This window comes from Camelina sativa, chromosome 18, assembly GCF_030686135.1.
Source record: "Camelina sativa cultivar CO46 ecotype springtype chromosome 18, ASM3068613v1".
Classification (NCBI taxonomy): domain Eukaryota; kingdom Viridiplantae; phylum Streptophyta; class Magnoliopsida; order Brassicales; family Brassicaceae; genus Camelina; species Camelina sativa.
In genome coordinates, this window is record NC_141897.1 from 15,510,699 (window position 1) to 15,783,865 (window position 273,167).

At 35.1% G+C, this 273,167-nt stretch overlaps 41 protein-coding genes, 1 long non-coding RNA gene, 3 other non-coding genes and 16 pseudogenes across 131 annotated transcripts; 30 read left to right on the top strand and 31 right to left on the bottom strand.

Moving 5' to 3' along the window:
- Positions 1–1,146: 1,146 nt before the first annotated feature.
- On the top strand, positions 1,147–3,870 carry LOC104761260 (scarecrow-like protein 8). The gene has a single exon (XM_010484312.3). The coding sequence runs from the start codon at positions 1,580–1,582 to the stop codon at positions 3,614–3,616; it is 2,037 nt and encodes a 678-aa protein (XP_010482614.2). The 5' UTR covers positions 1,147–1,579; the 3' UTR covers positions 3,617–3,870.
- A 2,264-nt stretch (positions 3,871–6,134) lies between these two features.
- On the top strand, positions 6,135–9,438 carry LOC104761261 (proline--tRNA ligase, chloroplastic/mitochondrial-like). Of its 14 annotated transcripts, none has more exons than XM_087500266.1 (11): positions 6,135–6,570; positions 6,659–6,702; positions 6,858–6,968; positions 7,077–7,164; positions 7,254–7,348; positions 7,433–7,639; positions 7,837–7,974; positions 8,175–8,336; positions 8,428–8,627; positions 8,719–8,950; positions 9,055–9,438. In XM_087500266.1, the coding sequence occupies exons 5-10, from the start codon at positions 7,259–7,261 to the stop codon at positions 8,942–8,944; spliced, it is 1,023 nt and encodes a 340-aa protein (XP_087356392.1). In that variant the 5' UTR covers positions 6,135–6,570; positions 6,659–6,702; positions 6,858–6,968; positions 7,077–7,164; positions 7,254–7,258; the 3' UTR covers positions 8,945–8,950; positions 9,055–9,438. The 14 variants fall into 14 exon arrangements, with proteins under 14 accessions (XP_087356392.1, XP_087356390.1, XP_087356389.1 ...); XM_087500263.1 differs by having other exon boundaries at positions 6,143–6,570; positions 6,659–6,744; XM_087500269.1 differs by having other exon boundaries at positions 6,170–6,570; positions 7,067–7,164.
- Positions 9,439–13,498: 4,060 nt separating this feature from the next.
- LOC104761262 (uncharacterized) lies at positions 13,499–17,586 on the top strand. 3 transcript variants are annotated; one of them, XM_087499078.1, is made up of 4 exons: positions 13,499–14,050; positions 14,504–14,735; positions 14,834–16,152; positions 16,250–17,586. In XM_087499078.1, exons 2-4 carry the CDS (start codon positions 14,565–14,567, stop codon positions 17,244–17,246), a joined length of 2,487 nt encoding a protein of 828 aa, XP_087355204.1. In that variant the 5' UTR covers positions 13,499–14,050; positions 14,504–14,564; the 3' UTR covers positions 17,247–17,586. The 3 variants fall into 3 exon arrangements, with proteins under 3 accessions (XP_087355204.1, XP_087355206.1, XP_087355205.1); XM_087499080.1 differs by having other exon boundaries at positions 13,508–13,996; XM_087499079.1 differs by having other exon boundaries at positions 13,512–14,073; positions 14,253–14,735.
- A 701-nt stretch (positions 17,587–18,287) lies between these two features.
- On the bottom strand, positions 18,288–20,479 carry LOC104761263 (uncharacterized). 2 transcript variants are annotated; one of them, XM_010484314.3, is made up of 6 exons: positions 19,922–20,479; positions 19,619–19,845; positions 19,404–19,514; positions 19,163–19,324; positions 18,841–19,079; positions 18,288–18,736 (listed from the first exon to the last, which is right to left on the bottom strand). In XM_010484314.3, exons 1-6 carry the CDS (start codon positions 20,245–20,247, stop codon positions 18,413–18,415), a joined length of 1,389 nt encoding a protein of 462 aa, XP_010482616.1. In that variant the 5' UTR covers positions 20,248–20,479; the 3' UTR covers positions 18,288–18,412. The 2 variants fall into 2 exon arrangements, with proteins under 2 accessions (XP_010482616.1, XP_087354234.1); XM_087498108.1 differs by having other exon boundaries at positions 18,288–18,621; positions 19,922–20,364.
- Positions 20,480–20,987: 508 nt separating this feature from the next.
- LOC104763406 (uncharacterized) lies at positions 20,988–23,653 on the bottom strand. 2 transcript variants are annotated; one of them, XM_087499217.1, is made up of 7 exons: positions 23,245–23,653; positions 22,848–23,074; positions 22,605–22,715; positions 22,334–22,492; positions 21,827–22,068; positions 21,426–21,754; positions 20,988–21,254 (listed from the first exon to the last, which is right to left on the bottom strand). In XM_087499217.1, exons 1-6 carry the CDS (start codon positions 23,571–23,573, stop codon positions 21,431–21,433), a joined length of 1,392 nt encoding a protein of 463 aa, XP_087355343.1. In that variant the 5' UTR covers positions 23,574–23,653; the 3' UTR covers positions 20,988–21,254; positions 21,426–21,430. The 2 variants fall into 2 exon arrangements, with proteins under 2 accessions (XP_087355343.1, XP_010485083.2); XM_010486781.2 differs by having other exon boundaries at positions 21,827–22,074.
- A 62-nt stretch (positions 23,654–23,715) lies between these two features.
- Positions 23,716–25,551, bottom strand: LOC104761265 (uncharacterized). 4 transcript variants are annotated; one of them, XM_010484315.2, is made up of 6 exons: positions 25,438–25,551; positions 24,995–25,051; positions 24,681–24,752; positions 24,418–24,491; positions 24,202–24,328; positions 23,716–24,108 (listed from the first exon to the last, which is right to left on the bottom strand). In XM_010484315.2, the coding sequence occupies exons 3-6, from the start codon at positions 24,681–24,683 to the stop codon at positions 23,836–23,838; spliced, it is 477 nt and encodes a 158-aa protein (XP_010482617.1). In that variant the 5' UTR covers positions 24,684–24,752; positions 24,995–25,051; positions 25,438–25,551; the 3' UTR covers positions 23,716–23,835. The 4 variants fall into 4 exon arrangements, with proteins under 4 accessions (XP_010482617.1, XP_010482619.1, XP_010482618.1 ...); XM_010484317.2 differs by having other exon boundaries at positions 24,986–25,051; XM_010484316.2 differs by lacking the exon at positions 24,995–25,051.
- Positions 25,552–25,763: 212 nt separating this feature from the next.
- On the bottom strand, positions 25,764–27,065 carry LOC104761267 (uncharacterized). The gene has a single exon (XM_087499218.1). The coding sequence runs from the start codon at positions 26,719–26,721 to the stop codon at positions 25,945–25,947; it is 777 nt and encodes a 258-aa protein (XP_087355344.1). The 5' UTR covers positions 26,722–27,065; the 3' UTR covers positions 25,764–25,944.
- A 3,437-nt stretch (positions 27,066–30,502) lies between these two features.
- On the top strand, positions 30,503–35,088 carry LOC104761268 (UDP-sugar pyrophosphorylase). Of its 2 annotated transcripts, none has more exons than XM_010484321.3 (18): positions 30,503–30,866; positions 31,175–31,310; positions 31,420–31,524; positions 31,627–31,743; positions 31,851–31,991; positions 32,169–32,268; positions 32,394–32,521; positions 32,623–32,694; positions 32,775–32,839; positions 32,930–32,990; positions 33,076–33,193; positions 33,281–33,405; positions 33,506–33,582; positions 33,706–33,811; positions 33,889–33,948; positions 34,080–34,160; positions 34,357–34,596; positions 34,696–35,088. In XM_010484321.3, exons 2-18 carry the CDS (start codon positions 31,230–31,232, stop codon positions 34,861–34,863), a joined length of 1,845 nt encoding a protein of 614 aa, XP_010482623.1. In that variant the 5' UTR covers positions 30,503–30,866; positions 31,175–31,229; the 3' UTR covers positions 34,864–35,088. The 2 variants fall into 2 exon arrangements, with proteins under 2 accessions (XP_010482623.1, XP_019096100.1); XM_019240555.2 differs by having other exon boundaries at positions 30,842–30,971.
- A 1,794-nt stretch (positions 35,089–36,882) lies between these two features.
- Positions 36,883–39,183, bottom strand: LOC104761269 (beta-carotene 3-hydroxylase 2, chloroplastic). Its single transcript, XM_010484322.3, has 7 exons — positions 38,466–39,183; positions 38,288–38,347; positions 37,984–38,055; positions 37,744–37,878; positions 37,362–37,487; positions 37,206–37,262; positions 36,883–37,095 (listed from the first exon to the last, which is right to left on the bottom strand). Exons 1-7 carry the CDS (start codon positions 38,832–38,834, stop codon positions 37,006–37,008), a joined length of 909 nt encoding a protein of 302 aa, XP_010482624.1. The 5' UTR covers positions 38,835–39,183; the 3' UTR covers positions 36,883–37,005.
- Positions 39,184–44,546: 5,363 nt separating this feature from the next.
- Positions 44,547–49,741, top strand: LOC104761270 (RabGAP/TBC domain-containing protein). Of its 2 annotated transcripts, none has more exons than XM_010484323.3 (15): positions 44,547–44,741; positions 44,947–45,120; positions 45,293–45,344; positions 45,415–45,540; positions 45,709–45,793; positions 46,101–46,155; positions 46,245–46,685; positions 47,306–47,365; positions 47,611–47,709; positions 47,800–47,910; positions 48,073–48,144; positions 48,237–48,353; positions 48,547–48,696; positions 48,827–48,927; positions 49,306–49,741. In XM_010484323.3, exons 1-15 carry the CDS (start codon positions 44,673–44,675, stop codon positions 49,628–49,630), a joined length of 2,037 nt encoding a protein of 678 aa, XP_010482625.1. In that variant the 5' UTR covers positions 44,547–44,672; the 3' UTR covers positions 49,631–49,741. The 2 variants fall into 2 exon arrangements, with proteins under 2 accessions (XP_010482625.1, XP_010482626.1); XM_010484324.3 differs by having other exon boundaries at positions 45,433–45,540.
- A 152-nt stretch (positions 49,742–49,893) lies between these two features.
- MYB82 (myb domain protein 82) lies at positions 49,894–50,826 on the bottom strand. 2 transcript variants are annotated; one of them, XM_010484327.3, is made up of 3 exons: positions 50,657–50,826; positions 50,419–50,548; positions 49,894–50,341 (listed from the first exon to the last, which is right to left on the bottom strand). In XM_010484327.3, the coding sequence occupies exons 1-3, from the start codon at positions 50,784–50,786 to the stop codon at positions 49,984–49,986; spliced, it is 618 nt and encodes a 205-aa protein (XP_010482629.1). In that variant the 5' UTR covers positions 50,787–50,826; the 3' UTR covers positions 49,894–49,983. The 2 variants fall into 2 exon arrangements, with proteins under 2 accessions (XP_010482629.1, XP_010482628.1); XM_010484326.3 differs by having other exon boundaries at positions 50,419–50,805.
- Positions 50,827–51,668: 842 nt separating this feature from the next.
- On the bottom strand, positions 51,669–53,002 carry LOC104761272 (putative F-box protein At5g52610 pseudogene; annotated as a pseudogene). Its single transcript, XR_015588872.1, has one exon. The product of XR_015588872.1 is annotated as a putative F-box protein At5g52610 pseudogene (transcript).
- Positions 53,003–55,313: 2,311 nt separating this feature from the next.
- Positions 55,314–56,106, bottom strand: LOC109130488 (putative F-box protein At5g52610 pseudogene; annotated as a pseudogene).
- An 855-nt stretch (positions 56,107–56,961) lies between these two features.
- Positions 56,962–58,325, bottom strand: LOC104763408 (putative F-box protein At5g52620 pseudogene; annotated as a pseudogene).
- Positions 58,326–60,083: 1,758 nt separating this feature from the next.
- Positions 60,084–61,328, bottom strand: LOC104763409 (putative F-box protein At5g52620 pseudogene; annotated as a pseudogene). Its single transcript, XR_015588081.1, has one exon. The product of XR_015588081.1 is annotated as a putative F-box protein At5g52620 pseudogene (transcript).
- A 105-nt stretch (positions 61,329–61,433) lies between these two features.
- On the top strand, positions 61,434–63,462 carry LOC104761273 (putative pentatricopeptide repeat-containing protein At5g52630 pseudogene; annotated as a pseudogene). The gene has a single exon (XR_015588874.1). The product of XR_015588874.1 is annotated as a putative pentatricopeptide repeat-containing protein At5g52630 pseudogene (transcript).
- A 97-nt stretch (positions 63,463–63,559) lies between these two features.
- LOC147922942 (U1 spliceosomal RNA) lies at positions 63,560–63,715 on the bottom strand. The gene has a single exon (XR_015590214.1). It is a non-coding gene; the product is annotated as a U1 spliceosomal RNA (small nuclear RNA).
- Positions 63,716–63,943: 228 nt separating this feature from the next.
- HSP90.1 (heat shock-like protein) lies at positions 63,944–66,837 on the top strand. The gene is made up of 3 exons (XM_010484331.3): positions 63,944–64,303; positions 64,525–64,666; positions 64,750–66,837. Exons 1-3 carry the CDS (start codon positions 64,166–64,168, stop codon positions 66,585–66,587), a joined length of 2,118 nt encoding a protein of 705 aa, XP_010482633.1. The 5' UTR covers positions 63,944–64,165; the 3' UTR covers positions 66,588–66,837.
- Positions 66,838–67,115: 278 nt separating this feature from the next.
- On the bottom strand, positions 67,116–68,797 carry LOC104761275 (small ribosomal subunit protein eS10z). The gene is made up of 5 exons (XM_010484332.3): positions 68,635–68,797; positions 68,479–68,527; positions 67,829–68,108; positions 67,574–67,715; positions 67,116–67,351 (listed from the first exon to the last, which is right to left on the bottom strand). Exons 1-5 carry the CDS (start codon positions 68,635–68,637, stop codon positions 67,271–67,273), a joined length of 555 nt encoding a protein of 184 aa, XP_010482634.1. The 5' UTR covers positions 68,638–68,797; the 3' UTR covers positions 67,116–67,270.
- Positions 68,798–68,815: 18 nt separating this feature from the next.
- LOC104761276 (uncharacterized) lies at positions 68,816–73,454 on the top strand. Of its 19 annotated transcripts, none has more exons than XR_015588876.1 (7): positions 69,264–69,404; positions 70,602–70,667; positions 71,147–71,228; positions 71,381–71,480; positions 72,676–72,836; positions 72,934–73,015; positions 73,155–73,454. XR_015588876.1 is itself a non-coding variant. In XM_010484333.3 (6 exons), exons 1-6 carry the CDS (start codon positions 69,372–69,374, stop codon positions 73,200–73,202), a joined length of 411 nt encoding a protein of 136 aa, XP_010482635.1. In that variant the 5' UTR covers positions 69,264–69,371; the 3' UTR covers positions 73,203–73,454. The 19 variants fall into 19 exon arrangements, 7 of the variants coding, with proteins under 7 accessions (XP_010482635.1, XP_087355345.1, XP_087355347.1 ...); XR_015588877.1 differs by having other exon boundaries at positions 72,676–72,761; XR_763135.3 differs by lacking the exon at positions 70,602–70,667.
- Positions 73,455–76,415: 2,961 nt separating this feature from the next.
- LOC147922943 (uncharacterized) lies at positions 76,416–77,318 on the top strand. Its single transcript, XR_015588888.1, has 3 exons — positions 76,416–76,651; positions 76,766–76,847; positions 76,993–77,318. It is a non-coding gene; the product is annotated as an uncharacterized LOC147922943 (long non-coding RNA).
- Positions 77,319–78,359: 1,041 nt separating this feature from the next.
- LOC104761279 (protein REVEILLE 6) lies at positions 78,360–80,935 on the bottom strand. 2 transcript variants are annotated; one of them, XM_010484336.2, is made up of 8 exons: positions 80,452–80,935; positions 80,076–80,133; positions 79,618–79,741; positions 79,354–79,521; positions 79,155–79,262; positions 78,961–79,070; positions 78,784–78,843; positions 78,360–78,692 (listed from the first exon to the last, which is right to left on the bottom strand). In XM_010484336.2, the coding sequence occupies exons 1-8, from the start codon at positions 80,835–80,837 to the stop codon at positions 78,588–78,590; spliced, it is 1,119 nt and encodes a 372-aa protein (XP_010482638.2). In that variant the 5' UTR covers positions 80,838–80,935; the 3' UTR covers positions 78,360–78,587. The 2 variants fall into 2 exon arrangements, with proteins under 2 accessions (XP_010482638.2, XP_010482639.2); XM_010484337.2 differs by having other exon boundaries at positions 79,155–79,265; positions 80,452–80,876.
- Positions 80,936–82,373: 1,438 nt separating this feature from the next.
- On the top strand, positions 82,374–83,184 carry LOC104761280 (heavy metal-associated isoprenylated plant protein 10-like; annotated as a pseudogene). The gene is made up of 3 exons (XR_015589376.1): positions 82,374–82,493; positions 82,588–82,666; positions 82,814–83,184. The product of XR_015589376.1 is annotated as a heavy metal-associated isoprenylated plant protein 10-like (transcript).
- Positions 83,185–85,467: 2,283 nt separating this feature from the next.
- On the top strand, positions 85,468–86,891 carry LOC104761281 (uncharacterized). The gene is made up of 5 exons (XM_010484338.2): positions 85,468–85,593; positions 85,725–85,806; positions 85,903–86,096; positions 86,207–86,285; positions 86,414–86,891. Exons 1-5 carry the CDS (start codon positions 85,588–85,590, stop codon positions 86,782–86,784), a joined length of 732 nt encoding a protein of 243 aa, XP_010482640.2. The 5' UTR covers positions 85,468–85,587; the 3' UTR covers positions 86,785–86,891.
- A 4,728-nt stretch (positions 86,892–91,619) lies between these two features.
- Positions 91,620–93,929, top strand: LOC104761282 (uncharacterized). Its single transcript, XM_010484339.3, has 6 exons — positions 91,620–91,843; positions 92,006–92,090; positions 92,172–92,365; positions 92,487–92,565; positions 92,700–93,287; positions 93,474–93,929. Exons 1-6 carry the CDS (start codon positions 91,838–91,840, stop codon positions 93,641–93,643), a joined length of 1,122 nt encoding a protein of 373 aa, XP_010482641.1. The 5' UTR covers positions 91,620–91,837; the 3' UTR covers positions 93,644–93,929.
- Positions 93,930–101,204: 7,275 nt separating this feature from the next.
- On the top strand, positions 101,205–102,589 carry LOC104761283 (heavy metal-associated isoprenylated plant protein 12). Its single transcript, XM_010484340.2, has 3 exons — positions 101,205–101,506; positions 101,888–101,963; positions 102,091–102,589. The coding sequence occupies exons 1-3, from the start codon at positions 101,501–101,503 to the stop codon at positions 102,354–102,356; spliced, it is 348 nt and encodes a 115-aa protein (XP_010482642.1). The 5' UTR covers positions 101,205–101,500; the 3' UTR covers positions 102,357–102,589.
- Positions 102,404–104,058, top strand: LOC104761284 (heavy metal-associated isoprenylated plant protein 13). The gene is made up of 4 exons (XM_010484341.3): positions 102,404–102,542; positions 102,759–103,258; positions 103,424–103,499; positions 103,595–104,058. The coding sequence occupies exons 2-4, from the start codon at positions 103,247–103,249 to the stop codon at positions 103,915–103,917; spliced, it is 411 nt and encodes a 136-aa protein (XP_010482643.1). The 5' UTR covers positions 102,404–102,542; positions 102,759–103,246; the 3' UTR covers positions 103,918–104,058.
- Positions 104,059–109,895: 5,837 nt separating this feature from the next.
- LOC147922944 (heavy metal-associated isoprenylated plant protein 12-like) lies at positions 109,896–111,280 on the top strand. Its single transcript, XM_087499225.1, has 3 exons — positions 109,896–110,197; positions 110,579–110,654; positions 110,782–111,280. Exons 1-3 carry the CDS (start codon positions 110,192–110,194, stop codon positions 111,045–111,047), a joined length of 348 nt encoding a protein of 115 aa, XP_087355351.1. The 5' UTR covers positions 109,896–110,191; the 3' UTR covers positions 111,048–111,280.
- LOC147922945 (heavy metal-associated isoprenylated plant protein 13-like) lies at positions 111,095–112,749 on the top strand. Its single transcript, XM_087499224.1, has 4 exons — positions 111,095–111,233; positions 111,450–111,949; positions 112,115–112,190; positions 112,286–112,749. Exons 2-4 carry the CDS (start codon positions 111,938–111,940, stop codon positions 112,606–112,608), a joined length of 411 nt encoding a protein of 136 aa, XP_087355350.1. The 5' UTR covers positions 111,095–111,233; positions 111,450–111,937; the 3' UTR covers positions 112,609–112,749.
- A 6,279-nt stretch (positions 112,750–119,028) lies between these two features.
- LOC147922946 (heavy metal-associated isoprenylated plant protein 13 pseudogene) lies at positions 119,029–119,504 on the top strand (annotated as a pseudogene). Its single transcript, XR_015589365.1, has one exon. The product of XR_015589365.1 is annotated as a heavy metal-associated isoprenylated plant protein 13 pseudogene (transcript).
- A 1,663-nt stretch (positions 119,505–121,167) lies between these two features.
- Positions 121,168–121,730, top strand: LOC147922947 (heavy metal-associated isoprenylated plant protein 13 pseudogene; annotated as a pseudogene).
- Positions 121,731–122,300: 570 nt separating this feature from the next.
- LOC104761287 (uncharacterized protein PAM68-like) lies at positions 122,301–123,172 on the bottom strand. Its single transcript, XR_015588897.1, has 2 exons — positions 122,661–123,172; positions 122,301–122,532 (listed from the first exon to the last, which is right to left on the bottom strand). It is a non-coding gene; the product is annotated as an uncharacterized protein PAM68-like (transcript).
- A 104-nt stretch (positions 123,173–123,276) lies between these two features.
- LOC104761285 (DUF21 domain-containing protein At5g52790) lies at positions 123,277–127,720 on the bottom strand. Of its 21 annotated transcripts, none has more exons than XM_087499235.1 (15): positions 127,635–127,720; positions 127,327–127,527; positions 125,901–126,011; positions 125,733–125,809; positions 125,527–125,610; positions 125,326–125,439; positions 125,119–125,205; positions 124,874–125,013; positions 124,701–124,788; positions 124,540–124,613; positions 124,336–124,466; positions 124,082–124,236; positions 123,932–123,978; positions 123,592–123,856; positions 123,277–123,489 (listed from the first exon to the last, which is right to left on the bottom strand). In XM_087499235.1, exons 3-15 carry the CDS (start codon positions 125,992–125,994, stop codon positions 123,460–123,462), a joined length of 1,386 nt encoding a protein of 461 aa, XP_087355361.1. In that variant the 5' UTR covers positions 125,995–126,011; positions 127,327–127,527; positions 127,635–127,720; the 3' UTR covers positions 123,277–123,459. The 21 variants fall into 21 exon arrangements, with proteins under 21 accessions (XP_087355361.1, XP_087355359.1, XP_087355360.1 ...); XM_087499233.1 differs by lacking the exon at positions 127,635–127,720 and adding an exon at positions 126,320–126,429 and having other exon boundaries at positions 125,901–125,999; positions 127,327–127,546; XM_087499234.1 differs by lacking the exon at positions 127,635–127,720 and adding an exon at positions 126,320–126,429 and having other exon boundaries at positions 123,597–123,856; positions 127,327–127,546.
- Positions 127,721–127,740: 20 nt separating this feature from the next.
- Positions 127,741–131,122, top strand: LOC104761290 (uncharacterized; annotated as a pseudogene). Its single transcript, XR_015588898.1, has 14 exons — positions 127,741–127,944; positions 128,159–128,316; positions 128,395–128,581; positions 128,663–128,801; positions 128,881–128,932; positions 129,024–129,198; positions 129,316–129,398; positions 129,508–129,714; positions 129,853–129,969; positions 130,098–130,254; positions 130,341–130,448; positions 130,561–130,626; positions 130,704–130,939; positions 131,034–131,122. The product of XR_015588898.1 is annotated as an uncharacterized LOC104761290 (transcript).
- On the top strand, positions 131,034–132,315 carry LOC104761289 (protein SAR DEFICIENT 4). Its single transcript, XM_010484354.3, has one exon. It carries the CDS (start codon positions 131,245–131,247, stop codon positions 132,220–132,222), a length of 978 nt encoding a protein of 325 aa, XP_010482656.1. The 5' UTR covers positions 131,034–131,244; the 3' UTR covers positions 132,223–132,315.
- Positions 132,316–133,264: 949 nt separating this feature from the next.
- Positions 133,265–134,933, bottom strand: LOC104761288 (eukaryotic peptide chain release factor subunit 1-1 pseudogene; annotated as a pseudogene). The gene has a single exon (XR_015588896.1). The product of XR_015588896.1 is annotated as a eukaryotic peptide chain release factor subunit 1-1 pseudogene (transcript).
- A 4,900-nt stretch (positions 134,934–139,833) lies between these two features.
- TRNAK-UUU (transfer RNA lysine (anticodon UUU)) lies at positions 139,834–139,905 on the top strand. Its single transcript has one exon. It is a non-coding gene; the product is annotated as a tRNA-Lys (tRNA).
- A 56-nt stretch (positions 139,906–139,961) lies between these two features.
- Positions 139,962–143,134, top strand: LOC104761291 (notchless protein homolog). Its single transcript, XM_010484357.3, has 12 exons — positions 139,962–140,272; positions 140,390–140,471; positions 140,566–140,655; positions 140,763–140,888; positions 140,972–141,099; positions 141,194–141,393; positions 141,685–141,748; positions 141,956–142,066; positions 142,173–142,307; positions 142,393–142,590; positions 142,698–142,754; positions 142,852–143,134. Exons 1-12 carry the CDS (start codon positions 140,120–140,122, stop codon positions 142,933–142,935), a joined length of 1,428 nt encoding a protein of 475 aa, XP_010482659.1. The 5' UTR covers positions 139,962–140,119; the 3' UTR covers positions 142,936–143,134.
- A 7,821-nt stretch (positions 143,135–150,955) lies between these two features.
- On the top strand, positions 150,956–152,722 carry LOC104761292 (putative WRKY transcription factor 27). Its single transcript, XM_010484358.3, has 3 exons — positions 150,956–151,762; positions 151,865–151,978; positions 152,055–152,722. The coding sequence occupies exons 1-3, from the start codon at positions 151,287–151,289 to the stop codon at positions 152,563–152,565; spliced, it is 1,101 nt and encodes a 366-aa protein (XP_010482660.1). The 5' UTR covers positions 150,956–151,286; the 3' UTR covers positions 152,566–152,722.
- A 1,243-nt stretch (positions 152,723–153,965) lies between these two features.
- LOC104761293 (putative NADH dehydrogenase [ubiquinone] 1 alpha subcomplex subunit 5, mitochondrial) lies at positions 153,966–155,555 on the top strand. Its single transcript, XM_010484359.3, has 2 exons — positions 153,966–154,405; positions 155,114–155,555. The coding sequence occupies exons 1-2, from the start codon at positions 154,093–154,095 to the stop codon at positions 155,311–155,313; spliced, it is 513 nt and encodes a 170-aa protein (XP_010482661.1). The 5' UTR covers positions 153,966–154,092; the 3' UTR covers positions 155,314–155,555.
- On the bottom strand, positions 155,434–158,341 carry LOC104763413 (pentatricopeptide repeat-containing protein At5g52850, chloroplastic pseudogene; annotated as a pseudogene). Its single transcript, XR_015588900.1, has one exon. The product of XR_015588900.1 is annotated as a pentatricopeptide repeat-containing protein At5g52850, chloroplastic pseudogene (transcript).
- A 1,644-nt stretch (positions 158,342–159,985) lies between these two features.
- LOC104761294 (ABC transporter G family member 8 pseudogene) lies at positions 159,986–161,909 on the bottom strand (annotated as a pseudogene). Its single transcript, XR_015588460.1, has one exon. The product of XR_015588460.1 is annotated as an ABC transporter G family member 8 pseudogene (transcript).
- Positions 161,910–176,917: 15,008 nt separating this feature from the next.
- LOC104761296 (membrane-associated kinase regulator 5-like) lies at positions 176,918–178,600 on the bottom strand. Its single transcript, XM_010484361.2, has 3 exons — positions 177,564–178,600; positions 177,399–177,470; positions 176,918–177,290 (listed from the first exon to the last, which is right to left on the bottom strand). The coding sequence occupies exons 1-3, from the start codon at positions 178,387–178,389 to the stop codon at positions 177,190–177,192; spliced, it is 999 nt and encodes a 332-aa protein (XP_010482663.1). The 5' UTR covers positions 178,390–178,600; the 3' UTR covers positions 176,918–177,189.
- A 2,590-nt stretch (positions 178,601–181,190) lies between these two features.
- Positions 181,191–183,109, bottom strand: LOC104761297 (F-box protein At5g52880). Its single transcript, XM_010484362.2, has 6 exons — positions 182,889–183,109; positions 182,132–182,286; positions 181,955–182,042; positions 181,735–181,865; positions 181,502–181,650; positions 181,191–181,392 (listed from the first exon to the last, which is right to left on the bottom strand). Exons 1-6 carry the CDS (start codon positions 183,098–183,100, stop codon positions 181,294–181,296), a joined length of 834 nt encoding a protein of 277 aa, XP_010482664.2. The 5' UTR covers positions 183,101–183,109; the 3' UTR covers positions 181,191–181,293.
- Positions 183,110–183,309: 200 nt separating this feature from the next.
- LOC104761298 (uncharacterized) lies at positions 183,310–188,138 on the bottom strand. Its single transcript, XM_010484363.2, has 13 exons — positions 187,519–188,138; positions 186,624–186,834; positions 186,511–186,546; positions 186,320–186,416; positions 186,188–186,230; positions 186,010–186,110; positions 185,848–185,912; positions 185,283–185,776; positions 184,429–185,205; positions 184,200–184,335; positions 184,033–184,101; positions 183,776–183,949; positions 183,310–183,688 (listed from the first exon to the last, which is right to left on the bottom strand). Exons 1-13 carry the CDS (start codon positions 187,731–187,733, stop codon positions 183,575–183,577), a joined length of 2,532 nt encoding a protein of 843 aa, XP_010482665.1. The 5' UTR covers positions 187,734–188,138; the 3' UTR covers positions 183,310–183,574.
- Positions 188,139–205,216: 17,078 nt separating this feature from the next.
- Positions 205,217–208,084, bottom strand: LOC104761299 (uncharacterized). Of its 4 annotated transcripts, none has more exons than XM_010484368.2 (3): positions 207,501–208,084; positions 205,996–206,711; positions 205,217–205,911 (listed from the first exon to the last, which is right to left on the bottom strand). In XM_010484368.2, exons 2-3 carry the CDS (start codon positions 206,687–206,689, stop codon positions 205,529–205,531), a joined length of 1,077 nt encoding a protein of 358 aa, XP_010482670.1. In that variant the 5' UTR covers positions 206,690–206,711; positions 207,501–208,084; the 3' UTR covers positions 205,217–205,528. The 4 variants fall into 4 exon arrangements, with proteins under 4 accessions (XP_010482670.1, XP_087355368.1, XP_010482669.1 ...); XM_087499242.1 differs by having other exon boundaries at positions 205,996–206,708; positions 207,501–207,978; XM_010484367.2 differs by having other exon boundaries at positions 205,217–206,708.
- Positions 208,085–215,878: 7,794 nt separating this feature from the next.
- Positions 215,879–216,289, bottom strand: LOC147922948 (uncharacterized). Its single transcript, XM_087497850.1, has one exon. It carries the CDS (start codon positions 216,287–216,289, stop codon positions 215,879–215,881), a length of 411 nt encoding a protein of 136 aa, XP_087353976.1.
- Positions 216,290–217,273: 984 nt separating this feature from the next.
- LOC104761300 (putative membrane-associated kinase regulator 6) lies at positions 217,274–219,196 on the bottom strand. Its single transcript, XM_010484369.3, has 2 exons — positions 217,820–219,196; positions 217,274–217,727 (listed from the first exon to the last, which is right to left on the bottom strand). Exons 1-2 carry the CDS (start codon positions 218,682–218,684, stop codon positions 217,720–217,722), a joined length of 873 nt encoding a protein of 290 aa, XP_010482671.2. The 5' UTR covers positions 218,685–219,196; the 3' UTR covers positions 217,274–217,719.
- A 3,839-nt stretch (positions 219,197–223,035) lies between these two features.
- Positions 223,036–223,895, bottom strand: LOC104763415 (uncharacterized; annotated as a pseudogene).
- A 361-nt stretch (positions 223,896–224,256) lies between these two features.
- Positions 224,257–229,939, bottom strand: LOC104761301 (uncharacterized). Its single transcript, XM_010484370.3, has 17 exons — positions 229,477–229,939; positions 229,227–229,386; positions 228,830–229,139; positions 228,589–228,729; positions 228,325–228,511; positions 228,107–228,237; positions 227,789–228,004; positions 227,518–227,684; positions 227,178–227,256; positions 226,570–227,064; positions 226,110–226,480; positions 225,873–225,980; positions 225,471–225,686; positions 225,312–225,380; positions 225,007–225,222; positions 224,815–224,901; positions 224,257–224,700 (listed from the first exon to the last, which is right to left on the bottom strand). The coding sequence occupies exons 1-17, from the start codon at positions 229,766–229,768 to the stop codon at positions 224,421–224,423; spliced, it is 3,525 nt and encodes a 1,174-aa protein (XP_010482672.1). The 5' UTR covers positions 229,769–229,939; the 3' UTR covers positions 224,257–224,420.
- A 159-nt stretch (positions 229,940–230,098) lies between these two features.
- Positions 230,099–233,716, top strand: LOC104761302 (plastidial pyruvate kinase 2). The gene is made up of 12 exons (XM_087498665.1): positions 230,099–230,568; positions 230,871–231,158; positions 231,269–231,434; positions 231,545–231,679; positions 231,816–231,926; positions 232,026–232,114; positions 232,294–232,356; positions 232,476–232,651; positions 232,727–232,829; positions 232,945–233,093; positions 233,177–233,285; positions 233,364–233,716. The coding sequence occupies exons 1-12, from the start codon at positions 230,323–230,325 to the stop codon at positions 233,469–233,471; spliced, it is 1,743 nt and encodes a 580-aa protein (XP_087354791.1). The 5' UTR covers positions 230,099–230,322; the 3' UTR covers positions 233,472–233,716.
- Positions 233,717–235,611: 1,895 nt separating this feature from the next.
- Positions 235,612–236,935, bottom strand: LOC104763416 (putative F-box protein At5g66830 pseudogene; annotated as a pseudogene).
- Positions 236,936–241,399: 4,464 nt separating this feature from the next.
- On the top strand, positions 241,400–242,578 carry LOC109130489 (uncharacterized; annotated as a pseudogene).
- Positions 242,579–244,697: 2,119 nt separating this feature from the next.
- On the bottom strand, positions 244,698–248,033 carry LOC104761304 (uncharacterized). Its single transcript, XM_010484373.3, has 3 exons — positions 245,843–248,033; positions 245,546–245,737; positions 244,698–245,453 (listed from the first exon to the last, which is right to left on the bottom strand). The coding sequence occupies exons 1-3, from the start codon at positions 247,954–247,956 to the stop codon at positions 244,913–244,915; spliced, it is 2,847 nt and encodes a 948-aa protein (XP_010482675.2). The 5' UTR covers positions 247,957–248,033; the 3' UTR covers positions 244,698–244,912.
- On the top strand, positions 248,033–250,032 carry LOC104761305 (uncharacterized). Its single transcript, XM_010484374.2, has 2 exons — positions 248,033–248,684; positions 249,171–250,032. Exons 1-2 carry the CDS (start codon positions 248,179–248,181, stop codon positions 249,274–249,276), a joined length of 612 nt encoding a protein of 203 aa, XP_010482676.2. The 5' UTR covers positions 248,033–248,178; the 3' UTR covers positions 249,277–250,032.
- On the top strand, positions 250,015–250,461 carry LOC104761306 (uncharacterized). Its single transcript, XM_010484375.2, has one exon. The coding sequence runs from the start codon at positions 250,064–250,066 to the stop codon at positions 250,409–250,411; it is 348 nt and encodes a 115-aa protein (XP_010482677.1). The 5' UTR covers positions 250,015–250,063; the 3' UTR covers positions 250,412–250,461.
- Positions 250,364–252,219, top strand: LOC104761307 (thylakoid lumenal 15.0 kDa protein 2, chloroplastic). The gene is made up of 6 exons (XM_010484377.3): positions 250,364–250,988; positions 251,218–251,321; positions 251,447–251,537; positions 251,633–251,701; positions 251,785–251,894; positions 251,997–252,219. Exons 1-6 carry the CDS (start codon positions 250,787–250,789, stop codon positions 252,087–252,089), a joined length of 669 nt encoding a protein of 222 aa, XP_010482679.1. The 5' UTR covers positions 250,364–250,786; the 3' UTR covers positions 252,090–252,219.
- A 204-nt stretch (positions 252,220–252,423) lies between these two features.
- Positions 252,424–253,967, bottom strand: LOC104761308 (uncharacterized). Its single transcript, XM_010484378.3, has 4 exons — positions 253,598–253,967; positions 253,054–253,192; positions 252,887–252,972; positions 252,424–252,765 (listed from the first exon to the last, which is right to left on the bottom strand). Exons 1-4 carry the CDS (start codon positions 253,862–253,864, stop codon positions 252,607–252,609), a joined length of 651 nt encoding a protein of 216 aa, XP_010482680.1. The 5' UTR covers positions 253,865–253,967; the 3' UTR covers positions 252,424–252,606.
- Positions 253,968–254,279: 312 nt separating this feature from the next.
- Positions 254,280–255,774, top strand: LOC104763417 (phytolongin Phyl2.2 pseudogene; annotated as a pseudogene). Its single transcript, XR_015588175.1, has one exon. The product of XR_015588175.1 is annotated as a phytolongin Phyl2.2 pseudogene (transcript).
- A 213-nt stretch (positions 255,775–255,987) lies between these two features.
- LOC104761309 (PP2A regulatory subunit TAP46) lies at positions 255,988–258,621 on the bottom strand. Its single transcript, XM_010484379.3, has 9 exons — positions 258,237–258,621; positions 257,992–258,114; positions 257,638–257,724; positions 257,406–257,510; positions 257,153–257,314; positions 257,038–257,073; positions 256,887–256,958; positions 256,512–256,792; positions 255,988–256,426 (listed from the first exon to the last, which is right to left on the bottom strand). The coding sequence occupies exons 1-9, from the start codon at positions 258,330–258,332 to the stop codon at positions 256,171–256,173; spliced, it is 1,218 nt and encodes a 405-aa protein (XP_010482681.1). The 5' UTR covers positions 258,333–258,621; the 3' UTR covers positions 255,988–256,170.
- A 351-nt stretch (positions 258,622–258,972) lies between these two features.
- On the bottom strand, positions 258,973–267,049 carry LOC147922949 (calcium-transporting ATPase 8, plasma membrane-type-like). Of its 12 annotated transcripts, none has more exons than XR_015588172.1 (34): positions 266,630–267,049; positions 266,435–266,527; positions 266,310–266,352; positions 266,054–266,148; positions 265,820–265,951; positions 265,624–265,713; positions 265,293–265,362; positions 265,123–265,193; positions 264,974–265,057; positions 264,808–264,885; positions 264,655–264,729; positions 264,093–264,176; positions 263,932–264,014; positions 263,716–263,824; positions 263,554–263,609; positions 263,272–263,314; positions 263,139–263,194; positions 262,913–263,071; positions 262,766–262,831; positions 262,587–262,682; positions 262,286–262,402; positions 262,057–262,209; positions 261,866–261,925; positions 261,468–261,623; positions 261,138–261,254; positions 260,934–261,032; positions 260,654–260,791; positions 260,446–260,549; positions 260,191–260,236; positions 259,879–260,007; positions 259,692–259,793; positions 259,498–259,589; positions 259,334–259,415; positions 258,973–259,240 (listed from the first exon to the last, which is right to left on the bottom strand). XR_015588172.1 is itself a non-coding variant. In XM_087497603.1 (33 exons), the coding sequence occupies exons 17-32, from the start codon at positions 263,048–263,050 to the stop codon at positions 259,364–259,366; spliced, it is 1,665 nt and encodes a 554-aa protein (XP_087353729.1). In that variant the 5' UTR covers positions 263,051–263,071; positions 263,139–263,194; positions 263,272–263,314; positions 263,554–263,609; positions 263,716–263,824; positions 263,932–264,014; positions 264,093–264,176; positions 264,655–264,729; positions 264,808–264,885; positions 264,974–265,057; positions 265,123–265,193; positions 265,293–265,362; positions 265,820–265,951; positions 266,054–266,148; positions 266,310–266,352; positions 266,435–266,527; positions 266,630–267,048; the 3' UTR covers positions 258,973–259,240; positions 259,334–259,363. The 12 variants fall into 12 exon arrangements, 10 of the variants coding, with proteins under 10 accessions (XP_087353729.1, XP_087353724.1, XP_087353730.1 ...); XR_015588173.1 differs by having other exon boundaries at positions 260,654–260,848; positions 266,630–267,048; XM_087497603.1 differs by lacking the exon at positions 265,624–265,713 and having other exon boundaries at positions 266,630–267,048.
- Between the last annotated feature and the right edge of the window lie 6,118 nt (positions 267,050–273,167).

The following is a 273,167-nucleotide window of genomic DNA, read 5'->3' on the forward strand; positions in this document are numbered from 1 at the left end:
GCGCTGTGACATGTAAAAATGCGTTGAAGTGTGGTTTATCTATATTATCCACATTTTGTAACCATTCAAAAAAAAAAATTATTTGTGAGGCGGTGTGGAACGGTGATGTGCGGTTCAATTGTAAAGCGAACTTTGTTGTTATGTTTTTGCATATCCAAAAAGGCGGTTCAAGTATAGTCCATATATGATTTTTAGGTTATTTTTTTAAGCTCATCAATTTTGAAAACGATTGTAATTATATTCTAAATAAGAATATTCCAGTTACTTGAATTTGAAAAAATATTAATCAGAATTTGTTAATTATAATATCTACACAACAATTATTATGATCGTCATTAAATTTTGTTTTGTTCGATCTATTTGATAAACCGTAGTGACATTTTATCCGTATGATGTCTCATATTCCGGTATTATTATGTTTATCTATTTCTCGGTTTGAACTTTTGTGATGATTGGAATTTTTTCATTAGATATTTTTGTTGATGAAAATGATTATTTAAAACTAAAAACTAAACTTTTCAAAAAATAAATCTACAGTGATGAATTTATTTAAAAAAACTAACTATCAACAACATAAAATTACAATCTACCACTTGTTATATCATTGTCTAGAAAAAAAATGGATATTTTTTTGAAGTTATATTTCTTAAAATTTATGTATTTTCAAATAGAAGAAAGTTTGTATTTTTCATTAATTATAAATATTGTGGAGAACATTTGTTACCGTAATGGTGACTATTATTGTTATTACTCGAATGCGCAATTTAGAACAGTTATTCATTTTTTTAATTAATGTTTATCAATGTGAACGCTTTGTAATTGAACAACTCGAATTCAATTACGGTAACAAAAATATTCTAGAAACCTATCCCACTTAAAAGAAAAGAAAATAAATATTCCAAATGCAAATGCAAGTAAGTGACCGACACGTGGTAGATAATACTAGCGAAATTATCCGGTAATTTTGTTAAATAAATTACAAAAAAAAAAAGTTTAGGAGAAAAAAAACAAAGGGTATCCACACAAGCCCCCCAAGTAGTAGTATTGAAAAATATTTTGAAAAGACAAAAACTCCAAACTCAGTTACACACACCAAACACAGAGTTTATAACGTAACAGACTGTGATCACAATCCAACGCCACAGATCTATCCAAAAACAGACACGTGTCGTAGTCATACCCCCATGGTTTCGTAAATGACAGAAAACAACATTCGGTTAGAAAACGGTGAAACGAAAACTATTTAGACAGATGCAGGTGTTTGAGGAGTCTCAAAACAACGAATCCTCACCGTCCGATTAATTTCATCAAGGGTAAAAAACATAAATCTAAAAACCTGATCCAACGGACGTAAAGCCACTTACTCTTTCCTTTTATATTATCGTCACTATCACCTCAAAATGCCATAAGAGAAAGCAACTCCTCTCTCTCTACATTTCTCTCAGAGACAGAGAGTATCTAATCTCTCTCTTCTCTCTTTCCTTATTATTATCATGCGTTTCATCAAAATTCAGTAATATTTTTTGATCTCTTTCTTTATTTCTTTTATCTTCTTAAACTTTTGAGAGGAAAGAAAAAAATGTCATCTGGATTTCCCGGGGGCGGTGGTGGACCGGAGTTTTACGGCGGTGGTGGTGGTGGTAGATCTATTATACATGGAGGTCCTGGTACTGTAATCAACGTTGGTAGTAATAACATTAATAATCATCAACCGACGTATAGGAACCAGATTCCTGGTATTTTTCTTGATCAGATCGGGAACAGAATCGCCGCCGGTCATGGATTCGCCGGAAAACGTACATTAGCTGATTTTCAAGCGGCTCAGCAGCAACATCATCAACAGCAACATCAACATCAACAACAACAACCGTTTTATAACCAAGCAGCTCTCAACGCGTTTCTTCTAAGGTCCGTGAAGCCAAGAAATTATCAGAATCATCTTCAGTCTCCGTCACCGGTGATCGATCTCACGTCGTTGAATGATATGAGTTTCTCTCAGCGTTACGGCTTACCGGTTCTCAGGTCTCAGACGACGCAGCAGCAATCGGATTTAGGTTTGTTTGGTGGGATCCGAATGGGATTCGGGTCGGGTAATGATAATAACAATAACATGACGTTAACCGGTGTTCCGTGTATTGAACCGGTTCAGCGAAACCGGGTTCATGAATCGGAGAACAACAACAACAACATGTTGAATAGTTTAAGAGAGCTTGAGAAACAGCTTTTAGATGATGACGACGATGAGAGTGATGCACAAGGAGGAGGTGGTGGTGATGATGACGTGTCAGTTATCACTAATTCAAATTCCGATTGGATTCAAAATCTCGTGACTCCGAATCCGAACCCGAACCCGTACCCGGTTACGTCTTCTTCACCGAGCTCTTCTTCTTCGTCTTCTTTGCCTTCTACAGCTTCAACGACGACGACGACGGCATCGGTATGTTCGAGGCAAACGGTTATGGAAATCGCGACGGTGATTGCGGAAGGGAAGACGGAGATAGCGTCGGAGTTATTAGCGCGTGTTTCGGAGACGCCGAGTTTGAGGAGGAACTCGGAGGAGAAGCTTGTGGATTTCATGGTGAAGGCGCTTCGTCATCGGATTAATAATAATCCGGCTAAGGGATTAGCTTCTCCGGCGACGGAATTGTACGGGAAGGAGCATTTACTCTCGACTCAGTTGCTTTACGAGCTCTCTCCTTGTTTCAAACTCGGTTTCATGGCGGCGAATCTCGCAATTCTCGACTCCGCCGGAAACAACGACGAAGGGATCATGAACCTCCACGTCATCGATTTCGACATCGGAGAAGGTGGACAATACGTTAACCTACTACACGCGCTGTCCACGCGCCGAAACAGTATCAATCAGGGGCAGAGACAGAGTACGAAGACTCCGGTGGTTAAGATCACCGTCGTAACGAACAGCGAGGGGTTTGTGGTCGGAGACGGAGGGGAAGAGAAGTTGAAAGCCGTCGGAGATCTGTTGAGTCAGCTCGGTGATCGACTCGGTATCTCCGTGAGTTTCAACGTGGTGGCGAGTTTAAGACTCGGTGATCTTAGCCGCGAGTCGCTAGGATGTGAACCAGAGGAGCCTTTGGCTGTGAACTTTGCTTTCAAGCTTTATCGTGTTCCAGACGAAAGCGTATGTACGGAGAACCCGAGAGACGAGCTTCTCCGTCGCGTGAAGGGACTTAACCCGCGCGTGGTGACTATAGTGGAGCAAGAGATGAATTCTAACACGGCGTCGTTTTTAGGGAGAGTGAGCGAGTCGTGCGCGTGTTACGGTGCACTTCTTGAATCGGTGGAGTCGACCGTTCCTAGTTCGAATTTGGACCGTGGCAAAGTCGAGGAAGGGATAGACAGAAAGCTAATAAACGCGGTGACGTGCGAAGGAATCGATCGGATAGAACGGTGTGAGGTGTTCGGGAAATGGAGAATGCGGATGAGCATGGCGGGGTTCGAGTTAATGCAATCGAGTGAGAAGATAGCTGAGTCGATGAAGAGCCGACTTAGTAACGGAAAACGAGTTCACTCGGGTTTTACCGTTAAAGAAGATAACGGAGGTGTGTGCTTTGGTTGGATGGGACGGACCATCGCTGTCGCATCCGCTTGGCGTTAACTTCACATTCTCTGTTTTTTTCTTCTTCTTATAATTACCATATTATTATAATTCTTGTTATTAATATTCCAGGATATTTCTGATATTATAATCATTGTGATTTTCCATTTTCGAAAAGTGTATTAATCTATATATAAAAAATGGAGGATCGGAGAAGGAAAGAAAAAAGGCAAGGTAGAAATCTTATGTAACAAAGAAAAAAGGACTTTTGTCATATTTTTACTAATAATAAAAGAAAGAGTGATTGGGTTTTATGGAATTTTCTTAAGGTTCTATGTATTGTAATAATATATCTTTGGAATGACTAAGATATTACAGAATTTATGCCCTAAAAAAGATAAATATATGAGGAAATTTTGTACTAGAATCTTGCAGGTGTGGCAATAACAACTTGACAAAAATACTAATGATTCTTTAGACATTATTATTATATCTACTAATTATTTTTTTTATTAACAAGCAAGCAAATAAACTATATGGCATTGTAACTTGTATTTGTATCATCTATGCGTGTGATAATTATGATTGGTCTTGGTTTTAACGTGAGTGAATATGCTGGTGAGAATATAAGAAAACAATATTTTAACTTATCTTTTTGGAAATTAGAAAAACCAAAAATATGGTGACTTTTATAGTCATGGACCTCATTGTTCAATTATTTTTAACACTAATAAAATAAAAGTTGGCGATGGATGGGTCCATTTCCCATGGCATTCGATGTTCTTTTTCATACTACTATTTAGTATTTAATTTGTGAAATTCTCTATAAAACTATTTTTCTTTACGCGAGACTTGTAAACTCCGTGTCCTTGGAATATTAATTTAATGCATAGTTTTATAGAAATCTAAACTTGGTCATTAGAGAAAAGATAATATTATTATTTTTTGGTGCAAGCTGTTTGCGGCTAAATATATGCAAAACTCTTTTTTGAAATACCTCTTTTCTTAAATTAATCTCTTGTTTGGTTAATTAAGATGATTACTTTCTAATATACGCAACTAATACCGTGTTGAGCGAGTGTTTTGATTGGATTGTTCGATCTTCCTTTTCCTTTGCCAACAATATCACATAGATAGAATCTGAGCCATAAAGAAGAAAATTGTTGATCAAGCATGTAATGTAATAATACCAAATATATAGAAGTGCTGGCCTAGTGGGTTAGTGTTAGGAGTTGGTTTCCTATATCATCGATTTATGAATAATCCATGTTAGTAAAAATATCATAAATTTATCTACTATAACTCCAACCGAGTAAATCAAGTGTTAAATAAGTGTATTGTTTTCTAATAAATAGGAGACAAGAAAAAAAATCATTTATTCAATTGAAATGGTGTATGAGGTCGTAAACACTTCCAGGTCCTATCTGAATTTGTGATGTAACCAACTTTCACGATGACAACATTACATTAGATACATTTCATATTAAATAAATGAAGATTGAACTTTATATTCATTTTTTTAGAGAATATAAAGTTCATTTATGACAACTCACAGATCTTATGCAATTCGCGTTTTGGCAAACCATTCACTTGATAAGTAAAGTGGTGAACGTTCATACAAGAAAAAAGAGAAAGTAACAAAAGGCTTTACTTACACACGCTTGCAATAAATGTAACATGGTTAAGATACATGGTTATATACATGTATGTATACTATGTAAATCCTAGTGCATTATATTGGACCACTAAGTTATTCATTTTTCTATATGAGAAAACAAATTCTTCATGATTTGGTGTGGTTATTCATAAGTAAATTACAGAAAATAGAGATAAACTGAAAAGATTTTTATTTTCTTTTCCAAATGATCAACCATGAAGCAACATATAAAAAAAGATGGTTTTTTTGAAAGGTAAATTAATTTTAAATAATTAAATCTATAAAAGCATGGGTTTCTTGAGAGTTTTCTAAAATTGTTAGTTTCTTATTTTTTATATATATTTAAAATTCATAGTTTACCAAATTACTTATTTATATCAATGTGGGTCCAGGTAAATAATAATTAATATTATTGCTTAAAAAGCTAGAAAAAAATCCAAATATATATATTTTTTATTATTATAATTTAAATAGTACAAATATTATGATAACAACTAACCAGTACAAAGATGGAAGGAGAATTATACAAAAATATGTGCACGCATCACTCGTTCACTTTCACCCAAACATATATATATTCCCATCATCCCATGTTTCTTTTTATTCTCATCTCCATATATTTTTTTCCAAGGTATTCAGAAACAATAGCTGGGCCATTCATGTTGACATTTAAAAACCTTTTTGAAATATGAGAAATATATCTTGTGAAATAAAGAATCCTACGAATTTGTTTTCTTTTGCACATAATTTTAGTGGTTGGTAGTACTCTCTTCCACTTTTTAATTCGTTTTTTCCCAAAATGGTTCAACGTCTAAAACAGACCTTTGAGAGTCATCTCTCTATTAAGTGATACTCACATTCGAAAGAGGCTTATTGGGCTTATAGGTCCACTTAAAAGCTTAAATGGGCTTATCCACACATGAGTTTACGAGGACTGAGAGAAGAAAGTTTTCACAGTCATCATCATCTCCAAAGAGAAGAGAAGGAAAAAAAACCTCACAAAACTTCTCCAAAAAGTAGATAAATGGTGGCGTCTCTGAGACTCCCTTCACTCACTTCCCTTCTATTTCCCGCCACAACTCGTTACCCAGCTTCTCTCCGACGAACCGTATGTCTACGGAACAGACGACCTCTCTCTGGATTCGCGACGGCGCCGAGTGGTACTACTGCTTCGACGGAGACTAAGTCGGCGGAGGTTGACCGGCTTAAGTCGGACCGAGCCGTTACGCCTCGCTCAAAGGACTTCAATGCTTGGTACCTTGATGTTATAGCTAGTGCTGAGCTCGCCGATTATGGTCCTGTTCGTGGTACTATGGTTATTTGTCCTTATGGTTACGCGATCTGGGAAGCGATTCAGGTTTCTTGTTGCAAATTTTGGATTCAAATTGATTTGTGAATGTTAATGTTTCTTTGTATCGAATTGATTTTGGATTGTTGGTTTGTAGGAGTATTTGAATGTGAAGTTCAAAGAGACTGGCCATAGCAACATGTACTTCCCACATGCATCAATTTGAAGCTGGAATTAAGAAATGTGTTTGTCTTCATGTTTATTTTCTTTTACTTGTTATTGTCATCATTGCTCTATTCTTATGTTTTGATGTTGCATTCGGGGGTTTATAGTGATGGTTTTGGTCTTTTGTGCAGTTTATACCATATTCGTTTATGGAGAAAGAAGCTTCACACGATGAGGGATTTAGTCCTGAACTAGCTCTTGTCACTGTAGGAGGAGGAAAAGAACTTGAGGAGAAGCTTGTGGTAGGCATTTTTCCGGCGTTACTATGTTTTTACCACAAAGCTAGAATTATGAAAATTTCATTCCCTAAGTTTTGGCTTTGATTGTTGCATTTGTTGAGGTTGTGGCAGGTTCGGCCTACTAGTGAAACCATAGTGAATCACATGTTTTACCCAGTGGATTCACAGCTATCGTGATCTTCCTCTCATGATCAATCAGGTATGGATAGACATCCAAATTGTTCATCATTTTTTTAAATTATAAATCTGGCACTTATCACTGCTCCTGGTTATATTTCTTCTTTTTAGTGGAGATGCGGACAAAACCATTTATTAGGACTCTTGAATTTCTTTGGCAAGAGGGTCATACTGCTCATGCCACTCCTGAGGAGGCAGAAAAGGAGGTTTGTTCTCTATTTTGTTATCGTCAACTTGTGGAGTCGGTTTTTGATACTCTCTTGTGACAATTCTTTAGTGTTGTATTGCAGGCAAAACAAATGATCGAAATCTACACCCGATTTGCTTTTGAGCAAACTGCAATACCTGTTATTCCAGGTCGAAAATCAAAATTAGAAACTTTTGCTGGTGCTGATATAACCTATACTATTGAGGCTATGATGGGAGATCGGAAGGCTCTGCAGGCTGGTACCAGCCACAATTTAGGGCAGAACTTTTCTCGTGCCTTTGGAACTCAGGTACATACATAACTACTAATCTTAAGATATATGTCATGCACGGACATTTGGATTTGTTTGGAGTTTAGTTCTCTCATCTTTATTTAATGAAGACTGCATAAGTTCCTATTGGTCCATCTCTGCTTTGTTTTGTCACATTTGTGGTTTTGCTACTTCATCTTGAAAGAATTTTTAAGTGAGGTATATGACCATGCCAGTTTGCAGATGAGAATGGAGAAAGGCAACATGTGTGGCAGACATCATGGGCAGTCAGTACACGTTTTGTCGGTGACATTATCATGACTCACGGAGATGACACTGGTCTTATGCTTCCCCCCAAGATAGCTCCAATACAGGTTCATCTTCTATTCGTTTGGGAATTTCTTAAGCAGTTTCCTTTGCTTATATCTGAACTTCCGTTCCTTAGCTAAGGAGGATTAGTTGTAGGGAGTAGTTATTTTCTTTAGCAAAAATGATAGTTGTTATACTAGTAACTCACTTGGTTGGAAGTGATGGTCTAGAGTTGAGATTAATCTTCTATTTTCTTCTTTTTAAGGTAGTAATTGTACCTATTTGGAAGAAGGACAATGAGAAAACAGGAGTTCTCAGTGCTGCATCATCAGTGAAGGAAGCTCTGCAAACTGCTGGGTTTAGAGTTAAACTTGATGACACAGATCAACGAACTCCAGGATGGAAGTTCAATTTCTGGGAAATGAAGGTTCGTTACTCTCTTAAACACTATAATAATTTTCTGGGATGATAAAAATTTCATAATAGTTCAAGTTCTGATAGTTTTATTAGTTTTGCAGGGAATTCCTCTAAGGATTGAAATTGGTCCACGCGATGTATCTAGTAACAGTGTTGTTGTCTCAAGGAGGGATATACCAGGAAAGGCAGGAAAAGTTTTTGGAATATCAATGGAGGCATCAACGTTAGTGGCGTATGTAAAAGAGAAGTTGGATGAGATCCAATCATCGCTTCTAGAAAAGGCGGTATCATTCAGGGACAGGTACTGTTTTTGTTATATTTTCTCCCACAGACGTTTTCCATGAGTTTGCAGCATTACTAGCATACGCTCACATTTTGATATGATTATGCAGTAACATTGTGGATGTGAACTCATACGATGAGCTCAAAGAGGCAATATCTTCAGGGAAATGGGCAAGAGGTCCTTGGTCAGCCAGTGACGCGGATGAACAAAGGGTAAAAGAAGAAACCGGAGCAACCATTCGTTGTTACCCGTTTGAACAGCCGAGAGGGACTAAAACATGCCTAATGACTGGAAACCCAGCAGAAGAAGTTGCAATCTTTGCCAAGTCTTACTAAAGAAAGGTCCTTTCACTTTCACACATTTCTCCAATCATATCAAATTCTCTCTTTATTAAAAAAAAGGAAAGGTCCAAAAGTGACATTAGATTCTATTTCCATGGCTACAGCTGGAGTGGAGTTATTGTAGTCCTTTGGTCGGATCTGTGGACCCCTCTCTTATAGTACAGAATCAAATGCTACTTTGGTCGGGAGATTCTTTTGATGAAAAGCCGAGGACAAACACATCCGTATAGAGGAAATTCTCTAGAGGCTTTCTCTTCTTCTTTCTTTCAGTTTGTTTTGTTTCGCAATTGCAATATAACATTAGTATTATTGTCTGCGTCTTAAAAAGTTTAATGTGGAAAACAAAAAACAAAAACTGTGGAAAAGAAAAAGAAAAGCTTCATATTCTGAAAAAAAAATTGAATCATTTTGATTGGTGATTAAAAGTTGTGGTAGAAGATATGATAATAAATTCTGTTTTTGAGTTTAAACTACTCATTTTACCACCATTCGATATGGTCTCTCTGGTACTCTTAAGGTCCTTCCAATATTTGAATTTTTTTGTTATATATACAGTTCGCTTTAATAAATTTTGATTTAAACTGTTTTACTTAAACCACAATGACATTTTTATTTGGTTGCTTGATTGTTTACTTTTATAACCTTTGTATTTATCAAAATCATGGTAATATTCTTATTAGACTATTGAATATGTTCCATTTTTTTTATCAAAATATTAATTACATCTTTTTCATTAAAATCTAGAGTACATGTAAACTCATTGAGTAGTATTATGTCAAATTGGAAAGCAAAATTACAATGGCTTTCCTTTGTTTTTATTGTATACTAGAATATGACTCGCAGTATATCGCAGGGCAAGTTTTTTTCTTGATTTTTTTTGTTAATGTACTATTTTAATACTAATTTTGCTAATGTAATCTTTTGTTAATTTTAGTGATTTAGTATATAATTCTTGGTATACCGCACAACAATTTTTGTTTAAGATAATATTAATTAAATCAGTTTGATTCAAGATATTTTATATTGGTATTGTTAAAATAGTAAAATAAGGATTTAACCCGTATTGAAGTATCATATTAATGATATTTTATTTTTAGTATTATCAATTCAATCATGTAATGTCATATAACCCGTCATGTAATATAACTTGTTTGTGTTATTTCGAAAATTTAATATGTTTAAATATTTATAATTTTTAAACTTTTTATTAATTTTAAATATATCAATTATAAATTATTAACTTCTTAAAATTCTATAATTACTATATACGGTAAATTTACTATATATGTATGTTAAACACACACTTTTTATATTAATTGAGTAATATATGTTCGGTTTAAAAATTCAAATATGCAGGAAAAATATACAATTTTATTAACTTTATGCATTATATGACGATTCACTATATTTAAATTTTAAAATAAATAAAAAGATGATAGGACAATAATTTTTGTGAATATGGAATAAATATTCTAAATATCTATATTAATTATAGAATATTAAATATATAGATATTTAAAATATTTTAATTCTGTTTGATTATAAAGATATGAATATAAGCACTAAATGTAAAAACTTTCCAAAAAATATTTTTGAGCAAAAACTGCTGCAAAAATAATAGTATAGATTTGAATCTTTATGTGAAAAATGCGATAAAATAAAATGTTTATTGTTAAAAATATAGTAACATTTTAGATAATGTAGTTGACTTTCTTTTATTTTGATTTAACCAATTTTGTTAATCGCGGTAACATATGTATTTGGTTGATTGATAATTAACTTTTATGATCTTTGTAGTTACCAAAACCACGGTAACATATTCTTATTAGACTATTCAATATGTTACGATCTATTTCTTTTTATCTATAAATTTATTATATCCTATCATTAAATGTAGATCCATTTTAACTCAAGATATTATTTCAAAATTAGAAAATAATATTAAGTTGACTTTCATTTAATATATGTATATATATATATATATGTGAAAATGCAATGGAAAACCATTGTTGTTAAAAAATATTGTAACAATATAGGCCGTGTTTTTGTGCGAGTCGCTGCGACTACGTCTATAGCAGAGTAAAGCATTGGGGACGGGGGCAAATTTGTGTTGTTGCGACTGCTGCAATCATTGTTTTGCACATAGAAGATGTCGCCGAAATTTGCAGCTACTATGGAAGATGACATGGACAACACCAGCAACTATTTTTAGCGACTCTTTTAATTAAATATCTTTTCGTCTAAGGCTATTTTTTTTTGTCACCGTCGCAATCACAGGAACTCGAGCAAGAACATGGCCATAGTTGACTTTGATTTATATTGATTTAACCAATTTTACTAAAATCGCGGCAACATTTGTAAGTGGTTTATAGATTATTAACTTTTATGAGCTTTGTATTTTTCAGATTCGCAGTAACATTCTTATTAGACGTTACATTTATCTATTTTATTTTTTACCACTATATTTATTACATCCTAAATCTAGAGTCCATTTCAACTCAAAAACTTGTATTTTTTCAAAATTGGAAACCTAAAGTACGTTAATTTTTATTTATTCTTATTGTGTTTTGAAATTTTTATGCAAGGAAATTGATGAAAATAAAAACACTATATGTTGACAGTTTTTTTTGGGTCATATTATAGTTATACAATGGATATTCATTTATTTTTCTAATTGATTTTATCAAAATCACTTATTTAATCGCTTAATTATTAATGTTTAATTTTGTTGTATTTATCTAAAAATCACTGTAACATTCTTATTTTACTGTTAAATATGCATCTGAAGTGTGTCTAAAATTATATTTAGTGATAAACATTTTGTTTATTTTACGAGAAAATATACTGCAACTTATCATTAAAATAAAGTCCATACAAATTCTAATTCATTATTTTGACTAGGGTTGAACATGATAACCAACGATATTAGTACGAATTCTATATGTCATATCAATTGGTTAATTATTAAATACTATTCAAGCTTTATAAATCAGTTGATCAAATTTTACACTCATTAAAATTGGTAGTCTTAGATTCTTTTGATAAATATTTGACTAAAGAAAACTATATAAGGGCTTATACTAGAGAGGCCAGCCATATACGTGCATTAGTGCTTATGAGTTGGTAAGAAATGAGGTTTCTTTCTCAACAATCTCTTCTCTTTTTAGTCTCCACATTTTTTTTTTTTTTTTTGTATCTCGACATGACGACAGTGTCGACAATTTATTTTGAAATATAAAAATGTCTGCATAAGATAATTGATTTATTTTATTCTATTTTTTCTTCTTAATCTTTTAGATAGTTGATAAAGAGAAAATATCACAAGAGACTGCATATATAAAAGGCAAAGAAATATTTTTCTTATTCAAATATATAATATACTCAATCTAGTTTTTCCTTTATTATTATATATGTTCTTGTTTATTTGTAGACTTTAAAGATTGTATTAGATATATTTGTCGTAGATTGTTGTCATAATAATCCATCTTAGACATACATTTTGATGTATGAAAATATTGATGGTGAAAAACACAAAATATGTAATTTTCTAGTAATAATAAATATAAAATAATGTATCGATAAATAGGAAGGAAATAGATCTAAATATCATAATAGTTTAGAATATTTAAATCCTGATTCGAGATACTATTATCTCGATCTCGTGATCCAAGATATTATTACCTTGATCTGGACATTTGATTTTGGATATCCACGAAAAATATTAGGTTATATATGGATAGAGATTGAAAGCTATAATTTATATATTTAAAATAAAACAAAATGTGTAAATTTTATATTAAAAATATATATTACACGATTTTTTTACGACAACAAAATCTTTACATAATATTATAATTGGTAAAAAAATTATTTATAAAAAACCAGGAGGCTATATACACTAATACACATAACTTTTACTATATATATGTTGGATAAAAAGCACTCACATGTGAATTTTAATATAGTTTATTAATAAATTATAGTTTTTAGATATTATAATTTTTTATATATATATTTTTGATCAAACTTAGGCACGTGCGGATTTTAAAATTGTAATATAAACAATTATAAAAAAAGAATTTTTTGTTAAACTTTTCTAGACATCGTCATATGTGATTAATATACCGACATAGTTTTTTCTTATTAATATATATCAAACAATAGCTTTTAATACAATTCAAATCTTCCAAAAATTTTTGATCAAACAAATCATTTCAATTGAATAAAGATGTTTTCTTTTAATCTCCCATCAATATCATTAAAATGATTCATGTCTGTAGTAACAAAAAAAAAACTTAGGGGTAAACACAAAAGAATCACTATAACCACCACGTCCTCATTCCTCAGCCACCAAAAAACGTTTTCACTTTCACACGAACCCATGTCTTTCTTGACCGTTGACTTTTTTGTTATTAATTAAAAAGATAGAGAGAGTAGTAAGTACTACTCAATCTTGCAAAATGGCAAGATCGTAATTAAACAGCGTTAGAGAGGGTAAAATCGTAAATAGTAAGATACAGGGGACCTTTTACAAAGCTTTGTTTTGTTGTTCATCCCAAAAAGCAAAGATAGACCAGTCAGTCAATCCTATAATAATAATAAGAATCGAAGAAGACGACGACAACGTTGGGAAGAAGAAGAAGAAGAGGAAGACCTAGCTTTCGCCGTCGATTTGATTTTTAGTCTGAGATATCTCTCTCCGGCGAGGAGACCTACTAGTTTTCAATCGATCTTGGCTTTTGAAATCGCCTCTCCTAGACTTTTTATTTAAGGCGCTGGATTTGAAAGAAAAAAAAAAAATCCGAGAAGGAGCCGTTTGATATATATATATATATACGGCGGTGGGAAAATAGTGAAATTACGGCGGAGGAGTTGAATCGGATCTGTGATTTGAGTGAGGAAGGGGAGAAATATTAAGGAGTAGGTGGATGATACAAGTATATGAAAACCCTAAGTTCTTTGTTGTTGGTTCAATGAAGGAGATAGAGAGAAATCGATTCTGGTTCTCGACTCTGTCGGCTTGGCAATGGTTTTATAAACAACTTGGTATCTTCTTTTGGACATGGAAGATCTTATAGAAATCACGACCTCAGAAGGAAGGTCGATCTTGTTTTTATGTGGTCATGAAACCTTAGTGGCTCGTCTTTGTATGATAGGCTAATTAGGGATACGATGATACTCTGGTTTCGATGTGATTCGAGTTTTAATAGATCTTTGGGGCCGCCATTCAAGAATCTTCGATATGGCCAAGGGGCGAGGCCGACAGTGTCATCTGGAGTTGGATTTAGTCGGGACTAAAAACATGAAATAAATGCTAGTTTTGTTTGCTTTTAATTCCCCCACCCAAAACCAAAAGCTCTGGAGTTTATTTTTTTCCAGACTTCAAAAACTGTATAGCGCAATATGTCTTAAGGGCTCATAGAGTCTTTAACCTTGACTGTCTAGATAGTTATTGATTTACTAGAAGTAGGCAATAGCTCTTTGCTTATGTTTTGTGTTAAATTTTTTTTTTTTTTTAAATGGTGTTTGCTAATGGAATATCATTGCTTGCAGGTGAGGTGAAGGCTCGTAGTAAAAAAGAATTAAGTTTTCCGGGAGTGGATGGTATAAAAGCATGAAAAGCAATGATGGTGTAGAGCTTCCCTGGAAAGTGGTTGCTAAAGGTAGCAGAAGTTCAACAAGGCGTAGTAAGAAACCAGTTGTACGTGTTGCAGCCTCAGGTATTGAGGCAGAAGACAAGATTGCAACTGGCTCAGTAGTAGCGAGAAAAGCAAAGCCTGAAAAGGTTCCTCTTTTTTTTTTCTTTTTCTAATTTTTGTTTGCCTCTTTTCCTGATTTCGTTGCAAAGTTTCTGGCCTCTTTATCCTTTTCTATTTATTGCAGCTTAGGGTTTCTGTTCAAGGTCAGCATTTCCCTGAAAGAGTAGAACATGTTCCGTTAAAGAAACGGAGATTTCTGGTTCGCTCCCTGTCACCTTCAAAGAAGTCATCTGGTCAATGTGAAGGCTCAGAAAATAAAGCGCAGATCAACCGTGTTTCGCCTGTTTCGAGATTAAACCCAAATTTGATCTCAGACGTTCATGATGAAAAGCCTGATTGCAGTGGTCATGACTTTTCTGGTATCAAGATCCTTGCTGATGCTGCTTGCAGTACGGAATTGAATAATGATCTTTCACCAGCTATTGACCGGTTGCTTGCCGAAGAATATGTTGTTCAGCAACAAGATGCCTCTACCATTTCAACTCATGCTGAAGGTAATAATTCATCAGCTGGAACTGCCTATGTCTCGCATACTGCAGTTGATTCCAATGATCAGGGTCGGCAAAGCAATAGCGATATTGTAGCGCCTCAGATAAATCCTTTAAAAAATTTGGTCAAAGAGTTGGCTGATGTGCAGAGCGTAGAGCACAACAGAGTGACCTCTGGAGGGATGATAACACCTAAAAAAACCAGTATTGCTCTTTCAGATGAATCCTCAACAGAAAGACCGACGGCTAATGTTGCAGCAAGTGATTGTGAAACTTTAGCACCTGATAGTGGAGTTGTAACGATGTCAGAGAAATCATCTGCCGATGAGCCCACTGAAAGGAACAAGGGTGAAGGCCTTAAAAATGTTATCTTCCACTGGGATTTAAATGAACCTTGTGGTGTAGAAGATGAAGCCTCTGGAAGAGATGTAGAGGGAGAAATCACAGAGTCTATTGCCCCTAAAGAGAGCGGACCTATTCATGGAAGTAAGGACAGTATGGGTGGGGTAATTGCATCAGATGATCATACAAAAACTTCATCACCATCTGGGCCTAAGGCTGATGCAGCTACTAAAAATGAAAAGGAGTGCCAATCTGGTTATGACTCCCAGTTTGAGGATGGAGAGTTGAGAGAACCATACCCTTGGGAAGAGACTGAGGGAGAAACAGGAGAGGTTGAACAGTTGGATTACGGGTCTGAGCCAGAGGATGAGAGATTCTACTCAATGGATTCTGAGAAGGGAATCTTGGCAGCCAAGAATTTCAGACATGTTAAGTGTGAACCTGGTGATGCACCGAGAATTGGGGAGGCTAATGAAGGAAGTGACATAGAGAAGCAAGTTGTTGTTAACATGAGTGATTCACATCCTAAGAAGGGCTCTTCGTCTCCTTCAAGGAGCTTTGGGTCAAAACCATACAAGAAGTTGCCTTCACATGATGCCATCCAGAGGAGAAGGCAAGTTTTGCTTTCCCTGAGCCTTCTTCTTTGTGTCAAACTCAAAACACTTATTAATAATTTGTTTACTAACGGAGTCATGGTTATTTTGTTTCAGGCCTGATAATTCTGAAGGGTTGAGTACGGTTCCAGATAGGTTTGTTGGGAGAGGTGATCCGTCAGGGATGCATACTCCTGGGAGAGGAGGGTATTTTAATGGTTGGGATTCCAAACGACGCTTCTCCCACCCTAATTACAAAGGCGGTTCCTCTGGTTTCAGGCGTCCACGGCCTAAAAGCATGGCAGATGATCAAGGTATGATGAACGGCTTTGATGAGTCAGGGTCAGGACCGGGACCAGGACCAGGACCAGATGGTCATGAACGTAGGCAATTCTCAGATGGTGGATACCGAGGTCGGTTTAGGAGATTCCCAGATGATAGGGATCGTAATTTCAGGGGTCTTCACAGTGATACCAACCAATTTCCTAGTCGGATGCACAACCGGATGAGTAGTAATTGGAGAGAGAGAGGTGGCTCTCCGGTATACAGGAGATTGCACCACTCGCAATCAGAGTCAAGATCCAGAAGCCGTTCTCCAGTCTCGTGGAATGGCAGAAACAGATCATCTCCTCCTCCTCCTACAGGTAGGGTTAGAGCAGACGAGAGGATGATGGAAAGAGTGAGGTTGCCTTTCCAGAAACGGTATCTTGTAGATCAAGAGATGGGTTACATGTCACCTCCGAGAAACAGAATGTCGTCGCCGAGGTTCTTTGAAGGGAGGAACAATGATGCTGGAGAGAATCATAACAACAGCTTCAGGGGAAGGAAGTTCCGGCCTGGACAGAGATTTGATGTGGGAAATTCTATGAGAAGACTGAATGCTGACAAAAACAACGACAACAACAACTTTAGACCATTTATTCGGAACAGAAGATTTGATGGCGCGGAAGAGAACACTACATGTCTGAACAGGTTTGAGATGGCTCAGCAGGAGCGGGCTCGACGGTCTGAGGCCACAGCAGATGGAGGTGGTAATGATATTCGACGGTTCAAGTTTAATGAAGAACAGCCAGTGGTGGTAGCCAACAACGACAACAACAACAAACAGTCATGATAACAGATAACGTAAGGGACACATTTTGGTTTTTGCCAATAGAAGAATCTCTCTTATGTTTAGTTTAGTTTTGTTTGTCATGTTTGTTATCGTAATTTTAAGACATCGGTTTAGGGAAGAGGGGAAAAAAATGCCATGACGTCATCCTGGTATTTTTTTTTTGTTTTTGTTTTCTAGGAGAGTTTGATTTCTCTCTTCTATTTTTCTTTCAAAATTTTCTCATTTTCTTTCTACAGAGGTTTTAGGGTTTTCTAGGTAGCTGCTGGTTTCAGTTTCTGGAAATGATTTCTAAATTTGTAGAAAACCAACTAAATGAAATCAAATATCTTTTTTTATCTTACCCATTTTGGTAAGCTGAATTTGATTCTGCTAATAACAATGAGAGCAAAGAGCAAATGAGATAAAAGGCTTGTAGACGAATCATATCAACTCTGAGGACTTTTAACTCCAAATGCAATTCCTACAAGAAGCAAAAGTCCAACCTGGCCTAATCCTAGTAACACCCCAAGATGTATGCTTGGACCTGTGCTTATTACACACCTTATGTTTTAATTTCACTTGCTCCCAACACTGCAAAGAATTATTTAGATGTGATGATCCATTAGGTAGCTTTTATGAGATCAAAGAAGAAAAGAAACAAGTATAGCATTGAGTTTTTACAACACAATCCGGTGAAAGAGTGATTTCTCTCAAAATATTGCTTAGGACGGGTTTCAAGTCACCAACAGCCAAAAAAACCGGATGCAATGACGTTGAAGAGAGCAGCTTGTTCGATACCTTTCAAACTGCAATCCATCTCTTCTTCATATCAACATGATTATAAATATTATAGCTCGAAGAAGGTCTCTTAACCATAGTTTTGACTTCATAAAACTCATCTAAAACTCTTTTTTTATTGTCTGAGTTAAAACAGATACAGCAATTTTTTTTTATCTATAATTCTAATAAGCAGACGATAATTACAAAAATTAAAAATGAAATATAAAAAAGAATATACTTATAATATACTTTTTTTAAGTTAAAAAAAAAGAGAAATAGAGATTGGAGAAAAACCCCATTTTCAAAATGTAGAATGGAGCTAAAAATAGGTTGGACCGTTCCACTAATCTTTGGGATGAGCAAACTTATCGAATTTTTTACATTCACGGGACTTGAAAGTTAAAACATCACATGAACTTGAGGACTTTAACCCCAAACACAATCCCTAGGAATGTTGCAATGGCGATCCCAAATATTCCGACAAGAATCCCGGGAACTATCAAAGAGCTCCATCCCTTTTCCGTAGCCATTCCCGCAGCAGTTGTTGGTCCACCAACATTTGCGTTTGATGCAAGAAGCAAAAGCCGTAGCTCTATCTTCATCACCTTCCCTATTCCTAGTAACACCCCAAGATGTATCACTATTTGTAACAAAGCAAACATAAATATGCTTGGACCTGTGCTTATTACACTCCTTATGTTTCCACTTGCTCCCAACACTGCAAAGAACACCTGTTTTTTTCCATACAATTTGAATAGCTCTTGATCAACACACATACAATTATGCAAATGGTGTATAAGTATATAGATAACTATGTATTCATCATGTCTCTCACCTGCATCAGAACTAGAGCCATTGCTTCTCCAGATGGTGCGAGATGGTCGAACTGAGACGGAAATATAGTTGCTAAAACAACAACTATAGCAGTTATCGCTGGTAAGCTACCGCCCGAAATCCCTAAATACGTTGTGAAAACAGTTGCAACTTTGCATATAGCTAAGGACACAACTATTCCTGTAGCCATTTGTATCACAGTAATTTTGTCTCTGCTTTTCTTGACAATCACACCATCATCTGCCATTATATTAAAAAGGGCATAATCAAGTTATTATAAATCAAACACACAACTTCGAAATTGGTTATGTGATCTTGCTTACCACTAGTACTTTCTGGTGGTGCAGATTCAGCAGGTATTTTAGAGGCTAAAGCAAACAATGACATGAAATACAATGCACATATAACACTATCAGCAGCAAGTCCAGCAGCTATCACTGAAGGAGATACATCGAGAGCTTTCGCTATTGCAATGTAGTTTCCAGCTGCACAAAAACAAACAAACTAAGCAAAATTCTTCAACTTTATATTGCAAGATATATATATGGATGGTTTACTATTTACCTCCACCAATATGTCTTCCCATAAGGGCAGCTGCTATTTTCCAACTATCAGAACCAAGCGATTTCATCGGTACGAGTAAGTAAGCCAAAACAGTCCCAACCGTTGTAGCAACTGTTTTTTTTAATGAATATAACAGAATTGGATTTAGATGAAACAGAGTCATGATCGTGATCATGTAGATAAAGTGAAAAGAGAGATGAAGATTTTGTAATTACATGATCCGATGAGAAAAGCAAAGAGAAGTTTTCCAGTAGATTGAATCACACGGCGAAGATCTGCTCTAAACAAAAGCAGAGGAACAGCTAACGGGAGCAAGAAGTTCATCATTACAGAGAAAGCAGGAGCTTCTGAAGAAATGATCCCTAAATTGCTAGCTGCAAGTCCTATTAGAGTGCTCACTAGTGCACCGCTCATCGCACTTCCTATTTTTGTCTTTTCCGACCTGTAAGACCAACTGGCAATAAGAGCGGACGGATGATATGAACACATATCCTTTTATAGATTACTTTAATGCCTACCAAATACCGAAAGCTCCAGTGGCGAAGAGAGCAGTCCACATTCCCCATTCATCGTTGGGAGAAATGAGAGGCGTGCTTAACTGCGATCTTACTGTAACTGATCGTATCGGATACTGTCCGATAAATCTCTTGCATCGGCTACCAAACGGTGAAAACAGAGAAGAATGTAAAGAAGGAGAGGAGCTAAGGCGCTGAGAGTCAGCTTTAACAGAAAAGGCAGGAAGAGTGTTTTGGCGGGAAACAATGTGAGGTCGTCGGAGAAAAGGTACCGGTGACGACGGAGATGGGATTGAAGTTGCATTCAGGAACGGTAAGCTCGTCAACATGTTGCAGCCTCTAGTGGAGAGAGTGTGAGAGAAAAGAGAGAGAGAGAGAAAACACTCTTCCTGCCTTTTCTGTAAAATGATTTTGTAGAGATTGTGAGTGGAGAGTCTTTGCTTTTTTTTTTTGTAAAGTGAAATTGTCAGTGTATGGGAGATAAGAGATTAGAGAGAGAGACAGAGAGGTTACAGTTTCTTTGAATGATTTTGAGTGTTAGAAAAAGCTTTCTTGTATCAGAATCCTCCAATTCCAAGTTAATCTGTATATATTTTGATTTTCCGGTTCTTGGCAAACCATTCTGAAATGATCCGGTTAAGAGACGGTTTTAGCATAAGCGCAAATTACGGTATTTTAATGTTCATCGGGAGACAAACTTGTACATACTTAAGGGTGTTAATATGAATGGATTAATAATTGATTAACTTTTTTAATTACGAGAAATGGAATCTTATTCAGCCTTTCTTGAATGCAATCCAAAAGGTTATCTGTTTGATACAACTTTCCGAAAAGTCATTCCCACCATCGATCGCATACATATGGAAAGCAATTTAGATTTTAAAACCAAAAAGAAGATATCTATTTTTTAAAAACTTCAAAGTAAAGTTAATGACAAATAATAGAGAATAAAATAGTTCTTGAGTTTGTAGTTGTAGACAGTTCCACTAATCTTGGGATGAGCAAACTTATCTAATTTGTTATTGTATCGGAGATAAGAGATCGAGGGAGAGAAGTAGAGAGGTTACAGTTTCTTTGAATGATTTTGAGTGTTAAACATTAGAACTAAGACGTTTTCTTCTCATATAAACAAAGTCCCCTCTCTCAAGATGATAGTGGAATGCAAATGCTCATAATACAGCAATCAAAACATTGAGACGCGATTTTAAATAAGACATTCAAAAGTAATGTGCCACGATAAGGATTTAAAAGAAACGGCAATAAGACCATATCAACCACTCAACCAGTGTTACTATCTTGCCTTCGCCTAGTGATCCATGAACTTTTAAGCTAGGCACTACAAAGTATAAAACAGAGATTTTTTTTTCATGAGAATTGCAGTTGTTCACTAAGCACCAAAGAAGATAAACGAGTAACTATAGCAAACAGAATCGTAATCGTACAGTAATTTAGTGAGCAGAATCTACCAAATATGAGCAGAATCAGATCCATAATTAAGTTATATTACCATCTTCACATGAACTGGAGAACTTTAACTCCAAATGCAATCCCGAGGAAAGTTGCAATGGCGATTCCAAATATTCCTGCCAGAATCCCCGGAACTATCAACGAGTTCCATCCCTTAGCAGTCGCCATTCCAGCTGCAGTCGTGGGTCCTCCGACATTAGCATTTGATGCTAGAAGCAGCAACCTTAGCTCGATGTTTAGCAGCTTTCCTATGCCTAATATCACAGCTAGATGTGTCCCAATTTGGACCAAGGCAAACAAGAATATGCTCGGCGCCGTGTTTATCACACTCCATATGTTTCCGCTCGCACCCACCACCGTGAAGAATACCTGACAGAAAACTAGTTTGATTAATATCAAGAACGTTTTATTGTTCTTGAAACTCTTGTAGTTGTCTTATACCTGCATCAGAATTAGAGCCATGGCTTCTCCAGATGGAGCAAGACGTCCAAACTGGGACGGAAAGACGGTTGCTAAAATAACAACAACTGCGGTTATAGCCGGTAAGCTACCACCCGAAATCCCAAAGTGCTTTGTCAGCAAAGCCCCGACCTTGCATATAGCTAATGACACAGCAATTCCAGTAGCTATCAGTACCACAGGAATTTTGTTTTGAGTTTCAGAACCTTTGTTCGTCTCTGCCTCTGCCTCTGCCATAGAAGAGCAACATCTATGTCAAAATTCCGAAACAGAATCTATGAAATGGAATTCAAAATGTCATAACAAATTGATTAAAATACTGGCTAGAATCGACATGAAAAATAAATGGAACAGAACATTTTCCTCTTGATATCTAATCCAATAGAAGTGACTTCCTAACTGAAGATTTAGATAACCTCGATGATCAATTCTTTCCAAAGGGACGCCAAACCAAACGAAACCAGACATCACAGCCACATTCAGACTTACCAGTAGTCGGTGGTGGTACAGCTTCCGCAGGAATTTTGGATCCCAAAGCAAACAATGCCGCGAAATATAATGCGCATATAACATTATCAGCAGCAAGTCCAGCGGCTAAAACCGATGGTGTAACTCCGAGAGCATTTGATATAGCTACGTAGTTAACGGCTGGACATAAAACAATCAACATACAACTTATAAGCCATTATAGAAGAAAGGGAACAAGATAATGGAAGATTTAAATCACACAACGTCCAAAGACATATGGATGTAAAGTTACCTCCACCGATATGCCTTCCCATGAGAGCAGCTGCAATCTTCCAACTATCCGGGCCAAGTGATCTCATTGGCACAAGATAGTATGCTAGAGCTGTACCGACGGTTGTGGCAACTGTTATGAAAACCATAAAATAGCAAAAGCTCAGGTTTTTCAGATAATTTCATAAGTGTGAATGTTGAGTAAACTATGATCCTTTTGCTACCACCCCTGTCACTAAGATACAACAAGACAGGGACCTATTACCTGATCCAATCAAAAAAGCCAAGAGAAGCTTTCCAGTAGACTGAACCACTCGGCGCAAATCAGCTCTAAACAACAACAGAGGAACAGCTAACGGAAGCAAGAAATTCAAAACTACAGCAAAAGCAGGAGCTTGGGAAGAAATGATCCCTAGATTGCTAGCTGCTAGCCCAACTAGAGTGCTGACCAACGCACCACTCATCGCGGCTCCGACCTTTGTATTCTCCGACCTGTTAGAATCAATCACCCCACTTGTGATTTTCATTTCTTGAAACAAAAAATTAAAACCTCTCTTTATAAATTCATGCAAAATCAAATTCACCTAAGAATCAACATAACGGAAATTTCCCGATCAGAATAAACTAACGATCGGAGTTTTCGTAAAGAGTGACGATCATACCAGAGACCAAGAGCCCCAGTAGCGAAGAGAGCAGTCCAAGTTCCCCATTCATCGTTTGGAGAAATGAGAGGCGTACTCAACGATCTCACAGTAACCGATCGGAGCGGAGAAGATAATTCCGGTAACGACGAATCCGGCGAGAGAAACCTATCGCTTCCGTTACGAAATCGCGACAACGAAGCGGGAGATAAGCTAAGCCGCGAAGGGACTGGTTTAGCCGATAATTCAGGAAGATCCTTGCGTGAGACAATGTGCGAACGCCGGCGAAGTAACCTCGACGACGGTAACGAGATTCCGGTCACGTTGAGTAACGACAAGCTCGTCGCCATTTTATTCGCGTCAGCTTTACAACAAGCAAAGGTGGAAAGAGAAGCGAGTGAGTGATTACATATTAAACCATGTGCGTCAACTTTGCTTTCTAAATAAATAATATATATACTTTGCTCACCTACATTCGAGCCAAACCGAATCTAAAATCAAATTTGGTTTTCATTAAACCAGTAAACCGAATTCGGGTTCAACTATAGAAGTGCCAAAAGTTAAAAAGAACAAAAAAAAAACAGATGTGTGGGTTTTATAAACCGATTCTTTTTACATCTTCTGTTTCTTGGGATCTTGTTTCTCATCTTCGTCCAATGCTTTGAGTTTGTTCTTGATGGCAGCTACTTTTTCGTTTCGGCTCATTTGTCCTGAGGTACTACTAGTTCCAGTTACAAACCTCGTTCTATTTGCTTCTGGTAATGATCTTTTGGAATGATGATCATGAGAGGAATCTTCAAGATGCTTCTCACTAGCTAGACGTACAACCAAAGGCCTACCACAAGCTAATCTCCCATGCATCTTCTCCTTCGCCAATTCAGCTTCCTGTGTACATCACTTTAGATGTAGAAATCAGGAGATTGCTCAATCAAAACACGCAAATGCAAAACCAAGAAAGCTTTTAGATTATTAGTTTACCTCTTTAAGGCTGAACTGAATGAAAGCATAGCCGCGTGGTTCTCCTTTCTTTGGCCCGCGTGTGTGCCAAAGGAAGTCTTCTGATAATATCTTCCCATATGGAGAAAACATTTTTATCAACGCAGCCCTGTGAGGAAGTGAAACTTATATAAAGTATTGAAAAAAGTTTTGAGCAATGGAATGGAGGTAACAAACAAGCTCTGATTTTTTACTTACTCGTTTATTCGAAGATCCAGGTTTCCAACATATAATCTGTTCTCGCTTTTTTCATCTACCCACCCACCAGTATCCTGTAGTGTGTATATATGTTAAAAAAATATTTAAAAGATGATACAATTTAACATAAAAGACAGAGAAGCAAACAAGATCTGCATTCTAAAATGAGTTTCAATGGCGTATTTACTAAGTTAAATGAAATAAATGAAGATATATACACACATAAACTGACATGAAAAAAATGCTTTATTGATTGTAGTTACCATTTTAATTGCAGAAACAAAAAAGAATCAATTCCAAACTCAAGATCTTAAAGAATGTGATACTGCATCAACCTGCAAATAAGCAAACATCAATCAACATTAGAAGTTAGAACCAAGATGTTTTCCTCTGATATAAACAAAGTCTCCTCTCTCAAGATCTCAGTGGAGTGCAAATGCTCACAGGCCAATAACATCAATCAAACATCGAGACGCGATTTCAAGTAAGTCATTCCAAAGTAATGTGTCACAATAAGGATTTTAAAAAAACGGCAGCAATAAGACCAACACAAAGGTTAAGTAGCAACCAGTCTTACAATACTCAGTCACCAATTCCCTTGGCCTAGTGATCCATGAACTTAAAAGCCTGGGTACTACAAATTACAAAACAGAGTTATTTTCCATGAGAATTGCAGTTGTTCACTGAGCACCAAACAAGATAAACCTTATGAGCAAGAGTGACCATAACAGACAGAATCGTAATCGTACAGTGATCAGTAGTACTACTCAATCCTAATTTCATCAAAAAAACAAGCCAAAATTGGTAGAAACCCTAATTTCATCGCGAATAAACCTCATGGATTTCGTTGATTTGTAATCACTAATTTAGTACGCACAAAACACCTTCTTCGATTACATCTCGATTTCGTTTAAATCTCGCAACTAAAACACGCTAGAGTAAACTAGAGAGAGAGTTCATATAATTCAAAAACTATGTATGTTCTAAAGATTAAGGGAGTTTCCATGGAAAGCAACTTACGAAGCTTAAAGCGCGATCTCGCAGACGCAGAGACTTCAACCAAAAAGGAGGAGCACCAGGATTTTAATGGCTGTATGTAACCAGTAAAATTATCTATCCGGTTAAGCAGGAAACCGAACCGGTGATTAGAATGTCTGATGAGTGGAAAATTTGAAGTTTTAAAAAGCTCGGTTGACTTTTGTAAACGACGCCGTTTCAATTTGGTTTCATCTTTCTAAGCTTAAAAATGATTCTATTGAAGTCGTCAGCATTATTCATGAAGCTATTGCTAGTATTGCCAATGGAATGAGATGATGAGAAGATTCCGTAAAGTAGAACAACAAAAAGAAACCAAAACAAATCATATGAGACTCACTTCTCTACAAAACAAAAGAGAGATTGCAAGTATTTTCAGAGTGTAAGAGACACAACGGGTGTTTCTTTTTTCGCTATGTAGTAAAATAAAAGAACAGCACACAAACTTTAAATAGTTTACAAATGCTTTTATTCTTTGGGAGTATGACACTGTTATCTTCTGAACATGCCATTGAAGACAATTGCGTTCACGTCAGTATTCTCAGAGATCTGTAGTGACGACACAGCTTGAGCAGCAATCAAATCAGTTGATATTCCCATGTTGTTGTTGTTGTTGTTATCCCATCCCCTTGCGAAAGGCTCATATGAGACTAACCAGTTACTACTGTCTCTTGGTCTGTTGTTACTATGAACCGCATAGCTCGAGCAGCGCTGGTGAGGAAACAATCTGTTTCTTCCACCACTAGAAAAATTGAATTTGGTAGTGTAGTCCCATGGTTTGAAATCTCTTTCATGGTTTAACATGTTTCGGTATGAGTCATCATAATCTTCGCCAAGTAAGACGTGCAGAGCGACAGCCTCTGAGATGGCAGCACCTTCCTCATCCAGTCTCTTTTGTTCCTCGAGCTTTTTAAGCTTCTTCTTCGCTAGCTCAACCCTGATGGCTGCAGAAGTAGCGATGGATTTTTCCAGTATCGTTTTCTTCTCTGATTGTTTCATACGCTCTAGTTCGTCTCTCTCCTGCTTCTTCTTTGCAGCCTCTGCTGAATCTTCTTCACCTGCTGCTGCCTCTAGCAGTCCTTCCTTCTTCATTTGTTTCTTCTTCTCTAGCTCAGCCCGGATTGCAGCAGAAGTAGCAATGGCTTTCTCAAGGCGTCTCTTTTTCTTCTCAGCTTGTTTGATTCTGTCCACTTCATCTTTAACTTGCTTCTTCTTTGCTTTTCTAACAGTCGGCTGAGCTTGTTTGCGCATCGAGCTACTGTTATCCATGATTGCTACAAGTCTTTGTTTGCCTGGCTTTATGGATTCTCTCCAAAGTGAAAAAAAAATAAACTAAAAAGTATACATTTACTAAATGTTATCAACTGGCTTCTTCTTTTCCTTGCTTACTTTGCTAATTCTACCAACTGAAGAACTTAACTAACCTCACTAGAACTAGGGGATGCAACGATCTCAAAGAATACTACACCCACTCAGGTATGTAGGTATACCTCATTTTACGAACGATACAATCCCAAACAGAAACAACCGGAGATAACAGAAGAGAGACGTTGTAGGAGTTTGCAGACTTATCCTTTGGAAGCATTCGTCCTATTTTCCAACATCCCTTAACTTCTCCCATTTTCTACAAATGAAACAATATACTTAATAAGATTCTAATTACAGAGGAGAACATCAATCCTAAGTCATATATATATATATATATACCAAATCAACACATCTGCTTTCTCAATCTAATGAAAGCTGCACAACCACAACGTCACAGTACCATTAATCTAAAGAGACTGTAATTCAAAAGAACTAACACTGTTCAAGAAACCAAGATAAATCACCCACAATTGAAGGCACATATCCTTAATGAACTATGAGTCTATGAGTAAACAATTCAGTAAGAATTAACAAGAGTCAATCTGGCTAAAACATATGCTAAATAGGCTAAATCTGATAGCAACTACGGCTAATCAACCTATAATTCTCAGATCTGTTCCATAAACTAATCAAACACCAAAATCAAACCAAACACGACTTGAATTATAACTCGGTTCAAAGATCACAACAACCTAAACCAATCAAGGATTCGAATTGAATCGATCTACTGAAAATTGAATAGTTTTAAAAGATTAGAAAAGGGATCAGATCCTAACCTCGGCAAAATGGCATAGAAACAGACTACCACGAAGAACACCTCCGGAGATTAATCGGATTAATACAGAGACCAAATCGAGGACGTGACGTTTGCTATTTCTATCCACAGAGACAGAGAGAGAGATAAAAGTAGAGAGAAAACAGAGAAGCGAAGAGAAAGAAGAATTTTTTTTCCGTGCTTTGGTCGTATATTAAAAGTGAAAAAGATAGAAGAAGCTGACGAAGAAGAAAGAGTACAAGAGACAGCAGCCCATATGGTGTCTTCCAACCAATTGAAAAACGACACGTAGCGGATGAGGGCAGTTCTAGACTTTTTTTGTCAGTGGAAGTTTTCGATTGGGACTTTGGTACTTGGGCGGCGGTGTCAAATTGCAACTATGGAAGTCTGACCACCACGTGGCTTATGTAACTTTTGTTTAAACGGCTGAGATTGGATCTTATAAATAGGATAGAAAAGCAGTGGGCTTATATGGGCTTTGCTTATTATATTAATTGCAATTGGGCTGCTTCTGTTCGTTAACCACCAAAAAAAGAAGAAAAATTTAAACTAAAATAAAGGTGTTTTGTTAATTATATTAAAAAAAAAAAAATTGATAGGATGTACTAGTTTGGTGTTACTTTTGCTTGAATTTTAAATATGTTTGTTAGACATGATTCATTGATTTGTTTTATTTTTTTATTGCGATGCAAAAAGCTTGTTAACGAAAAGTTATTGTAATAACTAATAAGCATCTTTGTTATACAGTAAAACCTCTATAAATTAATAATGTTGGGACCAAAATATTTTATTATTTTATAGTGATATTAATTTATAAATATATTTTTAATAGTTTAATTTTTAAAAATTATGAATTGAGACAATTTTAACAATAATTTTGGATATTCAAAATTTTATGATATTAAAATTGAATTTATAATATTTAGAAAGCATTATTAACAATAAATTACAAATACAATAGACAAATTCACTTAGAGCTTCTCCAACGGTAAAGATGTTATTTTGGGGTTTTTATTTTTTTTAAGAATATATTTTGTACTTTTTGAAAATAAGAACTTGTGAAAGAGTAATTAAAATTTTGCTCCTCCAATGGTGAAACTCTTATTGGGATTCTTAATTTTGAAAAAAATTATACACCCATCACAAGAACTCACAAAAACTCACAAGAAACAATATAAAAGAGAGGTTAAGAGAAACTGATCAATGATCACATTTTTAATGAGTGGAGAGCCAACCAAATCGGCTCCTCCATCACTATGGACGAATCTGCAGCTAGCTCTGTTTTTGCAGAAGCCTCTAGCTGAATCGATAAAGCTCCTGAAACACCGATGGATGCTTTGTTTTTAGTAAAACTCAGTAACAAGTGATCTGCAAAGCAACAAAAACAACAAATTAAACACAAAAGATACTTGCTTTCTCGACATTTATAGACTTATAAATGATTACAAGACGATGATCATAACCAAAACTGAAACAAAAACAGATAAGTTATATCCTAGTTCACTTTTTAAAAGCCACCATTACAATCTATATCAACTACAATGCGACATACTTCACAGCCTTACCAGCACAACTAAAACCAAGTTGCAGCTCAATTAAAACATCTATTTCTAAAGATTAAGCATCTGTTGGTGGCATAAAAACCATAATTCACAAGAAGCAGAACAATAAAACAGAAAACAGAGAGAGGTAAGAGAATAAGGCAGAGACTTTGATCACATTTTACAAACAGATTACCCTAATTACAATCATGCCTATGAACACAGATAGAAACAGACTTTAAAGAACCCTAATTTCTATACCCTTACTAAACAAGAATCCATAGAATCAGAGAAAGGAAATTACCTTTACAATCGAGATTGGTTAATCAAAATCTGCGAGTTGGCGAAGGTAACGCTTTGATTTGGTGGAGAAGACTCACCGCTTTCACATTCAGACTCGTCGCTTAATCTAAAGCTCCAATATGTCGTTCCGATTGGTTAATCAAAATCTTTGATTTCCGATTGATTAATCAAAATCTCCAATTAGTGATTGGTTTATCAAAACCTCCGATTGCCATGTTCCGATTTTTTTTTTTTTAAATCTCTTCGTTTTGGGTTGAGAGTATCGCGAAAGAGAGAAGAGGAAGAAGAGAAAGAAAGGGGAAAAAAACTTGTTTTTATATTAAAAACCAACTCAACGATATGTTGACACATATCTAATAAGAGCCAACTCTTCAGCTTACTAAATAAGAGGCAACTCTTATCTTTTTTATTCATTCTGATTTATTTTTAATTACAATTTGTAATAAGAACCTTGGCTAAATCCACCGTTGGAGAAACTCTTATACACATGACATACATAAAATTAAATTTATGAATAATAATATAGATTGTTTTATTTTAATATTCAATCAAACTATCAAAATATAAATGATGGATATCTAAAAATTGAAAACTTTAAAAAAATATAGATATATTTATGACATGTTACAAAATATTTTATATCATTATAGTTTGAAAATACAACATAACAGTTGTTTTGTAGATTTGAGCTTTAGGAGAAACATACATTATATTTTTAATTTACATGGTTATTAATTTATGATATTATTGGGACCATATTTTACATGGAGATTTCAGAAAAATTATTATCTTATTATTTTATCGAATTTTGTTATTTTTTACACTGGTCCGATTTGGAACTAATAAAATTTATTAATTTATAGTGTTTATTAATTTATACATTATTAATTTATAGAGGTTTTATTGTATGTTACTATGTGCTAGGAAGAGTCTCTATGCAGATATCAACAACTTGTGTTTATATGTGTTATGAATTTTTTCCCAAAGCCTCCATCGATTTGTTTGTATGAGAATATTCAAGATGCCATCTGTATATATGCCTTTTCATGACTTTGTGTAAACTACGTATCATAAAATCATATAATTTCTGATTTGTTCATTAATATATTTTTAAAAAATATATACATTGCTTTAAGTGTGGTAATTGTATTATTGGTGAATATTTTATTTTCTTTTTTTCGTTTGGTGAAACGAATCCTCGGAAAAGCTTTTCGTGATTCACTTTCCAGTTTTATCTCAAACTCTTTCTCTCTCTCACCTCAGCTTCTGTCGTCTCCTCCTCCAATCTCCCAAATCTAAAAAAAATTCAGAAATATTTATTTACAATTACAAAACACATAAACTTTGGTTCGGTCTTCTTCAATTTTCACCGACACAAACCCCCGTCTTCTTCTCTCATTCTCTCCCTTCTTCAATTTTCCCAAAAGGTAAAAACCGCTAACGATCTTCTCAATTCTTTTTTTTTTTTTACCTCTTCTCGTCTTATTTCGCTCATACTCGCCGTTGTGTAATTCATATGAATCGAGATCGGAGTATCTAATCTTTCCCCTAACTTCATATTTCTTTTGCGAGATTTGTTCGTATTTCCCTTGATCGCCACGAAAGTTTTAGATTGTGATTCCTTCGCTTTTTTTTTTTTTTAAAAAAAAAAAATTTTAGATGCGATGTTCTGAAAATATAGTTTGATCCGTTTTGTGAATAATCATACTTATTAACTCATCAGTCTATCACACAGCTTGAATTTGCAGTTTCCTTTCACGCTCGTGTTCCTTTGTTAAGAGCAGCCGCTCATGGCTTCTACAGTTGATCTCAATGTCTTCTCATCAGTCCCTGCTCTTCAGAGTAACCTCGGAGTTTTGTCTCCTGATCAGGTTTTTATTTTTTATAACCTCTCCATTTGTCATCTGTTCATGTGGTGACCTAGTAATCCTTCTTCTCCTTCGTTATGTCATTCTGCTTTTGATCTGGTTTTTGTGGCAGATTGAATTGGCAAAGATCTTATTGGAAAATGGTCAGAGTCATCTCTTCCAACAGTGGCTTGGACTTGGTGTCGATGACAAAGAGAAGCTAGCTTTTTTCGAGCAGGTGTTTTTGTTTATTATGTGTTTTTTTTCTTACATGTGACATCTCAATGTTTTGATGAATGGACACATAGTAACAAGATTTTGAAAATAATTGTCTTATTAGATTGCTCTCCTAAATTCGAGCTATCCTGGAGGTTTAGCATCATATATTAAGACTGCGAAAGAGCTTCTCGCTGATTCTAAAGTAGGGAAGAACCCATATGATGGTTTCTCTCCTTCTGTAAGTTTCACCAAATCATCCCTTTTTTTTTTTTTGTTAAGAATTCAAATCTTTTATTGGTCTCTATTGTTTTTTAAAAAAACATAAGGTTCATGTGGTCTTTGCAGGTTCCTTCAGGAGAAAATCTTAGTTTCGGTGATGAGAACTTTATCAAAATGGAGAAAAGAGGTGTTGTTGAAGCTAGGAATGCTGCTTTTGTTCTTGTTGCTGGTGGTCTTGGCGAGCGTCTTGGTTACAATGGAATCAAGGTATATAGTGAACTATGTTTCATTTACTTAAATCAGTATTTGTGTTATATACAATAGTTCTTATCAGCATTGCAATGTGGTAGAAAGACTTATGAAACTGAGGAACATGAACACTTACTTGTCGTTTCGAAATATACCTGCCAGACATATTTGACCCAAATGTGAATCTTTTCTTAGGTGGCACTTCCAAGGGAGACTACTACAGGAACATGCTTCTTGCAGCATTATATTGAATCTATACTGGCTCTTCAAGAAGCTAGCAACAAGCTCGCTTCTGGTGTGTTTCTAACTTTTTTTGACATCCTTATTCCTGGCTACAAGATATCTGACATAATCATCATAAGTGCAAATAAGTACTTCTTCACATTCCTCAGGAGTAATCATGCTTGTATATTTCTGCAGATGAAAGTCAGAGAGACATTCCTTTCATTATTATGACATCTGATGATACACATTCACGTACACTGGAGCTGTTAGAGTTAAACTCTTACTTTGGGATGAAATCTACTCAAGTACATCTTCTAAAACAGGTAAATAAATAATCAGCTACTGAAAGTCCTGTAAAGAGTTTTCTAAAATGTAAAATGTTTTAAGAACCAGTGCACTATTGGCTACTCTTCTTTTTTTCTAGGAAAAAGTTGCATGTCTTGATGATAATGATGCCAGGCTTGCATTAGACCCAAAAAACAAATACAGGATCCAGGTACATGTGTCTAGTGTTAACATTTCCAAAGCTAGTACAATGTTTGCGGGGCTGACTGTCGTTTTCTTGGCTATTCATAGACGAAACCTCATGGCCATGGCGATGTACATTCACTTCTTTATTCCAGTGGCCTTCTTCATAAATGGTTGTTCATTTGTCAGATATATTTTTAAGTGAATCACATACATTTTGTAAGTTTGTTGCCTATAACATTTTTTATTTGTTGCAATTTCAGGCTTGACGCTGGTTTAAAATGGGTTTTGTTTTTCCAAGATACAAATGGACTTCTCTTCAATGTTAGTAGCAGCTTCTCAACTCTTGTGTCTTAAAATATTCATACAGTTTCTGGTTGAAATTCACAGTTGTGTTTCCTTGGTCCAGGCAATTCCAGCTTCGTTGGGTGTGAGTGCTACCAAACAGTATCATGTTAACTCTCTTGCTGTTCCCCGCAAGGCGAAAGAAGCCATCGGAGGAATTACTAAACTTACCCATGCGGACGGTAACTTAAGTGAATAGTAATAATCCATAGTATCTATACATCATCTGCTTAATGACACTATTCATTATGGATTAAAATGGTTTCCAGGGAGATCTATGGTGATCAATGTGGAGTACAATCAACTTGATCCTCTACTAAGAGCAACTGGATTCCCTGATGGGGACGTTAACTGTGAGACAGGCTTTTCCCCTTTCCCGGGAAATATTAATCAAGTGAGTTGTCTTGTCTTCTATTCAATGATCCCAGACTTGTTACTGATTTAGAAAGATTTCAAGACTCTTGATATTTTGCTTATGTTTTTAATTAATGCAGTTGATTCTGGAACTTGGTTCATACAAAGAGGAGTTGCAAAAAACTGAAGGGGCAATCAAAGAGTTTGTTAATCCAAAGTAATTCTTCACACTTCTCTCCCCCTTGATTCGTCTTTTCCTTATTGTTCCCCTACTAGAATGTATCATTGTCTAGAAACTCTGATTCTATGCCTTGAACCTACTCTCTGGATTATGTAATAGATACAAGGATAGCACCAAAACGGCGTTTAAATCTTCAACTCGTTTAGAGTGCATGATGCAAGATTATCCAAAAACATTGCCTCCAACTGCACGAGTTGGATTCACGGTAATTATTGCTATCTGTAATGAAAAACAGTACTTAAATTATGCATTGCTTTGTTGTGACAACGTTTCTTCATGTAGGTGATGGATATATGGCTTGCTTATGCACCTGTCAAGAATAATCCTGAAGATGCTGCTAAGGTAAATAAATAGTTGATGAACAGAGCAAATAATGATTAATAAACTTCAATTTTTAAACTGGATCCTAGAATTGAAAGGCATACAGGTTCTTGTGACTAATCAACTTGTTCTCGTTTCCTTTCTGACTAAAGGTACCAAAGGGAAATCCATATCACAGTGCAACTTCTGGAGAAATGGCGATTTATCGTGCTAACAGCTTAATTCTTCAGAAGGTAACAACTAGTTGTATCAATTAATGTTACACATATGTTTCTGAAGTGTTCAAATCTTTCCCTAGAGGCACTTAATTTTATCGTATATCCTTACATAAACTGGTTTGAGTCAAAACAATTCGAAGTAGTCTTCTCCATGACGGTTTGTAATCTCTAAAGCAACATTTATTGTTCTTTGGTTTTACGAATTCCCTAGGCCGGTGTCAAAGTAGAAGAGCCTGTGAAGCAGGTCTTGAACGGCCAAGAGGTTGAAGTATGGTCTCGTATCACATGGAAACCCAAATGGGGAATGATCTTCTCTGATATCAAAAAGAAAGTCAGCGGGAACTGCGAGGTCTCTCAGAGATCTACGATGGCTATAAAGGGTCGTAATGTGTTTATTGAAGATCTCTCCTTGGATGGTGCTGTTATAGTAGATTCCATTGATGATGCAGAGGTATGTAATGAGTTCTTGAAAAACATCATATGTATTCCATTGTTTATCTCCTTTTTTGATTATTAAGAGATCACTTATGTGGTGACATTGTGAAAACAGGTGAAACTGGGAGGTTCGATCAAGAACAATGGTTGGACCATGGAGACAGTAGATTACAAGGACACATCGGTTCCGGAAGAAATAAGAATCAGAGGTTTCAGATTCAACAAAGTGGAGCAACTCGAAAAGAAGTTCACTCAACCGGGAAAATTCTCTGTGGAAGATTGAAGTTATCTTATGTGACACTTTTTATAAGTGTTATTTGGCAATATGATCAAAGTAGCAAATTTGTAACATTTGTCCTTCTGATGGAGCTTAATTCTTTCTTTTTTTCTTTTCTTTGTTTCTCAACAAACACCCAAATTCTTGTTTTTTTATTTGTTTATTTTAAATATTTTTCTAATTCTTAGTGACACTTTTTATTTATTACATATTATGAAAATTTCTGAAAAAGAAGCATTCAGCACTCACTTAATCTCATACTCAAAAGTTAACTTTCAAAGATTTTCTCATACAACAAGCCCACGTATGGATAATCTCCAACCTCACATAACTATTACATGGCTTGGTATTATTTTAAAAAAAAATGAATTTGATGTATTGCAATAATTTTTCAATAGTTATATATATAATCAGAAACAAAATCCATGTTTTGAATAAATTTTAAATTTACAAAATATATAAAACATAGATTAACTTTTTTTTTTTTTTTTTTTTTTTGAACAAAGGAAACATAGATTAACTTTAAATCAATATTCCTATTATAGCTTTTTAAAAAAATATGGAATAAAAGGCAAAATAGTTGTATATATTTATTTTTGTGGGAAACTAGCACATTCAAAGATACTTCACGTCAACTACATACCAAAATAGTCTGGTTTAGTTTGCTTTGGCTTGACTTGGATTAGTTTTGTTTTCTATTCAATTCACCTAACAAACGAGTCACGTTAATTTATAGGAGTACTGTACATCTTTTTATCTAAGAATCGTATGACTCCGACTCGTCCCACTTCCTCTCGAAGATATTAATTATTGATTTTTCGCCAGTGGAGTGAACACAGACCCGTACTAGGTCTGGGCACTAATACCCGTTATCCGTACTCGACCCGTTACTCGGCTCGTACCCGTCCCGAAAAAAGGGTATCCGTAACTTTATGGTCGAGTAAGGGATGAGTATAGGGTATTAGTTCAATTTTCAATACCTGTCCCGTTACTCGTCCCTTTACCCGTTTCGTTACCCGATCCGTAAATACCTGTTAATATTTTGTATTATTATTATATATTATTAATTTATAAATATATTTTATAGTTAAAGTTAAAGTCTAAGTTCAATTTAGCCCCATTGAAATCATATATACAAAGCCCAATTCAATTAATATATCCAATTGAATTAATATATTATATATAGACCATAAACTAGCAAACTAGTCTCCTTCTCCGGTCTCCACTACACGGCAGCTTACGGAAGAACGGCAACATGAAATTATAAGCTTTTATTTTTAAAGTTTGTAATTTTATAATTTTTTAGACTATGTTACATACATTTATGAGTTCTTTCTTTTTCGGATTTTTTATGAGTTCTTCCTTTTTTGGATTTTGGAATATGAAATTATTGGCATTTATGATTTAAATGGTCAACTATTTTTTACCGGGTATCCGTTTTTTCGAGTACCCGTTATTTAAGAATCGAATACGAATAATTTTTTCTATTACCCGTAAGGGTCAGGTCAGATAAAGGGTATCAGAAATTTTAAGGGTATCCGTCATGTGCCCAACGCTAACCCGTACCATTCGTTCAAGGTCCACGTATCTTAATTAGATGCAAATATTTAAAAGTTAGGTTTGATATTGTGTTTAAAGGAGAGTCATTACATTGTTCTCCAACATGAGTGGTCTTAAAGTACTCTAGACTTCAAAGCCTACCGAACTTCCAAATTCTGAAACTGAAATATATATATATGTTATTAGTTAGGATGGTACAGAGATAAGGTACGTAGTTTATCTTATACTTTTTAATCCCCACATGTGTCATTGTCTAATAATGCTTGAACGCGACATCGTCCTATTTTAGAAAATTCATACAAGTATAGTTTTGCATATTGAGGAATACTGATATGTACTTGAACTTAATATATGGACCAAGACGAAATCACCGAAAAAATTGACGTGTTATGTTTTGGTCCCAATCCATCTATATGTTTGGTAAGCTCAAAACTGAATGACACATCGATGTATACGGTATTCAAATTTGTACTGGAACGGCTAATTAGCCCGACTCATCTTCTACTTCATTTTATATATATTTTAATACAAATATTTTTTCTTACTCTTTAAAAAAAAAATGTAAAAAAAAAAAGGGTTTTGTAGCAATTAAGAAGTGGAAGAACCCTTGTTGTATAATTTGATTCTCCGGCTTATCTCTTTCTCCAACTCTTCTTTTCCTCCCACTTCTTCCAGTTCCTGCACCATTACCAAAATCCAAACTATGTAAAAAGTCAATCCACGTTACATGCAAAGTAGCACTTGATATCTCTAATATTTCTTAGGTGTTATATAATATAGATTCTTGCCTTTGGTCCAAGAAACAGCCCATATGGTACACCCTTGAATTTGTCTGTGTGGTGTAGCTGAAAATTTAAAACCATATTATAAATCGATAGTACTAATTATGAGATAAAAGAAAAAAAAATTCCCACGGTCGGATTATGTACTGCATGGTATTAAACCTGGTGAGCTGCCGCGACCTTTCGGAGGTAAGGGACGTTGGCAATAGGACCGACAGGGAATCTCTTGTGCACGAGTCCATCGTGGACGAACATGTAAGCCATTCCAAACATCGTTATTCCCAGTCCCTGGCATGTCCCATATACAAACACCAGTCCGCTGAGAGTCAGCAAAACTCCAAAACCAATCGTTTTGAGTGTTTTCCGAATTTTCGAAAATAAACTAAACTGAACCGATATTTTTTTTTATGTAAATATAATTCATTAGTTCTGATAAATAGAACAAGTTTTTTATTAACTTAAATTGTAAGGAAGTCAAAGACCAATTCTTTTCAGGTTTTGGATATTGTCGTCGTAAAGAGAGAAAGATAGAGAAAAGACTCACGGCACCGAAGCAGAGACCAGGAACAAGTCCTTTATTAAAAAATCCATAATAGAGTAGACCAATCGCAGGAACCGCGTTTATTATAGCGAACACATCGTTTAACTCAAACGCTCCTTCTCTTTGTTTGTGATGAGACTGCCACAAAACCAATTTTACCAAATAATTGTCATTTTTTTTTTCTTCATTTGTAGCAGTAGAACCGGAAATATAAACCGTAATAATTTGAGAAAATTGAATTACCTCATGCATGTTCCATAAAGAATCGTGCCATAAAGCTCTATGAGCCCATCGTGCCCAAAACTCCATCCCAACCTAAAAAACATCCAAATAATTTTTACAAAAACAAACTACAAAAAAAATGTGAATAGAATCGGCATACGCAAAATCGTTTAAGCTAATTCGCGTTTTAGACTCCCAAAAAATGTGAATGTAAATATTTGGTTAATTCACATAAAGTTGGATATTGGTTTGGATAATTCGGCATAGAATATAATAAAAGTTCGGTTTGTTTTTACCACAATTTAGGAAGAAATTGGAAACTTACTGCAGCACCAACGGCTAGAGCAAATGTAGCAAACATCTCTGATGCAGGCACTTCACCTCCCTAATATCAAATCCAAAAAAAAAAAAAAAAAAATCAAGTTTCACTTTTCGAAATTAAGACAAAAGTAAATTTGATTTTGTACTTTTTTGTTTCTGTTTTTTTATATAATTTTTATTACCTTCATTTGCCAATAAAACCGGTAATAAACAGCAATGATAGCCATAGAAGTAATACCAAAGCTCGACATCACAGCTGCGATAAAATAAGTCATCCTCTCCGTTTTTTTCCTCTCTGCTTTCTTGAGAAGCCGCGACGTTGCCAACATCTCCAAAGAGCTCGTCGTGCTTTCCGGTTTGTCCTCGTCCATGGGAAAGCTCTGTTTCCGTTCTCCAACGACGAAACAAACGGTAAGAATCTTTCTCCGTTTAAAGCTGTTGAGTCGTGGAGATGGTGGGAAAACGGCGGTGGAGATAGGTTGGTTTGAAGAGAAAGAAGAACGGGTGAGTGGTTTGAGTGTTACGGGGATTGTTAAGAGTCCTGCTGCCATGGGAAGGAGCTCGTAGAGGTGTTTTTTTTTTTTTTTTTGTATTATACTTTTGAAAGAGAGTTATAGAGAGAAAAATGTGTGGTAAAGCTTGCAGAGACAAGTGAGTCCACAATATTCTTTTTATAGTTACTTTTCTAAAAAATCATGTCATTTGTTTTTTTTTTGGTTAACACTATAAACATGTTATTGTTTAGAAAATATCTTGATTTAATGATTAGTTAGTTAGAGTATGTTGAGTTAATACAATAACATTGTTAATCTTTTATGAAATGAAATACAAACAACCATATATAAAGTAAAGCATACCATATGAAACAAAATACTAAAAGTGGAGAAAAAATGAACGTTTACACATTGGGTTGTGGTACCGGGGTTTTGAGTTTGAGGTAGCGAGAGGTGATGGGCCATTTCTAGGATCCCAAGTAATCGACAGCGAATCACTCCCACTTCTCTTTAATGCCTCCATGTGTTCTCTTCTTCCACCGAATAAGGGAGAGGAGTATCACCATCTTCCACACATGTCTAGTTGTTAGTGGTCTATTTTGGTTCTTCAGCTTACATACTCAAGGTAAAATGAGTTAACCCTGTTAGATCAATATCCTAATTCTGTTCATACTATTGGCTATTTAGTTTTGTAATATACATTACATAATGTTGTCGATTGGTGTGTTTCTACGGTTTTTTCAAAATAGGTTTTAACTTTGACTTGGTAGAGTTCTGATCATAATTTCTATGTTATTTTTTAAACAAAACATAAAATTGTTATGACTATATATGTGAGTGATTAGAACCTTAAAAAGTTACCCTTTTGCCTTACCATTCTTTTAGTAATGTCTTGAAGCAAGCAATATTCATCGTTATGAAAGGAGTTGTTCACACACTACAAAAAGTAGAAATATGAGATATCTATAGTTGAAGAAGAGAGATGATGAGTGAAAAATTCGTAACCATATCAACAATCATTGTTTAGAAAGGAATATGAGTGGCTAGCACAATAGTTCATCCAAAAAGGACATTATAAGAAGAAAAAAACGTAATTCAAGAAACGTATTCATCCAAATAACAGTCATATCTTTACGAAGAGTAAAATGCTTCTATAAAGTTGCATGCAATATGTCTACTATAATCTCAATATGTACAAAGGGTTGCTCTGACTCTACAAAAAAAAATACAGATAAAATATGAATTATTGAAATTCATTTGAGATTGGTTACTTGAGCAAAAAATTTCAACCCTTAAATATTTTGTTAGGATTTCATAACATTTTTTCTTTTTCAACCACACATTAGCTTAAATAATACTATATAGGTAATAACCTGCGGTTATCCGCAGGTTGAAATTTTTTTTTGATAAAATATTATAATAATTTATTTTGTTATTATGTTATTTATTAGTTTTTAAAATCTAATTTATTAGATTTAAAATATTAACTGTTAAATTTTTAATAATATTTTTTCAAGTACAAATTAGTTTAGATTCAAATAGATTTTATTTACTTTTGTAGATTTTAATTATTTTTGTATATTTAATTTAATTTGATTTGTCTACTATTTTTTTATTAATAATTAATAAAGATTAATTAATTAATTAATTTTTTTAATTGCAAAGCAATGTAATTTTTTACGCATTTTAAGGTTAGTTTTATATTTGTACTTCTCAATTAATATAGTAGGATAATTGGTAACCCAATTAGAAGGATTTTATAACTTTTAAGTCATATAATATTACAAATTCTTAGTCATCTTGATATATCTTCCAATTTAGACTTTTCTAATAATTTTGAATAGTCCGGTTAATAAAATTGGGAAGTTGAAAACCGTTTAAAACAGAAATTAAGGCATGTGTTCCTTTATCATGGATGTACAAAAAATCACTCAAGTCATATGAGTTGACCAATTTGCCTGTCATCTTGGGGAGACATCCTGATTTTGATCATACAATTGGTCATTTAGTTTTGCAATATACATAATTCATTGTTGATTGATATGTGTTTCCATGCATTTTCAAAGTAGATTTCAGCTTGATTTGCTAGAGTTTTAACCACAACTTATAAGTTATTGCCTAAGCAAAATATAAAGTAATGGTTCAAAATATATGTGAATGATGAAAACCTACCAAAGTTAGCCTTTAGCTATACTATATTAAAACAATGACGTATACTGATAGATTTGATGAGAATAAAGACACATAATGTGTTAGAGGAAGAATTATACTAGACTCTCATGATTATAATATTACAACTTATGTTCTCTTATATACACAAAGTATTTCCTAATGTAAATAATATATTTAGATAAATGTAAATATTCTTAAACTATATCTTCTAGATTTTTTTCAATTTACATATTCTTGGGTTTGCCATCTCGACTGTCGATCTCGGTCGATCTCCGGTTCTCCATATCCCAATACCTCCCAGCAAGCTCATATGTGGTAACACATGTGAGATTGGACAAGTCTTCAAAATAACGGCTTTATACCCGGCCGTCGGGTCATCATCGACGTTTATACCCGGTCGTAGGGTTCAATGCGGCTACAATACCTAGCCGTTAGGTCATCAACGTTTATACCCAGTCGTAGGGTCATCAACGGTGTTTATACTCGGTCGTAGAGTCATCTTCGTAGCATTTATACTCAGCCATAGAGTCAATTCCCTAGGTTATGCTCGATTAAGCAATAAACCCATAATTAGGATAAACTTGGTGAAATATCATCACCATCAATCTTCAAGAAACTAACAATTATGCTAGCCAAACTCACATCAACTTGGCCAATCAATGGCCAAACCAATAAAACAAGCATCCAACATGCTTAAGAATTATCATCACCGAACGAACCGAGCATGGTTCATGTTCATATCCACCACCCACCAAGAGGAGATGAACACGTCTTCTTCTTCCTTTTTTCTATTTTTTTTTTTTTGACCAAGAGGCCCAACACCGCCGTACGTGTTGGTTCATATTCACCAGCCAAATCATGGCCACACATCAAAAGACAACACACTCACGTGTGTGTGAAGACCAAATTCCAGAATTTTTTTTTTGACAAAAATCAGAAGAAGCTTGCATAAGAAGCAAGCGATAAAAGGTCAAAGAAATTATAGATTTTTTTTTTAAAATGAAGAAACGATGAAAAATAGATAGAAAATTATAGAAGCGGAAGCAAACAAAAATCCTAACCCATAGTAATAGAGATCCATGGGATCGACTGCTCTGATACCATGATAGATTTGATGAGAGTAAAGACACATAATGTTAGAGGAAGAATTATATTAGATTCTCGTGATTATAATATTACAACTTATATTCTCTTATATACACAAAGTATTTAGATAAATATAAATATTCTTAAACTATATCTTCTAGATTTTTTTCAATTTACATATTCTTGGGTTTGCCATCTCGACTGTCGATCTTGGTCGATCTCCGGTTCTCCATATCCCAATATATACACACAATATCTTAAGAAGATAAACAAGTAACTTGGCCTTAGTTTCACGGTATTCTAGTGCAATGTAGTCAATCAAAAAAGAGGTTACTCTTACAAAGAAATCATTTTTTTTGGTGAATCTCTTACAAATAAATCTATACAAAAGTAATATTAACAAGATATAATTATTTGACATTTGATTTTGAGAACTGATATAGTTTTATAACTTCAGCTTTTGTTTTTTCTGTTTAGGTTCTATAGATCTCAATTTTTTTAGAAAAAAAAAAAATTATTTTGGTTCGTTGAAATGTAAAAGTATTAAGTATGGTTAATTTGTATTTACCTAATTAAAAATATAATTTTGAATAGAATTTAGTTTTTGTCGTTTAATAACTAACTAGGTGATACCCCGTGCTACAACACGGGATTATATATTTTGTTAGTTAGTTTTTTTTTGTAATTTGCATTTTTGTAATGTAGTTTTTTATTTTGACTTATTTTCTTTGGTTATATAGTGTTTATTTGTGTATTTGGGGTTATATAGTAAATTGAAATTCCTAATAGAGTAAGTAGTTTGTAGAATGTAGCTTTTCACGAAAACAGACACACCGCAATATTGAATAATAATTTTGTAAGAAAATAGACACTCCGCAATATCGGATAGTAGTTTTGTAAAAAGATAGACACACCGCAATATCAGATAGTAGTTTTGTAAAAGAATGAGTTTTTCTTTATTTTGGTTTGTCGTCAAAAGAGGAGAAGTTGCTTGTTAAATTTTAGTCTGAGATATTTCAATTGTTAAGAAACCATTGTATTTATAGTGAGATTAGGTATATTTAGGTTATTATTTAGAAGTTAATATTTGATATATCAAATCTCAACAAAATTGTAAAAAACCCAATTTAATTTATAGTTTGATAAAAATACATGTTTTAACGGGTTTAACTCAAACTTTTTATATATTTTAAAATTTTTAAGAGTAAAAATATTAATATTACTTAAAATATTTTATAGACTTTCAATATATTATAATATTTTAAACTTTCGACGGAGTTCAAATATTTATAATAATTTAAACATTCTATTAAAATTTAAATATTTATAATATCTTAAACTTTTTTAAAAAACGTAAATATATTATTTTATGTTTACTTTTAAAAGTTTAAATATGCTCAAATATAGAACCAAATTAAACTGTTAAATTTGGATACATGATAAATCAAGCTTCCTGCTCATTTGTACTCAAAACATATTAGTCATATATTTATAGTGATTATCAACCATATTCCAAAATATTTAGTCGATGTGGGATATACAATACACCTTTTCTGTAAATTAGTTTACAACTTTACATATATATAATTTATGTGTTTTTTATTCTTTTCATCTATACTAATCATAATTAATTACTATAATTTCGTTAAGGAAATATTGAAAATCTAAACTAAATGATGATTTATTTTTATTTAATTGTATTAAATTGATTTGTTGTTTCCGTAAATATCTCACAATATAAAAGCAAATCAAATTAGTTTACATATATATACAATTTCGTATTTAATCTATTGATTATTTTGAAAGCAACAAAGTCACAATTGATAAGTATTAAAGATTTCTCATTATTATTAATATTCATTATAGTTATAGGGATTAAGTATGGTAGTAGTTAATATTTGATATTACTGAAGCCATTAAATACTCTGATACCAGTTTTCTTATTTATAGGGATTATACATCTGTTTGGTTGTGTGTTTAACTATTATTGAATCAAATAATATACAGAATCCGAAAATTATTAATTTGGAGAACAAACAGATCCGCAAATTTTTGTTCTTCTATTTTCGGGTCAGAGAGGATCCGCGTCCCGACTCGGTTAGTTTTAAGTTATTGACCCAAAGGTATAATGGTCATTTAGTTAAATCGAAACTATATGTGAATTTAGTTAAATTAAGTGATTCTCTAATCATTTTTAATGAAAAATGTATCAAAACAAAATTATGGTCCAATTTGAGTTTAGTGAGTACTTGAGCTTTAATAGAATAGATTAAAATAAATTATAGCTATTGTGGTTCAGTTGCACCAACCAAATTCGCATTTTGGTACCATATAAATTTGATTTCGTGTTATTCACATTATAATAAAGTTGACTAAATTTCAATTCGATTCAATTCGGTTCGATTCGGTTTGGTTCGATTCGATTCGGTTCGTTTCGTTTCGGTTCAGTTCGGTTCAGTTACAACGCCGACGCGGAAATTAAAACGTTTTTAACTACAAAATTAATGAAGAGAATATTCCTGACTGACGCGTAAGCCTCCTCTCTCTCTCTAATTACTTCGTCTCCAGGGTAATCGATCTCCCTCTCTCTCATCTCATCTCATCTCATCTCATCTCATCTCTCCTCGTGAAATCACCATGAGTATGGAAGCATCGGAGCTACAGGATCTCTCCGACGACGCCGATTACGCTGCTTCTCAACAACAAGTTCGCATTTCTTACTTCCTCTTTCCTTCTCTCGCTTTCTCAATTTTTTTGATTCAACTCGATCGTTGTGATTTTCACAATCAAAATTTTTCGCCTAAGGCGAATTTGTATCCGTTCTCTGTTTGATTTCGATCTCCAAGTTATTCCCCCCGTTGGATTGATCGTTTGATTTTGTTTCTCTCTTTATGTCTCTTGATTTTGTTAGGGATCGGCTAGTATGATGCGTTCAAATAGCGGAAAGAGAAGTTTACCTAGTGAACACGACGACGCTGAGTTGATATATTTGAAGGATAACGTTGCAATTCATCCTACACAGTTCGCTTCTGAGAGGATTAGTGGTAGATTGAAGTTAACTAAGCAAGATTCTGTTCTCTTCTTGGTAATTGATCAATCTATCAATCATTGCAACTCCTTTTTTTTTATATACTAATCTGCTTTATGATCCCATTGCAATTTAGGAAGGTTGATTTGATTTCTTGATGTATAGTTTGGTATTCGTTTTTTCTCACTTTCTTCCATTTTTTTTATTCTTGCGTTTGATATGTGGCTAGTCGTGGATTCCGTATAAGGGACAAACCTCAAATGCAAAGCTATCAGAGAAAGGTATTTAGGGTTCGTTAAACTGATTTAGTATATGTTGGTATTGGAGATGATGCCTTACCTTTGTTCTTAGTTTCTATATCTTTTCTAGACAGGAGTCTTTATACCATTACGGCAGTTCCGTTCACAGAAGTGAGGTCCATCAGGCGGCATACTCCTGCTCTCGGATGGCAGTATGTAATCGTTGTTTTGTCTTCTGGTAAGCAAAAACCTTCGATTGTTTTCTTTTGTTTGGGTATATTTATAATGAAAATCTTGAATCACTGTTTAGGATGCTAAATTGCATCAACAATGTAATGGCTGCTAAGTCTTCCTAGTGTGTTTTGACACTGGTTAATGGGATGGGATTCCTTTAAATGACTTGCAGGACTTGCATTTCCACCTCTGTATTTCTACAATGGAGGAGTCAGGGAGTTTCTAGCCATAGTGAAGCAGCATGTATATCTTGCAAGGTTTGTGACTGATGTGAGATAGTTTTGTTCATGTGCCTGTATTAATATTCTTATTTGTGGTGAACATGTCATTATATTCTGTTCGTTTACTGTATTAAAGTAGCTTAGGAATGTACATCGTCAATGAATCACTGGTTTCTGACAGGCTTTGATAGCTCTTGTTACTGACTCATTAGGGAGACCTGTCATGTAAATATTTGGATGACTAGCTTTTATTGATTGTATGGAACTGGATGACTCGTTACATAGTTATGCTACAAAGAAAATATTCGTAACTATAGTCTTACATGACATTAGCTTTCTATAGGTCGGCAGAAGATGCAAATGTGTTCCTTGTGAATGATTTTCAGAGTCCCTTGCAGGTAAGTATACCAAATCATATTATGTTGGGTGAAGTGATGATTTTGGTTTATCTTATGGGCTAATACATTTTTATCATAATATCTAACAGAGAACTCTGTCTTCATTGGAGCTGCCAAGTTCACTGCCAGTAGCAAGTGGATTATACCCATCAGACGGAGGAACTTCTAATGAAAATCAAGGGAGAGCAAGTGCAGATGCTGGTAACAGAGTTTCTAGCGTTTCCCAGTATGGCTTGAGAAAGCAAAAGAGTCATGATCCTACTCGGGATCTTTCAATCCATCTTCTAGAAAAGTTTTCTCTGGTTACCAAATTTGCTCGAGACACAACCACCCAGTTGTTTTCTGAAAATAACGGCTTTGGTTCCATTGACAAGAGATGGAATAACCAACCCGTGCACAGTTATCCTGAAAAGTTGTCAAATATTGCTGAGGAAAAGCATCATGAAAACCCTCATAGTTACCCTGAAAATGACCCTTTCAAGGATGAAGAAATCTCTAATGACGTTGATGTTCCTGCTGATCCCTTAGAGGTGAGTACCATTTTTCTTTTGGTTATAAGCATTAGCATGTTGATGGAAATTATATCGGTATATTGTGAGTCTTCATGTACTTCAATATCTAGTTTTTTTTTTTTATGTCGGTATATTGCTAGTCTTCTATTTTCCCTATTGACTAAAATCCATACATCGTAAATTTTTTCCTTGTCTGATTCATTTTGGATGCCCAATTGACTTTCACCATGACCTTGGTATTTTAGTTATCCTACCCGGCATAATTTGAGTGCTCCCATTAGTGGACTTTGCATGCATGTCAGTGTCAGTTGTGCTTGTACTCTCAGTAAGTTGAAACACTACCTAGATACTAGTGATTAGTGAGTTACAGCACCTTTGGTTGCTCTTTTTTTCATTCAAGGGCAATCAATTATATATATTAAGCGTGTTGAGCATTGATTTTAATGATCAGCTTTAGTCGATATTCACATCTACAGTATATGTGGCTGCTTCACCTTGTATTAGCAATATAAAACATCTATGGATATTTTCCTTTCTATGCTTTATTAACACCAAATATCCGGAACTGATGGTTAGCTGGCTACTCGTAATGGCACGTGTACAGTATGGGACTCATGAATTTATTTGCTCTTTTGCAGTTTAATAAATTAAGTCTAGTGTGGGGAAAACCAAGGCAATCACCGATGGGGCATAAAGAGGTACGCATTTTCGAATTCTGCAATTTTTCAGTGTCCAGAAAGTTTAGAGAGGAAATTGTTTTGGTCCTGTGGTACTTTGTTTAGTAATAATTTATAGCCAAGCATTGTAGTTGATTGTAGTATATCGACAGAGAATGTGCAACCTGGTAGGGAATATGTCTTGCTTCTTTGTTTGCGAAGCGTATGCATAAATTTTTATTATCTTTTAATCATTTGTTTAAATTCAAACTTTTGGTGGATCTCAGTTCACAGCATTCTTGGATTCTGAAGGGCGAGTTGTGGAATCAAAAGCTCTTCGAGAGAGAGTTTTCTATGGAGGCATTGAGCACCAACTGCGAAGAGAGGTTTTAACTTTCTATTTCATATGAAATCTTAATTAAAAAGTAGGCGTGCGTTATTAAATGCTGATTAATTTTGGAGGATCATCATTGTAGGTCTGGCCCTTTCTCTTGGGATATTATACATATGACTCGACATATGCAGAGCGAGAATATCTTCGATCTGTCAAACGGATGGAATATGCAACATTGAAACAGCAGTGGCAGGTTCATTCATCATAATATCACATCATATCTGGATTTCTTAATTGGCTATGTAGTTCCTTTTCCCTATGATGTCTGAACTATTTACAGATTTTGACCGTTCGTAATGTTAGTTTATTTCCCGCATGTTTGATGCACTCTTAACTAAAACAATTTTTTTGACAGAGCATTTCTCCTGAACAAGCAAAAAGATTTACAAAATATCGGGAGAGAAAAGGGTTGATAGATAAAGATGTGGTAAGAAGGGTTTGAGAATTTTGATTTATGTGGTGTGGTGTGCCTTTTTCGTCGAATTCCTGTTGAGCTATCCCTCGTTTATTCTTTTGTAGGTAAGAACTGATAGGGCATTTGAATACTATGAAGGGGATGACAATCTTAATGTCAATAGCATGCGTGATATTCTGTTAACCTACTCCTTCTACAATTTTGACCTGGGTTACTGCCAGGTATTTATCAGTTTTCATAGTTCATTCTTATAACTGGATTACAAGTTGGCGGTGTCCTTACTATTCTGTTTGCATATTTAGTGCCAGTGCTCCCACTTAGCGTATAAGCAGAGATGCTGGACACTCTTCTTTTTTGGCTTTTTCTTTGAATCCACTGTGTGGCATAAAGGACAAATGTTTTTCTGGTTATTAGGGAATGAGTGATTATCTGTCGCCTATCTTGTTTGTGATGGAGGATGAATCAGAATCCTTTTGGTGTTTCGTGGCACTGATGGAACGCCTTGGACCCAACTTTAACCGTGACCAGAACGGGATGCATACTCAGCTCTTTGCACTCTCTAAGGTCTAATTTTGTCTTGTTGAGAACACCTCTACAGTTTACCTTTTTTTCTTCTATTTCTTCGTTTCTATCAGCATTCAGTATCAATGTTGGGATCTGAATCTGGTTCCCTTTCATTTTCATTGTCCCACAGCTGGTAGAGTTACTCGATATCCCGCTTCATAATTACTTTAAGGAGAACGACTGCTTGAATTACTTCTTCTGTTTCCGCTGGATCCTGATTCAGTTCAAAAGGTTTGATTCTTCTTTTCTGCCTCTTTCTTGTTATTGCTTAGACGTTCCACAACCTCGTTTTGGGCTGGAAACAAAAGAAATCACTGTTACCCTATAAAAATTTGGGTGTCTGGAGTTTAACATTTATTGGTATTTCATTATTCGTCTGGAAATGGATATCGTTTGTGATCAGTTAACCATTTTACCTGTTCTGCAATACCCGCTCGAAACCCTTCCAATGTCTGAGATATCTACAGCAAGTGCAATGCCTAAAATAGCCAAAATACAGTTACATCATACTTCGAATGTGAATGCCCCAATATTATTTTCTTATTTTCAAGAAGAAATCTTTGTAAGTTTTACTGTGTTGTATTTGATTCTGGTGACAATGTGTCTCAGGGAGTTTGAGTACGAGAAGACAATGCAGCTTTGGGAGGTGTTATGGACTCACTATCTCTCGGAACACCTTCACCTATATGTTTGTGTGGCGATCTTGAAGCGATGCCGTAGCAAGATAATGGGAGAACAGATGGATTTTGACACTCTCTTAAAGTTCATCAATGAGCTGTCTGGGCATATTGACCTTGATTCGACAATCAGAGATGCTGAAGCACTTTGCATATGTGCTGGTGAAAACGGAGCTGCAAGTATCCCTCCTGGGACTCCTCCTTCTTTGCCACTTGATGAGGTTATGTTATACCCTCTAGAAGATGATGTTTTGTAAGTATTACAATTTTCCTTTTTCTTCAGGACATGTTACCAAAATTTGGATTGAGTTTTACTAGAAATCCCATACAATGATTAAGAAGTCAATGGACATATGTGTTTTTTTTTTCTTGTCTTTTTCCACTTGGTTGGTACTCTGGTGTCTAAAATAGTTTAGGTACAGGTATTGTGCTGCAGTTGATAATAAAGGTAAGAAATAAGAATGGATCCCTCAACGAATTAGGACTTGTAAATTATGATTAATTTCTTGCGTAGACTACGTCCCACAATGTAAAATAGTATTACTAAAAGCCATAATGATTCACAAAGTCTATGCAAGAATTTATCCCTCGAGATAAAGCAAGGAAAGTCCTAAAGCAAAGGAAAGAAATCGGTAAAGGCAAAACATGGGTCAAAGACAAGAGTGTTGTCTGGGTAGTGGGAGATGAGAGGCAGTGGAGATCCTATGCGGACGTCATAGTCAAAGCTGTTGGTCTCCTCCTCCATCCAGGTATTTCTTACGATACCGTTCCCTTCTCTTTCTCCTTCTTCTCCATGGCTTCTTCTCACTTCTGTAGACATTAATGGCTTATCGGTGAAATTAGTGGCGCCGATTGATTCAGGTGCATTCTGTTTTCTGGAACTGGATTTCTTGTTTAAATGGGTATTCCAGTAGTTCTTGACTTCGTTGTCAGTGCGACCTGGAAGGCGACCGGCGATCAACGACCATCTGATATAAAAGAGTAAGAAGTTAGAATCGAGAAAGGTACGAGAAGGTGGGTGGATCAATGGTGAAAGAGGAAAGACCTGTTTCCAAGAAGCTTATGCATGCGGATAATGAGGTCTTGTTCTTGAGGTGACATGCTTCCTCTTTTGATATTTGGTCTTAGATAGTTCTTCCATCTCAACCTACAGCTTTTTCCACCTCTCTTCAACCCTGAAAAAACATCAACGCAGAAACACAAACTCCTTAGTTTCCCAAAAGTCCCACGTTCTGTTTTCTGAGTAAACGAACAAAGCACAATATGAAAATTTCGAATCGAACCGGATCTACGGGAAATGTCTGCCCAGTTTCCTTCTCCATGAGTCTCAACATAGCTTTTCAATATCATGTCTTCTTCAGGTTTCCACAAACCTCTCTTCATGTAAGACTTGCCTTCTGTTTTCTGCTCCATATATGTTTTTTATTGTATCTTTTTTTCTCTTTGCCTCCACAGTTTTCAACTGAAGCCTGTTTATTAATTATATGCGCATAAAGTTAAGAGGTTTCCAACTTTAACTCTTACATGTGGGGACTATCTAGTAAAATTATTGAAGAGAAAAAGAGAACAGTGGTTGCACTTTTCCAACAGTAACTACTGTAAAATTCGTGCAAACTATAGCTGTAAAAGCTCTACTAGCTTGTTTTTATCCACAACATTGTCACAAATTATTGGCTTTTAAGGCAAACATATAAGCACGGGAGATCAGAGGTTGAAGATTGCCATCAACCTCGATACATGCGTTGGTCCATTTACATATACAATTGTGCGTTTACAGTTGTTGCATTTCAACAAATTCATTCTTGCTCAAAACGTGCAGTCTTCAAAATGTTGTGCCCAATTTTTTAATACAGAAGAGTCAAGACTAGAGCAAATATATATTTGAGTTCTCTATACATCTACGCTCTAGTTCTTAGATTTCGAAGTTTAATATTCTGGAGAGAATTAATTTTATGCAATTAGGAAAATCACATTTAACAAAACAAAAAAAACGCTTCATATATACCACGATTTAGTCTCGTTATATTCGATTTGATCCTTTTATCCACTTGGATCCAATAAAAAAAAAATCGTATAATTGTAAGTTTGCAGATCAAAGCAAATAATAAAAATTCAATATACATGCCGAATGCGAAACAAATTACTAATACCAAAAATTGGATACTTCGGATATAGTTTGTTACTTTTAGTAGGAGTTTTTTTTCCCTGGCGTATCAAACAGCTATTAAAATAAAGCCTCTAGAGGTTTTACTCTTTTTATATATAAATTTGTGTCAAATATATGAAGAAGACACAAGCCGAGAAAATTAGCATATATTATTATTGCATTAGAGGTCATACAAAGGATTCATTAGGACAAGACTGACCAACATTTAAACACTGACCAAACATTATTCAGAAAAAAAAAAACTGACCAAAATTAAACTAAAGAAGAATCCATTCACTCATGTGATCTTGTAACATCAAGATCACTCTTCTTGTTCTTATTACAATATCATAATACTTTCAACATAATCCGTGAAAGCAATCAAAGATGGTCCATATGTTGCGCATTTGATTCCTCCTAACCAAACTTCCCTTGAAAGTTTCCTCTCTAGATCAACATAGACAAGATAAAGCTGAAAAAATCGATCACGTGCTGTAACTATAAGCTCACCACTACCAGCAACAAAACCCACCGCACCTAGCGGCACAAGTTGATCATGCGAGCACATCTCTCGACTAATGTTGATAGAAACCTTAGACCCTTCTTGTTTCCCGGACGCATCTTCCAAAATCCATAAATCATACATGCTAATATTTTTTTTAGCAAGTAAAGCTAGTTTCCCTTGGTAGTTCACTAAGGTAGAGATACCAAAGAACGTAACATAAATATTACTAGCATCAGTCGGTATTTCAATAAAATTACCAAACTTTTCGGTCGCCACATTGAACCTCACTAATCTCGGTCCATGCGCCGTGTGAGCACCGTAATAAACAACACCATTCATGCATATTCCGCTGGTTATGGGAGAATGACTATTCCCATCCTCAATCATTTTCCATGAACCTTGACCTCCCAATGTAAACACTTCCACTTTGTATGGACATAGTAAATATTCTTTTGAGAAAAACAAGACCTTATATTGATAATTGATAGGATCATATCCCATATACCATGTCTTGAACGGTTTATCGGGAGCAGATTGAGGGCCTTGGGGAAAAAGTTCGCCCTTGCCAAGGGCAGGATTGCATATCCACAATTGATCCATGTATTCGATACATATCAAGCCATTGACACAAGAAGGCGAATAAGAGGTATTATCGATGCAACATATTGCATTGGTTACCAAAGATGGTGGGGATGACGAGAGGAAATGCCAATGAGAAAATGTGAATAAATGAGGTAAAGCAACCATGACACGTGGTGGCTGACGAGTAGAGGATCGAGATTGGTATGCGCCAATGAAATGTCGACTGCGGATGATTGAAGCCCAAAGCTTGGATACACATAGAAATATTGCTAGAGATTTCGTAGGCAATCTTAGGAGAATTTCGATCAAAAGGTCTTCAGAAAACATATTTAATGAACAAAAGAGTTTAGTATTTTTTTTTTCTTTTTCTGTTTGATAAGACAATCTTGTATATCTCATCAACAAATCAAGATTATATCTAATATATATACTATGGAGTGGGAGGAAATTTGCTAATCATTAGTGTAAGATTGACTTGACTTTCTTTTTTATAAAAATGTAATGTAATTAATTTCGTATCTAAATGGTCCGAGTCAATATATAATTAAGAATTACGACTAGGTTTTTCTAATAGATTTTCTTATCCAAATAGTTAAGTCAATTGAGAAGAGCAAATGGGCCACTGGTACTCACCAAATTTGGGTTTGAGTTCGGTCATCTCAAAAGAGACATTCCCGCCTAGTATAATTTGTAATGTTATCAAAAAAAAAAAAAAATAGTTAAGTCAATATAATTAAGAATTGCGACTAGTTTTTTTCTTTTACTTTTTTTACACTAAATTAGTTCTAATAAGTATCTCATTTTCAATTTTGTTTATCACTCTTGTTAATGATCTTATGAGCAAGAATCCACTTCCACTCAACTCACTTACAATTATAACTCAATGGACACAATATAACTTAGTCATAAACTTGCAAAGAATCTTGAAAGACACTTGACAGGTATTTGCACCTCTAGTCACGCCTTGCCTCGGAGATCTTTCCCTTCATTAATTTCATACGAAGAAGCTTGCTACGATTTTGTACTTACGCGAGCTTATAGAAAACTAGTTTCAACGTGACAGCTCACGTACGGTAATCTATAAGTAGAATTAGATAAGACAGAGTACAAACTTTTCTTAAACTGTGGCACTAATATGTGAATCCTATGTTTGCCAACCACGTACCCTTGCCTAAAATAATAAAGAATCGGCTATGCTATTTAGCGAGTCAGATCCAGAAAAAAGCTGAAGATCTTTCTGAATGATTAATTGCAACTCAAACCTCAAGTTTTCTCTGTGTGTTATCAAACTGTAACTCAAGCCACTAGTTATATAATTGCAATCATCATCATCATTGTCACTGTCTTTCATGTAATCAGTATCAAAATAACTACTGGCTTATCATTACGAAACATGAGATAACGTGTGATAGAAGAATTAGAGTGAATACTACTTATAGTGGACAATGATGGTGAAACCAGTCTCTTATTGGTGGGTACTTAGACCACAAAAAGGTATTGATGAATAAACTTTTGATTGCAAGGGTATTATAGAGTTTGGTCCACAATCTATCCACTCCTTGATATATCTCTACCTTAAAAAGATTAAAGTTTATTCATCAACTTATGATTCGAATCCTTAGGCATATGGAAGAAATGCTTGAACTGTGGGTGCCCTAAGAACCATTCCAACTCCTCTTCCTTAAGATGACCGCCTAATAAGTTTACCGCCTCTGAAATATAACACTTTCCAGACATCTTGAAAGGCTTCGTATACTCGGAGTAATCAAAGTACATACTCAAAGGTTGCATTACATCGGATTCATCCTCAGATTCCTGCAAGACACATATCTAGTTATACCAAGTTTTTCTAAGTTATACCAAGTTATACAGTTATACTTTTTAGAACGAATTCTTATACGGTTATACCAATATAGGGAGAGATACTTACCGATGAATCCTTATCATTTGACTTCTCAATTGAGTCCGTTTTATCGGAATCACGTTCTGATTCATCTCCACGAGTTGCTTCTTCTTCGAGATCTGCTGGGGGATTCGATTTTTCCACATAGCTTGGGTTCTTTGTACGAACCATTATGATTCTTCCACACATGCACACAAAAAACAATAACCGATTTCAACTTCAACTTCCACTCCAATTCATAAAAAAATCGACAAAACCCCAAAATTGAAAACCAAATTATCGAAAATCGAAACCCATATTACCCGATTTTGAAAAACAAATAACCCAAATTCGAAAAACCCCAACCTATTTCAACTTACCCAGAATCGAGTTATCCTTAGTTGCACTTGAGGGAGAAGAATAATTAACGGGAATTGAACAAGGGAGAGTGGAGTCGTGAATGAAGGAATTCGAAAGTTGGTTAGTTAAAGGAGAGATCCGATTTCAACTGGATTGTCCGAATTTTGTGGGTTTGGGTGGGTATAAGGTGGTTGGATCTGTAAATAACAAAAATGATATAGGTTTCTTTGTCTTTAACCACATTTTTGATTAAAAATAAATAAATAAATAGTTTGTTATTTTCGCAGGGGATATGAGAATAGAAGTTTGATTAGAAGGGTATATTAGATTTTAGTCGACAAATATGAGATAATATGCGAGTGAAAGCAGAGCTTCGACTGTCGTTGACGTGTTATTTTAATTTGTTGGTGCATATATAACTGGTCTTATCGATCTTCGTGTTCTTATTACAGTAACGTAATACTTTCAACGTAATTTGTGATATGATGTGCATTTGATTCCTCCGGACCAAACTTCCCTTGAACGTTTCCTTTTAAGATCAACATAGACAAGATAAAACTGAAAAGATCGATCACGAGCTGCAACTTCATCACAACAAAACCCAACACTCCCCGAACAAGATCATACGAACACATCTCTCGAGTTATAAGTTATAACTATAGAAACCTTAGACCATTCTTGTTTCCCCGCATCTTCTAAAACCCATATATCATACATACTAATATTGTTTGTAGCAAGTAAAGCTAGTTTTCTTTGGTAATTCACTAGGGTAGAGAAACCAAAGCCCGTACTATTACCATTGGTCGGCATTTTAATGAAATTACCAAAATTTTCGGTCGCCACATAAAATCTCACTAATTTTGGTCCATGCGACTGCGACGTGTCAGTAACATAATAATACACAACACCATCGATGCATATTCCTCTGGTTATGGGAGTATGATTATTCCCAACCTGGATCATCGATGAATCTTGACCTCCTAGTGTTAACACTTCCACTTTGTCGGCACTTCTTAAACATTCTTTTGAGAAAACAAGACCTTATATTGATAACTAATAGGATCATATCCCATATACCATTTCCTGAACAGTTTATAGAAATCGGATTGGGGGCCTTGGGGCAACATTACACCCTTTCTTGAGGCAGGATTGCATATCCACAGTTGACCCATGTATTCAACACATATCATCAAGCTATTGACACAACAAGGTGTATTAGAGGTATATTATCGACACAACATATCGCATTGATAACCTAAGAAGGTTTTCACAGGCAATCTTAAGAAAATTTCAACTAGGTCTTCAGAAAACATATTTCATTAACAAAAAATTTAGTATTTTTTTCTTTCAGTTTGATAAGATTTTCTTGTATTTCTCATCTATAAATCATGATTATAATATATGTATGTATGTTTTGCGTAAAATCATTATAATGGAAGATTGACTTGACTAATCTTTTTGTAAATTTTTAAAAATGTATATTAATCACCTCGTATTCAAATGGAATCAATACAATTAACAATTACAACTAGTTTATTAGTATATTATTTATAGTCCGTATCCAAATGGTTAAATCAATAGTTCAATACATTTAAAAATTACAACTAGCTTTTATATATATATAATTTCGTATCCAAATGACTAAGTCAATATAATTAAGAATTGTGACTTTTTTTTTTCTTTACTTTTCAACACTAAATAAAGTTCTAATGAAGTATCTCGTTTTCGATCTTATAAGCAAGAATCCAGTTGGTTACTGATCTTATAAGCAAGAATCCAGTTGGTTTCAGTTCTCTTACAGTTATAACTCAAGGGACACAATATAACTTAGTTATAACCTTGCAAAGAATCTTGAAGTCACTTGACATGACAGAAATGAGTATCTCGCGTGTAAGCCTCGCCTCGGAGAGCTTTCCCTTGACTTCATACGAAGAAGTTCGCTAAAATTTGTTTTTCTTATACAGGAAACTAGTTTCAACGTGGCTAAGAAACGGCTGTTGTTTCGGGTATCAACAAATAATTTCTTAGACAAGAAAACAAAAAACTGATAGAGAGATCTTAAGGAACCTATAAAATAGTATATCATTATAGAAAGAAGTTGTATGAAAATGCATTTGATGAAGGATAAAATATTATTTTGCTTTCAAGTAACATCGAGATCAAACCTAGCTTAGAAACCAAATTTGATAAGCCAACAAAATGATGAAGCTTACAACAAAGCCCGTCTGACGATGAAAAGTCAGATTTCTAGGTACATGCATGCACTACCTCTAGACACTGAGTTATATAAACTTGAGATCTTCGGCATAGTCTACAAAGGTGTAGACTCTACTATGATTCTTAGGAGCTTCAAAACCTTGGATTTCAACTCTTTCGAGAGTTTTCCTTTCGAGATTGAAGAATAAAACATAGAAGGGTTTAGATGTATAATCCATGGACATAATTATTTCACCATTAGCAGTTACTCCAACAAAGGAAAAAACACCCTCAACAACTATATCCACCGGAATAGGGTAACGACAGCTCAACCATTCCTGTTTATGGGCATCCTCTAGGGTTTCCAAATAAAACTCAAGCGTACCCCTACGCCTTCTTCCATAAGGTTCACCGAACCAATCCCAACTAATCACGCCTAATTTACCCTTGTAATTAACCAGTTTACAAGCCATAGTGGAACAAGTAGATTTGAACCTAGTAGTAGAACTATAACTTCTCTTAAAATTAAGAAACCAAAGCTATTCATACCTAACATCAAAGCAAGCTATCCACACCCTTGTTGTGTTCAGTCCCGTAATACAAAAACCCATTGATGCATATCCCTTCACTTATAGGATAATGGTGTATGGGACACTGGATCTTTCTCCATGACACTTTTCCTGTTCCTACTGTCAGAATATGTCCCTCTCCATAAGGTGATTTGCTTATCGCAAGTACCTTATATTGCTTGCATATGGGATCATACCCTAATAAGTTCCTCGGCTCACCACTCTTACTTCTCAGCTGAGGTAACCCCGTGTACTGTCCCGTGCTAGGGTTACATATCACCGGCAATTTATCTATACCTTCCTTTGAGATCCGCAAATTAGAGAAGTATAGTAGGCCAGAGACAGGGCCACATATATATCCTGGTCCTACGTCTCCAAGCAACTCCATATGATAATCGGCGGATACTATAAGAGAATGATCCTCATCTGGACTCTGAGGCTGAGGACACGAGTATAAACGCCATTTAGAGTAATAATTGGTGGCGAATAAGAGACGCGGCGGCTGATTGGAGGACGACCTGGTCAGGAACAACTCGGTGAACTCTGGACGTCCAAGTATGAACGCACAGAATTTGGATTCGAGACCAAACCTAGCGATTGATTTATTACACGATCTCGAGAGTATCTCGTGAATGATATCAATCGGGATGACATCTGAGTTGTCTTCTCGTTCCATAGAGTTCTAAGATCGTGTGTTTTTTGGTTCCAGATCTTTGAAGGGCAATCTCTATTTAGGGTTTTAAGGGCAATCTCTCTAGTTTTGCACAAAAAAGGGCAATCTCTTAGGCCCAAAGGGCTTTAGAAGGCTGGACGAAGTTAGGGAGAACAAAACATGAGACAACGTTTTTTAGTAGTGTAAATGTGTAATAGCCAGTACCCATTACCCAACTATCTTTGAATCTTTTTGAAAAATATTAATGTAAAATTTATGAAGAAGAAACGAGAGGAGAAAATGAGCATATATATTACTATTACAAGAAGTCCTACAAAGTATTCATTGACCAACATTAAAGACAGACCAATATTAACCGAAAGAAGAATCCATTCACTCATGTGATCATGTAACATCAAGATCACTCGCTTCTTGTATTATGTTCTTGTTAAAAGAACATAAAACTTTCAATGTAACCCGTGAAAGCAAGCACCAAAGATGGTCGATATAAGCATTCGTTTCCTCCCAACCAAATTTCTCTTCACCGTTTCATCTTGAGATCAACATAGACAAGATAAAGCTGATAAAACCGATCACGAGCTGTAACGATAAGCTCATCTGTACCACCAACAAATTAAAACCTGGCCAAACAAGATCATACGAACACATCTCTTGAGTTATAACTATAGAAACGTTAGACCATTCTTGTTTCCCATGCATCTTCCAAAACCCAAAAGTCATACATGCTAATAATTTTTGTACCTGAGTAAAGCTAGTTTACCTTGGTAGTTCACAAATGTAGAGAAACCATAAATATTAATAGCCTCAGCTGGTATTTTAATGAAATTACCAAACATATATATGTGTATGTGTATGCAATGTGGGTAAATTTGCTTATACATTAATGGAAGATTGAGTTGACTATCTTTTTTTTTTGTAAAAATGTATGTACTACATAAGTCGTATCTAAATGGCGTCAATATATACAATTAAGAATAACGACTAGTTTTTTTTTGTATATTATAATTTGTACCCAAATGGTTAAGTCAATTCTATTAAGAATCGCGACTAAATTTTTGTCTTTACTGTTTAGACTAAAATAAAGTTCAAAAAAGTATCTCATTTTCGATCTTATTTATCTATCTTGTTAATGATCTTATGAGCAAGAATCCACTTGCTTTAATTTCACTTAAAATTTATTACTCAATGGACACAATCTTACTTAGTCATAAACTTAAAGAATCTTGAAGTCACTTGACATGTATTTGTATCTCCATACTACATCTCGACTCGAAGAGCTTTCCTCTTCTCTCATATGTAGAACCTCGTTACATAATTATGCAGGCTTAGAACTAAAGCTCCAAAAAAAACTCTAAGTAGGATAAAACGAGTACAAACTTTTGCTTATATTGTGGCGGTAATATATATGAGAAACATGTTTTTTTTTCAACCACGCGCGTAACCTGAAATAGCGTACAAAAATAAATAAATAAAAGCTAAGCTAGTGAGTCTCATATCTTGTCGATGAATATGAGTGTTTAAAGACTCACTCTTCTTGTTAATTGCACAAGAGTCTGAGTGTTATATACTTATATGCGTGTCAAAGTGTCTTGATACTCTCAATTAATCATAGGTATATCGTATAAACAAGAGGAGTGAGTAGTTGTTTAAGTTCGGGGACTAAGAGACGCCTATCGTTAAGATCTTGAAAGAACCTTTATAAACAATAATATCATTAAGAAAAGTTGTATAAAAATGCATTCATGAAGGATAAAACATTATTCTTTTTTTTTTTGGGTAGAACGGATATAACATTATTTTGCTTTCAAGCAACGTTGAGAGAAGACAATCTAGAGTTTTTATTTTATTTTTATAAGGCAACAAAATGTTGAAGCTCACAACAAAACCTGTCAATGAAATGAAATGTCACATTTCCAAGTAAACTCCTTAGACTATGAGTTATATAAACTTGAGATCTTCTGCATAGTCTACAAAGGTGTAGACTCTACTATGATTCCCATGAGCTTCAAAACTTTGGATTTCAACTCTTTGGAGAGTGATCCTTTCGGGATTGAAGAAGAAAACAAAGAAGGGATTATTATTATCTGTATAAACCCTGGACATTATTATTTCACCATTAGGAGTCGCTCCAACGACGGAAATATTACCCTCAACAGCTATATCCACCGGAAAATAGTAACTACGTCTAAACCATTTCTGTTGCTGGGCGTCCTCTAGAGTCCACATAGAAAAATCAAGACTACTCTTACGCCTTCCATTAGGTTGACGGTGCCATTGCCAACAAGTCACGCCTAATTTACAATTGTAATTTATCAGTTTAGGCGAATAATACTGGAACATCATCCGAGGAGTAGAATCTGCGTTAATCTTCACACCATTGTTGATTTCAGCCATGTAATACAAAACCCCATTGATGCATATCCCTTCACTTATAGGACAATGTTTTACGGCACACTGGATCTTTCTCCATGATTCTTTTACTAATGTCAGAATATGTATCTCTTTAGATATGCTTATGGCCAGTACCTTGTATTGCTTGCCAATCCGATCATACCCTAAAAAGGTTCTCGGATTACTCTTCTTACTTCCCAGCGAAGGTAGTCGAGCGTACTGTCCCGTGCTAGGGTTACATATGACCGGCACTTTATCTATATCTTCCTTTGAGACCCGCATATTAGAGAAATATAGTAAGCCAGAGACAGGGCCACATATATTTTTTGGTTCCATGTCTCCTCCAAGCAACTCCATATCTAAATCGGCGGCTACTACAAGGGAATGATCCTCATCTGGATTCTGAGGCTGAGGGCACGAGTATAAACGGCACTTACCGAAATAACTGGTGGCGAATAAGATACGCGGCGGCTGGTTTGATGACCTAGTCAGCAACAACTCGGTGAACTCCGGACGTGTAAGTATGAGCGCACAACATTTGGATACGAAACGAAACCTAGCGATTGTTTTATTACACGATCTCGAGAGTATCTCGTGAATGATATCAATCGGGATGGGATCTAAGTCTCCTTCCCTTTCCATCGAGTTTTTTCAAAGATCGTGTTTAGGGTTCCAGTTCTAGCCTTAACGTATGCTCCAATTTAGAGTTTTAGAAGTGCCATCACTCTAGAACCCCTAATGGGCCTAATGGGCCGTGTTAAATTTTACCCAATAAGAGATTTTGTTTCTCACTTCGCAAGTCCAACGCTCAATCTGATTTTGACTCGAATCATCCATCTCTTCCCCATGGCTCTGAATTCTTCAGCTTTCCTCGTTCCATGTCACAATTACAATCAAATTTGTGATCTTCTTCTCTCTTCAGCTCGAACAAGATCGACTTTTAAAGGGCTTCAGCTTCATGGCTATATCGTTAAATCAGGGCTTTCACTTATCCCTCTCGTCGCGAACAATCTCATTAATTTCTACTCCAAATCACAGCTTCCGTTTGATTCACGCCGAGCTTTTGAAGACAGCCCACAAAAGAGTGCGACGACTTGGAGTTCAATCATCTCTTGTTTTGCTCAGAACGAGCTTCCATGGATGTCACTCGAGTTTCTCAGGAAAATGATGGCGGGAAACCTTAGGCCTGACGATCATGTTCTTCCGTCAGCTACGAAGTCTTGTGGGATTTTGAGTCGTTGTGATATTGGTAGATCGGTTCATTGTCTATCGAAGAAGACTGGGTACGACGCTGATGTGTTCGTGGGGAGTTCTTTGGTTGATATGTATGCGAAATGTGGAGATATTGTTAATGCGAGGAACGTGTTCGACGAAATGCCTCTGAGAAATGTTGTTACTTGGAGTGGGATGATGTATGGGTATGCGCAAATGGGTGAAAATGAGGAAGCTTTGTGCTTGTTTAAAGAAGCTTTGTTTGAGAATCTCGCTGTTAATGATTACTCGTTTTCGACTGTTCTTTGTGTATGTGCCAATTCGACTCTTCTTGAGTTAGGTAGACAGATTCAGGGACTGTGCGTTAAGTCGAGCTTTGACTCGTCTAGCTTTGTGGGAAGTTCATTAGTGTCATTGTATTCCAAGTGTGGTGTTCTCGAAGGAGCGTATAAGGTTTTCGACGAGGTGCCTTTGAAGAATCTTGGGATTTGGAACGCGATGCTTAAGGCGTGTGCACAACACTCGCATACTCAAGAAGTTATTGAGTTGTTCAAACGGATGAAACTATCTGGAATCAAACCAAATTTTATAACTTTTCTGAACCTGCTCAATGCTTGTAGCCACGCGGGTCTAGTTGAGGAAGGGAGATACTACTTTGATCTGATGAAAAAATCGAGAATAGAGCCGACGGATAAGCATTATGCTTCCTTGGTGGATATGTTGGGACGAGCTGGTAAACTAGAAGAAGCACTCGAAGTTATCACGACTATGCCAATTGATCCCACGGAATCAGTATGGGGAGCTTTATTAACGAGTTGTACAATACACAAGAACACAGAGCTTGCAGCATTTGCAGCTGACAAGGTCTTCGAATTAGGACCGGTGAGCTCAGGTATGCACATTTCGTTATCGAATGCGTATGCAGCTGATGGAAGATTCGAAGACGCAGCGAAAGCTAGAAAACTGCTTAGAGACAGAGGGGAAAAGAAGGAAACAGGGCTAAGTTGGGTTGAAGAAAGGAACAAAGTTCATACATTTGCAGCTGGAGAAAGACGCCATGAGAGAAGCAAGGAGATATATGAGAAGCTGGCTGAGTTAGGGGAAGAGATGGAGAAAGCAGGTTATGTTGCAGACACGAGCTTTGTTCTAAGAGAAGTGGACAGAGACGAGAAGAATCAGACCATAAGGTATCATAGTGAGAGATTAGCTATTGCTTTTGGACTGATCACGTTTCCGGCTGATAGACCAATCCGGGTGATGAAGAATCTGCGTGTTTGCGGTGATTGCCATAACGCAATCAAGTTCATGTCCATATGTACGGGACGAGTGATCATTGTTAGAGATAACAATCGGTTTCATCGGTTTGAAGATGGCAAATGTTCTTGTAATGACTATTGGTGAAGAAGACAACAAACGAGAATTGGTTTATATTTAAACACAACGTCTACTTCTTCTTCTTGATCATCCTTTGTTTTAGGATAAAATCACTACTTATATGGCTATGTATGTTTTTATTAGGGACTGAATGTGTTTCCAGACATAGCACTAATAAGACTATTTTTTTTGTTGACCATTAGCAAAATTCTGGTTAGAGAAGTTAGCCATAAGAAAGGATAACTTGGCTCAAGCAGGACTATCTTGGCTTAAATTACGTTTGAACGGTTGGAACGGGAGATGCCGCGCGAACGCAGGCCTCAACAACAAATAATGACGTAGGCCCTTCCTCTTGGGAAGACCTTAAGCTACCTTCCTTAAAGTGCAATAGAAGTCAGTAGCTTAGGCCACACACCTTAATGATCATGAATAGACCTCGTCCAGGTAAGTACTTTTTAATGATCGACCTTCGCTTTATTTTATACTACAAAAGAGATATCTATCATCGTGAAACTTTCCGATGTGGGATAAGCGACTTCTACTAAAAAGCACGAAGGGATGGGCCTTAATGACTTTATTGCGGCCCATATCAAAGATATTGAACCGGAATGAATTGGGTCACTAACCAGAGACGGTTGATTTCCACATCATAATACGACGACGTTTGCAACGAACACTCCAGAATCACCTGGTTTCCTTTTTTTATTTTGAGAAGAAGAGACTAGAAACTTTTTGTTCTTTCTTCCTCCTTGTATATATATAAATTCACATTGTCCTTCCTCTCTTCATCTCTCAAGAAAGAATAATCACAAAATCTCGATTTCGTAATTCCAAGTTTCTCTCTATAGCATTCTCTTTCGTTTTTAATCGTCTTCGTCGTTGAATCAAAAAGATCGTTAGCGATGGCGGAAGTACAGATGGCTGATGCGGAGACTTTTGCTTTCCAAGCTGAGATTAACCAGCTTCTTAGCTTAATCATCAACACTTTCTACAGCAACAAGGAGATTTTTCTCCGTGAGCTCATCAGTAACTCTTCTGATGTAAGTCTTCTATCTATGCTCTGTGATGATTCCTCTGTTTCCTTGCATGTTACTCGTTCCCTGGATTTGTTAGGTTTAGTTTTTGGATACTCTATGTTCGATATAGATTGTGCATCAAGTTATAGTTACATGATATGGTGTGATCTGTTATAGCTAGGAATCAAACATTGAGATCGTTGTGTTGAGGTAGACTTCTGATTATTGTTGTGAATATTTTGTAGGCTCTTGACAAGATTCGATTTGAGAGCTTAACCGATAAGAGCAAGCTTGATGGACAGCCTGAACTCTTCATCAGGATGGTTCCTGACAAGGCTAACAAGACACTCTCCATTATTGACAGTGGTATTGGGATGACCAAAGCAGGTATGAAACTTTTTTGTTTTTTATTTACTTGGGGGATGATTTAGTGGTTGTGCTGTTGTGTAACTCTTAATTGTGATTTTCAGATTTGGTGAACAACTTGGGAACTATTGCAAGGTCTGGAACCAAGGAATTTATGGAGGCGCTTCAAGCTGGAGCTGATGTGAGCATGATTGGTCAGTTCGGTGTTGGTTTCTATTCTGCTTATCTAGTTGCGGAGAAGGTTATTGTTACTACAAAGCACAATGATGATGAGCAGTACGTATGGGAGTCTCAAGCTGGTGGTTCCTTCACTGTTACTAGGGATGTTGATGGGGAGCCTCTTGGTAGAGGAACTAAGATCACCCTCTTCCTCAAGGATGATCAGCTTGAATACTTGGAGGAGAGGAGGCTTAAAGACTTGGTGAAGAAGCATTCTGAGTTCATCAGTTACCCCATCTACCTTTGGACTGAGAAAACCACAGAGAAGGAGATCAGTGATGATGAGGATGAAGATGAACCGAAGAAAGAAAACGAAGGTGAGGTTGAAGAAGTTGATGAGGAGAAGGAGAAAGACGGTAAAAAGAAGAAGAAGATCAAGGAGGTGTCTCATGAGTGGGAACTCGTCAACAAGCAGAAACCAATTTGGTTGAGGAAGCCAGAAGAGATCACCAAGGAAGAGTATGCTGCTTTCTACAAGAGCTTGACTAATGACTGGGAAGATCACCTAGCCGTGAAACACTTCTCGGTGGAGGGTCAGCTTGAGTTCAAGGCCATTCTCTTTGTACCAAAGAGGGCTCCGTTCGATCTGTTCGACACAAGAAAGAAGCTGAACAACATCAAGTTGTATGTGAGGAGGGTCTTCATTATGGACAACTGTGAGGAACTTATCCCAGAGTACCTCAGCTTTGTCAAAGGTGTTGTCGACTCTGATGATTTGCCGCTCAACATCTCCCGTGAGACTCTTCAACAGAACAAGATCCTCAAGGTGATCAGGAAGAATCTAGTGAAGAAGTGCATAGAGATGTTTAACGAGATTGCGGAGAACAAAGAGGACTACACCAAATTCTACGAGGCTTTCTCCAAGAACCTCAAATTGGGTATCCATGAGGACAGTCAGAACAGGGCTAAGATTGCTGATCTTCTACGATACCACTCCACAAAGAGCGGTGACGAAATGACGAGCTTGAAAGACTATGTCACAAGGATGAAGGAAGGCCAGAAGGACATCTTCTACATCACTGGTGAAAGCAAGAAGGCTGTAGAGAATTCTCCCTTCTTAGAGAAGCTGAAGAAGAGAGGCTATGAGGTACTCTACATGGTGGATGCAATTGATGAGTATGCCATTGGACAATTGAAGGAATACGACGGTAAGAAGCTTGTCTCTGCGACCAAAGAAGGTCTGAAGCTTGAAGATGAGACAGAAGAAGAGAAGAAAAAGAAGGAAGAGAAAAAGAAGTCTTTTGAGAACCTCTGCAAGACGATTAAGGAAATTCTTGGGGACAAAGTGGAGAAGGTTGTTGTGTCAGACAGGATTGTGGACTCTCCCTGTTGTCTTGTGACTGGTGAATACGGATGGACTGCGAACATGGAAAGGATTATGAAGGCACAAGCGCTGAGAGACAGCAGCATGAGCGGCTACATGTCTAGCAAGAAAACGATGGAGATCAATCCTGACAATGGAATCATGGAGGAGTTGAGGAAGAGAGCAGAGGCAGACAAGAACGACAAATCTGTTAAGGATCTTGTGATGTTGCTGTTTGAGACGGCTTTGCTGACATCTGGTTTCAGTCTTGAAGAGCCGAACACGTTTGCTGCTAGGATTCACAGGATGTTGAAGTTGGGTCTGAGCATTGATGAGGATGAGAACGTTGAGGAAGATGGTGGTATGCCTGAGTTGGAAGAGGACGCTGCTGAAGAGAGCAAGATGGAGGAAGTCGACTAAGAGATGACGCTCCTATGGTTCTGGAAACTTCTAATATCCTGTTATTCTGAGTTCCGAGAGAGTCTCGTCGTTTCTTTGTCCTTTAGAGTTGAAGATTTTAGTGTGTTTTAGAGTCGTCTGAACCTTTCTGCTGGTAGTTTGGTTTGAGTCTGTGTTAACCTTTTTCTTTTGTATTATGCGTCCGTTTTAAAAACTGAAACCAGTTTTTGTGAGTCTTTTTTCTGGTCAATATTACCCTAGATTCGGTTAAGTAACTTTCCTACTGTTTCTGAACAAAATGATATTTGTTTCTCTGAAGTGGAACTGCACTTATAATGAATAGATAACTAAAATGCATTAAGTATGACAAATAACGAGGCTCAACTTTGGGGCAAGTAACCTCAACTCAAATCTTAATATAACTTGATTATACTATCCCGATCAAGTAACTTTCCCGACGGATAGATGCACTAAAACATGATCTATGAACCTTTTGATTTGCCGAGTGGGGGAGAATCATTCTTTTGCTTGCTCAATAGAGAAAAAAGATGGGAGGAAAAGATGATTTTAAATAGTGTTTACTCCAACAACAAAACTAAACTCAGATAGATAATGAAGGATCCTGAAACTTTGAATTACACAAGCAAAATTAAAGCTGAAACAACTCCTCCATGGTCTTGCAGTGAACTAAAAACATTTGCTTTTCAAGGAAGACCTGAACCAGATGGTGCAGCTGCGCTGTAACCACCAGAACCACGGCCAAAAGGCCTACTACCACCGGATTGCTGCACAACAAAGATACAAAATTAAAACAATGGAAACCAGATAAAGAGACAATATTATAAATAAGGACTTTGAAACATGTAACCGATAAAGTAAAGAGATTTCTATTCGCTATAACTAAAATGCTAAATAGACTCAGTTAATGGTTTATCAGGTTCGGCAGCTAAAGACTTCAAGATAGCAGAGACGGAAGTAAATATAAGGCATGGTCAGTGAGAATTTACCTGGAAAGATGGGTTGTAATCTGCTGGAGCTCCACCTTTTTCACCTCCAAACTCACCACCACCACCACCACCACGAGGACCTCCACGGTACCCTTCACGGTCACCATACTTGGGACGGTCTCCTCCTTCACCACGAGGTCCTCTGAAATAGCAAGAAAACCCCAAAATATGTCATCAGATTAAAAAAAAAAAACAACAACAGTTTTTGTCAGAAATGAAAAGAGTTCAGCAAAAAAAAAGAACGGAGTTAATCACCTTGGGCGATCACCAGGTGGGCCACCAAATGGACGACCAACAGGCTTAGCTGACTTCTTCAAGGTAGCAGGAACAACATCAGATGGAAGATTGAGATAAGTTCTCAAGAACTCAATTCCTTCGTTAGTCAGAAACCAGTAGTAATGCATCCACGCAAATGTCTCCCTAACATACTCCCTGGATTTGAAAGACTGCATGAGCTTGATCACTTGCAGGTTAGGAACATCTATCAACGGATGCTTAGCAAGGTTGAAATCCTTCTTCGCAAAGCAAACTCCCTCTGCAGAGAGAAATATGATTACTACCAACACAATCTCATCTTAATGGACACAAACAACACAACTGCTACTAAAACAGCTCATGTAAAATCTCATCATTTGAACAAGCTATAGCCTCAGCACTGGATTGAACCAAGCTATATATAGTGTATTCAAATCCTGAATAGGAAATTTCAGAGTTCTACCATAACAAGATAAACCATTTCTAAAACAACAATGTTCATCACTACGCTAAGAGGTGTGAATAATCCTAAAAATGATGATGATAGAACTCGTCTCAGCACTCTAATTAGCTCGCAGAAGCTGAATCAGTCATGAATCGTGCGGATACAAACAACAGAGATAAAGTAAGAAATTTTAGGGAAGACGAACCTTTGAAGAGGTATTTGCAGATCTCTTTGCGGTTAGCCTCTGAGATAATCTGAAAGCAGAACGAAGAAGAAGAAGAAGAAGAAAATGGTTAAAACTCTACATCGGAAAACATGATAGAGAACAGAGAAATAGATCAAAATCGGAGGTCATGTGTACCATTGTATCTGGTGGGAGATCTTGCTCGAGCAGAGACGCACGGAACTTGGAGAGAGCAAAAAAAAAACTAGGGTTTCACTGAATCTGAGTAGACGATGACTTTATATGCTTTGTTTTGGGCCTATAATGGGTTTGCGTACATGAAATATGGGCCTCAAGTTTGTGCAGTATCTAAAATTTTGTTCAACGAGACATCTAAAAACCTTAATTTTTTCTCTCCCAACCCCGAATATCAAGGCGCCGCTACCCCCAATCTTCTCCAACGCCGGTGGAGCTTTTGCTCGCCGGCGTCGGGGTATCTCGACCCTAGCTTCCGTTTATCTTTTTCTTTGCTCCCGTAGGTCCCAGTGTCAGTCCTTTTTTCCCCTTTTGAGTCTCCTTTTGCAATTGTCGGTTACCTGCTTCACTCAATCAGATCCAGGCACAGGCTCACGCGTCACCGAATACAGAGGTCGGAAGAGATTGACAAACTCCTCTATCTGTAACCCCGACTCAGCCTCACTGCCGGCGGAAATCAAGTCCCTTCGCTTTCCTATTTCTCGATCCGGAATAGTATTTGTCTCTACAGCGTCCTCTATACCGACGTCACCCGAGCCTTGACAGGCAGAGACGGAGACGGCGGCTGGTGAGGAAACTTCCAGAGCAGTGCTTCTTCTCCGCTACTGGACATCCGCCTTGAATCCAAGTCACCCTCCGAGCCTGACAGATCTACCGTTGCTTTTGGTCTACCGCCTTGAATGCACGATCTTGCCCAACCTCCAAAAACTCAGGTTCTCGCTTCCTAACCCTTTATCATCCTATCGCCTTTGACTAGTCTCTTTGGTTATACTCGGTGTTCGAAGACTGCATTAGAGAACCCATTTAGCTAGGTGGTCTAGGATGTACAAAGTGTATGTTGGAACCATGGTACTTGCTCAGTTTGTGACTCTGTATGTTGGATTTAAAGACTGGTTTTACCAAGTTGTATTCAAAACCGAGAACCCATCCCCTTTTAGGAAGCTCAGGTCTATTGCCCCCTTGTCTGTGTCTTGCCGATTAAAAATCTTGTGTGGAATTCTTGATCACCATTTTCATGGCATAGAGGATCCACCTGGTTTGTTGCGACCTTGCACTATTGTCTTATACCTGTTAGTAGCTTCTTTAGTGAGAAGATGAGATGATGGACAAGAATGGTATCTTATATCTTATACCTGTTAGTAGCTTCCTATACAGAAAAATGTTGGTGTTGTAGGGTAAAAATAAAAAAATTCATCACACTCAAGTCTCTCGAAGTACAATAGTTTTTAGTCAATCAATCACTTCCAACATCTCTCACATTTATGATTCATGCCATTGCCATTTTTGTAAGCATGATGCATACAAAGACTAGTATGCAAAAATTACTAATAGCAAAAATAGTTTGGTTTTCTTATTCATAAGAAAATATCATTTATCCATATAATAATAAATACTAGATTTGTTTTTCTTATTTTCTTACATATTAATTTATTTGCTCTATTTTAAAGGAAAAAAAAAACTTTGAGGGATAAGTGTGTTTTTTTTTTTGGCAGATATGATTTTGGGTAATGATGACATATGTTGGACATTTAATTATTGTATTAGCATTTTTTCAATAAAAGTTATTATTTTCTTACATAGATTAAAGCAAACAATCTTTGAGAGATAATTTTTTTTTTGTGTCAAATATATATTATGATTTTGGGAGATTATATTGTGACATATGTTGGATGCTTAATTATTAGCATGTTTTAACTTTGATGGATTATTTCCACAAAAAGATCCATTTTCAATGATATATATACATAGAGGTTGATGAGCAAGCGGGTAGTTTGTAATCGCATTCTTGTCCATCATCTCCTCTTCTCCTTCCAAATCTTCTAGTTTTTCATAATATGGTTTGTTGTTTAGTAAACCTATTGAACACAAAAACTAAGGCTCCTATTGGTAACCCATTAACGAATAAAAAGAATGAGGAGGAACAGGAACAAAAAGGAATGAAGAGGAATGAGTTCAGAGGAAAAACAGAACAAATGGTATGGTAAATATGGTAACCAATAAAACAGAACAAACAATAACATATAAAAAGATATTAAAAGAAAAATAAAAATACTTTAAATAAAAAACAAGCATCTTCAACCCATTATACCCACGTACAAACATCAATAGATGAATTGTGTTAGAACTTTTAATAACCACAATTGCTTTTTGTCAAAAATTGGGATAATGAAATAATTAATTTGTTTTTCTGTTTGTTCCACATCAAATTTGGAGAGGAACAAATTTCTTCTCTGATTCGAAAAAAAAACAAGAATGCATAAGAATAGTGTGGGGACAATGTCTCAGAATCTAGAAAATATGTTACTAGTAAATGGTAACAAAAATGAGGAACAAGTGGAAACAACACATTCCTTTGTTTTTTTTCTAAAAATTGGTCACCAATTGGAGCCTAACTTTCTTATGTCATTATATAATGAAATCACTGAAGCTTTTGTTTTATTTCATTTGTTTGTAGTCAAAGATGATTGTATTCAAGTTTGCAGATTGTCCCAAAGAAAAATGGGGAAAAGGATTCCAATGTGCACTAAGTTTTCCAGGTGCACCTACCTACACACTCACCCAACGATTATATTTCACCAAAACAAACCATTTGTTGTTGTAGATACATCATAGATCGAGTGCAAACAATTTATTTAGACTTACGAATTTTGAATACAGTAATGAATAATTATCATCTTTTTATTGTTAGGAGTTGATACTGCATCTGGTATTGTGCCAAACTTTTTTGCGGTGAAAGGAAAAAATATTGATGAAGAAAAATTGCTAAGGAAATTGACGAAGATCCTCAAGTATGTCGAAATTATTGATCACTTAGGATGCCATGAAGATCATTTTTTTCCCGTATAAATAATTTAGAGTCTAATACCAAAACTAATATAAATTAAATTAAATTAAATTAATAATATTGTAAAAAATTAGTGTTTATTTATGTTTTGGTATTCTGTAAAATATATATACATATATATATATTATATTAATTCATATTAATAATCCTTTTGTTCACGATTATTGATTTGTATTGGATTGTATACATCTTTTCTTATGGCCACTAAATTTGTTGTCTTGGTCGAACTAGGTTAAGTTATGGAGTTTTATATCTCATAACTCAGAATGCGCTGAGAAGTTAAGTGGGTATTGGCAATATATGTGTTCAGCCATATTGTTTTGCAAATGGTCACAGTCGATACATACATGTTTCATGTTTAAGTAAACAAAAGCTCAAATAAAATTGAGAGAAGACGAAAACGGTATATAATACACCATCCTTAATTCAAAAGACGTATATACAAAATTAAAAAAAAAAAACTAAACCCCATAAATCTCAGCTTCATGATCTTCTTGCTCATTAGCCATCTGGTTTTTGGCTCGCCCTTGGTACATGTAATCGATTATTCAAAGATGCAAAAACTCTATATATGTATGTTACACTCTTTATTTTGGACGCTCATGTACTGGATACGAAAGTGTTTAAACGTAGTTCAAATCGAAAGCTTTGAATTAGAAGATGTTAAAATTGTCGCATTTTAATGTGAGTTTGTTAACCCTAGGTTTTGGTCATACCTAGCTTTATATAATAAGAATATACTAGAATTATTTTTCTTCCTTTTTCTTATACTACCTTGTTAAATAATTTCCGGAAATTTGAGGAAAAAGAGAATAATTTCCGGAAATTTACTAATGTATTTGTTCATTTTTCTTACATAGATTTGTTTTTCTTCTTTTTTCTTACATGCATATATTACCTTGTTAAACTGGAAAATTACATTCACAAAATAATTTCCGGAAATTCATTAATATATATGTAAAAAGTCTTAGAGATATTAATGAAAGTAAAAAATCTATTAATGTATAAATCTAATGTATATGAATTTCCGGAAATTCATTAAAGTAAAAAATCTTAGAGACATAGATATGTATTATTTATTTTTTTGTCAAAGATATGTTATGATTTTGGGAAATTAAGACATAATTATTATTTTACAGCCATGTGTCTGGCTTTTATGGACTACTTCCACAAAAGAAAAAGAAAAAAAGGAAGATCCATTCTTGAGTGCTATGTATATATAGAGGTTCATTGGCATTCTTGTCCATCATCCTTCTCTTCTACTTCCAAGATTTCTAGCTTTTTTTTTCCTCAAAAAATGGTGCGTTTTTTTCTTAGTAAACCTATTGAACAAATTTTTTTTTTTCCTTGTTATAATGAATTTACTAAAAGCTCTAATTTTATTTCATTGTTTGTAGTCGACGACAATTGTATTCAAGTATGCAGAGTGTCCCGAAAAAGAATGGAGGAAAGGATTCCAGTGTTTGGTTTGTTTCCCAGGTACACCTACACACACCCATCGATAATATTGGAACCACTTTTTGTTGTTTATATAAATCGATTATTATACATACATAATTTTACTTAGACTTGTGAATTTTAAACAATGTTAATGATTGTCACTTTTTTCTATTGCTAGGAGTTGAAACTTCATGTTGTGCTATCGTACCAAACCATTTTGCAGTGAAGGGACAAAATATTGATCAAGAACAACTATTGAAGAAATTGAACAAGATCCTTAAGAATGTCGAAATCATTGATCATTCGGCATACCCTACTGATCATTTTTTTCTGTCTTCCGAAGTCATGAATAAAAATACCGACTTTGTTGTAACTCTTTAGACATATATATGGTTTTTTCGTATTATTCTATTATAAAAGTTTGGACTTTTGTGTAAGTCTTTTGACATATAGTATATGGTGAAATTAAATTATATTATCCATTCTTAATTATACTAATCCTTTTGCTCAAGAAGATTGATTTTTCCTTCTTTTGTTATATATATTTGTTATATATATGCATCCAATATGGTCATTAGTGTCTGTTTTCTTGGTCGAAGTATACGTTTAGTTATGGAGTTATATATACCTCAGAATGAGCTACTGAAAAGTTAAGTGCATCTAGGTGATATACATCCATATTGGTTTGACAATGGTCAGAGTCAGCCTAGTTCTTGTTCCTCTATATATCAATTAATTTTTTTGAAAGAAACAAAGACATTGGTATATAACTTATGATAACATCACTGTACATACACCATCCTTATTTGAAAAGACGTATATATTTAGGGCCAATTTGCATGATAACCAAAATAATAAATAAAATAAAGAATATAGCACATGTAAGAATTTTATGGTAGAGAAAATATTGATAAAATATTACTATTTATTGCAACATGTCTTTGTATAGTTTAAAAATAAAATTCATATCTTCTTATGCTTTATTTTGTAATCATAACAGTTTTGCATGTTTTTTATGTAACATAACAACATATCTAATTTACTTGGTAGTTTAATTATTTAATTATATTATATGTTAGTAACATTCAGATTCTAAAGTAAAATTTCTGAAGATAATTTAATTTATTGATTTAATATTTTTGATTAGGCTATTTAATTTTTTGAGTTAGGTTAATATTTTCTATAAATGATGGATTATTACCCAAATTTTTTTTGAAAAAATAATGAAATTCCAAAATCAACGTATTTGTGAAAGAATACATTTTACCCGTAAAATATGTGAATGTGGTAAAGATTATATAAAATATTTATAAAATGTTACAATTTATGGTAATATATATTTTGTGTGTTTTAAAAATCAAATTTATATTTATGGTTTATCAAGTAACTATAACAATCTTGCATAATCTAATAATCACTCAATTTAAATATATTATAATATTTTTTGGGTACTAAGTTTATTTACAATGATAAGGGTTATTGTCTCATTCCTTTTTAAATAGCACATGAATATACAACTAAAACGTATATTCCTATTCAATTATCAATATTTCCATTTTTAAATGAATAATCATTCTAAATGTTGAGATTAATTAGTTTACATACTTAGATATATAAATAATCACACATCATGATATCTCATATTACCCCTGAATTATCTCCAACTCATTTATTGGGAATTAAGTTTCTTTCAATGAGTTGGAGATAATTCTGGAATATACTTCTTTTTATTATCAATTATAATAACTATTGAAAGTTTGTTATTTAAATTACTAAGATAATAATACTAACATAAAAAATAATATTTCGTGTTTATATGATTATGTTAATAAGTTATATGTTCTTTATTTTTATTAATTTTATATTAATTGATATGTTTTTATAGCCTTTTGGAATATTTTATTTAATATTGATTTTAAAAAATCAATATTTGTATTAATTTTAAGAAATAGAAATTAATATAACTTTGACTTGTATATTTGTAAATAATTTTTAGTGAAATTTTTCCTGAAAATAATATGTAATTATTTAATCAGATTTAATATGTGATATTTAAATTTGTGTGAGAAATAATTATTCAGTTAATTGTTTTTTAAAAATATAATGGCATGTTAATGTAATTAAATAGAAAATTTAAGGGTATTTTGTTAAAATGTGCACAAAGCTCTATGGTGGCGACACATCAGCTTTTTCAAGAGTGTGCTTCTCTATTAATATATAGGGGATATGTGGTTAGTATACTTAGTTTTTGAAGTAAAGATTTTTCTTGGTTTTACATTGCAATTCCTCATCTCCTATATATTAATAGAGAAGCACACTCTTAAAAAGCTGATGTGTCGCCGCCAGAGAGTTTGAGATACATTTAGTTATTTAGCTTTATTTAAATTTATTATTTACAACTATATGCCATTGTGTTTTTGGGAAAAAAAAAACAAATATGCTATTCTTAAAAACTTTATCACATAACTTTGTTAATATTAATTAAATTTAAGCTTTAACCTTTAAATATATTTTATATATTAGAAAAATGATTTATTGAAATGCATCTGTAACCCACTCGGATCTCACAAATTTAAGCGAGACAGATGCAAAGACATATTGCTGCTCAAAATATTTAAACCCGTTGCGGGATGGTTTAGCAGACGAGTTTGACCGAGTTAACAATTTTATTTAAATTATCTGGTTCATGTAGTTTTTGTTTGTTGCGATATTTATCAGATTTGATAGTTCAAGATTTTATAAAAATCTAACAATCACTAATTTGGTTTACATTCTATCCAGATATGTCATCATGTCAATCTAAAACTTACGGTGACACGATTACTATTTTAAATTTTCATAACTTGATGAATTCAACCAATTTAAATTTAAATGTTATATTAAATAAAGATATTTACAAATGTAATAACTCAAATAAAAATTTCACTATGTGCAATAGCACGGGTTATTGCCTAGTTTATTTATAACAAAAAAAAAATAATTAAACCCGATCAATCTCAGTTGCATCTTCTTCCATTTTTTATTTTTTTGTCAAACCTTCATCTTCTTCATATGTACAACAAACTACCAACAAAGGCTCACCCAAGAATCTGTACTCATCATCAAGCTGGCTGTTTTTTTTTTTATGAATGTAAAATTATATTCACCAAAAAGAACTATTTTACAAAAGATGCAACTTTTAGCCAAAGTTTTTGAAAAGTTTAGTGAAAGAGATATAAAATTAAAAGGGAAAAGGACGATATTTGGGCTCATTCATTCACCTCTCATATTTAAGCCCATTAAATAATGTCATGTTATATTAAATTAGATAAATTAAATAGTTATTTTTAAAAATTATTAACAAAAAATAAAAAGTATTTTAAGTAGATTTCCTTGTCAAATAATTTCCGGAAATTTATTAATGTTCTATATTAAAGTAAAACTTCTTAGAGAGATAAATGTATTATTTATTTTTTTGTCAAAGATATGTTATGATTTTGGAAATTATGATATGTGGGATGCTTAATTAATAATGTTACAGCCCGCGCCCGGTGTCTGGCTTTTATGGATTACTTCCACAAAAGAAAAAAAGTAAGATCTATTCTTCAGTGCTATATATACGTAGAGGTTCATTGGCATCCTTGTCCATCATCTTCTCTTCTACTTCCAAAATTTCTAGTTTTTTCTCAAAAAATGGTGCATTCTTTTTCTTACTACATATTGAACAAAATCTCTCTCTCTCTTTTTTTTTTTCTTTTCTTGTTATAATGAATTTACTAAAGCTCCCTAATTATATTTGATTGTTTGTAGTCGACGACAATTGTATTCAAGTATGCAGAGTGTCCCGAAAAAAAATGGAGGAAAGGATTCTATTGTTTGCTTTGTTTCCAAGGTACACCTACACACACCCATCGATTATATTGGAACCACTTTTTGTTGTTTATATAAATCGATTATTATATATATACATACATAATTTTACTTAGACTTGTGAATTTTAAACAATGTTAATGATTGTCACTTTTTTCTATTGTTAGGAGTTGAAACTGCATGTTGTGCTATCGTGCCAAACCATTTTGCAGTGAAGGGACAAAATATTGATCAAGAACAACTATTGAAGAAATTGAACAAGATCCTTGAAAATGTCGTAATCATTGATCATTCGGCATACCCTGCTGATCATTTTTTTCTGTCTTCCGAAGTCATCAATCAAAGTGCCAAAGTTGTTGTAACTCTTTAAACATATATATGGTTTTTTATTATGTTTCCGTATTATTCTATTATAAAAGTCTGGACTTTTGTGTAAGTCTTTAGACATATACTATATGGTGAAATTAAATTATATTATCCATTCTTATACTAATCCTTTTGCTTAAGAAGATTGATTTTTCCCTTCTTTTCTTATATATATATATATGCATCCAATATGGTCACTAGTGTTTGTTTTCTTGGTCGAAGTATACGTTTAGTTATGGAGTTATATACCTCAGAATGAGCTACTGAAAAGTTAAGTGCATCTAGGCGATATACATCCATATTGGTGTGACAATGGTCAGAGTCGGCCTAGTTCTTGTTCCTCTATATATCAATCAATTTTTTTGAAAAGAAACAAAGACATTGATGCAATATACATGCTTGCGTAAACAAAAAGCTCAAATAGAATTGTGAGAAGACGAGATGCAACTTATGAATTATGATAATACACTGTACATACACCATGATAACTTAATTCAAAAGACGTATATATTTATAACAAAAAAAAAAAAAAATAACCAACAATCTGACAATCTCAGCTTCATCTTCTTCATATGTACAACAAACAACCAACAAAGACTCACAACAGAATCTGTATTCATTAGCTATCTGTTTTTTTTTTGTATGAATGTAAAATTATATTCACCAAGATAACTATTTTACAAAAGTGCAACTTTTAGAGTTTCTGAAAATATTGAATTAGGCTAAAATATTGTTTTAGAATTAGTGAAAAAGATATAGAATTGAGGGAAAAATTTGTGATTTCGAATTTTAAGTTGGAAATCTAAGCTTTCAAACAGTAATTGTAAGCTTCTAAGGCGTTTTCAAAGTGAAATTAAATTATAGTATGATCCATTCTTATAAATCCTTTTGCTCAAGAAAAATAATTTTTCCTTGGATATGATGCACCTTTTCTTATATTAGCCACTCGTGTTTGTTTTCTTGGTCGGAGTACGTTTAATTTTGACGTTAAATGAGCTACTGAAACGTTAAGTGCAGATGGAGATATAAAGTTTTGTTCTTCATCCATATTGTTTTGCAGGTCAGAGTCGGCCTAGTTCTTCCTCTATATTATCAAATTAATTTTTTGAAAGAAACAAAGACACTGATACATACATACATGCTTGCGTAAACAAAAGCTCACATAAAATTGAGAGAAGACGAGTGGTCGTATATATAACTAATGATAACACACTGTACATACACCATCCTCAATTCAAAAGACGTATATTTATATAATGAAACATAAACTAAACCCGATCAATCTCAGCTCCATCTTCATATGTACAACAGTCTACAAACAAAAACTCACAACAGAATCTGGTTTTTTGGCTCGCCCTTGAACACTTCTGATAATTCTCCTCTTCTATTAAACTTTTCAAGTAGAGATTTCAGGTGGGTCTTTGATCAAGGTTTTATTCACTCCACCATGATGATCAGTTGCTGTCTCGGAGCTGATATCATAAGACGAAAGAAGCCGTCTCTGTTGTTTCGAAATTAACAATAGTTTTGAGGTTAGTTCTGAGTTAGGATTTCGAGTTATAACATGCCGATGTTTGTTAAGAGATACTTACGTGATCCTCAAAATCAGGGCTAGACAAGTTGATAGATAGATTTCTCATCAACAGTAGCACCTGCTTGGTGGGGGCACACAAAGGAGCAAAAAGTGATTAGTTTAACCATCTGTTCACCATTGGACCGACATGGTATCAATTAATATAAACGTAAAACTGAAAAGACAAGAAACGTACTGTTTCCACATCTATGGGGTCCATCTTCTTCAGCTTTTGTAGATGATTACTTGCATATGGGTCAAAAACACTTCCAATGAAGCTGTATACTTGGGCAAAGTCCGGTAAAACTGAAACAAATAAAAAGGATCTGTTTAGTAAAAATGGTAAATGTGGTACAAGTACAAATTAAAAGATAGATAGGTGACAATTACCTCTTAATGAATGGCCAACATTTCCCTGGTCACTTGTGTCCCTGTTTGATCGTGGTCTTGGAGTATTTTCAGAACTACTAGAACAGTTGTTATTCGCTCCTGCTCCGGCTGCTTCCATCAGAACAATATGCATGTTTAGTTAAATTTGATAAAGATCTTATAATATTCGGATAATAATGCATGCAAATGAGAAAAGAACCTTTTGTGAGGGGCGTGAAGCTAATTGTTTGCGCATTATTTGTCCATGGAGCCGCAGCAGCAGTGGTTGGAGAAGTCATCAGCATTGAAGAAGACTCGGGCCTAAACATAAAACTTGGGTCATTTGGTTCAGATGTTGACTTGAATGACCCTGGTAGTTGAGGTTGCACTGCACATTGCCATAAAAATGCATCAATATAGTTTTTTCAATAAGCAAACAACATTACAACTCCAAAGTGTTTTTTTTGCAGAAGTTATTACGTACCACTCTTGTGAGCTTTCTGAGGATATGGATGAGCGGCCTTTCTTTTAGGTCGAGGGGGAGGGAGATGTTCACCCGTCCCACTCTTTTGAACTTTAAGAAAATACTTCTGAGCATGACTTCGTATCTGCGTTTTTAAAGAAATCCGTATGAGAAGCCATAATAGACAGAGCTCAGCAATCTCACATTTCCAAATGCGAAAATATCTACAGATGATATTTCATTAAATCTCATGGTGATCAGCGACAAAAGCATGTGGCTCCTAATATATCAAAACAGTTCCAGACATATAAAGTTGTTTTAAAAGAACACTTTGTAGAGAGATATCAAATGAGAAGAAAAAACCTCAAACCAAAGTAACACCTGAGGGTCCATGAGAAAGGTGACATAATCAAACAACTAGAATAGGCGGAAAAACAAAAGTAATGCATTCCAGAAGATATTTCTTCTTTTTACTTTACCTGAATCACTGTCTTTGACCCAATAAAAGCTTCAATCTTCTTCCAGTCTCTATCAAACCTAAAAATGATAAAACACAAGCACAAGCGCTATATTAGATTCCTGATCATCCGATAAAATGTGACTACATAGACAAATCCATCTGCCCTGATTCCAACTCTCAATTCCAATTCCAATTCCAATTCCACTACTCAGCAAAGTACATTCAGAAAAACTACACAAAATTACAATAATCCCAAATTGAAACTCGACGAATGTTCACAGGATTCACCACAAACCCTAATCAACCAAAAATCGAAGCTAAATCTCGACGAATCAAACCTCCCAAAATGGTTAGGAACCTAAAAGCCATTAATCGGAGAAATGGTAAAAACTCACAATTGAAGAGCTTCGAGGAATTTATCATGCTCAGGCTCGGTCCAGCTCTCTCTGGACTTAGTAATAGTATAAGGCTTCCTAATCTTCTTACTCAAATCCTCCGACGAGGAAGAAACAGTCGCCGCCGCATCCGCAGCCACAGCTACGGCGGTAGAAGAAGAAGTCGTTGGTGAAGAAGAAGAAGAAGAAGAAACGGCGGCTGTAAAAGAAGGTCCAAGACCCGGAGGAACAGTAGTCATACCGGTCGGATCCAAAAAATACCCGTCTGAAGGATTCTGATTTCTAGAGACCATGAAATAGGCGAATTTTTGGGGATTTGCTTTTTTTTTTTTTTTTTTTTTTTTTTTTTGGGGGGGGGGGGGGGGGGGGGTTTTAAAGCTGTGCATAGAGAAGATACAAAAATGTGGCTAATGAGAGAAGAAGACGACGTGGTGACAGATTTAATAGATATATATACAAACTATATATTATAATATAAGCTATAGTTTTTATGTGTGTATGTGTGTGTGTATATACGCATTTGTGAAGGTCGGCAAAATAGCCTTGTGACCTAATAACGTGCCACGTATTTGGAACACTTTATAATAAAGTTTTTTCTTTTCCATTTATGTTTTGTATCGGTTTATACCATAAAAGGGTCTTCTTAGTAAAATAATGATTTTTTCCAACATTGTTTTTGTCTTATATGTACGTTGTTACTTACACCTTCTCTAATTGCCCAAATTTTATGTGTTGTGGAGGCTTTAAATTATTGTATGTCCATTATGCCCCATCCAACATCAAATTTTGAGAAAATGGGTATTTTTAGCCCATTATGAAACATCAAATTGTATGTCCAATATGCCCATCAAAGTTGGTTTTTTTTTCTTTTTAGTGTGCTGCTTAAGCGTGAGGTGCTCAATTCTCTTAATTAAACAAACCCTTATTTTGAAACTCAAGCAGCTACATGCCAAAATTGCCAAAGGCTTGTTTCTTTGCCAATGTATGTATGAAAGTAGTGATGAGTTAAATACATGCGATACTCTTTGTGATTCTGCTATCCGATTCGATTGATACCCGCTTTAAACACATGTGCAACGTGGAATACAAGAGATTTATATGAGGAATGAGTCTCCAGTTACGGATTTCTATTCTCATGGTCGTAGGACATAACATAACGTAGATAAAAGCGCTTGTGAGTAGCATGCAAATGACAATGAAGTTGATTCATGCTTTTCACAAAGAAAAATTATCAATAAATGTTAATTAAAGTTTATTAGCAAGCTGAAGCTGAAACTAACGTATTAACAACATCTATATTTTATAAATACAAAGAGCATGCATTTGAAAACATGGCAGCAGCCGAAGATAACATAAACTATTAGGATTATGACAACATCTTCTATATTAATTAGTATTTTCTCTATGTTTTTGTTAAATTTGTTTTTTTTTTGTTGTTGTTGTTGATAAAACTCTTGTTTAATTTGTTGGCAATCTTATTAGTTTTCACCTCCCTTTAAGTTTTTTTTTTAATTGTATCCATCTACTATTTATTATGTATGTTTAACGAAACAACATCTAAATCATGAATTTAAGTTTATTTGATAAATGATTACTATTTTCGACTAAGTTAAGAAGTTCTTTATTATGTATAACCTCATAGGTTCGATTAAATCGTTCTTATCGACGAGATAATAAAAGACAAACGATATCGCATATACACACAATTATAACATGGTATTAGTTGAAGCCACTAAAGTACTAAAACTAAAGAGGCACAGCCACACATTAATTCTAACAATCTATTATATAGTAAGACTCAAAACTTTTTTATTAATCCTGATTCAAGCGTAGCAAATAGACTATACTAATATTCATTTTCTAGCTTCGATGACTTCACTATACTCGTTTCCATATTCCCGAGCTCAAGACAAAATATATTATCTATATATACAGAGAAGCAAAGGTTTGTTATGAGCAGACTACGAGGTTGATTACATATTCCTTTACTTCATCTCTCTTCTTCAATCATCAAACTTTACATCGTTTTCCAAAAAATGCCGGTACGCATTATTTTATTTTATTTTAACCTTAAATTTTCAGAATAGTTTAAAAGAAAATCAAAATACCAGTAGCTTGAAATTTAATTCTTTGCAGGAGAAAGTTGTATTCAAGTTGGAAGTTTTTGAGGAAAGAATCAAACGGAGAGCTATGAAAGTTGTATGTGACATTCCAGGTATAGCAATATGTACAAATCAGTGTTTATATATATTAAGCTCTGATGGCCGCAAGTTATATCTAGTTTATATATACAACGTATAATTAAGTAATTTTAATCTGTTTAGTCTGACATAGTGTTAAGCAATAATGTTTGTTGTTTTAGGCGTTACTTTGATAGACGTGAAGGAAAAAGGCAAACTAAAGGTGATGGGAGAATTTGACAAGTTTGAAATGACGAAGAAACTGAAGAAGGTATATGAATTTGTTGACATTCTCGCGGTTGGACCGGATGGAGAACCGGCGCAAAATCAGCAACCGGTTAAAAGCCTGAACCAAAAGTGAAGAAAGCACCATCTTTCCGCGGTTGGAATTTGGGTTTCTTTAAGTAATTGGTTTGAAGTCGTGATCGGTTTGATTTCCATGGACTACTAGTGTATTCTAATAATATTTCATCTCATTTTCTAAAAATTTGTTTGTCCATCATTTGTAATAATAAATTACTGTGTGTTTATATTCATAATGGCCTTTCTACTACAGTAAAACCTCTATAAATTAATACTCTATAAATTAATAAACACTATAAATTAATAAATTTTGCTGGTCCCAAATCGGGCCAGTGTAAAAATTAACAATATTCGATAAGATAATAAGATAATAATTTTTTCGAAATCTCCTTATAAAATATGGTCCCAATAATATCATAAATTAATAATTATGTAAATTTATATATATATATATATACTGATATAATAGTGTATGTTTCTCCTAAAGCTCAATTCTATAGAACAATTGTAATGTTGTATTTTCAACCTATAATGATATCTCTAAAATATTTTATAACATGTCATACAAATAATTAAATTTAAAGTTTTCATTTTTAGATATGCATCATTTGCAATTTGATAATTTGACAGATTATTAAAATAGGAGAATTAATATTATTATTCATAGATTTGAATTTATGTGTCTCATGTGTATAAGTCAATTTGTCTATAATATTTGTAATTTATTGTAAATAGTGCTTTCTAAATATTACAAGTTCAATTCCTAAACCATAAAATTTATAACATCCGAAAGTTTAATCTTATTTTGCTATAGTTGTTCCAATTCATAATTTTTTAAAAAATAAACAATTAAAAATATATCTATAAATTAATAATTATTAATTTATAGATAAATTAATATTACTATAAATTAATAAAATGTCTTAGTCCCAACATTATTAATTTATAGAGGTTTTAGTGTATCTTTTTGTTAACCTTACTTAAGTATTGGTCATCCAATTGACAACCACGAAAACAAACCTTAAGTGATAGAGTCTCGTGCATCATCTCTTTTCATAAGCAACACTTTCCTTTATCATCACCAGCAGCAACTAGATGCGCAAATACTGGCCACCCATTCCCAAGTACCAAACGTTTCTACGTAGTTAAATTACATTTCCTTTCCCACATGTCTCATTAAATCTACAACATATTATGATTTAGTTAATTGAGCAATTTACGATGGAAATGTGAATTTTTTTATTTTTTATTTTTTTATGAATACCAATTGATATTCGTTGCAAATATCGTTACATGCGGAAACTTTTTTTGCAAGTATCAGATTGGAGTGTTAGGTTTTGAAAGTATGGATGTTTTGTAAGGGTAAGATTGGTCAAGTGCCATTTTCCAAGATATCGAAAGTGTTGAAAAAGTTAGTCAACCTATGATAAAATTATTGTTATCCAGCAACTTCGTTCCAAGATAACCACACTTATTCCATCTAATTCGTTTATAGTATATCGTCAATTATCTAACCACTAGCTTGAACTCATCATTGAGTCGTCGTATTAATATTATATCACAAGTCTTTCTTTTTAATAGATTTTCTTTTGCCCACATGCAATACAATTGATTAAGCCTTTTGTATATGTTTTTTATCCTTTTCGTTCTAGTGTTGGTAAATGAAAGAGTCCATGTCTGAAGACCATTATTGTCTGCTGCTGATGGACCGAACATTCAAAGCTTGTAAATGAAAGAGTCCGTGTGTGAAGAATATGTTCTTCACGAATACTCAAAAGCTTGTAAAATGTAGTATAAATTAAGATTCACTTACTGAAAAAGGAATTAGCTAGGTCTTATAATTTTTCTCTATTTTTTTTTCTTTTTAGTCGTGTATATATATCTATATCCATGAGAAATCTGAGCAATACAAGTATTTCGCAAATATTTATACGAATCCATTTGATCATAAATCAATTTATAGAATATTATATTCTCATGCTGTTTAAGCTCCTTGGCATTCCCTTAAATTTATTTTTCTCTATGAAAATTCCTTTATATATACAAACTGACAATACACATCTCTATGTTTTCATATTTCGTGAATTTAATTATGATTTTTTTTTTTTTATTAACTAGAAGAAGTTGGGGCCTGGACTTTAAACTTCAACCAATAAATTAAATTATGAAAAATTGGATATTGTATTTTCTAGCTTCGAAGAAATGTTAAAACATAGTACTACGTCTTATATATGTACTACGTCTTGAGTTTAACTTTAATAGTTCTTAATTATGTAGAGCTAACGAAGAAAAATAGAGAAAACACGTTATTAGTTGAAGCCACTATAGAGACCATGCCATGCACTTTCCATTTATTATTTAGAAATAATTTATTAAAAGATAATAGTACTAATATTCATTTAGAAAGACTTAACTAGATTCAACTTGTTTTTATTCTACCATCTTATTATAGGAAAAGACTCAAAACTGTTTGTATTGGTCTTGATGTATAAAATTGACTATTTTGGTTGGACCTAACTAATCATTACTATATTCGCTACTTACAAACAAAACATTGTATAAATAAACGAGGAAGCATAGGGATACTACTGTGCAAGCTTGCGAGTTTACAATCATATTTCTCCACTCTCCAATATTTTTGAACATTCCAAAAATGCAGGTTTGTTTGTTTTTTTTCACAATTTTCTTATTAGTTTTAAGTAATTAAATTCCAATGGTTTAATGTAAACTACGCTAGGAATTTTAATATATTTATTACTTATATATACAATGAACTTCTCAAATTTGCAGGAGGAGACAGTTGAATTCAAGATGGATGTTTCTGACGAAAACATCAAACGGGAAGCTATGAGAGTTGTCTGGATGGATTCAGGTACATCGCATAAAAATCTATGGTTAAATCAGTGAATACTGTAATCTATCTCAAGCTTGAAATATTAATTGAACCAACAATATTTGTTGCTATTAGGAGTTACTTTAGTAGACATCAAGGAAAAAGGTATACTAAAGGTGAAGGGGATATTTGGTAAGATTGAAATGGGGAGCAAACTATATGAGATAGATAATTCTGTTGACATAATCAACCCATTGAGAAAACCCGGGCCAAGTCGCATTCCGGGTTTAAGTACCGTCTACAACTATCTTACAACTCCCAAAATTCAGGTTCATTTTGCGAATATTCAGATTATTTTAATCAATTAAAGTTATCTACTATATGATTCTGTAGATATATATTAAATTTGTTACTTATACCATGAATTGCTAATTTGCAGGAGATAGTTGTATTCAAGTTTAAAGTTCTTGATGATAGCATGAAGCGTGATGCTATGAAAGCTATCTGGGAGTTTTCAGGTACACCGATACGAACCTATGGTTATACTTATACGAAACCAAAGGAATCAATTATAGATGGTTATTATGTTTACATAATTTTAAGTCTTTTAAAACAATGCACTATTGTTTTTATTTTTTTTCGTTAGGAATTACTTCGGTAGAGGTTAAGAAAGATAATCAAGTAGAGGTGAAGGGAGGAGAATTTAATAAAATATCAATGTCGACGAAACTAAGGGAAATAGATGAATATGTTAGCGTTACCATCAAGGCTGGACCAGAAGTTGGTGGGACAAAGATCAACAATCGGTTATATTTCAATACGCCGCCTACGCATGTACCTGTTCGTGCGCCTGTACCTGCGCCTACGCCTGTACCTGTGCCTGCCCCTGCTCCTAACCCCGATATACGGCGTATATCTTCTCATGCGCCTGCTCCTAACCCCAATATACGGCGTAGGCTTCATGTACCTGTTAAAACTTCAATTTGGACAAAGTGCTTTCGGTGTGATTGTCGATAAAATCTGTTCTGGAATGGCCGTATATTGGAGTAATTGAATTCGTTGTAATATTATGATAGTTTATTTACATGTCAAAGTTAAATTCAATAATATATGCATGTCCAACATGGCTGGATTGAAAATCACATACTAAAATAACAAAACAAAAAAAAAAATTGCACTAGTTTTATAGAGTGAATAACTCCCAACAACAAGATTCATTACAAAGTTTACGAGAAGGTCTCCAGCGGTACGGTGTGTTTACCCCTTAGGCCGATGCATCTGCTGGTCTTCAAGCGAAGTTACCTGATAAACTTTTTTACGCATATATAAGATTGTTATATTTCCATTAAAGTGCCCATAACTCTTGAACCACAGCTTTGATTGGCACTACATCACCACTATTAGAAATCTAACTCAATTTTCTTTAACTTTCATTACAGACGTTTCGACTGGTTCTGAGTAATCATTTTTTTTGTATTCAAATGGGTGGTGTCATCCATTATTTAAACCTGAATTTATCAAACTAAAAGACACACAAAGACACTACTTCTAAATTGCAAGTTTCCACTTAGACACAAAATGCAACAAAATACAACAAAAATGTATTTGCGCAAAAATTTATATGAGTCCATTTATCAAAATTGATTTAGAGAATATCCTATTTTTAATCTTCCACTACAAGAAAACACGTGCTTTGTGACGGAAACCTGCGACGGACAAATGCCCTCGCAAATTTGCGACGAATTTGCGGGTCATTTGCTATGAAGACGAGGACCTCGCAAATCTCTTGCAAATTTACGAGGGAAATGTCCCTCGAACATCCCTCGCAAATTTGCGAGGGAGTTGTGATTCATTTGCGAGGAAAAAGCTGACCCTCGCAAATCTATCGCAGATTTGCGACGAATTTGCTAGTCAAATAATCCGACAGATTTGTGAGGTCATTATAGGTTTAGGGGTTAGGGTTTAGGGTTTAGGGTTTAGGGTTTGAGCTTAGGGTTTGAGCTTAGGGTTTGAATTTTAGGTTTAATTCTGAAGTGAAGTTCCTAGTAAACATCAAGAGACAAAAAATATTTGAGATGAATAAACATGTGTGAAGAAAACATATAAGATATATATAAATCAAGGTGTGATTTACTTTCATTATGAACATAGATATGACCAAGTGTTAAAGTGTTTTGATCAACAATTGCAATGTAGAGTCCATAGTCCACTAATCACCAACTATATGAACAATGAACTTTCCAAAACATAGGAAAAACATGAAATTAATAGAGATTGTATCATTAAGAAAATAAAGTTGATGCAAAAGAATATATACACTTGCGAGGGATATGCGGTGGATGTGCGAGAAGACCCGCAAAACCCTCGCAGATCCCTCGCAATTTGCAAGGGATGTGCGATACACTGAGCTTATTCCTCGCGAAAGCCTCACGGTTCCCTCGCAAATTGATCTTTTACATGCAAATTAAAGAAGAGCATTACTAAACAACATTGCATCCAAAGCATAGGAAAATCTGAACTTAGTAAACTAATGTTATCTACTTTAATTTGAACCTACTTTAGTAACCAATATTTGATCTTTTACATGCAGATGTGAACCTACTTTAATTTTATCTACACATAGCAAACTATTTGTATATAATAATATTGGATTAGCAAACTAATAATATTGGATTAATAATTTTGAAAGCATAGGAAAACTTTCTTTAGCTTTTGATTGAGTACATTTTAATGAGGATGATCTTGGTATATAAAATGAATTTGATTATAAAGGTGCGAGGGATTTGTGACGAATTTCTTATTGGACCTTGCAAATCCATCACTAATCCCTCGCAAAGCTGGTGTATTTAATTGGTCAGTTTGTCGGCTGATTAATCTTTTTTGCGAGGGATGTGCGATGGAGCCACGCTAATCCCTCGCAAAATTGGTGTATTTTGATTGGTAAGTTTGTCGGTTGTTGCATCTTCTTTGCGAGGGATGTGCGATGGGGCCACGCTAATCCCTCGCAAAGTTGGTGTATTTTGATTGGTCAGTTTGTCGGTTCCTAGTTATTCCGTCGCAATATCTGCGAGGGAGTTACGAGGGCACAAAATATTTATATATACCATCGAGCTATGGTTTGAGCGAAGCTCAAACTCATTCACTGAAACCCTAATTTCTCTTCTTCATCCTCTCAGCCCCTAATCTCTCTTTCTTCTTCGTCTTCTCTGACAAACCGGAGCCACTCTTCTTCGTCTTCTCCGGTAAATCGTAGCCGTCTCCGTCAAACCTTAACCATCTCCGTCCAAGCGTACACGGACTCCAACCGGTTCTAATTCTCGTGTACCTGTCTGATCAAGGTGTACCTGCTCCCACCGGTTCTAACCGTACACGGACTCCAACCGGTTCTAATTCTCGTCGTTCAACCTCGCACCCACTACCTCAGACACCGTCTTATCATACTCCTTCTCTTTCACCCTCTAATGGGAATCATGGGAATCAAGAGGAGTCTCCACCCGCTCGTTCATCTTCTACAGGAGCTTCTACACGTCTCAACAATCTTACCCTCGAAGAGTTACTCGATAGTCCAGGGCGTGGAGGTTTACCGAAGCTAGACCCGCGTCGACCTCCAGGAACTTTCTGGTAAGAAAGTTTCATGAACCTTGTGTAATCATAGTTGCATCTTGAATCCGATCATTCACTCCTTTCATGTTGTAATTTGTTTGAAGGTTTGACCAAGATCCCTCTGTTGCTTCTACTGTACGAAGCATCTTTGAAAGAGATTTCAAAGAGCCTCATGCCAATTGGACACAAACACCGACTAAAGTGGTAGACCGTTGGTATGAATCTTTTGCGGTGAGTGTAATATGTCTTGCAATCACACAATATGTTTTGTTTGTCATTTTTAAACATATACTAATTTTTTTTTTTGGAAGCAACTATACAATTGGAACCGGTCCATCAATGATAGAGTTAGGAAGGAGTTTGTAGACAAGCTTAAGGATAGGATATGTGATCAAGTGTCGAGGTGGAAGTTAAAGTGGAAACTCAAAGGTGATGAGGCAAAGCCACGGTGGATTGATCCTGGAGTTTGGAGTGGTCTTGTTAAATATTGGCTTGATCCCAAATCAGAACTCAAGAGTACCAACAGTCGGAATGCTCGTTATCATGATCCTGTTGGCACCGGCATATATAAGCACCGATCAGGCCAAACCTCTTTTAAAGCCCGTGCTCGAAAACATGTAAGTGTTTAATCATCTCTCTTTTTCTTATTTTCATCTCTCTTTTTCATTTTAACTAATCATCTCTCTGTTTCTCTTTTTCGGTATGAGCTAACTGGTGAGTTAACTCCTGATTTTGTACGCATCCTAGAAGAGACTCATCGAAAGCCTGATGGGTCTTTTACGGATGGAAAGTCGGAGTCTCTGTTCAATGAGGTGTCGTCGAAGATCCAAGAGTTGGAATCTGAGCTTTGTACGAGGAAGAATGGAGAGAGCACTGCTTCTAGTGGGGTGCCAATTCATATCAAAAACAAAATTTACACATCGGTAAGTTGTCTGTTTTATATACTTTGAATGTCATTGTTTTTGTTTGAGTTTTGTGTTTGTATTCTTTGAAGTTCATTTGTGTTTTGTTGTTTTGTTGGTAGGTTGCTCCAAAGAAGAAAAACAGGATCTATGGGGTTGGTTCTTTGCAGTTTGAAGCATCCTCTAGCAGTACTGGTCCACCACCGTCGTCTTCTCCGGCTAATGATCCGGTTCTTTTAGCTCAGAAGCTAGCTGCAGCTGAAGAATGCATTCAAGTTCAGGCGACTCAAATCCAACAAAGTGCAGAGAGGATGCAAAGCTTTGCTATATACTTCGAGTATCTCGCTGAAAAGGATCCGGAATTTGCTGCTAGGTTCCGAAGCCCGACAACGACCAACCCAGACGCCGGAGAAGGGCGCAACACCGATGATACAGTTAACGCCGGTAGTGGAACCGGAACCAGAAACATCACCTCTCTCTCTGAAACTTTTTAAACTCTTTCTTGTAATGTATTTTTTTTAAGACATTAAAATTTCATTTAATTTCAATTTAATCTCAATTCTATTCCAATTCAAATTTAATTTAATTTCAATTCAATTCTATTATCAATTTCAATTCAATTCATTTTCAATCAAACTTTAATTTCAATTCAATTTGCGATGAATTCAGTTTCTCGCAAATTGCTTCAGAGTTGCGAGTAAATATGTTTCTCGCAAATTGCTTCAGAGTTGCGAGTAAATTGGTTTCTCGCAAATTGCTAGTTATTTGCGAGGAAATGTATACTCGCAAATTGCGAGGCATTTGCGAGGGACGAAATTTCCTTGCAAAACTTGCAAGGGATTTACGATGTTTGAAATTTGCGAGACGCGATTTGCGAGGAATCGTTGTATTTTGCAAATCCCTTGCGAATGTTGATTTGCGAGGGATTTGCGATGATTTCTTCCATCGTAAATCGTGTGTTTTCTTGTAGTGTTCTATGTATAATATGTATGTTATACTGTTAATTTTCTTGGGTATCCAATATCCTTTTCCACCTTCGATCATCTTTTTTAAAAAAACTAATCCATAATATTCACATAACATATCTATGCTTTTATCTTTTTACTTATAAAATTTAATTATGAAAACCTAGACATTTCATTTCCTAGCTTCTAAGAAACTGTGATGTTCTTTCATATATTCTTAACATCTTGACTTTAATTTTTTTTTTATTGAGAAAATGACAGAAAATTATAGTATAACACGGTGTTAGTTGAAGTCACTAAAGTAAGAGACCAAGACCAGGCCACCTTCTAATCATATCATCTTAAATTATATTTAAGAAAGACTAGTCTAGCTAGCCTGATCAACTTGTTTTGATTTTATTATATAGAAAGACTTCAACTTGTTTGCTATTATAGTTTTGATATACAAAATCAACTTGTGTTTCCTAATTTTAGTAATTCCCAATAGTTGAACTAACAAAATATATCGTATAAATATACGGGGAAGCAAAGGGTTATTGTCATACAAGCTGCGAGGTTGCAATCATATTCCTCTGCGTTTATCTCTTCTTTCTCTTCAAAATGCAGGTTCGTTTTATTTTTTTCTCTAGTTCTTCAGAATAGTTTTAACTCTTAAGCAATTATTTAAATTTCAAAGGTTTAATATACGGTTGGAAATCTACAGAAAATATATGTATATATATATCTAATAGAGTTAGATTCCTTATACAATGAACTCCTAACTTGCAGCATGAGGAGACAGTTGAGCTCAAGATGGATCTTTCAGATGAAAACATCAGACGAGAAGCTATGAGACTTGTCTGGATGGTTTCAGGTACACCAATACAAATATATGGTTAACCAATATGTGATTTAAGCTTGAAATATTGAAACAATAATATTTTGTTGGTTTTAGGAGTTACTTTCGTAGACATCAAGGAAAAAGGTATACTAAAGGTTAAGGGAGTATTTGATAAGATGGAATTGGGGAGAAAATTACAAGAAAATGATGATTCTGTTGACATAATCAATCCAATGGGAAACCCTGCGCAAAGTCGCATTCCCGGTTTAAGTACAGTCTACAGTTATCTAACCACTCCAAAAGTCCAGGTTCATTTTTACAAAATTTTCAGATTATAATGGCCCATTGTTATCTAGTATCTACCGTAGGAACTATAGATTATAGATTTAGTAAAATTATTTACTTATACCATAAATTGCTATTTTGCAGGAGATACTTGTATTCAAGTTTAAAGTTCTTAATAAAAGCATCATACCATATGTTATGGAAGTTATTTGGGAGTTTTCAGGTACACCAAACAAATCTATGGTTATGTCAAAACTTAGTACAAACATAAATCAATGACAATAGGATATTTAATTTTACATACTTAATCTGTTTAGGCTAGAAGAAGTAAAATATTAATGTATATTTTTTTGTTAGGTGTTACTTCGGTAGAGGTCAAGGGAGATGATCAGGTAGAGGTGAATGGAGAAGAATTTAGTAAAATTGCAATGGCTAAGAAACTAAAGGACATAGATGAATCTGTTAGCGTTATCATCAAGGCTGAACCAGGTGTACAGGCGGCACCTAATAACGGAACCTCATATGGTACAAAGATCACCAATGCGTTATCATCTTTCCGTATGCCGTCTGCGCCTGTGCGTGTGCCTCCGCCTGCACCTGTTCGTCCTCCTGCGCCTGTATATGCGGGTGGGCGTGGAAAAAGTTTTGACGATGGATTTAATAAACCAAATCAGCAGCCAATCCTCAATGCTGTTGCTGCGCGTGTACGTGACTTTGTGTATAAACCAAACGCGAATAAGTTCAAGCACTATGCTGAGATTATGGGTAGGAATAAGCCACAACCTCAAGTCAAGGATCAGGAGGAAGAAGGAGGAATGTTTGGATTCTTTGGTAAGAAGCAACAACCTGATCAAAAGGATAAATGTGCTCGTGAAATCCCAAAACCACAGGTTGTCAATAAGGAGCCGTCTGCTAGTACCTCAAAATCAGGAACATCAAAAAAAGGTACAAAACATAGAACTCATGTGCGTGTATATATGAACATACTTTTTTCTAGTTTATTAGATTTCTTTTAATGAGATGAATTTTGAGGACTAGAATGTCATCTCATCTTCTAAAATAAAGATTGTTTCATATTAGCATATTATGTTTTCTTAACCTTATATATTTGTGTTAAACCATCTGATGCAGAAGGAGAAACACAATATACTTGGGACCCCTCATCACTAGTTACGGGCTTAACCTCTATGAATCCCTTTCAAACGAAAAACACAAACAGTCAGATGACGTCCTCACAAACGAATGCATCCACGCAAAACCAACACTCAACACAAAAGAAATACCAATATAGAATGGAGTGAAGGACCGGTTATTCTCTAATCTTAATTCTTAAGTCGAAAGAACTGAGTGTGTGTCGAGTTTTTCTTTAGATGAGATTTTTCTTTAGGACTATTGTGCTCTATGGATCGGGAACTACCATGTTCTGGACTAGAATATCATCTCATCTTCTAAAATAAAGTGTGTGTTCTTTATCGTTTATGTTTTTTTTTTTAATTATTACATATCGGCATTATAAAGTGTATTGTGTTTTTGTTAATTACTCCTGAAATTTTATACTCCCATACTCCCAATTGTTTGTTTTTGAGATATCGTTTTTGTCAGAGCATAAAATCCAAATCCGAAAATCTGAACCGAAATAAGTGGATTAAAACTGAACCGAAATTAAAGAAATAACATATTGGTTTTTGGCTTCCATTATTTTAGATATTGGATATTATCCGATCCGAACCGATATTCAATAGATGTCCGAATATAACCGAACATATAAGAAACACTTTGATGTTCTGATAGATATGCGGCATATATTTTATGTATTTGTATGGTTCTACGATAATCTTATCATTTGCTTCCACAGAGAGAATTCTCTGAATCCTTCGGACACTAAAACCTTGAGCTTCGTATTCGTCATCTCCCATTCAGATCTATTCCAAGAGATAAAAAACCAATAGCTCTAATACCACTTGTTGTTTTCTAAAACGCCAAAAACCTAGATCTATTAAGATACGAATGATCGAACTCTCTCTCACTCACTCGTTTGTAAAGATAGAACAAGAAACGAAACGACACGAGGGAATTTTACGAGTTCGGATCCTTAGATAGGATCCTACGTCTCGCCAAAGGGATCTCCGGAATCCAGTAGAACAGTTGTTCTAAACCAAGCTTTTTTCTCTACAAACTTTTCGACTCTCTCTCTTCTTCTTATAGAAAAGTTGCAGAACTTGCAGGTTTTAAACGAACAAAAGATCAAGAATAAGAATTTCTCTCTTATTATTAACTTTAGAAAATCACTCAAAACTAAAGTTCTCTCACAATATCTCTCTCTCAAGATCTCAAGTCAATCTCACAAAAACTCTCTTATGTTTGCCATAACTCGACAAGCATATATATAGGAAAACCAAACCTATTCCTAATAGGAAAACACCAAAGTCTAGATAACTCCTAGACGTCACTTGAGCCTTACCTTCTTCCTAATCATAACTCGATTAGGACAAGGATTCCTTTCTTCCTTGAATTTGATCCTTCCAAGAGCTTTTGTCAAAACGTCTGCCTTCTGCTCACTTCCAGGAACATGCTATATCACTATTCTTTCATTCTCGACACACTCCCTTATGAAGTGAAACCGCATGTGGATGTGCTTGCTTCGCCCATGAAACACTGGATTTTTTGTCAATGCAATCGCAGATTGATTATCAACTCGTATTGTAACTTTCTCACAAGTAGCACCAGTGATCTCACAAAGTAATTCTTGCAGCCAGATAGCCTGTTTTGCTGCCTTTATTCCAGCCATAAACTCCACTTCACAAGAGGACAGAGCTACGACATCTTGCTTCTGCGAACACCACGTTATTGGACTTTCTCCTAGATAGAAGATGTGACCAGATGTACTTTTACCATCGTCTGGATCAAAGTTGTGACTGCTGTCACTGTAACCTATCAGCTTTGGTATCTTTGTTTTGTCATATGTCAATCCAAGATTCATCGTTCCTTTTAAATATCGAAAACAATGCTTCATAGCAGCTCCATGTGATTCTCTTGGACTCTGCATGAAGCTGCTTAAAACTCCTCCTGCAAAAGATAAATCTTGTCGTGTATGGAGCAAATAGCGAAGACATCCCACGTTTCTCCGATACACCGTTGCATCAATCTCTTTCTCTTCCTCTGCTTTTGACAATTTCAGACCACTCTCCATCGGTGTATGCACTAAATTGCAGTCTTTCATCCCTGCTTCTTCAAGAATCCTCTGCGCATACCGTGCTTGATTCAATGTTATTCCTTGTTGATGTTGTGTCACCTCAATTCCTAAATAATATGTCAGTTTGCCTAGATCACTCATCGAAAACCATGATGACATCTCGTTTTTAAACTCGTTGATCGCCATCATACTTGTCCCCATCATAAAGAGATCGTCGACGTACACACCAATAGCTAACAAGTGCTCTCTAAGCTTCTTTCGATACACTGAAGGTTCTTTAGAGCACTTAACGAACTGCAAACCCAACAAAATCGTGTTTAACTTATTATTCCATGCTCTAGGCGCTTGACGCAATCCATACAATGCTTTGTTGAGCTTGTAAACCTTTCCTTCACTTCCAAATTTCTGAAATCCTTCAGGTTGTGAGACATAAACTGTTTCTTTAAGCTCATCATGTAAGAAGGCTGTTTTAACATCAAGATGATGTATCTCCCATCCATGTGCTGCTGTAAGATCAACAAGTAGCCTAATAGTCTCAATCCTAGCTACTAGAGCAAAAACTTCCTCAAAGTCAACTCCATATTGTTGTACATAACCCTTGGCGACAAGTCTTGCTTTGTGTTTATTAATGCTGCCATCTGAATTCTTTTTTAGTTTAAATACCCACTTGAGTCCAATAGGTTTTGCTCCAACTGGTAAATCAACAAGATCCCATGTTTTCAATCTTTCAATAGAACCAACCTTTTCTTCACAAGCATGTATCCACTCTTTTGACTCATTTGCTTCCATAAAATTTCTTGGCTCATTGTTTAAACTCAACAATAACATCTCTCCTTGCTCTTCTGCTAACAGTACATAATCATCAAGATAATTAGGAGTATGTTTCTCTCTCTGTAATCTTCTCAGCATGACCGGTGACATGTTCGCAGGTACACATTCTTGATCATATATCTCTTCACTGTCTTCTTCATTCTCATTGTCTTCTGACATTCTACTATGTTCACCATTCTGCTCCGTCTCAATTCCTCTGCTTTCTTCGTGTAACCCATGATTTCCAAACCCATCAGACATGATTTTAAAGCTATCATTGCTGCTCGACGGAGTATTATTCACCTTCCAATCCCAACCTTTAGTTTCATCAAAGATAACATCTCTGCTAACGATAACCTTCTTCGTGTGAGGATCAAACAATCAGTAAGCTTTCGAGCCAGGTTCTGTTCCTAAGTGAACAAGTATGCGAGTTCTGTCGTCTAGCTTCTTTAAGAACGAAGAATCCACTTTTGCATAACCGATGCAACCAAAAACTCGAATGTGATCAACGTTTGGTATCTTATCTCTGAACAATTCGTACGGTGTTCTATCCTTAAGTGACTATGTTGCTACTTTGTTCAGAAGATATGTTGAATGTCTAACAGCTTCTCCCCACATGTAATTTGGCAAACCCATGTGTTTCATCATACTTCTCGTCATCTCCATTAAGGTTCTGTTTCGCCTCTCCAGTACACCGTTTTGTTGTGGTGTATACAGTGTTGTAAGGTGTCTTTGAATGCCATTCTCTTCACAAAAAGAACTGAATTTGAACGATACAAACTCTCCCCCTCTGTCTGTTCTCAAAGTTTGTATTTTGCTCTCAGTTTCTTTCTCTATCTTCATCTTGAAGTTTTTAAACTTCTGAAACGCATATCCCTTCTCCTTGAGCAATATTGTCCACATGTAGCGCGAATAATCGTCTATAAGAACAAAGACGTATCGATTTTTTGCACTTGTACATGGTGAGATTGGACCGCAGAGATCACCATGTATCAGCTCAAGCTTCTTTGTTGCTCTATAAGATGTTGCATGTGGAAAGACTCTCCGTGTTTGTTTGCCCAATAAACATGAACTACAAAGTTTCTTCTCAAGTGTAGTTGTTGGTGCTCCATGAACTAACTTTTTCGCAATCATAGAATTCAGAGTGTCAAAGTTCACATGACCCATCCTTGCATGCCACTTACTTGCTTCACTTATGACTGTTAGATATAGACATGTGTTATCCTTCAGTCCCATTCTAACCTTGTAGAGTCTGTTCGGTGACCTTATAGCTTTGACAAGTAGTTTTCCTTCACGATCTTTCATTGTTAGAAGTCCTTCTTTTAGTCTAATGTCGCATCCAGCTTCTGTAGCTATACCAAGACTAACTATGTTACTTTTCAAACCATGTCTGTAGTAAACATCAGTCATCTTTCTTGGTTTTCCATATAAATCAACAAATGCTATAGTTCCTTTTCCTTTGATATCAATGCGTGAGTCGTCTCCAAATCTAACTTTTCCTGTGACCATCAAATCAAGTGAGTCAAAGTATCTCCTATCTCTAGTCATGTGATTGCTAGCACTGTTATCAAGATACCAGACATTATCTCCTTCTGTATTTGTCTCAAACTTGCTTGGAACGCAACGTTCTTCGTTAAGAAAAACGACTTCATGCATTAAAAGTTCATCTGCGTTTTCTGTATCCTTCTCAACCTCTTGTCTTTCCTGCAGTTTGAGTAATCGATCTGGACAGCTGTTTGCATACTGACCCATCTTGTCACACCTAAAACATGTAATTTGTGAGGTATCTCTTCCTCCATTTCGTCCTCTTTCTCTTCCTCGATAAGAGAACCTTCCTCCTCTGCCTCTTCCTCTGTAGCTTCCATTGTACTCATGTTGATTCTGATTAGAGTACCTAGTTTGGTTAGTATCAACATGAGAAGCAGTGTTTGCATACATTAGTTTGCTTTGTTCTTCATGTGGTTCTTCATCATCAAAGATCCTTTCTTCATAGGCTTTTAGCCGTCCAACAATATCGACAAAGCGTGTTGTATTCAAATCCAGTACTTGTTCCAAAGAGGCGACAATATGAATGTACTTTCTTCGAGGAAGTGTTTTAAGAAATTTCTTAACCAATTTAGGTTCTTCGATTATTGCTCATAGTGCAGCTGATTTGGAAGAGATCTCAGATATCCTTCTAGAAAACTCATCAATAGTTTCTACATCCTTCATCTTTAACCTGTCAAACTCTGTCATCAATGTTTGTAACCTAGCTTCTCGGACCCGATCAGCTCCAACATGTCTGTTTTTGATTGCTAGCCAAATCTTCTTGGTTGTATCAAGTTCTCCTACTTGTAGAATGAGTGCCTCAGGAATTGATTGGAACAATAGTGCAATAGCCATGTCGTTCTTCTCTTCGTCAATGACCTCTGCATCAATTGCTTCCCAAGCCTTATTGACCCTAAGAACAAACTTCATCCTCATTGCCCAAACTGTGTAATTTGTGGAAGTTAGCATAGGACACGCGATAGAGGAAGGTCATCCTCCCTCTGTTGGTTTTGCAACGACGATTGCACCTTCGGGTTCTGTCATTATTTCTTGATAAGGCTCTGATACCAAATATAGAAAAGTTACAGAATTTCCAGGTTTTAAACGAACAAAAGATCAAGAATAAGAATTGCTCTCTTATTATTAACTTTAGAAAATCACTCAAAACTAAAGTTCTCTCACAATATCTCTCTCTCAAGATCTCAAGTCAATCTCACAAAAACTCTCTTATGTTTGCCATAACTCGACAAGCATATGTATAGGAAAACCAAACTTATTCCTAATAGGAAAACACCAAAGTCTAGATAACTCCTAGACGTGACTTGAGCCTTATTTTCTTCCTAATCATAACTCGATTAGGACTAGGATTCCTTTCTTCTTAAGCCTTTCTCAAGCTTAAACCAACACTTCTCTCTCTCGATCCTAACAGACTCGAACAGATACAAAGAAGAATAGAGAAGAAGAAGATATAACGAAGATAGACCCATTGACTTCCGTTAGCTGCGAGAGGCCTCGATCACTCCACGTGTCACAATCTAAACTGCTCAATGCCAAACAGAAGCAAACCTTCCTTTTCCAACAGAGTCTCACCTTCACTTAGAGAAATCCTAAGTATAAAGGTCAGGTTTCTCTAAACCTTAAGATTTTGTCCTCCCATTATATTGTGTTTAGTCGAGTGATATTGTTTTGTTAGTTGAGAATCTTGAGATTAATTAAAGATTTGTGTGCTTTTTTTTTGTTAGGTTATAAATATAAGTTGTCGTCCGAAGCTCATGACAGCACCACACCACACCATTGCTAGAGACGGTTACTCCTAACTCCCACGCCTGCGAAAGAGTCAATGTCCAATAGTAAAGAACAGATCTATATCTACGATCTTGAGTCAAACCTTGGTTTGATTAGAGAGGAAATACGAGATATGTGCTCCGTCAGTTTTGATAGGGAAGTAACATCGTTTGACCCTAAATTAGTTTGCTTCAGTTAAGCAAGTCCTGATCAGCGCCAATATTTCCCGAGTCCTGAGCAGCTTGCCAAGTTCATGGATTGGATAGTTCGTAATAGACGTTGTCCACTCAAACAACAGAGATTTTTCCAAGTTTGAACAAGGGTTGCGTAATTTGGTTTGGTTTGATTAAGTTCTACAAGTATTTTTTGTTTTTTCTAATTCTTTCCATTCAAAAACACTACTACCTATGGATTCTTTTCCATTCATATAAAGTACTACAAGTAATTTTGTTGTTAGATAACTTTTACATTCAGGCTCGATTATCAAAATCTGTTTACTGGAATTGACTGATGGGAAGAATCTTAAAGTGGACTTCAAACTAGAGCAAATTTAATTGGAAATAAATTAGTTGTTTCCTCACATCGAGACTCGATACGCAAAAACAAATTATAAATGCTTGCTAGGTTATGTGAACTTCTTGTAGCCATAACATTCGGAACAACGATCTAGTAAGAACCAAGAACTTTACATATGTCTCAAAAGAATCCGACCAGATCCTTTTCAACGTAACAACATGAAAACAAAAGCGGCTCAGTAATTGCCTGGAAACTAGGTAATTGAAAATATTATTCTTGGTTCACAATTATATCTACGCCTGGGAGACTTAATACAATAGAAGTCGCTGCAAATTTGTTGGTTTGTCCATCTTAGATTATTCAACAGGAATCTCGCTTTCGTGGACCAATTTAGGAATCTCAACCAAAATAAATACATGTTTCTAATTTAATTTCCAGTTTTAAAATAGGACTAGATTTTAAACAAATTTTTTTAATAATTATTAAAAATATACATATATGTTGTATTTTTTGCGTTTGATTTAATATGTTATGATTAATATTTAGATTTATTGTATTTTTTTGTGTTTGGTATCGGGTATGATTGACCTAACACCTCTCGTTAACTCATTTGATATCAGACTAAAATATTTTGTATATTATACCAACTGTAAAAAATTATATAATCATATTTATGTAAACTCTAATCTACTCCATAACATGATCCCCAATAAAAAAAAATTAGCAAGTTAAAAGTATCTAAAATATTTAAATTATGGCAACTAATTTATTTTAAAATTATTTTAAGTATTTTTTTGGATATGACAAATAATAACTTCAAGTTTTAATATTTATTCAAAAGGCAAGGTTTAATTGTGTAAATCTTACAAATAAAATGTTATTTCACCAAATGTACTTCCAAATTAATAATAGGGAGATATGTAAGCCTAATAAAATCTTTTAGGCTTTTTGTTCCAATATATAAGATCTTTTAGGCTTTTTTTGGTGTTCCATTTTATTATAAGTATTAATTGTATACGCCTGGAGAAATCACACCAATTAATACAAAAAACATAACGACATACTCGATTTTGTTTTTCTTTTTTTTTTTCTTCAATTTCAACGTTAATATAAAATGGACTAGTTTTCCTTGCCTTTCTTCCTTGAAAAAATATTTGTATTGCTATGAATGCAACTTGCAACTGCTACCGTGACTGAATAGGTTTGACTTTGTCTATTTAAAAACAAAAACAAAAACTTTCAACTGCTTATATAAAGGAGACTTCAAAGCTCATTAGTAATCCACGATACTTCAACATATTTCTCAAATCACACTAATTGGAGAAAGATGCAGGTTCGATATTTTTTTTTTGTTTTATTCTCATAATACATTTTTTTAACACTCCTTGATGATTCACACGAATCACACCTAAGAACCCCCCGACTAATGTTTCCGGGTTCAGTTTTTTGGCTTTCTCTAATTATTTTCAAATGTTTATCACCTTTCTTCATTACAAAACTATGTAATTATTTTTATTAATAAATTTATCATTTTCAGCAAGGCTTTCTCATATATGTTCAGATTTTTCCTGATTTTTTATTGGTTTTAGAAACTAGCAATATACTGTATCAAATGTCATAATGCTATCCTAATTAATTAGCTCTTTATCGTTTCTTTTTTTGTTGTTGTTGTTGTCAAACAAATACTTCATAATATTTAATATTTTCATGACAGGTTGTTGTACTAAAATTGGATTTTCATTGTGAAAGAATGAAACAAAAAGCTATGGCAACTGTCTGTCGTCTCTCCGGTACACAACCAACACTCATCAATTTCCTAATTTCTAGTTTTTTTTTTTAATTCTCCAATTAATTAATATTCTTAAACAATTGATTAAAGTCATAAGTATATTTTTGATTTGTGAATTTGTAATGAAGGTGTTAAATCGGTGGGCGTGAAAGACGATAAACTAACGGTGACCGGAGATATTGATACCTACATAATTGTGAAGAAATTGAAGAAAGTATGTTATACCGAGATTATCTCGGTTGGACCGGTTAAAGAACCAGAAAAGAAGCCTGATCCGAAGAAGCCATCTGAACCGCCAGAAGTGGTTTATTGGTATCCACCTCAAGTTCCACCGTATTACCAACATTTCAACGGATGTGTCTACGAAGATCCCAATACTTGCGTCATTTCTTGAAAATAATATTTTGGTCGTATCAGTTTTGTTCGCAATAGTGTCATCCATCATCACTCATCAGCTTCGCCGTAGTCATTGGTTTTGATTTTTTCAACTGGTCCGTTCTATACCATTTATACACTCTACATGATTGGACCAAGTTTGCCACTCCCAGGCCCAATGTATTATAAAACTCTCTATTAACGAGTAAGTCCGGGTTACTTACTACATGTCTAATTCGAATGATTTTTTTTTACATGTCTAGTTCGAATGATTTTGTTTATAAAAAATTTACTAAAATTTGATTGATGATTAGAAACAAAAAAAAATATATAGAAATGGTTTATAAAACAATAATCTAAATTCTAGTAAACTCCAAAAAATTAGTTATACAATTAAAGAAAGGTTTTAATTCGATTTCAGCTTTGGTTTCTATATCAAGGAAGGAACTTGCTTGAGAAGTTCTTATGACCGAAGGAGTCAATAGATGGGGTCAGTATAAATCAACGTTGTCCGGGTCGTCCACGCGGAATTCTGAATACTACACTTCCGTTTGCTTTCGTTTCACCGATATTATTAAATTTCAACTAAATCTTTTTAAAAAATACTAGGACATAAAAAAACAAACAAATTAATAAAGAATGACTACTTTAACCTTTTTTTATGGTCGTTGGCTTATTTAAAAAATACAAAAAAACTTTAACGTTGTGGGTCATGTATTGTGAATTGAATACTATAATAATAGTCGCAAATTCCTATGCAATTTCTATATAAACGGGCATTGGAGTGGACTTGCTATTGTCATCAAGAATCTTCAATATCTTAAACCATATCTCTCTTCTCTCTCTGTCTCTCTCTCAAAAATAATTGAAAATTTCTGAAGATTTTTTCTATAGTTTTTTTCTCGAGCCATGCCTCCGATGGTACGCCCTAATTTCCTTTTTATCTCTAATTTATTATAAACATGCGTTGATTAATCGTTATAGGTACTAAATATATATATATATATATATTTAACTATAGTTATGTTAATTAGAATGAAAATATGCAATCAACGACCATACTGATCTCTGGTTTTGAAATAACAGAAAGCTGTGTTGCAATTGAGTATTCACGAGGAAAGAATCAGGAAGAAGGCGTTTGTCACCGTTTCTAGATATCCAGGTATTTTTTAAAAAAATTACATTTTCAAAATTTATAATATAATCTTGTCGTGGAAATGAACATTTTATTCATAAACTTTATTTTTGTTATTATAGGTGTTGCTTCGATATCATTGGATGACAAAACCGGGAAAATGACGATTGTTGGTGAAGTTGATGTATCGGCTATTGTGATGAAGCTAAGGAAGCTATGTAACACTGAGATTGTTTCGGTTGAAGTTGTTAAACCACCAGAGAAAAAGGCTGAACCGGAGAAAAAGCCTGAAGCTAAACCGGCTGAGAAACCTGAAGTTGTTGCCTGGCCGATTCCGATGAACTACCACCAGTACCAATACAATCCTGCCTACGCAAATTCTTACTATCAGCCACAGGGGAATTCTAGATTTGTAGGAGACGAGCCAGGTTGTGTGATTATGTGATTTTTCTAGAGTTATCTAAAATAATGTTAAGTTATTCAACACTTAGTTTTGATGGAAGAGTGTAATTCTTTTCGGGGCTACTACTTGTAATATACATTTCTCCTACGAGGTCATTATATTAATGTTTGATAAATTTGATCCTACGCTTTGTTAATCTATATATAATAACAATCCGAATAAATGCGACTAACAGTTGAATTTTTTAAATAGTACTATTTGGATATTTTCTGAAAAGTGGTGATGGTTAATTAAAACAGTTATTTATAAAAATTTACAATTGTTCAGTGTAGAGTTATATTTATTAGAACATTCGTATTCTTTGAAATCTCTATATATTTGTCTGTTTGAACTGTTTTCATTTTTTTGTCATAACACAAAATAATAGAAATTTTCAATCTCAACAGTTTTTACTGCTTTCAAAAAGTTTCTCTAGTATTCATTCTTTTAAAAGATTTAACAAAATATTTTTGGAATGATGAATCTAATTTACAACTTTTAGTTAATTTTAAATATAAAAATATAATAAAAATACCTAAAGTTTTTTTTCAACAGTTAGATGGATTATATAGTGAGTTTTTGAATTTGACATTTTCAATATGGTAATAAAGATGTCTTCTATTTAAAAGAAGTTTATATGGATTATTAGGTATATTTAAGTGCACACAGTTGCGATTTTTTGTAGTACCTTTTCGTAAATTTTTTGTTTTTATTTGTTTAAAAAAAAAAATTCAAACAGTTGTATCTGTTCATTGTAGAGTTGTGTCTTTTCACTATATTTTATTTATATTTTTTCATCACAACTTTCGTTCTAATAGGTGTATAACGTCATTGACGTGTATCTATTTAAATAGTCATGTCTTTGAACTCTCTTTATATTTGTCTCTTCATCAATAACCAACAAGTTCGTTAAAATAAAATTTCCATTTTATGTTGAATCTAAACAATTGAATATTAATATCAAAAATTCAACGTTATTCTATAATCTAATTAAAATTTTACAAATGATTATAGCAATAGAGAAATTTAATACAACTTAATTTATAATTTACAGTTGCGTCTATTTATCATAAACTTTCGTTAAAACAATATTTTAATATTTAATATTTAAAAGTAATAATAACAATCTGAATAAGTGCGAAAAATAGTTGCGACTTTTTAGTATTTTCTGAGAAAAAAATTGTTTTTTTTAAACTCAAACAGTTGTATATGTTCATTGTAGAGTTGTGTCTTTTCAATATATTTTATTCATATTTTTTCATCACAATTTTTCGTTATAATAGGTGTATCTATTTAAATAGTCATGTCTTTTGAACTTTCTATATAATTGTCTCTTCATCAATAACTAACAAATCATAATTCATTGAAACAGATTTCCTGTTTTATGTTGAATTTAAATAATTTGAATATTAATATCTAATATTCAATGTTATTCTATAATCTAACTAAAATTTTAGAAATGATTATAGCAATATAGAAATTTAATAAAACTTATTATAGAATTTACAGTTGGGTCTATTTATCATAACTTTTCGTTAAAAACTATTTTAATATTTAAATTTTATTTTATCATGTTTTTGAAAGTTGTGTATTTAATTTCAATTTTTCTTTGATATAGTTTCACTCATTACTAAATACATTTTTAATTATAATTATTTAATAAAAAAATACATTTACTCATTGCAACCATTCGTTCAATATTCTTAGTTAAGATCACTTTGTCATTATGATTTTTAAAATTGTAGCTCTTTACCATAATTCTTCATAAAATATCTTATATATTTATAATACTTTAAATATTCTATATAATATTTTCTGTTTATAAGTTTTCATTTCGATAGTTGTGTTTTTAGTAACAGTTTATGTTTAATGTTTATGTATTCAAACTATTCTATTACATTCAAATGAATTCATAATGTATAATTTTAAATTTTAAATTTATTTACTTTTTTTCTAAAATACTCCTTCGTGACATCGCGGAGGGTGTAAGTCCTAGTTCATCTAATAACAATCAGTCTTTTTCCTTGCGGTTTATTCAAGTGGACTTCTTTTTTTAGTCTTATGCTGAATATATTCTCTATACATTGTCTCTAGCTAGCTTACTAATAACATATATTGCGACGGACTGGTTGAATCGATGGATACAAATATACACACACATAATAGTAAGTCGCTCTCAACTTCGTTTTTAACATCAAGAATCAAGATAGTTCACGTAATACATTCCATTTTCTAAAATTTTAAAATAATTTTGAACTAAAGGAATGAGATATGAGATGGAGATAGTCAAGATTAGAAAGTCTCCTTTGATAATAAAACAAAACAAAACTTAGACAAAAACGGATATACTAGAAGATCCCCACATGTCGACATCGGAGGATCCACACATGGAACGAGGCTTCGAGGATAGTTCCATTATTGACTCTGATATTCAAGTCTTCTTACTATTTTGCTACTATAAATCACAAAATAATAAAGAATATTAAGTTTTGGATAATGAATGATATTGATTTTGAAATCGAACAAAACTTGTTGATATTACAAACTAAAGATCTTGACAAAAAAATTGAGGAGACTAAATTATTTTTAAGCTATAGATTATTGGGAGAGTGAGACTACAAGAGTCTCTTTTGGACTTGGTAGAAAGACTTAACAGAAAGAAGATTCTAAAAGGGAGTTGAAGTTGTAGTTTTCTCCTAAAGATAAGTAGATAACCATGATCAAGAGAAGTTGTAGTTTTTCTAAAATACTCCTTCGTGACATCGCGAAGTTGTGCATTAAAAGTTCATCTGCGTTTTCTGTATCCTTCTCAACCTCTTGTCTTTCCTGCAGTTTGAGTAATCGATCTGGACAGCTGTTTGCATACTGACCCATCTTGTCACACCTAAAACATGTAATTTGTGAGGTATCTCTTCCTCCATTTCGTCCTCTTTCTCTTCCTCGATAAGAGAACCTTCCTCCTCTGCCTCTTCCTCTGTAGCTTCCATTGTACTCATGTTGATTCTGATTAGAGTACCTAGTTTGGTTAGTATCAACATGAGAAGCAGTGTTTGCATACATTAGTTTGCTTTGTTCTTCATGTGGTTCTTCATCATCAAAGATCCTTTCTTCATAGGCTTTTAGCCGTCCAACAATATCGACAAAGCGTGTTGTATTCAAATCCAGTACTTGTTCCAAAGAGGCGACAATATGAATGTACTTTCTTCGAGGAAGTGTTTTAAGAAATTTCTTAACCAATTTAGGTTCTTCGATTATTGCTCATAGTGCAGCTGATTTGGAAGAGATCTCAGATATCCTTCTAGAAAACTCATCAATAGTTTCTACATCCTTCATCTTTAACCTGTCAAACTCTGTCATCAATGTTTGTAACCTAGCTTCTCGGACCCGATCAGCTCCAACATGTCTGTTTTTGATTGCTAGCCAAATCTTCTTGGTTGTATCAAGTTCTCCTACTTGTAGAATGAGTGCCTCAGGAATTGATTGGAACAATAGTGCAATAGCCATGTCGTTCTTCTCTTCGTCAATGACCTCTGCATCAATTGCTTCCCAAGCCTTATTGACCCTAAGAACAAACTTCATCCTCATTGCCCAAACTGTGTAATTTGTGGAAGTTAGCATAGGACACGCGATAGAGGAAGGTCATCCTCCCTCTGTTGGTTTTGCAACGACGATTGCACCTTCGGGTTCTGTCATTATTTCTTGATAAGGCTCTGATACCAAATATAGAAAAGTTACAGAATTTCCAGGTTTTAAACGAACAAAAGATCAAGAATAAGAATTGCTCTCTTATTATTAACTTTAGAAAATCACTCAAAACTAAAGTTCTCTCACAATATCTCTCTCTCAAGATCTCAAGTCAATCTCACAAAAACTCTCTTATGTTTGCCATAACTCGACAAGCATATGTATAGGAAAACCAAACTTATTCCTAATAGGAAAACACCAAAGTCTAGATAACTCCTAGACGTGACTTGAGCCTTATTTTCTTCCTAATCATAACTCGATTAGGACTAGGATTCCTTTCTTCTTAAGCCTTTCTCAAGCTTAAACCAACACTTCTCTCTCTCGATCCTAACAGACTCGAACAGATACAAAGAAGAATAGAGAAGAAGAAGATATAACGAAGATAGACCCATTGACTTCCGTTAGCTGCGAGAGGCCTCGATCACTCCACGTGTCACAATCTAAACTGCTCAATGCCAAACAGAAGCAAACCTTCCTTTTCCAACAGAGTCTCACCTTCACTTAGAGAAATCCTAAGTATAAAGGTCAGGTTTCTCTAAACCTTAAGATTTTGTCCTCCCATTATATTGTGTTTAGTCGAGTGATATTGTTTTGTTAGTTGAGAATCTTGAGATTAATTAAAGATTTGTGTGCTTTTTTTTTGTTAGGTTATAAATATAAGTTGTCGTCCGAAGCTCATGACAGCACCACACCACACCATTGCTAGAGACGGTTACTCCTAACTCCCACGCCTGCGAAAGAGTCAATGTCCAATAGTAAAGAACAGATCTATATCTACGATCTTGAGTCAAACCTTGGTTTGATTAGAGAGGAAATACGAGATATGTGCTCCGTCAGTTTTGATAGGGAAGTAACATCGTTTGACCCTAAATTAGTTTGCTTCAGTTAAGCAAGTCCTGATCAGCGCCAATATTTCCCGAGTCCTGAGCAGCTTGCCAAGTTCATGGATTGGATAGTTCGTAATAGACGTTGTCCACTCAAACAACAGAGATTTTTCCAAGTTTGAACAAGGGTTGCGTAATTTGGTTTGGTTTGATTAAGTTCTACAAGTATTTTTTGTTTTTTCTAATTCTTTCCATTCAAAAACACTACTACCTATGGATTCTTTTCCATTCATATAAAGTACTACAAGTAATTTTGTTGTTAGATAACTTTTACATTCAGGCTCGATTATCAAAATCTGTTTACTGGAATTGACTGATGGGAAGAATCTTAAAGTGGACTTCAAACTAGAGCAAATTTAATTGGAAATAAATTAGTTGTTTCCTCACATCGAGACTCGATACGCAAAAACAAATTATAAATGCTTGCTAGGTTATGTGAACTTCTTGTAGCCATAACATTCGGAACAACGATCTAGTAAGAACCAAGAACTTTACATATGTCTCAAAAGAATCCGACCAGATCCTTTTCAACGTAACAACATGAAAACAAAAGCGGCTCAGTAATTGCCTGGAAACTAGGTAATTGAAAATATTATTCTTGGTTCACAATTATATCTACGCCTGGGAGACTTAATACAATAGAAGTCGCTGCAAATTTGTTGGTTTGTCCATCTTAGATTATTCAACAGGAATCTCGCTTTCGTGGACCAATTTAGGAATCTCAACCAAAATAAATACATGTTTCTAATTTAATTTCCAGTTTTAAAATAGGACTAGATTTTAAACAAATTTTTTTAATAATTATTAAAAATATACATATATGTTGTATTTTTTGCGTTTGATTTAATATGTTATGATTAATATTTAGATTTATTGTATTTTTTTGTGTTTGGTATCGGGTATGATTGACCTAACACCTCTCGTTAACTCATTTGATATCAGACTAAAATATTTTGTATATTATACCAACTGTAAAAAATTATATAATCATATTTATGTAAACTCTAATCTACTCCATAACATGATCCCCAATAAAAAAAAATTAGCAAGTTAAAAGTATCTAAAATATTTAAATTATGGCAACTAATTTATTTTAAAATTATTTTAAGTATTTTTTTGGATATGACAAATAATAACTTCAAGTTTTAATATTTATTCAAAAGGCAAGGTTTAATTGTGTAAATCTTACAAATAAAATGTTATTTCACCAAATGTACTTCCAAATTAATAATAGGGAGATATGTAAGCCTAATAAAATCTTTTAGGCTTTTTGTTCCAATATATAAGATCTTTTAGGCTTTTTTTGGTGTTCCATTTTATTATAAGTATTAATTGTATACGCCTGGAGAAATCACACCAATTAATACAAAAAACATAACGACATACTCGATTTTGTTTTTCTTTTTTTTTTTCTTCAATTTCAACGTTAATATAAAATGGACTAGTTTTCCTTGCCTTTCTTCCTTGAAAAAATATTTGTATTGCTATGAATGCAACTTGCAACTGCTACCGTGACTGAATAGGTTTGACTTTGTCTATTTAAAAACAAAAACAAAAACTTTCAACTGCTTATATAAAGGAGACTTCAAAGCTCATTAGTAATCCACGATACTTCAACATATTTCTCAAATCACACTAATTGGAGAAAGATGCAGGTTCGATATTTTTTTTTTGTTTTATTCTCATAATACATTTTTTTAACACTCCTTGATGATTCACACGAATCACACCTAAGAACCCCCCGACTAATGTTTCCGGGTTCAGTTTTTTGGCTTTCTCTAATTATTTTCAAATGTTTATCACCTTTCTTCATTACAAAACTATGTAATTATTTTTATTAATAAATTTATCATTTTCAGCAAGGCTTTCTCATATATGTTCAGATTTTTCCTGATTTTTTATTGGTTTTAGAAACTAGCAATATACTGTATCAAATGTCATAATGCTATCCTAATTAATTAGCTCTTTATCGTTTCTTTTTTTGTTGTTGTTGTTGTCAAACAAATACTTCATAATATTTAATATTTTCATGACAGGTTGTTGTACTAAAATTGGATTTTCATTGTGAAAGAATGAAACAAAAAGCTATGGCAACTGTCTGTCGTCTCTCCGGTACACAACCAACACTCATCAATTTCCTAATTTCTAGTTTTTTTTTTTAATTCTCCAATTAATTAATATTCTTAAACAATTGATTAAAGTCATAAGTATATTTTTGATTTGTGAATTTGTAATGAAGGTGTTAAATCGGTGGGCGTGAAAGACGATAAACTAACGGTGACCGGAGATATTGATACCTACATAATTGTGAAGAAATTGAAGAAAGTATGTTATACCGAGATTATCTCGGTTGGACCGGTTAAAGAACCAGAAAAGAAGCCTGATCCGAAGAAGCCATCTGAACCGCCAGAAGTGGTTTATTGGTATCCACCTCAAGTTCCACCGTATTACCAACATTTCAACGGATGTGTCTACGAAGATCCCAATACTTGCGTCATTTCTTGAAAATAATATTTTGGTCGTATCAGTTTTGTTCGCAATAGTGTCATCCATCATCACTCATCAGCTTCGCCGTAGTCATTGGTTTTGATTTTTTCAACTGGTCCGTTCTATACCATTTATACACTCTACATGATTGGACCAAGTTTGCCACTCCCAGGCCCAATGTATTATAAAACTCTCTATTAACGAGTAAGTCCGGGTTACTTACTACATGTCTAATTCGAATGATTTTTTTTTACATGTCTAGTTCGAATGATTTTGTTTATAAAAAATTTACTAAAATTTGATTGATGATTAGAAACAAAAAAAAATATATAGAAATGGTTTATAAAACAATAATCTAAATTCTAGTAAACTCCAAAAAATTAGTTATACAATTAAAGAAAGGTTTTAATTCGATTTCAGCTTTGGTTTCTATATCAAGGAAGGAACTTGCTTGAGAAGTTCTTATGACCGAAGGAGTCAATAGATGGGGTCAGTATAAATCAACGTTGTCCGGGTCGTCCACGCGGAATTCTGAATACTACACTTCCGTTTGCTTTCGTTTCACCGATATTATTAAATTTCAACTAAATCTTTTTAAAAAATACTAGGACATAAAAAAACAAACAAATTAATAAAGAATGACTACTTTAACCTTTTTTTATGGTCGTTGGCTTATTTAAAAAATACAAAAAAACTTTAACGTTGTGGGTCATGTATTGTGAATTGAATACTATAATAATAGTCGCAAATTCCTATGCAATTTCTATATAAACGGGCATTGGAGTGGACTTGCTATTGTCATCAAGAATCTTCAATATCTTAAACCATATCTCTCTTCTCTCTCTGTCTCTCTCTCAAAAATAATTGAAAATTTCTGAAGATTTTTTCTATAGTTTTTTTCTCGAGCCATGCCTCCGATGGTACGCCCTAATTTCCTTTTTATCTCTAATTTATTATAAACATGCGTTGATTAATCGTTATAGGTACTAAATATATATATATATATATATTTAACTATAGTTATGTTAATTAGAATGAAAATATGCAATCAACGACCATACTGATCTCTGGTTTTGAAATAACAGAAAGCTGTGTTGCAATTGAGTATTCACGAGGAAAGAATCAGGAAGAAGGCGTTTGTCACCGTTTCTAGATATCCAGGTATTTTTTAAAAAAATTACATTTTCAAAATTTATAATATAATCTTGTCGTGGAAATGAACATTTTATTCATAAACTTTATTTTTGTTATTATAGGTGTTGCTTCGATATCATTGGATGACAAAACCGGGAAAATGACGATTGTTGGTGAAGTTGATGTATCGGCTATTGTGATGAAGCTAAGGAAGCTATGTAACACTGAGATTGTTTCGGTTGAAGTTGTTAAACCACCAGAGAAAAAGGCTGAACCGGAGAAAAAGCCTGAAGCTAAACCGGCTGAGAAACCTGAAGTTGTTGCCTGGCCGATTCCGATGAACTACCACCAGTACCAATACAATCCTGCCTACGCAAATTCTTACTATCAGCCACAGGGGAATTCTAGATTTGTAGGAGACGAGCCAGGTTGTGTGATTATGTGATTTTTCTAGAGTTATCTAAAATAATGTTAAGTTATTCAACACTTAGTTTTGATGGAAGAGTGTAATTCTTTTCGGGGCTACTACTTGTAATATACATTTCTCCTACGAGGTCATTATATTAATGTTTGATAAATTTGATCCTACGCTTTGTTAATCTATATATAATAACAATCCGAATAAATGCGACTAACAGTTGAATTTTTTAAATAGTACTATTTGGATATTTTCTGAAAAGTGGTGATGGTTAATTAAAACAGTTATTTATAAAAATTTACAATTGTTCAGTGTAGAGTTATATTTATTAGAACATTCGTATTCTTTGAAATCTCTATATATTTGTCTGTTTGAACTGTTTTCATTTTTTTGTCATAACACAAAATAATAGAAATTTTCAATCTCAACAGTTTTTACTGCTTTCAAAAAGTTTCTCTAGTATTCATTCTTTTAAAAGATTTAACAAAATATTTTTGGAATGATGAATCTAATTTACAACTTTTAGTTAATTTTAAATATAAAAATATAATAAAAATACCTAAAGTTTTTTTTCAACAGTTAGATGGATTATATAGTGAGTTTTTGAATTTGACATTTTCAATATGGTAATAAAGATGTCTTCTATTTAAAAGAAGTTTATATGGATTATTAGGTATATTTAAGTGCACACAGTTGCGATTTTTTGTAGTACCTTTTCGTAAATTTTTTGTTTTTATTTGTTTAAAAAAAAAAATTCAAACAGTTGTATCTGTTCATTGTAGAGTTGTGTCTTTTCACTATATTTTATTTATATTTTTTCATCACAACTTTCGTTCTAATAGGTGTATAACGTCATTGACGTGTATCTATTTAAATAGTCATGTCTTTGAACTCTCTTTATATTTGTCTCTTCATCAATAACCAACAAGTTCGTTAAAATAAAATTTCCATTTTATGTTGAATCTAAACAATTGAATATTAATATCAAAAATTCAACGTTATTCTATAATCTAATTAAAATTTTACAAATGATTATAGCAATAGAGAAATTTAATACAACTTAATTTATAATTTACAGTTGCGTCTATTTATCATAAACTTTCGTTAAAACAATATTTTAATATTTAATATTTAAAAGTAATAATAACAATCTGAATAAGTGCGAAAAATAGTTGCGACTTTTTAGTATTTTCTGAGAAAAAAATTGTTTTTTTTAAACTCAAACAGTTGTATATGTTCATTGTAGAGTTGTGTCTTTTCAATATATTTTATTCATATTTTTTCATCACAATTTTTCGTTATAATAGGTGTATCTATTTAAATAGTCATGTCTTTTGAACTTTCTATATAATTGTCTCTTCATCAATAACTAACAAATCATAATTCATTGAAACAGATTTCCTGTTTTATGTTGAATTTAAATAATTTGAATATTAATATCTAATATTCAATGTTATTCTATAATCTAACTAAAATTTTAGAAATGATTATAGCAATATAGAAATTTAATAAAACTTATTATAGAATTTACAGTTGGGTCTATTTATCATAACTTTTCGTTAAAAACTATTTTAATATTTAAATTTTATTTTATCATGTTTTTGAAAGTTGTGTATTTAATTTCAATTTTTCTTTGATATAGTTTCACTCATTACTAAATACATTTTTAATTATAATTATTTAATAAAAAAATACATTTACTCATTGCAACCATTCGTTCAATATTCTTAGTTAAGATCACTTTGTCATTATGATTTTTAAAATTGTAGCTCTTTACCATAATTCTTCATAAAATATCTTATATATTTATAATACTTTAAATATTCTATATAATATTTTCTGTTTATAAGTTTTCATTTCGATAGTTGTGTTTTTAGTAACAGTTTATGTTTAATGTTTATGTATTCAAACTATTCTATTACATTCAAATGAATTCATAATGTATAATTTTAAATTTTAAATTTATTTACTTTTTTTCTAAAATACTCCTTCGTGACATCGCGGAGGGTGTAAGTCCTAGTTCATCTAATAACAATCAGTCTTTTTCCTTGCGGTTTATTCAAGTGGACTTCTTTTTTTAGTCTTATGCTGAATATATTCTCTATACATTGTCTCTAGCTAGCTTACTAATAACATATATTGCGACGGACTGGTTGAATCGATGGATACAAATATACACACACATAATAGTAAGTCGCTCTCAACTTCGTTTTTAACATCAAGAATCAAGATAGTTCACGTAATACATTCCATTTTCTAAAATTTTAAAATAATTTTGAACTAAAGGAATGAGATATGAGATGGAGATAGTCAAGATTAGAAAGTCTCCTTTGATAATAAAACAAAACAAAACTTAGACAAAAACGGATATACTAGAAGATCCCCACATGTCGACATCGGAGGATCCACACATGGAACGAGGCTTCGAGGATAGTTCCATTATTGACTCTGATATTCAAGTCTTCTTACTATTTTGCTACTATAAATCACAAAATAATAAAGAATATTAAGTTTTGGATAATGAATGATATTGATTTTGAAATCGAACAAAACTTGTTGATATTACAAACTAAAGATCTTGACAAAAAAATTGAGGAGACTAAATTATTTTTAAGCTATAGATTATTGGGAGAGTGAGACTACAAGAGTCTCTTTTGGACTTGGTAGAAAGACTTAACAGAAAGAAGATTCTAAAAGGGAGTTGAAGTTGTAGTTTTCTCCTAAAGATAAGTAGATAACCTCTATAAATTAATACTCTTTAAATTAATACTCACTATAAATCAAAAAATTATTTCGGTCCCAAGTTGGGTCGGTGTAAAAAATGACACATTTCGATAAAATAATAAGATAATAAGTTTTTTGGAAATCTTATGTAAAATTATGTAACACATAATAGTAAATCTTATGTAACATATATTGCGACGGACTGGTTGAATCGATGGATACAAATATACACACACATAATAGTAAGTCGCTCTCAACTTCGTTTTTAACATCAAGAATCAAGATAGTTCACGTAATACATTCCATTTTCTAAAATTTTAAAATAATTTTGAACTAAAGGAATGAGATATGAGATGGAGATAGTCAAGATTAGAAAGTCTCCTTTGATAATAAAACAAAACAAAACTTAGACAAAAACGGATATACTAGAAGATCCCCACATGTCGACATCGGAGGATCCACACATGGAACGAGGCTTCGAGGATAGTTCCATTATTGACTCTGATATTCAAGTCTTCTTACTATTTTGCTACTATAAATCACAAAATAATAAAGAATATTAAGTTTTGGATAATGAATGATATTGATTTTGAAATCGAACAAAACTTGTTGATATTACAAACTAAAGATCTTGACAAAAAAATTGAGGAGACTAAATTATTTTTAAGCTATAGATTATTGGGAGAGTGAGACTACAAGAGTCTCTTTTGGACTTGGTAGAAAGACTTAACAGAAAGAAGATTCTAAAAGGGAGTTGAAGTTGTAGTTTTCTCCTGAGCTTGGTAAATCAAAACTTCAAAACTAACACCATGGAACAAACCAGATGATCACATTCTTACTAATATAAGTCCTATTTTGATCACATTCTATTAATAAAATAAAAAAAAAGAATTTGGTGGTACTTTACTTAACTTTGGCTTTATTTGGAAATTATATTCATAATACGGGTGAGTTAAAAAATTTCAGTTGAGTTACAATATTAACCGGCTGAATTTGGCTACCGTTTTTTGCTTTTTTTTTAATTATTGTAATAGTATTTCATGTTGCGAATGACTTACAGTTTTGTTTGATGACTGGTTTAATTAAACGAATTTACATGTTCCTTTGGTGGCTTACTTACCATTTCATCATTAAAAAATGACGTCGGATGCATCATTCCATGTCATCATCATCAAAGGAAATACGAAATGTTTTTTTTTCTATTCGTCTTGTTCTTCACCTTGTTCAAAAAGTATTTATATGTTCTTCACTTTATTTTCCACATCAACAAAGATATCCAAAACTTAAGTTTTGAACATCCAATTTGTCATTGTCTTCCTCACGTATTCTTCATTTCGTTCATCCTGCTCTAATATATGATAGATCCAGTTTTGGTAATTGTTGTTTTCGGTAATTATCTAAAAAACACAAAATGTATTTAACACCGATGACAGAGGGTGTAGAATTGTGTAGATAGATGTGAAAACTTGTCCGAAGTAATATTGTTGTAATACATTTGTTTACTTTCAATTTCTTTCTTGTAATAACTCGGTCGAGAAGCAATATAAATCATTTCTTTACTTTCAGTTTTTTTTCTTATAATACCTCAGCCACAAGCAATATAAATCAGCCGTCATATGAATTGATTCAACTTTTCATCTTCCGTGAAGTATTATAACTCAGCCGCGAAATAATATAAATCATCTTCATATGAATCTACGCAGCCTTTCGTTTTTCGCAAGATATTATACCTCAGCCGCAAATCAATATACAGTAGAACCTCTATAAATTAATACTCTTTAAATTAATACTCACTATAAATCAAAAAATTATTTCGGTCCCAAGTTGGGTCGGTGTAAAAAATGACATATTTCGATAAAATAATAAGATAATAAGTTTTTTGGAAATCTTATGTAAAATTATGGTCCCATCAATATTATAAATTAATAATAAAATAAACTAATATATATATATATACATATATAACTAAGAAAATCTAGTAAAATATGACTCTAGACATTCATCTTCTTACAATAGCCAATATTAAAAATTAAAAAATGAGAAAATCTCTTCATAAATTAAAACCTCTATAAATTAATAAAATTTCTTGATCCCGACTTTATTAATTTATAGAGGTTTTACTGTAAATCAGCCGAATCTAAGCAATCTTTCATCTTTTGTGAAGTATTATAACTGAGTCGTTTGATTATGTGGACTTCTTTAAATATTTTTGAAATTAAAAATGAGCAATTAACCTATAGTATTAATTATAATTATACCCAAAGCACTAAATATATAAGTAATTTTTTAAAAATGTATAATATACTAGTAATATTCTTTATTTTCTATAACATTGAGTAATGTTTTCAATATAATTTTAATCTTTTAATGTTAGAAGAATGAAGTCATGACATGTGGGTAGACGATTACAAAAAAACGAGGTTATTTAGCTAATTACTTATTTACTTAATCAGATAAGATAAGACACCTCTACCTGTATATTTGAACACTGACACATTCAACAAAAAATACAACTATTGCCCCCACAATTTGATTTAGTAATATTATGCATTTCTGTCGTGTTCTAAGTAATACTCACAGATATAGCAAACGAATAGAGTATAAGTGTATAACTTACGATATAGGTTCACAAACATTGTAATTGTAAAATAAATTTTTATTTATATAGTTTTTGAACAATTTCTTGATTTGTGTGTGGCATCCCTTAACATGCTAATTTCTCCTATATCGTTCGATAATTTTATTGGATGTAATTAAAACAGAAAAAAAAGCTTTATAATAAACATGTAATATTCCAATTTCCATCAAAAGCACAAAACCTAGAAGATCACGAAACTGCTAAATGTTCCTTTCTTCTTGAGTTATCAGATAATCTCATGGCTTTAAACTTTCCACTGGACAGCTTCGAAATCATTTTTGTTTGACTTAGTCAACACTGCTACCATATCTAGAGACAAGCGACAAGAACAATGAATGCTTCTCTTTCCCATCATATCTTCAACATCTTTAAAAGTTTATATAAGACCCGTTATGACTTAGCTTGTAACTCGGTTTTGATATCAGCTTTTGTTTCTATGTGGTTCAACTTTTCCAACACTCTAGAGAAATTGCCTAAAAAGTTGTAACGTGACCAAAGAGTCAATAAATGGCACCTGCCGTACACGCGGGATTCTAAATAGTACATTTCCGTATGATTTGGTTACACTGAAATTATATTTTAAACCAACTTACGAAAAATACTCAAAACTCTAAGTAGAGATTTACTACGTCACTCGTCTTTGTGGTCGTTGGCAATGCTATTGATATGGAAATATATAAAATGCTTGGGCGTCATATACTAAAAGTGTATGTAATACGCTAAGTTCTATTTAAATAGTTATCACTGAACTCATCAAGAAGCTTAATTCGATATCTTAATATATCCCTCCTCTCTTTCAAAAATTCTGAAGCTTTTAGTTTTATTGAGCCATGGCTATAAAACTATGGTTATGTCAAGTGAAGTGAAAATATGCAGTTAATTAGCCATAATATCTGCTTTGAAATGACAGGAAGCTGTGTTGCAATTGAGTATTCACGAGGAAAGAATCAGGAAGAAAGTGTTTGAGACCGTTTCTCAACTTACCGGTATCTTTGTAAATTAAATTATATTACTTAATTTGTAGTACGGTATTGTTGGGGAAATATGTACATATTTTATTCATGTATTTTACTATTTTAATATAGGTGTTACTTCGATGACAATGGATGACAAAGCCGGGAAACTAACGGTAGTTGGAAAAATTGACGTACCGGTTATCGTGATGAAGCTGAGAAAGATATGTAACGCAGACATTGTTTCGGTAGATGATGTTAAACCGCCTGAGGAAAAGCCTGAACCTAAAGTACCGACTGAATTTATTTCATATCCGGTTCTGATGAACTCCCCGTACCCATACAATCCTGCTTATGGCTATGCAGATCCTTACTATCAACCAAATGCTTGTGTGATTATATGATTTTTCTAGAGTTATTTCAATAATGTTAATATATATATATATGAACCCTTACATTGATACATATATAGCTAATTTTGATGGAAGAGTGTAATTTATATGAGAAAACAATATTAAGTTATGTTACCACGTACCAATTATTTTTTTATGTAAGGTCAAATGGATTGATAATCAAAAGAAAAAGTATGTATAAGGGATTTTGGAGAATTTTGATAATCTAGAGAGCTCACCATGTTCCTAACACGTACCGTTACAAATTTTCAATCCTACATATGCAAATTTTAATGTTAAAATTATTTCTCATAAGAGGTCATTTGAAATAAAAGAGCTAGAAAAAAAAATTATAACAGCATGACAAAGTTGATCTTAAATTGTTAACTTTTTTTTTGTTTCTTCTTAAGTGTTAACTTTACTTATAAATCATTATACTTTATTTCCCTGCGGATTCATTCATGCAGACTTTTCTCATATGCTGATATATTCTGTTTTTTTTTTTTTTTGTTGGACAAAGATGCTGATATGTTCTAAATAACTAATCACTATGTTGTGAGTTGAATCAATTTATTTAATTTGGATTATAAATCGATAAATATATACATACACTTAGTTAAGACGCTCTCAACTCCATAGAGAGCGCCAGGATGCAAGATCGGTCACGCAATAGTACATTATACATTTGATTGTCCAAAAGAGAAACCATATTGAAAAATAAGCGACAAGTGAGATAATAATGAAAACTAGATGGAGAGAGTCAAAATTCAAAAGTCTTCTTTAACAAAACAAAACAAAAAAACTTTTTAGAAATGTCGACTTGTGGGGATCCACATGATCGGATGAGGCTTACGAGGATATTTCGGTTCTTGACTCTATGATGATGGCAACTTCGTCAAGACTTCTTCTTCTTACCGTTTTACTAGTATGATGAGTCGCTAGAAATATTTGAAGAACTATCATTTTGGATTTATAAATTGAGTTTATTTTATTTAAGATTTCTAAATCCTAGCCTAAGTTATGTAGTTCCAACTTTTCACCTCTTATTTGGATTTCTGAACCATTTAAGATTAATGCCGTTGACCAAAAAAATATAAATATTAGCTAAAGCCTAAAGTATAATGCTATTCATTTTAATAATTTAAAAAATGCTACCCGGAAATTAGCAGAGAACTTATCTATGCGCAACTTCTTGTAAATTGTAATGTAGTTATGTGAACGGGTAGAAAAAAAATGCTGAACTTAGGAAACACTACTCTTCTAAAAGCGCAAATGGCCTCTTTCGATAATTAAAATATATCAATTAACATGATTATAAGCTTCTTTATATGTTTTAGATCTTTCATGTCCATTAACTCGTACATCTTCTTGGATTAGTACTAAAAGTTCAAATTCTCCTCCCATACACATAACAAATCTCAGGGAAGCAATCATTTTTGTTTATTAACGAACTGAAATGTATCTTGTTTGACATAAATATCAGCAATAATAACTAGATTAACACTTAATCTTAAAAGGAAGGTCAATTCTCGCATCATCTCAGAAAAAAAAAATTTGTTTCTAATTTAGCACATCATTTCCAAAGTTCTAAAAATAGCACTACCACTCAAAACTATATTTTAAATGTAAAAATAGATAATCAAAACCTACAAAAAAAATATAAAAGTTAATTTAAAATTATATATCAATGGACAATATTGTAGTCAATAAAAAAAATATGACATGTATTTCCATATTATTATTGAAAAGGTTAACATTTCTGTAAAATTACCTTATTTTATATAGGTAAAAAATTTATCGAATATGAAAAAGATCTTGTTCATCAAATTATAAGTTATTGGGGCTAATAACATCTTCGATATTTCAACCTTCTCGAGCCATGGCCGCGAAGGTACACCTCTTTATCTCTATTATAATAACTATGCGTTGATTAAGTCGATTAATTGAAAATATGCAAGTAGCCATACGTACTAATCTCTTGTTTGATATTACAGAAAGCTGTGTTGCAATTGAGTATTAATCCCGAGGAGAAACTCAGGATTAAAGTGTTTGCGACCGTTTCCAAAGTTAGAGGTATCTTTGTAAATGACTTTTTTTCTAAATTTGTAGTAATATGATATAGTTGGAGAAATACATATTATTATTTATTTTTATTTAAAATATAGGTGTTACTTCGATAACAATAGATCATAAAACCGGGAAACTGACGATACTTGGAGATGTTGATGTACCGACTATCGTGATGAAGCTAAGAAAAATATGTAACACAGAGATCGTTTCGGTTGAAGGTGTTAAACCACCAGAGAAAAAGCCTGAACCGGAGAAAAAGCCTAAACCTAAACCGGTTGAATTGATTTCGATGAATCCCCGTACAAATACGATCCTCCTGCCTATGCCTATGCAAATTCTTACCATCAATCAGATCCGTGTGTGGCTATGTGAGTTATTTTTAATAATGGTAATATATATGAACACATAATAGTTAATTTTTGAAGGAAGAGTGTAATTTATGAATGATAAAAAGTAATGTTAAGTTGTTAACCCATCCCATTGCAATTATGCCTATGCATTTTTTTTATGTTAAACTTCTCTGAAGAGGTTATGTGAAAGAAAACTAAAATCATCTAGTAGTAATTATTGTTTCCCTGCGGTTTCATTCACGTACGTACGTAGACTATAACATCTCTCTATATATGCTGAATTAGGAACGTGACTCTCCTCATCTAGTCTGCTGGATCATTCGCAAGCTTGTTATTATCAATAGATTTGTGGTAAATGGTAATAGTAGTAAGACTCTGGAACACGGTTCTTCAAAACCATTGCATGAAATGTTTTGTGTTCCTTGTTTTTCATACTCAGTGTTACCAAAACAATTCTTGTCAAATTAATTTGCTTGTCATATTAAAAACGCATCTATCAAACCTATATGAAATAGTATTAATTTTTTTTTTTAACAAAACATGACTAGGAAAAAAATGAAAAATCTTCAAAAAAATTGGGAGAAAACCAACATTGTTTCAAATGATAGATTTTTTTTTAATATGACGTAACCTCGTAAGTAATAATTTTACTTAATCTAAAGTTCTTATTGAACTGAATTTTATAAAGTTCTAATAGTTTTTCATGTCCATTTACATCTTCTTGGACCAGGGCATACAGTTCAAATGCTCCTCCCAAATAGGCAACATTCGATCTCAGGGAAGCAAATAAGTCACCAGACCAAACACCACTTCGTGTCACGATTCTAATTCAAACCAGACGTAAATATCAAAAAACAGATGACTAAAGATTAATTTATGTACCCACGCAAGTCCCAAGAGACAAAAAAAAAAGTTTTAAAAAAAATCAACATTAATATCATTAAGACATTACCATCACTAGTCTTCTTTCCACATCTCTACCCAATTCTCCTTTGCCTCTTTGAGTCCGAAAACAGAGTTAGTCTTGGTCGGGTCCAGGTTTGTGGACAAGCTTCCGTACGCAATCCCAAGAGCCGACGAACCAAAGGTCACGAGTGTGGTCAAGAATGGAACCCACAAAGGCACGTCCCAGACGTGTCTATCTTTCACAACCTCGAGTATTTTCAAGATTGCCACTCCCAGGCCCAAAGGTGTTCCCACAGACACCACAATCCTTCCCATCATCCTCTCGAACACTTCTTGAGGTATCGGCGGGTCGTCGTCTTCCGGGTCCGGGTCTGGTCGGCCGGGTTTTTCAGAGCTTTTAGTAGATTGAAACCCCTTGGGTCCAGCGTGGAGCTTGGATTCCCATCTTGGTCTGTTGTTAGATATTAGGGTTTTTGGATTCTGTGGTTTAGTGTTTAGAGTTGTTCTTGAGAGAGATGATAATGGTAGGAAATTGTGTGAGCACAAGAGAGCTCTCATTTTGTTTTTTTTTTCTTTCTTCTACAGATTTTCTTTATTTATCTTATCTACACATATCATATGGTTTAGTCTTTCGGGTGGCAGTTTGCCAAGAAAAAAAGAAAAAAAAAAAAAATATGTATCTTTTGTTTTTATCTTTGGGATATGTTCATAACCACACATTTTCATACTATTTTATCCTTCTTTATTTCTTTTTCTTCTTTTCATGAATATAATACCGCATGTTCTGGTTTTTTTAAGAACATGGAATGAGTCATCATAACATTATAAATTCATTTTTCTTCAATTTATAGCTTTTCATACGATTTCCTCGACACCTGCAAGGCAACAACGCAAACAAAAAGCAAAGAGGGGAAATTAACTTCTAGTGCAAGAAAAAACACTGTAAAGCAGTTTTCTTGAGGGATTACGTTACATACCCTACCAGGTGACAAATAGTAATAACGCTCGTTACTATGCGGAGAGAGCACGGGAGGAGGTTGTGACGGTGGAGAAGCGTGTAGTGCTGGCCGGAGAATCGGAGACTGACGGTAAGGTGAATTTATTGGTGACCGGAGCAGCTTAGAGATCATGATGCTCGGCGACAGAGGGCTTGAGCGATAGGGAGAGATAGGAGATGCCAGCTCCGAAGCCCAAGTGGCAGTTTCCGGCGAATTCCCCGATATTGGCATGTTTATTGTTATCCTATAGATGGAGAAAAATTCAAAGTCCAGTGAAAAAGACTGTAAATTGTAGTCTATTAATAAATGGTGATCATACCTTTTATGAAGTTCGATGTATTGGTCTGTCTCATCATATATTTCTTCCTTCAAGATTCATAAAATGGTTATTTCAGAAACATTCACAAATACAATATGTTAGTACTTCGTAAACTAATACTCATAATGATATGCTAATGACATCGATTACCTGTATCAGTTCCTCCATAACATCTTCCAGAGTTATAATCCCAATGACTTCTTCATTTTCATCAGCAATATTGTCAATGTATTGGACTGGACTTTGACAATTAGTTTCGCTGGAGTTCATCACAGGAACAACGTTGGCATCTTTATTAGGCGTTCCTGAAACAATACAAAAGAAGACATATGCATTCTCGTCTCAGTTCCTTTATATGATTTTAGATTTTATATAACTCTCTTTATATATAGAAGTCTCTTTACCATTGATGCTCTTGTCATGGACAGGAGTGTTAGTATTAGTATAGTTCTTGGTCCCAACAACAGCAGCCATGTGGCTTCGACCCGTTTGGAAGATGTTGAGGATGTCGTATAAAGGTAAATTCGAATTGACCCTGCTTGCAGATTTTGAAGAAAAATAAGCTTTGATCTACCTAGCTTCAAAAACAGTTTAGTTAGAGAGTATACCTGGGCATTCTTCTGATAGGGAGATCTCTGATCTGTGTCTCGTCTTCAGGACGGACTTTGATCAAGTTCTTGACCTATTCAAACCAAAAAAAAACTCATTTCAAAAATCATGTAAGTGTTTCTCAAGATTAATACCTGTAATAAATTTGTTGCACACTCACCAGAATATATCCGATGATAACACTACCATTGACAGAGTAAATTGGGATTCGGCTATGGCCTTCACTTGCTATCAATCCCATCGTCTTTCTATGAAGCCCAAAGAGAAGGATAAGAACAAAGAACTAAGTGGATATCTATTTCCAAAAAGCATAATTCCAAGAGAAGAACATACTCGTCGAGCCTAGAATTTATGTCGAGTGAGAATAACTCAGAGACCGGTGTCATTGCGTCTTTGGCACTCTTCTGAGACATGTCCAAAGCTCCTGATATGATTGTTGTTTCATCGTGAGTCAGTTCCCCGCCTTTTCCAGCCTAATTATCAGGAAAGGAACACAGAGAAAGTAGAAAAAAAAAGACATGGATTCACCTTACATATTGGCAGGACAATTAAAAGCATCTCAAGTTCTTGAAACAAACCTCGTTTCCGTGCATATAGACAAGTGACTTGAGCTCTGCTCGTCCTAAAAGTGTAGAATGTCTTTTTCCAAGCAGCAAATCGAGTAGCTGAGGCATTGAAAGAAGACAAATTTGAAGAATTCTTTTGCCTTACAAAATAATTACTGCTTAATCATAAACTCAATTGATCCACTAAAAGTTCCATTGATGTTAAGATGATTGAAGTACCTTGCTGATTGGATAAGATAATGGAAAGAAGATTATGATAATCAACCGAACCAAAACCGATAGCTTTGCACCGATACTCAGTCCGTACCGAGAGCATACAGCTTGAGGTATAATCTACAACAGTTGAAAATGAATAGTAAGCTATTGTGCAAGCGTTAAAGATGAGATCAGCAGAGAAAAGCTAATTCAAATTCTGTCCACCTCGCCAAATGCAAGTATGAGAGTCACAGATATCAGGACAGCACCCCAAGCTGGAAGCAGAGAGTCGACAAAGACTGGTAGAGCCTTTTAGAATTTATCATTAAAAAACATAGTCAGTAAATACTGACTCAGAACTTTTATAAAGGCAAAGTAGGCACAACACAAATAAGTTGTATCCACAGATATACACATAAGCAGCTTATTACCTCCATAGCCAAAGCATTGCCTATGAGGAGAGTACACAAGAGAAGGTGCTGGTTTTTAACGAGTGGAAGAATCTTTTCTGACCATTTTGTTGCAATTTTTTTTAAATGGTGTTAGTATAAAAATGAAGTAGAAAAGTATGAACAGGTCAATGGGTTTATGAAACTGACCAGCGTTTTTGCGCTCATGGGGTTCACCAGCTTTGATCATGACCTCGAGCTCGACAAGACTAAGGGACATGAGCCCAAGAGTCAATCCTGACATCAAACCTGCAAAAGCCACTAGAACAACACATACAAGTAGGTACACCCAGAACATGGTCTCACAGCAAGGGACATCATTCGCTGCCATTTCTTAAGTAATTTAGAAGGTAAAGACTAAACACTATGACCGTTGAGACTGAGAGAGAACGAGTTTGAGAATCATAGGAACTTAAATAGTAGCAGCGAATGACATAGTGTACCAACTGCTGCACTAGTAGAACAGAATCCAAGAACTACCATCCAAAATTTTATATCAAAGATATAATCTCATTCTGAAATCAGCTTTTAAATAAGGTGATGAAAACAAAATCCCTTTTTGTCACAACCTTTGCATTCACAATTAAATTTTTTGTCATCGGTCTCTAAAACGCAGTTTTGATGTCTAATGTCCACCCTTAATCTCCAGATCATTGTCAAATTATCATCCTCGAGTGACCTGATATCAAACAGAAATACAAGAAAGGCTAATGCACTGATGTTGGCCAAGACAGCAAGTAAAGCTCGGAATCAAGTTCAATGCTCAGCACATAGCTGGTGTGTCAGGATTAAGTTAAGACATCTTTTTTGGTAGAGTGTGAGACCATGTTGATTTGAGGGGGAACAACATGCAACTACTGGCATGCATTGTGAATTCACTGAGAGAGAGTGAAACTAGTGACGTCAGGAAACCTTTTTTAAGTTTCTCTTCAAAAACACCAATACAACAAAGTAAGTTCCAAAGGAGCAGGTGATAAAAGATCAAAAAAAGCCTTGATAACACCAACAAGAAAGCGAACGATTGACAAAAGAAAATAAGCAAACGACGGTTCAAAGGACAACAACAATAATAAATATCTGTGTAAGGGGTCAAGATAAGAAATGACCTCCACCAAAAGAATGCTTTAAAATAGTTCAGACCCAACAAAACTAAGAAGCTCTTTTTATAAATTAAAAAAAAAAATTGGCCAAACCCAAACAACTAATAGAAGCAAGACACAAAACTGCTTACATAATTCAAATTAGCTAAGCACATAATTGATTAATCAACATACTGTATAATAATTGATTATATTCTTGAGGTTTCTGCTAACAAATCCTCTATATATGAATTTGATGATCACTCTCCACTAGCAATTAATTTTATTCATTTGTCCCTTTCCATGGGACTTGCACAATGAAAACAAATCTTAGCAACACTAAAAATTTTGCTGAGCTATTTCATTTCATAGCAGAAATTTTTAAAATCTCATATGAAAAATCCCTGAAACGAAAGATTAAATCACTCAAAATTTTATATAAAAAAAACTCTGAACCTAGATCATACACATCGACGAGTTGCGAGAAAAATGTGTACCTTGGTTGTGAGATTTGACATATCTTTGGACTTCGCAATACGTGATTTTGGCGTGTAGACGACGAACACCAGACTAGATTAGATTGTGATGCAAAAAAAACTTTAGACCCCAAAACTTTTGTGCATCAACAATTCTAATTTTGGGTGTTTCTTTGATCTTCCAGAAAAAGCTTCCCGGCGACTGAGCCAGTAACGTCTCTACTAAAACCAAGAAAAGTAGAAAAAACTACAAGACATGTAAAAAGCCATTTTAAAACGGCAGAGTGTTTTTATCTCTAATTATTAAACAGGAGGCAGTGTTGTATTACCATCTCTTAAACATCAAGCCAGTAGTATCTAGACACGTGGATAAGACGACGACGCCGCCGCTTAAGTTTCACCTCGCCGTCGCCGTTGATTCTTTTTTTTTTTTTTTTGGTGAGCCAAAATTTTCAAATCCAATCGAAGGGGGAAATTAATGAAAAAAAAAATCTCAATTAGAATCTGTGTGAAACAAACAGTGAGAAGAAGATTTTGGAGAGAGGAGAAGAAATATGTCGAAGAAGAAACTTAGCGCGAACACCATGGATGATGTTGATCGATTGTTCCAGTGTTTCAAGTGTGGAATCTCTCCTCCTGGTAATGGGATTCATCTTCTTTGTTTGGTAAAATTGAATTGAAAAAATTTGGTTAACGCAATCGTCAATTGATACTTACCTTCTTCTCTACGATGACCTGTTTACTGAACATTTTGAGATCTTGTGGTAATATATCACCCAACGAGTGTATAGCAGCAATACATGAAGTTGCAATGTGAAAAAATTTTAATGGTTAAATGATGGAAATTTTTCAGCTTCTGCTATGAGAGAAAAGAAACGGAGCAAGAAAATGTTGAATCAAGAGAATGATGACTCTTCTCCTGGGACTTGTAAGAAGTTGCAGCTAAGTTCTTTGTCTAGAAAGCAACTGCAAAATCAGATTGATGGAGGTGTCAGTCTAGACGGCTCTGTTGTAAGTATAAATGAACCCACTTGTCGTGTTTTAAGTTGTTCTTGTGGAGTGAATTGTGAATATTTGTCATTGTCTCAGTCTGGTGGTTCTAAGAATGTGAAAAAGAGTGTTGGGAGGCAGTTTTCACCCATTGTATTTTACGGGTCTCCGAATGGTGTTCCTCCGAAAAGACCGTTGAGTTTGTTAAGGCTTTTGCGTGAGATTCGTATTGATCTTAGTGAAGAAAGGAAAGCTATCTCCAGGTGATCTATGATGAATAAGCTGGGTAGATCTTTATTTGGTCTTTTTAAAAGGTTTTAACTTTAGTGTATCATGGCATGGTCTTCACTTTTTCTTTAGGAAGGAGTTTGGGCTACATTTCCTAGGCAAGATGAAGCGATTAAGTTTGGGAAAAGACATGACAATGTGAGGATTTTTAGTTATCAAGATCATTTTAGTGGCCAAAGAAGGTTTCTTGTTTCATCATATGAAGAATTCTGGAAGAGGTTCCTTTTCTTTTACCTTCTTAACAAGCCAGGAAAACTTCTCTTAAGTGCTTTATTTATTTTGTTCTTTTACCTTTAGATACACATCTATGGATCCAAGGCACCGTCATCATTATGAAGTGATTCAAGAGGTATCTAGATCTCATTCTCCTGTGCTGCCATGAACTATTCTAATGTTTTCTGCATAGCTGCATTTAATTGCAATGGCTTTTTACTTCTCAGGGATTGCCATGCCATATGTACTTTGATTTGGAGTTTAGTCAAAAAGAAAATGAAGGTAAAGATGTCGATGAAATGGTTGATATCTTGATATCAGTCATTCTAGAAGCCTTGCATGAGAAATATGCTATCGAAGGACATGAGGACTGGATTGTAGAGCTTGACTCCTCAACTAAAGGTACAGTAATATATAAGCTCTCTCTCAGCTGCTAGTTGAGTATGTATTGTCCTTTTATACTTCTGTATGCAAAGGTTGGTTCTCTTGACTGTAGAGTACCTTAAACTTCTTATGCAGATAAGTTCTCTCGTCATTTAATTGTAATCATTCCAAAGGTTGCCTTTAAGGACAACATACACGTTGGTGCTTTTGTAGGAGAGGTATGCTTCAAAAGATATTTCACTTTTCTTTCCTGAAAAGAAGGTTTCCTAAGTTGCAAGTGGGAATTTCTGTGGGCCATGGCTCATTGTCATCTTGATGTTTCTTCAGCTATGCACACGGATAGTAAATGCGAAGGAAAAAGATGAAAGGTTGCGCAAGTTATTTGTTCACAAAGAGGCTAATGATTCGGCATCCCTACTTTTTGTGGATACTGCTGTTTACTCTAGAAACCGTTGCTTTCGTCTTGCACAATCATCAAAAGCTGGAAAGACATCAGTTCTTCTACCTACAGGACGATTCAAATGTAAGAATATGGTAAGTCCACCTTCATGCAAGTCTCTCTGCTGTCCTCACCTTCTTTTCCATGTTTCTGTCTCAGCGCGACCTCTTGTTCTGCCTTGGAAGAGTTTATAGTAATTGCAGTATCTAACAAGATCACTGGTAAACAAACAGGGTGAAGAAGATATTTTCATGACATCCTTAATCTGCAACGTGGAATCAGATTGTGAGAAGCTTTTGGTTTGTAAGATGGAATCAGACTGTATGAAGACACTTTGCTTTGAAACAGAGGTAATTCTTTTCATCAGTTGCCTGACACTTGTGTTTTTGGCTTCCAATTGCATCTTCTTTCCACATATACTTGAGGGAAGATTTCACGAATGTTTATGCCTCTAAACTGTACTCTTTGGAGATGGCAGGTGAACAATAACAATCTTGTAAGAAACCTAAATGCTCAGAAAATTCAATTGGACGCTAGCACAAGTGACATGTCAACATCGTACTTCGGGGGCAAGTCCCCGTTCCCGCACCTGGACCAATTCATAGAATCCATTGCTTCCACAGGGGACGCATCAGGTTGAGTCTAATAATTGTGCAGCATGTTTGTGTTATGGAGAGATCACAGTGCTCATCTTCTTTAAAACATTTGCTGTGATATTTAGGTAAGATAAGATGCTGGTACTGGTTTTCAGAAGATAGCCTGATTGTATACAGCATGTTAAGAAACAGATATTGCGAACGAATTGGCAGGGAACATAAAAGCAATCATGGTACCATCTGCTCACAACCCATTTATACTATATATGAGTTCGTCTTTCTTTTCTTTTTTATTATCTCTCTGTGGACTGCTAATGTTTCTTCAAACAAACTTTCTTGTTTTAGTGATGTACATAGTTGATGTCAGAAGGGGAATCTATTATCAGAAATGCTACGATCCAGACTGCCGAGGTGTGTATACTCTATGTATTGGCAAATAAATATGAAAACAGAATCTTGTTCCTAAGATAAACCAACTTTGTCTGCAGATTATCGATCTCCGATACGTCCAGTTCCAGATAGTGTTCTTCCTGAAGATACGGTTTACCATCAAGAAGATACACAGACTCTTTGTAACAACCTTTACCCGGAAGGAGAATGTTACATTGATAACGAATGCGATCCAGATAGTGCTGCTAGCAGAAGCTCATGGTGGCTTGAAGCAGTTAAAGTTGCAGATGATCTTGAAAGTAAACCAAAAAAGACACTGGAACCTCATCCTTTGGTTAGTTGACTTCATGTTCTTGACTGAATGATCTGTCTAATTTCTCGAATATATTAAAAGAATAAGTTCTCTTCTTTTTTTTTTTGGCACACAGGAGAATTACGACGAAGATGATGATGAATGGTGGGTTGCTGCAGAAGAATCACTTAAACAAGTCCTTCCCCAAAATACCCTTTGATTTAGACATTCGCGAATCGCGACCTAACCAAAGTCAAGGCCAATCTGGGTTTGTCTTCTTCTTCCCTTGCCTCTCCTTAAAACCATTATCGTGTCCTGCCTGAAATCAACAGATCTCTCAAAATTCAATGGCTGCATTACCAGTTTTCATACCAGCCGAGTCTTTTCCATCGATCCTCTCACATGAAGCCTTGATCAATCATTTCCGGACCAATCTTCCCAAACATTCTTCAACAATCACAAGCCCTATCCGACAAAACTACACCGTTTCACCCCCTTCCTCACTCCTCCTCATGCCTTCTTGGTCATCTTCTCCTTCTCTCCCTTACATGGGCGTCAAGCTTGTGACCTACTTCCCTCATAACTCCTCACAGAACTTACCTGGGATTCATGGATCCTACACACTCTTCTGCTCCACTACAGGCCAAACCCTAGCTTCAATGGACGGTACTGTTTTAACCCTTTACCGTACTTCCTCTGTCTCAGGGTTAGGCTCCAAAATCCTTGCTAGAGACGATAGTCAGGTGTTGATCATGGTTGGTTCCGGTGCTCTCGCACCACACCTGATCAAATCCCATCTAGCGGCGAAACCAAGCTTGAGAAGAGTGATCATATGGAACAGAACTCACCAAAAGGCTAAGGATTTAGCTGAAACTCTCTCTAAGGATGCTCAACACAAGGAGGTCTCATTCGAGAGCCATGATTCGTTAGATGATATCATTCCTCTAGGAGATATAATAAGCTGTGCAACAAACTCAACTGTTCCATTGGTCAAAGGTGAGTTCTTGAAACCCGGAGCTCATCTTGACCTTGTTGGATCGTTTAGCCATGAAATGAGGGAATGTGACGACAATGCGATACAAAGAGGGAGTGTGTTTGTGGATAACGACACTGCGATGGTAGAAGCGGGAGAGCTCGTTGGAGCGTTTGAGAGAGGAGTGATAAAGAAAGAGGACATTTGTGGGGATTTGGTGGAATTGATCAAAGGTGACAAAGAAGGGAGAAAGAGTTCAACAGAAATAACGGTTTTTAAGTCAGTTGGTTCGGGTACTGTAGATCTCTTGACCGCGCAACTTGTTCACGAGACTTTTCTCAACCGTTGTTAAGTAGTGAATGAATCTCATTTGAACCTTGTGTTTTGTGTCAACTGATACATTGGCATCAGCCATTTGTTATATAGATGCAGTTTTGTTGTCAAATTATGGATTTGTTGAATTCTGATCGCAGGTGAAGCAAAGTGGACTTGTTGCTTTATGAACTCAGTTCACTAGTTCAGGTCTTCTCCATTTGCAACCACTTTAGCTGGTTTCCCCGGTTCAATAATAATCTGAATAAGACGTAATTCTTCATGGCTCAAGCTAGGGAAGTGTAAAAAAGCGTTTAAGCTCCGGTACATTTCCGGCTTGTAAGTTGTAACACATATAATTCGATGAGTCTACTGGCCATAGACCTATGGACCATGGTTCTAGGGTACCCATTTATTAATTAGATATATACTCCAATTATAGTTCCACTTTGTCCAATTTGACATCACATTTGTCGATCCCATCTTGTCTCTTACGTTTAGGAAAACTAAATGGTTATATATATATATATATATGTGTAACCATTTAGCTTTCCGACGAATAAAAGCTATAAAATACTTTTCTTGTTCAAGTCATTACCAAACCAGGGACTTTGGTTGATGATAGACTTGAACAGCCTCTCTAATCAGCTAAATTCAGTCCTAGGCTAGATACAGCGTAGACCTATAGGCTAAGAATTGAACTGCTGAAACTTTTTGAAGCTCTCATAAGTGTTGTTATTGGACTCGGGGTGACAGTGCAGGTAATTTCAAGTCTCTAGGGACAAAAAGGACTTTGCGTTCGCATCTGCGTGGCACCCAAATTGTCTAATCATCTTAGCAACTGGGAAACCAAGACACGATATGCTGTCTCTGAGACATTCGGAATCCATCAGAATCATATGCTGCCCAGAAAGGAAAACATGAGTCCTATCAGAGGACTGAAGTTCATCACCGGGAAGTATGGTGTGGTTTCTTGCCATGGCTGAGCCTTCTTTGACTCGGATTCCAGGTTTCTACAGTCCCAAGAGATTGATCTGTTTGGAGAATCGCTGGGATCTCGTTCAACACAGAGGCAGTATATGTTACCGCAATTGTGGAATCAATCAATTCTGAAAAGTTATTGGCCTACACGTTTGCTGTTTGATGATATTTTAGTTACATTTCTTCATATCTACTATAAACCCTTAGTGATTGATAAATGATAATGTAACCTATCTGGTTCAGACATTTCCAATGGTTTTGTTGTTGTGCACTATATTAAAACTATGAGATGCCAAAACGTTTACGAGATGATAATATACGGATTTGTACGTAATTTCTTCTCTGACGTGTAGGCTTCCGAATGCACAACAACTTTGATAACCAGTATTCTCAAGAGAACTTTAATAACCAGTGTACAGGCTTGAATGTGGTCCATCTTCTTGATTAGGCTTTTCCATCCTCAGGATCAACGAACGGCACTCACAGGTCAAGCGGGTAACGAAGTATCGCTCCGATCCCTTCAAGCCCTTTGCAAAACCGTTTCCCTTCAAGTGATTTGTCGTTTACAAATTCTAGCGCACAGCCAAAACGTGCGCATTCATTACGCAGCCAATCCAAAAGCGACATCTTCTCCTCCACATCTAATTCAATGTTGCCTTCATCTTCCTTGTTCAGGTGTTTGATCACAGTTTCACCCGTTTCACGGTTCTTCATCACATATCTGTTGATATCAAGATTTTCCCACAGAATAAGTGTCTCGACAGCACACGGCTTGGACTCCAGGGCCTTCAACGTATCATCAAGGCCATATAAATACTTGCCAGTTTCCTCGGTGATCTCGTCAAACACCTTGACAATTATACGCCTGTCTTTCGCCAGGACTTTAGATGTCTGGTGGATAGCAATATGGAAACCGCCTTCTCCTCCAATAGTAACATCCACCACATTCACCATCATCGCCGCAAGCTTGGGATCAAACTCATCTGACTTAGTCAATGTAGCCTTGTAATCCCCTCGGGTAGCAAGTATCAGCCCATCCACATTAGGCTCCATTGTTGAAGGATTAATGTAGTAGTGTGTGGCGAGCTCAGCAGATTTCCTCACATACGGAGAGGTTCAGCGTCCTGATCCTGCTTCATAATTTCGTACCATGGGGGGGGGGGGGGGGGGGGGGGGAACTCGGAATAATCATGGAAATCGTGAAGCACCTCACGGGTGTAACCACACAAAGTTCCAAGGAGAGTCTCGTGCCCGTCCATTACAATAATATACCCTAACTTCTCATTCATGATGTCTTCTCATTCATGATGTCTCCTCCAATTATAAGTATCTAGAGAGAATTGTTCATCAGCAAAAGCCACCAAGCTAGTTGAACTGAAACTGAAATCACCAACTTAATTTAAGTAACAGAGGATTCAAATTTTAAAAATAAACACAATACCCATAATAATCTAATGAACTAATATACATGCAATGCGTTCGTCAGTAATAAATCTTATAAAATAAAATTAGAATATCAGAGCAAAACATCTGTCCAATCATCCGCCTGCCGAAAACAAATTCTGGAACAATTACATTCAAGTTCCAACTCGAAAACCCTAGTTAGTTTCAATCAAATCAAAACAACTCATACTAAAAAAGAAAAAGAAAAAAATCATATCAGACGAGATCTGTTGAGAAAACAATAGGAATACAACCAAACGAAGAAAGAAAAAGAGCAAAAGATACATGAGAAGGTCGGAAAGAACGAACCTCTCTTTTGCTCTTTTTTTCTTTTTTTTTTTTTGTTGTTGTTGTTGTTGTAAATAAAGCCAGAATTGGTTCTGTTCCGTTTTTTTGTTTGGGCCTATATAAACCGACTCACCTTAACGGGCCTAATCATAATCTTTTTACCTCTAAGATTAAGATTACTATTTTTTCTTCTATTTACACGGGAATTCTATTTTTTTTACAAAGGATTCTTTTATAAATAGAGGAAATCTATTATAGAAGTAAGAATAGAGGTGGGTTGGAATAAAACTCACTTCTATTATAAAAGTCTTTATTATAAAGGAAAAAATAGGGAAAACTATTGAAGATGATCTAATATTATTTACCTATAACAAAAACAAAAAAAAAAACAAAAACAATTTTTGAAAAATTTACATAAACTATCGTTGTTCTAACATTTATATTTTCTAAATTTCATGATATTGGTATAAGAAATATCACGCTTCATCTTCCTAAATTATTAGTTTTGGAAACCACTATTATTAATTGGAATTGGTTCAACAAAAGCGTATGGTTCAGTACTAGCTATATCATTTAGGAAAAGTCGTGGTCGTTTTGGTCAGCAACGAAGGGGAAGTGATGGGGACTATCACCCCAAAGGCACTATTCTGACATCTGTCTTGAAAGAGTGGCCTCGTTGGGATCACTCCCTCTCGATGGAGTTTTTAGGCATAGGCAATGAAGATGGTCATCCATGGCAACTATCCCACAAGATGTGGGGAACCCCAGAATACGATTAAAGTTATGATATTGTTGGTTCAGTCTTTTATTGACCATATTATTTATATATACATTTTTCAAGTACATTTAGCAAATAAATCTTGAACTTGCCACCTATTTACAAGACTGTCATTGTATTAAATATTTTTAATTGTAATTTATAAATATGGATTGATTAGATTACTCTCTTTTATGTTTTTTGGCAAATTCCATATGATATAAGCTTCCCTATTTTTTTATACAATTAGTCTCCCCTTAATCGCAACTTTCCTAAACAATTAGAATCACTACCATTATCATTAAATATTTGATTCCTAATTAATTAAATCTATATATACATTCCCAAACAAAATTTTCCCACTACTCACATTTCCTAAACAACCTATTATAATTAATTTACTAATCTCATTTACCTATTAACAACAATATTTTCCCCATAATCCAGTTTCCAAAAAAAATAGGCCTACGCATTAAACGTTTTGATTTACCTTGGAGGAAGATCATAACCAAGATTTGTGATGTGGACGCATTGATTCCCGATCATATCCCAAGCATATTCCAAAAATAAACAGATTATATTTATTTTCTTCCTAATTACTTGCTTAATCAGTTTTTCTTTTTTTGTGTGTAAAGGTTTGTTGGGTCGACCTTATCGTCCCTATAAATATATACTACAACTAAACCTAGATTATACATCAACAATCACAACTACACAACTCTTGCAAGCTACTTTTGCATTCCTCAAATATGTTTCACCCTACCAAACAGCTTGGAGGGTTTGAATTTCATTTCTAAGACCATTCTCTGTTATTTTTTTCTTTTCCTGTTAAAAACTATTCTTTGTTATCTTGGTTGAATTATATTTCACTATACAATGTTATGAATAAGCAAATGAGAATTCTGCCTACTCTTTTCCTTAGTTATTCAATAAAGTTTCACCATCTTTTTTTCATCCTACTTATGCCTAGCTAATATGAACCACATAAGCTTAATAGTATACAATTACAATAAACTAACCTGTTGAGATGATGGTTGCTCTCATAGCAAATAAATTTTATTCCATCTTTTACTTCAATATAATAGAACGACTGTAAAATGAATCAGCTCATAAAAGTTTATTATGAGTTGATTCATTTTACAGGCATCATTGTAATGAATAAGAGTAGGCAGAATTCTCATTTGCTTATTCATAACATTGTATGACTTCTTCATTACAATGATGCTCTTTATTTGCTAATTAAAATTTATTTTTGCGTTTAAATCATTTGCAAAATATAAAAATAATAGGTTAGAAATTACTTATATATCAACTTATGGATGAAATCTTTAAAAATACAATAAATTAAATAATTTTAAGAATAAATAAAAATGTAACATCTAAAAGTACAAATTATCTTGTAGGTTACTACAGTAATTTAAGTAAATACTAAATTAAATGCTTCTGCCAAAAAATTGTTTTAGAAAAATTTTAGTTTTGAATATCACGTGACGGGGTTATATAGCAGGACGGATTTGGGTTGATATATATAAATAAAATACTATTAATTTATTTTTTATCTTATTATTATTTTATTAACACCATCAATCTTAGAATATTACAAATTTTAATTAAATTACGCTTATGTAAACAAAAATATCATGCAATATACCACAAATTATGAAACAACATTTTTTTTTAATTTACTAGTGGTCCCATATCCACTAACAACCTAGCAACAATCAACAACAGCGGATAACCAAAACAGCTCCAATAAACCAATAAAAATTCCAACATTAACAATCCAATGACCAACAAAACAATACTCCAAAACTAACAAAGAAATAACCAAGTTCCAACATCCTACAATGTTCTATCAGCTCAATTCTAGCAACCTAACAATGGCTAGACCACAATCAATCAAGCCTCTAAAACATCCTCCTCCTCATCGCCCTGATTTCACGATCACACTTTGCCTTTACCTGCACCACAAGCACATATTGAGATGCATGAGTATTATTAAAAATACACAATGAGGCAATCCTCCCATCTACTGGGATATACACACAAGCATTTGAGAATCTAATGTCAAACAATCATCAACAGTAACAATCAAACCCGGAAACAAGCAATCGTCGACCAACACCATACCAGTGTCGATCGACACTGACAACCTGGTGTCGACCGACACCTGCTTGACACCTCCCGAAAACCCTAGTTGTGTCGATCGACACCTCCACATGGTGTTGATCGACACTCCCAAAGATTCCCGAGCCGTTCTCGCGCAAGTGTCGACCGACACACCAAAGGTGTCGATCGACACTGATGCCGAGCATCGTCTTCCTCAACGCTCTCTCGCAGATCCCCGCTTCCCAAAGACTCCCATTCATCTCAAACTCATCCATAAGCCATATAAGGACGTAGAAACACCAAAACAACCACAAGCAAACAAGGAATCAATCAAACAACTCAAAATCACAAAGAAACATAGATTTCTCAAGCTTAGATAAGCCATGGTCATGCACTCACCTCTTTTGCATGAGAATCTACTCACCTCTTTTGCATGAGAATCTGACTCAAACACAGCTGTACCACACTCCTAGCAATCTTCTGATGCAATCCCAGCAATAGATCTCCCCATAAACCACCACAATCTCTTCATAACTCAATAAAACTCACAAATCTCCTTTTCTCTCTCTCAAACAATTTAGCGGCGACAAAAGATAACTTTTTTAAACCCTTTTCATCGACCCACCCTTAAATATGACGATTTAGGGATTTCAAATTGAACCAAACCGAACCAAACCACAATTAAATCAAACCGGTCAAAACCGAAAAAGATGGTGTCGATCAACAAACTCATGGTGTCGATCGACACTCAGACCAAAATTGCAGTTTCCGGTTCGCGGATGTTACAAATTAAATCCTAAAATTAACAATCTAAATACAATTATACAATTTCAAACACTAAACAAAATCAACAAACAATTATAACTTAAATTTTAAAAGTTTTAGTTTAAGAAAAAATTGTCCCGCGGTGTACCGCGGGTGAAAATCTAGTACTATTTTAAAAAAAGATCATCAATTTTTGTTTTTTACTTTCTTACTTTCTTATTAACATTAAAATATTGTTAGTTGTACAAGATCAGAACAACCATAAATTATTCCATTTTGACCCCAAAACTATTTTTATAAGAATTTATCATCTAGATATATATTACTCAGCCAAAATCTTCATCATACTCTTCAGTTTAGTGTACTTTGAATATCTAACACAAAATTCTATGAATATATTATAGTCTCATTTGATTCAAAACTATTCAGTTTCAACATAAACATAAATTTCTATTAGTCTTAAACTCGTAAGTAATAAAAAAAATACAAATATTAAGACATCTCCAATGGTTTTCCCTATTTTTTCCTCTAGAGATTTTTATAATAGAGGTGAGTTTTACTCCAACTCACCTCTATTCTCACCTCTATAATAGAGTTTCTCTATTTGTAGAGGAACCCTTTGTAAGAAAAAATAGAGTTCCTCTATAAATAGAGGAAAAAATAGCAATCTCTATTTTAGAAGTAAAAATAGAAGACCATTGGAGTAACATTTACCCCTATTATAGAGGATCTCTATTATAGAGAAAAAAAATAGAGGACCATTGGAGATGCTGTAATGGATTTAAATCGATTCATCATCGTATTACATAAAGAAGAAGAAAACTAATATCTTGAGTAGGAGAAGGCCTATGCCACGTGAGAAGGAAGTAAGTAAAGAAAATAATGACGTGGACCAGAAAAGAGGAAAGACTCTAATAGAGGAGGAAGCTTGGCCGTTACGGGATCATCTTAAAAGAGATGTGAAGCTCTTCTTGTTTGGGATGCTTATGGTTGTTGAATGTTAGCGATGTGTTAAGTGAGAGAGTGATGTTCTCTCTGATGGTTAATACGAGAGTGATGTGCTCTCGTCTCTGATCTTTGTTAGATGAAGAGCTTGTGATGTACTTGCCTTCGTTTATGGTGTGTTAGTGTTTGGGTTATCAATAAAGAGTTAGTTACAGAGGTTACGATATCACTAAATCTAACATTGATAACGATCAAACAGAAAGTTTAAATATATTTTAGTCTAAAACTAATTTGCTTTCCCTTACTTATATAGACATTTTCTGTTTTTGGCTTAAAAATTATACTTATAGGAAGGTCATCAAAGCCGTCTTAGCTCAGTGGTAGAGCGCGTGGCTTTTAACCACGTGGCCGTGGGTTCGATCCCCACAGACGGCGTTCAATCTTTTTTTTTCCTTTTCTTTTTTAACAAACGGTTTAGTAGTTTTAGGCCCATTCACTTGAAAAAGTTTCGGGTCGGGTCATAGAATATAAAAGACCTAATTGAGTTCCCCTCCTCCGTTCCTTCTTCTTCTCTCTTCTTCACTCAGACGGCAAAAGAAAGACCTAACTCACACAGGTCGGTCTTTTATTGCTGAACTCGTCGACGACGATGACCATGGATACGGTCGACGCAGGTATGGGGAAGACGGTGATGTGTCTGTTAACAGACCCAGAAGGAACTAATTTGGGTTCCGCCATGTATATCCCTCAAAATGCTGGTCCTTTGCAACTTACTCACCTCGTCAATAACTTCCTCAACAACGTAACCATCTCTTCTCTCTTCTTTAACTCAAATTTGGCTTAAAGAATTGATTTTTTCGTTTATGGGTAGTTTAGGTAGTGATGAACTTTATGCTAATTAATGTTAATGATGATTCAGGAGGAGATGTTACCTTATAGTTTCTATGTATCAGACGAAGAGCTTCTTGTACCTGTAGGAACTTACTTGGAGAAAAACAAAGGTTAAAAAGCACTCGTAAAGCATTTTGGTGTGTGTGTGTCTTATGGCTCTATGAAAATCTTATTAAAAGCTTCATGTAAAATTGTGGGTTTCAGTGTCTGTGGAGAAGGTTTTGACTATTGTTTATCAACAACAAGCTGTTTTTCGAATCCGTCCAGTTAACCGTTGCTCTCAAACTATTGCTGGTATGTCATAATACTGCTTTCCTCCGTTTCAGAGTTGTTTAATATTGGAGATTAACTAAGTGCCAATGGCTTACTTGAGTTTATTTGGTTTGTTTTCTATATTGTAGGTCACGAGGAAGCTGTGCTTTGTGTTTCATTTAGTCCTGACGGTAAGCAATTAGCTAGTGGTTCAGGTGACACCACTGTCAGGCTTTGGGATCTCTACACTGAAACTCCATTGTTTACTTGCAAAGGTTAGAACTTTCCCTCACCATCATCTCTCATTTTACTTCCCTTTTTAGATTCCTACTAATGGTTAAATCGCTAACCTTTTCAGGGCACAAGAATTGGGTTCTCACAGTTGCTTGGTCTCCGGATGGTAAGCATCTTGTGAGTGGTAGTAAATCCGGTGAAATCTGTTGTTGGAATCCAAAGAAAGGAGAACTAGAAGGCAGCCCACTTACAGTTAGTCCTATATATTTGATATTGGTTGATCTTTTCCATTGCTCTTTTGTTTTGGTTTGTTACTTATTACAGTTGCTTTTCAACTTTTTCTTAGGGTCACAAGAAATGGATTACTGGTATCTCGTGGGAACCAGTCCACCTTAGTTCTCCATGCCGTCGATTTGTAACTTCTAGTAAAGATGGGGATGCAAGGATTTGGGATATTACACTGAAAAAATCTATAATTTGTCTCAGTGGACACACGCTTGCTGTGACTTGTGTCAAATGGGGTGGAGATGGAATTATATATACAGGGTATGTTACTAATATGTGAAATGTTTCTTGTTGTCTTTTTAACTGTGGTGTCCAATTTGTGTTGACTAACATTTCATTGTAGTTTATAGTTAATAGCTTAGATCATTTCATTGTCTTTCATATTATATCTGATAACCAGATAATGAAATGAACTTAATTTGCAGTCTCTTTATCTTGTTAATCACTGAGTACTTGCCTCCATGTTTAAGTTCCATGATCACTTCTTCTTACATACATAACATTATCTTTTTCTCTTGCATTCTATATAAATATCTGTTTTGTGTTTGGCAGTTCCCAAGATTGCACGATAAAGATGTGGGAGACCACTCAGGGGAAGCTCATTCGTGAATTGAAGGTAAAGTTTTAGCCATGTTTTGAAATGTGTTCTGATCATCTTTCCATTGCACTAGTATCAGACACATTCCCCATCCTTCTTGTATCTTGAGAGATCGTATGCTGATAAATTGCTCTATGTGTTTCATGTTCTGAATGTGTGGTTCGTAGCTTGTTCAGATTCACCAAAGTATCACTTTTACCACCTCAATTTTCACTGTTACTTCAGGGGCATGGGCATTGGATTAACTCCCTAGCATTGAGCACAGAATATGTTCTCCGAACAGGAGCTTTTGACCACACTGGACGACAATACCCTCCAAATGAAGAAAAGCAAAAGGTAAGCTTCTCGCTCCATTCCACACTTGAGAATTGAGATCAGTTTTGTTCTTTTACCCTGATTTTCATCTCTCCCTTTGCAAAACTCGCTGGCTTCTTTATTATAGGCACTCCAAAGATACAACCAAGCAAAAGGGGATGCCCCTGAAAGATTAGTGTCTGGTTCTGATGATTTTACAATGTTCCTTTGGGAACCTTCTGTTAGCAAACAATCTAAAAAGCGTTTGACTGGTCATCAACAGGTACTTTCTTGAAAACTTCATTCTTTTCGCCGAGGTTTTTGGTTCTCTTTCTGATTGTTTACGTATAATTTGGTCAATTCAACAGCTTGTAAATCATGTCTATTTCTCACCTGATGGAAAATGGATTGCAAGTGCATCGTTTGATAAATCAGTTAGGCTATGGAATGGTGTTACAGGACAATTCGTTACAGCTTTCCGGGGCCATGTTGGACCTGTTTATCAGGTCAGCTGGTCCGCAGACAGTAGAATGCTTTTGAGTGGCAGTAAAGACTCTACTCTCAAGGTAAAAAACTTGCTTTTATATAATGATGTAACTCATGAAATGTCATTCCTACTCTTTACTGGAGATATCCCTCAGTTTCTAAATAAGAAAGTTTGGTACTCTCACAGATATGGGAAATTAGGACGAAAAAGTTAAAACAAGATCTTCCTGGGCATTCCGATGAGGTATAAACAGCTTCCAAGCTTAAAATTTTTACCCATATGTCAATCTCCTTCTTCTCATACTTTTGCAACCCTTTTGCGTTTTCTTGGTTGGTCATAGGTTTACGCTGTGGATTGGAGTCCAGATGGTGAGAAAGTAGTTTCTGGTGGTAAAGATAGAGTTTTGAAGCTATGGCAGGGTTAAGATGGAAGAGCATCGTGGAGCTTTTTGTTTAGTCTGCCAATTATTTACACATATTTTAGCTCTTTCAACTTGTTTGGTTTCTGCACTTCAATGCTTCTCTATGGGCTTTTTGATCTTATGCTTAGTAAAAAAACCTCTTTGTTCTTCCCTCTAAGTTATTACTTTTATATATGAAGGTAACATAAAAGCCTTTTTTACATTAGCTATTACATTATATCATGCACACATAGAGGTGTAGTGGCTATATAATAAAATAATTTTGCCCTAGGAGGCTAGGACTAATTGGACCAGTTCTGGCTTCTGAGTCAACCATTATTAAAATGACAATCAGAATGAGAAATCTCTCAACATACATTATTAATTTTGGACCATTTAATCACCATGGATTAGTTATATAGAGTATATATATATATAGACATGACATAATCATAACAACGGAAAAAATGTTACTTGGGGTTGATCTTGTATCGCTGTCATTTGCCAAACCAATGAAAAAAGAGAGCTAGGGGCCAGGTTTTCAGAAATGATCCTTGGCTCAGTCTCCTAATCAAACCAACCAAACCCACAAAAACCAAAACGTGGTCGTGGAAGATTTCACGATCAGTACCAAGTGATAGCGACCGTCACATCATTTTATTCTTATCTCTCCCTCTCTCTAATGGCCCCTCTTTGTAAGGACCAAAAGCTTTAGTCGGTTCTCTCTATCATCCCATCACCTCTACCGAAAGAAGAAAGAGATATCAGCGAATTCTTCTTATAGAGACAACCAAATTGATTCATGGAATGAGTTTTGGAATTTGATCATCAAAAGCTCTCTCTCTCTCTCTCTCTCTCTATCTTTGGCTTTGTATTGCCTTTTAGACATAAACCAAACTATTGAAATCAATATAGTCTAAAAAAGAAGTGAAAGGAACTGTAACCATTAAGCAAACATCTCTCTCATTTCATTCCCTTTGGATGTCTTTTCTTTAGGAAAAAAACAAAAATAAAATAAAGATGATACATCAAATATGAAATACATTATAGTGGATGTGGTCCAAAAATAATAAGATTTCATCTTTTTTTATTTCCTATCATAAATGATCATACATCCTTATATTGCCTAATTAAAACCACATATTTTCCATGTCTCCAACATTAGGCTCTCTTTTTTTTGTAAGTTCGATTTTTATTTTTATAAACAAACCAATGTGAATGTAGTGAGGATGTTAGGGTTTGATTCCTTGTTTTTTTTTTTTTTCTAGAAGCATATATCCCTCTTTCTCTCTCTTGTCTTTTGGTATTTTTTGAGAGAAAAAAAGGAAAGGTATATAAATTATGTGTGCTGAAGCCATATTCTTTTTGGTAATCATGAATGAGAGAAACCTTTTGTGCTCGTAAAGGGTTATATTCTCGATAGTTTGTTGCAAAATGAATAACTCATGGAATATTATTTTGGTACTATACCTTCTCTTTATTTTAATAAAGACATGCTTCAATATTGTCCAAGAATTTTTTGATTCCGACCCCTTGATGGGAAAAAACTAATGTTATATGTGTTATGATCGTAATTATCTCTTCTTCTTTTCTTCTTCTTCTAAACTTTTCAAATTACACGAATTTAACAGCTTTTATTTTCGAAATATTGTTACCTTATCTTTTAGTTACCTTTAAAATTATTGTCATTATAGTAGCAAACATAATAGGGTGTGTACTCTTAGTATAGACAGTGAATGTTATGATTATAGTGGGGATTAATGTAGTCATGTCTCGTAATAAGAATGATGCCTTTTTGCTTCAACTTTTTATATAAGAAGGTTGGGGTCATCTTTTCTGCAATTTGTCTATTTGGCCACCTTCCACTCTTGGATGTGCAAATTATAATTGCACCCTACAAAATGGTCACGTGACATGCGTTAGACGCACGTGTTTCCTGACACACGAACCCTATTGACTTGTGATTCTTTTTATTTTCTAAAAAAATAGTGAATGTTTGAGCTTTATGTAAAATGATTGGCAGCTTCTTATACTGTGATCTAACATGCAATTTTGCAAGCTCAGATTTTATGTTAAACCAAAACGTTCAGAGTAATTTGGTCAAAGTGGAATGACGCTTTCATGTTTTACACAATTTGGGATCAGAACTGATCGGATTCATAAAAAAAGCAATTGCTAAAATATGCATGGTTGGTTGTATCAGAACAACTCAATTAATTATGGCTTATGCTATCATATATGACGACTAACTAATAATTAGTTTGCAAGACTACATGACCTAGAACTTTTAAAATTAGGATACAACTTCGAAAAACTGGTACATACTTATGTAAACTAAATTGTAATCTTATGTTTTGGAGCATCAAAATTGTGATTTGAAAGGATTAATTATGTTCTGTTCGTGTGTTTTTCAAGGGAGGATAAAGGAGGAAGTAAGACAAGAAAGTCCCTTTTATGTTTTCTTATTGTTCGAAACTTCGAATTATTTTAAGGAATCAACATGAATCCGTATAAAACAAAACTTTGTAAGTCATATATAAATTATAAAAATGGACTAATTAATTAAGAAGATAATATTGGTAGTGATTGGGACTATATATATTGGAGAGGATTACTTCAGCTACGCATCTATAGTTGGAAACAAACAACATATTAATAGTCAGCAAAATTAGGGAGAAATTACGAAAGCAAGAGTGTTTAATTATGACCAACAAGAGTGAGAAAGGACTTGATCCAACTCGAGTCGTTGACTTAGTCAGATGAAATAAACCGGTTTCCCACTCAAATGACCAACACATGCATGTTTCAGCCTTCCATTGGCATTGGAGTACAAGAAGTGGGGGAGCATGTGACGTAAGACGGTCCTGCCTTCACCTGATTACACCAATAATCAAATTACATGATAGTATGATACAACGTACGTAACCGAGTTGATTTGAAACCATTAACAAACGGATATTTGAAATTAATTAAATCCATTTTGTTATGAATTAATTAGGATATTCAAATTAAATACAAAACATCATGCGTAAGCGTTTGGGTTGCCAAAAAATCGGCAGTTACAATCGTGTTTCTAGAAATAAGAAAGAAAGAGAAGAAGTAAATTTCTCTCTGTCAGTTTTGATATCGTTAAAAATCAGAAATTAGAAACAAAGCTAGAAGATGAATATCAAATTAAAGTTCTTTTACGATTTCTTACTTGATTGTTTCGTTGACGACTCGTTTACATTGTTTTTAAGAAAACAAGATCTATTGAATTAAAACTCATCACGTATAATTTTATTAATCACTCTTGGATTATAATCACGTATAAATTCACTTACCCAAGACCGAGAGAGTTTACTCTAATCATTACCTTGTGTGTGTTTTTTTTTTTTGGGCAAATCCTTACCTTGTGTAAGCAGTAAGCTTCACTATTTTCCCATACGTTTCGTTAACTCGTTACATTGTTTTCACTAAAATAACAAAACTAGTTCAACTTTTCATGGAGAACAAAAATGAACGTTGGAACAAAGATAAGGCTTGAGCAATCTAAACACGATGTCAAACCCTAGAATTTTCGTACCATGTTAAAATTGTGTAGTAAGAACTTGATATATTTATAATAACTGAACGTTTCTTATACATGCAATTAAGCGTCAGTAGACACGTAAGTCTATTAAGAAACTCTAACCAACACCAATTAGCCCCAAGAAAAATATAGTTCAAACACACCAGCAATTAGATCAAATTATTATATTCAATTTGATGAGAAAGATGGTTTACAACACAAATTTAGATCAACGAGCTTCCAGTTTAAGATCAACTTGCAAATAAGTAGAGTGATTTATGTTTTGTATACTACGTAAACTAAGTAATATATTAAAATTTTGATGTGGAACTTTTTTCGTATAATGATTTTTTAGTTCATTTAATCTGAGAACAGTTTAAATTCACATCAGTTGGTGCATTGTGATGTGTGTTATTATAGAATATATACAATTAACAAGTTTTCCATATATTCAACAATATTCTTATTAGTGTTCAAGTTATTTATAAAAAAGGTTCAAATGGATGATAAATAAAGCATATAAGAAAAAAATATCTCTTTAAGAAAAGCAAAGTTCCAACAGCCAAAAAAAGAAAGAAAAAAAAAGAGCAAGGAGTTGATGAAATTCCGAGTGATATTAATTCCAAATCTTAACTCAAAACATCTTAGGAAAATTTAAATGATAATTTTTAGGAATTAGAAACGAATCCATCACATGTTGTCGTTTACCTCACGTGTCATGTAATGGACCCATCCCTCCTCAATTTTATTGGTCTTTTTTAGTCGATTCCATAAATATCGATCTATCAAACCATAGTAATGGTGCATTGTGATGTGTTGTTGCTATAGAATATATATTGTACGAGAAGTAAGTAACACCCAATGACTAATTATTTCCTTTGAAAGTCACTAGTGATCTAATGGAGAAGCTTGTAACTTGCAATTGTCGTTTTTGTCATAAATTTTGGATTGTGTCATAATGCATGTTATATTTGATAAAGAAAATGTATATATAAATTGTCTAAAAATAGTGTTGATGTCACCAATAAATCTGATTCAGAAGTTACTTTAAATTTGATGTGCAAATTCTTTTTTTTTAATGAAATCCTCAAAACAATTCATAATCTTGTAAAAGTACATTCTTTGTTAGATTTATTTCAAACAAAAAAAAGTGTCAAATAATATAAAATTGTCGAATATATCTAAAGTACTGTCAAATTAAAATGAAATTAATAAATGGGATATATTGCTAACTTGTAGTGTCATTTGGCAAAAAAGCACTTTATATAAAGGGATAAATCTTTACATTGTTTTAACCCCTCCTTTTTTTTTTTTTTTTTTTTTTGGCAAACAGTTTTAACCCCTCCTAAAAGCTTTGTTTTATTTACAAAAGACAAGTTAAAGCGTTACAATTAGTGGCATCTTTAACACTAGATTGATGGACTAGAGATTTTCTTAATGCTTTTTAATGAAACGGTATGAGAGACGTGGCTGGGAAAAAGCTATTTTCGTTTTTGGATATCTATTTTTAGATCACAAACTTGTAATTCAATCAAACTTTTTAGATAGTATGCCGTTACCCATTACTTCACAGTTGACAAATATGTCTACAATACATGTAATTTTTTTTTTTTCAAGAAAACAAAATGAGTGAAGAACAGTGTAACTGGGTCCTTATGACAGATAATATTTTTTTTTCCACATTATAAAACTGACGTAAAATATAGCATTGAACTTTCGTAATCAACAACTAAGCTTGTAACTTGACAACAAAATCGACTTTATGGGGCCTACCGGACCGTTTCAGACAGGGATTCCGTTAACTGCAACAGCCTCCAATGCTTGCTCTGATGTTGGATGGGCTCTTCGACCTGCTCAATAGGCTCAAGCAGAAGAACTCCAAATCTATCTTACCTCATTCCATCTTCCGCTTGGTCCATCTCCGGATATTCATGTTTGGTGTATTGAATCAGAGGAGCTTGACCAGTTCTCAACCAAGAAGACTTGGAAGGCCCTGCGACAAAGATCGTCTCTACAACCGTGGACAGAGCACGTCTGGTTTAAAGGTCATATCCCCCGCCATGCTTTTATCATGTGGTTGATGCACTTGGACAGGTTACCAACAAGAGACAGGCTCGCAAGATGGGGAATGCAACTCGATCCATGCTGCTGCTTATGTGGATCGCATTTGGAATCAAGAGACCACATTTTCCTCCACTGCGAAATCAGCGAGGTCCTTTGGAGCAAAGTCACCCATCGGTTGGGCTATTCTGCGTTCTCCTTCCACATCTGGCTTGCGTTCTCAGTCTGGCATGATACCAAAGATTCCATCTCCCCCCTCAGCCTCCGTCGTCTTGCTGCTCAGGCCACCCTCTACTCTCTTTGGCAGGAACGAAACAACAGATATCACAACAACATCTCCATTGACGCTCTTGTTCTCTTCAAGAAGCTAGACCGCCAAATCCGAGATGCCCTCCTAGCAAAGCAACATTGGAAGCAGTTCACGCATCTTCTCCAAACCTGGCTGGATTATGACTAGTTCTCTACTCATTAATCGGTTTTGATTCGAATTCTCCTTGTTTTTTATTATTTTTGGGCAAGGATGGTTCGCTTGTGTATCACCTATCTGTATTTACTGCAGTCCTTCACCTAACGAAATTCACATGTTTTTCAAAAAAAAAAAAACTTGACAACAAAATTCTCACAATACATAGTTTATACTTTATATAGATTTCAAGTTCCAACAAATGAATAGGCATCTATAAGTTTTTGGAATTCTCGAGTCCCAAATACTCTTAAATTGTTGAAACATACTATGAAAAAATTTCTTGTAATATTTGAGAAATCTAAAAACAAAAAAAAAAATCAATTTAGTTTTCTTAACCAACAGATTTCACCAATCTATAATAAGAATACATCGAATAAATCGTACGGCCTTGACGAGCGTAAGAACAACGGACGAATCAGAAAGAAGGAAGTAAAATAAACACGGATGCACACAATCAAAGCCCAACATTGCATATGACTATTTTGCGCTTTTTGTACTGCTAGTGTGCGCCCAAACAAAACAATGGTGGTGGTCCCTAGCTTTGACTTGGTTTATAAAGTCAAAGTAAAAGCAACTTTTGTGGGATAAGATTTTGATTTTGATTTTGTAATAGAGAGAAAACAAGAATCTGTATCTTACTTCCACTTACGAAATTACAAGAACTCTTCTATTGTGTTCTGTCTGTAATAAGAGATAACAAAAATACAAAAAATTGGAAAACAAAAAAGAAGAAAGTAGAGAGAGTGACAAGTGAAGCGAGTGCTTTGTTTGGTTCGAATATTATTCGTACCATTGCCATATTTACGATTTTTTCTTTCTCTTTTTTTTTTTTTCTTTTTTAACTTATGATTTGAGAGGTGTGAAAAGAGTATTCGTGCTTTTCACCTTTTGTTTTTGTAAGATCTTGTGAGCATTTAAAATCATAAAAATATCTCTAAAATCAGAGATTCGTTTCTGAGGAAGAACTAGAAACTGATCTTGTTGTGTTAATGCATTTTTAAGCTGTTTCATTCTTGGATTCTTTTATATGAATGAACAATAATACTTACGTTACGTTCTTTTTCAACAATTTTTTATTATTTCTTTCTTCTTTGTGTGTTACCTCAACATTGACATTCACGCTTAAAGCAAAATTATTTGTTTGGATATGTTTTATTATAAAATTTTATTAAACCCCAAATTTTAAAACATTTTATCTATTTATCTTTTCAACTATATATTTTGTGGATTTAGTTTCTTTAAACAGCTAGTTTTTAATTCCTAGACTATTGAAACAAATTTTTTGATTGGTATCTCTTTATAGCTGAATATAATTATCAATTATGACCAATTCCAAAATTCAAATAATCTAATTTTTTTTGCCATATTACAAAAATTAATGTTTTCATATCATGACATTAGGCTTGTTCAGTTTTTCTCTTAAAAATTATAAATTCATATATGAAACAAAAACAGTTGGATTCAAAAAAATTTAGAGACAAATGATAGAAATGTATATTCAGTATAACCAAAAAAAAACTTCTAAAAACATGTTAGTGTTTCAATGCTTGTTGGGTGGATCTTAAGTTCATTTACAATGTTTGTTTGTTCGTAAATCATGAAAAATTTCCTCACCTATAAGAACGTTATTGTAAATTTGTCGTCTAGTAATAAAAACATGTTCTAAAATCAAAGACTGTCTTTTTAAATTTAATATCGATATAATAATTCGATACAATCTTTTATCACACGTTACAAAAATTTACTAGCCGAAATTTTGCCACACTCCAAAAAAATTCTTTTCATTTTCGGAAACAAACATTTCTCTCTAACATTATTTTATCACGCATCGAAAACAAATCATTGATATACATTATTTATTTTTACTTTTTTAAACGTTTCTAAAAATGAAAATATTACTTAGCCAATCTTATTATACTCTTTCAAATATTATCATATATGATGTAAGCCTACATCATAATATTATCTATTTGAGTATAAACATGTAAAAAGAGATAAGAAAAGAAGATATGAAAAGTGTAAACCCATCAAAAGTTAAAAAATTTGTTTTTTGTCAAATGTATAAATAATTGAAAAGAATGGCAAGTCAAGTGCTCTCTCTCCCACCCATCGATTCCTCTCGGACACTGCCCCAATCCCTCCATACTCCCTCTCTCTCTCTCTCACTCTTTCGACAAAGAAAAAGTCAGCGCCGTCCTTTACGCCATAGTTTGTCTCCTTCTCTCTCTCCTCACCATCAGAAGCAAAAAAGTAAACAAGCTTTTCCTAAAAAAAACCCAGGAATTCAAGATCACGGCCATGTCCTCCGAGGATTGGGATCTCTTCGCCGTCGTCAGAAGCTGCAGCTCCTCTGTTTCCACAGCTACTATAAACACCAACTCTTGTGTTGGTCATGAAGACGACGGAGGAAACTGTAAACAACAACAAGATCCTCCTCCTCCTCCTCTGTTCACACACATCCATGGAGACAGAGACTCTTCTTCTTCTTGCAACGAGCTACAAGAGTCTTGCAAACCTTTTTTACCCGTTACTACTACTACTACAACTTGGTCTCCTCCTCCTCTACTTCCACCTCCTCCTCCTATAGTTTCATCACCAGCTCCTAATGTCTCAATGAAACAAGAACAACTACTTCTCGAATCACAAGATCAGAAACCTCCTCTAGGTGTTAGGGTTTTCCCACCGCCCACTTCTTCTTCTGTCTTTGTTTTCAGAGGTCAACGCGACCAGCTTCTTCAACAACAATCTCAACCTCCTCTTCGATCTAGAAAAAGGTTGGTTTGGTTTCATCGATTAATAAACCCCATCTCTTACTATACAAAAGTTACTTTATTTAAACCTATGTTTTCTTTTGTTTTGTTGCTATAATTACACAGAAAGAATCAGCAAAAGAGAACCATATGTCATGTAACGCAAGAGAATCTCTCTTCTGATATGTGGGCTTGGCGTAAATACGGTCAAAAACCCATCAAAGGCTCTCCTTATCCAAGGTCCTTTTTCTTCTTTTTCTCAATTTTTTCTCGACAAAAAAAAAAGTTTAATTAATGTGTTATTACATAAAAACAGGAATTACTATAGATGCAGTAGCTCAAAAGGATGTTTAGCTCGAAAACAAGTTGAAAGAAGTAATTTAGATCCTAATATCTTCATAGTCACTTACACCGGAGAACACACTCATCCACGTCCAACTCACCGGAACTCTCTCGCGGGTAGTACTCGAAACAAATCTCAACCCGTTAACCCGATTCCTAAACCCGACTCGTCAGGTCAAACCGTTCTTGGGTCTAATGCGGTTAAAGAAGAGATACATCTTTCACCGACGACACCGTTGAAAGGAAACGACGACGTTCAAGGAACCAACGGAGATGAAGATATGATTAGTCAAGAAGTCAACATGGAAGACGAAGAGGAAGATGTAGAAGAAGTAGAAGAAGAAGATGATGAAGATGTTGGTGAAGATGATGACATGGATGATCTTTTGATACCTAATTTAGCGGTGAGAGATCGAGATGATTTGTTCTTCGCTGGTAATTTTTCCTCTTGGTCCGCCGGATCCGCCGGTGACGGTGGTGGATGATGGAAGACGAATAATCTCAATTTACAAAAAAAAAAAAAACAAAAAAAAAAGATAAAAGTCAGTTTTTAATTATTATTTTTATTTGTTAAAAATTTGACATTTATTGTGTTATTATAAAAATATATAGAGAGACAGAGAAAGAATGACTAGTCATAAATCATGTTTCTTCTTCGTTGAGTTTAGAGTTTAGACTAATACAGCTAAAGTTACAAAATTAGTTTTTGATTAATAATATGGTCCAAAGTGATATTGCATATACATACCAAAGCTTTTTCTTGTCTCCCAAATTTATAAATCAGTAATGATGAAAACTATGAATACCAAAAAGCAACAAATTTTTTGTCAAACTCTCTATATTTTAATTTTATAAAAATAAAATATGGGTTGACAAAAACAAAGGTAAAATACTGAAACAAACAAAATATAGGTTTAAATCTAAACCTTTTTTTTTAAAGCTACTTTAATGTGCCTAAAATAATAAAGTTGGCAGTGAGAAGTGAGAACAATGTTAAAAAATTCGAATCAATTAATGACGATAGTAATTATACAATTAAAACATCGGTTTAGTGTAATAATTGAGAAATAAAAATAATCATGTGGGAAGCTAGCTAGCTGCTAGACGACAGTTAATTCGGTTCAGACCGGGAACTAAAAGACTCCGGTTTTTGATATCACGAGACAAGACCCTAAATCTGGCGTCTTTAGTCCCACTTGTGGTGCCTTGTGCTTTGGCTTCTATTAAATGGTCAACCTTTTTTTATTACTATCAGCTTTTTTAAAAATACTACAATATGTTATTTTTGTCGTAATCCCAAGCGTCGGTCAAACATATTTTATTTCCTTATTTGTTCGTATTAGAAAAATCCTGCAATTAAACGTCTCTAGAATTAACTAAAGTAGGGTCGTTTTTGATATCATTTTAATAGAATAAGCCTATGACAAAATTACGGTTTTTCAAAAAAAAATTAGTATTGGTCTGTCCAGATTCTTATGACGAAAGATGGGCATGCAAGTTGTTGTTACCTCTCATCTTATCTTATACTAATTACTAAATATTTTTTTTTTGGAAGTGTTATCTTATTACTTTAGTGAACAAGCATTTAATGTAACCAAAAAAAATCAATACAAATTGAGGGAAAAAAAAGTTTCCTTTTTTAAAAAATATCTAACGTAAGAGTTGGCCATATTGTCTATGGTCCCCAACTCACGAATTAAAAAAAAAAACTAGATTTTTAAAATATAAAATAATCACCAATTGAACTAGAATTAATTACTAGGATGTTAAAAAAAAAAACAAGATAGGATTAATAATATGCTTAATGATGCGAATATGCGATGAACACAAAAGCCCAGTCATATGTATATTAGTATAACAGGCCCATTTAACTAAACATCGGCCCATAGCTTCTTTCGTTTCTTCGCCATCTGAAAAAGTGAGAGTTGACACTGTAAACAAACAACAACAAACATATCTGAGATTTCGCCGGAGCTGAGGAGTGAGAGAGGAGCAGCGATCCAACGGTTGAGATGTTTCTACGGGTAATCGGACGGCCATTATTGGCTAAAGTGAAGGAGACTACGGGGATCGTTGGGCTTGACGTTGTTCCGAACGCGAGAGTGGTGTTGATCGATCTCTATAACAAAACCCTAAAGGAGATCCAAGCCGTACCGGAGGATGAAGGATACCGTAAATCTGTGGAAGCATTCACGCGCCACCGTCTCAGTGTATGCAAGGAAGAAGAAGATTGGGAGGTGATTGAGAAACGGCTTGGTTGTGGTCAGGTTGAAGAGCTTATCGAAGAGGCACGCGATGAGCTCACCCTCATTGGGAAAATGATTGGTTCGTTCCCTCTTCGAATCTATGATTGATTTGATATTTTTGATTCGGTTTTGTGGATGAATCACTGAGGTTACCTTGTTAGGTCGCTGGTGATGTATAATGAAACATTTGGGATTTGATTTTACTCTGCATAGCTAGTTAGGGAACAAATTATGAACAATTGGACTAAAAGATTGATTTGTTTCAAGAAATGGGTTTGGAAAAATGAGAATATTAATTTTTTGAGGCTTTGTGGATGGGGCAATAGGTTAGCAGAAACTGAACACTGAGCATTGCATTGGTGAGTCTCTATGATGTAAAGGTTTATTGAAATTTCCAGCTGAAACTGAAATGCAAGTAACGGAATGCAAAAGTCGACCTTTTTATATTATTTGCTAACTCTGGCGTATGGGTGAAAGCTTGGTACGGTTTTTGCTTCAATGATACATAGGTGTGTGGCATGTATTAGTGTTCTTGCTTTGCAGTTATCTATACATTAGTGATAGTGCCTGTGAAAGCTCTCTTTCAGTGATCTTATTTCTTGGTTTTATGAAATGTTATTGTCTTTTATAGAAGTAGCTATTGTTTGAGCCTTGTAACATTCTTTGGTTGTAATATGCTACAGGGCAGACTTGCAGCGTTCTATAGTTTGGTTTGTTTATTCTGAGTTTGCCATTTACGATACTTTGTTCACCATGGAGTTGTAATACAATATGTTTGCTTGTGCAGAATGGGACCCTTGGGGTGTTCCAGATGACTACGAGTGTGAAGTAATTGAGAACGATGCACCGATTCCAAAGCACGTTCCTCAGCACCGACCTGGTCCTCTTCCTGCAGAGTTCTACAAAACGCTTGAAGGTCTACTTTCGGAATCCAAAACAGAAATCCCTGCTGCTACTAGCTCCAGCGACCCACAGTTGAAGGAGTAACTTCCAGTTTTACAAGTTGTGTGCTTGTTGCTTTTTTGTGGCTAGAGTTGTTCCCGAATTGGTGGTCAGCCTATGAATAAATTGCTTAATAACTTTCAAAACTATAACAATGTTGTACGCTTTTCACAAAAGTGTTTTATCATTCTTATTAAAAGCCTCATAGGAGAATACATATGTTGTTTCTTCCCTTTTGCAAGAACATTTGCCATTCTTAAAGATATGTACTTGATTCCCATCTCTAACAGTTATTTTCTTATCGACTAATCGGGTCAAGATAGATACAAAATCATGGCAGTCCTTACACAGGATTTTGTTCTTAACAACATGAACCGGAGCTTGTGGTGATGCATAGATAAAACCATATACAACAGCTTGTTTTGCACTGTGAAAGCTTGCGTTTTCATTACCTCGGTATGAAGAACCAAACCTTTTGATTTCTTCCTTTATCGATTCTATCTCTGCATAAATCCCACTCGTTTTTACCATTGTAGTAACATCCTCACTGACAAAGCTGTGAACTTTTCCTTGAACCTCCACAGAGCTTTGGCTTGGCTTCTTACCCAAACCCTTCTCACTCATTAAGTTTCTAGTCTTTTGGGCCAACTCTGGTTTTCCAGATTCTTCGTATAAGTCAGCCAAAAGAATGTAGAATGCTGGATCAGATGGTGCAAGTGCTAAGCCTTTGTTGGCCATATCTTCTCCTAAAGACAGATTCCCATGGTATCTAGAAGCTCTTAACAATGTTTTGAAGATCATAGCATTTGGTTTTAACTGCATTGTCTCTAGAACTCCTGTTGCTTCCTCTAGCCGTCCAGCACGACCTAAGATACCAACCAGATGAACATAGTGCTCTATCTGTGGCTCAATGTTATAAGTATCCTTCATTGATTGGAAATACTCAAGTCCCATCTCTGTTAATCTTCCGTTACTACAAGCAGAGAGCAATATCACGAACGTTACTGAATCGGGCTCGAATCCTTTCATCCTCATATCTTCAAATGCAGATAGAGCAGATGAAATACAACCGTTTGATGCCAAAGCAGATACCATCCCATTCCATGAAACCACATCAGGCATAGCTATTTCTTCGAAAACTTTCTTTGCATCTTCCAAGAGACCACATTTACCGTACATGTCAACAAGACTATTTGAAACCGAAACCGAGCTAGAAAACCCGGATTTTTCTGAGTAACAGTGAAGATGTTTCCCATTTAGAAGAGCGCCCAAGTTGGCTGACGCTGAGATAAACCCGGTTAAGCTAACAGGATCCATTCTGATTCCATCTGCAAACATATGACTGATGACACTTAGTGCCATTTCGTACTTTCCCAACTCATTAAACCTCGTTACCAAGCTCGTGTAAGTGATATCATCCCTCCTGTCCATCAGCCTAGTCGCTTTCCAGGCATAATCCACCTTATTCAAGCTGGCATATGCATCAACGAGTGAATTCCCTATTATTATTTCACCATCTACGTGTCTTCTGAGTAGATATCCATGGATCTCTAGTACCTGTCTTATAGACTTCAATTTGCTGCAGGCTCGGAGAACACCAGATAGAGTAACACCATTAGGTTCTACCCCTTGTGCTACCATCTCCATCAATAGTCCAAAACAATCTTGCTCAAACCCGTGATCAACAAGACCTAAGATTAATGTTGTCCAAGAGATGACGTTTGGTGAGGTCATTGCTGCGAAGACTCCCAAAGCTTCTACTTCTGATGCTGAGCACTTCATATACATATCTACAAGTGCATTCCCGACATCAGTGTTTCCCTCCAAGCCAACCTTAATCATTTGTGAGTGAATCTGCTTGCCTAACTCTAGCGACCGGATAGATGAACACAAGCTCAATATTGCAGAGTACGTGAAGTTATTGGGCTGCAAACCCAAATCTCGCATCTGAAGAAACGTACCAATAGCTTCTTTGGCTCTCAAGTTTCTTACAAACCCTGATACCACAGACGTCCAAAGAAACACATCCTGTTCTCCAGTCGAATTCAAAACCCTCAAAGAATCTTCCATCAGAGAGAATCTCGAGTAGAAATCAATAAGAGAAGTCTTCAATACAACATTCAGCGGAACTCCCCTAACGATTATGTTGCTATGAATCATTTTACCAAACTCCAAACCGAGAAAGGAAGAGGCACCTAAAAGCTTAACAAAGGTAAACTCATTAGGAGACACACCAACTTTAATCATGTCAAAATACAACTGCAACGCTTCTCTCCATTTACGAGCTTCAACTAAAGAAGATATCATCATAGTCCAAGAGATAGTATCCGCGTTCTGAAGAGAACTAAACAGTTCACGAGCTTCCTTAAGTTTCCCACACTTAGAATACAAATCAGTCAAGCTGCTTCCTATAACAGAGTTTCCCAAAAACCCTGTCTTTATAACAGAACCATGAACTCGAGCTCCATGACTGAGATCTCTTAAACCAGCACAAGATCTTATCACCGAGGAAAATGTGAATTCACTCGGGTGAGTTCCCGAAGCCATCATTTCCCCAAACAACGAAACCGCTGACACAAACTCTTTGCTCTTAGTATAAGCAGAGATCATCACTGTCCATGCAAAAACAGTTCTCTGCGGCATTTCATCGAACAGTTTACGTGCGTTCCATATACTATCGGTTTTTAAGTAAAGACTCAAAAGATTGTTGCATAAGTCGAGATTGTTTAAAAGACCAAACTTGATCACAGGGCAGTGGATGTGTAAACCAATGCGAGATGAATTCGATTCGCAAAAGGAGAGTATCCGAATACATGATTGTTGAAGAGTACCCAATTCGTTAGTGCGAGAGAGAAATGATGAAGCTGCTGCCGCTACTTTGTTCGTCATTCTCTGTTGCGTCAAAGTTTGAAGACGTAAAAAAGGTCGAAACTTTAAAATTTTCACATCGCTGTTGAGATTTGCCCTTAAACAAACTGATTTAGTTTGGAGGGAAACAACAAAGCACAAGTACTCAAAATATATGAAACATGATGACACAACAAAACAATAAATAACTATATTTAAAAATATTATGCATAAATGTCGACAAACAAAAAATATATATATATATATATAAGAAAAAACACTATATTTTAAAACAGTGCAACACTATCAACCAATAAATTATCATACAACTTATAATTGTTAACCTAATGCTTTCTTAATTGTGTGACTGATAACTTTATGAAAAAAAATACTAAAGATGTTATTTTTGGAAAAAAAAACTCATTTTAGTAGTATTTCTGAGAATTGCATTCCCTTGACTAATTCATTAAAAAATATATATATAATATTTATGTAAAATGGTTACTATTGGCTATCTTTAGCAATTTAAAAGTAGGAGAGAGAGAAAATTGATTTACGAACATTGGTCCAAAATTCCTTGGTTTTAACTTTGAATGAACCACAAAAGAGTTTTAAAAGTACATTATCATCACAACAAATAAAAAAAAACGGATGAGTTACACAAAAATAGCATCCATTTTTAATCGGTTAAAGTAATTGACCATGTTTGGATTCGTGTTGTTATATTTTTTAAATTGACCTAGTAAAGTTATTCAAAACTCGTTAATCAAACAATAACGACAAACAAAATCTTGTTTGGTAACAATGGGATTTAGGGAAAAGGCGTTCACGGGCCAGTAGACAAACGAACAAGTCCGTGAACACAATTTGTGATATTTATATGCATGAGTCTCTGTGTGTGTGTATATATATATATAATATATATATATATATATATATCAATGTTTGCATGTACATTTGTACTCATGACTGCTCTTCCACTTGGAACTAAATTTCAAGGAAACAAACAAGGACAAGGCAGCATTTCATTTTTGGGATGGCAACGTGACCAAAATGACAAATCTTTGCTTTTAGAATAACATATTTCGTTCACATCAGAATTCGAGTTTATATATAAATTAAGAAGATGGAGATCCGTGAAGACCACAGGTTTGTCTCCAAGCTTCAAGTAAACCAAAGTGACTCTTCTATGCCATGATCTATTTTTTCACCTAGTCCCCACCTAAATCTTAGCTTCAGCACATATTGAGTTGATTTAATTTCTCTATAAGGAAAAGTGTATATATACTATTTCTTCTAGTTACTTAGTTTTCGTAAACGAGTAGTTAGCCCATGGTTTTCAGTCTCCATATAAATTATATCTAGTGACAACCTATTACACATACCTTGAGAAAAAGTATAAATATTTCCTTTTTGATTACAACCATAACTTTATTTCGAACTAGTAATCACTAGTGTAGGTGGGTCGATCAATGGACCTAGGTATGGTACTTATTTCGTTTCTTTTTGTGATAGAGAGATTGAACCGTGTCCACATCATACTATTGTCGTTTTTCCCCTTATACTATAACAAATTTTTCACCTCTAGTTCCAAAATGTGACTGATGTTCATGTACATACATAATTATAAGTGAAAACTCGACGGCCAAGATCTTTCTTAAAGACTACTTAGAAAAATAATGCAACCGGACATGTCTAAAAAACGTTGAATATGACATCTCATATATCGTATGTGACATGTCTCCACATAGCATACACTTCGTTTACCACTGAAAAGTGATTAGAAAGAGGAATATGTTGAATAATTGATCCTGAATTCTCGAACGTCTACGAAAGATCTCATAACAGTATTAAGATCGATACCGAGATATTTGGTAAGTTAACTTAGAGTATGAAGAAATTAAAAAATTACAAAACGAAAATGTAATGAGGCAAAAAATAAAAAAGTTACCTGTTCGAACCTGAAACCCTTCTAAGGAGAACAAGAAAACACAACACACGATAAAGTACGAAGAACCCTAACAAAACATAAACATTAAACCACCTCTGTTTCTCATGAAGTGCTTTCTTATTCAACACGTCACCCCCAGTCACCACGCAGATCTTCGTTTGAGCTTCCTCCAACCAGACCAAACACTTAGAGGCCAAGCACGAGTACTCGTTTATCAGAAGTGCATCCAATGCATACTTATACATTGAGAAGAAGTACATAAAAAGCCAGTACTTTGGTAGACTTTCCTTGGAAATGAAGTAACCGGAGAACAAGAAGAAAGCCGCTAGAAGAATCGTCACGAGAGAGGTCCCCGCAATGTAATTTGGGGCAAGAGAGCTCAAGAAGAGAACAAAAGAGTTCGCCGTTAGCAGAATGATCCATATCACGAGAACAAAGTACCCAAAAGCTTGCCACGTGGGGCAGAGACCAATGAGGAAATAGACCGAAACAGAGTAAATGATTGAGATAACGAACAAGTACGGCAAGAAAACGAGTGTATTGGCGAGAATGTGAGAGGAGAGTCTGTAAACACCACTCGAAGTCTCTCTCAGAAGAATCGGACGCTCGTTGATGAAGATCGGGAGGGTTTCAGTTGTTGAAGAGAGGAGAAAAGTGAGCGTGAAAGCGAACATGCCGAATCTTTTCTCGATTCCTTCTTTACCGATTCCGATGTTGATGTAGATAGTTCCAAGGACAAGACCAACTACAAGGGCTTCTAATGCATTGGTTAGAAGTAGCTGTCTTGTCCTGGATATGATCTTCCAGAATCTTCTCGAGAGAAGGCTTACCTCGGTGATTCTTGATGTTCTATATCGAACAATACTCTGCTTTTCTCTCTGTTTCCGGTTATCAGTTAAAGGAAGAGTGATAACGTCGGTGTTTTCGTTGGATTCTCGGAGTTCTTGAAGTATCTCCATGGCGTATTCGAGAGAATTGAGCTGCGGAGGGACGGTGAATCCCTTGGAGAGCAAGGTACCTTCGAGGGAGTCAAGCCTTCCGTGGTATGCAACAGTTCCTTTCGAAAGAAGTAACAAGCGATCGATGATAGAAAGAATCTTGAAGCTAGGTTGGTGAATGGACAAGATCACGGTCCGTTGTCTTGAAACAGCAATGGATTTGAGAATGTGAATGACGTCAAAAGCGGATTTACTATCTAAACCGGAAGTGGGTTCGTCAAGGAGGAGAAAGCAAGGGTCATGAAGGAGGCTTAAACCTATAGAGACTCTTCTTCTTTCGCCACCGGATAAGCCCTGAGCGAGTCTTGTGTCTGAAAGATGTGTTAGGTTAAGTTCTGAGAGAAGAGAGGTTACGGTTTCAAAGACTTTTGATGGGTTTGGGAGCAAGAGACGAGCGGCGAAGGAGAAGGTTTCAGAGACGGTGAGGAGTGGGAAGAACGAGTCGTGTTGAGGAACATAAGAAGAGATTTTGCGATAAGAGGAAGGGTTAATGGGAATGGAGTTAAGGAGGATTGAGCCGGAGGTTGGGGAGGTTTTAGAGGCGAGAATGTCGAGGAGAGTTGATTTTCCGGCGCCGGAAGGACCAACGACGGCGAGGATCTCGGTGGGATGAGCGGTGAGAGTAATGTTGCGGAGGATAAAGGAGGGTGGCTCAGTCGCCGGGAAGCGTATGGGGGAGAAAGAGGTTTTGGGTTTGGTGTAGGAGATTGAAGAGGTGGTTAGTGTGTAGGCCGCCGTTTCCGGCGGATGCAGCGCAGAGTTTTCCATATGGTTTAAACTTGTAAGAGTGAAGAAGTTGATGAAAGAGTAGTGTAGTGAATTAGATTTTTATAATATGTTTTCTATATGGTCTTGTGATGATGTATTTTGGAGTTTAATGTTGTAAGCCAAAAAAGACTTTACATTTTTAGGTTTTTTTTTCTCTTTTCTTTAAACTGTTTGCTATTTTTTTTCCTTGAAGTACAGTTTTGGATTCTTGCATTCTTTTGTGTTTATGCTTCTTAGATGTATATGAAATTATGAATATTAAGTTTCATATATGCATATGGGAGCCTTTATTCTTATATCAAAAAATTTTAAAAACTTATAAACTTCGTGTGTGTCGGTCTTTCAGTACTCTTCAGAAATTTAAGCGATATATCCAAAGAATCGACAAGTATGAATAAGGCCAAGAACGAGTTAAAAAGTTAAAAACATGTGGACAAAAGAATTTAAGTAACACTACATTTTTCATATATACTCATATCATATGCTAGCAACCATAAATACCATTAAATAAGTATGAGTAATATATATATATATGCATGTGTGTATACAGAGATTAATGATGTGGAAACATATAGTATAAGAAAAATACAAAGGAGAACGGATTGTAATAAGGTCACGGGCCTACTGTTTTCTATCACAACATTTCTCCTCTATTATTTGTTTTTTACAATCCGTGAACTCCTGTCTTAATTTGGCTCGCACTTCTGAATATTTTGTTAAAAACATTTTAACTTACGGCTATTTTAACTAGATAAAATGAAAAGACATTTTCAAAACCAAACGATCCTTATGTATTCAGGCAAAATTGTGTGGTTTAGTGCATAACAATGTGATATTGTGTAAAAATAGCGTGTTATTGGACAAAGTAATGAACGTGTATTATGAACTAGTAAATGTGCAACATTCACATTAATTTTTTATTTTTTTGCCGTTCACAGTTGTTTGACCAAATAATGTGATATATCGGGTGAGAGAACATGTTACATTTTTTAAAAAATCACACTCAAAATCTTTAATAATTAGATAGTGACGATTTTGATATAAGCTTGTCGTTATGTTTTTCTAATTACCGATCTTTAAACTATACTACTAGGTAAAACCTTAAAGCGTACGAGAAATAATATATAGAAATACAAAACAAGATAGAAATTTTACTTAGGCCTTAAACATGATGGGCTTTCTAAAATTCATGTATATCCCCGTTGGTCATAGAACCACCTGGGTTTTATATTATTCGGATCCAGGTTGGAAAACTATAATACTTAAAGACATCCCCCTCGTACTAGTTTTTATGTCACAAATCAACCTAAATATTTCAGTTTTATCTATTTACCCCAGTCAAGAGAAGAGATATTTGGTTTGGAACAATTAGACTTCAGCTTGGGTTTACTACTTGTTTTTGATTAAGTTTTCTTATGTAGATTAATTAATGGTTTATAATATATTTTTATGTTTTAAAATGAAAAAAAAATTTAAACAAATGATAAAGTATAAATAAGACAGTAGAAATTTTATTTTACTATCATTTAACTCGTTTGTCATTAATTAACGTTGTTATTTAGCTATATGTTCATAATAAATCACCTTTTATAGCTTTTTTCTTCAAACAACTTTAATAATAATGTTTTCTTCTAAATGATTTAATGATATATCATATATCCCGTTTGAAACTTTATTTTTTCCACTAAAATTGTTAATTTTACAAGAACCTTCGTATCAACACAGAAACACTAGCCTTAAAGAAGAGAAAAGGTTTTGAAGAATGCGATTAGATGCTTAATTGAGTTTCTGACTTGAGAATTTGTCTATTACTTCATCGAGGACTGTTTTGTATGATGTTAAGGCATTTCTGCAATAAATGGAGAATATAGGGCGAAATAATAAAGCTATAATTGTTTACTTGGGCCTATACATGATGGGCTTTCTGAAACCTATTTATAGCCCGTAAATAAATAAACGAAAACAAAATTGGATGGACAAATATCACTTATCGAAATAATCATAGTATAGAATTATAGACTAGATGATGTATCGTTGACAAAAATGATGTTTCGTTGTAAGGAGACAAAAGCCAAATATTCAACTTTCTTAGTTTAGTTTATTGTATGAATTATATGATTCATTTATAACTGCAACCTCCGAGGTTTCCTTGAACATGGGTTCGATTAGTTTTATTTTATTTTAAGTATTATTCATTTCTACTTTGCAATCTCCGATTTCCATGGACATATGATTCCAAATGAATGATTTCATAAATTTATTATTCGTAGTAATCTAATTATATATATTCATAGTTCAACTTATTTTTGTTTGTCAATTGTTTCTGCTAAAGTATGAATATATTACTTTTCAACACACACATTAAGCAATTAGCAGTACACTCGCCATGAGTTGAAGTCATGACTCTAGCATTTCACTTACATTATGGACATTTTGACAAGCATTTTTTTATATATAGATGGACATAAATATGTGTTTTTAATCACCGAGACTTAAAGAATCCAAAAACACAAATCTTACAGCTTATTAGCCTTTGAACGTTCTGTAAAAAAGTGAGTGCGTACGTGTATATCTGAAGTCATGTTTACATATGGTAACGTCTCACAACCTCAAACATCTTTTTGTTGAGAAGCCTTTGATCTCATATATTGTAGCTCATGATTCATGAAGTCATACATGCAATATGCATTGCGACTCAAAGGATTCGTTCCCTACAGTTTTTTATCTTTAAAATACCGATCAAAGAGGATATTAAAACAGTAATTAAAATGGGTTTATTACACTAATTCCTCTTATATCAAATTAGTCAGTGATTAGATATAATAAAATATGCTCTTTTTAATCACACACAGTCACATGCAATGCATTCAAAATCCCATGATAAGCATAGGGACCTCGAGTAATGTAAAAGAACCTCAACTCAAACTACCATCTTCTTTTATTAATCATAACAATCGATCAAATATATGTCTAAGTACAGATCATCTATAAACACAGTATATGATGATTAGGCCATTGTGTTTATACATAAACAGACAGATTGACATTTTTTGCGGGACAAATAAAGTTGAAAACGTTAATAAGCTAAATTGGTCGGAGACATATTGGTCCTACATTAGCATCTAAAGAAGAATCTAAGAAGAGGGGACAACAAAATCTACTTCAAAAGTCTTAACGAAAACTAAAAACTCAAAAACTAAACAAGATTTATAGAAGTTCCTTTTTGTTCTATGTAGGTAAACGGTATCGTGTCGCTTCCAAGGTGCAACGTATTCTTCCTCTTGTGGGAATCTTGAGCCTTGGCCACGTGTATGGTTCACCGGCGTCGATTGCTCCTTGCTTCCTTATGAGGTGGATGTTCTCGACATGATATTGACAGTGTTCATTATTTATTTCTGTATTAATTGACATGATGTTGATGATTATTGTTTTGACAAATTAAAATGTACACTATACTAGAACAAAGAAGAAATCATGTGTTAGTTTTTTTGTTTTTGAGTTCCGAGCGGATCTTGTATCATGATTCTGCACAGAATGTTATGAGACTGATCCATTGCACGCATTGAATTTGTTTATATGCTGCTCACTATTACTTCGGAAGCATCTAAAATACATATAAACTCGTGTTATAACTACGAGTAATTAAATATAATTTTAAGTTCAAGTCTACTATACATTTCCATCTCGGTTGTTTGTTTCATTGTTTGTGTTGTTAGACTATCAGTATCACTGTATAATGCATTTTATGCAACATCCATTTGTAGACGTACGTAAAAGTCAATAAAAAGGTTTCGTTTTGCAAAACTATTATACAAAAATGTGAAAATGTATTTATTTCAAATATTGTAATTATTATCAAATTTCGATTCTATTTTAATGGAAACGTAAAAAAAAAACTAAAACTAAAACTAAACCATCAAGATTCAAGGCCTTTAGAATCTCTAGTATTCTAGTGATTTATTATAGTTTTATACGGTTAATTATGTAGATGGCTAAAAAGTAAAAACTAGTTCAGAATTGGTAAAACTTTAAATAAGGTTAATTTTTTTGGTGACATAAATTAACGAATAATGTGAATCATGTAAACATAATGTGTCATCTATTAATAGTAGTGTGTCATCTGAAAATAATGTATCAAATAAAAAATAGTGTGATAATGAGAAAATTAACATAAATTTTAAGAGAAAAACGTGTAAAAGTTTCACCCACTTGACAATGTTTTGAAAGGAAAAATACAGTCATTTTTTTGCCAGAATTGATCAAAATTTAAGTCATGTGTACTGCATATTTTGTTCATTTTGTATTCATTGAAATTATGATAAATTTTTACTCGGTTCATCTAATTAGCTTTTAGCTATGATAAGAAGGCATCTAATAACGAGAAAATTAACAGAAAATTTTAGGAGAAAAACACATAAAGGTTTTACCACTTGAGGGTGTTTTGAAAATATTTTTTTCTTTTCTTATGATGATATTGATGATACGAAGTTGATAATGTTGAAATTGATAGGTTAGTCCGTTAACTCATAAACCTATTATAACTAAACTCATTTGACTCATTAACTCATTTGATCATCAACTCATTTAATCCATCAAGTCATTATGGTTAAAATTTTCAATTAATTAGGATTTTTTATTTGAGTTGAACCATTAGTCTTGATCCATTTTGACACCCATAAGAAAAATACACTCATTTTTGTCAAAATTGATTAAAAATTTAGTCATGTACTGCATATTTTGTTAGTTGATTGAAGGTTTGATAGATTTTCACTCGGTTTATGTAATTAGTTTTTGGGAAGACATCTAATAGAGACTTTTAAACCAATACATTGTTTATGAGCTTATTGTTATAACTTCTTTCAATTTCATATTTAATTTTTAAGATGGACCAACAGCCAGAGTAGACAATATTGGAACACTGGAGAACATGTTGCAAACATGTACTAGAATGAGACTCTATTAAAACAATACTTAACTATTTTGGTAAATTCATATACAGCAACTAATAAATAGCATCATGAGTTTACAAAAAGAATAGCTTCATGATGTTATCATAGTTTGTATGGTATTTTTTAAAACGTACACCTTTTCTTAATTTATTTCCACGATCAACTCTTATTAATCTTTTTATGTTGGAGACAATAATATGTTAAATAAGTTTCCTTGTTGCTAACTTAACTTATTTTTGATTTTTTTTTTTTTTTGGTTTGCTAGGTAAACCATCGGTTAAAATTGGGTCAAATATATAAATAAACATTATTATGAAGGCTAAAAAAGAAAAAAGAAAAGAAAAACAATTGTTCATTTTTCAAAGTAAATCATTGATGGTTGTTAAATTCGATTATTATTAGCCATATGTATATAACAACCATATTTAAAGGGTTAGTTATATATTTAAGCCATTCAACCATATACTATTCTTGTGTTTATTCATTTGAAATGTTTTTTTTCTATCTGTACCATTTATTATGCTGACCTGAATCAAACGAACTATGCACATGGTCTACAAATAATTTATAGGTTTCTATAAATTTTATATTAAGCATATATTTCAATATATTGAAAATAAATCTTAAGTTAAAGGCTACATTAAATACACATATTCAACAAAAATTATTGTATAATCGATGTGTTAGATACTTAGATAGGATCCTTAGAGCATTCCCATCAGTCTTATATTTTTTTAATAATTAAATGAATGAAAAATAATGTTTTAATCGGGAATTTCCAGAGACATGTGTCTCTGTCCAGAGTGTTTTAGATATTAAGAGACACCTAACGTGTCAAAATTTTATTGGTTTCAATTGTTTTTTTTTCTCTTCTCTTCATTTGATTCCCTCTCTCTCGACACAAACGAAACCAAACGAGAGTATGAATCGATTTTTCAAAATCGAGTAGAACAACCCAATCGAAGTCCTCATCGGTTTCCACACAAAATTGATCTCTGAATAAGAAGAAGGGGTGAAGCTTCACACTAGAATCCTCAAACCCAGAAATGAACAAGTAGCCAACGACAATGTATTGGTCCTCCCTTTCTCGCTTCTCAGTGGTTGTCAAGCTCTGCTCAAAGGCATAGCTTCTGAATTGGCGTCAAAGGGTTTCGAGGCTGTTACTTTCGATATTAGAGGTGATGGCAAATCCACGGGAAGAGCTACTCTTACCGGCTTTGCTGAGGTCAAGGATGTGGTTGCTGTTTGTCGGTGGCTTTGTGAGAATGTTGGTGTTCATAGGTGTTGGTTAAGCTTGAAGATAGCTTGGAGAGCAAGCTATCCTAATCCTACCAAGTTATGGAATAGGATTATTTCTATTTAGGAATCATCTAAATAATGTTAGTTTACCTATTGTGAAAAAAGAAATTAGTCTAGAGAGATCTCTATATAAAGAGTTGCCAAGGTGTGGTATACCTTTAAGAGTTTAAGAGAGAATAAGAGGGCTTTAGGTTTTTGAGAGATTTTTCCTAAAGATCAATAAAGAGAGTAATTCTTTACTTTTGTGTTCTTAATCTTGAAAGGTGTTCTTGATACAAATCCTATATTTGGTATCAGAGCAAAAGATCTGTGTTCTATTTATCCTCGGCGTGGTAAAGAAGAAGAAACTAGGGAGGAGAAGTCGTTGTGTGTAGCTAACATGGGTGATCTAATTCCTACAAACTATGCAACTACAACTAGCAAATCCAAGGAGAACGGTCCGTCTTCAATACAATGTCCTATGCTGAACTCTGATTATACGGTATGGTCGATGCGTATGACGGTGGCGCTAAAGGTTAACAAAGTGTGGGAGACCATCGAACCAGGGGAAGACGACATAGAGAAGAATGATATGGCTAGAGCTCTCCTGTTTCAATCGATCCAGAAGCCTAACTCCTGCAAGTTGGTAATATTAAAACCTCCAAGGCAGTTTGGGATGCAATAAAAACCACGCACATCCGTGCTGAGAGGGTTAAAGAAGCGAGACTTCAAACATTGATTGCTGAGTTTGATATGATTAAGATGAAAGAATCCGACACAATTGATGATTTTGTTGGAAGACTCTCTGAACTTTCTACAAAATCAGAATCTTTAGGAGAAGATATCGAAGAACCAAAGCTTGTTAAGAAGTTTCTTAACAGCTTGCCAAGGAGGAAATACAATCATATTGTTGCTGCTCTTGAACAAGTGCTCGATCTAAACACCACATCTTTCGAAGATATTGTTGGTCGTTTAAAGGCTTATGAAGAAATAATTAGTGGTGAAGAAGAAGCTCTACATGATGATCAAGGAAAGCTCATGTATGCAAATACAGATCATCAACCCTATCAAGAAAGCTATAATGCAGGAAGAGGTAGAGGCAGAGGTCAAGGTGGTAGATTTTATGGTCGCGGAGGACGTGGTCGCTATAATGATGGATATAGACAAGAAAGGGATACATCTAAAGTAATCTGCTATCGTTGTGATAAAGTAGGATACTATACGTCTAATTTTCCGGATAGGCTACTCAAGTTGCAGGAGACACATGAGAATGAGGAAGAGGACACACAAACCGCTAACGCATTAATGATGCACGAAGTAGTTTATCTTAATGAGCGTAATATGAAACCAAACAAGTTTGAAATAGGTATTGATGGTGATAATGTGTGGCACTTAGACAATGGGCAAGTAACCACATGATTGGTAATCGGTCATACTTCTCAAAGCATGATGAGACAGTCACAGGTAAGGTCAGGTTTGGAGACGACTCACGCATAAATATAAAAGGCAAAGGATCAATTCTCTTTATTACTAAGAATGGGGATCGTAAGGTTTTAGCTGATGTCTACTTCATACCTGACTTAAGAAGCAATATTATAAGCCTTGGACAGGTTGCTGAGTCCGGGTGTGATGTTCGAATGCGTGGTGACGTGTTGACATTGCATGATCAGGATGGTCGACTGTTGGTAAAAGCTGCAAGGTCTAGAAATCGGTTGTACAAGGTGCCTATGGAAGCAGAGAACCCCAAGTGTTTACAGCTTATATCTTCGGGTAATTCAAGCAAGTGGCATTCACGATTAGGACATATTGGAAGTGAGAGTATGAAGACAATGATAAAGCATAAACTTGTCTTAGGAATGCCAAACCTTGAGGTCGAGAAGGAGGTTTGTGCATCATGTTTACTTGGTAAACAGGTGAGAAGAGTTTTTCCACAGTCAACATCGTTTCGAGCAACACATGTGCTAGAGCTTATCCATGGGGATCTTTGTGGTCCTATTACTCCATCTACACTGTCTAGAAACCGGTATGTCTTTGTTCTGATAGATGATTGCTACATGTGGACGCTTCTCTTGAAGGAAAAAAGCGAAGCTTTTAGCAAGTATAAATCCTTCAAAGCAACAGTTGAACAAGAGACGGGCAGGACAATTAAAAAGTTTCGAACTGATCGAGGTGGTGAGTTCCTATCACAAGAGTTTCAACGTTTTTTTGAAGAAACTGGGATCAAAAGGCAGTTAACCGCACCTTATACACCTCAGCAGAACGGTGTAGTAGAACGACGAAATCGAACAATGATGGAGATGACCAGGAGCCTCTTAAAGCATATGAACATGCCTAATTATCTATGGGGAAAAGCTATTAGACATACTACATATCTAATAAACAGAGTGGCTACCAGAGCACTTGTTAATCAAACCCCATACGAAGCATTTAAGGGGAAGAAGCCGAATGTGGAGCACCTCCGAGTATTCGGATGTATAATCTATGCAAAGACTGAAGTTCAACACCTGAAGAAGCTTGATGATAGAACTAGAATGCTTGTGCACCTGGGAACTGAGCCAGGATTGAAGGCTTATCGTTTGTTGGATCCTGCAAGCCGAAGAATAACAGTGAGTAGAGATGTAGTTTTTGATGAACAAAAGAGCTGGAGATGGTGTAATACAGGTAATGAAGATGTTGATGGTTCAGGAACCTTCATTCTTACTTTTGGAGCCTTTGGTAATAACGGTTTAAGAGAAGAAGGGAGTTACGGAGAAACAGAGGACACGCGTGAACAGACTCGCGAACAGAGTCGTGAGCAGAGTCACAGTTTTGATAGAGATATAGAAGAAGATGAGTTTTCTGAAACTGAAAACGATCAAGATCAAGGTGATCATGAGGAGGACGAGGATCAGAATCAAGAAGTACAAGAATTGCGAAGGTCAGCTAGAGTAACAAGGAAACCAAGCTATCTGCAGGAATATATACTTTTTGCAGAAGCAGAGGTCGAACGTCTGCTGTTTGCACTCAATGAAGAGCCATGGGATTTTAATAAAGCTAAGAGTGAGAAAGTTTGGCTACAAGCGTGTCAAGAAGAATTGTCCTCAATTATCAAGAATAATACATGTAATCTGGTTGATCTTCCTCTTGGAGCTAAACCTATCAGTGTAAAGTGGGTATTTAAGATTAAACGCAATTCTGATGGAAGCATAAATAAGTAGAAGGCACGACTTGTGGCTAAAGGTTATGTGCAGCGTCATGGGATTGATTTTGATGAGGTGTTTGCCCTTGTAGCACGCATTGAAACAATTCGCTTTATCATCACTCTAGTAGCCTCTAACGGATGGGAGATACATCATCTTGATGTAAAAGCTGTGTTTCTTCATGGGGAGCTGAAGGAGGATGTTTATGATAATCAGCCAGAAGTTTTTGTTATTCTAGGAAGTGAGGATAAGGTCTACAAGCTATACAAGGCCTCATACGGACTTCGGCAAGCACCTAGAGCTTGGAACAATAAGCTGAAGCAGATTCTCAAGGAGCTTAACTTGGTGAAGTGTTCTAAGGAACCCTCTATGTTTCATAAGCAAGAGAAGGAGCATCGTCTTATTGTGGTTGTGTATGTTGATGACCTTCTTGTCACAGGTTCGAGCCTTGAAGTAATCCTGGACTTTAAAAGGCGAATGGCGTTGAAATTTGATATGAGTGACCTCGGTAAGCTTACGTACTACATCGGCATTGAAGTTTCTCAATCTGACTTTGGTATTATTCTTAAACAAGAAAGATATGCTGATAAGATCCTGAGTGAAACTGGTATGGGAGAGTGTAATGCAGTTCATGGACTTTGGTGTTAAGTTCTCTAAAGATCAAACTGAGAAGAGTATTGATGTCAAGAAGTATCGGAGGACGATTGGATGCCTTCGTTACTTGATTCAGACTTCCTGATCTTGCGTACTTTGTTGGTGTTCTAAGTCGTTACATGCATGATCCCAAGGAGTCTCACGGTGCGGCGTTAAAACATATACTGAGGTATTTGCAGGGAACTCGTTCTTATGGCCTTGTTTATAAGCGAGAGAAGAATGCTCAACTGGTCGGTTTCAGTGACAGTAGTCACAATGTGGACGAAGATAATGGTAGAAGTACGAGTGGTCATGTTTTCTATTTGAATGAGTGTCCTATTACTTGGTGTTCTCAGAAGCTTGATACGGTGGCTTTATCATCGTGTGAAGCTGAATTTATGGCTGCCACGGAGGCGACAAAGCAAGCAATCTGGTTACAAGAGATTCTAGGTGAAGTTACCGGAGAACCTTGTGAGAAGGTCTCGATTCTGCTAGATAACAAGTCGACGATAACACTCACTAAGAATCCTGTTTTCCATGGTCGCAGCAAGCACATTCACAAGAGATATCATTTTATACGTGAGTGTGTAGAGAATGAACAGGTGGAGGTGGAGCACATTTCTGGTGAAGAACAGAAAGCTGATATCCTAACCAAAGCTCTTGGTAGGATTAAATTTAAGGAGATGAGAGATCTTATAGGAGTTCAAGATGTGTCAAAATGTGATTTCAAGCTTAAAGGGGAGAATGTTGGTTAAGCTTGAAGATAGCTTGGAGTGCAAGCTATCCTAATCCTATCAAGTTATGGAATATGATTATTTCTATTTAGGAGTCATCTAAATAATGTTAGTTTACCTATTGTGAAAAATGAAATTAGTCTAGAGAGATCTCTATATAAAGAGTTGCCAAGGTGTGGTATACCTTTAAGAGTTTAAGAGAGAACAAGAGGGCTTTAGGTTTTTGAGAGATTTTTCCTAAAGATCAATAAAGAGAGTAATTCTTTTACTTTTGTGTTCTTAAGCTTGAAAGGTGTTCTTGATACAAATTCTATAATAGGATCCTTCTCGTGGGTTCTTCTGCTGGTAAGCTTTCATTTTTTTTGGTTTGTTTCCCCTTTGGTGATAATTGTTGATCTGGGTTTTAGTTTGAATTTTGATTGGTAGTTAAAAATATGATGCTCTCGTTTGTGTTTCTGATTTTCGTGTTGGATCTGGTAATGGTTTTTTACAAGTTCATCTGTAACAATTGAGTTCGAATTCATTGTATACTGATTGAGGGCATTTGATCTGTTGGTTTTTGTGATGTAGTTAACTCAATGTGTGACCCTTTTGCTACTACTTATTTAGTTCTCATTAGCCTTACCATGTATTGATGACAGAATAATTGGTTATAGGTTATGTGGCAATTGATGAGGAGTTTGCTTATTTATTTGATATTATCAGCTGAGATAACTTTGTTCCGGTTTGGTGTTAGTCATGTTACTATTATTGGGATTAAGTTCCATTTTCTCTCTTGTGTATTTCTATGTGGTTTTAGTTGATGTAATTTTGTGTCATGTGTAGCATCTTTTCTTGTTCCTATTTGGTGTGTTCTATGTTTGAGTATAGATGATGACTTTAGAGGATGTGACTGCAATAAGAAAGTTCAATCTACTGTGGAGAAGAAAATCAGCGTTGTTTTAACTTTGAACAGATTCAATTTAGAGTGTCTAGGTGATTTTGGGGTAGACTTTATCAGATATTACAGTTTCCTTCTCTTTGTTGGAAACTGCAGGATTTGGCACCGGAGAGAGCTTTTGCTGATTTGTTCTCTGCAACTCAGTCCTCCACTTGGTGACCATCAACTTCTTAAGGTGTTTCACTCTCCTATCTACAACTGGCTTTTGTGTCTTCATGTACTGGAGCTTTTAGGTGTCATTTGGAATCAAAACTCTATTAGAATCAAAACTCTAGTTTGAGATTTTTTTTGCTTGTTGTCAAAGAATCAACAATGTAATATATTTGTGTTCTTTCATTCTTAAGACATTCATATGTAAAAGATGACCAATGGAGGAGAAAAAAATAAATAGAAGTTAGTGGGAGATTTTAGATAAGATTATTATTAATTAATATTTAAGACACTTATTAGAGGATGACTGATGGCATGCCCTTATGCTTCTGCTGCAATTGTACATGTTTGAATAGAACTGATTTTTTTTTTAATTATTATTATAAGCTAAATTTCCCTTTTTTGGTCTTGTAATATATTCAGGGCAAGCTTTATTATTGTGTCGAGAAGATCAGTGAATTGTCTCTTCTGGTAACTGAATAAGTTGATTTTTATGGTTAGTCTATCAATCAGAGACACTTGAGAACCCCAAAAGATGATGTGAACAATGGATTTGAAAATTTTCCACTATACTCATTCTTTCTTTCTTGATTGTTCTTTTTTTCCTCAATACGAAATTGAGGATGAATTTGTATGATGGAAAGGAAAAAAGTAGCACAAGAGAGAAGAAGTAAGGTCAAATTTTCATTTGAGTGGTTATCATCTTGACCTAGACTTTAGACCCAATACTTTTTCAGTCGGGCTACTTCTTAGGTCAACATTTTCGCACCATCTCTCTCTGTCCTCTTTTATTTTTGAAAAAGATAGTGATACATAACATACGTTTAAATAAATGAAAGAGAAACTAAATTGACACTAACGTAAATAATTATTGACATGTTTCTCAAGTTAGTATGGTCCATATACATGAAGGAAGTTTTCTTGTAACTTGAACGAAGATAAAAGTATAAAACCCCTCCCCCAAAAAATGAGATTAAAGTAACGAGGCGAAAAGGAAAAAAAATACTAATAATATGAGTGGAAGAAGAAGAGGACACGATGGTCAGAGCTTGTAACGAACGCCATATTGATATTGTAGTGGAGAAGTTGCAACAATTTATAAAACGCGTAAAGATGTTATTGTGTAATGGTGTGTTCACTTCGCCACAAGCATCTCTCTCCCTATCTCACACACAACCCAAAAACCAAACTGTCATAACTCTTTCTTGAATATTCAAATCTACATTTATTATCCACCAAATTGTTACAAACTTATTAGTTCATATACTAGCTAGTATGAAAATATAAATCTGATCAAGATTCAAGACCTGCTCGGTCTTTTTAACTTTGACCGGTTCGGGTTGTTCAGTTCCGTGTAAGAAAGCAGATGGCTCTTGTCTCGTGGCTCTACTCCTTTCTCTGCGAGCTTTCTTGCACTTTTCTTTTGAGCCTGTGTTTCGAAGACCACGTGGTCTGGTCTCTGTTAAAGACATAAAGGCCATTCTATTCTATTTTTATTTGTTGTTTTTCTCTGAATGAGTAACTTTAATACAGTATATTATTGTTAATCATATAATTTAGGAAAAATATCGATACGAGTGTGTGATTCTTTTGCGAATGTCACTATGTTGAGCTAAAGATTTTGTTCGATATATATTTTTTTCAATTATAAAAGTTTAGCAATTAGACACATTTGTCAAACCTCATAAATTGTTGTCGTCTTATGTTCTCTATTTTACACCCATATTAAATGGGTAACTATTTTTTACTCTCTTGTTTACGTTTGAAGAAGAAAGTAGAAATTACGATTTTTGAACTTCTTTTTAATGTTTGTGTTCGAACTTTTGTTAGGTGACTCTAGTCGGTTGTTGTGGTGGGATCCAAAACTCTCACTTGCAAGATTTGTCTAATAACCTTAAAATAAATACTTATGTCACTCGTTTTGGTCGTTTGCTAACGCATGCATTAAATCCAAAAAAATAAATAGTTCTAAGTCAAGAATGGATTGCATTCGCTAACACAATTTTATAACGAGTACAGTAATAAAATATTCAGTTGACTTTAGTACTCAAAAAAGTTTATTTTCATAGTTGATTTTTATAGTTCACACAGACAAAAATATTCATAAATTGATCAAACATATATTGGAAAAAAAAACATTCAACGTGCTGGCCATTATTGCCGTCCAAAATCTGAAACTTACAAGTTACAAGTGGAGCAAAATTTTGGATATATATAGTGTAAATTGTGTTTTTAATCCGATTTTTGTTTGAGGTTGTAGCCTTGTAGGTGACAAAATAAATTTGAACATAGATTCAAAAGATTAGATTATGTGAAATAATGAGAATCTGAAAAAGTTAAAAGTAATCTGATAGGCTGATAGATACTATATACACATAGATAAATAAATAAAAATAGGTCAGCATGATGAATTAGTACTGTCAGATTTCATGTATATATATTTTCTTGGAAAGTGAAATAGCAGAAAGAAAAGTAGTGAAAATGAGAAAAAAAAATAATGGACCCAGTGACTGTCAAGTCACTTCCAAATGCGAAAGTGAGAAAAGAATTCCAAAATATTTAAAGTTTGAACTTTTATTTTTATTAACATTTTCGCCAGGGTAAGAAAATTACATACAATCTGAAAAGTTTACTTTAGTTTTGATTTTATTTCTGATAAATCTTGAGTTTTCATATAGTTTGATAGTTGATATTAGATTTAATATCAAATCAACATATCATAATTTTTTTCTACTACCCACCTCCTAGGCTCCTATCCTAATGAAGTGATATGATCAATACACCAAAGTAAATCTAATTTGATGGTGTTCGCTTTCAGTAGTTGGCAAAACTAAACAGCTACGTAAAATAATGAAATGGATTAAATAACTTCAGCTATTTCTTTGATTATAGAGTCATCAATTTGATACATTTACTCCTTGTCATAATTCTTAAAATCATGTTTTGCATAAACGAATTCAATAATTTTTATTTGTTTCATATAGTATTGTGGTACAAAGGTTAAGCCAAAAATTACAGTATCGTTTGGTTTATAATATTTGCATTAACAACATTTTATTTTTTACTGAACGCATTTTACTGTTCTCGTTCTCTAAACATTCCTTAATCAAAAGCTCAAAGCTACAATTTCTTCACTAGAAAATATTCTTAAGGTTTTTTTTTTTCTAGTAAGGGTGACACAATACATTGAGAGGTGTGTGACAAACGAAGACGACATAGATATGTAATAAATATATATTTACCATATATAATAAGATTTTTTCAATTCTGAAGTGTCAGGATTCACATAATGATACATCACTATACAAAAGGCAGATAAAACAACACCCTTCACTAATATGGGACTCTGCCACAAGATTTATCTGTTTTTGTCATCATCATCATCATCATCATCATCATCACCATCTTCATTTTTAAAACTAATTTTACAAAATAACTAAAAATCCTGCAAACTAATCTAATTTCATACTATATATTTTTACAAAATTAAAACCCTAATCGCAAATCTTCTCCCGTTGTTCCTTAATTGAACTCAAGCTATCCATTGATTTCTCCGACATTGTATCACTTCCAATCCTTGGAAACAAATACGAATCTACAAAAACAACAAAAAATTTAATTAGCATTTTTATCTTTCATAATCACACTTCAAACCTTATAATATTATCATCAAAATTACAAGTTTTTTTTTTAGTTTAATTACCTTCAGAAGACGAAGTACTTAGTTTCTCTTGTGAAGAAGATTCACTAGTAGATCTTGATAACAAAGAAGATTCTGAAAAAGTAAACAAAAATAAAAATTATTAACCAAAATAATCAAATTAAAAAAATTACAGAGAAATTAATTACTCTGTTTTTATTAACATACCTCTTGAGCCATGAAACGATTTTTTGCAATGAAGGATGGCACTTTGAATCCCATCTTGTTGAACTTGAAAAGACTCATCGACGACTCTGTTAGCCGGAGACATCCCTCCTATAGCCGCAGAAGCTGACCGGCTTTTCCCAAGCTGTCTCCTCACACTTCTTATCCCCGATGGAAGATTACTCCTCTGTTTCTCCCTCGCCGCCGGTGAAGACGTCGGAGAAGTAATCGAGGAAGATACACCGCTGCCACTGCTCTGTTTCTTCGTCGTTTTAGTGTATAGAGGCTTTATGAGACTGAAGAATCTCTTGGACGAAGAAGAAGAAGATGACGAAACAGGGGAAACAGAGCCGTCGAACATCGTGTCGTCTAGTTGTTGTAGCCTCCCAATGCTTGCCGTTTTTCTGAAACTCGTCATTGTTTCGTCGTCGGTTCTGAACCTCATGTTTAGGCTTCTGTTGTTTTCTTCTTTCTTCTTCGTCGTCGTTGACTTCTTGAACGAGAAAGCTCGAAACTTTGGGCCGGATTTAAGGAGAGTGGTCGGAGACTGCTGTGGTTTCGTGGTGGCGATGTCGACGAAAGGGAGGATTTTGCTTTTGTTGGAAACAGAGAACGTGGTGGTTGTTTCGAGTCTCTCTGTTTTGAAATCGGAGAGAGAGATCTCGAGCTCGAAGAATGAGTCGTCTCCTTCGCCGCAGAGGTCAAGTTCGGGACTTTCTGGTGCGGTGGTGGAATTGACGGCGGACTCTGAGATTCTGGTTTCACGGCGGGGTTTGATGGTTGTGTTGGTGGTTGTTAACCAGAACTTCATAAAGCTTAGAGCTTCCATTGAGAGAGAGAGAGAGAGACTAATGGTGAAAGAGAGAGAGAGAGAGTAAAGAGTTTGGCTTTGTCAACGGATATGGAGAGGTAAAGGATTTATATATATAGAAAGGAAGAAGAAAGAGAAGAGAAGGTGAGCTTTTTCGAAATGGGTTTTAATCTTTTTTTTTCTTGGAAAGGAAGAAGAAAAGATAAATGAAAATGGCATTTTTTTTTGTAGAGGAGAGAGATTTTTTTCTTTTTAATATATTTTTTGGTTTTGGAGCTTTTTTTTTTTTTTTTTTTGTTCCTTTTTCTTTTTCTTTTACTTTGCTCTTTTTTTTTTTGGCACAGGTTAAACAATTTGTTCTATCTGTTGTGTTTCTATGCCATTGACACATATGGTAGTAGCTTTCTCTTTAAGCTAAAGTGCTTTTTATTTTTTAATTTTTGATTTTTTAAAATAGGCTGTTTATATTTTTAGACATTCATAGATATATTTTTGTATTTAATTTTCTAAAATCTAACACTCATCAGGTTATAAAACACGTAATATTATGTCTTTATTATATATAATGAATTTACTAAATTAATAAAAAAGTTCACAGAAAAAAAACTAAATTAATAAAAATTGCATATTATTTAAGGCATATAATTTTAAGGCATAATATTATATATTAGAGTAAATTAAGAAGATTGTCTATTTAATTATTTTGTATGTCAAACTTAATAAAATAAAATTAAAGAGCAACAAAGAGAAGTATGAAAGGACTGAGGAGAGAAACTGAGGAAGCATAATGGAAGAACAAGAAACTCCTGTAACCTACATTCTAATTGCACCTTTGGTAAAATGAGAACTGCACACACTCAACCGGAAGCGAAAGGTAAAGAGTGTGACTCGTGGTTTGGCCTCATCAACATGATCGTCCTCCTCAACATGACTCGTGGGTTAGGCTACATTTGGATTTGGTAAAAGAACGCATGTATTTTGCTACATGTTTTAGGTCTAACCAAATTGCTAACCAAAATTTATAATTTCGGTTATGTGGCCAAGCAACTTTACAGTAGTACAATATGGTTGATACATTTTTATAGGATTGCGTGTATGTTTGCATACTCAACTTAAATATTTTTATGTCTTACGTGATATATATATTAACAAAAAGCAACATAAAACTAGTATATTCAACAACATTTACCATAGTATCATGTAAACTTTCAGTTAATGTTATATAACCTTAATAAATCTATTTCCCACATATATTTCAACAAATCGATAAAACAAACATATCTTTGCAATAATGCTCTTATATTTTTAAACTGTTGTTAAGAAACCTCAAATTGACTCTTACGAATAAATAACCTAATAAGATAGAAAGAAAAACAAGACAAGATGTAAAACACATAAATACAATAAAGAAGAATGACAAAAAGAAACATTTACTACATAGAAAAGAAAAAAAAAGAAGAAAGAAGAGTTTAGCTCTCTGACGGTCTGAACTCTGACCTTAGTAGTGTTTAAAGATATAACTCGGGGTTCTTTCCATGACAAAAGTATTGTTGGTCCATTGCATACTTCAATTTTTCCTTTTGTCTCTACTCTTAAAGAATAAGTTGTTTATACTTGTTATAAATTTATTATGTATATATATATATATATATATATATATCTGAGTATATCAATGGTTTTTAACCTCAAAAGCTTTGACTTGAAAAGCTCTTTCGTTCATGAAGTTCAAAATTTTACACCTCTTTCACTTTAAACTTTAAAGAAGAGTTTGCTTTTACATTCTTTTTTTTTCTTTTGTTAAACACTTTGTTTTATAACTTTAACACAAGCGAGAATTTTTACTTTTTAATATGTTACTCATTGGCCTAACTTTATTTCTTACTTTTTATAATTTCTTCCCAACTTTGTTTTTCTGTATGTCGATTTGATCTTAAGCTTCTAAAACTGTTATGGTATTGTTGCGTTCAATGCAGCAAACCTATGAACCAAGTAACCAACAAACCAAAATAATCAAGTTCCCTTGGTTACTTAATTACATTTAGATTGCTTTTTGTTACTATAGTTCAAATTTTTTTTTTTCTAAAATCTGGATTATATTTGGCTGTAGTTAAACTATTTTCAATTGTAGGTGACAAAAAAGAAGAAAATGAGGACTAATAGTTTTCTACGGGTAGCATGGAGCTATGCCGACTAAAGTGCGTATAACAGTTAGACCTAAATATGACTTGTAGAATAATACAAAAGCTATGCCCACTCATATGTAATACGTTAGTATTAGTAACTTAACTACATCCACGAAATTGTCATGGAATGTGTCATGTGTGTATGCATCATAACATCTATCTAGTATTGTTTATTCGGAGTAGAACGAACTTTTATGTTTTGGCCTATAAAAAGTTAGGTGATTATGTATATACTTTAAGTCTTTAACAACATAAAGAAAACTTGAAGATATAATTCAATATTAGCTCTTATCTTGACAAAAATGTGCTTCATTAGAAAAACAAAAAACACCAATGTAAATGCGTTCCACGACTTTTTATCATTATATGTACACAATAAACATTGACATTGTGTATTTCTTACCCATTGGCTTACTCAACTTCTCCTCACTGTTTTTAAAACAGAGATCAGGCGAGGAGATTAATTAATCAATTCCACTTCAATCCCTTTAAATGTCTTTCCAATTTTTTTTCTTTTCAATTCTATAGTTCCTTGAGTCACCTATTCGAAACATAATAGCTTGGAGATCTTAGTTTAAAGAACATGACACTCAAATTAGCCATAGGTGCGAAGACACATTTGGGGGACAAGCCTAATTAGGTGAAGACAAACTTTTATTTGTACACAACTATGTATATGAATGTGTATATATGAGTAACAAAGTTTACATTGAAAGGACGTTTTGGTTAAGCTACGAAATCAGTGTAGTGTAGGATAAGACCATAGTCCAGGAACGGCTTCATCATCTGATTCACTTTCATCAGAAGAACTCGCTACCCCCAGTAAATAGTTGACAACCTGTAAAGAAAAAAAAACCCCACCAAAAACAGAGAAATAACTTGCTCAAAAAGTAACAGAAACGCGACAAAAGAAGTGACCATGGCGCACTGAAAGAGGAAAAGCTTACTTGGTGAGTTGATATGAGGTCGACCGGCTTGTTGCCTGATTTCAACTGACATTGTTTGTTCGGACATCTCAAGTTGTTGTGCCAAACAATAGAGTCACAGTAACTACAGTATCCTCGGCCAGATCTTAACGCCTTCAATGAATTAGCCGCTGCAAGTATACTTTAGAAATTACACAGAGAAAGCTTGGTTTCTGAAAGGGAGAAAGATAAAAACCATGGACAAAAATCCTAACCGATATATGCTTTCTTAAAGGCTTCTCTCCAATCAATACTGGAATGAATACGAATCACACGTTTGTGATAGAAGTGAACTTCAAATAATGATTGCCACAGAGAGTCATCATGCGTAGCTTGGTTCCATGAGCTATACAAACAGACAAAACAAAACAGATGTAGAAGGGAAAAAAAGAAGAAGCAAAAGACTCTGCAATGTGGAAAATATAGAGGAGCTACCGAGACACTTGAGCTGAGGAAAGTAAGGACGATACATCGAGGAAACTGAAGATGTGAATAAGGATATCTTGTGGAAGTGAAGGTATATCTGAAACAAAAAGAGGATTCGCACGTGGTGAAGTATTATCTCACGATAGTAAAGAAGAGGTTTCAAGAAAGATAACAAAATACACATACATATATCTTCCTCAGGGCTCTTACTGCGTCTCTTCAGTGCTACTTTTGCCTGCTTGAATTCTACAATAGCCAAGTTCTTCTTCTGTTTGGGCAGCACGGCTTCCACGCTCTTCAGGAGAAGGTTAGCAGCTGAAACAGCAGCTGATGTGTTCACGCTAAATGAAAACAATAAAAATAAAGAATCTGAAATATTAGTCTTAACAGTCATTTAGAAGTAGAAACATAGAAATTGCAGAAACAAAGAGACCATACAAATCTAAGAGACATATGCACAATAGGACTTGAGTAGCCTTTACTTATCAGTGATAAGTTGTCACACTAAGGGAAAACAGAACAATCTAGCTTTTAACATATGATCTTTGGTAATTGAAAACGTAAATACGAAAAGCCCTTGGTTCGAAGTTTCAGGACTTTTCATCAACAGATACATATGAACCATAACATTGAATTATATTCAAGAAAGGCACAACAACATTCTACATTTTCTAATTTGTTTCCAAATTGTATAAGCAAACACAAAGAATCAAAAGCTAATTTGATAGACAAAAAAAGTAGTAAAGCCATTCAAAGATCGTATCACCTCTGCTTCATTGTTAAATGAAAAAGTTCCCAACTTTATTGATTTTTTAGACTTACCAACCTTAAGAATTCAGCTACAGCATATAGATGGACGAAATCTCAACACAGATTAACCCTAAATTAGAGCACAATAGAACCCTAAATACGCAATTTTGAGATGATGAAGTTCGTAACTTACTCAGGAAGAAGACGAAAAGCGGAGAGGGTATCTCGAAAGATCAAAGCTTTGACATCTTTGGGTAATCGAGAGTAAGCAAGACTCAAAACGGAACTGAGTTCATTGCAAGCAAATGGGTATAGATTGTTTTTGGACAGGGCTTCTCCTACCTTTAGATTTTCGTATCTCTTCATTTTCTCTCTTTTTCTGGGTTCATACAAATCATTGATCATCGTCTTTCTCTTTTCATTGTATCGGTTTGTGTCAATTTAAATTACTTCCAATTCAAACCGGAACCGGTACAGATTTCGTTTGGTTAAGTTTTGGTTTTCCATTTTTTTTTGGGTCAATTTAAATTACTTCCAATCCTTGGTTAATTCACTTATCTATATAAATTGTATTGAGTTCCTAGTTCCTAAATCTCAACAAATACAAGCAAATATTTATATAAATATGTTTACTACATTTAACTAAAAATTCACAATGACATAAATATGAACATATAAGAAAAAAATGACAGTTTTGAGAAGAAAAAAAACTAAGAATCCAAAAAGAAAGAGAATAAGAGGAACCTAAAAAGTTATCCGCAAAATGGAATGGCCTAAGAAATAATTAAAGACTCTTTCTTTGTGATGTGCCGGATCTGTTTGTTACATGTATATCTTGTGTATCAAGAAACATACATTTTACATTTTTTTTGCAATTTTTCAGAGGAAGTAAGTGAGTTGTTCTTTTTTCCTTGAGCCTCCTTCTCCATACAAATCATTCCATTGTTTCAGCTCATTCATTCCTGCTCCTTCTGATGCAAAACTCGCAGCTACCTGTAAAACACACACATAACAACAAATCTTAGTTATTTTTACAATCTCATGTCTTTTTCTTTTCAAAATGAGATAAAGATGTTAGACCTGATTTTTAGCTTTTCTCATGTCTTCCATGTTCAATGGTCTCAATGTAATAACTCTCTCCTCAGACTCAGAAGCTCCTGCTGCTTCTTCTTTTGATTTTTCCGTGCTTTTTCCTGCTTCTTCTTCTTTTGATTCTTCCGTGCTTTTTCCTGCTTCTTCTTTCTTCTTCCTCTCCTAAACAAACAAGAGAGATTTCAATATCCGCAGAGAATTTGATCTATAAAGAGTGCACAAGAGGTTCCTTTTAGTTCTTTTACCTGATCTTTTAATCTTTCCTGCTGAATCAGCTCTCTAACTGGTCTATAAGCAGCTGTGATGCATAAATTCTGTTCGTACAAAAAGTAAAAAAGTTTAACAAACACTCAGTTTCCACTGATTTTACAAAAACTTATTTAGGTTCTGTTTAGAGATGATAAAAAAAAACCTTAAGATCACTTCCACTGTAGCCGTCTGTCATCTGTGCAATCTCATGGAAATCAAGATTCTCTGTTTTCTCTTTTGACAACAAAGTTCTCAAGATCTTCTCCCTGCTCTCAATCGAAGGAAGTCCCACCATTATTCTGTTTTGTTCACAACACAAACACACAAAAATCAGTCACCGTTATTTTAAGATTGATTAGAACTTTTGTATTTTACCAAACTGTGCTTAGTACCTCCTCTCAAACCTCCTAATGATAGCTTCATCAAGATCAAACGGTCTGTTTGTAGCTGCAAGAACGAGAATCCTTTCACCAGGTTTCGTCATTAGCCCATCCCAATGCGTCATAAACTCATTCTTAATCTTCCTCATAGCTTCATGCTCTCCAACTCTTGTCCTTTGTCCCAACATACTATCAACTTCATCCACAAATATAATCGTTGGAGATACTTTAGCTGCTAAAGTAAACAAAGCTCTCACGTTCTTCTCGTCTTCTCCAAACCATTTCGAAGTGATTGTAGACATGGAAACATTGATGAAACTAGCTCCAGCTTCATTTGCAATTGCTTTCGCAAGCATTGTTTTGCCAGTACCAGGTGGACCGAACAATAGGATTCCTCTACATGGCTTGAGAAGACCGCCTTGGAAAAGATCTGGTCTTCGAAGTGGAAGCATTACAAGTTCTTGAAGCGAGTCTTTTGTTTCGTCTAGTGAACCAATATCTGCAAATGTCACACCAATCTCATCTGCTGGTATAACTTCTGGTCTTATACGCTTCTCGAACTCATTATCAGGAACAACCTCAGGCGCTTTTGGAGGCAATGGATTGTCATTCTTGTTTGAAGGAAGTGATTTTTCTGACTCGTTTTTGTTCTCAGAACCAGATTTTGACTCGCTCTTTGAACTCACTTCTCCTTCTTTACGCTTAGAGTCAGTGTTTGTGTCGAGCTTCATGGAGTCTTCGAATGATTTGTTTCCTCCCTCTTGGAATATACTTAGTCCATGAGACAAACTGTTTGCAAGTTCATGAATCAGTTGATTAGTTGAAATAATCAGTTAGGGAATGAATAAACAGATTCTTGAACTCACCTTTTGGAAGATATCACAAGCTTTCCGTTTCTGTATTCAGGTTCTTTGGTGTGTATCAAATGATAAGTGATAGCAGAAACAACAATTTCCTCAATGTGGTTACTCAAACACATTGTATCTGCGTGGCATATTGAAGCTAAGTCATCGCATTGGATATCATTAGCAGCAAGAACCTCTGCAATGTGGTTCTTGTTGTCCTGAAACTGAATCATTTTCATGTCATCTTCTAACCGAGATTTCCAGCTCATGAGCTGAGATTCATCTTCCGGCGGTCTGATTTCGATGTTGTAAGGAAACAGCGCGGAGACACCTTCGCCTACTTCTTGGAAATCATCTTCGGGTTCTAATACTCTTGAGCCAAGAAGTAAGACAGGACCAGAGAGCTTGTTCAAGAGCCGTTGGAACAACTTGTAGAATCTTTCTGATTCAAGAAGCTTCTCAACATCTCTGAGGTATATTATTAACGGACTTGTTTCCGATACAGTAACCAAGACCTGCAGAAAAAGACTACAATTGTGAAAACTCCATTCAAGAAAAATAATTTAGCAAATTTGTGTATTGGTACCTTGTAAAGTGACTGCAGGAAAAGTTTCTCATCGAAACATAGATTTGTACTGCGTTTGCTGGAAGCTAAAAGGCATAAGAAAGCATAGATTAACACAACTATACGTACGAGCCTGAAGTTATATGCAATGTATAAAGAAGATAGAACAATAAGTTGCTAAACCTGAAACAGAACTTGAAGAGCGGGAAGATATGCTACTGATATCAGAAGCAGCAGAAGCATTTCTTTTGTGTCTTGGAAGACGATTAGAGCTCTCCATACTCCTGAATTTGAAAGGAGCTAGTGAGCTCACAGAGACAAAAACCTATAAAACTAACTTGCAGGAAAAACAAAGGCAAACCTTGAGTTAAGATCATTTCCACTGATTGGTCGACGCAATGTCCCTGCATTTTACAAGAATTGCTAACTCTTTAGTTTATGTTTGAAAGTAGTAAAAGAAGAAAATAAGGTAAGAGTTTGTATTGTTTTAAACCTCTTGGTTCAACTTCACGTTGAGAGAGCATAGAGAAGGAACCCATAAAACTCGACATTTTGTCCAATGTAAACTCAGAAATAGACCTCTTGTGAAACTACAAGACCAATAAAGATAAGAAAACAAGAATCATTTCTCTGAAGTCATCAGCATAAAGAAAAGAAAATAACGCAGGACAAGTAGTAACTTACAGGTTCTCTCTTGGTGCATCCATATTTACTCTGTATCTGTTGTTTCCAAAAGAGTAGAATGCTTAGGAGCTATTCTGTTTTTACTATGGGAAAACATGCATTAACTGATTTACCTTGATAGAGAAGTCAGTTATATCTAACAGCAATAGCTTTGATTCAAAGTAATGAGACAAAGCTTTAGCAAGCATTTGCTGATAAAACTCTGCAGGACCAGAGAGTAAAATGGCTTTACTTGCAGGTGCAAGATTCCGAGTGTGCTTCGATATATCACACTCTTTTAGATGAACATATGCGGCACTTGTCAACAATACTCTAGTTCTCTTGCTGCCATTAAACAATCATATGATTGAGTTAAAAATTGTCAAGAACATTAAAATAGTACAGACTGGATTCAATAGTATCCGAAACAAACAAAGAAGCAGAAAAATACACGAAATAATGAAAGGGATGAAACTAAACAAGTAGAATCACATGTGAGAATCTTTCTATTTCTCTTTCTCATTGTCTTGACTCCTATTTGCCAAATCATCCACATGCTTATTGTGCAACTAACCTACCCCACTTTCCCATCATTCTCTTTCATTAACTCCCTTTTCTGAATATTTTCTTGGCCCAAAAAAAATAAAAAATAAAGCAAACTTTTTCATTTACTATCTTTATCATTCTCTAAAAACCCAAATATACTCATAGATTCTAAGATTCTTTCACCACCAAACAATACAAAGAGAAATCAAAATTCTCAAAAAATTTAGTGAAAACATAACAAACTTTTCAAGTTTTTTCCAAAGATTTAATATTTTTTGACAGCTGGAAGATGTAAATATTTCATAACCAACTTGCCAAGTTGGTATTATTTGATTATTTCAATCAAACACAATCTTATCTAAAATACAGAGATCTGAAAAAAAAAAAAAACATTGAATCTTTGATTGAGTTTTTAAGTTGAGAGTATCATAATAAATCTGAAAAGACAAAGAACAGAGCTTTAGTTTTTGTTTGCTGAGTTACCTTAAGAAATACGGAAACTCATCGAAGGTGACACTACTCTCTCTGCCATCAATGATTTGTCTCAACAACTCTTGCTCAATCTGTTCTCCGGTGAGTCCATCTTCTATAGAGCCTGACCCGTTTGCCCATCTACCCAAACTTTGACCAGATGCTAACCCGATTCCTAACCCAACACCAACACCTAAAGCTGATAACAATACGCTCTTCTGCTCCATTTTGCACCAACAGCAACAAAGAAAAAGATTTTGAGAAATCAGAAGAGAACCCTCGATTCTAAATCACACGATCTAGGAAGGGTTCAACGAGCATTCCTTGGAAAAGAAGAAAAAATCGAGACTTTTATTGTCTCAAAATATCTTTTTTTTTTCTTCTCTGTTTCTGTAAAGGAAGAGTTTTTATCTTCTTCTTTTTTTTTGGTTTTTGAGGGTAAAATAAGATTTAAGGTGGAGAAGAAGATGGGTTTGACGGGTGTAGAGAAGATGGATCTCTCTCTCTATTTATAGCAAACCTTTGGGTTAGTCTTACGGTTCCTTAACCCTTTCCCGGGAAAAAGCCACTTTAATGGTAACATGTATAAAAATTAAGATTTACTTTTTTAACTACTTAATTTTTTTGGACATAAAAGAAGTTTTTTTATTTCATTTTATTTAAGTTTTTTTTTGTTAGTAAATAAATATATTTATGGGTGATATTAGTTGCTGATGTGGCAAATCCACAATTTACCTCAAATTTTATTTCTATAATATCCAAACACTTCTGATTTTGCTACCCTTATTCTTAATTATTTTCAATAATATTGAATATACTTACCATATATAAATAATCAAACACATATGTAAATATTGAATATACTTACCATATATAAATATTTCAAATATTTAATCTTATGCATAAATATTTTTTGAAATAAATGTATTTTATTTTTTTTTCAATTGGAAAATATTATATTTCTTAAATTATAAAAAATCAAAACTTATGAATATAAAAAATTAATGTGACCTAGAATTTATGCAAAAATTTCCTATAAATAGAGAACCTACTATGTGAAGTAACAAAATAGAGAGAACTTAACTTATAATATATATATATATACATCCAATAATGTCACAAAATATAAATAACATATTGTGCAATTGCTACAAACAAAACACAAAAAATTAAACATAACTTATTTATATACAATTTTTGGTAACTATACACATATTTGCATAAAGTTATCAATATACATATATATGTGATTAATAGAAGATATTTATTATGGAAATTATATATATATAATATGTGTATATATATTTTATAATTTATGTTAAAAACTGTAAGTCATCGATACACATTTAAACAAATTAGACTCACAGACCCAGTACTAATGCGCCATATTTAGCTTTCATGATATATTTATGAATTGTGTTTAAAACTATATTATAATTTTATATACAGTGAACTAGTCAAATGTAGTGAGAAAAATAATAAATTAATTAAATTTATAAATTTTACGAATATGACTATTTACAAAACTACATAAAATGATATTCGTCTGTATATAGCATGAACTCTTTACCTACAAATAAAATAAACTGAAATGAAAGAAATATGAGCTTTCTTTAACTGGAACTGGATATTTCGGTTTTCTAATATATTCATATTTTTTTCTTGAGCTTTTTGGTTTTTTTCTCTTTCAAAATTTATCCTTTTTGGTCGGTCTACCTTTTTCTTAAGTAATAGGTTTGGTAGGGTTTTAAATTACTCCCGATTATCAATCCCTCAAAATTGCCTTTTCTTATTCTTTTTGTTTTTATTTTTATATAGATTTCTTTATTATTATTGTCTTATTGAAAGTCCATAACTATGGACAATAGGTCTAACGTATGGAAAAGATATGTGTGTGTGTGTGGTCCAAGGATGAGAAAGATGTAGCCATACTTGTGTTGTGTGGTGAATTAGTATTATACATGTGAGGCTAAAACACACACATTTATTGGGTGACAAAATCTTGTGAAAAGTACTATTTTTTTTTTTTTTTTGCATGCAAATGTACTACAATGCACATTTCTCAACAAGCGTGAAGGATCAAAATCATCTTACAAAGTTTTAATAGAACGAAAGGGAATGGTCCTAGTTAAGTCTGGAACTTCTGATAGTTTACTTATCAATCTCTCATTTTGTGAATATTTTTTGTACCATGTAAATCAACGTCTATAATATCCAAAATAAGATGTATTTGAAACTGTTTATTTTTTTTTACCCATAAACGTGGCTTATACGGGAGGACTTGGTGTTCGACTACACGGGTCTTTTCTATGGACTTTGAAGTCAAATTTCTTGGTTAATCTGTATGATTATTTGAACATTCTTTTGTGAAGCGAATCTTTTCTTTTGTGGAATCTATCATTTCATTGGCATGTGATTTCGAGGTACCTTTTCATAATTAGTTTCCTTAGTCTCTAACGCAAACGGCTCTGTCTTTTTCAAGCATAACTTCTTTACTCTTTTTTTTTGTCATCTTATAGTAATTGAAAGGTAAAAAATTTTAAAAAGTCATAAACCAAACACTTTCTTTTCCAATAAAATAACCTTCTTACTTGGTTACAATTACAAATGTCTACATAACGGGGAACTCTTCATCCATTTATTTTATTTACAGTTCACAGTCTTTGTTTAACTAAAGATTCGCAATGATTTGGATTTGACAACCAATTGATACCAGTGTGAATTAGTTTAACTAATATTTTTTACCATTCTTTTCAAACTCTGCTAATCCATTACTGACCAAAATAGCTAGCAAGATCGATGAATTCTTTTTTATTCAGCTGATCATCAATATCTAATATATATATATATATATATATCACTTTTATGTAAAATTTGTAAATTATGGTTTAATTTTATCAATAATTAGAAACGGAATTTGTTTTGAACAATTAATATTATTTCATCACTAATCTATTGCAAACATATAACTAATTGAATGACGTATATCACACCGATACTTTTTTAATTTTTGTGATGAACAATTTGACAACAAGTAAATTTGGGATGATGTACTTTGCTACCTATCTTGACAAGAGGCAAAGTATTGTGTACCTTTTTTATTAAATTGTGTAGTGTTTTTTTTTATAAATAATATTATTAATTACTTTTACTTTATACTTTTAAAACTATTTTACTATTTAAACAATTCATTTGTTATCAACATTACTATTATTTCTCATTTGTTTCTAATCGCACCATCTTCCTTTAACTAAAGTATCTTTTACCGCATAACTAGGCCTGGACATAAAAATCATACCCGAATACCCAACTCGGAATCCGACCCGAAAAACCGGGTTTGGGTTTGCCTATAAAACCCTATTGGGTCCTATTTTCTAATACCCGTGGGTTCGGGTAATACCCGGTACCCGTTTGGGTACCCATAAAATCCGAACATATAAGCATATTTATAATATTTATCATTAACATAATGAAATTATCCCAAAATATGATTATAGTTTTGAATATTTCATTTATTTTTATACCTAAATATCAAATATAATCAAAATATTTAAAATATTTTGTCACATAAGTTAAAATTAAACAAAATTTATTTAAATTCAATTAATTTTAATTATATTTTTTCGGGTACCCGGTAGTTCGGGTACTAATTAGGTTCTAAAATTTGTACCCCAAACCGACCCGAATTCGATAATACCCAAACCGAATCGAACCCATATATCTAAAAATACCCAATTAATTCTATTTTTCTAAACTCGTTTACCCAAACCCGAATGAGTAATACCTAAACCCGAACAGGTTACCCGAATGGCGAACCGTACACATAACCTATAACTTAATCATCCATCATCGTCACAACTCATTACATAACGATGATGATCGTTTCGTTGAAAATAGTATTTTTGCACACAAATAGAGATGCATATCTATAGAATATTCGTGTGTAGTTGCTTTAGAAGGCAGCACATGGATGGAGATTGAGTTGTAACAAAAGACTAAATTAATTGTTGGTTAATTCCACTTTGCATTTTTTGTTGTTTCCTTGAAAAACTACTAACAAAATGTATCACTTTACACGCCATTTTTCATCTTCTTTAGAGGCGGCTTTTAAGTTATAAAATTTTAAAAAAATTAAAGAGTCAAATGAAAAAGTATATATATAATAATACCATATGCTTTATATATAATATATTTAAAAATCTTGTGACAAATTACAGCACTAAGACTCAGAGCATACAAATGATGCCAAATCATTACTCTCTAAGAACAAACTTTTATTATATACTAATATTAAATAATATAAATGCCCAACAAAATATTAAACTAACAGCCACAACTTATTCATGTATATTGAATAGTATGTTTGAAATTTTACCGTGTTAGGTTTAGATTATAATTATATTTGAAGTAATAATCAATTTTGAAACCCATATGTTTACACTGGAAACAACATGTGTATCTGTCACTTGTCTGTTTCTAATGTGATTGAATTACCCTTTTGCATGCGGTTAATTGTGTTTAAGGAAAGTGCAAAGTTGTTTTATAGACAATGATGATTCAGATTTTAGATCACAATCAAGAAGAAAATGTGTATTTCGAGTGAGTAGCTATATAATGGATATTCAACTTTATCTTACATCATCTTAACCCATCCGTACATAAAATTAGATACATGGAATTGCAGATCTTATAATATAAGTCTCTTATGTTATCATACAAAAAAAACTGAATTATAAATGTACATTTAATTATTTTGGAAGACTAAATAAAGTTAATGTTGCATTTGCATAGGTCAGGAGTTTTGTGCCAAATTGGGTGGAAATTTTAAGAGCCATTGATTTTGTCTGTGCTGTATTATTATGTGCTTTACACATATATAATGTCATATAATATTTGTGTGGCCAATACGAAAACTAGCATTGACCTGGATGACAATTGGCATGTTTCTTGGTGTTTTAGTCTAATTCAAAGCATCAATAAGAGTATATATAATTTTCAAATTAAAATATAAAAAATGTATATATCAAAAAAGTGATCAGCCAATCCTAAAATTATATATCATAATAATCCAAAAGAGTTTATTTCATAGTTTTTGTTTTTTTTGGTTTTTGTTCTTTGTTTAGTGTAGAAGTTTTAACTCAAAACCAAATGAAAATGAAGCTATAATTTTGTTAATAAAAAAACTCTCGATATTCTCTCCTAGGCGAAGTTATCGAGGCAACCTCCAGTCTAAACCGTTCCGGCGCCGGTGGAGCTTTCGCTCGCCGACGACGGGATAAAACCATCTGTTTGCTCTGCCATCTCGAGTTCTTGCTAATGTTTTCCCTTTTTTTAGTTATTTTCTCCTTTTATATCTATGTTTTTCAAAATCTCCAAAACCTTTTGAACCTTATAATTTCTTGCGGCGTTTTATCAATTATCAGTGAAGGGAAGCAGTTTTCGGTGAACCTCCTCCCTCATCCCTTGTCTGCTTCGCCAAATCAGAAGCATCCGAAAGCCCTCGTGTTTTTAAAAAATTAGATCTGGTTTTGGATCTGAAATTTTCTCGAACTGGTTTTCACTTCACCCATGAAGATCCCTCACCCTCGGCTTCGTTGTTGGCAGGAGCTTTCTCTCTTGGACCGGCAGATGCGCCATGCACAGGGGAGACGTCGACGGCGCACGACGATTCTCTTCTGAGGGCAACTTGTTTTAAATCTGGAAAGAGTAAGTCTTCTTGCCTCCCTGCCTTAACATCGGACCAAACTTATCCTGAATCACTATTGCACCACCCTCTACTGATGAGTCGGAGTTCAAGGCCAACCCTCCCACTTCCTCCGGGCAGCCGCCATGGTCGCAATCCGTACATAGCCATCATTCACTTAGGTTTCCTCTTAATGGATCCTAAAGTTGGTTTTGGCCCATTAAAGCTTCCACTGCCCAAGCCCATAAGGTGTACTTCAATTTTATATCCCTTAAAATCCAGGTCAGATTTCTTATGCCGATTGCCAAACCATAGTCGTAGGTGTGATCAAGATTACAATCTCTATGGTAGAAGACTCCATCTGAGAAGTAATGCATCATCGGTACTATGGCTTGGTTTTAATCATCCGAGAATCCTGGTAGGTATAGCCCTTACGACTTTGTCTTATGAACCTCCTAGCTTGTCGTGTAATGGTATAAGGATCCCGATTCCAGTTTGTCAGAGCTTTGAGTATGGCTATGATTTATCTAAGCTTTTATCTCACTTTACGACACCACTAACACATGCCTTCAAGCACCATAGCATAACCACCATTGCTCAAACCATTGTCAAAGTCCTACTTTATGTAGATATTCTCATACCGGTGAGATCCACGGCTCTGACCCCTTCCTCAACGTCACTTTGTCATGAGACAGTGGCTTTATGTTCCTCCATTGACCTGCTCATAGAAGAAATGTCGATGATCCCTGACCTCACATGTACCAAAAGACTAGCTTGCCTTTGGCTCAAAGCTCTCAAGGAACCATTATTGACTAATCCTATCTATCTATTTCTATATCTTTATAAGGCATTGGGGAATGCCCTTTGTTGTTGTAGTGTTTTACTCTTTGGATTCTCAGAATCTTTAACTCTATGTACTTGGTTTCTATCGTAATGAAATGAAAATAAGTGGTGTTTCAAAAAAAAAAAAAAATGAAAATGACGTGATTGACCTTTTTTTGTTGTCAAACAAGTGATCAACCAATTCCAATTATATAAATTTAAAGTATAGAAAACTCAAATTTGCATTTTTTGATCCAAAATAAATAAATATTAATCACAACCAAATATATTTTCAATTTTGCGGTGGGTTTATCGAACTAGTTTAAACATTAGGCAAATTTAGCAGAATGTTCAGTTGAATAAGCGTTGGCTTTATTCGGCCTAATCAACAAAAGTATTGAAAGTTTCATTTATTTCAAAATATTTGGACTATTCAATTTTGAACGTGAGTTGATCGGTTTGGATCATAGTCAACTGTCAAAAATAACGCTGACGGAACATGATTAAAATGCTAACGAGACATATTATAATTATGAAAACTACTCTTAACAAAATTTGTATTATCTTCATAACCATATAATATTATTTAGGTAAAACAATTTTAAAAATATATTTTAAATCATAAAATCAATAATTTATCAATCTATTGCATAATTAATTTCAGTGAATATTTTCTAATTACAGTTATTACATTATTGATTTTTGTAAAACAAAATAGTATTATTTGGATAAAATAATTACAAAAAAAAAACTTTTCTTAATACACGAAATCAATGATTTATCATCCTATTGATTAATTAATTTCAAAAACATTTCTTAATCAAAACACATAGTCAATGATTTTTTTTAATAATTTCTGATAAGTTTGATACCATTTATCAACTAGTTAAGGAATATTTTTAAAAAATCCTTGATGTAATAACTAATAAAAATCGAAATTAAAAAATATTCTTTTGAAGTTATGGAGGTTGATGGAATATCCGGACTCACTGTTTGCTAGGGTTTTTAAGAGTAGGTATTACCGAAACTCAAACCCTATGGAACCAACACAGTCATATTCTCCTTTTTATGGGTGTAGGAGCATTGTTTCAGCTAGATCTCTGGTAAATAAAGGGCTTGTTAAAAGGGTCGGTTCTGAGGACTCCATTTCAATATGGCAGGATCCCTGGATTCCAGCTCAATTCCCGAGACCAGATTTAAGTAACGATCCTTTTCAGGATCCAGATCTTCGATTGACTCATTTGATCAATCGTCAAACGAATACTTGGCAATGAGATTTGCTCTTTGAGCATTTGGACCCCGTGGACGCAACTCTGATCGAAGCCTTGCCTTTAAGTAATTGTTCGAAAGCAGATTACTTCGGTTGGCATTTTACTAAACATGGAAAATATACGGTTAAATCAGGGTATGAGGTGGCGCGTTTCGGGATTCCGAATACGTTTCAGGCTTTTGGGGCTGGCCCAGATTTTACTTCTCTTCTGGCCAAGGTTTGGCAGGTGCAGTGTCCCCCAAAATAACAGCATTTTATGTTGCAAGTTTTGACGGGCTGTATTTCGGTATTTGCTAATTTGAGGCGACGAGGGATAGCTTGTGATGTAGCCTGTACAAGGTGTAGGGCAGATGTGGAGAATATAAATCATGCCATTTTCTTGTGTCCGCCGGCCCGACAGATTTGGGCTTTAGCTCATGTTCCGGTAGGGCCACAGCTCTTCCCTACGAAGTCTGTGTATGCTAATATGGATCATTTTTTGGGAGCTACAAATCCGGGTTCACAGATTGCAGCTTTTCCTTGGATAATGTGGTATATCTGGAAGGCACAGAATGCTTGGGTTTTTGAAAACCAGGTGGAACGACCTGATGAGGTTGTCCGAGTGGCGATAGGTGAAGGGCAGACTTGGCATCAGGCACATGTGTAGGAGGAGTCAGACGACTTTCTCTTATCCACTAGTGTTAGGGTTACTCGGGCTCAGGGCTTCAATGCTCCCCTTCCATCGGTTTTTTCTGGACATCAGTGCTTTGTGGATGGATCTTGGAAAGGGACTGATGTTTTTGCAGGTGCAGGATGGGTTTGTACTTCCTCACAAGGATCTCCACCAATTCACGGTGCGACCAATTACCGGCGTAGTCTGTCTCCGTTACATGCAAAAGTAGAAGCTTTCATCTGGGCGATGCGATGCATGATTGGACATGATTTCCGGGAAGTGGTTTTTATTACGGACTGCTCCGATTTGGTGAAGATGGTGTCTTCGCCTCAGTATTGGCCCGCCTTCGCAACATACCTAGACGATATCAAGATTGACAGGGAGGAGTTTTCTTTTTTTTTCTTTGGTTCAGGTTTCTAGAAATGCTAATGTTTGTGCGGATTCTTTGGCACGCCGAGCGCGTCTCTCTCTGCATCATATTTTGTTTGTAAACAATTTCCCCACAAATTGGCTCATTTGAGTTGATTTTTTTTTGTTGACAAAAAAAAAAATTTTGAAATTAATTATGCAATAGGTTGAAAAAATCATTGATTGAGTTTGTAAAAATATTTTGTGAAATTTTAAGTATATTAATTTTGGTAAGAGTAATTATTGTAATTATAATTTTCATGTCGTGTCTCGTAAGTGTCTAAGTCGTCCATCTTGAGCGTCTACATCATGCATTGTCGGCATTTTTACAGTTGACTAATATTTAAACTAGTCAATGCAGATTTTGACACTATTAATAAGAGTTTAGGTTGTTTATTTAAATTTTGTTAATGGTTCATGTTGAAAAATACACTTTCTTATTGTATGGATAGAAAAATAAAATTTCGAAATTATTTGAGTTGAAATATACCTTTTTCCCTGCTTCCAATATACATGGGTTAAGTTTTAATGAAAAAATGAGAAATAATTTTACAAAGTAAACACAATAGGCTGCAGTGATTATCCATCTTAAAAACCTGTTTCTGGTTCGAAAATGGGTACAAGTGGGATACACATTGTATGGTCAAAGTGATTTTTTATTTCCAAGTCATATTAATTTGTCTGTTGTGACAAGTGGGATACACACTTTGCTTTCAGTTATATTAACATTTTTCATTGGTAAAGTATTATGTGTTACATCCTTTAAAATTTTAAACATGTAAAAAGTTGGGATTGTGTGTGTGTGTGTGGGGATCTTTAACTTTAAAATAAGATCACATGCCAAAAAGCTGTTGAAAATAAGAACAAAAAAAAAAGGTTCAACAAAATATACTCTTTTCCCCTCTCCTAATTCATATTGGATCTGGTATGGTCTTATTGGTTTCTTTTGAGAAATAGAGATTTTATATGAAGATAAAATAATAAATTCTTGAACAAGTATAACAACCCTTGAATCCTCTGACACACAAACTTGTTGTTAAACATCATGTCTTGCAAAAATATACAAAGTCTTGGATTTGAGGCTTCTCTTGCTCTTACTAACCTCTAGAAATGTATATTACGAATTGAGTAGCTAGTTGGTTCATTTTGTACATTCCTAGAAGTTACCTTTTCTTAAAAATTTAGAACATCTCTTTCTAGCGTTTATGGCATAATTTCCCAAGTCAGCATCACATGCTTTTGCTATAAAACCAACTTCTTTTGGGGAAAATGTGATCTAAACATGTCAGATACGAACAGTAAAAATGTATTCTAACTTTTGATGACACGCAATACGACCCAACCTTTCTATTTCGCCACTAAGTCATTGTCTCCCTTCGGTAAAAGCAACTCTTTGATCTTTCTTCCACACGTTATTTTCTTTTGTACAAAGTTTTGTGTGTACAATTATCTTTCTTTTGCTCTCTACTAAATTGATCAATAAACTTGTAAAAGATATAAAAGAACTTGATTAAAAGAATAACTCTCTTTTACTTATGTTTAGAAAATCTCCTCTCAAAACTAAACACTTCCAAAGCTCTCTCTTTTCTCATATCAATGTCACAACTCAACAATTGATATATATAGAGGCTTTCTTATTCCTATTCTTATTAGGACTATAGAACTAGATAACTCCTAATTCTATTCAAGTCTATCTTAATCTTTTCTCTTATTTTTATCTTTCTTTTGTAAGAATAACTTGGGCCTTAAGCTTCAAAGCTTATCCAACAATCTCCCTCTTAAGCTTTGAATCTCCTTTTGTAACATCATGAACTCCTAGCAAGCTTCTCATTTCCACAAACTGAATTCTTGCCAACGCCTTTGTCAAAATGTCTGCTCTCTGATCAACTCCAGGAATGTGATCAACATAAATGAGCTCTCTCTCAACACATTCACGAATGAAGTGAAATCTCTTGTGAATATGTTTACTCCTGCCGTGAAATACAAGGTTTCTCGCGAGAGCAATAGCTGCTTTGTTGTCAACATACAATATGATCTGCTTGCTTCTCCATCCTGTAACTTCACTCAAGAGGTCCTGAAGCCAAATCGCTTGCTTAGCTCCCTCTGTCGCAGCCATAAAATCGGCCTCACATGATGACATTGCGACTGTGTCATGTTTCTACGAGCACCAAGTAACCGGTGTGTCACCAAAGAAGAACATGTGACCAGTTGTACTCCTTCCATCGTCTTGGTCAACATTGTGACTACTGTCACTAAACCCGACAAGTTATTTTGATCCTCCTCGCTTATACTTTAGTCCATATGGAGTTGTTCCTCTTAGATAACGCAAAACTTGCTTTACAATCTCACCATGTGTCTTGCGTGGACTCTGCATATACCTGCTAATTATGCCAACAGCGAATGCAAGGTCGGGGCGTGTGTGTAACAGGTACCTTAAGCAGCCTACAAACCTCCGATATCGAGTAGGATCTATCTCTGCATCACCAAGAGCTTTTGATACCTGCAGTCTGAACTCCATTGGTATCAAGGTCGGATTGCAGCTTTCTAATCCAGCCTCCACCAATATCCTTTTTGCATAACCTTCTTGTTTGATAGTGATCCCATCCTTCTCTTGACTCACTTTAATACCAACGTAATAAGTGAGTTTACCAAGGTCTGTAATCTCAAACTTTGCAGACATTCCTTTCTTGAATTCGATTATAGCCATAAGATTGTTTCCTGTAACCAACAAATCGTCAACGTAAACCGCAACTAAGAGCAGCTCTTTGTCTTTTGTTTTCCGATACACAGAGGCTTCTTTAACACACCTTTTGAAACCCATCTCTTTCAAGATTTGGTCCAGCTTTGTATTCCAAGCTCGTGGAGCCTGTCTCAAACCATACAAAGCTTTTGACAACTTATAAAGTTTGTGCTCCTCACCTTTGATCTCGAAACCCTCTGGTTGATCAACGTACACGTCCTCCTTTAACTCACCGTGTAAGAAAGTTGTCTTCACATCTAAATGATGGATTTCCCATCCATCTGTTGCAGCTAAAGCAATCAAAAGTCGAATAGTCTCTAAGTGTGCCACTGGAGCGAATGCTTCACCAAAATCTACACCACTCTCTTGTACATAACCCTTTGCCACAAGCCTGGCTTTATACTTACTTATAGAACCATCAGCATTCCTTTTAATTTTAAATACCCACTTAAGACCTATTACCTTCACATCTCTTGGTCTATCAACAAGGTTCCATGTCTTATTTTTGTTGATGGATTCTATTTCTTCTCTGCACGCAAGTCTCCAAACAAGTTGACTCTTAGCTTCCTCGTAAAATCTTGGTTCATTATTTATTAGTAACAAAAGTGTCTCACTCTCAATTGTTGCTATCAACACATAATCTTCGAATCGCTTTGTCTTATGAATCTCACGAGTAGTCCTTCTTAATGGCTGTTGCTGTTGAATGTCTTGTGTAACAACACCCTCGTTGTCTTATGTATTTTCTTGTGATGAAACACTCTTTGTTTCATCTCCCACTGTATCCTCTGCATTATTTTCTGTCACGACTGGGCCTTCTCCTACATCTTCAATGTCTCCCCATCGCATGTGAAACATACCAGGCTCCCTATTAGTACTATCTTTCGATGAACTCCATGACCACTTGTCTTTTTCACTGAAAACCCCATCTAGACTAACAGTGATTCTTCGAGTAGTAGGATTAAACAACCTGTAAGCCTTCGATCCGGGCTCAATTGCGAGATGTAACAGTGGCTGTGACCTATCATCAAGCTTCTTAAGAAGTGCATTATCCACCTTTGCATATGCTACACAGCCAAAAACCCTTAAATGCTCGATGTTTGGCTTTCTTCCTCGCAAGCTCTCATAAGGTGTCATGTTATTTAGTGCCTTGGTAGGCACCCTATTTATCAAATAGGTGGCATGACGAACTCCTTCTCCCCATAGATAATTTAGAACTTCCATTCCTTTAAGGAGACTTCTTGTCATCTCTATTAGAGTTCTGTTCCTTCTCTCAACAACTCCATTTTGTTGAGGAGTATAAGGAGCTGTTAGATGTCTTGTGATCCCAGCAGATTCACAAAACTCATGAAACTCTCTTGAAGTGAACTCTCCACCTCTATCAGTCCTAAGAGTCTTGATAACACTGCCAATATCCTTTTCTACAACACTTTTGAACCCTTTGAAGCTTCCAAAAGCTTCACTCTTCTCCTTTATCAAAATGGACCACATGTATCTTGAAAAATCATCAATAATCACAAATATGTACCTGTTATTTGTGTTTGTTGCTAGAGATATGAGATCACACATGTCCGCATGAAGCAGCTCCAATGGTTTAGATGCTCGAAACAGGGCAGTTTTTAGGAACACCTGTCGAGTCTGCTTACCAACCAAACAAGATTGACATAACAGTTTTTCATCTCTTACATCAGTTAATCCGTGAACCATATTCTGCAAAAACATTGCTTTGATCGTTTTGAAACTGATGTGTCCAAGCCTAGCGTGCCACTTCCAGGTGTTGTCATCAAGACGTGATAGCAACGAAGTCGGTCTTTCTATTTTGAGATTGATTTTATAAAGACGATTTGCAGAACGCAAGACTCTTACCAAAAGTCTCTCTCTTGGATCATGAACCGTAAGGTAATCACGTCTCATACGAACATCACAACCTACCTCTGTTGCTTGTCCCAAGCTTAGTATATTACTTTTGAGATCAGGAATATAATAGATTCAGACACAAGAATCTGTTCTCCATTCTTGCTCTCAAACAGTATCGAACCTTTGCCAAAAATCTCAACACACGAACCATCTCCAAACTTGAATTTACCTCTTATGTTCCTATTAAGCTCAGAAAAATAAGTTTCTTGTCCTGTCATATGATTACTTGCCCCATTGTCTAGATACCACATGCCCTCTTCTTTGATGTAGTTCTTAGGGATAAGTTTGTCTTCATTCAAAAACACAATTTCATGCATGTAGAGAGTTTGATCCACCTTCTCTGTTTCTTCTGCTTCAACCTTGTTTGATTCTTGCAATTTTTGTGTTTTCTCGGGACAAGAAGAAGCGTAATGACCAATCTTGTCACATCTAAAACAGGTTATAACCTTCTCTTTCTTTTCCTGAGTTTGATTTTGATTTGTGTGAAACTCGGTTCGATCCTGTCCATTGTATCTTCCTCTGCCTCGTCCTCTGCCACGTCCTCTATAGCCCCTGCCACCACGACCACGACCTCTGCCTCGGAAGTTGTTAAAACTCTGAGTATAGTTTGTCTGTGTTTGATAATCGGAACCAGTAAACAGAAGCTTTCCTTGTGTGTCTTCTTGTTTATCTTTTGTATTCTCTCCTCAAAGGCTTTGAGTCTTCCAACTATCTCTTGGAAGCTTGTAGTATTTAGATCCAATACTTGTTCTATAGAGGCAACAAGATGGATAAACTTGTTCCTAGGCACACTGTTTAGCAATTTCTTTACCATCCTGGGTTCATCAATAGTTTGTCCGAGTGATGTTGCCTGTGTTGCGATTTCAGATAGCTTTCCTGCAAAAACATCAACTCTATTCGAGTCAGCCATTCGTAGTTTCTCAAAATCAGACATTAAAGTCTGTAATCGAGCTTCCTTAACACGGTCAGCTCCCATGTTTCTAGATTTAATCGAATCCCAAATATCTTTAGGTGTAGCTAGATCACCAACTTGTAGAATAAGAGATTCTGGGATCGATTGGAACAGCAAGGCTGTAGCTACATCATTCTTATCTCCATCTGTTGAACCTGGTTCAATAGTCTCCCAAACCTTTTGAATTCGCAATATCACCTTCATCTTCATAGACCAAATTGTATAGTTTGTAGAGGTGAGTTGAGGGCATTGAATCGAGACCGACTTGTCCATGTCCTTCAGATGAGTTCCGGTTGCTAGTTCGCTCATTGTTTAGAATCAAGTCCGATCATTTGGATTGATTAAACCTAAGCTCTTATACCAAATAAAAGATATAAAAGAACTTGATTAAAAGAATAACTCTCTTTTATTTATGTTTAGAAAATCTCCTCTCAAAACTAAACACTTCCAAGCTCTCTCTTTTCTCATATCAATGTCACAACTCAACAATTGATATATATAGAGGCTTTCTTATTCTTATTCTTATTAGGACTATAGAACTAGATAACTCCTAATTCTATTCAAGTCTATCTTAATTTTCTCTCTTATTCTTATCTTTCTTTTGTAAGAATAACTTGGACCTAAAGCTTCAAAGCTTATCCAACAACTTGGAATGTTTATTGTCTAAACCACAGATACTTACGTTTGATTTTTATGTTTAGAGTCGATTTCTTTGTCATATATCCTTATGAAAATCGGTTTGAGATCATGAATTATAGTTTTAATAATCTGCATGTAAACTTCTATAACAAATGAACCAATTTTGACATATGTTTTCAGTGGTTAGAACTAATTAGAAGTAAATATTATGAGCAATATATAATGGTGTAAATTTTTTTTTATGGTGGTCTCTAGTGGTTGATAAAATTTATTATGGCGTTAAGAAACAATAATTTGAGTAAACTCTTCTACAATTGCATTGAGACCTACAAAGATTACTTTGGAATCATTTCGGGTGTTTATCAAAATATCAAAGTCAACAATTTGTATGGATTGCACGAAACATATATAGTCTTCATATATATATTGATAGATATTGACGCCTATATAGTCCACTAGGAATTGTTGTTGTTGTATCCAGTAAAAAGTTAGGCCATCATCTCCTTTTTCGCATTTGTCCATATTACGTCTACTGAATTTTATTTTTGTAAAATGTATTCTTCAGTCAAAATCCAAAATGACTAGTAAATTAAAATAAATATTTTATATATGAATTAGAATGATCTATCAAAATCTAATTTTCTAGACATCCGTGAATCAAAAAAGGTAAAGCATATAGAAACGAATTGGTGATATATAGCCTGATAGGATTCTTATAATAGTGCTCAACAAAAAATGAAGACTGACGCAGTAACGTACGAGAGTGTGGGAGACGAAAGCCAGTTTTATGGACCCCTCTTGCTTTGGAATCCCCAACTTCTCTGTCACAGACTCACACATCACATACCATGCATGCATTTAGCTATAGTTCCCCATTTTATTTTTGTCACATATATACTTGTCAACAAATTAAATCAAAATCAACAGGCTTAAAACTATTTCGAATTGTGAAACTTACAAATGAGAAGTTTTAATCCCAATAGAGGTCGTAATTTTACCTAATCATTTGTTTTGTTTTTTTTTTCAAATTTAAGCCTTGGAGAATCTTGCCTAAAATTATCTTACATGTAGTAATTGTGTATGACATGTTTGCTCTTTAGGAAGCTTACCGATCTACCGTGAGTTCCTCAAACCAGTAAAATTTAGATTAAGTTGATCCATAGATAATTCGTTCAAAGATTAAGATAAAATTAATTAAAGAAACAATTTGATAACTTATTTGGTCCCACGGTTTTTTCCTCTGACATGTACATTTTTGGCATGTCAGTGAATATTTTTCTGAACACGATCAACCATTTTGTTTATATTTTTTCAAGTGCTTTTATAATTTTTAAAAAGTAAAAAGTATATATACATCCAAATGAAACTATTGAGTTTGTGATGGGACAAAGAAAGAATGAGACGAATACCAAACCACGTTTCAAGGAAACAATACACTTTTTCTCGTAACATTAACCTTTGAGTACCATCAAAGGGCCAAACCAGTAAGAACTCACACTTTGAGATCTCATTTCTTTTTTGGATACGTCTTTGCCTTTGTCTTTGTCTTTGTCTTCGTCTTTGTCTCAACATTACCTGGTTTTGGACCTACTATCATTTAATTTCATTGGTTTCTCTTTGTTCTGTTTTAAGCAGTTTTATTTCTATGTTATGCTTTTACAAAAGGCGACAAGTACTATTGGGATCCACTAGAAAAATTAATAAGATACGAATCTTAGATCTATATCAATAACAAGGAGAGAAGACAAATATAACTCTGTGAAAAAAAATTATAGCTATTGATGATAAATATTTCTGAAGATTAATTAGCCAGAATACTTGTCTTATGTATTCAGCAACAACTAACTCGGATGTTTACATTCGTATCGTAGTAAAAAAAACTTGCCAGAGACTTAACTGTAAAAGAACTCATTGGCTTACGTGAACAAGTTTCCAGGCACCTTCATGGTGATAAATTGGTAAAAATCGTAACTACAATGCTCATCTTTTTGAGAGTAGCTGATCTGATCAAATAAGCAAATACTGTTTTTCAAGTTGTTAGTCTTTTCAAAGCAAATGCTATATGTTTACAACAATCATAAACGCATAACCTACCTAACTCCATCAGGGATTCAAGGGAGTTATAACTACAGTGCTCAAGAGGATTCAGTCCCTTAACTAAACTGAAATGCTTCTCTTTCCTAACCAACAAGTATGTCTTTTGACAACCCAAACGCTTAACTATCTACCTGCTGTGATAGTTTCACAGTACCATGACCAATACCATTTCATTTTCTTGTTATTGTTAAAAATTAAAATGTCTGATACCATTTCTGCTAGTCGTAGAGCTTAAAACAAAATCAAATAACCGAGAATGATCATGATGAGGTTCTTGAGAAAGGTTTCAGAACAACAGGATAAATCTTATTTATCATGAGGTTTTAGAACATCAGGCTGCAAAGTACAGAGTTTTGTAATCCGAAACAGATCCTATCACTGGCCTCTCACAGGCACTATGATCAGTAAAAAGACAAGTTCAAGTTTTGTGATTATTCTAAAAGCTGAAAATTTACTATTACCCCCATACAATACAAAATGCTCAGTTTTATGCTCAATTCCAAAATATTCGACATGATATTAGAAATGGATCATTTAATCAAAAAACTTGTTCATTTCATTCAGATTTTGCATCAGTATATCGTCTTCTCTTCCTGAACATGGGAATGTGAGAGAACCACCAAAGTTGCTTAACCATAAGGGGAAACATAAAGGCAAAAAAAAATTAGCCTAGTATTTTTTTTTTTTTCTTCGGCAAAAGCCAAAAAACCAAAATGCCACAAATGAGAGAAGGGAGCCGCCTACTAAGCGTTTTCTACTAACTATTCTAACCAAAAGGAGGGGAACAAAATAACTGTTCAGTTCTCAATAATACCAACCGCTTCTTTGATGTTGCATCCACTTTTTCAAGAATCATTATCATCTACTTTTGTTGTTGCCTCAGGGAAACCACTCTCTGCAGCTGCATTAGGTTCTTCCGGTTCTTTTGCTGTTTCTTCTCTTCCATCAAACTCATTCGTCAAGAACCCACTCTTTGATGAAGCAATCTGATCAGGTTTTGCTTCAGTAGCAATGGATGAAGCACTCATCTTCTTGTGGCCAAGCTCTAGCTGAAGCTCTTCTGGCACATCATCAACAGTAGAAGCCGGTTTTTCCTCCACTCCACGAGGTTCAGCATCTGCCGGAGATTTCTCATCCTCTGTTCCCGATCGATTAGTTTCATTCTGAAAGAGTTCAAGGTTCAGTGTAGAGCTGGATGCCATGGCCTGCTTTCGCAACGTTTCAGGTGCTGAAAAGAAATCAACCAAAGTAGTAGAGCCTTTAGCTATTGAATCTTTAGGTGAAGTAGTAGTGACTGTAACTGCTTCCTTACTTGCTGGACAAGCTTCAGAACTCAGGACAGTATGATCCTCTTTGGGTGCATCATCACTAGCAAACTGTGGCATCAGAGAGAGGGTTTGGCCTTCAGGTTCAGTGAGTTTCTTCTCTGCAGAAGAGCCATCAACATCTTTCATCAGTGTGTCAATAGGATCATTCCTCTTACCGATAGCCGCAGAACCAGCAACCCCATCACTCATTGGAAAACTATCGAGCAGCGATGTGGTGCAAGTAGCAGATTGGTTTTTAGCAGCAGGCAAGGCATTGGTTTGAGGCTCAGAGCCAAGGTCATCAGTTTGATTCCCCGCATTTTTCTTCCCCTGAAGTGGTGCTTGCTGGTTTAGCGAGGGAATTGGGATATCTGCTCTTCCGTACATCTTAGCTTGGGGAAACAAATCAGTAGCTGGGGTAACTGGAGTGACTTTCTCTGGTAAGAAAACGATGCCTTTCAATTGCTTTTCCGTGTCAGCAACCTTAACATTGAGAAAATAGCCTGCCTCGAAAGAACCTTCAACGACACCAGAAACAACTTGACCTATCAGACTGTCATCCATAGTAGTATTAACAGGTTGGTTCACTGGTTGCTGAGTCTGGCAATCGTCTCTGCGGGGACGACCTCTTTTTCGCTTATTTGAAAGAGATGAGCTCGAGCCTTGATTCAGTTGGTCCATCTTCTCTGAAATATCCATGATCTTTCAGCTTTAAAATCTTCTATGTCAAAAAAAAACAAAACAAAGTATTATCTCTTAGTTTCATCAGTGTGCTCATAGTTACCATTATTTACAGAACATAACAGAAAGCCAAAAACTTCAACCGTTATCTTATCTGGACAAAACACCTACTGGTGAATCTTCAGAACAATCAAACAAGAAGCAACGACAATTCACATAACACCAAGTGATGGAAACAAGATCATATTAGCCTAACAAATGGGATGCAAAACGGACAAAAACGGCCTCTAATTCAACTATTAGCTTGACAATTCACTAACTTTATTATGCTCAAAGACAGATGAGAATGCAACAACGCCTGTGGAATGAGTTTTAATGCTAAAAAGCAACAATGTTGTTAACCAACAACCCTTCACTTAAAAGGAACCACCAAGTTGCCATTTTAGCTCAATCATATATAACAACAGTAAATGCCCAAATAGTGTTAACCTATAAAAGACACGCAACCTTCCTCACAAGACATACCACAAAAACTCACATAAGTTCAATAAAAGCAAGACAACGACTGAAATTACTGTTTTTAACCGCTTGAACAGTTAAAAAGATCCAATTTTTTTCTTTATTTTCTAGGGAGTGTCAAATAGTTTATACGCCACGGAAAACAACAACAACAAAAAAAAATAATAGACCAAGAACGATTACAACGAAAGGGGTGATAATAAACCTAGATTTCCCAACAATAACCTAAAAATTCCTTAATCAACCAATAAAAATGGAAACTTTCCCGAGAAAACGGAAACTTTTTACCGGGGAATAAAGAAACCCTCACCGCTTAGGTTTTCGCGACGAAGGCGAATTCACTTTTTCTCTAACGTTAAGCTGAGAGAGAAATGAGAACAAAATACACGAGACGAGAGTATACGTATCCCGTGTCTTAGATTCTCTCTCCTTCGTTTGGTCCGTTCGTCTCTTTCTCGTCGTCGCTTCGCCTTCTTCCTCTGTTCCTCTCTTCTTCCTCGGCGTTAGGGAAATGTGGAAAAAAAAAAAGAAAAGAAATTAATTAATATTTTTTTGAAATTTTTGGAGTTATATGGGCCACAAATGGTTTCCTTATTAAGCCCAATAAACTCTATCCATTACATTAATTAGATTTGTTATCAGAAAAGCCAACTAATATAAGTCATCCAATTACGCTATAAACATCTGCTCAAACTTATAAAATTTCAGTTAGTGAATCACTGAATCATAATTTTAATATTAGATGTAGAAGTTGGATGTCAAAAAATAAAATAAAATTAGATGTAGTCATTATAAAAAATAATCAACTAATGGATATAATATTTAAAGAAGACAACCATTGACATAAAAAAAAACAAAAAATTTACAACACCACTCACTATACAAGCAAACAATTATATTATTTTGTCTCAATCTATCTACTTAGTTCTCACATTTTGTTTTTCAATTTTCATTAAAATATGAGAAATATTGGGTGTCACATCCTTGTCTATGTTCCGTTGAAGAATTGGTGTGGATGATGCTAGGTGATTACAAGAAAAGTCCGGGAAAAAAAATGAACGAAATTATGTAATTTTGTCATGGGAGAATATATATGCCAAAAACTAATTAATATCTTATCCACATCCCTCCTTTCAAACGATTCCCTTGGGCTACATTTTTCTTTTGGCACATTATTAGTAAATTATAAACCTATATATAAATATATATATATATATATATTGAACATTGATAAAGCAATATATACTGAAATCATGAATCATGTAATAATTTGTATAAAACAAAATATATATATATATATATATATGCTTAATCGAATAACATGAGTCATATGACTAGTTAACGAATTGATTCTCTTCCGACAAAAGGCATGAGTTAAGATAATGGTTTCGTTGGCTTATTATATGAATCTAATCAAATATTATTTTGGCCAAAATTAGTTAGTAAATCGTGACTTGACCAGTAAGCAACATAAACCTTGCATCATTTTCTTTGGTCGTTTCATATTTACATAATAAACTATTTTTTGGTCAGCAATTTTTTTTTTCTTAAGTACAATGACGTGATTAATCATGATCTAGCTAGTTCTAGTGTTTCCTTGTCGGGATTTATCGGTATATAATTATAACTACAGATACATTTTGGTTCCTTCTCAAATTGATCTTTTGTTGTTGTTGTTGTTGTTGTTCTGTCGAAAGATATGTTAATGATCTAAGTTCATCTAGAATTCAACGTCGATCAGAATTTATCACATGTGTTCCTGATGAGTGACGACTATAGCATTTGTTTATTGGCTACAAGATTGCGAAGATCCGAATCAAGAACATCTTATGACTGTTTTATATATTTAAATTGAACACCCTTCTTCCTTAATAGGTCCGCCGGCCAGTGTATATATATAGTATTGTACTATGAAAAGTCATTTACCTAATGATATGGACGACGTGTGGCTAGTGTTATAGATGTTACTTTTTGTCTGATTTAATTTTACAAGGAATAAAAAAAAATGTTGTTCTGAGACAGTATTCATTGGTGATCATGGGACTTGATTAGCTGTGATGTTCCTTCTCGTCATGTACCATTTCATGACCATTAACGTCTGCTTTGAATCTGGTTCTGGTTCTGGTTCAATTCTCTGTAATGTATCATCAAAAGGTTTTTGTTTCTTCAATCATTATGTTTTCTTCCATTTCGAAAATTAAACATATGGAAAATAGACTAATTTATTTTAACTTTTCATCCTACAACTTGCACACGTATTATATAATTTAAGTTTTTTTTAAATGCAAATGTATTTAAATGAAAACATCATAATATAGCAAAATTAAATGATTAATTATGAATCAGAATTCCACTCGAACGTCGTGTGATATGAAGTAATAGTATTTTCATAGAATTTATTATTGTACAGTGGTGTTTGGGAACACATGCATGTTGGCATAAGGTTGATAGATAGCAGAAGTACAATATATAAGTTACGTGCAAACAAAAAATATTTCAGACATCGGGTAGTCCAACTTCGATTAAGATAGGAATGCAACTTAAACATTGCACAGTAACGAGAAGTTCAAAGTTAAAGTGGCAGGAGTTACGTCAAGTCTTGAGCTCGAGCATCGGCTGCGACAAAAATAAATGAAATTATGGTCTTTGTCTTTGATATGAGGAAATAGGGTTTTTCCGAAATTTCTCGAAAGAAAAGAAAGAATAGGGAGTACGCCTCGTGATCATCACTAATATGGTCGACCAATAAATTCTTTATCTTTGGCCATCTTATGACCAGTCAAAAGTATGATCTTAAGATTTTGGTATATGTCGACAGTCGCGACCCAAGTCTATTGTGACCTAAACTGTTTTGATATATCGAACTAATTGTTCTTTCACATTCATCAAAAACGAGTTATCTCTCTTTGAACTTTAGACACCTGCTAGATTTATAAATATATGATCTAAATTTTATTGTGAAGTGTCTCTTACCAAACTAATAATAAATCCATGAAAACTTCCAGCATGTCATATATGATTTCATGGCAATCATCGGATTTAAGGTTCAGAAAAACCGTAAAAAGAAAAGAAACACACACACACCCACTAGATAGATAATTCGATTGATATGATCATATTTCTTGAATCGTCAAAGATAATTTTTCTTTGAATCAACAAACCAATACACACGTAAAGAAAGTTCACATATATACATCTTGATCTATATGAACAAAACAAGCGTCGAAATTGACGACTGATACCGAAAACATAGATAGATACATGCATGAATCTAGTTTATATCGCTCTCTCGCGATAGATTATGGCAAATGAAAAATGACCATATAATACTGTATATGTTCTTTTTTTGGTCCCCCAAGAAGAAGAAGATGAAATAAGAAAGAAGGTGAAAAAGAAATGAAGGTAGGAGATAGAAACAGTGTCACGAGGAATGCTTTGGATCTTCTCGGAACATATCTTGTCTATATGTCTCCTTGTTTTGTCTCACCAGCACGTGAGAACTAGAGTTTCTTCCCAATTATATCTTCTCTCATTTTGTCAAAAAAACTTTTGTTTCACTATTCAAGCGGCTTAATTAATCCGAATGAAGCTTCGGTTTTTGTTGCATAACATTTCTCTATTTGTATTTTGTCGGTTATAATTCGGTATAGGGATAAGAGATCCTAGGTGATGTTTAATTAGAACATCTTGAGTTTGAATTTGTCTCCATTATGGTGTGTGGTTTAAATTGACGAGAAAGATATTTTTGTTTGCCCCTTTGTTCACATATATCTCTAGAATGTCACATTTAGATTTTCCAACAGTTTATGATGGCTCTAGCTGACTTGTACATGTTTCCTCTGTAAACTTCTAATTTATAAAATTAATAAGCACTTGCCAAATGACTTAAAAACAAAATTATGGCAAAAACTAATACCAATCAAATGAATTACTTATAACCAATATGTGCATTATTGATATATTTAACCAATAAATTGGTGGGTTTCCATTAAAACCAAAGTGGTTAATGGTATGCATTTCATGTTTTGAAAACGAAATTTGCCTCTGAAATACCATTACTAGATTTTCTTTTTTCTTTTTCTTGTAATGATAACACGTAAAAGTTTAACAAGTGATATTTTTATTCATTTATTATGTTTTAAAATTATAATTCACGTAAAGAAAATTGTAATTATTTATTAAGTAAAAAAAGTATTTAATTAGTAGTTTTTAACGTTGTAAACAAATAATTAACCTTTTTCTTATTTTACCATTAAAATTAATTGTATTGGATTAACTTTAGGAAAAAATGGTTGTAATTACTATAAATTTCATGACTTCATATCTATCGAATGTCTCAAATTCAAGATGATGACTTTGATTGGACGGATGAACAAATGGTAGCAATTACTATGAATTTTGATAAACTTTCGTCTTTTGAAAGTCCCGAATTCATAGTTCTGGTTTTTCTAAACTATTTGTCCTGCTTTACAAGCTTTAAAATATCTTTTAAAAGTAAATATTTTTTGTTTGGAATCCATCTTGTCCTTAATGTTATAGGGTCTGTTAATATTTATATATGGATGGCAAAATCTTCTGCTACAAAGTTGCTGCAAAGATATGGGCAATTTTGTTTTTCTAAAAGTGAATTACTTTAAATCGGTCCTTAGTCTATATATTCGACCTTGATACTACTACGCTTTCTTATATTCCGATTAAATCAATACCATAGGCTTGTCCCCTTCCACATTATAGACTACATTTATGCAGCTTTAAATTGTAATGCGATACAAAACCGCTAATCTTTAATTATTTCTTTTCGCTTTTCTCCCAGGCATTTCTTCCAGGTACGGTAATCGAGGATCCTTCACTGCAATTCTCCTCTAACGCCAGCGAAGGAAAACTTTGCCGGCGTCGGGACTTAACCCAAATCTCTCCTCATTGTTTTCGCTCTCGTAGTTTAGTTTCTCTTTCGTTTTTGTTTAAGCTTTTTCTCCCCTTTTACCCCCTTTTACCCCCTTTTACCCCCTTTTAATCCTTCCCACCCCCATGCCTCCATTAGCCGATCTGCATTCCAAAGAGGACAGCCGCTGGCCGGAGTTTCCCAGCTCCTTGCTGCTCCAACACTCTTTCTCGGAGATACAATCTAAAGACCCAATTTTTGTCAGATCTGGATTTCGGAGCCACCAAGAGGAGAGCTTAAACCAGGTTTCTTTGATGGCAGGAATAGATCCGCTAGAACCATCAGATGAGCCTTGCCTGGTGGAGTTGTCGACGGCGCACGACGGTCTCCTCTCCTTGGTACCGATTTCCAGTACCAGAGATCTAAAGCTCTTAGGATGCCCTCCTGATGCCTCAAGCCACCTTCCCTCCCTTCACCAGAGATGCTCAAGACCCTGAATCTGACATCTGCTCAACCTAGCCGTTGCGTTAACCCTCCCCTGCCCCCGACCGCGAAACGAGGCTTTCCGTTGTTGGGTCCAACTTTCCTCGGCCCGTTAAGATTCTTGAGCCCATTACCAAAAGATGTTTTTATCGATCTACTCCTGCTGTTATCCAGGTTTGAGCAGAATTCTAATCCTCTCCACCATTGATGCTAGTTTGGCTAAGGATTATTGTAGGAAACCTGTTTTTAGATCCACATAATGATTCTGCTCTTGAGGTTAGAGGCATGAATGAACTTGGCATTATGATCCAGACCTTATGGCGTTGGGATTACCGATGTATCTTCAGGCCCCCTCTGTTATCATCTCATATACCTTTAGAGACCTATAATCCGTTTAATTACCTTGATTTCCTGCTACCGAATCCTGTTTGGTCGTTGTTGTATGTGCGTGTGAACTTGCTGACCCACCTTCGACAATGTATGACTAGAGTTAGAAGTTCTCTACCTAGATCTGTTATTGAGTACTTTAAGTCAAGTTCAATCTCTTTAGTAGTACCTGTTTTTTCTGCTTAGTTAAGACGAGGTTTCCTCGGTAGCAGAACATTGGTTTCTTCAGAGTTACTTGCCAGATTTATTTGTCGAGGTCAGTGTTTTAACTCTGTCCGGATGCTTGCCTCGTATAACCATAACTATGAATATGATCCGACAGCTTGCTTGAACCCTACTCCTAAACCCTCTGACCCCTTGTACCATCTACAGCCATTAGATCGAATGCTTGGGTCTGTTGACTTTTTTAGGACCAAACTGATGACAAGCTTTGTGTGGAATTCATTTACCTCCATTGCCATGTGAGGGATGAGCCACCTGCTTTGTTACGGCTTGACTCCCATTCCCTACGACTCCCGGTTATAGTTTCATCTAGAATCCTGAGATTTGTTCCTAAAAGCTTAAAAGACTTTGATCTCATGCTCTTGATCCCTCTCATGTTGGCGACAAACCCCATAAGCGTTCCTCCCGTGGAACAACCTTTCACTAGCTCAAACGCGTTATCCGCTAGAACCACTTATGATCACCCGTTGGTCTAGGAGTTCGTGAAGACTCACTTCGAATACAAATCCATCTTGGATCCAATAGACTTTTCAAAGATTGTAAAACTTTGCCAGTTTGAAAATCCCTTTGTTAAGCTCATGAGCCTCAATACACCCTTTGTTGGGTTTTAGTTTGAACGAAAGTATCTTGTTTGCCAAAAAAAAATAATAATAATAAATTGTAATGCGATACAGCGATAGAAATATGTTGCATCATAACATGCAAATCCACTGCGATTCAATACACCGAGTTTCTCGGAGTTTAAGTTAGTGTATGGGTCTAACTGTATTTAATTCTTATACACGTTTTGGTTTGCCAACACGTCTTGACCAATTATAATGAAGTTTATTTTTGTTCACAAATGTGTATGTAATCTTCGATTTATATAATCAACATGGATTAATAGACAACAGATATCTATATATATACATTTTTAAAAATATTTAACAAATAAATCCCGAAATTATAATCTATTTACAAGCATACAGATTTTATTTCTTTACTATTTTATAATGAGGTAAATGAAAAAGTTCACCCATAAAAACAAACCCGTGAAACCCAAATATTGTTTTTTACTTGATAAAATTTTGAAAAATCGATTTGATAAAAAGTGACTTTTAGCCTCACATACTATATTCTACTTTCACGGATTTTGTATGATGAGTTTTTACAGATTAAAAATCTTTAAACATGTTGTGTGATCTGCCTAGCATGACGGATTTGGAGTATAGATCAAAACTAAAACTATTAGTTTATTTCATATACTATAGATTTGTAGTCATAGTTTGAAAAATTAACTTATAAATTATTTAGTATATGAACTACAAAATTTTTACACATACTTCTTAATATTCCAAAAAATAAAAAAATTGTATACATGTAAAAATATGCACTAACATAACATATAGACATATACCTCTGTTTAATTACAGAAAACAAAAGTAAGTGTTTTAAAATTTTATATTATATCTAATAACAAATATAATGTAATTAGGTTCTAAATTGTATAAAATATAATAAGAAGAAAAAAAATTATAAACAAAATTCTAAATTAATTAGATAAAAGTTAATTAATTGAGAATTAGTAAACTAAATATATCAAAAATTATTATTTAAACTACAATAATTTATAATTTAGTCTCGCGGTACACCGCGGATGAAAACCTAATATAATACTAGTTGCCAACCAAAAAAGAAGAATATATATGATGATAAATGTGTTGACAGCAAAAACGATACATGTCTCGTTAGGTTTCTATTTTAAATTGATGGAAAGTAACTATTAAAACATTAAAATGGATAAACCAAGGTTAAAGGCGATCTAAAAATTAAAATATAGATTTCAAATATATTTTTTGCACAAAAAAAAAAGTTTATAAATATTTAAAAGTAAACTATTAGTAAAATGCTCACATGAATGTATAGAGAATTAAACTCGACTAGAAACGTACAAGTTCTTACAATTTAAATTTAGTGATCTAATTAAACAAGTAGAGAATGTTGTTGGGGTTTAATATCATTCTTAAAAGTTGCATAAATCTCTTACGCCATGGGTACTTAATATTTAGGCGAATCTTGTATTGTACCAAATACCTTAACCTAAGCGAATCATATTAATACCATTGTTTTAACTTAACTCTTGGTCATATTAATATATTTGATTTGATTCTACAAAAGTTCCGATAATTCGATGAGTAAGACTCCATTCTACTTGAACCATGCATTGACATACTAGATAAATAAATAAAACACTTGCATACATGGATCTCTTTTTTTTTTTTGACAAAACATACATGGATCATGAGACCAAAAAAGACGCCAGTTTTTTTCTAAGCCATTTGTCTGATTCCTGATCAAAAAGAGCAATTGTCATAAATACCACTAAAATAGTTATATAAAAAAATTAAGTATCATACAAAAATGGTTATACATCCGCCCACATATATTACATATAAATAAAAAAATAAAAATAAAAATTTGTAATGCACATAGATCAACGATAGTACGATAAAATCCGCATTATACGACGTCGTCACGTAACCGTGATGTAACCCTGAATTTTGCAGTACGTTTGGGTAGATTAATTTTAAACCATAGATTTAGGTGTCACAATTCTTTTATTTTTTATTTTTTGAATAAAATGTAAAATTTATTCGAAAAAATACGTTTTTACATCGAGTGTGCAGCATGGTTTTAAAGAGTTTAAAGATTAATACATTGTATAAACTTCTAGCCTATTTTGATGCAAACCAATCTAACATGCCTTTGTCATATCTTGTATCACCTTGTTCCCGGATAGAGGTTAGACGATTGCATACTACCTTATCCAGCTCTCGAACCAGTTGTGCTGAAGGAGTCGGTGCTCCACCATGGCGGCGATTGTTGCGCTCTGTCCAGAGGGAGTGAACTGTGAGCTGAAAAGCGTATCTAAGCAGAAAGAGGCCTTCGTTGCCAATGGACTTTTCTGTGAGGAGAGTAAGCAGAGTTTCCCAGTTTGTGGAATATCGCTGAGAGAGGAGTTTACTAACTAAAGCCGACCAAATCTCTGCAGAATAAGGGCATTGAAAAAACAAATGATTACGGCTCTCTTCTGAGGCATGACAAAGAACGCATGATGGATCCACCGCGACGTTCCAACTTGTCATTCTATCACCAGTTGACAAACGGTTTTTAATTGCAAGCCAAACGAGGAATGTGTATTTTGGTGCAGAATGCCATAAAAATCGATATATCAAAAAAATCAAAATGGTAAATGATGACTCACACAGGATTCTTTCATTTTTGGACTTAACACCAAAATGGTAAATGATGACTCACACAGGATTAAAATTGTATGTCGTCGTATATTTCCAAATATTCTCACTTTAAATTATAGATCATATAGGTACCTAATAAGTATCATATAGTAGTGTATTTATACATGTGATAGAATGTAGATTGTCCGGTGTTTAACTAATCCTACAGAAAATGATAAAGCTTTATATAAATGACAAACACAATCATACAAAACGAAAGAATATGTAGATCACGATATCCACCTACTTATAATATCTTGTACCAGTATGCTATAATGGTCAATCAGAATTATAATTCGCTAAATTAGTGGTTTGGGAAAACCAAATTTGACCCAACAAGAACCTCTATAGTACAATAAATTAGTTATTTTTATTTAGTTTTGAATGTGTTATATGTTTGAATGTAATTCATTTTTAAATATCAGTCATAATCTAGTAGTTTGTGTTAGTGTTGTTGCGTCACAATCTAAATTTGACACTCATAATACATGTCGTGGAACCAAAATAATCAGTAAAAGTGAAATGGAAAAAGCACTAATGTTTTTAGTTTTTGTTCCCAAGGAAAGTATTTTGTCTATCTAAACAAATAATATATATGGATATAGTTTCACTACAACCAACCTTTTAGAACCACTATATGAAACTGTCTTCACTTGGTTATGAATTATATTGATATAGTTTTGGATAGTTTTTTTTTTATCTATTTTATATTTGGGAAGACCATACTTCTTTTGAACTCCATTTAATTATTTGAGTTACAATTATGATAAGAAAAGAGTTCAATCATGCATGATGACATCTCCGTATGATCTCTAAGACAAGAAAAGACAAAAATTGCACAAAAAGTAAGAATATTCAGACACAATTGGACCCAAGAAAAAGTACACATGGGTAGGCAGTCACTTATAGTTTTACATGACATATAAAAAGAAACTATTTAACTTACATGGCTCTCAAATATATGGAGAAAAAAATAGCCAAGAAAATCTGAAAATATTTTCTTGATTCTGCTTGCAGCCCCATATATATTTCTATAAATGTGCCCACTCATGTAAAAAAACAAAAACATTCTTGATCCACATCAGATGACACATTCACATGGATCATTCACATCAATCTCTTTAATTCAAGAGAGAGAAACAACAAAAAGACACATCACAAGTTGCTCTCTCTCTTTCTCCCACTCCATGTGTAACGTGTTAATGCAATTTGCTTATTCTCTTAAGCTTAATATTCTCCATCTCTACTACTTCTACCTGCTCCTCCTCCATGTATTCTTCTCATTTCTCTGTTTAAAATTAACACAAAAATAGATTAACAACTAATCCAAAAAATTTACAAGATTATGCACAAAAAATGTTAAATATGTGGATAACGTACCGAATGATTTCTTGCAATGAAGAACAGCTTCGTAAATAGAGCTTTCAGAGTCACAAGACCTTCTCCAGTAATAGTCATCGGCTACACTTATTCTCGCTGACGATGTGGTCTCATCAGAATAAACTTTGCTCCTAGACGAGGTCGTTACACGGATCCTCGAATCCATACCGATACCTCCGGTTATTCCAGCGGATCTACATCTCTTTAACCTTCTACACAATGGCGTCAAGAAATCAAGATACTTCAACAAAACCCATCTGGATACGCTCCTCAGCTTTCTACAAGACGTAGTAGGAGATGACTTGCTCTTAACTCCACGTGTCTCAATCTTCCCCGTGGTTGTTGTATCCAACGGTTCAAATTCTTCCTCGGTAACCACTGACGTGGCTTTTAATCGATAAGGCACGACGTAGCCGTCGCGGAAAAGCTCGTCGGCGTGAACCAAAGAGTGATCTTCGTCGGAGAAAGAGACGAAGTTATCGAACTTGAAACTACTTTCATGGGAAGTTTTGATGAAGAATCTTCTTGAAGGAGGCAATCTTGGATCCATCTCGATGAAAGAAGATGAAGAAGAAGAATCTTCGTAGGTTTGATGATGATCATCAATGGAAGGTTCTAAAGAAGGATAATTAACTAACCAGCTGTAAGAGAAGCTGTCTATCGGAACTAGTGGCATTGAAGCTTCTTGTTTATCTTCTTCCATGGCTGCTTCTTTTGTTTTTTTTAAGCTAATAGCTTTTTTTTCTGTTATTGAGATATGCTTGTTGAGTGTGTTCAGAGAAATTTGTTTGAGACAAAACAATGTTTGGATTGGGAACATATGTTTCAGTGTAATATATAGAGAGAGGGACATGCATACACACATAATTTTATTCTATTTTTTTTTTATAACGGTAGTATATAAATATTTATGTGGTTAGTTTGGTAAGAAACAATAGATATTTAATAATTGGAAAAGGAAAAAAAGAAAAGAAAAGAAACATAAGAGTTTGTGAGCCCATACTAACCTCTCATTATGTGCTGTTGCCTTCACTCTTTTTCTTTTTTTCTATTATTGTTTTAATATTCTCTTTTTTTTCGTATATATAAGATTATTTTAATTATTCCCGGTGGCAAGAAGATGATAAAAATGACGTTATCTCCTCTCCTAAAGCATGATTATTTTAATTTGTTTGAGGTTATCCGTAACTCATAAAAGAAAAAAAGAGGATGCATGTTGTATATTGACATATATCTCATGAAACTAATTGTTTTGGAAGACAAACAAAATACTACTATGGAACAAATATAAATAGGAGCCTATAAGAAACAAAAATAGCTGTATAGCGCTTTAAGATGAATATTTCCAGAGCATTAATACAAACGAAGAAGGACCACGAGTTACAAAATAGGAGAAGGGAAAACTAAAATAAAAGTCATATTTGTGAATAAGAAAGAAAAAAAGTTAAAAGAATAGAGAAATGAGAGAGGAGAGGTGAAGGGAGAGACAGAGGTCACGGGAAGTGTCGGGGTGCGAGACGAATGTTGTCGAAAGATTAGGGGACAAAAGCCGTAAACAGAAAATGACGTGGAGACTCATCAAAGTCTTATCTATGGGGCCATTTTTTGCATGGTCTTGTTATGGGTTACGTTTGAGAGACTCGAAACAAGGTTTTAATTAGTACTAGTAGTAGTAGTATTTTTGAGAAGTGCATTTAATGATACGAATCTCTCAAATCTCGAAGGGAATGTTTTGTTGTTGGTCGTCTTTTGATAACACAAGGTATGATGATGATGAGTAATTAATAACCTCTTCTCTTGAGAGACATAAATATCTCTCCCTACTTTTTTAGATAGGTTTCTTAAAATTATGGTTTCTACATACTACTGTAGAAGTTTTGGTCGTTGATTAAATTTCTTACACATGTTTTCCAAGTTCGAAAACCAATATTAATATCCACAGGAAATCAAGTGAAGAGTATTCAGTAGTATAATACATAAAATTTTGTTAGTAGACAAGGTTTTTTGGTTGAGTAAATTTAACATTCATTTAAAATAAAAATAAAAAAAATATTTGCAAGTAAGAAGTTATATTGTGAAGTAATTTTCTTAGCACGTACGCTTAAGTGAAAGCAAAAGAGACAAAAGAAAAGTTGATTTGGTTTGCATTCCGATCGATTTATATTATAATTTTTCGGAAAAACTAACAGACAAAACTAAGCAGGTGAAAACATAGGTGAAATTTCCTTATTAACAAACAAACAAAACAGGAGGAGAAAAACAATATCTAGGAGACTTCAAGTGTTTGCCCCAAAAAAAAAAAAGGAGACTTCAAGTAAATATTAATCGACTTTTCTATTTTTTAATTTAAATTTTGTATTTGAATCGATCAAATGTCTACAAATTAAATAGTGTGAGTCAATGTGTATGTTATTATGAATCACAGTCCAATACTCCAATATATAGACATATCCAATGCTATGAGCCTATATATTGACCAAATTTGGATAGAAATAAAGACTAATAGTAAAAGAAAGTTTGATAGTGAAAAGAAAAAAGAGAGACTGAAGTTTGAATCATTACAGTCAAAGATGGAATATTTAGTCTTTTTTTGTAAGATAAAATGATTTGGATTGCAGTAAAGATTTGCATTTGTGGCCAGTAAATTTCATCTTTTCCTTTTTATTCACACGCCAAATGAAAAAAACAAAAAAAAAACACTAAATAAAAGCAGTTAATATAAACAGCTTTTTTTATAATTGTAACCAGAAAACAAAAACAGCTTTTTATAAAATCCATCGAAAAAGTGGTTATTAGCTTGACCACAATCAAGTACTATATGAAGTATGAACGTATACGTTGCATCTTCGACTAGGAAAGAACTTGCCAACCAACCAGTTCTTTGGAGAAAGTAAAAACAAGTCAGAATATGAAGAAACAAAAAGTCAAAACATAAGCAAGAAGAAAAACCAGAAGAACACATCAGTAAGTAGATGTTGAGAAGTGCACTTAATGATATGATGAATCTCTCAAATCTCGAAGGTAATGTGTGTTGTTGGATGTCTTTCGATATTAAGAGCACGAAGTACCTCCATTGGAATCTCAAACTTGGGACTCCAATTAAGAATAACTCAAAATAAATACCTACATAGTTATTTACTAAAATCCCTATAATAGCATGTTCATTGTAGAGGTTTCTTAGACCATTCTCACTGATGATTTTTAATGGGTATCATAACTATCAATTAATAATAAAACTAATACACAAAGGACATATATTTTTTTCTAGATGCATCGTCTTTGGAACCCATTGTGTATAGGCCTAACCTGTCGGAGTCAGTTTGGGAGAAGAAGGAAACATTGGATGGTTCGTCAATATTTTTGAGTGACGGGTCTTGCGTGATGACCTATGGCCTCACAGGGTCAATGAGTAACATTTTGTATTTCTGAGTCTGTCATATCAATGGGAGAGATCCCACCAATGATTATTGTTCTTCCAAATGGTTATAAGATTATACAAAAAGTTAAATATGTCTATAACGTACTCTTGCAATAAAGAATGATTTCGTAAATAGAACTCTTGAAGTCACAGGTCCTTCTCCAGTAATAGTCAGCGGCTACACTTACTCTTGGCGAAGACGTCGTTTCATCAGAATAAACCATGCTCCTAAACAACATCGTTACACGGATCCTCAAATGTATACCGATACTTCCGGTTGTTCCAGCGGATTTACATCTCCTTAATCTTCTGCACAATGGCATCAAGAAATCAAGATACTTCAACAAAACACATTTCGAAACTCTCCTAAGCTTTCGACAAGACTTAATAGGAAATGACTTGTATAACCAAATTTAGATACAAATAAAAAATAAAAACTGATAATAAAAAAGAAAAGAAAGCCTGATAGTGAAAAAAAAACTAAAGTTTGAATCATTACAATCAAAGATGGAATATTTAGTCTATTTTTTTGTAAGATAAAGTATTTGGATAATTGGATTGCATTAAAGTTGCATTTATGTCCAGTAAATTTATTATTTTCTTTTTTATTCACACGCCATATGAAAAAAACAAAAATGACACTAAATAAAAGCAGTTTGAAAGGAGAGATGTGTGGATAAGATTAATAAGTTTTTGGCATATATTCTCCCATGACAAAAAAAAATTACATAATTTCGCTCATTTTTTTTCCCCGGACTTTTCTTGTAATCACCAAGCATCATCCACACCAATTCTTCAACGGAACATAGACAAGCAGGATGTGACACCCAATATAGGAAAATGTTTTTAAACTGGGAAAATCCCAAAAAAAAACTCCAAAGTGATGACACCAATTCCCAGTTTAAACTTGAAGGTTTTGCACTTCCACTTTCATACTCCAAATTGGTTTAATTTTGTTAGCAGAACAGTTAACAATAATTAATGTCGTTTGTTTCTTTAGCATGTGTACTTGCGCAGGTGCTTTGGTGAAAACTAAGCCTCGAAACAGAGAACTGCACCACCCATACAAAAACACATGAGCTAATTCTTCTAGGCTAAGCATCATATTTAGGCTGAGCAAATTCTTCTACGCTAAGCACCATATTTAGGCTGAGTAAAGGAGTAGCCAAATGTGACTCTCAGGTCATGTGGTGAGATATATGACCTGAGAGGAGTAGTCAAATGTGACTCAATATATAGTCCGACCTCTTAATTCGTAACATTTCGATCGTTTGAATAGTAATGTAGATTTTAAATATAATGTCGACGTAGATTGTACTCATGTCTTCGTGGTACAGTCTATAATCATATCCTTTATACATTATGTGTGTTGTTTTTCAATAAACAAAATAAATAATGATAATACAAAATCCTATTAAAGCAAATTTGCTTTCAAGTAGGTTAGGGGCAATTACGTTGGTAGCTATTTCAGTACGTCGAAAGTAATGAACTTGAAGAGGTGGTAAATAACAATTCAATAATCTTATTAACAAAAAAAAATTATTTAAGACTCATATGATATGATGCATGAACCATTTCTTCAATAATCTTAAAACTCATGCATGAACCATTTTTCCAAGCATATGTATGTATTCTTAAGTATTCTTAAGTAACGGCATAATTTTTTTGCCAAAACGAAACTCTAAAGTCTAAAGTAAAACAAAATCATATGGGGGAAAGCAATGTTACTGAAGAAATTATAAACCACATGTTACTAGTTTTCGTCTGTTCTGTAATTTATTAAACGGGCTTAATTGTTTTATACGTCTGGCCCGTTTAAGTCCATCACAACAACCCTAACTCTCAACATAGCTTCCCTTGCATCTCTTTCTCTCTTGATCCTAGCGAGCTCTCTTGTCCTCCAAACTTCGTACTCTTCAGCTTCATTGGTTTCATCATCAGTTTCCACATCTTCCTCCAGTAACATGTTGTTTAGTATCTCTTCATCTTTCCAAATTTCCTCAACTACTATTTGCTTCGTCTCTATCTTTCTTAGCTCAAGTTTTTTCTTTGCTAGTTCCTTAAAAGCTTCTACTTCAGCCTCAATCCGCGTACGCTCAGCTATTGTATCTCTCGCAGCTTTTCGTACATAAAAAGGCTTGATCATGGCAACATGCATCGTCTCTTCTTCTGAATCATCAGTCTCGTATTCGTCTTCATCTTCATCTTGTAGCTCTTCTTCTTCTTGTACATCCTCCTCTTGCTTTCTTTCAAGATTCTCTTCTTTAATTCTTCTTCTTCGTTCCTCATCTTCTTCCTCGTCTCTAGTCTCTTGGTTCCTCAATTCCTCCCCTTCTTGATCTGTAGATATAATCTCAGCCTGTCTAATTCACCGATGATCAGCTATAACTTGTTCACGGTTTTCAGTTCTTGCCTGAGCTAAACGTCGCAGCCTCGGATCATCCTTCCAATCCAAAACAACAACCTTGTGTATCGCAACATCTTCTTCTTTTTCTTCCTCTGCCCACTCGGGAGCTTTTCCAGACCAATATCTTTTTACTTTTGTCCGTCCAATCTTACCACGTAGCTTTTCCCTTATAGTGATTATGGTATCACTCACTCCTGCCGTGACTGACATCTTTGCAGAATGAGAGGAGCCAGAGGGTTTATAGATTTGACGTGCGAAAGAAACCCTAGAAATCGTGGTGCGACAGAGGAGAAGAAGACGATCTGTATACAGAGATTAGGTTTTGAGTTAAAAAGTTTGTTTCGTGTTTTATAGGGGATTCATAATTGTGATTCGTATAAGGATTCGGTATTTGTATATGGTCAATCTATTTTTTTTCCACACAAGCCATCAAAAAACCATGATAAAAATAGTTTTTTTTTGTTTTTAATTGCGACATAGAAACAAAACAGCTTTTAAAAAGGAAAACACAGCAAAACCATCATCGTTGTTATCTTCTGCTTTGTGCAGTGTAGTTTGAATCATTGGACTATGAGTGTCTCCTAACAAATCTGAACCAATTGAACCAGACACTAGAACAATAAACCAAAATTTCCTCAAAAAATTACAGAGGCTGGTATGTTCTTTTCTAATTTTCTATACATTGTCACTACTTAACAGTAAAGGTTTATTTCATATGGATTTGTTTTCCCTACAGATGTTACCTGAAACAAAATAAGATGGGAGCCTTGTTTTCATCAGTCATCCTCATCAAGTACCATCTTCATTTTCCTCCTACTAAGCGGGCTTTGAGTGAGGGAGGCACCACCAGCTGCAGAGTCATCACCGGAATCTGCTAACTCATCATCCTCCAGTTCATGATCTGATGAAACATTTGGATCTTCTGGAGATGGAGTAGAAGGAGCATTGTAACTGATGTGAACATCTGTTTCAGATTCTCTACTTTCCCGGGAGATGAAGTCTTGATCATTGTTCTCTTCTTCATCAGTGGCAGGCACATGTGGACTAGTTTCATTCCTAATTTGAAAAAGTGTGATATTTGTGAGACTTACTCGTGAGACCAAGCTCAGAAGTTCGTTTTAATCCTGAGTTAATCCCCGATGCGAAGACAAAATGAGTGGAGGGTTTTACCTTTTTGTGTTGTCTTCAGAACCACCTAAAGTGATCTCATCGCTTGAAGTTGTGTGCTGCTTGTTCTTCTGATTTTTTGTGCTCTTCCTGCAGAAGAAGACAACACTCTCAGGCATCAATTCACAGTGTTCAAGAAACCAAGTTTGATCTTGAGGGGAGTCATAAGCAAATCTTGTTATAACATTTAGTTACCTGTTCTTGAAGGCTAGTATTGTTTCATTGTCGGATTCATCTGCTGAAGATTCATCATGGTCGTCTTTCAGCTTCATACCAGCTTCAGACTTCTTACCACGAGGAAGACGGAGACCAAGTTGCTTTAATTTACGTGAAACCTGGGCAGTAGTATATGTTTTTTCAGACCCTAATTCATTGGCAATCAAATAACAACAGCGCTTTTGGTCCTTGAACCTGCACATAGACAACAATAGGAAAACAACAGAGTCAATAAAACTGTTGCAAAGAAAGAGATTTATGCAGAGGCAAAATTTGACACTCACTTCTCGTATAGTTCCTTAATACGTGTTTCTTGTTCTTTACTAAAGGAACTCGCTCTCTTTCTGGTGATTCTGGTTCAAAAGCAGTAGAGAAGAGCCGTTATAATCCAAATCTAGATGTGTTTAAGTCTCGAAATTCCATCAACTCTAAGAGATACTCACGAAGGTCGTTGAAATGATGTTGCATCCAGTTGATCTGGATCATCATTTCCATTTGTGCCTTCATTTGCTTGGATAGAGCTATCACCACGCCGAAGCCTTTTCCTTATTTCTAGACCTAGCAGTTTAAGCTTGTTGGTTACTTGTGCAGCAGTAATTCCACCATCAGGATCCAAATTTTCAGCAATTAGGCGGCTGCAATTTTTATCATCTTTGAACCTACAACAAATCAATTAAGCAGCCAATTAAACCAAACTGTAGCACATGTTGGCTTATATGTAGCAATCTGAGTCCAATACTCGTGAAATCAAAGCCATGAATCAATGCTTATAACTAAATTAGAAGTGTACTTTATAGAGAATGATTTCTGTTCAGCAACTACTCCTCTCGTCAAACAAAACATACCTTTCGTATAGGTCTTTAATTTTTATTTCCATATCACCATCAAGAACAAGTCTTCGCTTTCTTTTAGATGGTCCTGCAGATTCATCTTCCACCATATGATCATCTTCACTGCAGCATGAAAAAGTCACATGCGTTAGCAAATAAAAATGAACAGTATACTCAGCTAACAAGAAACATAAGGCACAAACACTAATATCATAAGGAGTTTCTGTTCTACAGGATGGAACACTTTCTTACTTTTGAAATCCTTGATCATAAGAAATCACGACATCAGCTTCATCATCACCTAGAGCATCTGCTAAGCTTCGGCGAGTCCATCCTTTCTCTGATGGTGTACCATTTTCCTCGGTTCCTGAGACCTTTTCTTGATTTCCCATTTGTTTTCTTAGATGGCCAAGCTCATGCAACATATATTCCGCATTTATGTAATGACATTCTTTGCGAGTCTTTGAGAAGAGAATTTCCACAAAGAGAAGAGGCTGTGACTTCATTTTCTTCAACATATTTCTAACCAGATCTGTCAGGAAGGTAACTATATTTTCATAGTCTTTGCAGGGACAAGCTTTCTGCTCATCAAGGATCTTATGGAATGTTATTAGCAATGAAAGCTGCGAAATGAACCCAATAAAGTAGTGAAGAAGATGCAAAAAGTTTAATAAGAAATGTATCAATCTGGGATATGATTGAAAAGACTGACCTGATACAACATGGGAGAGAGCTCCAAGTCTTCTGTAATCCTCCGCAGTATACTTATTATGTGGTGATTCGTCTGTTTTGGGTTGGTTTTGTAAAACTTAAGCAACCAGCATAGGTTTTGAATGATGCTGTTGCTGGCAAAAGCAGAAATAAATGTGGAAACCTTAAAATCAACTTCATCTGTTGCTGTTTGCTCTTCGCCGTCAGAAGAATCGTCACTGCCGCAAGACAGATCATCGACCACATGATTTGACTTAGGGCTGTGCGTTTGTTGAGTTTCATCAGCTTCAGTCCTTAGGTTTGATGCCCCTGGATTATTGGGAGGCACATCCATTGGTCCATCCTCCGTTGAAACTGTTGAATCAACCATCGGTATGCTTTTTGCGGCGCTAGCTTCATTTGAAGTACCTGGATGATTTTCAGACAGGTCATGCACTGTGGCCTCCTTATTTCCCATGGGTTTTTTCTTTCTTGCCTTCCTTGATTTTTTTGAAACCTGGGGCATGAAACAGACATTTGGTTGAAATATTGCGTGTATTCCCTTAACGCATGTTTAATAAAGCTTTGTATCTAATCTAATCAGAGTTTCATATCCACGCAGTTACATACCCTCAAAGTTCCACGCCCTTGAAGGTTTTCCATAAGGCCTACTATTACATGGATGCTTTCCACCAGATCTCCAAGCTCACTGGCAAAAAATAAAAGTAACCACAAGCAAGTTAAATTTACAATAAAGAACATACACGTCCTGTCATTAAAATGAGTTTTTCAGTTAAACATTTAACAAGTCAAACAAGAACATATGCGCTCTGTGTGTCACGATTATGTTATATGTTCCAAGATTCACAAATTATATGTATCACGCTACAAGAATTGACAAATCACTTGTTGCAAGATCCTACATGACCGCAAGATTTTGGATATATAAGTAACAGAAGCAGAGGCCAACCTTTTAGGTTGCTTGTGCGTGTCAAAACTTCTCACCAGATTCAGGATGAACTGACACATCCCTTGATCAGTTTGGTCATAAAACAACTTATAAAGCAAGATGCGGACAGTAAAAGCTTCTCTAGAGTCTTCAGGTAGCAATCTAATTACCAGATCTAATAAGCAAAGCTGCATTGAATAAACAGGTGAACAGTGCACATCATGAGTATTGGCTATTAATTGGTAAACAAAATGCAGAAGCAACAAGAGATTAATGCATGCATATTGCATACCATGGTTTTCATAAGAGAACCTGCTGCAGATAAAAACTTAAATTCTTTAGTTTCCTTCAGACCATCAAATGCACTGCGCCATTTTGAAATGACAAGTAAAAACATTCTGTCATTAATTGTTGCTGCAATTGGAGCACAAATGTCATTCTTAGAACAGTTTACTCCAGCATTCTGATTGGTAGAGAGTTCAGAAGTTTCTTCCGATCCTGTTGCTGGCTGTAAAAGACATAAAGCCTTGTAGTAAGGAAAGAAATTAAATGCATAGCAACTTAGAAATGAGAGGGAGATAAAATCAAAGTACGTAGCTCAATTACTCACATTAGAAGCCGAGGACTTGTGAAATTGAAAAGAGGTGACGGACTGTGCAACTTGAAAGAAAGTAATGATGTCGCTATTTTGAATGGAGGGATGCTCCTTTTCAATATCTTCACATAATGACTGCATCAGAACTAATAGATTTGGTACACTGGTATCAGCATCAGGGGTGTTTGAAACAAAGTACAAGCAAAATATCACTGTTCTTTTGTGCCACATACCATTATATCCTCCTGACATAAATTGATTGATGAAATCATGCAGCAACTTCAAAACATTGTCATTTGTCACAGACATTGGTACATGTTCCCAGACAATCTTTTCTGCAGCTCCACGACCTTGCTGAGGCTTTAGCATTGTGCTCTCCGCACTAGAATGTATTCCCTTTAGAACAGCTTTACTGCCATCCTATAAAAAGAAATCTCATTTAAACTACCAACTTTTACACAGCATAAACTTTTAAGAATCATTGCACAAATCATTACCATGGTAACCCGGGTGAATGTCCCACCAAATTTTGAATGACGCTGACTCATATTGTTGAGTCTTGCAAGCTTTCTTTTCACTTCCTCCTCTTTCATCAATGTCTTCAAACTATCAACAGAAGCTTTCTTCCCTTGATCCAACTGGCAAAATAAGTCATGATGATCGACATCGTCATCAATACCAACAAAAAAAAACATGTTCCAATCTTATAAATCTTATTGATCTAGTTGAAACACTAACCTTCTCAGGAGCTTTTGCAACGAGCTCCATGTCTTGACCCAAGAGAATATAATGATAAATTTCAAGGAGAAGTAGGTTGTCATGCCTCAACAAACTATCAAAACCTTCAATCGTCTGAGTTATCACAATAAATATATCCATCACATTCTCACGAGACAAAAGTTCAAGAAACTGATCCCTCAGCGACAAAAAGTAACAAGTCGATTCACCAGCTTTCTGAATCGGAGAAATCTCATGAATAGCCAGCAAATTCCTGAATAAAGTAAGCACAAGCTGAACCAATTTCCAATCTTCCTCATTGAACACATCTCTGAAAAACATAAGCATCAAGTTCAGAAAGGGTTCGTACTCACTCAGCAAGTACTTAAAAACACAACAACGAGTTATAAAAACTTACAATTCCAAGCTCTCGAGAGGAGCTTCAAGCAAAGACACAATCACTGGAACAATGTTACTAAAAGTAATCGCAGACTTCAAACCCCATAAATACTCTAACTGCTGAGGGATATCATCTGAAGAAGTCTCTATAGGCATCGTAAGAAACACCAACACCTTAACTGAATCCACAACAAATCTCATCAGCAAAAAAAATTACAAAGCATCAAACTTTATTATTTTAAAAGGATACCAAAAAAAAAAAAAAGTACCTGCATTTAAAACTAAGTTATGCTCATCTTGGTAATGCTCAATGATCGGAATCAAATCTTTAGCGACTATATTCCAAGAACAGACTTGTTTGAAAACTTGTCTGCTCTGAGGATCGTCGCGTCTCAGAAATCTAAGTAAATCTTTCAAATTATCGAGACAGTAATCACTTTTAGAGTACCCAATTCGTCTTCTATCGCCGTCTTCCTCAGGTACTCCTAGATCGCTGCAGATTACTGATAACCCTTCCAAATCCATTTTTTTCTTCGTTGAGATTCTCTCCTCCACATCCATCTTCTTCTTCCTCAGATTACGAAATTGAAATCAAAAATTGCTTTGCGAAATTAACCAGAGATTGTATCGAATCGAATCATAAACATCGAACAGACGAAAAAAAAAACAAAAATGGCTCAGCTTCTCAGTGATTAGGGCTCTTTTGTGAGCGCGAATAGCTACAGACATTTTCCCGCCATTTCGCTATCCTCATAAAGTCAAAAAGTCAAAAACAAAAATATCAAAATTTGGCCCACATGGTCTTAATGGGCTTATAAATTGGCCCAATTAATACGTTGTCGTTTGAGTTTTGTCTTTTTTTTTTTCCTAATTAAAATTTTCCAACTACTTAAATGATTTGTCACGTTTCGATACGAACTAAGCATTTTCTTCTTCTTCTTCTTCGTCTTCGTAAGTTCCGCCGGAAAGAACCAAATCCTTCGCTACTCTCTCTCTCTCTCTCTCTCTCTCTCTCTCTCTCTCTCTCTCTCTCTCTCTCTCTCTCTCTCTCTCGTTCTTTTACAACTCTTTCAACTTATCGAATTCATTGATCGTTCTTCTCTTCGGAAACAGAAATGGCTCAAGTGGTTGCTACCAGGTCGATTCAAGGATCTATCTTGTGTTCCAACAACGGTGGATCTGTGTCTACAAGATCCGAGAAGCTTTTGAAGCCGGCGAGTTTTGCAGTGAAGGTTCTTGGAAACGAAGCTAAGAGAAGTGGAAGAGTCTCTGTGAGAAGCAGAAGAGTGGTTGATACCACTGTGAGATCTGCTCGTGTTGAGACTGAAGTGATTCCTGTTTCTCCGGAAGATGTGCCTAACGTATGTGTAATAAGCCTTATATGCTTCTTCTTTTTTTTTTTTTTTTGTATTTTTTAAATGGTTCTTGAATGCGGCTATGTGTTTTGTCTTTCTGGGTGTTGGGTTTTGTCTTTCTATTTGATCTTTTTTTTTTTTTCATTAATAACTATCCATTTCGAATTGATGTTGGATGTGACAGCTTTAAAGTCTATGGTTTAGGTTTTACTGAGAATGTTTTGATGCTTTTATGTGCATTGATTATTTTGTGAGCTGATTATATGTTTTTTTCCCTTTTTTTTGTTTTGGGTTCAATGTGGATTTAGAGAGAAGAGCAGCTTGAGAGGTTGTTGGAGATACAGCAGTTTGGTGACACATCGGTAGGGATGTGGTCGAAGCCGACAGTAAGGAGGAAGACAAAGATTGTTTGCACCGTTGGTCCTTCTACCAACACAAGAGAGATGATATGGAAATTGGCTGAAGCTGGGATGAATGTTGCTAGGATGAACATGTCTCATGGTGATCATGCTTCACATAAGAAGGTTATTGATTTGGTTAAAGAATACAATGCACAGACAAAGGACAACACCATTGCTATCATGCTTGACACCAAGGTTTGGTTTTTTGTTTCCCAATTTTATCTCAGAGTCATTTTGATCTATTTGCTTGGCAGGTTTTTGTGTTCTTGTATCTTGTTTGACGATTAGGTTTCATTGTTCCATAGGGTCCAGAAGTTAGGAGTGGAGATTTACCGCAACCAATTATGTTAGATCCAGGTCAAGAGTTTACTTTTACTATTGAGAGAGGTGTCAGCACACCAAGTTGTGTCAGTGTTAACTATGATGACTTCGTCAACGATGTGGAAGCCGGTGACATGCTCCTTGTTGATGGTATGTAGATCTTTGTATTTGGTGTAAAAGGGTTTTAGATTTCCTTTGACATGCCCCGTTGATGAAAATGTACTTGTTTTAGTTTTGATGGCTCTATTACTATGGTCCAGGTGGTATGATGTCGTTTATGGTGAAGTCTAAGACCAAAGACTCTGTGAAATGTGAAGTTGTTGATGGTGGAGAACTTAAGTCAAGGAGACACTTGAATGTCCGAGGAAAGAGTGCAACATTACCTTCAATCACTGGTTCGAATTTCTGTGTTAACTCTCTTTTTCACTTATTCTTGTTGCTGTGATTGACCTGTTGCATATTTTTATGTCTGAAAGATCTTATTCTGAGTCGCTGATGCTTATTTTTTGTGTAATTGTTTTCTTCTCGCAGAGAAGGATTGGGAGGATATTAAATTTGGAGTGGAGAACAAAGTTGACTTTTATGCGGTGTCCTTTGTCAAAGATGCTCAAGTGGTACACGAATTGAAGAAATATCTTCAAAGTAAATATGTGGAATCAATCCTATCCTAAGTGAATGATTTGCCTATGATTTTTTCATTTTTGTTCTAATCTTGAGATTGATTGTTACAATTATTTTCAGATTGTGGTGCCGATATACACGTGATAGTGAAGATTGAAAGTGCTGACTCCATACCTAACTTGCACTCCATTATCACAGCATCAGATGGGGTGATCTTTTCTGTCAACCTTCTCTAGTTTGTTCTTTTTACCTTAATATGTATTACAGTACATAATCTCCTTATTTGAGAGCAACTGGTTGGATATTGTTTTAAAAAACAATATATATTCTGGTTGGAATGGCCCTTGTGCATGTGATTGTCTAATTAGATTTTGTGTATGTCTTCCAGGCAATGGTTGCTAGAGGTGATCTTGGTGCAGAGCTTCCAATTGAAGAAGTCCCCATTCTTCAGGTTAGCACTTGCCTCTTATTTAAGATAAACCAAAGAACAAGTTTTGCAATTTCCTCAGATATAGAACATGCGGCAAATTTTCTTGCAGTTAAATCTCTGCTTTGATTTTGAAAATACAGGAGAAGATCATTAACCTATGCCGTAGCATGGGAAAAGCTGTTATTGTTGCGACTAACATGCTTGAGAGTATGATAGTTCATCCAACTCCAACCCGGGCAGAGGTCTCAGACATTGCTATCGCTGTTAGAGAAGGTGCTGATGCAGTAATGCTTTCTGGAGAAACTGCTCACGGAAAGTAAGTGGCAGATTTTTTTCAGCTAATCTACTGATTTAGTGTAAATGCACAAATCTAAACTTTACTTGGTATCAGGTTCCCATTGAAAGCTGCTGGAGTGATGCACACGGTTGCATTGCGAACAGAAGCGACCATTACTAGCAGTGAAATGCCACCTAATCTTGGTCAAGCCTTCAAGGTAAGCCGCGCCTGACTCTCTACTCTTGAAACTCTGCACCATTGAGTATTTATGTAGGGAAGTCTATCTGCTATCTAATCTGTACTAACAAGAACATGTTTTTTAATCTCTGTAGAACCATATGAGTGAGATGTTTGCATACCATGCATCCATGATGTCCAACACGCTTGGCACTTCAACTGTTGTCTTCACCAGAACTGGTTTCATGGCTATATTGCTAAGTCACTATCGTCCTTCCGGCACAATCTATGCCTTCACAAATGAGTAAGTATTCCATCTTTTAGAACATTGACTACTTTGACAAGTGTTTTGTTTTAGAAACTCACAGTAGAGGTTTTGCTCTGCAGGAAAAAAATACAGCAAAGATTAGCTTTGTATCAAGGCGTATGCCCCATATATATGGAGTTCGCAGATGATGCAGAAGAAACTTTTGCTAATGCTTTGACTACACTACTGGTAAAATCCATTTCCCCCAACTAGATATATCGTTTAGTGTTTTATTGGGACTGAAGAGTTGAATTTTGGATGAAACAGAAACAAGGAATGGTGAAGAAGGGAGAGCAAATAGCAATCGTACAGAGTGGAACACAGCCAATCTGGAGATCTCAATCGACACATAACATCCAAGTCCGCAAGGTCTAAAAGCTTCTTTTAAGATCGGTGTCCTTAATATGTAGAACCGGGTTTTTGGGTAATTTTCGTTTCATGCCTCTTGTACTCTAAGAACTTGTTGTTTGCTGTATCTTCTTCAGTTTTTTGTTTTCTGTTTTTTGTTTTTTCTACGATTATGTGTTTTTGCAGACACTCTTAGCTCATTAGTTGTTAGTATGAATTATATTCAACTGATGATCAAAATAAAGCAAGTTATAAACTTGTACTTAATATTATATATGCCAGTCAAGAAGATACCAAATGAAGTAGTACGTGTAACTTGTGACTAAAAAAAATACATGTAATCTCTACTAGTCCTGTTTCTTCAACTCAAAATAACATCGTGGACTTCAAAACAAGATGAGTCTACCTTCCCATAATACCATTTTTCTCAAAGTAACACAAAACCGTTGTTGTGTGATGAAACATTAAGGCCTCTGACTAGTCAACCTTCTTACGATATGAGCATACATAGTGGAATGCTGTCTCATTGTCTTCAAGGAAAAGAAAAACCTAGCAAGATCATACTGTATATACATCTGACCAGACTGTATTTGAGATACAACAGCTGCTAAAACCAATTCTTAACACAAAAAGTGTCAAGTAAAACGCCAACCTCCTCATTGTATTCAATCGATGATACTTTTATAAATAAAGTCCATTAGCTGAAATCGAATCTTGTTTACTAGTTCCTCGTGAGAATTTAGCCATTTTCCTCAATAAAACCGTTTACAAATTACGGGTATGGATTTTAACAACCACACATGTTCACACAATACCAACTAACATGATACTATAACCATCACATTGCAGTACACCGCTCATTAAAATCCGACAATGTCCAATGTCCAACGCTAACCAAAAAAACGATTTAAATTATTTTTTTCGTCATAAGTTTATTTTAAAAAGGTGAAGTTTTATTTCAGTCTTTTAAAAAAACGATGTACTGTATGTAATTTCAGTTTTTTTTTAATAAACTGAAAATGTAAAGTTTAATTTAAAATAATTTAACTAAAAGAAATGTTTTTATTTTACCAAAACTAAAACCTAGAGACCTCTCTATGGAAAAGAGCTACTTTACCTGAGGTACAGGTTTTTTATATTGGTTGTAGCTGTTGTATGTGTTTTGTAACTTGAGAATTAATACTTTACTGTTTACAACACATTATATAGCTGATGACCTGTTTAATTCTAAAGAAATGTGTCTATATAACCGAAAGATTCCCCAAGGAAAAAGAAGCAACCGATTTATACTTGTGGTTTTGAATGTGAGGAGGCAGAGGGAAACAATGAAAAAAACCATTTTCGCAAGGGGTTTAATTCTAAACTTACTAGGGATGAACTCAAGAATGCGTTGAGTAACCATTTCGGGTCATGTAGAGAGATCACAAGGGTTTTTGTTCCCATAGAGTGTGAAACCGGTGTTTCCATAGGGTTTGCGACTTTCTTCCTCCAATTTTTTTATTTGCGACAATGAACTCAAGTTATATGTAAACAAAATAACTGATATTTTCTTGTTACAGATTTGCTTTAATTTCATGAATTTTTAAAAAGGCAAAAAGAAGGCGTTAGCACTCAGTGGAAGTTACTTGGGAGGAATTAAGGAAGCTTGAGGTGATGTTTGCTAAATTTACAGATGAATACCACGGCTATACTAATTTTGGTGGGTGTGATCGTTGTATAAGAGCTATTACCCGTTGTTGGGGTGGCAGTAAAAGTGACTTCTCATCACTGCCTTTTCGCAGTCCATAGCGACCAGCCACATCTAATATTGGTCATTTTACCGGTGTTGATATTTGTTTCTTAACTGTTACGTTAAACATAGTTTTGACCAAACTTATTTTATTTTTATTGTCTAGATTAGATAAATATCATAGAACACTAGAATGAGGTAACTCGCGGACCATACAAGAACCATCAGACCTACCATTCCAACTCCAATATAGCGGCTACAACCATGGGGGTAGGGGTAGGGACTTGTACGTGGTAAACCACGCAAGAGAAGGACACAATCCCAGACCAAATTATCGATAACATACCGTATGTCAAACTTATTTTTACACATTTTTCTAGTGTTATTGGCTTAACTATTATTACTCTATATGTCAACGAGAAAACGAAATATTCTACCAAATGTTGTAACAACTAAATATTAATACGTACGTAAAGATATATAAATATAAAAAACAAATGACTGAAGAAGAAGAATCATCCTCGTTTGAAACTTGGCAAGAACCATCGAGCTCTGGAACAGGGAAAAAAAGAGCAAACAAACCGGTGCGGTAGTTCGACCTCGTTTGAATCGAGGTCCACTACGAAGATTTAGGTTTTGTCATATTGATCTTCAAAATAGGGAGTAGCTTTGAAGAAGTAGATGGAATTGCTCTTGATTCCTTGCATGTCCTTAGCAAGCACTGTGATACCCAAATCCAAAAGCATTGCCTCGTCTCCCAAAGAAAAAACTTCCTCCCACTCGTTGTTCCCTAACATCTTGTAGATTTCAAATTCCCATATCTCGGAAAAACTTGGACGATGGCACGTAACGATTAAGACATCTCCGGCTAGCGTGACTACCAAGTTTTCCTTAAAGTGAGCCGCCTGGTCCTTCCATGGGATTCCGGGAAGTCTCATGCAAAAACCTCCTGGTTGTTTTAAGCACCCACTTACGCTAGTTTTGAAAACTCTAACCGGAGTGTTGTCTCCAGAAAAATCGAAGATCTTGAGTTTATGATAGTAGAGACAGTAGAGCTTGTGATCCTTGAACACCATGCTAAAACACTCTTCGATACCTGACAAGGTTGGGATCTGTTTCCACGAGCTATCTCCTCTCTTGAAAGAAATGGCATAGTCTTCATCAGCCGTTCCAATAACTAAGTAGTCTTTTGTTTTCTCATCGATCCATAATATAGGACAGGTGAGTCCATACTCTGTTTCAAAAGTGGGTAGATTGATTCTCTCGCCGGTTAAAAGATCTAGAATATAAAGATTAAACCAATGGTCGTCCATGTATTTATACTGTGGTTGCATGAGAAGCCAGCTTTTGTAAGTTGCCACACAAAAGCTCTTGGCGAAATCGTTGCCTAGGTTTGGAGTTTTGTACATGTTGTATTTTTCTTCAGGGTTGAAAAGGAGACAGTAATTGTTGTGGTCGGGATCGTTGCCCTTAGGGAATCGAATCATCCAAGGGATTTGGTTATTTGGTTGAGAGTTTCTCGAAACTGATTGCCAAGAGGAACAGGCTGATTTAGCTCGTTGGAAATCTGAGAAACCAAGGCGGTCAAAGACCAATTGTAGGAGATCTGAAGGAAGCTTGGACCAGGAATGGGAATGGGGATTTCTTTTTCTCTGCACCAACGGCAGAAGAAGACCATCATCCGTGAGTGGACCAGATCCATGGGGTTCAAGGGGTAGCGGAGAGGCCATATTATGGAATTTTAGAGCCCTTCTCAATGAAAAGGGAGAAAGAGAGAAACGATCGATTCTTTGAGGGTATTGGCTTTGCACTGTGACGATGGTAAAAAGTTTTAAAAGTCTTCACAGATTTTTTACCAATGAAGTTTTTCTTTTTCGTTTTATTTAATTTGTTGTTGTAAGAGTATCTCCATCAAAGGTCATTAGCAATATCTCAAGAGTTGCTTAGGTTTAAAAATAAATCATATTAATGGAAAAATAGCAAATTTACCTAGTGATCGATCCTTATGTTAGATGTTTAAGATTAGCTCCATCAAAGAATATAATGAAATTATCTTAAAACAGATTTTATTCTTAATTTTGAATAAAAGTGAAATTAAGAACTTCTTAATAAACTTTAATATTTCATAGATCCATTAAAAGGTTGTTAAATTTGAGGTTCTTAAAAAAAATATGATGAACTAAACAGAGAATGATCTGAAGAGGTTGTTACCATGGTGATGAAGATTGGCTGATATCGAGCCCATTGCGAGTGAGTATCATTCCCTAAACTCAAAGGAGATATTCCTGTTCAAAAATTAGTTGGGATCATCTCAACTGGTCAGTCAAAACCTAGATACCATGTTCTTTTCACATGTAAAATAACTATTTGTAAAACCCAAAAAGATCATGTTACATACACGTAAAGTATACTTGTGGATCTCATTAACACTAGTGAAATCATACTCAAAACGTTTAGCAGGTCCATCAGCACTACCAAAAAAAAAAAAGAAGCTAAATCACATTAGAGAGAGACCATTGTGATTTATCTTCTTTTTCAGTAGTTTTTAAAGCTCCGTAAACGTCACTTTAAAAATAGAACAAAAATAACAGCCATCACTTTTTTCACTTTTTTTCTTCCCCATATATATAAAATTTCTTATTACATTTACTGATGAATCAGTTTAAACAAATTTAAACTAATTGACTGATTTTTTTCCAGTTATTTTAAGATTCAATTCTCTATAGAAAATAGTAAAAAAAAAAATTGAAAGTTGATGTCAAGATGAAAAGATATGATAGACATGCAATATTCATGCATAATTTGTTGTTATATCATCGTCTGAATTTAATTTCTATGTAATCTAATATTGAAGTCACAGTTTGTATTAGTCAAGCATGTACCCATCTTCATTCAACAACTTTTCATAGATGACTTCAACATAAACTAAAACTAAAATATATTTTAATATATAGAATTTATGAAAATTTATAAAGAAATAGCTGAATACATATTTCATTTTAAGGGAGAACAAAATGTATATTTAAAATTACAATTTGATTAGCTTGAAGTTCCTGTCATATATTTATATTTATAGTAATTTCAAATTTTTATATTCAAACCAAAAATCAGTTCATTATTCACAATAAATTTATTTTTATGATTTTTTCACATATTTTATAAACTTACATATTCTATCAAATATTTTATAACTCTCATATTTAAAATCATATTCATATTTTAAGGCACTAAAATTTAATTAATTGTAATTAATTATTTGTGTTTATGCTATTTTTTTCACCTCCATAGTATATATAGCATTCTAATGAATGTAATATATTAATATTTAATTATTGCTCAATCTCAGTCTAAGTCTCAGTCTCAGTCTCTGGCGGTGGTGACGGTGACGTTTTAGCTTGGTTCGTGTTCGAAGCTCGTATTGCTTTCTTCCTTTCATTCTTCTTCCTAACAACTCCTGCATGCTTTTTTTGCCCCTTAATCAGAGATCTTCTAGCCTCAGCATCATCCATCTCTTTCTTCTCGGTGATGGTGATGGGGCCGTTGAAAAACTCTCTCCTCTTCTTCTTTTGATTGCTCATGAGACTCTCGTTCTTCTTGTTGTTTCCAGAACTGTCTCCTCAGATGCTCAAACTCTTTCAAGAGATGCTTAGGCTTTCCATAGCCTCTAATGTAGTGAAATTGGGTAGGCTCCACCCAAAACTCATGTTTCTCCTTCTTCAAAGACACCACAATCCTTGAATCTTCATTATCTACCTCCACAACTTCAGTCTTCACTTCTGCAGTTGGATCCTCCCCTTGGATCTTCAAGGCTACCTTCTTAGCTCCAAGAAGGCAGAGCTTCTTCCACTCAGTTAAATCTTGTGTTGCATTTTTCATCTCTTTTTAAAATAGAGTTAACAAATGTTTTGAAAACTGCTTTGAAAGAAACCATTTTGACAAATGAAAGAAGAATGAGTACTCAATCTCCGTATTTATGTGTATACTCAACATGAAGAATAAGGTATGGAGATTGAGACAAAATCTGACTACAAAGAGTTTAATATTTCTATGTAAATATTTTGTACAAAACGAGTGAGAAAAATAGGATGAGGAGAAAAAAAAGGTTAAAGAAGATGAGAAAACAGTAAATTAATTGAGTAAATACCATTTTGAAAGCTTTATTTTCATAAATTGGGACATTTATTTCATGATAAATTATTTTGTGCTTTAAACATTTTCCTTCATTAAAGGGATTTTTTTGTGTGTGTGTACTACATGGCATATAATATATCCCTCCATATCGAAAACAAAACATATGAACATAAGTAGGTTGTTAAAACTTGAATTTGAAATGTAATGAGAGTTATGATTTCTCAAATATAGTGTCAATGTTAACATAGATATATATAGTCAATGTTACATATATATATATATATATATATAATAAATGAAAGTTTTTCTATTGTATAGAAATTTACAATACTTCAATAAAAGTACTAAAGAGACCAATGAACAAAAGAACAACACTTTCATATTACATATATCTATCTTGAAAGGATTACAATTAAAAATATACATACTAACATAGGTTTAGTAATGTTATTGATTAAAGAAATAGAGGTCATTCATGGGAACTAATTATAATAACTTAATTTTGTTGTTGTTGTTGTTGTTGCTGCTAAACAATGTGACTAGGCATCTGGTAGAGAGTTAATTATTGCCTTAGTGTTTTCGTTTAATATGATAAATGTTGATATGATCATAAATTTAGTTGTTTTAGCTAATTCTAATCTTTGTAGCAAACAGTAGTTAGTTGTTTACATTGGCCGTGTGATTTATATTGTACTTGATTGACATCGATATAAGAAAATGGACAAAATTTTACTTTACATATAGTGATAAAAGGTTTAATATTCCTGAAATATTTTCGGGATACTATAACTAATAATTAAAAATATATATATACATGTAGAGGGAATGCTATATATAGTTCTTCATGTTTTTCTATATAATGTTTAGTTTTGCTTAGAGCCGAGAAAAAAATAATATGATTTTTATATTTATATATGAACCTACAAATGACGGTGAAATGTATTAACATATATACAGTATTAATTAATGAATTTGGATAAAATGAGAAAAAAAAAAGAGAATTATGCCTAAAAATATTAGATTCAGCAAACATGGATGAATATTTTGCAAGTGATATAGATATATGAAAGATATATAGTACAAGGAAATAATAATAATAATACAAAAACAAAAATCACACATTTATCTAATACGGATCGGTGTACTAATTACCCTTCCTCATGTAATAAAGAAGCCAACACATTTACTCCAATCTACTTGTTTCTCTTTCTCCATTTGCCTAGAGCGAGCGAGAATATTAGACATATTAAAAATTTATACGTTAGAGAATATTAGATAAAACTTAAGAGGGGGTATTACCGTATTAAACATGGATTTGGTGGAATTCTTATTTTTTTGTTAGTAAAAAAGAAAAAAACAGTTTGTGATTTTGTGAGATTTTAAAAGAATAATAACAGTAATTATGGGAGATTTCTAAAACAAAAAAAAAAAAAAAAATTGGATTTCAAATAGAATTGGGACGAGCTTTGTTAGGAGAAAATGGCTCAGCTAACATACTCAGTTACTCACTACTCATGCTCGGATGCTCCCACCACCACCTGCCTCCTTTGAGAATCTCACATCGTTTTCATCGCGAGGATGAAAACTTTTTTGTAAGTGCAGCATCTAGTTCTACTAATTCAAGCCACTTCAATTAACATTAAAAATGTTAATTTGTTTGAAAAAAGAGTTGCACATATCATGATGATACACAGAAACAGAAAAGACTAGAAGAGATTTTTCGAGAAACGCAATGATGTTAAAACAGCACCAAAGCCGCCAAAAACAAATGAGACGAACTTTGCAGTAATGGAGATGATAGGTGAGGGGAGTTGTTTTAAAAATTCAGATGGAGCTGAGTTACTTAATATTGCGGAGTATTTTCAGCTTAATGTTGCTGAATTGAGCTTTAAAGGACTTTGGGGAATTATTTAAGGCAAAAATATCTTGCGTTTGAGTGATAATTATATAAATAAATAAACATAATAATGTGGAGATGGAAAGCTTGGTGGTGGCCAAGGCCATTCCTATGTGTATTAATATAATGGAGGGGTTTTTTTAAGTGTAGAAGATGACATACCTGCTGTATTCAATTAGGGGTTTCTTGCTTTTTTCCATTAAGAAGAACATGTCTCTGCTTCTCAGCCGCCTTGGGAAACGTCCTCCGTCTCTTCTTCTTCCTCTTATTCTTTCTAATGGCTTCTCAACTTCCTCAAAGCAGCAAACTCCTCCTTGTTCCATCATCGGCGCTGTTCCTTGTGGAGCGGATATCGGAAAACTCGTCATTTTGAATGCTACCGGGGAGCTCAACTATTTGGATAAGAAGGTGCCACTGGAGTTGATGAGGGAAATGGGAACCATCGGCTCATCTCATGGATGGGTAGCAACTTTGAAGGACGACGGAATAGTGCGTCTCCAAGACGATTTAAACCCGGCTGCATCGTATACACATCCCAAACGCATTCCTCTCCCTCCTCTTGTGACTCTGCCTCATTGCCAAACACAACTTTGTTGTGGCTGCCATGTCATCCTCTTGTTGTTGTTGCACACCAGCTCAAGCTAACTCCGAGTAGTTCAACATCAAAATCGAAACCCCCTGTTTCTACTCCTCCCCTATTATGTATTCCAAGATAGATGGCATGTTTCGCATTCCGGGGTCTGGAGGCCACCTCATCGGATCATGGGATCCCCACAACAACAACAAGAATAAACCCAAGATTCAGAGGCTGCGGTTTAAAAACCTTCCGGAGCTCACCAAGACCAAAAGGGAGCTTCTGCATTCGTGTTGCGCAAGCGAACACTTGGTGGAGTCAAGAACCACAGGTGAGACTTTCTTGGTTAAGTGGTATAGGAAGGCCACCTCCGGTGGAGTTTTGAAAATGAATACAAAAGCTTTAATGGTCTTCAAGCTAGACGAACAAGGGAGCGCCGTTTACACATCGGAGATCTCGTCATTTTCCTCTCAAAGTCGGAACCTTTCTGTGTCAATGGTAGCTCCTTTCGTGGCCTGTGCTCTAACCAAGTCCACACCTTGGATATCGACGAAAGCGCACTTGTAGATCTGGAGGATTCCTCCATCATTAGTTGCGTTTCTGCATTCGGGTCCCCTTACTATATTCCACCTCAAAATATTGACTCCTAGGTTGGAAATGAGTACTAGTCTCAGACTGTCTTTCTCTTAAGCCTTTAAAATATCAAATCTATTTTTTTTTATGTACTGTATTCTCTATTAGATTGAGATGCATATGCTCTTGGATATACCACCTTTTGTCACATTTGATAATATTTGTTATGACTCGGCCTCTTCTTTTTTTTTTTTTTTGACGACAACATACAAGATTGACTCAAACAAGCCAATGCGCAGGAATATTATTTACATAGGTAACTAATTGCGGTACTGAACGAACTCGTCGTGCTAAATTATCTGCTTTACCATTCTGAGAGCGAGGAACATGTATCAATGAGAAAGAAGCAAACTCCTCCTTATCCGCCTATATGTCCTCCAAATAAGGCGTAAAAGCTGGCCACTCAGCAGGCGAAGACACCATCTTCACCAAATCAGAGCAGTCGGTAAGAAAAAGACATATTGGTTATCCACCCCAATCATACAACGCATTGCCCAAATAAGAGCTTCAAGCTCAGCATGAAGAGGTGATAAACTGCAGCGATGATTCGATGCTCCCATAGAAGGGCCGTCTCCTGAAGGCGGAATGCAGAACCATCCTCGGCCAGCATAGTGATCCGTCGCTTTCCAAGAACCATCAACATAACAGAGATAACACTGCCCAGCAAGAGGGGCCCCAATTCGACCCGTAGAGACTATCGAATAGCCAGGAACCATATCGGGTGGCCTATCCTCAACTTGAGCTATGATCCAGGCCTTGGCCTCATCCTCCGCTATACGTAGGATCGCAAGGGGATTCGAATCCAAATTACTAAATAGTTTATCATTACGGGCCTTCCAAATATACCATAGTTACCATGGGAACAACTCCTGTGAAGGGACAGCGGAAAACCACCTAAAAAGGAAATCCATATTCGTGAAAACCGACGCCGTCGGGAAAAGTCCCAAGGCCGTCGGGAACTGGGACAAAGCCCAAACTTGCCTAGCTGGTGGACACTCAAAAAGAGTATGATTAATCGTCTCTTCCGGGAAGCCACAGAGACCACACGTAGCATCACAACTCAGCCCCCGTTTTTGTAGACTAGTTGTAACCGCAACACAACCTGAAAGGACCTGCCACATAAAATGGCGTAGCTTCGGGGGACACCGAATCTGCCACACATGTTTCTGCAAAGGGACCAAATCCGGGCCAAATGGCATTGCCACCGACTTAGTAAAATTGGACCGAAGTATGTGATACCCAGACTTTACCGAATAATTACCAGACTTGGTAAAATGCCACCCTAACAAATCCGGTTTATCCGGCTGTCGTAACAGTAATGCAGAAATAATAGCCACATCCTCCGGTACAAACGTAGCCGTAAGCTGGGCCAAATCCCAGGAGTTAGAAGTCCTGTCAATAAGATTATGAACTCGAAGCAAAGGGTCAAAAGGCAACCCTATGCCTATTGCTGGTCTCGGGGGTTAAGCAGGGATCCAAGGGTCATTCCATACAGAAATGGAAACCCCAGATCCTACCCGTTTAATAAGTCCTTCATTAACCAGAGAGCGAGCAGAAACTATACTCCGCCACCCATAAGATGGGGAGTACGATTTAATTGGATCCAGAGGATCCGAATGCCTATAATATCGGCCCTTAAACACACACGCAAATAAAGAATCTGGGACGATTATCAAACGCCAGAGCTGTTTCACTAGCAAGGCTGTATTATAATCATCCAGACACCGAAAATCCAAACCTCCTGCATCTTTCCCCCGATATAATTTATCCCATGCCATCCAATGTAACCCACTGGATAGTCCATATGAGTTCCACCAAAAATTAGAAATTGCACTAGTCAACTTCCTCGTAACCGTCTTTGGTATACGAAAACATAACATCACAAAGGTTGGGACAGCCATAGCAACCGACTTTATCATTACCTCTTTACCACCTTTCGATAAAAATTTAGCTGGCCACCCACAAACCCGTGACTGCAATCGATCCCGAACAAATGAGAAAATTTTCGATCCCGTGACTCGGCCTCTTCATGATCAAATAAGTATGATGAAGTAGAACTCTGCTCTTTTGAAAAACAATATTATTTTCCTACCTTTGATGCAGTGGAGAACAACGTTGACTTTTTCATACAGTTTCCTTTGTCAAAGATGCACATGAATAAGTAATAGGGAACACAAATTGAAGCACCAGTTGCTTTGCCAAGAATCCTTCGTGTCCTGATAAGTAGACTTAACTTATATCTCCGAAACACAACCAATGTCCTTTGTTTGCAATAGGGAACACACAAACTAAAGCACTCATTCTTGTATTAATCTGTATATGATTCTTAGTAAATACAATGAGATTCCATCTGCACTAATTCTAACAAAGAACATCCCTGTTCCACTTTAACTCTACTTATTCCATTTTCTCATTTTTAGCTTTATTTCTTTGTAAGTGGGACTTCAACGTTGTCTTTATCTCTAGCTCCGAGTCTTTTCTTTAAACGGGGAGAGAAAGTTCACCTAAGAAGAATCATCCTGAAACAAAGCCTTTGGTACTGAACTACGAGGCAGAGTCTCACACTCGTTGTCATCTTTGTTACCAGTTCGTGTTCGTTTGGTCTCTGTTGTTGTCATTGGTGTCTCACATACCCTATCATATTCCACTGATCTTTGCTCTTTCTTCCTTTTGGCCATTCTCTGTTGCTGGCCCGCTTTGCCTTTAGAGTTCTTCGTTTGTTTTGGTGCCCAGACTCTACAAAGATCAGGCATCCAACTTGTGAAACTCGAGAATCTTCTTGCCCTCTCCCTCATTTCTTGTGCTTCAACCTCTTTCTTAGCTTCTACGCACTCCTCACTGTTTCCCTGCTTACTCGTACCAGGGACATCTTTATTTCTTTGAATATGATGATGACTCTTGAGATTGCTATGGTAATTTTCTCTCCCTGATTGACTACTCTCTTCATTGTTCATAAAACTATCTTCAAGATCCTCATCACTGAACATGAGCAGATCCATCTCTGTATATATTATATTGACAGCTTCTCCAAGAATATGATGGTACCTGAGAAGGGGCATAACTCGATGATGCATTAGCATGAATACACATAAGACCAAATGTTACAATATATAGATTCTGAGAATGGCATTACATACCTGGCTTTTATAGTTTTGTCAACATACTTATCAAGGCTCCATTCACCAAAGAATCCGCCATCTAACTTGCACTGAATGCACTCAAGGAACATGCAAATCTGTTTTGCAAACTTCTGTGTCACAGATTCCTCACTTCCCAAACCTATCTGACATCTTAGAATCTCCATTCGGAAAAGAATCTGCAGCTCGTATCTTAATATAGCTAATTAAAGAAAACAGAACAAGGATGCCGAACAATTAATTCAGCTTAGATAAATGAACGAAACAGAAAGCATCAAACAGAAAATAAAAGGATACTCTCTAACGATGCTACTAGGTGCAGCTTCATCAGACTTCTGCTCACTTGCCGTGGATAATGAATCTTTCTTTTTGAACTTGGCAACTATATCTTTCGGTTCTCTCAGTAATATCTTGGTTAGCTCCTCAGCGACCAACAAGAGGGTTCCACTCTCACAGCTATAGTCCTTCTCAACTCTTTGAGAACAGTAGAAGACACAGGACTTGACAAGCCCCTCGGCCAGAGCTGACAAGTCTATCTCCTCAGACTCAATCCCTTGTTTGATTTTACTAGGAAGACTAGCGAAGAAATTCTCTGATGACTCTGATGCTGCATGAACAGATGCATCATTTTCCTGCTTTCCAGATATACGATTTCCACTCAAAGCAATGTCCTCTTCAGCTACAGGTAAAGAAGAGTTTGCCTTTTCTGTCTCTTCAGAGGAGTTGTTCTTTTCCTCAATTGGATTTGCGTCCACATCCTCCAATGCATTGCAATTATTAGTCACGGATAAGCTGGATAAGCTGCAACCTCTGGGTTTACTGATCTGTTTCATCCAACATTTCAAAAACTTAAATTTCTTTGACTTGCTAAACTTGGAGAAATATACATCTTCTAGATCTATTTGACCATAATCTTTTACTGATCTGCAGAACTCCTCCCAGGTAATGTCATTAAGAGTACCGTTTCTTAGTTTTCTTTTATTTTCGCTACAACTGACTTTCTTCCTGCTATCTTCATGATCCACAGTTAGTGGAGACACTCCGTTGTCAAAAACACAGATTAAAGCCGAGGAAAAAGTGAAGGGTTTGAGGATTCCAGTCCGCAAACTACCATTGCTATTCGAAAGAGATATCAATGCTGAGTAATCTTCCCTATAAAGATAACTTAACAAGATCTGCCATATGGGGGATGATCTTTTCGCTACTTTCTCACCCGTCACCTCAACTAATATCTGAAAAACCCGGTCTGCCCAAAACCCACTCTCCTGCTCCTGATCTTGATCAGATTCTTGAGATACTTCATGAACAACAAAAGTCTCACAAGTATACCTCTCAAGTTCGATAAGATCATCATCACACATCCTCAAGGGTTTAATACTGAGTTTGGTAATCCCATCACAAAATTGTTCAGCTAGAGAGTCCTGATTGACTGGCTCAGCCCCACTAGCTAAGCTGATAAACTCACCACAACTCTTCCCATTACCAATCTCAGAAGAAGAAAACTCTAGCTCACCGCACTTGCATTCCATAGGTTTGCCGTTAATATCTGCAATCTCAAGACTGGCCTGAACTGTAAATCTCTGGCTAGTAGATAGCTTCGTAAAAACACCAATTGTTGGATAGATTAAACCAAAGGGTACAACTGAAGAACCAAAAACAATTGAATCCGTAGAACAATGTCCCCAACCCAATTCTCTAATCCCACTATCGAAAAACCCAGACTTCAATCCCAATTCACATCCTTCACGAGATTTAACATCAATCCAGCTTAATTGAATATCCCTATCATCAAACAACTCATTCACACAGTCAAAAATCTCACCTAACTTTGACTTGAACAAATCCAAGTCGCTAAGACACTCATCACCAGCCTTAACATCGAGAAACTCAGAAACCCAATCTAAATCCCTAGAAACTGGGGATAACATCACCACCAAATTCGACCTAACTACATCGAACCCACCACCATCCGTAAATCCAGGAATCATACCTCGAACCACCGGCTCCCAAGCGTAATCATAAACGATCTGTCGCAAATTCGCCGCGACATTAACCCCACGAGGCGATGCCGCCACCGCCGTAGAACTAGATCGAAGCTCGCATCTTCTAACCGCGTCGATGGCTTGTCTGAGAGAGACAAGTGTAGGACTAGGGAGGTCAAATGAAAGCGAAGAAGATGAAATTGGGAGTGCAGCAGAGAGCTTCGAGGAGGACAAAAGAGAAGACAGAGAAGAGAAAAAGAATTTGAAAGAGAAGAGAGAAGCAGAGAGAGGAGGAAACGAGAGAAGCTTCTCGGCGGCGGAGATCACGACGGCTAGGTACTGCTCCGTGTCTGGTTTGACCAGTAACGGATTAAGATCTATCAAAAGCACGAAACGCTGCGTTTTGGCGTAGAACAAATCTCCAGCCATTGAAATGTTAACAAACAGAGTAGGAAAAAAAAAATCGATTTTGGGGTTGAAGAAGAGATAGAGGAGGGAGTGTGAGCCAACGAGGGTTATGTATTTGGCGGGAAACAAAATCTAGCTACGATATTTATTGGGCTTTAGTCTTTTAGATTAAAAGCCCATTTACAATTGAAACTGAAAGGGCCCAAAATGATGACGTGGCGAAATTGAAGATAGAAGAAGCAGATGACGAAACACTTCATCTGCTTCAGATTCTCTTCTTCTCGATCGACTTTGCCTAGAATTTTCCCGGGAAAATCAGAAATTTTCTCGGAGAAAATTGGTTTCGTTATCATGAACTGTGTCTCTACTTCATTCAAATTGATTCCTTTTCCAATTACACAATCATCAATCGCTCCGAAATTTCTTCACATTCCGAGCTCGAAAGCTTCAATTTTTTCTCCCAGATGTCGTAGTTTCGCTTCTTCTTCTTTCACAATCCGGAGGAAACATCTGACTCTAGTTTATTCGAAATCTTCAGACGCGGAGGAGGTGTCGGAAACGGAGGACGAATGGCTGAAGAAGCTACCGGAGAAGAACAAGCCACTGTATTCGCATAGCTTACCTTGCATAGAGGCGTGGCTGAGAAAATTAGGGTTTTACCAAAGCAAAGACGACAGAGCTGTTTGGTTGATTCAGAAACCTGATTGGCACGCTCAGTTATCTCTTGACGTCACAGATCTCTGCATAAGGTATTATAAATAAATAAATAAGTACTGAAATTTGCAATTTTGGTCCTAAGTTGGATTCTTGTATTCGATTTTATGTTGAAAGTTCGATTCTTTTATAGTCTGGAAAGGCCTAGAGTTCTCTCAGTTTAGTGAATGTGTTAGTTTTGAAACCAAAGCTAGTTGTGATATTGATTCTGGACACTGTTGTGAAGAAGAGGTTTTGTTTTTTTAACCTGGATAAGTGTATATGTATTGCCAGATAGTGTGATGAATTAACCTCTTGAATCGATTGTTATGCGGTGTTTGCATTCGCTGTTGGTGCTATCTAAAACTCGATGTTGTGGGAAGTAGTTGAGTAATTAGAAGCTAATTTTATGTCTCTGCATCTCTCTATCCAACAGACCAAACAAGTCGATGTATTGACATGTTCTCTTTATCACTTTCCCTTTGGCGTTTCTGTGTGTAATCTGCCTATTTTGGACTAACTATAGATTGCTTGTAATGTAGGTACTTGAAAAGCGGGCCGGGAAATCTAGAGAGGGACATGGAAAGAAGGTTTAGCTATGCGTTGAGTAGAGAAGATACAGAGAATGCCATACTTGGAGGACCTTAAAAGAATAAAGAGTTTGTTGAGTATCTTTGTTATAATTAAACTTTGCTTATGCTGCTATTTCTGTAGTTTTCCATTATATTCATATGGTGCATTTGCTTGTTTGTATCATAGATTCTTTAGAAGGAGGTACTATTCCATAAACTTTAAGAACCAATACGTAGATAATCTTTACTTATTGAAATATTTTGTAAAAAAAATTATCTGTCCCTACGAAATACACAGATTTTTAGTTGCAACTTGCTGCAACTGGACAGTTTCAATCAGTACTTATATTATCTGAAAACAAACGAAATAGAAACTGGAGTGTACATGGAATTGAAACAGAAATGATTGTAAGAAAATGAATTTAGCCTAATAAATTTGCAGTTTGTTATTGTACCAGTCCACCATAAGACCTTAACCTGGTTAGGCTACGGCTATCTTAAGTGGTGTTGTTTAGAGTCGAAACCAAACTCAAGTTTAACAAGTGGGGTGGGGGTCGAATGAGAATTATTAGTTTCACATCTTCGGTTTCAAAACTTAAACAAGAAAACACTACATTTACACAAGTCAACTCCAGTTAATGTAATAAAAAAAATAATACATGCATAAAACTTAAGACATGAGTTACATGTTGAAATACAATTTAAATCTGATGTTACTCTTCTATTTATCAAATAAAATCTTGTTTCATAGTCCTATAAATTCTAGGTTTCTTGCAATGTCAAAAACCATCCCAAGCATCCAAATCAAAAACAAAACCAAAAAGAAAGAAAAGGAAAGGTAGAAAAAAGGATTAACAAGAAAGATGGCAAGCAAAACTGTTCTCTCAATCTTTTTTATTGTTTCCCTTTGTGCTGCCACTTTTGTCACTCAAGGAGTAGCTCAAATGCTTCCAGGACTTTTCGCACCCGGCTCACCTATTGATCTTGTAAAATGTTGGTCGTCTCTCTTCAGTGTTGAAGGATGTGTGCTCGAAATCGCCAAATCAATTTTCTCTGGAAAATTCGAAAATGTTGAAGCCGCATGCTGCAAGGCGTTCTCAACCTTAGATGCTAATTGTTGGCCTCATATGTTTCCATTGAACCCGTTTTTCCCTCCTCTCCTCAAGGATAACTGCGCTCGCATTGTTCCCAACTCCCCTCCACACAACTAAGAGCAAGAATGATTGATTGGTCTACACTTTTAAATTAGTTGGTAGCTCCAAATTAAAGTCTAATAAGTTTCAATGTTATTTTTTATTAGCAAACTCAAAATGTGAACGCTTATCTTAGGTAAGCTCTCTATAGGTTTCTCGATAAAGTAATTTTTTTTTTAGCAAAATCCATTCAAAAGTTTCCTATTTATCACTCTTGTTGTCAATGTATCTTTGGTCACACAACTCACAAAATTCAATAACCTAATGAAACCAACTCCCATGGATCCCAAACATTGGTTATTTCCGGTTTAATATGTTAAATAGTCAGCGAGCGTTTTAACGTTATCCAGAACGAAGCAGAGTAATGAAGTAGAAAGCTTTTGCTAGAGAGTCATGGCGATGCTTTTTCTACCTCCTTCTACACAATGTAGAAGCTTCTCTCCTACTGTATTCAACCACATCTCCGGAGAAATTTCACCGTCGTCTCGTCTCTCATTAAAACCCTCCGGCGTCGAAAACTGGGTTTCACGTTTCCGGTCGAAATCTCTGAGTTTGATGTTCTCTGGAGCTCTCGCTCTCGGTTTATCTCTATCAGGTACGTTTCTTTGTCCCCTTCTCACCAAGATCATTTCTTGTAGACTCCAAATTGAACAACAAGTTCTTTGATTTCAATAACAATATCGATATGTTACTGAAACAATCTTAAAAAGTCAAAAGTTAGGAGCTTTTTGTACTCATCAATCTCAAGCTTGTGACTTTATGAAGTATGAACAATGCAGATGAAATTTTCAGATTCCAAATTAACTTTGAATCTCTTTTTGCAGGTGTTGGATATGCAGAGGCAAAAGTTGGGGTTAACAAACCAGAATTGCTTCCTAAAGAGTTCACTTCTGTTATAGATGTTGCTGATTTCCTCTCTAATGGTCAGGTATGCCTCTATCAGCATCCATGTTTTGGGATTTGATTTAAGCATTTTGTTCTTGTTTATGTCATGTGGATCTAATGGCTTATTCTGTGGTTATTGTTAATGCTGTTGCTCTTTGAGACTTACAGGAGAAAAGGATTGCTAAAGAAATAGCTGATCTTGAGAAAGATACAGGATTTAAGTTGAGAGTATTGGCTCAGAACTATCCTGTTACACCTGGTATGATGATATATGTTTCGAAAGCAACATATGTACTTTCTTGATCTCTATATAGTTTTTTTACTTGATGACATTGTTGTGTGTATTTGAAACAGGACTAGCAATCAAAGACTTCTGGCAGGTGGATGATAGCACAATTGTGTTTGTTGCTGACCCGACTTTTGGTAACTAACATCTCAAACCTCATTGTTATGTTCTTGGAAGTGTCTGAATGGGAAACTGATCTTGACAACCGGATTTGGGACAGGTAACATATTGAATTTCAATGTTGGTGCGACGGTTGATTTAGACATACCACGTAGCTTCTGGAGTCGATTGGCTGGGAAATACGGCAACATGTTTTACTGGAAAGAGAAGGCAAGAAGGCTATCTCGAATTCAAATCGATGATTGTGTACTTTGTTTTTTTTTTGTTTTTTTTCTTATGTATAAACTGTTTACGTTTATGTCTTGAAACCAGGGAGAAGATGCATCCATTGAAGCTGCAGTGATGGCGATATCAAGTTGCTTACGAGAACCAGTTGGTCCAACTAACTGTGCAGAGATCAAATGAAGTATATGACCCCTGTAAAGTGTATCTGTTATTAACATTGTATAGAATTGGCATCAAAGAGATACAGATCTTGTAAGAATGAATCCACATCTTGTAACCGCTCTATATTTCTCAGCTTCACCTCCTTAAACGACCACTGTTTCCTTATGATCTTCTGAGACTGAACATGATGGCGGAAGTGGTATGAGCTAAGAATCTGCATTGTTTTCTGTTTCTCTAGCTGTTGTTCCAAGTGAGATGAACACAAACGTTTTTAGAAGCCACAGAAGAACGTCCAAACTATGCTTGTTTTATCCGCCTTTAGGTTCATCATTCATGTAAGGGAAAGGAAAGATAACACATAACTTCAAATTTATTTAAACAAAACTATAAACTCTGTGTTTCTTTCTTGTCATATGATTACAAAAAATTCCCAAATCAGACTGGTATGATCATATCACGTACGTATCAAAGCTAAACTCTCTACAAATCTCTCTCTCTCTTTTCTCAGTAGGAACAGAACGCAAAACAAAGTTCTCTATTGATTCTTCTTAGTAGTAGTGGGAGTGAATGATGGAGAGCTCTGAGTGAACGATTTAGAGTTCTGAATCTGATCATCTCTAGACGCTTTGATTATAAACAGAAGAGTTTCCACAAGCATCGCCAAGACTAGTCCAAGAATCCCACCAGCAGCACTCTGAAAGGAAGAAAACAGAAGGAAATCCAAAACACCGCTGATTTTTAAAAAGATTCGCTTTAACCGCAAGGAGTTTCCTGAAAATTGGACAAGATGAGAGCAGAGAAGCACAAAACAATACCAGAGCAGGGTTGCGGTTAAATAAAGCTCTGAAAGAAGCGTATCCAACCAAATATCCAGTGAACATGGTAAGACCCACATGTAAACCTATTAAGAAGTAAAACCAAAATCTTCAGTGACCTTTATGTATAACAAGAAAAAGGTAATCCGGGAATCGAAAATGCTTACCGAAACCGAGCTGGTCTTTGTAAGAGGAGAAAGGCTCTTCAACTTGTTTCTTAGGTGTAATATCTTTAACAAGCTCAGCATATTCCTTCCTCTCTGCTATTTCTTTTAGCTTCAGTAACCTCAGTTTCAGTTCTTCACTCTACCAATAGAAAAAAACCAGACCAAATTAAACATAAGCACGCAAGGATTTGGCGAGACGAAGCATCCTTTTCTCGATTCTCTGCTCGACCATTCCAATTAACCAAACAGGATTTTGCACATTTGCATCTGAATATGAATCAAACAAAACTACATGAACACAAATTTGTGCTGCTCACTTATCTTCCATAAATTCCTCTAAACTACCAAAAGACTATCTCTTTTGTTGCTGAATTGTTAAAGCACGATCAGTATCATCTACATAATATCCTTCAGAGCAGAAACAGAATCTAACTAGGTCAAATTTCTCCGCATTCTAGATTGAAATACGAATTCGAAAATCCCAGAAAGATGGTGAAACTGAAAGAGGATTTTGATGTAAAAAAATTGGAGGTTTGTGTGTAACCTTCTCTCTGGGTTTGGGACTGTTGAAGACGAATTCGGAGCCGGAGAAAAGCCCCAACAAATCCGGTCTGGTCGACGGATCGGATCCGGTCCATATAGCTCGGAGCAATTTGTACGGAACGGTGTTCTTCGACCTAAGATCGGAAGCGATTCCTCTGAGTTCTTCAGAGAGACGAAGATCACCGGAGGCGATGGCGAGAAACGACCGCATCGGTTCAGTCGCGGAGATAACCAATCCAGAGCCATTCTTCAGGTCGGGTTGATCCATCTTTGATCGGGTCCAACAACACTTTGTAGTTTGAACAACGCAATGTTTTTTTATTTAAACGACGTCCCAAAAACTATATTAGCACTATGTCCCTCATCTTTTCAAGAATATCGAAACATGTCCTATATTTTATTACATAACACTCCCCCAAGTTTTAAACCTGCTTCACGATCGCTTAATATAATATACGTTTTTTAAGGTGGGTAATTTGAAATAACAAATTTCAAAAACTATACAGTAAAATACATATATATTTTGTTGGAAATACAGTAAAAATATTAAAAATAAAGGACTGTTAGTCCGACGGTGGTTATAATTGCTACGTGGCATTACCCTAGCACGTGGTGAATTACTCGAATCACGGATAACTGTGGGGGTATTAATGTAAATATACAATGGTGGTTTCAGTGTATACACAGTAGTTCCATTGGGCTAGGCTGTATATCTGATATATCTATCTTTTTTATAGTTTCGTCTTCTCCAATAATGGATCAACATTTCTGTTATTTCCCCTAGAAAATTCCGCAAACCCTAGAAAGAGACCATTGAAACAGATCAGATTGGGCAAGAGGAAGGAGGGGAAAGAGATATCAGAGAAGAAGAATCATCTCCTCTCTCTCTGATCAGCATTTCCCTAATGAAATAAACCTAAACGATCTCTGTTTTTTTTTTTTTTTTTTTTTTTCTTCTCCATTGATACAAAAAAAAAAAAAAGGAAAAGGATGATTTCGAATCCGAGTTTATTGTCATACACTTGCATTGCGAAAGGAACCGTAGTCCTCGCCGAGTTCATCTCAAAAGAAGAGCCAGGAATCGAAGCCGTAGCATTACGATGCATCGAGAACACGCCTCCACATCATTCGATGTTCTCACACACTGTTCGCAAGAAGACGTACACGTTCGCGATCGACGAAGATTCGTTTGTTTATTTCGCGATTCTGGACGAAAATATGGAGAATTCCGAATCGTTCTGGGTTTTGAATCGTTTGAGATCGGTTATGGAGGATCTGATCAGAGTCGGTGGATCTGATGCGGAGACGGTTGTTAATAACCCGGTTTCGCTTTGTCTTCAATCGAAGCTGGATCCAGTTTTCGCGGAAATCGTTGGTGTTGGTGTTGGTGTTGGTGTTGGTGTTGATGTTGATTTGGAATTGGATATGGATTTGGTTGGATCGCCGAGGAGCGTAGCGAGAGAGAGTCGGAATCCGAGTATTGATTCGTCTAAAGGGAGAAGAGCTGCTTTGATGCCGCTTTTGGGGAAGCCGTTGAAGGCGTTGAAGAAGAAGAAGAAGAGGTTGCTTAATAATCATAACGAAGCGGAAGGGGAAGATGATTCTTGCGATGGTGTTGGCTCGATGGAGGAGATATCTGAGAAGAAGGTTGATCTATGTGGGAATGGTAACAATGGAGTCTTACGCAAGGAAGTGAGAAATGGTTTGTTTAGTGATCATCATCATAGACAAAAGGCTAAACAGATTTGGAAGAAACATGTTTGGGTTGTGTTGATGTTTGATTTCTGCATCTGTGCTATATTATTCGGAATCTGGCTTTGGATTTGTGAAGGGTTTCAATGCATTCAAGGGTAACAAAATTCATCATCAGTTTTCTCACTCACTTGTGTACATCTCCAAATTCATATTATTGTTTCAATCTTCATTGACATCTTCTTCTTTTTTTTCTTTTTTTCTGAGTATTCGTTTTTTTTTTTTGGATCGAAGAATCTGATCCTTTTTTATTTGTCCACGTTCTTGTTTTTCATCTTCTTTATTTTTTTGAAGTCACAAAAAAGTGTTGTTTCCAGGAGGAAACTAGGGTATAGGTTGAATCCTGGTTTACATTGTTAGTGTGATATGTTCATTGTACTTTGGAAGTTTAATCATTCACAAGCAAAATGTGTGTGTTTTGTATTATCTCTTTTCTTTTTTTTATCTTTCTCGTTTTTCTTTTGCTGTTTGATTCCATAAATGGTGCTTTTGATTGAACGTGGGTCACACAATAATGGAGGACTAAAAAAAAAGATGGGTCTCACTCAGATCCAGTCACACGTTAATATTTTGCTAAATCTGTCGGATACAGTGCATCTTTTAGTCGGCGTATTTAAAAATAATATTCCAAGAAAAAAATACGAAAATGAAAGTAGTTAAAAATTATGCAGTAAATCTGTAACAGTTTCAAGGTTTCAAGAGTATAAAAGATGGATTACATTACAGACAACAAAAGTGAACGAAGAGGTTTTGTGAAATAAGAAATAAAAAGAGGGGAGAAAGTGTTAAATATGTGTGTGTCTCGGTCTAAAACTCAATCTCTCAGCCGCAAGGTGTGAGTTTCTTGTTACCTGCACCACGAGGATTATCGTCCTTCCAATCATCGAAAGCTCTAGCTTTCATCACGGCTTCTTCGTCTTCATCATCCTCTTCTTCGTCTTCTTCCTTTCTTCTCAGAGGTTTATCGTTATACCATGAGGTGGTTGCTTCTTCGATGGCTTTTTTCGTCTGCTCTTGCCAATCATTCATTATATTCATCTCTGTTAACCCAGCATCCTCTATGCACATTGTTGGCATCCTATAAACTCAAAATTAATCAACTAAATCTCAAAACGGATTAAGATTTTGTGACTGATGAGTGATGAGCATAGTTCTGTGTTTACCTGTGACTTGGTTGGAAAACCTGAGCTATCATCCTCTCTCTGTTGGTAGATAGCGGTCCACCCACGATGCTTGCTGGACCGAATATAAGAGGTTGGTGCTTGTGTTCGTGACCTTGTGATACCGAAGCTCTTCCTTCTAATACATCTTGCGCAAATGTGGCACAAGTGATGGGTTGTGCCGGATTAGAGTACTGTACCCTCGCAGCAGCGTTTCTGTGCCATGTTTCAGCTTTCTTTGTACGATCATCAAGAGCATCCCGGGAAAACCCATCCTCTCCATCCTGATCAAAAGATTATAATAATTTTCTTCGTTTAAACGTTTATCAAATCGTTTTGTTAACACCTAAAAAAAAAACAAACACAAAGGTAAGCTACCTTCAACTGCCTTTCCTTTATTGCAGAGAGCATTTCCTCTTCTCTCTTTAGCATTTCCAACAGATCAATAGCCTGTAGCAAAGGTCAATCATAAGATCAAGCCTCAACTCGTGACACATTATAGGATTCCAATAATGATTTTTAGACAAACCTTACAAACAGCCAAGTTGATTGATGATAGCCAGGCCTGCAGAGAAAAGTCATAAGACCAGGCTTAGAAGAAAATCAAATTAAAGAAAGCACCAAAAACAAGAAGTGGGACAAACCTCTCTCTCTTCTTCGCTGTCATCATCTGGAATATCATCTTCGCCAGCTTCCACAGGAGTTGACAAGGCAGCTGCTTTAGTTGAACGTCCGCGTCGCTCCTTCCTCTCTTTAATTTCAAGAAGCTTTGCCTCTGCCGCCTTTTGACGTTTGAATCGAGCTATCTACAACGTATCATAGTTATGAAGACATAAAATCCAATAACATTAAATATTCATTCTCGTGATTATACAAAAGAAACAGGGCTGTATCTACCTTCAGAGCCCTTCGATCAGCAGGTGCACCAGAACCTCCTCGTGAAGAAGCCTCCAACTCTTCATCCGGAACAAGTTCCATTGCCTCACAGAACGAAAAGAACTCCTAGACACAATAACAAGAAGATACATCAGTCTCAAAGAATCCAAACAAAATGCTCATTCATTCCCACTAGCACACTATGATCAAAGGGATGCAATAATAACCAGCAAACACTCAACACAAAACTCACTTTCAACTTCGCATACGATGCCTTGACAACCTGAATCCGATCGTCCTGTATGATTCTCTCCGTCAACTCCGCAAGATAGTAAGGCACCTACAATCACAATAAAATATTTATATCCCTCGTCTCTTTAAACATTACAACTCAAAACACACACAATCTTATGATCTAACCACAGAGTAACTTGTAATTTCAAGCTCCACATTTGATAGTTCTACAATTTCAGCTATAAAAGAGTAGAAGTAACAGGACCAGCCAAAGTTGTTCAATTTCTGCTATTTCTACAACAAAACTAAATAACAAAACTAGAATACAAACAGACCACTAAAACCCCAAAACTCGAAAGCAAGAGAAATTTACCAAAAGATACTTGAGATTGTTGGTGCTTATATCTTCTTTAGTCTCATTAGAGGAGAACAAGCCCAGTTTCCCGATCATGTCTTCGCACTTCTGAAACATCTCACATCCTTTCTTTACAACATCCTAATAAAAGAAAAAACCTTTTTGAAAAAAAAGCTCGCGATTCGAAATACTCATTTCAGATAAAAACAAAAAAAACCCTAATCGAATTCGAATTCGAATACAAAAAGGTAAGAAGGTTCAACCTGATCAACACCAGACTCTGAAGCAGCGAGATGAATTTTCCTAGCTTGCTCGAACAGTGCCGATAAAGGCATTTCCTCCATAGCTAAACCACCCATCACACGCAAATGAAAACGAATTCAAAATATCACAGAGAAAAATATCTACGGATTCGAGAAATGGATGAATTTGTTTTCTTAGGGTTCCCCAAATCGAAATCTGACGAATTTTACCAGAGAGAGTTTTAGATGAAACTGTTAACTGTGCGATGGAGCTTTATAAGATTTTGCGGTTGAGATTATGCCGCGTCAAGTGAAGATGATAGTTGTAATTTGTAAAACAATATAAGCCGTTAGATCTCTCTATAGACAAAAACTCAAACCGACTCGGTTTGTAAAAATCAAAGTCAAAAGATCAGGTGCGGCCGGGTGTACTGTTAAAACCCACACGTTACATCTTACAACGGATATGGTATGAATGTTTTGTAGTAATAGATTTTGGTTTTTGTGTGTATGAGTAATAATAAACTAGTAGTAACCCACCCAAGGTCTAGCCGGTTTAAAATGTCGTAGTGCTCTATCTATAGCGGTAAACCACCTAGGAGGAGGAGGAGGAATGGTGTATTTTGATATAGGAGCCACCTGAAAATTCTCATAGAAATCGAGAGCGAGAGGAAGAAATAACAAATTGCTATGAATCAGCTGGATCAAAAGATTTAGGAACATCCAATAGCTCGTGAAACGAAAATGAAGAGACAAATTGATTGAACAGAACTTATATATATGTATGACTCTCACCCAATTTCACTCTACATAGCTTGAAGAGGAAATGAACTGATTGAACAGTACTTAAAAAGATTTCATCACTCTACATAGCTTGAAGAGGAAATGAATTTGACTGAATTAACTGGACTGTGATATGTACACAGTACAATAATTCCCATTAATGAATATCTCCCACGCACACCCACGCAGAGAACAACAGCCTCCTAAGCGACCAAAGCTACAAGGATGCTTCAAAAGTTGACCTGAAATGAAAATTGTAAGTTACAGTATTATTCTAAGATAAGATATTCATGCGTGGTTCATTAGAAGATTAGGAAGTAGTGAAAGATTCTTACGGTAGTTGGGCCTATATGGCAAGACAAATCTCAGTTACGGTAGTATTGGTTTGCTGGGTAAGGGAAACGAGTGGCAACTTGGCTGTAAAAAAGTTCAAATATAATGAGAATAACGTGAAAGGTAAAGATAATATAAACTAATTGAGGATCTCTATGAGCAGAACCTGAGCAATCCCAAAAGACTTGTCGTCACCCATTTTTTCATGTCAAGCTTGACTGAAGAAATGAACATGCCTGCGAACTCCATTATGATTATCTGACAAAGAAGGCACAAAAAGAGAGTATATATAGTTTAGGGATATATAAGAAAAGCAACAAAAGGATAAAAGTTGGTGTTCACCTTGTACAGAGGACTTACCTGAGATATAACACTTGAGGTTATTGTAACGAGAAACATATTCTCTCTAAGGACTTCTTTCAAGGTTTGGTCTATGCTTTGGATTTCAAATTCATTAAACATCTGCGTTATTTTAAAAAGACATAGAGATTATCAACATATTCGCATATAAACCCTGATTAAACGAATGGGAAAAATCGGACATTACCAGGCAGAAGACAAAGGAATTGAATATAAACGTGTTCATCACTTTTTCAGCATTGCTGGTAGGACCATGCTTCAGCTTCAGTAGCTTCTCAGAATTTATGAGTACCAGCGACAGCACTAGGTAAAATACCTGGAGGTAAGGTATTTCATGAGTCATGACAGAAGCATTATTTAGAGGTCTCCAAGTCAGTGTGTGTGTGTCTCTACTCTATATAGTAATCATGTTTTTGTCTCAATCTCATATAGTTAATTAGTTATGACCAAGGAATTGCATTTTAAACTATGAAGGAGTAAAAGAATTTATCGGACATACCTGTGTTATCAACTTGGACCACATAGTCTTGGTTATAAGAGGGTCTCTGAAAAAAAGAGACGGACAAAGGCATACATATGTATGATCAGTTTGCTTATATTCACGTACAACAGATAGTGTGTTTTAATCAGAACAGCAAACTCAACAATTTCTTCCAAATTTGCGGCACCAAAACTGTAATTTCTCTTTCCAAAGACAACTATATACTAACTTATTAATCAAATCAAAACCTTAATCCTCTTCAGATTTTTATACCTTATACCAACCGGTGGTTTTCCCATTAGGTGGCGATCAGCTCTTGGTCGGTATGCCAATGCAAATGCTCCTAAGATGTCGATAATAAGATTAAGCAACAGAAGCTGCATCAGGGAAAAGCAAAAAATGGGTTAGGGAAAAAGGTTTCAAATCGTGGTAAAGCTGGATTACAAGATGATGAAGTAACAAAGGGATAACATTTTTTAACCTGCACGGCGTTAAGTGGAAATGCATCATAAAACACAACCTCAACCACACAGAGAGTTAATGCTGATACACTGACAGTGAGCCGGAATAGGATAGATCTCTGGATATTGGTGTATAGCGATCGAGACCATACAATACACTGCATTATCCAAACAAGCCTCTAATATCTTATCAGAAAGATTTAAACGAAATTTCACTGCCAAAAAGGTCATTGTTGTATGCATTCTATAAGCCGCTACTGCCCAAGTTTATCATTTCAACCAAGCATATAATAAACCAACCTTGACAATCGTAGCAAAATAATCGTCCAGTATAATGATATCGGAATTCTCTTTTGCTGCTGTGGTTCCTCCAATTCCCATAGCAAGGCTAACATCCGCCTGTGCAAGGAAAAGTGATGATGGACATGTCTTTCTGTTTAGAATTCATGTTCTCTTTGAAATAGTGTGATTAGTTTTTGAGTTTAAATATTGATAATTACAGACCGCGAGTAGTGTCTTTGAATCATGTATTCCCATCCCAGTGGCTGCAACCACATGCCCTATTCTCGTCAGTGCTTCGACAAGCAGAAGGTTGTCGCTAGGAGAAGATTCAGCAAGAACCTACACATAGAGTAGTGTGTCAGTTTCTAACTCAATCATGTTCTTGAACCAGTCGGCTAATATAGACCTATTAAAAATTATTTCACTCAGCAAGGTGTGACAATAGATACCGAACCCAACTATCTTATCTCATGATTCCAGTCATCGATGTTTCATGATGTGCAAAGATGAATATATACGTTAAACAATAAATATAGAAGAATGGATTCATACTAAGATCTCTCCGGCGATCTGCTCTCTCTCTAGATCGGAAAGGTCACGAAATCGGGCTCCTGTCCTTATATTACGGCCAGATACATCCCTCAATATCCCACATTCCATTGCTTTCGCTTGTGCAGTCCAAACGTCTTCGTCTGTCACCATGCAAACCTGAAATCAACAGCTTCCACTTAAAACGTAGACGAATATTAAAGGTGTCACTGCATAAGATAAAGTACCTAATAGTCGGTTTAAATATTACTATGCCAGGCCCAAACTCAGTGAGAGATAGCAAACTGTTCGAGTAGGAAATCATTCTCTACTAATCAAAGTTTAGAAACTTCAAGTTTCATGCATGAGGCATAATAGTTATACAGCCAGTAACAGAACCAAAAAAAATATAATCATGGCACCTTAACACCTCCGGAATTGCACAGTTGAATCGCATCCCTTGTGTCTGTCCGGCAAGGATCCTGCATGTTATTCAAAACGTTGGATAAGTAATGTTAGTAGTGAGACTTCATAGGCTTTGATGAAAATGGAATCAGGTACCAATTCTCATTGATACTAATTTAAGATTTAGAATGAGTGCTGAAAATGTTACCTTGATACCAATAATAGCCAACAAAACAAGGTCTTGAGGTATTAGAGAAAGTTCCTCATTGGTTGGAAGACTTCCTAGGTCATAGGGTTGATAAGCTAGTGCAGCACAACGCAGTCCTTCCTTACACATGTTTTCAATTGTTCCTTCAAAGAACTTAAGAGAGAACGGACTCTTACATAAAACTCCGAACACGAAATAATAGTGCATTTTTCTAGGTTCATATACAAACCTTTCGTTTCTGTTCATCAATAGTTCTGTGGTTTTTGGCCCCATCCATATACCATTCGCATTTACTCAAAATTACTTTTGCAAATCCTTTCCAATGAACGTGGGCTCGGGTACCAAGCTAGAAATGAATAATAATATAAGGATCAAATATAGCATAAAATATGCACGCAGATTTACAGTCAAGCAATTCCAGATTCTAACAAAGCTGCAACAAAGTATCTGTGTCAAGTTAAAACAAGTATATATGTGTGTGCGCACGGGTATATATCTGCTCAACAACAATATAGACAAGGTTATGTTACCTGTAGTGCCACGCCTCCATATTTCTTCTTTGGATTGAATGGTATAGTATGATGGACTAATGAAGCTGACCTAACATCATCAAATTTCATTCCCAACTACAAAATAGTAACTAACAGTCAGTAGTAATAAGCATAATAGCTATAGCAAATAGTAATGTTAAATTAGAAAGAAAAAAAACCTTATTCCCCAAGCGAAGAATGGCCTGTTCTGTCGGTGATCCATAAACCTCTGGTACAATGGCTCCCTATAATTAAGTATGAACTTACTAAGAATAATTCATATTACAGTTTATATCCAAATCAACGCTGTAATCCAGGACACTTACCGTTTCAGTAACAACACTGCCATTTGTATTTTGGGCAATGCCTTCAATGATTAGTTCTCTAAGAAACGTGGGAAACTGTGAAACATCATCCATATCTTGCATTCTTCTTCCTCCAGCCCAGACATCGACCACCGACATCTGCTTAGCAGGAAATAAATGCTTAAAAAGGTACTCAGGAAGAATAAGAGGAAGAAGGAAAGAGATTAATGCAAATAAAAGAAAACACTTGCCTGATTCAAAGTTAACAGATCCCATTCTTTCACATGCAGAGAGTCTTTGCACCTGAACAACATTTACGGTAGTAAAGCACACGTTGATGCTCTAACGACATTAGAAAATGGGATCTAAAAGTTGAGTACCAAAATTTTGTCTGTCATCATTTTTCTCATTGTCTTTGCAAGGCTGATGGAAAGAGGAAAATGATAAGATGAGAAACATGAAGAAAGTAACTGTCGTGAGAAACGATGTAAATTGCAACGAAAAAATAGAAGCAGGCATACTTTAAGTTATGCCATTCTTCGAACAGAAAGTGATTATGCACTATATTACCAGACTACTTTGCCAGTTTTAAGGTAATTCACTAGGAATTTTTTATATATATATTTTAATTAAACAGGTTTTCAAAAGGAAAAGAGACTTACTTCAAGCGAACAACTATAGACAGTCCAACAGGCACTGCCACTACGATTGTTGCAATCTGGAAAAAAAAACATTTTTTGGCAACCGCCAACGAAATTACAATAAAAGACCATATGTCATTACTCATTACTGTAGCCACAAAGGTAAATTCAGCATTCCCGTACCATAAAACTCAGGGATTTGATCACAAATTCTGTTGCTTCATGGGCAGAGGTATGTCCGTGAATAAACATTGGAGTTCCATCTGACTTTTTGGTCTTACCACTAAAGTATCTGAAATTAAATCGCAAGCTTGTTAGGTCCTTATTGAGCTGGAAATATTAGATCTGAATGCAGAACAAATGTGCAATGGGTACATTGTAGAGTAAAGAAAGACTTACAGGCCCAACTGAACAATAACGGCAACTGAAGCAAAGAAAAGGACTAAGCAGTTGGCAGAAATCGCAAGCCATTTCAAGTATCCCTAGTAAAACAAATCACAGATGATAAACGCGCAAACTGTTATAGGTAGCAAGAAATTAATAATCAATATAAAACAGACCTGAAAGGGCTTTTTTTCTTCAGTCTCATGTCGAATCTCCTCCATCTTTAACCACCATCCAGTGTTCTTTCCAACAGTTGTAACCTTAATACACGGGAAAGAATAAAGTGAATCAGAAGATCAAGAACCATATACATAGAAAGCAAGCATAGAAACAAATCTTGTAACTGACAAAGAAAAAAAAATCACACAGGGTATAACTATGTTGTTGCCCTAATTCCAGGTTTCAGAATTTGCGTTTCTGCACTCCCCACAAAAAACAATTCTAGATTACTTCTTTTCTCTCAACTTCACTTTATTCAAGATCAATCAATCTATTGCTGGCACTAGAAGAAGAGACAGCATTGAGGCAAAGAAAGAGAAGCTGTATGCAGAAACACGGAATAGGTTCCAATGAATAATTTTGTTGTGAAGAAACAGTTATAGTTATAGTGTTTATCAACGTGACTTAACTAACCCTTTCAACATAGGCCTCATCTTTAATAAAAGTAGCTATACATCTATGAGATGGATGTGTCAAGCATAAAAAAAAAAAATTAAGATACGTGGCTCGAGAGCTTACCAGCATTGTACCTATGCCTTCTATAAGTTTTGAACCAGATAACAGGAACGGGTTACATTGAAGATCTTTTTGAACCTGCTAATTGAAAAGAGAGATTAGAGATACAGGGGAGGTAATGATACAGGTCATCAACAAGGGTACAGTACAGCATACAATTTCGTCTGAGCCAGTAATTTCTTGCTCGTCAACTTTCAACGAGTTTGCAACAAATAGGACACCATCTGCAGGTACCTGCACCATTAATCAAAAAATCGCACAAATTGTGAAGTTCAAGACAGACAAGCCAAAGAAATATTTCTGTTGAAAGTGTGAATCTTACCTGAAAACCATTCTTGAGGGGTATAATATCGCCGACAACAATATCATAGATAGAAACCCTGACTCTTCTGCCACCTCTAATAACCTGCAACCAAAAACGTTCAGCACACATTGTGGGTTATACAGAAATGACGAACTGCAGGAACACACCTCTAGATACACGTTTCTCTTCTCCTCAGTCGACTTTTCAAACCAACAAGAATGCTTGTACTCGGCGATAGCTGCAAAATAGGAGACAAACAAAATCAAAATCTGATTGTTTCCAACTTTCCATATTCACTCTTGTAACTCAAGAACATGAAAGATTGTAGTTACGATACCTCTCACAATGATGTCAAGAACAGTGGCCAAAATGATGCAGGCTTCTACATACCATCCATCGAGGACACCCTGCAAGTTTCATGAACATGAGATACAGAAAATAAACTCAGACAGATAATTGAAAAGAGCTCAAATCTAAAAGAATCCCCCTTGACAAAGAGCAACACCTAAACAAAACGATGAATCTACACCAAAGGAACAGTATTATAACCAACGAGATAATCAGAGTAAACAGAAAATGCTAATGTCAAACATAATTACCAAAGAAAGGTTGTACCGATTATAAAAAAAAAAAAAAAAAAAAAAAAAAAAAAAAAAAAAAAAACCCACCATTGTGAAAATCCGCAGCAGCAAAAAACATAGAGCAGCAAGCATGATAACCAGCAAATGAGGAGACTGGCTAGCTCTCCAGAGAAAGCACTACAACAACAACAACAAACCAATCGAACAAAAAAAATTGAAACGCTTTCGCAAACTTTAAAAAACATAAAAACCGAAACTTTCTGGTCTAAGAAACTGTTCATACCCAGAAACTCTTCCCCTTTCTGCAAGGGTATGTGTTTGACCCAAATGTGTTCCTGCGATGCTGTATCTCCTCATCGTGCCGATCTATGCCCAGTTTCAAGTCAGTCTTCAGTAGGTTTGATAACCCATGAACCTGTGAATCATCATCATCATCATCATCATCATCATCATCAAATCAAATGGGTAAAATCAGAATAAAACCTAAGAGCAAAGAATCAAAGAAAGAGATGATTACCCCTTTATATCGATTCAAAGCTTCAAGGCTACGATCTTTGACTAGTTGAACGAGTTCTTCCAATCCAATCCCAAAATCACCTGAAGTTGATGGTTCTGTGCCAAAAAAAAATAGAAACGATTTTTTATTTCGGTTTAATTCGGTTTGAGTTTCGGGTTAAATAAAATTGAAAGGTTCGATAGTCCGGTTAGGCGGAGATAACAAGAAAAAAAAAAAGTTTAATTTACGAAAATTGGGAGTAGGAAAAAAAAAATACCGTTGTTTGCTGATTGTTCTGCTTCTTGGTGGTCACGTACAAGCTTATTACAAGAAAACATTCAAGATTAGTGAAACCAGATCTGAAAAATCTACTACTAAACTGAGATCATTTATTACGCTTACTGATTGGTCAGGTGTTGGTGTTGTTGTGTTCCTCGTCAACTTCTCGATTACCACTTTATAATAAAACGCTTGACATACTCCTTTCAACGTACTCTGTACGTAAGATCCGTACAAAACCAAGTAAGTAATGACTAATGAGCTAGGCGGCCTCGAGAAACTGATTTATTTCAACGTGCAAGTAAAAAGTAAGCTCACCTTTCTCCACGAGCCGGGGCGACGACGATCGGTAGTAACGAGACCGGATTCCAAGTCGAGAGGTGCAATCTCAACTGAGCTGCCGCCTAGGCGCCCGTCGTTACCGACTTCGCAATCTCCGCCTGACGTCGACGCATCTTCAGCTTCAGGGAGAGAGCCACCACCAAAATCTTCCGGAAAGTGCTGTGGAACTGCAACATCGTGGCCGGCGCCGTGACCAACCTCTACATCTCCCGGCCCTCCTTTGGGAGCTGGCCTCTTCCAAAACAAAAGCGTTGATAGTTTGAAAACTACCATTGAACGTCCTCTGTTTCGATAGGATTATGGTGTGTGGGAAGACGAGACAATGAGAAGCCACGGAAGGAAATCAAAAAACTCAAGAGAAAACGATTTTTTCTTTTGGTGGATATTGTTGTTGTGAGCTATGATGTTGGGGAAAGAGAGTGTTTTATAGGTGAAATATGAAAGAAAGAATAAAATAAATTAGTTGAATATAAAAATAAATGAATATTCATTTATGATATTCCTTACTTATCCTCGAAGAAGATACGGTTTGAGAAAAGGGTTAGGTGATCATGACTTGTACTACCTGCTTAAACACTACAACATAAATTTGTAAATTTTAAGTGTGTCACATAATAAAAGCTCGACTGGTAATAATGTGCCCACATTGCATTTGCAACAATTGCCTAGAGTTCAAGTCTTTTTCATGCCTCTAATTTTCTATATATATAACTCGCTTTTGGTTTTGACTTTTGATTCATTTCTAATAAATCTTCTGTTCACTTTTTTTTTTATGATAACAAAGTACATGTATCTTTCAAACATTGTTTTAGGCATTCGTTACTAGCTATATTTGTGCATTCCTCTATGGTAACAACAACAAAAAATTTAACATTCTAGAACCCCTTCGAAAAAAGAAACAAAAAAATGAGGTGAGTGTAACGAGTAAAAAAAGCGTATCATATCAAACGAAATGTTATTCGTTTCCCACATGTATACTAATTTTGATAAGATAACAAAAAGAGAGGGAGAGAGAGAGGTGACCTGGATTTTGGTGTCCCTTTCTATATATAAAAAAAAATTCATGTGGATGCCCATGTATAGTTTTTGACTTGTACATTTTGGCTTGGTGGAATTGTGGGTTTGGTAGGTAACAGCTTTACAAAATTTTATAGATATATAATTTTAAAATTTACTAATTACAAATATGTTACTAAATTTTTTACTACAAATTCACTCTCAATTTTTTTTTACGGTTTTTACGTATCGTTATTTTTTCTGTTTTGTACTATTTCATAATAGTTTACCATTTTATCTTATACAATTTATCAAACGGACATATTCTTCCAATAATATAGTTTTGAACTATAAAACAAAACAAATGTAATATATAGTAGTAAAAGTAGTTTCGATAATCTGGATAATCGTGTATATTCCCGTATAGTAATGATACTAGCTGGTATATACTTTTTTCCTATTACAAATAGTGGAATTTCTTAAATCTTAATTTTAATTAAACAAAATAATTTGATTCATATAGACTAACATTTTGAGTTCGATCTATTAGATATATTAGAAAGGTCTTTTTTATCAAAAGAAGAACGAAAAAGCATGTAGGTGTCCAACCGTTTGTAGCGCAATCTATAATTAATGAAATAGTGTCAGAATCTGCAGATACTTGTGTTCGTGCCGCCACCACTTCTTTTCCTTTGAATTGACTATCTTGTCTCATCGTTTTCTTCTGTTTTCATCTGACTCAATAATATTTTTATAGTCATTAAACAACTAATTTTATGATTAATTATTATAATAATTCCCAAAACGACTCATACAACACACGCTCAACCCAACATGGCAACATTCTTTCATCTTTCAATAACTTTGTGTGGTTTGTGTCAAGCCTTGTCAAGTTGCCAATTTTCATTTGATTAATAATAAAAAAAAATTATAGCTGTAATGAAGATTCTACTCTTTTACTTCTTTAACACAATTAAGTCTTCTTAATTCATACAAACAATCACACAAAAATGTGTTATATATATGCTGAATTTGCTTATTGCATCAAGTTGTCAAATACTAATCAGATTAGTTTTGTAGTCATTTATTTTTCTTTGTCATTTTGTTAAAAGTCCCAACATTGCAACCGCTTGTATTTTTTTTTCTTTTAATCAGAAACGAGACTTGTAAGGACATGTACAAAAAAAGAATACAGAGAAAAATCACTATTTTCTCATAATAATGAGCACATCGCACAAGCTGGGCAAAAGTCAAAAGTCATGCTAAACGACTCAAGAGGACTATAAATACACTCAGTATTTAATTTATTTTAGGGGAAATAACAAGATTTTTTTTTTTTTAGAACTTTTATAGTATGCTTGAAGAGATACGTACGTAATATAAAAACATTGCTTTAGTTGAATTGAAAGTAAGCAAATTGTAACCATGTGCTCTTTCCTCCATTATGGATCGTTTCTTTTAATGGTCAACTTTTTCTGTGTTGACTAATCAAAAAAATTTCAACATTTTAACAAAAATACAATCTATATACAGTATTACTATTATTAGCCCTTAAGGCCATCATTAATGGGGGAACACATGGTGTGTTCTAAGCCCAAAAAAATCAATAAAAAAGTGAATAGTGGGCTTAGATTAAATTTTCTGATCTTAAATGAGAACTGATCCAAGCCTAGTTCTCATGTGTCGTGGCTTCACGTCATTGGTCGAGATGTTTTGGAAAGAAAGAAAAATTTTCATTTCTTCCCTTCACCGTCGAAGGTCAGTTTTCCGGCAATTGAAAATCTCACGAGTTCTTCTGGTGTTCATCATCGCCGTGCGCTTTCCTTACTCCGTGCTGATTTCTCCACTTCGACGCTGCAGATTCCGCCGTTCGATCACCAGCCGCGTCCGTATAACGGTCCTTCCGCCGATGAAGTTTTCCAGAAACGGAAGAAGTTTCTCGGACCTTCTCTTTTCCACTTCTACCAAAAGCCTGCACGTTCATCATCTCGTTGAATTTGATGTATTCTTCTGCTGATATCGAATTGAAATTTTGATTTTGTTGGTTTTTGACCGATCGTGATTGTGATCACTACGCAATCGGATGTTTCTGATTTGGGGGTTTTCGAATTCATAAAACTGTAGCATAAGTTATGATCAATTTGTTTGGGTTCTGTTTGTTCTAATAGTAGAATATTTGTGGGGATTTGATCAGTTTGACACTAGCCATAGTTATTAGAGTTCAAACCATAACAATAGATTTGATCTTGATTGCAGTTTTCTTCAGCTTCATGATCCATGTTGTGACCTAATTGGATATGATAATACTGATTATATCTTGTTGTTGTCCTGCAGCTTAACATCGTTGAAGGCAAGATGCAATACTTGTTTGATGAGAGTGGTAGGCGATATCTGGATGCATTTGCTGGAATAGTCACTGTCTCATGCGGTCACTGCCATCCCGATATTTTAAATGCTATTATGGAACAGAGCAAGCTACTTCAGCACGCTACGACCATATACCTGCATCATGCCATTGGCGATTTCGCTGAAGCATTAGCTGCTAAGATGCCTGGAAATCTTAAGGTACTTGAGATTTATTTTGATGAAGTCTGAAGCAAGTCGAGAACTATGATGTAAGTTAGGTTTCTGTTGTTTGCTTTCGGATGTTGATGTTTGCTTTAGTATTACCAAACCCGTGATGTGTGGTGGTTGTTCTTTGTTTGGATTTTTGTTTAGGCTAGTTTGATAGCTTTGTGAACCCGTGATGTTGCTATGTACTCGTGAATGAACCCGTGATGTTTGCTATGTCTTTGCCTTCTTTGGATTTTAGTTTGATCACTTGTATATATGAGATGAGAAACATTTGCTCCTTGCACCAACACAAACATTTGCTCCTTGCATGAAAACAAACATTTGCTTCTCTCTACAACAAAAATATTTCCTTCTATAACCAAAATAAAATATTTCATTCCTTCTCACTGGTGTTTTCAGGCTGCCTTTAGTTGATGGTTGCAGATTGTTGGACCGTTTAGTTTCAGAGTGGAGTCTGGAATTCAGATTGATCTGAAGAATGGAGCTAACCCCGTGACTGTAGATAAGACAGTATTTGCTATGGAATATGCTATTCAAGTGCTTGCTTCTGCCAAGGCTGTTGCTTGGTTCTCCCACAACAGAAAGAATTCATGGTTGAGCTTCGTTTCTTTGAGATATAGTATCAGGACTTTCCACTCAAAATGTCTAGCTTGATCCTATGAAAATTGTAGTCGTCTTGCAGAGAAGTAAATAGACAATGTTTGATTTTTTTTTCAGTTTCTTATGTTAAACAGAAGAATGATTTAATAGAAGGGAAGTTTACATCTTACATTATTTCACTATATCTTTATTCTAAGAACACCATAATTAGTTCTCCCATTTTTTTTACCTATGATCTTAACAACTGATCTAACATTATTTTCACTATATATTTAATCTAAGAACACAAAAAAAAGTTCTCCCATTAATGATGCCCTAATAGTCATTTTCTTTTTTTTGACAGCACCCTTAATATTCTATATAAATAAACATTTATGAAGTGATAAGTATAAAGTATATGTCCATTTTATTTTTGATAAAATCAATTATTAGAAACTTAATTGTAGTATAATCGATTGAGATGACGAAGGCGATTGAGAACTCAACGGTGGCTTGTTCTAGATTTTGCTATGGGCATGCGTGTAGGTACTGAGGGATGAAGAGGCGGTCTCTCTATTTCTTGGGTTAAGGGTGGGTTTGTGGGACGGATCGGAGATCTATTTGTCGGTGGGACTTTTTGGATTTTTTGGTGTCTAATTTCACGATTCAGTTGGATTTGGAGATTGACGGGTATGTAATGGGGGATCTTGTTTTTGGACAGTATCAGGTTTTTTTCTCGATCTCGTCTATCTTTTGTGATCTGGTTTTTGATCGATTGGTGATTTATTCTCTAAGGTTTGCGGCAAGGATAACTTTATGCCCCAAGTATGGTATCTTTCTGAATATTGCTTCTCGGGGTATGGTAAGGAGAAGCTTAAGAGTTAAGAGGGCAAGATTGGATTTGGTATGGCTTGTGATTTGCAAATCTCCTTCTTTTAACGGTGAATGGGCAATGGAAGTAGTATTTATTCATTGGTATGGGTTTCTTGGAAAAATCAGTTCCTTTCTTTCGTGTCTTGGTTTTCCTTCTTCTCGCTTCAGTTTTCTCAGTATACTGTTTTTGTCGAAGGTTATGGCTCAGTTAGTGGCAAACAAGAACAAGGGTTCCCTGGTTCGTACCGATACTGTGAAGATCTCAAACTCGGTCCTGGCTTAGAGGATTCAACAATTCTCTTGGGAGGGTGTTGAATCCGGCTGCTCAGGGAATGGAGTCTTTGGTGGCTAATTTTCCAAAAATATGGAAGCTTGAGGACAAAGTGATGGGAGCAGATCTGGGGAACTATGTGTTTCAATTCAACTTTGAGGACGAGGGTGATATCCAGGCTGTTTTACAGAACGGTCTGTACCATTTCGATGGGTGGATGGTGTCATTGGTGAGATGGGAGCCAATCATCTCTTCTTCCTATCCTTCTGCGATTAATCTGGGTGAAGGTGACTAGGATTGCCATGCATCTTTGGGAGGTGGTAACTTTAGAGGCAATCGGTAAGAAAATTGGCAAGATTCAAGAGGTGGATGAGGAGTCGGGGAGTATTTGTGTTACACTCAATGCTTTTAACCCTTTGTTGTTCAAGCTGGTGGTCCCTTTCGATACCGGCGATGAAGTGGTGGTTTCCCTTGACTACGAGAAGCTGGTGGGTTTTTGTGACCATTGTTCAAAGCTAACTCATGATAAAAGATTGTGTCCTGATTTAAACAAGGTGGTTAGTGGTCACGGTTCTGAAGACCACTCGGATAAGCGAGGAGGGCAAAGGCAACATTTTCTTGTTAAGCAAGAATCGCATCATAATGTGGGAGGTTGGGAAAAGCCAAGGAAGCATGCAAAGAGAGCTTTGGATTTTCAGTCTTCGGATGTTGGTGATTATGGTTACTTCCAGCAGCAACATGGTGTTATAAGTGGTCCCTCTGGCACTTGTCAACACGAGCGCTCTCAAGGTTCGGTTTGGGGTTCTCAACGGAATTTGGGTGAGGATGCTCTTAATGAGGTTGAAGTGCGACGAGACTCTCATTTGGGTGGTGGAGAGAGGTCGGGTAAGGCTCTTGTCATACATCTTAACAGGAAAGTCGTTGGACCGGCTTGGCCGAAACCTTTGTATAAGGTCAAACGGCTACCCACTAAGGATTCAATGCAGGTAGGGACAGGTAGCGGGGTGATGGACCCAGAGGTTGGAGATTCAAAAATCGATATGGGGTTGGAGGGATTCTCCCATAAGAGAGATGGTATGGATTCGACGGCTATGGATTTTGAGGAAGATACGGATAATCTTCTGGAGGACGGGGAGTTAGGTGACATTGTTAAGAGTGATACTACGGTTGTTCAGGAAGAGGATGCTCCTCAGGATCATGGGTCTGAGCTCTTAGCGGGTC

Excerpts from the sequence above, each read along its gene's own strand:
- LOC104761260 (XM_010484312.3), top strand. The coding sequence starts at position 1,580 with ATGTCATCTGGATTTCCCGGGGGCGGTGGTGGACCGGAGTTTTACGGC.
- LOC104761261 (XM_087500264.1), top strand. The coding sequence starts at position 7,259 with ATGCGGACAAAACCATTTATTAGGACTCTTGAATTTCTTTGGCAAGAG. Across the intron at positions 7,975-8,174 it reads CCAAGATAGCTCCAATACAG|GTAGTAATTGTACCTATTTG; the intron begins GTTCATCTTCTA and ends CTTCTTTTTAAG. Across the intron at positions 8,628-8,718 it reads GCGGTATCATTCAGGGACAG|TAACATTGTGGATGTGAACT; the intron begins GTACTGTTTTTG and ends ATGATTATGCAG.
- LOC104761262 (XM_087499078.1), top strand. The coding sequence starts at position 14,565 with ATGAAAAGCAATGATGGTGTAGAGCTTCCCTGGAAAGTGGTTGCTAAA. Across the intron at positions 14,736-14,833 it reads GAAAAGCAAAGCCTGAAAAG|CTTAGGGTTTCTGTTCAAGG; the intron begins GTTCCTCTTTTT and ends TATTTATTGCAG. Across the intron at positions 16,153-16,249 it reads GATGCCATCCAGAGGAGAAG|GCCTGATAATTCTGAAGGGT; the intron begins GCAAGTTTTGCT and ends ATTTTGTTTCAG.
- LOC104761263 (XM_010484314.3), bottom strand. The coding sequence starts at position 20,247 with ATGTTGACGAGCTTACCGTTCCTGAATGCAACTTCAATCCCATCTCCG. Across the intron at positions 19,846-19,921 it reads ACTGGAGCTTTCGGTATTTG|GTCGGAAAAGACAAAAATAG; the intron begins GTAGGCATTAAA and ends TTGGTCTTACAG. Across the intron at positions 18,737-18,840 it reads TGGCTCTAGTTCTGATGCAG|GTGTTCTTTGCAGTGTTGGG; the intron begins GTGAGAGACATG and ends GGAAAAAAACAG.
- LOC104763406 (XM_010486781.2), bottom strand. The coding sequence starts at position 23,573 with ATGGCGACGAGCTTGTCGTTACTCAACGTGACCGGAATCTCGTTACCG. Across the intron at positions 22,075-22,333 it reads TGTACCACCACCGACTACTG|AGGCAGAGGCAGAGACGAAC; the intron begins GTAAGTCTGAAT and ends CTTCTATGGCAG. Across the intron at positions 21,755-21,826 it reads TGGCTCTAATTCTGATGCAG|GTATTCTTCACGGTGGTGGG; the intron begins GTATAAGACAAC and ends GTTTTCTGTCAG.
- LOC104761265 (XM_010484316.2), bottom strand. Across the intron at positions 24,329-24,417 it reads CTGGATCTTCGAATAAACGA|GGCTGCGTTGATAAAAATGT; the intron begins GTAAGTAAAAAA and ends ACTTCCTCACAG. Across the intron at positions 24,109-24,201 it reads TTCAGTTCAGCCTTAAAGAG|GAAGCTGAATTGGCGAAGGA; the intron begins GTAAACTAATAA and ends TGATGTACACAG.
- LOC104761267 (XM_087499218.1), bottom strand. The coding sequence starts at position 26,721 with ATGGATAACAGTAGCTCGATGCGCAAACAAGCTCAGCCGACTGTTAGA.
- LOC104761268 (XM_010484321.3), top strand. The coding sequence starts at position 31,230 with ATGGCTTCTACAGTTGATCTCAATGTCTTCTCATCAGTCCCTGCTCTT. Across the intron at positions 31,744-31,850 it reads ATGATGGTTTCTCTCCTTCT|GTTCCTTCAGGAGAAAATCT; the intron begins GTAAGTTTCACC and ends TGGTCTTTGCAG. Across the intron at positions 32,991-33,075 it reads CAAATGGACTTCTCTTCAAT|GCAATTCCAGCTTCGTTGGG; the intron begins GTTAGTAGCAGC and ends TCCTTGGTCCAG.
- LOC104761269 (XM_010484322.3), bottom strand. The coding sequence starts at position 38,834 with ATGGCAGCAGGACTCTTAACAATCCCCGTAACACTCAAACCACTCACC. Across the intron at positions 38,348-38,465 it reads GGTTTTATTGGCAAATGAAG|GGAGGTGAAGTGCCTGCATC; the intron begins GTAATAAAAATT and ends ATTTGATATTAG. Across the intron at positions 38,056-38,287 it reads CTCTAGCCGTTGGTGCTGCA|GTTGGGATGGAGTTTTGGGC; the intron begins GTAAGTTTCCAA and ends GATGTTTTTTAG.
- LOC104761270 (XM_010484323.3), top strand. The coding sequence starts at position 44,673 with ATGAGTATGGAAGCATCGGAGCTACAGGATCTCTCCGACGACGCCGAT. Across the intron at positions 46,156-46,244 it reads ATTTTCAGAGTCCCTTGCAG|AGAACTCTGTCTTCATTGGA; the intron begins GTAAGTATACCA and ends AATATCTAACAG. Across the intron at positions 47,710-47,799 it reads AGCACCAACTGCGAAGAGAG|GTCTGGCCCTTTCTCTTGGG; the intron begins GTTTTAACTTTC and ends TCATCATTGTAG.
- MYB82 (XM_010484326.3), bottom strand. The coding sequence starts at position 50,786 with ATGGAGCAGAAAACAGAAGGCAAGTCTTACATGAAGAGAGGTTTGTGG. Across the intron at positions 50,342-50,418 it reads CATAAGCTTCTTGGAAACAG|ATGGTCGTTGATCGCCGGTC; the intron begins GTCTTTCCTCTT and ends CTTTTATATCAG.
- HSP90.1 (XM_010484331.3), top strand. The coding sequence starts at position 64,166 with ATGGCGGAAGTACAGATGGCTGATGCGGAGACTTTTGCTTTCCAAGCT. Across the intron at positions 64,304-64,524 it reads TCATCAGTAACTCTTCTGAT|GCTCTTGACAAGATTCGATT; the intron begins GTAAGTCTTCTA and ends AATATTTTGTAG. Across the intron at positions 64,667-64,749 it reads TATTGGGATGACCAAAGCAG|ATTTGGTGAACAACTTGGGA; the intron begins GTATGAAACTTT and ends TGTGATTTTCAG.
- LOC104761275 (XM_010484332.3), bottom strand. Across the intron at positions 68,109-68,478 it reads CTGCAAATACCTCTTCAAAG|AGGGAGTTTGCTTTGCGAAG; the intron begins GTTCGTCTTCCC and ends TTCTCTCTGCAG. Across the intron at positions 67,352-67,573 it reads ATTACAACCCATCTTTCCAG|CAATCCGGTGGTAGTAGGCC; the intron begins GTAAATTCTCAC and ends TTTGTTGTGCAG.
- LOC104761276 (XM_087499219.1), top strand. The coding sequence starts at position 69,372 with ATGCACGATCTTGCCCAACCTCCAAAAACTCAG. Across the intron at positions 70,668-71,146 it reads GAGGAAAAACAGAACAAATG|TCAAAGATGATTGTATTCAA; the intron begins GTATGGTAAATA and ends ATTTGTTTGTAG. Across the intron at positions 73,016-73,154 it reads GTGTTTGGTTTGTTTCCCAG|GAGTTGAAACTTCATGTTGT; the intron begins GTACACCTACAC and ends TTCTATTGCTAG.
- LOC104761279 (XM_010484337.2), bottom strand. The coding sequence starts at position 80,837 with ATGCACAGCTTTAAAACCCCCCCCCCCCCCCCCCCCCAAAAAAAAAAA. Across the intron at positions 80,134-80,451 it reads TTCCTCGAAGCTCTTCAATT|GTTTGATAGAGACTGGAAGA; the intron begins GTGAGTTTTTAC and ends TATCATTTTTAG. Across the intron at positions 78,844-78,960 it reads ACCCCATAGATGTGGAAACA|GTGCTACTGTTGATGAGAAA; the intron begins GTACGTTTCTTG and ends CCCACCAAGCAG.
- LOC104761281 (XM_010484338.2), top strand. Across the intron at positions 86,097-86,206 it reads TTACAACTCCCAAAATTCAG|GAGATAGTTGTATTCAAGTT; the intron begins GTTCATTTTGCG and ends GCTAATTTGCAG. Across the intron at positions 86,286-86,413 it reads AGCTATCTGGGAGTTTTCAG|GAATTACTTCGGTAGAGGTT; the intron begins GTACACCGATAC and ends TTTTTTCGTTAG.
- LOC104761282 (XM_010484339.3), top strand. Across the intron at positions 92,366-92,486 it reads TAACCACTCCAAAAGTCCAG|GAGATACTTGTATTCAAGTT; the intron begins GTTCATTTTTAC and ends GCTATTTTGCAG. Across the intron at positions 93,288-93,473 it reads ATCAGGAACATCAAAAAAAG|AAGGAGAAACACAATATACT; the intron begins GTACAAAACATA and ends CATCTGATGCAG.
- LOC104761283 (XM_010484340.2), top strand. Across the intron at positions 101,964-102,090 it reads AACTGTCTGTCGTCTCTCCG|GTGTTAAATCGGTGGGCGTG; the intron begins GTACACAACCAA and ends TTTGTAATGAAG.
- LOC104761284 (XM_010484341.3), top strand. Across the intron at positions 103,500-103,594 it reads CACCGTTTCTAGATATCCAG|GTGTTGCTTCGATATCATTG; the intron begins GTATTTTTTAAA and ends TTGTTATTATAG.
- LOC147922944 (XM_087499225.1), top strand. Across the intron at positions 110,655-110,781 it reads AACTGTCTGTCGTCTCTCCG|GTGTTAAATCGGTGGGCGTG; the intron begins GTACACAACCAA and ends TTTGTAATGAAG.
- LOC147922945 (XM_087499224.1), top strand. Across the intron at positions 112,191-112,285 it reads CACCGTTTCTAGATATCCAG|GTGTTGCTTCGATATCATTG; the intron begins GTATTTTTTAAA and ends TTGTTATTATAG.
- LOC104761285 (XM_087499226.1), bottom strand. The coding sequence starts at position 126,404 with ATGATCTGGAGATTAAGGGTGGACATTAGACATCAAAACTGCGTTTTA. Across the intron at positions 124,614-124,700 it reads TTATCATCGGATATATTCTG|GTCAAGAACTTGATCAAAGT; the intron begins GTGAGTGTGCAA and ends TGGTTTGAATAG. Across the intron at positions 124,467-124,539 it reads CCTATCAGAAGAATGCCCAG|GGTCAATTCGAATTTACCTT; the intron begins GTATACTCTCTA and ends ATCTGCAAGCAG.
- LOC104761289 (XM_010484354.3), top strand. The coding sequence starts at position 131,245 with ATGGCTGCATTACCAGTTTTCATACCAGCCGAGTCTTTTCCATCGATC.
- LOC104761291 (XM_010484357.3), top strand. The coding sequence starts at position 140,120 with ATGACCATGGATACGGTCGACGCAGGTATGGGGAAGACGGTGATGTGT. Across the intron at positions 142,308-142,392 it reads GTTTGACTGGTCATCAACAG|CTTGTAAATCATGTCTATTT; the intron begins GTACTTTCTTGA and ends TCAATTCAACAG. Across the intron at positions 142,591-142,697 it reads GTAAAGACTCTACTCTCAAG|ATATGGGAAATTAGGACGAA; the intron begins GTAAAAAACTTG and ends GTACTCTCACAG.
- LOC104761292 (XM_010484358.3), top strand. The coding sequence starts at position 151,287 with ATGTCCTCCGAGGATTGGGATCTCTTCGCCGTCGTCAGAAGCTGCAGC. Across the intron at positions 151,763-151,864 it reads CCTCTTCGATCTAGAAAAAG|AAAGAATCAGCAAAAGAGAA; the intron begins GTTGGTTTGGTT and ends ATAATTACACAG. Across the intron at positions 151,979-152,054 it reads AAAGGCTCTCCTTATCCAAG|GAATTACTATAGATGCAGTA; the intron begins GTCCTTTTTCTT and ends ACATAAAAACAG.
- LOC104761293 (XM_010484359.3), top strand. The coding sequence starts at position 154,093 with ATGTTTCTACGGGTAATCGGACGGCCATTATTGGCTAAAGTGAAGGAG. Across the intron at positions 154,406-155,113 it reads CCTCATTGGGAAAATGATTG|AATGGGACCCTTGGGGTGTT; the intron begins GTTCGTTCCCTC and ends TTGCTTGTGCAG.
- LOC104761296 (XM_010484361.2), bottom strand. The coding sequence starts at position 178,389 with ATGGAAGCTCTAAGCTTTATGAAGTTCTGGTTAACAACCACCAACACA. Across the intron at positions 177,471-177,563 it reads ATCGTTTCATGGCTCAAGAG|AATCTTCTTTGTTATCAAGA; the intron begins GTATGTTAATAA and ends TTACTTTTTCAG. Across the intron at positions 177,291-177,398 it reads AAGTACTTCGTCTTCTGAAG|ATTCGTATTTGTTTCCAAGG; the intron begins GTAATTAAACTA and ends TTGTTTTTGTAG.
- LOC104761297 (XM_010484362.2), bottom strand. The coding sequence starts at position 183,100 with ATGATCAATGATTTGTATGAACCCAGAAAAAGAGAGAAAATGAAGAGA. Across the intron at positions 182,287-182,888 it reads GCTTTTCGTCTTCTTCCTGA|CGTGAACACATCAGCTGCTG; the intron begins GTAAGTTACGAA and ends GTTTTCATTTAG. Across the intron at positions 181,866-181,954 it reads TCCTCAGCTCAAGTGTCTCG|CTCATGGAACCAAGCTACGC; the intron begins GTAGCTCCTCTA and ends CTGTTTGTATAG.
- LOC104761298 (XM_010484363.2), bottom strand. The coding sequence starts at position 187,733 with ATGGAGCAGAAGAGCGTATTGTTATCAGCTTTAGGTGTTGGTGTTGGG. Across the intron at positions 186,111-186,187 it reads GGAAATGATCTTAACTCAAG|GAGTATGGAGAGCTCTAATC; the intron begins GTTTGCCTTTGT and ends TTTCAAATTCAG. Across the intron at positions 184,336-184,428 it reads ATTAGGAGGTTTGAGAGGAG|AATAATGGTGGGACTTCCTT; the intron begins GTACTAAGCACA and ends TGAACAAAACAG.
- LOC104761299 (XM_010484367.2), bottom strand. The coding sequence starts at position 206,689 with ATGGATATTTCAGAGAAGATGGACCAACTGAATCAAGGCTCGAGCTCA.
- LOC147922948 (XM_087497850.1), bottom strand. The coding sequence starts at position 216,289 with ATGACAAGTTGGAACGTCGCGGTGGATCCATCATGCGTTCTTTGTCAT.
- LOC104761300 (XM_010484369.3), bottom strand. The coding sequence starts at position 218,684 with ATGTGTGTATGCATGTCCCTCTCTCTATATATTACACTGAAACATATG.
- LOC104761301 (XM_010484370.3), bottom strand. The coding sequence starts at position 229,768 with ATGGATGTGGAGGAGAGAATCTCAACGAAGAAAAAAATGGATTTGGAA. Across the intron at positions 229,387-229,476 it reads TAACTTAGTTTTAAATGCAG|TTAAGGTGTTGGTGTTTCTT; the intron begins GTACTTTTTTTT and ends TTGTGGATTCAG. Across the intron at positions 228,238-228,324 it reads TATGTCAGGAGGATATAATG|TTCTGATGCAGTCATTATGT; the intron begins GTATGTGGCACA and ends CAAATCTATTAG.
- LOC104761302 (XM_087498665.1), top strand. The coding sequence starts at position 230,323 with ATGGCTCAAGTGGTTGCTACCAGGTCGATTCAAGGATCTATCTTGTGT. Across the intron at positions 231,435-231,544 it reads TGACATGCTCCTTGTTGATG|GTGGTATGATGTCGTTTATG; the intron begins GTATGTAGATCT and ends ACTATGGTCCAG. Across the intron at positions 232,652-232,726 it reads GGAGAAACTGCTCACGGAAA|GTTCCCATTGAAAGCTGCTG; the intron begins GTAAGTGGCAGA and ends ACTTGGTATCAG.
- LOC104761304 (XM_010484373.3), bottom strand. The coding sequence starts at position 247,956 with ATGGCTGGAGATTTGTTCTACGCCAAAACGCAGCGTTTCGTGCTTTTG. Across the intron at positions 245,738-245,842 it reads CCTAGTAGCATCGTTAGAGA|ATACGAGCTGCAGATTCTTT; the intron begins GTATCCTTTTAT and ends AGCTATATTAAG. Across the intron at positions 245,454-245,545 it reads GACAAAACTATAAAAGCCAG|GTACCATCATATTCTTGGAG; the intron begins GTATGTAATGCC and ends GCCCCTTCTCAG.
- LOC104761305 (XM_010484374.2), top strand. The coding sequence starts at position 248,179 with ATGACGAAACACTTCATCTGCTTCAGATTCTCTTCTTCTCGATCGACT. Across the intron at positions 248,685-249,170 it reads GTCACAGATCTCTGCATAAG|GTACTTGAAAAGCGGGCCGG; the intron begins GTATTATAAATA and ends CTTGTAATGTAG.
- LOC104761306 (XM_010484375.2), top strand. The coding sequence starts at position 250,064 with ATGGCAAGCAAAACTGTTCTCTCAATCTTTTTTATTGTTTCCCTTTGT.
- LOC104761307 (XM_010484377.3), top strand. The coding sequence starts at position 250,787 with ATGGCGATGCTTTTTCTACCTCCTTCTACACAATGTAGAAGCTTCTCT. Across the intron at positions 251,538-251,632 it reads GAACTATCCTGTTACACCTG|GACTAGCAATCAAAGACTTC; the intron begins GTATGATGATAT and ends TATTTGAAACAG. Across the intron at positions 251,895-251,996 it reads TGTTTTACTGGAAAGAGAAG|GGAGAAGATGCATCCATTGA; the intron begins GCAAGAAGGCTA and ends TCTTGAAACCAG.
- LOC104761308 (XM_010484378.3), bottom strand. The coding sequence starts at position 253,864 with ATGGATCAACCCGACCTGAAGAATGGCTCTGGATTGGTTATCTCCGCG. Across the intron at positions 252,973-253,053 it reads CAAAGACCAGCTCGGTTTCG|GTTTACATGTGGGTCTTACC; the intron begins GTAAGCATTTTC and ends ACTTCTTAATAG. Across the intron at positions 252,766-252,886 it reads TTAACCGCAACCCTGCTCTG|AGTGCTGCTGGTGGGATTCT; the intron begins GTATTGTTTTGT and ends TCTTCCTTTCAG.
- LOC104761309 (XM_010484379.3), bottom strand. The coding sequence starts at position 258,332 with ATGGGTGGTTTAGCTATGGAGGAAATGCCTTTATCGGCACTGTTCGAG. Across the intron at positions 257,315-257,405 it reads CTGATCGAAGGGCTCTGAAG|ATAGCTCGATTCAAACGTCA; the intron begins GTAGATACAGCC and ends GATACGTTGTAG. Across the intron at positions 257,074-257,152 it reads ACAGCGAAGAAGAGAGAGAG|GCCTGGCTATCATCAATCAA; the intron begins GTTTGTCCCACT and ends TTTTCTCTGCAG.
- LOC147922949 (XM_087497597.1), bottom strand. The coding sequence starts at position 266,926 with ATGGTAGTTTTCAAACTATCAACGCTTTTGTTTTGGAAGAGGCCAGCT. Across the intron at positions 266,528-266,629 it reads GCCCCGGCTCGTGGAGAAAG|AGTACGTTGAAAGGAGTATG; the intron begins GTGAGCTTACTT and ends TCTTACGTACAG. Across the intron at positions 264,886-264,973 it reads CCCTCAAGAATGGTTTTCAG|GTACCTGCAGATGGTGTCCT; the intron begins GTAAGATTCACA and ends TTAATGGTGCAG.